Below are 288,358 nucleotides of genomic sequence, written 5' to 3' on the forward strand. Positions count from 1 at the left end.
AAAATAATATTTGGTGAGAATTTAAGTTTAACTTAATTTTATAAAATAGGCTTATAAGAAGAAGTTTGCACCTATTTATATACTATAAAATGTCTTATTTCTAGTTTATGTGAGATCTCTAACACACCCCCTCGTGTCAAGACTTGTCAACTCATGTGTGAGACTATATATTTGTGGTAGTCTGATATCGTCCGATAGCGAGTAGCCTGATAAACCCAAAAACCTCTCGTTAAGATAGACTCTAAATAACTCTGATATCATATTAACATAAAGAAAAAGAAAAATAGGATAAATTGCTTATGTGAAATACATACAAAGTTGTTTATTTATATATGAAAATAATAACATAAACTATGACATTTAACAAGACCATTTTATCAAGACTATGTTATATTGTCGTGAATAGACTAATGAGATTAGACTCTCTTAGTCAAATAATCTATGTTTAACAATTGTCATTTTTTATTATGACATATAAAATTAGTTTTGTGTCATAGTAAAATGTTGAGTGTCATTTATCTAGTCGTTTTGTTCTTTCATTTTATAAAGAATAATAAAATTAGTAGAGCAATAAGACATTGTGATTTTAAGTTAATTAGAGGATGTAACCAAACATGCTATTCGTCTAATGAAAAAAAAATGGATCATTTTAGAAAATATGTCTACTACCACAAATATTGAATCTATCCTTTTGTTTATCTTGGAAATGCAAATAGAAAATCCATTAAAATATCTATAAAAAAAATTAGGGATATGAAAATGGGTATAAAGTTTATGGGATTGACCCTTAGGCATGACCATTTTACATGTTATGCATTTTTCACAAAATTTTTGAACATGTTTTCTGAAAGAGTTCTAGAAGTAGGGTTGAGTAAAACTTTAAAATTATTTACAAAACTTTTTCAAAAAATGTTACATGAAGATATAGTCTAGATAGATTGTCTACTAGTTCAAAAAACAACTTCTGGAATATTTTCAAAAAACTTGTGAAAGGACAACAGACGCTTGTAAACGTGTAGTAACAAAGGTAACTAAACACTTGATTTTTGTATTGTTCACTCTACTAAGATACATCAGAGTTTTCCTTTTAGAAACTCTTAAAGATTTTCTCTATAATCAAATATTAGATAAGTATTATTTCACTATCTATCAATGTTGGTTTACAACAAGGTCCACAAATTCACTTTTAGATGAGAACTTCACAAAAAAAGTTTTATAGGGATTCATAACTTAAGTGTTGATGAATCTTTAAATGGTCTTACAAATTCAAAAGTGAATTTGCTTCTTGTTAAGATGGTTGTGTCTTGACCATTGCATCTTTTATGTGGAGAGTTTCTTATGAGTGTTGTGTGAAGTTGTATGAGGACTAAAGGTTTTGCAGCTTGATGGTTTGATAAATGCATGTTCTTCAAAAGATCAATTTATCACACTTAGATTAAAGCATTAATTTATCGAACTTTTGTTATGATCGAAACCACAGGGTCGTCTTATAAAAAATTGTCAAAATTGTGCTAGACGGTCATGGAGAAATTAAAAAATGGAAACATTAAAACTTGAGCTAAAACTTCTCCAACCCTGCAAACACAAGAATAAGACATCGATTATTGTATGTATGAGCTATATGTCTAGCACTAGTAAACTGATTAACTGTACACTGTTCACACACCATATAAGTATTCAGCAAATCCTATCCAATCATATATTCTACCTTTCATATTTTCTAGGCTTAAAGCATCACCCCAAAAGAAACATCCCTTAAATATTCATTCCAACCTGAAGAATCTGACTTCATCTAGCATTTAAGAGCATCCTCAGCACACTCTTCATCTTTGGTCTTGATTCTGGGGATGTACTAACACAAACACGGGCAATCTCAAGAATTGCAAGCATCTGGTTTCTGACTGCTTGTGATGTTCTACTGACATTAAAGTCAAGAATGTAATCTTGGTTTGTGGAGTTACGCAAAACCCACTTGACCAATTCCGTTCCCTCAGTCACTGCAGGTTTTCCTGTCAGCAGTTCAAGCAGAATCACACCAAAGCTGTAGACATTCCCAGCCATTGTTACTGTCATTGTGTATGCATACTCTGCCAACCAACAAACAAAGTTAAGAGCTACGAAATTACAAATGTGTGTAAGATGAGTGTTTGCAAAACTGATTTTAAAGTAAAGTGATTTATGTTTAGGATGCTTTGATGCTGAAAGTAAGTTTGATGTAAAGCTTAATGGCAATTTTTCAACACAATGCAGAAGGTACACTGCATCACTTCTTGTCAAACTGAGGTTTGGAGGCAAAATTAAGTTTACCTATCATTAACCAAACATATGTATCTTTACTAAAATCAATTCTGATGCTTTTCAACATGAAACCACGCACTCTATAATAGCTTGGCAATCTCAAATTGATTTCTGAATCACTAGGAGTGTATGCTTGAAGAAAAATGTTTAAATGCCATTTTCAGGTTATATGCTCAAGTGTTTCATGAATTTAGTCAGGTTTTTCTTTATTACTTTGAGCTAAAACTAAACTGAAGCAGTGATTAAGTAATTGCACAGGACTGTACTGCACAAATGATATAGAGATAACTTTGCTTAGAATATTTATTGAAGATTGTTTTCGCTTAATGGAATTTTGATCCAGATTGCCCCTACAATATGAAGTTAATCTGTGAACCATGAAAAAAACTAAGAAAATAAAAGTTGATGAGTTGTATACCTGGAGGAATATAGCCTACTGAACCAGCAACTGCAGAAAAGTTCCCCGTACTCTTTGAGGGATCAATGACCTTGTAGTGTTCAATATCCCCAACTAGAGGCTCCTTGAGGGACTTGAGCATAATACTTTTACTTGACAGGTCAAGGAGTAGTATTGGACTAGAGGCGAATCCATGAAGAAAAGAAAGTCCTTGAGCCACTCCAACAGCTATACTGTATCTGCTAGCCCAATCTAAAGACACATCCATGCTTCCATGAAGAACATCAAAGAGGGAGCCATTTGAGATATACTCGTATAGTATATAAGCAGTGTCAGTGGACAGAACATAGGCCAAAGGAGTCATGACATTGGAATTGTTCAATTTTGCCAATACTTCTACCTCTTTAACAAAATTATCATGACTTCCCAATTGGAATATCTTGTCAACCCAGTTCAGTTTCTTGACATAATAGGTTGAACCAGACGGCATGACAGCCATGTAATAAGTTGAAAACCTTGTTTTAAGAGTAACATTTGATGTTTCAGCAACAGCTTCCATGGCTTTGGAGAAGTCAATATTTGATCTATGCATTCCATTAGGAGTTAACAAATTACTTTGCATGACCTGAGGATGTTGACGATCTTCTCTTGACTGTAAATGCTCGTCACTAACCCTGTGATAAAGGCGTGACGCTGACACAACCAACAGAGTGACTAGGCCAACAAGAAAAATAGCTGCTACAATTGCAATGAGAATCGCAACTGCAAGGGATATTCCATTCTTCTTGGACTCCGTGTTGGAATTTCGGTTGTCCTGTTCAGTATTGTTTTTTAGGCCAGTTCCAAAATATTCAACATTAACATTGTGACTGAATTTTGGGATTTCACCAGACAGAGGATTGTTAGAAAGTATCAACCGAGTCAAAGACTGCATGTTAGTAAGATAATCAGGAATTTGACCAGAAAAGCTGTTATTTGAGAGATCCAAGACTTCCAGGGTACTCAAAGCACCAAAACTGCTAGGAATAGGACCACTAAAGAGGTTGCTACTAAGATTCAATGAAACCAGCAGATGCAATGGCATGTTTGGAATCACACCTCTTAGGTGGTTTTCCCCAAGTTGGAGTACTAAAAGACGGCTCAAGTTAGCAATGGATATCGGTATGGAACCACTAAGATTGTTGCCTTGCAAGTACAGGAAATTAAGCTCGCCTAAATTTGCAATCTCAGATGGAATTGATCCACCCAGAGAATTCCGGCTCAAGTTCAGGGTTAACAACTTAGGAAGTTGGCCAATTTGAGTTGGGATAGTACCATTAAGATTGTTAAATTGGAGCTGCAACCCCTGGAGTTTGGTAAGATTACCAAGCTGTTGTGGCAATCCACCACTCAACTGATTCTGAGCTAAATTCAACAATGCCAAACTCCTGCAAGAACCCAATTCAGCTGGTATGGATCCTGTTAAGATATTGTTATCCAGCTCCAAGTATGTCAAATTATGAACTCCTACAAAAGCATCTGAAGGAATGTTTCCATTCAGCTGATTGCTCCCAAGCCTCAACCTGAACAAGTTTGGAGAAACTTTCCTAGGTAAAGGCCCATTTAACGCATTATTGGACAAATCTACAACCTGCAACTGTGGTGGAGATAAAAGGTCTTCTGGAATGGCTCCAGACAGATTATTATAACTAAGATCCAAACTCGTGAGATATTTTGTGATCCCAGAAGGTATAGAACCTGTGAACCTGTTCTCACTTGCTGCAAATCTTGAAAGTTTGGTGATGTCCACTAGTGAAGTTGGAATTTCACCAGCGAGGTTATTAGTGGAAAGGATCAAAGTTTCCAATTTAGAAAGCTTCCCAATATTAATAGGAATAGACTGTGAAAGTTTATTGTTCTTAAGATCAATCCAAGTCAAGTTTTCATAACTCAATAATTCATCAGGGATTTTGCCATCAAAGCTATTGTCAGAAAGCAGAAGGTGCTCCAAAACCATGGACTTTCCCAATTTGGTAGGAAGAGACCCACTGAATCCATTGAAAGTAAGATTCAAACTTTTGAGGCTAACCAACCCATCTATCTCCAAACCAATATTCCCTCCCATCACATTGAAAGACATGTCCAGGGATTCCAATGCCTCAAAGCCATGAAAAGTAGGTAAAACACCTTCTAACTTGTTAACACTGAAATTCAACAGCTTCAACCCCTTTATCTTTCCACACTCAGTGATGAAACCATCAGGGATTGAGCTCAGACGGTTTTTGGAGACATCAAGATGCTCCAAAGTTTCAATTTTGCAAACAAGAGGAAGAAAGTCAGAAGAAGGGAGTGAAAAACCAGATAAAGAAATCCCTAGTACAGAGGAGTTTGCAGGGTCACAACTCACTCCCTTCCATGCACATGGGTCTGAGCCACTCCAGGGAATAGTGGGAGTAAGATTCTTTGAGAGATTGTTCATGGCTTCTGTTTGGTTTTGTGGTAGCAGGGACAACACCATGGGACAGAAACAAAAGAGGAACAAAACAACAGCAAGGAAAGATGTTGAAGGGTTGTCATACCTGCTCATGTTCTTAGCAGTGAGTTTTGAAGTGTGATTATCCTTTATATGTGTATATGTATCTGGGGTGTGTGAATGAGTATTTTATTTGAATTGGATTGAGGATGAAGAGAACATGATGGAGAATAGAAGAAGAAGAGAATGTTGGGAAATGTGTGCAGGAGAATATAAAGATATGTTTGGAGTAGAAGGAAGGTTGGTGGAAGGAGAGTGAGAACAAGTATGGTAAAAGTGTCTGAGATTGGAGTTGACTGACATTGCAGGTCTCTCACTGCACCAAGACTTCTCTGACATAACATTTGCACTCAGTCAACAATCAATGAACCATGATTCATGTCACTGACCTTTGTAACACCTTCCAATTTTTTCTTTTATAATGCCTCTTATATTATTATATAATTTTTTTCTCAGATTCATTTTATATTATTAGATGGATTATTTGCAGTACTGAATCAAACTTATATAATATAATTAAGTGTTGTGTAAAAAAATCAAGACTTTTTTATAAGACTAACACCTGCTTTTACATGTTTTTTAATATTTTATTTTCATTCTAATTGTTAATATATCTTCTCTACGCTATACTTATAAGAATGGGTAATGTGAATATAAAAATATTGTGACACTTATCTCAGTCACACTTAATATATACATACACATAATAAATAAATAAATAATATTTACTTCATAAATATTAACTTATTTATAATGATATTTTAAGAGGCTTATATTTTATTTAATGAATTAACTAATATGACATAATATATATCTACATAACCGACATTTTCGTGACACAAAGTAATATAAGTGTATAAATGTTCTGAATTTAGTTTTAGGTTAGATTGGAATGTTTGATAAATTTAAATTAAATTTTAGTAGTATTTTTTAACTAAATATTAGCTTTGTATTTATTTTTTAATTGGGATTTACGAAGGTGAGAATATTAGAAAAACCTAATTAAACATTTTTAATTCAGTAGAAAGAAGAATATATATCTGCAAATATAAAAAAAAAAGAGTAAAGAATGTAAAATTATTCATTACAAAGTTGCAAGATCACAATTTTAGATTTAAAGGCTAGCCGTTAATTTTACGTCAGGATAATTAGATAAAATAATAAAATTAAAAATAATTCAGACTCTAATATTTAATTAAAAAAATTTAATAAAAAAATTTGTGGACTTTGACTCTGAACACTGACACTTTGGGACCCACAGAAACATGGAAAATGTCTATTCAAAGTTCAAACACGCGTTTCGTACGAGAAATTCAGATTCTCCTTAGTCCTTAACGTGTTCCATGGAGAACGCTATTTCCAAAGGTGAATAACTCTGAATTAAATATTTTTAAATTTACAGAAAAAAATTTAAAAATTTAAAATTAATTTATATATTTAAATTTATAGAAACAAATCTTGTGAAATACATTAAAGACGAGTAGAAGTTATACTATTTAGTCGTGAAAAAATGCATCGTAATAACCAAATATATTGTTTAACTTTGACAATTAAAAAAAGACTACTTATTAAGAATTTAAAAATATAATGTTTCTTAATTAATACAGTCCTATCACAATTAATTCTAGTAGACATTCAATATGTCCTTAAATTAAAAAAAAAACTAATTATTTAACTAGTGGTATTAAGGCTTAAGTAATTACAATGAAGAGAAACAATTGAAAAAAAAACTTCAAAAGAATAGAATAAAATTTAATATAGAGATAAATTACATAAAATCGGTTTATTAAAATATAAAAATTTAATATAATTATACATAAATAAATAAATTATTATTTCAATCTTTTGAATAGTTTCCTACATAATATATTTACTTTACTTACGGTCACTATTAAAAAAATCATTTTTAGTGATTACTAAATTCAGTCGTTAAAAAACATTATAATTGATTGCTAAATATATTTGTGATTGAAATAGCCACCAAATAAGATGGAAGCAAAAATCTTAGTCGTAAAACTTTTAGCGACTAAATTATAAATTAGTCGCAAATTTGTAACCGAAATTTCGATGATTAAATCGGTAGTAGAAAAATTGGTCATCAAAATTTAGGAACCAAATTTTTATAAAACATCAATGGCTAAATCAGTTGCAAAAAATTTGGTCACCAGAATTAGGATCCAAATTAACGACCAAATTTTTATAAAAAAAATCGATGGCTAAATTGATGACTTAAATAAAAAGGTGATAGTGACCACCATTTTTTGTCCCTAATGGATTAAAGTAATTAATTAAAAACAACTTGTGGTAACTAAATGGAGATCCCTATAGCGACAAAATTGATTTCGGTGACTAAGTATTTTTTTAATTTCAGTGACTGATTTTGTTTTGGTCGCTAAACAACAACTTTGTATATATAGCCACCAAACCTGATTTGTATTATTAATACCTATTTAAAATAATTTTGATATGTTTATAAAAAAAATTCAAACTTGCTTATAGATACTCAAAATTCAATCAAGTTAAATAGAAATTAACTTCAAATACATAATTTAAGAAAGAGTTGCACACAAATTAAAAGTAAATCATATTACACAATGAAAACTATTGAAAACAAGTTTAAAGAGTTAAATTTATTATATAATTCAACATACAACTAATTTTCTTTTGAACATCTCTAATGTGATCTCCTTTATGATGTCCACTGGTAGTAGGATTTGAAGAGTCTGATATGGAATTATTCATTTGAATGTGTTGTATGATGAGTTGCATTTGCTTATTTTGTTTGCGCATCAACTCATCTTATTTGTGCATTCGTTCACTTTTCTCTACATAACTTTTCCTCAATACCTCCATCTTTTCTTCAAGTGTCCGCTCCTTGACAAACACAAAATTAATTGTTGTCAATCCTTAACAATAATTTAAAGGAAAGAGATGCAGAACACATGCACAATAAGAAGAAATCGAATGCCTAATATATTTTTTTTTTCTCCCAATTTCAGTCCAATCCCTAATTCGCATTGCAACTCTCAAAGAAAACTACTCATCAAATTCAATTGGATTTGATTAGTGAGAACCTCTCTCCGAGCGAGGTAGCGGAGGGGGAGGTGAAGACTTGGCTTTGATCTTTGAAATTGTAATTGGCATGTGCAAAGGCGATGGAGAAGTCATCAGAGGCGTGACGCTTCAAGTCAGTGTACTAGATAAGTTCGTGGGTGGCGCAACCACCAGGTGTCGGAAGCAGCAATCGAGAAGAGAAGAGAAAAATAAATGGGAATGATGCACATTGAAAATGACATTGTCTTCCCCTAATCGTCATTGTTTGAGTCTATAAGCTCGATCAGAACTAGATCTGAACGCCTACTATTGACTTTATTATTATTATTATTATTATTATTATTATTTAAATTAAAAATTACATTTAGCGACTGAAAAAATTGTTGGCTAAAAAATAAATATATTCCGTGGAAAAAATAAACAATCACATTTAGCGACCAAAAAAAATTGATGGCTAAAAAATAAACATATTCGGTGACTGATTCAATGACAAAAATAAACAATTACATAGCGACCAAAACAAAATCGGTGATTAAAAAGTAAACCTATTCGGTGGCTGATTCGGTGACAAATAAGCAATTACATTTAGCGACAAAAAGAAAATCGGTGACTAAAAAATAAACAATTTTGGTCGCTAATTCGATCGCAAATATATTTTTTCCAATTTATTGAAAACATTCACCACTTTAGTGACCGATGGTTGTCACTCTCATATTCAGTCACTGATTCAGTTGCTAAACTAACTAACATCATTAATAATTCATTCGATCGCTATTTCGATCGCAAATTTGTGACTAAGAGTATTTGGTGGCTAGTTCAATCGCAAATTGCAAACCACTCATTTTCGATAGCTGAATTCGGTGACTAAATTGTTATTTTCTTTGTAGTGTGTTTACAATATAAAAATAATTAAAATTTTATTAATAGTTTTATTAACATCAGCGATTGAGAATGATATTAAAATAACTGAAGATAAATATATTGAGAAAGAACGTTTTTATCATAATTGTATTTTAATTAGTTATAGTTAATCTTAAAATTGGGGTGTACTAAATTATAAGAATAATTTATTATCTTATTATTTTGAGTGTAGGGTATACTGGGAAAGGGTTTTTGTCGACTGACAAAAATGCTTATACCATGATTGTGTAAGACCCAATTATGTTAAAAGATCAGTAGTGAACATATGATGTCAATTGACATAAAAAAACTAAAAATTTAGTGAGTGAGATGATGTTATACAAGGAGAAAAAATTGAGAAGAATAAAAGTATATATACTATAAGAAAATAATTAAATTAAGATAATTTTTTAAAATGAAAATAATTATTTATTATATTAATTAAATTATATATTATTTTAAAAATTAAAAAATATTTTTAATATTTTTTATTATTAATAAATAATTTTTAAATTAATATTTAATTAGTTATTAAAATTTAACTATTAAATTTAGAATCTAGTTAATTGATAGTTATAATTTGATAATTAATTAAATATTAATTTATAAACTATTTATTAATAATAAAAATTAATTTAAATATTAATAATAGTTTTTATTTTTAAAATAATATTTAATTTAATTAATATAATAAAATTATTCTTTTTTCTAAAATTATTTTTTATTTAATAATTTTCTTACAATAATAGAGTGTGTAATTAAATAAAATACTTATAAAAAACAAAATAATATATATTATTATATTTTCTTTTAATAAACATATTAAAGATCAAATGTTTTTTAATTATTAATAAATTTTAAATAAAATAATTTTTTTATAATAAAGCTTTTTTTACTAAAAAACAAAATATAACAATATTTAATATACTCAACTGAGTATTTATCTTAGAATATTCATAAAAAAAATATACGTTTTAATTATAAAATAAATGAAATAAAATATTTATAAAAATTAACATATATTATATGTCAGGAAATAAATTACACAAAATATAATATTTAAAATGTAGCATTTAATATTTTTGGTGGTATCAATGTTTAGTTTCGATAATTATCAATATTATATTTAAAAAACAAAAGAAATGAAAATAATTACCAATATTTGACAATGATAAAATATAAATTAGTTTATTGTACATGTGGTGAAAGGAAAGGGATTGACTATCCAAATGCCATGCAAAAGGTAATGGGCGAGAAAAAAGAAAGCATCGTATCATTTCAACAATAACCATTCAAAAGACAAAACTAATATCTACAATTCCTCCTTCTATTAATTAACTTTTGGGTAATTTGTTGAGCAATATTTGTAACTTTTGGGTTTATCTTGCATTTCTTCTTTCTTGTTTTTATACATTTTTTAGGTTTCACTTGTGTTTTTGGTGTTTCTTCGAATTTTTTGATTTTCTTTGTGTTTTTTATGTTTCTATGTATTTATGGGTTTTTTTTTGTGATTTAACAAAAAAAAAAACTTATGATGTGCCATACCCTAAGCTAAGATAATTTTTTTCTATAAAGGTATATTGGATAAGTTTTCTTCAATAACTTTAAGGGCCACTAAGCAAGATAATAGAAAAAGATGATGTGATAGAGGTAATTGCAGGGATGAAATGAACAATGGCCAATGAAAAGTTGGTTTTCTTTCTTTCATGATATCGTTTTCATAAAACTAGGCTTTGTTTCTTCCTTTCGATAATTTTGAGAAGAAATTTTAACCATGATGAATCCAAAAATGATTGAATAAGTTGGAGAAGGCATAGAGAAGGGTAACAACAAAAAGAAAAAAAAATTAAAGGCTTGGTCCACCAAAGACCAAAAATGGAAAAGCTTTAAGGAAGCTTTGAAGGATGAGATTGACACTACATTTGGAAGACTCTTTCTTCTTGCACCTCCATACGTTTTTTTGTCACTCCATACAAAACGTGAAAAATATTTTTTTATCCTTCTTGTGTCATTGCTATAGAATAGTTTTCAAATTATGTAATCTGGACACACATTTGAAAAAAGACTTCCAGATTACATAATCCGGAATCTAAAAAAGACTTTCAGATTATGTAATTCGGAAACTAATCATGCATCTAAAAAAAAACTTCCAGATTAGGTAAGGTGGAAGCTAATTATGAATTTGAAAAAAAACTTCTAGATTACGTAATCTAGAATATTACATAGGGTTATATTTTGAAATACGAATATTTATGGAGATGAAAGAATAACCTATGAAAATAGCGGAAGAAACAGTCCATTTGGGATAGGCTTAGAAATCACCATGAAGCAAGTGTAAGCCTAGTATCCAAAGAACCTTTCTCTTTTGGACCTCTACAAAGTCAAAGTCATTGTGGACACTTAGTTAGTGGACTAATTTTTGTTTTTACCTATACTTTTTGTTCAATTTTTGTAATTTTCTTTATATTTTTAACTTGTCAAATTTTTAATTCAAAATTTAGTTGTTCGGTTGAGTTTTTTAACAATATTTGCTTTAGTATAATGGACTTGAATATATCTACAAACTACTTGATAATTTTTTAAGTCATAAGTTTTAAGTTTATTGATCAACCTCTTTAAACATTTTGATGAAATGTCAGATTATTTTCATCATTTAACCAATCTCTTAATAGAGATAATATATAAAGAAAAATCTTTTAAGTTATTACTTTAGTGGATCTTTGGACCAATCAACTCATATGTTATGATATGTTTTTCTTTTCTTTTTGAGTAGTGACATTATGAAACTTTGCTACCGGTTTAATTTAGCTATTAACTAATATTTCAAAAGAGTTTATCAATCTTTATTTTATTATTTTTCAATGCACTATTTCAGTTTATTTTATCATATCTCTCTCCAATTAACCTATCAATTAGAATAAATTTTAGTTTCTTTATCGAATAGATTATCATTATCAACATGAATTCTTAATGTTATAAAACATTTTTTGAACAAAGTGTTGATAACCAATTAGTTTTCAACACTAAATAACTTACTGTTTTAAAAATCTTAATACTAGACTTGAGTAAGATTTTTACTTTATAATCAAGCTTCTTATTATTTTAACAAATTTGAGATTAAACTTTTGTTTAAGATACATAAAGATCGAACCACTTATTATCTTAATAAATAAAAATGACTTTGGTGTGATGTAAGGATCTCAATTGAGCTACTTATTATCTTAAAATTATCCAAGTTTCTTATTACTTTAATAAATGAAGTTGTAATTCGGTATGATGTACAAATTAAGATCGAGTAATTTATTACCTTAATAAATGAGGTTTTCTATATAATGCATTGAGCCACTTTCTACCTTAAAATTTCAATATGATGTACAAGTTAAGAGTGGATCACTTATTACTTAATAAATGAGGTAGAACTTCAGTAGTATGTAACTAAGACATTTATCACCTTAATAAATAAGGTTGGACTTTAGTATGATGTATGGATCAAGACTGAGTCATTTATTAACTTAAATGAGGCTAAACTTCAATATAATGTACGGATCAAGACTAAACATCTTATTACCTTAATAAATGATATTGAACTTCAATATGATGCACGAATCAAGATTAAGCCACTTATTACCTTAAATAAGTTAGAATTTTGTGTGATATAAATATCAATACCAAGCCACTTATTACCTTAATAAATTTAAGAAAACATGATGATCATGATGCTTCAAGTTCCAAAATGAACATTAATAAACTAAAATAATTTATTTTCTACGTTCCTTTTAAAAACTCGAGGAAAACCCATTAGGGAAAAAACCTCAAGGGAAAGAGTACATAATGTAATCTACATAAAATGTTTCAAAACTTTAATTACAATAAAGCTAAAGGCTTGTTGCATTTCATGTCCAAGGTTTCATACCTCTATCACGTTTTTCAAGAGATATGCTCTCTCTTTTACTACTTCTCTCATTCGATAGGTTCCAACCAACTTTGGTGACAACTTGCTACATATTTTATTTGGTTGAGATCTTTGTAAGACAAGATCAAAATCCCTAAAAATTTTGGGGAACATCCTAAAACCTTGGCTTCAAAACAAAGGTAGTTTCCTTATAAGATAACTATCAAAGAGAATTGACTTCCTTACGAGATGAGTGATTTCATAAAGTAAAGAATATAAATGTGTATCACACTCCCATAAGTTAACACACACAAAAAAAACTTTTACAGAAAGAATTATAAGAAAATATCGTCATAATTATGTTTTTTTTATGTTCTAGCATCATTGTTTTTATATAAACTTCAACCATTGTGCTTGATTGATATATTTCCTCTATAATTCATGTAATCTCTGTATAAAGATACTTTTATGTTGTGTTTTGTTCATAAGATCAAAGTCTTCATATTCAAGGTTGATATTCCTTCTCAAGCTTTGTAGTCTCATGCGTTTCGAGTTCTGTGTGATGTTTTTCAACTTATTCCTACTCCTCAGTCTTTTCTGTTTTATTACAACACTCATCCCAGTATTCCTGTGAGTTGGTTTTCGTTGTCAAGCCGAACGGGGAATGTTCATTTTGCAGCCTTCACCACTTCGTATAATTTTTTTAAAGAAAAGTATTTTAAAATATTTGTGGAACTGGACGACCGTGATTACTTTTATACTTCCGAGGGTCAAACGAAGTTCCTTTTCACTGGACTCAGAATCCAACTCAGCTCGGTACTTGGACGCAATCGTCTATGTCGCCGCTGGATAAGTCGGTTTTGGTGGTTTTTGATCAGCTCCCTTACAAACTACCTACTCGAGAGTTGATAGCTTTGTATGGGTCGTCCAAGAAGTGGGCAAACTTCACCGATATGTAGATTTCCTTCATTTGACTTTGTGTTCGTCATGTTGATGTTTAATTTTGTATGTACTTTACAACTATTATTACTCGGATGGATCCCGCGTTGAGCAATTTCAGGAACAATCCGAAGCGGCAGGCGACCAATAGGAAAATTGGCATCTTTGAAGCGGTGGGCAAGGGCAACCCGATCGTTCTAGTGGATGTGATCTCGGCCAGCGCTTCGGCCGCCCAAGGCTCAAGCTGGTGTGGAAGTGGGGTTCTCTTCGGTCAAATGACCCTCTATGTTAAATCCCTCGTTGCAAGTGGCTCAGGCTTTGGAGTTCAACTTGCTTCCTGAAGACGAGAGTGTCTTGGCAGTTGTCCCCATCGACGACCTGATCGTTGAGCTGGTTGAGTTGCAGGGTCGGACTACTCTTGTTGGGAAGACTCTTGGTGAAGAGCTGAAGAGGACTAACAATGTATTAGTCCCTAAGTTCGAGTTGGAGGAAACAGTCAACTCGTTAAAGGTGGTGACGACGACCGTAGAGGAGTACAAGGAGAAAATGCGCCAAGATCAGGTGGCGGCTGATGCTGTTCAAGAGGCTCTGAGAGCTGACCTTGCAAGGGTTGAATTCGAAAGGAACCAACTCTTGAAGGAGAAGGTCGAGTCCGAGGAGAGGGAGAGGGTATTGGCGATCGACCTGTCGAACTGTCACTCGTTCATGCTACACATAAACGAGTAGAGCTTTCAGCAAAGCGTTCATCAGGTATCCTTTTACCATGGCGTACCTACGGATGATCCTTGTTACGATCTTAATAAAGATATTGTAATTGGGGAGCTCGTGCCATTAGGTGGTGGAGATGATGCTGCCATGGGAGATAATAAGCACGGTCGTGCTGAGCCGACTGAGCCAGAGCCGTCTGTTGAAATCAATATCATTTGACATGAACCCGGGTTGTGGGCTTTGAACAATTTGTATTTACATAAAACAATTGTTTTTATCTTAATGCTTTACATGCCATTTATACATCTGTGCGAATGTCTGCTCTTCTTTAGTCACTTTTCCATGTATGGATGGTCGAGCCTTAAATGTTTTGATATTACCTTTTGTTTGTACCGCTTAACATAATAACTTTCATGCGATCCTTTTGATCATAAAATTCGGCTTTGCAACCGTTTGGTACGATGATTTTGTTTGTAATATTCAGATTGCTTTATGCAATAGTAATTTTGTTTCGGCCGTTTGGTACGATGATTTTGTTTGTAATATTCAGATTGTTTGACGCAATAGTAATTCTGTTTCAGCCGTTTGGTATGATAATTTCGGTTATGATATTCGGATTGCTTAATGCAACAATTTGGTTCTGTTCCGACCGCTAGGGACGATAGTATTCTGATTGCTTAATGCAATTTGGTTTTGTACCGACCGCCTAGGGCGATAGTATACGAGTATAGTATTCCGATTGCTTAATGCAATTATTTGATTTTGGTCCGACCGACTGGTCAATATTGACACAAAATATACTTTTTAAGACAATTTCAATTTTTTAAAGTGCCTCGTTAAAATCTTATCGGTCGAAAACCCTCCCTAGAGAAAAATGACCGAGTGAGGAAAGAGGGCATTATTTTATTTGATCTTTAGCTATAATAGAACTTGAGATATGTGAGATTCCACATTCTCGGAATGTTTTTTCCTGAAAAAAATTCTGAATAATAAGCGCCACCTTCTGCTGTATCAACAATGCAGAATGATCCTTCCCAGTTGCTGGAGAATTTGTTGTTGTCCTTTCGGGCATCGCTACGCATTCGCCAGACCAAGTCCCCTTTTTGAAAGCTTCTTGGTTTGACCTTTGAATTGTATCTTCTCGCTGCACGTATCTTGCAGGCTTCTTCCCTTATTTTTTCTTTGTCTTTAAACTCGTTGATGAGGTCCCAGTCCAACAAGCAAGCCTTCTTTATTCATGTCCAAATCTAGGTTTTTTGTCGTAGTGAGGGTTTTCCTATCTCCACAGGGATCATGGCTTCAGTCCCATATGTCAGACTGTAAGGGGTTTCTTTGGTGGTGGACTATGGTGTGCATCGATAGGCTCATAAAACTTTAAGGAGCTCTTCAGTCCACTTACCTTTCGCTGGTCCAAGCCTTTTCTTTAATTCGTTGAGGATGACTTTATTAGCGACCTCAGCTTGACCATTAGTTTAAGGATGTTCGACTGAACTTGTGATACACTTGATATGAAGTTTTTCGTAAAATTCGGTGAGGCCTCGGTCAGTGAATTGTCGGTCATTATCGGTGATGATGACGTGTAGTAGTCCGAACCGACATACAATGTCTTTCCATACGAAACTTTGTACATTTCGTGTTGTGAAGTAATATATACCAACTAATAGATACTTGCATTGTCCTTTGCCTAGGGCAAATGGGTTGATGATATCCATCCCCTATATCACGAATGGCCATGGGAAGAGAATATAGTGAAAATTCTCAAGTTTTTTAAGATAGAGGGTACCATGCTCTTGACATTTTATGCACTTTTGTACAAATTCCGTGCAATCGCCCTGTACGGTTGGCCAGTAGTAACCTGCTCGTAATACTTTTGTCGCCATCATCCAGGCTCCTGAGTGAGTGCCGCAAACTCCTTCATGTATCTCTCGCATGACGTAGGCCGCTTGTTCGGGAGTAAGACATTTTAGCAATGGGCGGGTGTAACCTCGTTGCTAGAGGTCTTCGTATATCAGTAAGAATCGAGCGGCCTGCTGTTTCATTGCTTTCTCGACACGCATTTCACACGTTCTATCCATCAAGAATTGCTTGACGAGCGTCATCCAGTTTGGCTCTGTTTCGGTCGTCATGCATTTGTCCGAGCCCACACTGGGATTTGTCAAGGTGAGGTGAATGACCGACCGATGGAGTCCTCTTTGCCTGGCTGTCATTAACCAAGAGAGTGTATCAGCTCGAGCATTGTGTTCTCGTCCAATGTGTTGGATTGTGACTTCGGAAAATTTTGTGAGTAGGTTTCTCACAAAGTGGTAGTACTACTGCAACAATTTCTCCCATATGTCAAATTCATCCTTTAGCTGCCTGACCACTAGCTATGAGTCACTTTTTTACAGTAGTCGTTTTACGTCCAGGTCAATGGCGAGATTGAGTCCTGCTCTGATGGCTTCGTACTCAACTTGATTATTTGATGCCCTGAACTCAAACTTCAAGGCTTGCTTTACGAGAATATTCCCTGGTCCTTCCAGTACTACCCCAGCCCCGCACGCCCAGCTGTTGGAAGAGCTGTCAACATACAATGTCCATTGCGTGCCTTCTGCTTTCGTCGACTTGGGACTAAGTTCGGACGCAAAGTCAACTAAGGCCTGCAACTTAATCGGCCCCCTGGGTTGATATTGGATGTGAAACTCTAATAATTCTATGGCCCACCCGATCATTTCGTCCTGCTAGGTCTAGCTTCGCTAGTATTTTCATTATGGGATAGTTGGTCCTGACTATGATTGGGTGATTCTGAAAGTACATTCGCATCCGTCGTGCGGTTACGACCAGTGCCATGGTGACTTTTCGATCATTTGATATCGAACCTCCACTCCATGTAGCACCTTACTGACGAAGTAGAATGGACGCTCTTCGGTATTTATCTCTTGGACCAACACTCCACTGACTGCCTCCTCTAATACTACTAGATAGACAACTATGGGTTCCTTCGCCACTGGCTTCTGAATGACCAGAGGGGATGCTAAGAATGTCTTCAGTTGAAAGAATATGTTTTCACATTCGTCTGTTCATTCGAATATGGAGGCTTTTCGTAAGAGTTGTATGATGGGTCTCGTTCATTCCACTAGCTTCAGGATAAATCGAGAGAGATTGAGACATATTTGATAACAACGTAGTGCTTGAAATACTTCCCGCAAATCCTAAATGTGATGTTCGAACACATAGATTTCAACATTTCTTCCGATCATACCGTGGAAAACGTTATCCATCAGCCGTTGGTAGGTAGCTCCAACAATTTTTACGCCAAAGGGCATGACTTCGTACAAAAGTTGTCTGAGTCAGTCCTGAAAGCTGTCTTTTCCTTGTCGCTCGGATGCATTTGGATTTGATTGTATCCTGAATAGGCATCCAGAAATCTTAAGATATTATGGTCGGTGGCCCCATCAACTAGTCGGTCGATGATCAGTAAGGGATATGAGTCTTTGGGGGCACGCTTTGTTGAGATTGTAGTCTACGCACATTCGCCACTTACCATTGGATTTTTGGACCATTACGGTGTTGGCTCGCCACGTTGTATAGTGCACTTTTCGGATGAAACCTACTTTCAACAACTTTTCGACTTCTTCCTAGGCGGTCTAACGCCTTTCTTCCCTGAGTGTTCGTTTTTTCCGAGTCACTGGTCTTGCTTCCTTGTAAATAGAGAGGCGGTGTGTAATGATGTCGGGGTTTACCTCGGGGATATCGATAACTGTCCATGTGAAGAGATCAACGTTATCCACCAGAGTTCTGCTAACTATTTTGCGGTCATCCGGGTTCAAGGACGAACTGGTGTATGTGTGGAAAAGGTTGAAGATCTTCGCCTGCTTCCATTTGTGCGTCGTCGAGCCAAGGATCCAGGTCCACGAGTGCGACTATATACTCCCTTGCTTCGCTTGGTGAAGAGTTCTCGGTCGGGCGTTCTCTTCTTTCCCGAGATCGGCTGCGTGGCGATGCTTTGTAAATTCGCCTGGTAGACTCTACTTTTAGACTTGTGACATAACATTCGGGTGCGACTTTTTGATCTACGTGGACCGTGACGATATCTTCTTCTGTGGATGGGAACTTCATGGCCAGATGGGGGGTAGACACTATTGCTTTGAGGTGGTTTATGGATGACCGGTCCAGTAGTATTTTGTATGAGGTATTGACATTTACAAATAAATACCTGATCTTTATGGTTTTCTCCAGACCTCCTTCCTCCCCAAACGTGGTGTATAAGTCGATGTATCTCCTGGTGTCTACTCTCTCGCTTGAGAATCCGACGATCTGCTCTTCATAGGGTTGAATCTCTGATTCGGGAATCCTCATTTTCTAAAAAGTTCTCCAGTAGAGAATGTCCACCGAGTTGCCCTGGTCTACTAGAACCTTAGCTATTGCGAACTTTTCAATCTCCACGATTACTGCCATGGGGTCGTCTTGAGCGACGTGAATTGCTATAAAATCATCATCGATGAATGTTATTGGGGGTATTCTGGGTTTACTTTGGTCATATTTAATATGAGCTGACTGAATGGCTCGAAGATGTTTCTTCCTCACAGAGTTAGAACATCCTCCTCTTGCAAAGCCCCCAGCTATCGAGTTGACCTTCTCGTCCAGTACACAGAGTGATATTGGGCTTGCTATGGTATTGATGACTTCCCGCACTCGGCGCCTAGTCCGATTGTTCCGTTCGGGACTCTCACTCCTTCGTTGGGTTTGTCTTACCGAGCTTCCACTTTATTTTCTTATGGTTAGACGCTGGTGGTCGTCCTGCCGATGTCTATCTCCTCGACTCGATCAATCATTATAGTCTCTCGGGCCTCGAGATGATTGTCGGTCTCTCTGGAGAGTCCGATGTACCGTGGCATCCATTTTGAAATTTTTTTGGAAATGACCCGCCTGGACGAGTTCTTCAACTTTTGATGGAGATAAAAAAGAAGAGGATTTCACTAATGGAGGAAGAGGCCATCCACCCAAACATTTAAAGTTCTTCCTTCTAGTCTTCTAAAAAATTAAAGAAGAATAAAATAAAGAGAGGACCAAGCCTAAAGCTAACAAGAAGACTACAAGCATTCAATAATGGACTCCAATTAATATCTCTCTTTGTATTTTCTTTTGTATAAATTTGTAAAACATATAGAGTAGTGTTTAGGAAGGTGCAAAAGAGGGAAACCTAAAAGACACCTCCATTGTATAGCACCTTTAGGCGCTAGTTTTAGGAAAGATCTATAAAGGTGTCTCTTCACACTCCTTTAGGCGCTAGAATAGAAGGAGTTAGAAGGTAACCTTTCAAAGCTTCTCTTGTAAGCTTCTCTTGTACTTGTGACCGGTCTTCCTCATTATAAAAGGGAGGCTTAAGTCTTTGAAAAGATAAGATTGATTTTTGAGAGTAAAGAACCTCTACCAAATTGGTGAGTGAGTGAGAAAGACTTGTGTCTTCTTCTCTTCTAGTCTTATCTTGAGTGAATTCTTAGGCTCTCAAGTGGCGGCAACAACATTCATCTTGAAGCCAACCATCCTTCAAGTGGCGTGCACAATTCCAAGAGCTCCAACCACATAAGTTTCCTATTCCTATTCATCTTCTTCTTCCATTTCCATTCCAAAACAAACTTAAAACATGTCTTTGTTGTTTCTTGTTGATTCAATCGGTAGAACTTGTTTAGTTTGTGTTTATGTTCGGTAGTTTGTCTTAGTTTGCTGTTCTTATGGTTTTAATTGTGTTTCTTGAAGTTTTAATCGGTGCATTTGTGTTCTTCTTTGTTTCATTTGGTTCATATGCCCAAAAATGGGTTTCTATGTGAGTTTGGCTTGGTTCTTGTAATTTGGTGAGTTCTTGAATGTTTAAGAACATTGATCCAATTCTTAAAAAGTGCCTAATCATATTCCAACTCTTATTGAATCCATAACATGTTCATATCATATCCATATCATGTTCCTAGGATCATATCAACTTTGTCCTTTAAAGCTTGTCATCCTTCAGTTGTATGGTCGTAGTTGTGATGGTATTGGTGATGTGAGTTGATTTTAGGATTGTTCATTTTATGGTGTGACACTTTAATTAGATTGAGATTTTAGGAATTTAAGAGTGAAGACCTTAGGAAAATTCCCACTGGACATTAACTTAACCAAGTGATTAAGTAGATGTGAAGGTTCATTTCATAAAGGCAAAAGGAAAAGAAAATTATAAGGTGAAAATGATGCTAGAAGGTGCGAAATTAAAGAACAAGGAAAATAAACCAAATAGACTTGTCGAATGGAAACAAGGAAAAACTAAACAAGAACATGACACAAAGAGTAAAAATGGAATGACAATGGAAGAATAGATGAAGGAAGGAGAAAGCTTATGTGATGGATTTGAGAAGTGGAACATGCCACTTGGAGTGTGATTGACCTCCAAGATAAGTGAAGATAGCCGCCACTTGAGAGCTCTCAATACTCATAAGATAAGACCTAAATGCTAAGAGGAATTCAAACCTCACTAACACCTCACACAATTTGTGCAGAGTAACACTTCTTCTATTAATTTCAACTTGTCAAATACACTAGGTAGGTCTCCTATTTATAGGTGAATGAGCCTTTGAGGACAAGCTAAAGGGGTAAGATGGGAAAAGGGAAAAAATGGGCCTTAGGGTTTGATAGTCAAACCCGCATCCTAGGCTTGTCCTTCTAGAAACTAGGTCAAAATGCCTTCCAAAAGGGCTAGGAACAAGCTAACATGCTACCCACACCCCCTATTATGCTAAAGGCACCTTATTCTAGCCTATCTTTGCTATTTGGACCCCTAAAGTGAGCCTAATTATTTACAACATATTTGTATCTTATAAGAAGACCAAAAGGAGGGGTAAGATGGGAAAAGGGAAAAAATGGGCCTTAGGGTTTGACTAAGTCAAACCCGCATCCTAGGCTTGTCCTTCTAGAAACTAGGTCAAAATGCCTTCCAAAAGGGCTAGGAACAAGCTAACATGCTACCCACACCCCCTATTATGCTAAAGGCACCTTATTCTAGCCTATCTTTGCTATTTGGACCCCTAAAGTGAGCCTAATTATTTACAACATATTTGTATCTTATAAGAAGACCAAAAGGAGGGGTAAGATGGGAAAAGGGAAAAAATGGGCCTTAGGGTTTGACTAAGTCAAACCCGCATCCTAGGCTTGTCCTTCTAGAAACTAGGTCAAAATGCCTTCCAAAAGGGCTAGGAACAAGCTAACATGCTACCCACACCCCCTATTATGCTAAAGGCACCTTATTCCAGCCTATCTTTGCTATTTGGACCCCTAAAGTGAGCCTAATTATTTACAACATATTTGTATCTTATAAGAAGACCAAAAGGAGGGGTAAGATGGGAAAAGGGAAAAAATGGGCCTTAGGGTTTGACTAAGTCAAACCCGCATCCTAGGCTTGTCCTTCTAGAAACTAGGTCAAAATGCCTTCCAAAAGGGCTAGGAACAAGCTAACATGCTACCCACACCCCCTATTATGCTAAAGGCACCTTATTCTAGCCTATCTTTGCTATTTGGACCCCTAAAGTGAGCCTAATTATTTACAACATATTTGTATCTTATAAGAAGACCAAAAGGAGGGGTAAGATGGGAAAAGGGAAAAAATGGGCCTTAGGGTTTGACTAAGTCAAACCCGCATCCTAGGCTTGTCCTTCTAGAAACTAGGTCAAAATGCCTTCCAAAAGGGCTAGGAACAAGCTAACATGCTACCCACACCCCCTATTATGCTAAAGGCACCTTATTCCAGCCTATCTTTGCTATTTGGACCCCTAAAGTGAGCCTAATTATTTACAACATATTTGTATCTTATAAGAAGACCAAAAGGAGGGGTAAGATGGGAAAAGGGAAAAAATGGGCCTTAGGGTTTGACTAAGTCAAACCCGCATCCTAGGCTTGTCCTTCTAGAAACTAGGTCAAAATGCCTTCCAAAAGGGCTAGGAACAAGCTAACATGCTACCCACACCCCTTATTATGCTAAAGGCACCTTATTCTAGCCTATCTTTGCTATTTGGACCCCTAAAGTGAGCCTAATTATTTACAACATATTTGTATCTTATAAGAAGACCAAAAGGAAGAATAGTTGGTGTGATGGTTTATGCTCAGCTCCCCAGGTGAGGTCCATGTGATCCTTGGTGGATTTATGAATTGGTCGCTGGGATGATAGTTCACCATGTGCTTTCTCTTTTGCTTCCTTGGTCATCTTTGTAGGTACTTGGGTTGTATCAATTAACAATGTTTGGATGTATCAGCGTTTCGTGGTATCTGTGATGGCTTGAGGGCCGGAATGAGTTCGTCCTGCAACGCATATAGAATCTTTCCTCTTGGGACGGTAAGAGGTGTGTAACTGTGAAAACGGGGACCACGATTTTCTTTAAATCGATCAACCCACTTCAGTTTTGGACGGTTGCCCCTACCTTTCTCTTTCTCGCTTTCCTTACTTATGGTTTTAGTCTGGTATGCTTTGTGGTAGTCGACATGCTCTTCGATCTGCATGAACTTCGTGGCTCGAGTTCTTAGTTCATCCATGTCTTTGACCGGTCTTTTGATTAAGCTTTTTGTTAACCTGCCCGAATGGATGGCTCTAACTAGGTGATGCATGGCTATCTCGGGCATCAAATTTCTGATGCCCATGCATACCTTGTTGAATTTGTCCATAAATGCTCGTAGGGATTCACCTTTTTCTTGCTTCACGTTGAGGAGGGATATGGATAACATGTGGTGTGGTTGGTTGGTGGCATATTGCGTGGTGAATTTCGTCGTCAGATCTTTAAAGCTTTCCACGGAACTTGTGGGAAGTTTGGTGAACCAGCCGAGAGGTGCTTCCTAGAGAGTAGTAGGGAATACCTTACACCACAATGCCTTGTCAATTGTGTACAATGTCATCTGTGTTTTGAAGACGTTCAAGTGCTCATCTGGATCAGTGGAGCCATCGTAGGGTTTGATGGTCAGTCCTTTCCACACTAGGGGGAGTGGAGCGTCGATTATCTCATATGAGTTAGAAATTTAGAAGTACTTTCCAGTCAAATCTAAGGATCTTGATCATGGTAAACCAACATCACAAATAAAATGACAATACCAATCATCAATCAAGAAAAAAATATTATATTTAAATATCACCTCAATACATAAGAGTTTGAACAAATTACTCTCAATCTCAAAGCGTAGAATTAGCCACTCATGTTGGTCATTACAATCATAGAAAGCAAGAAAAGAAGATCCAACATGTTTCTCCTTGACGACTGCCTTCTCTAGAGTTTTCTATCACCTCTTATTCTCCAAATGAATGTCTAGGGTTGTGCCCCGCGTCTCATATTTAACCTAGTTGGGCTTAGGCTAAGTGACTTCTCGCCTAGGAGTGATTGGGTTCGCTTGGGTGAGTTGGAAGAAAACAAACCCAACGTCTCTAGAGTGATCTCACATGGACGTGACTGAGCTCGCTTGGACGAGATCCTCTAGGAGCTTCTAGCTTAGGTGATTTTGGGTTAGTATTTGGAGCGTTCCAACTTTCCATTTTTATCTTGTATATTCTTCTTTTGCCATTTCATCTCCATCTTTCCAAAATCCTGAAATTAACACAAATTTCGGAATCAATCGTTCTTATTCATATTATAATCACAAAATATGTAAAAAGGTTTTAAATCATAAATTAGTGGTTATATTATACTTATTTTATCAATTAATACCCATAAGTGTCTGAATTTTAATATGAAATATTACTAAAATATGACACTGATCAACTTCCCCTAACTTAGAATCTTGTTTGCTGTCAAGCAAAGTAAATTAATATAACTAAATCATATTTGAATTTAAATATCAAAACAACTTTATTCACTAAGCAACAAATTAAATTAGAAACTTATGTTGCTTCCAAATTCAAATATAGCAAAATATAGATACAATCAACTTCCAAAATCAAACTAAAACAATAAAATGATAATTCATCAAGAAATTTCTTCTCATATGCTCACAGGTAAGTGTTTTTCTCTATTTTCATTGAATCTGTTCCTGCCGGTTGACTCGAGGGCCTTCGTACGTCTCGCGATACTCCCACGCCCGATTCTCTGTGCCTTCGTTCGTGCCTCTCTCAATCTAACACCTGAAATCACAAAGACAAAGGGTGCCCTAGAGGCCGTTTGCACTCCGATGCTCAAGTCAATCTTAGGGCTAGAAAACACCAAAACTGTTAAGCGTAAAAGCTCTGTGTTACTGTGTGTGTTAAGCGGCGCAAATGAATAGCGTACCTTACTAGGTTTGATACTACTCTTTATATATTCTAGGGTTTCCACTGTTTCCACTACCCAAAATAGGCTTTCTGAGGCTGGGCCCCAATGCCGCTATTACCCACTCTTAGGGCAAACTAGCGCGTAGGGCTCCCTAACTGGAGTGCGACCTATAACGGGACGACCACTTGGATGCCACCTCATGCACCTGATCTCTAGGGTCACCCGTCCTTGGAGCGCCCTAACTGCTCACGTGCCATGCGTGCAGCTCGTCCCTGGAACGTGACCTTCTCAGGTCGTATCTCTCCCAAGGTTCTTTACGTGTGTTACGCCTGAACGCGTCATCCACGCCACACACATGGGCTCTCGTGATCTAGGTTTCTCCCTACTGATAACTGGTGTGTGGTTTGGGATCCACCTCTCGTGGTCTAGCTCTGCTGTTCGGGTCACCGATGTCCGACCTCCCTACACTGCTTGGTGACACATCGACACGTCCTGGTGAGCAATGTCTGACCACCTCTTCGGTACCTCATGGGACCCACCTTACGCGACCCCATCATTAGTGGTGGTCAAACGACGCTCGAGGACTGGTCAGTACACAAGCCCCCCCAGTTTCGAGCTGTAACTTGGTCAGCGAAGAGACTAAATCCTTGCCCAGGGGACCTTCGTTCCAACAATGCCTCTAACGACCTCTTTGAACTTTAGGTAACACGCTTGCCCGAACTGACCTCACCCTTACTTAGAAACAGGGGAGGATTTAACTGTAGATTGTGCTGCTCAACCATGCGTTCTCACTCGAGGGGGCGGTGTTCTCTGCGAACCTGCTCTTTCCTCCCGAGACTTCTAACCCAAGGAGAAGCCTGCAACTGACCTCTTAAAAGAGGATTTCACCGATGAACCGTTTCTCTCAAACTTAATGTTCTCACCCGAAGGGAAGGTGTCCTCTGTGAACCTACCTCTTCTGCATTCAAGATCCTCTAACGCAAGGGAAAGGCTCGTATCTGACCTCGTCCTCGCTCAAAGGTGATGGAGGATTGTTAGAATGTATGACTTTAAACTAGAGGGGGGGTGAATGGTTTAAAGAGGGTTTTCGTAAACTTTTAAGTCTAGAATGAAAACACTTCGAAAAACACTTGAATCAGAATTCAGTTTGCCAAAACACAAATAAAAAAAACACAGCACCAAAAAAACAATCCGTTGTTTCGCAGAAACAATCGGTTGTTTATACCAGTTCACAAATATAAAAACTGAATTTAAAGAGATTAAGGATAGACAGAATGCACACAGAGGTTTATACTGGTTCACTCTTAACCCAGAGCTACATCCAGTCTTCCCAGAAACCACTGGGGAATCCACTAAGCAATCAACCCTAGATCACTTACAACACAACCAAATAAGTGACCTTGATCCCCTCAAGACACACACTTCCTTTGGTCCAGCACAACACCACTAAGAATGCTGATCTTGATCCCCTCAAGAACACACAACACTTCTCAGCAATACACACAAAGTTTCTTTCAAAGTACAAAGGATTACACTTGTTACAGAACAAATTTGAAATCAATACAAGATGAAAATCTTATCTCACACTCTTTTATCAATGCAATCTCTAAGCAATTCTCAACTTTTCAAAATCTCAATCTATGTAAAAACTCAAATCTGTTTTTCTGTATTAAATCAAAGTTGTTGTTTGTTACAAAATCTTAACAAACTATTCATTGCATTTAAAGATTGGTCAAAGCATTAAAAACTGGAGCGTAAACAGTTAGAAAATCATTTAATGCTCAGTCAAAGCACAAAATAGTTTTCTGTTATGGTCCCAAAACAAACAATCAGTTGTTTCCACGAATCAATCGGTTGTTTTGGTTTGACAACAAGTCAACCATCAAAAACAGTTTTCAACCTTTCTAAAGACACCTAAGTATAAAACAATCGGTTGTTTCGACAAAACAACAGGTTGTTTTTCACTTAGTTTGAAAAACACTTTCAATTAAAAAGTTTGAGAATGCTTATGCTTTGGATTCAATCAAAAGTGGATATATACAATTTAATCTACCCCAGATCCTATCTAAAGACAGCTCAGCAACAACAAGCACATCCAGCCTTTCATCAACCTTCAAAGGGTTTTGATTCTTCAAAGCTTGAACACACTTGGTTCAACAATCTCCCCCTATTTGATGAAGACAAATCCCTGATTGCTTGTGTTGGATTTGATTAAATCTAAAGCAGTTCCTGCAAGACACAGTTTAAGCAAAGCACAGTACTTCTGATATAGGGTTAGAATTAAAACAGTATATTAGAGCAGTATATCAGAGTAGGATTTAAAAACCAGCAGAAATATAAGGCTTACTTAAACATCCATACACATTATAGAGTTTTGCAGAAATAAAGGATAACTAAAACAACACACAACATAAATCTGCCCCTATTTGTCTTCACAAATAGACAAAAAGAATATGTGTTCCTTGATGATGTGGATCCAATTGATTATGATCTTCTTCATTATGCAGTAGATATACACAGGTCCCCTTGGAGTAAGAATCCAAGTTACAATAAGGGCTAGCAACCTTTCATCAAGCTTTAGGCCTCCCACCGAACAAGTCCTCACTTGAGCATTTTGATTCTTCAAGCAGCTCTTGTAGTATTGGACTTTGTTGAAATCCTCTACCACTCCAAGGTTTCCCTTGTTGGTTCTAGGGCCATCATACTTCAGACCTGCAACTGCAGTTCACACATCGTAGGTGATCTCCATATCAACTCCCTTCACATGAGAGACAAGGTTGTTTCCCTCAAACTTGAGATTAGTGTAGAACACCCTAATCAAATCTGGGTAGATGTTCCCCTTCATCTCCAAGAACTTTCTGAGAGATTGATCTTTGAGCAGCCTCCTCACATTATCTAGCTTTTGGCTTTTCAACCAATCAAAAGAAACAACTTCGGGGTTGTTTATCACTTTTCTGCTAGTTTCAAACCTATACCTTTCAATGAGCTCATTGTCTCCAGAAAACCAGCCTTCTAATCTCCCTCCAGACCTCACTGCTCTGGTTTTAACACTCTTTGAAGTGGGAGGAGTTGATTCCATGATAGCAGAAAAAGGAGCAGAGAAAACTCACACAAGAAGAGCAAGAGATGTTACAAGAGATGACTCAATTGGTTGTTCTTGTGAGAGAGAGAGCAGCTGCAACAAATTTTAAAGCAAAAACCAAACCAAACAACATTCAATGACGTGAGTGGGTTTCAGATTTTCAGAGAGAAAAGACTTGACCAAGGCCTACATAGAAAACGTCAGAAAAAGCAGAAAATCACATGGTCATCACATGTGATCTTTGACTAGTCATAAAAGCTCTTAAATTTTCAAGATTTTGGAATATATTCCTTTATGACTTGTTGTAACTTCTTTTTGAACGTGATGAGCTTTCAACACTACTTCATTGACCAAGGATTCTCTCATAATTGTGATCTGCAACAGACATAAATTCAAAAAGAATTAAATCCATTATTTTCACAGTGCTGTCAGACACAAAATAATCGGTTGTTTCGAGGAAACAATCGGTTGTTTTTTGCAGCAGTAAAAACAGATTTTGATTTTTTAATCATGAGCAAAAAGGATTCAAAGCAGATGTCTTTGAACATTTTAAAAGAGATATTTAAGCATGAATATGAACTTAAACAGGAATAAAAGATAGAGATAAGGAAGGTCTTATCCTTTATGATGTTCCTTCATTGAGCCATATGCTTTTTGATCAAGAAGCCTCTTTTGACCATTGAGAGCCTTTGGACAGATACAGAACATTGATTCAGCTTCAATGTTAAACTTTTTCTTCCAAGAACTTGATCAGATGACTCAGTCCCTCCTATTTCTTTAGATTTCCTGCATAAACATGAATTCAAGCACCAAGGTTTGGTCCCCTTACAAATGTGGGTCCACATGGTTTCTTTTTCTCATTTGAAACCTCACAACCTTTAGGAATCCATTTCATGAAGCCTCTGGGAACTGAAAACTTTCTTATTTTTGCAGAATCTAACCGAATGGCCTTTTTTCATGCAGTAAAAGAATGTAACAACCGGTTGTTTCGACTTAACAATCAGTTGTTTTACTGGCTTTCTTGAAAAACTTTTTGAAAACTTATATTGTTTGTTTTGTGGATTAAAACCTAAACCAACCCTTCCAAAAACACAGTTTTGAGATGCCAAGACATTATCAAAGTTGGATTTTCCTTTAGAAAGCTTATCCACAGTACTTACAAGATAATGCACTTTCTTTTCAAGGTTTTCACAATTTTCACAAATGAGAGTGTCACACTTGCAAAAAGAGTTTTTGAAATGAGTTTCAAGATTTTTAAAATCCCTTTTTGATTTTTCCAACTCTTCTTCAAGTGCCTTCACTCTCTTTTCAAGCCAGCTGCAAAGATCTTTCAATCGGTTGTTTGAAAGAACCAATCGATTAGCTTCATCATGTGTTTCTTGAAAAGCTTCAAGCAATTCACTATAATTTTGTTCATTTAAAGAAGCACATGAACTTACTTCACTTGAGCTGCAAGATTCATCATCTCCTTTAGCAATCAAACAAATGTTTGCTCTTTCTTCTTCACTTGATGATGAACTTGATGAGGATACTTCATTCTCATCCCAAGCTATGTAGGCCCTTTTAGTCTTTCCCTTCTTTTCCTTGTAGCTAGACTTTTTCTCCTTGCTTTCTTTGTTTGGGAAATCTGCCTTTATGTGCCCTTGCTCACCACAACCAAATCAAGTATAGTTATTGGAATTAAAATCATTGGATTTTTTGTTTCCATACCTTTCTTTGTTGTTGTCTTTGTTGCGGTTCCTTTTCAAGAATTTGCTAAACTTTCTTGATAGCAAACTAAGGTTCTCTTCATCACTATCATCACTGGATTCTTGCTTGCCTTTGTGCTAGATAGCTTTCAAGGCAATGCTCCTTACATGCTTGTCTTAACTTTCTTGAACATTGAGTCGATTCATTTCTAACTCATGTTCCCCAAGCTTGCCAAATAAAGAAGCCATACTCAATGATGTTAGATCTTTAGATTCAGATATTGCAGTTACCTTAGGTTGCCAAGATCTATCAAGATATTTGAGAATCTTGATGTTTAGCTCTTCCTTTTCAAAGGTCTTGTCAAGGCTGATGATGTGTGTGAATCTTTTCTGGACTTCAACGATTGTTTCACCCTTGAGCATTCTGAACATTTCATACTCTTGGATTAGAGTATGCTTTCTATCTCTCCACCACATTTCCTTTGCTGATTTGCATTGAGAGACCCTGAAAAACTCATATGAATTCAAGGCAGAAGTTATTATGTTTTTAGCAATGCAATCAAATTTGGCCTTCTTGCTTTCAGAATCAGTCCATTGAGACCAAGGCTTTTCAATGGAAGATCCATCTTTTTCAAATTTTGGGACAAAAGGACCATTTTCAATTGCATCCCAAATACCTTTGTCAAGTGATTCCACAAAGATTTTCATTCTGACTTTCCAAAATTGGTAGTTCAAACCACAAAACAGAGGTGGTCTGTTGATTGAAGCACCTTCCCCAAAAGGTAGTCTATCAGCCATTTAAAAACAGTTTTAGGATCACACTTGAATAAATTTCAAGAACCAAGCTCTGATACCAATTGTTAGAATGTATGGCTTTAAACTAGAGGGGGGGTGAATGGTTTAAAGAGGGTTTTCGCAAACTTTTAAGTCTAGAATGAAAACACTTCGAAAAACACTTGAATCAGAATTCAGTTTGCCAAAACACAAATAAAAAAAACACAACACCAAAAAAACAATCCGTTGTTTCGCAGAAACAATCGGTTGTTTATACCAGTTCACAAATATAAAAACTGAATTTAAAGAGATTAAGGATAGAGAGAATGCACACAGAGGTTTATACTGGTTCACTCTTAACCCAGAGCTACATCCAGTCTTCCCAGAAACCACTGGGGAATCCACTAAGCAATCAACCCTAGATCACTTACAACACAACCAAATAAGTGACCTTGATCCCCTCAAGACACACACTTCCTTTGGTCCAGCACAACACCACTAAGAATGTTGATCTTGATCCCCTAAAGAACACACAACACTTCTCAGCAATACACACAGAGTTTCTTTCAAAGTACAAAGGATTACACTTGTTACAGAACAAATTTGAAATCAATACAAGATGAAAATCCTATCTCACACTCTTTGATCAATGCAATCTCTAAGCAATTCTCAACTTTTCAAAATCTCAATCTATGTAAAAACTCAAATATGTTTTTCTGTATTAAATCAAAGTTGTTGTTTGTTACTAAATCTTAACAAACTATTCATTGCATTTAAAGATTGGTCAAAGCATTAAAAACTGGAGCGTAAACAGTTAGAAAATCATTTAATGCTCTGTCAAAGCACAAAACAGTTTTCTGTTATGGTCCCAAAACAAACAATCGGTTGTTTCTACGAATCAATCGGTTGTTTTGGTTTGACAGCAAGTCAACCATCAAAAACAGTTTTCAACCTTTCTAAAAACACCTAAGTATAAAACAATCGATTGTTTCGACAAAACAACAGGTTGTTTTTCACTTAGTTTGAAAAACACTTTTCAATTAAAAGGTTTGAGAATGCTTATGCTTTGGATTCAATCAAGAGTGGATATATACAATTTAATCTACCTCAGATCCTATCTAAAGACAGCTCAGCAACGGCAAGCACATCCAGCCTTTCATCAACCTTAAAAGGTTTGGATTCTTCAAAGCTTGAACACACTTGGTTCAACAAGGATTTCTCTGGTGAGCCATGCTTGTTCATTCTTGGTGTTCTCACTCGAGTGGGAGGTGTTCTCTACGAACCTACCTTTCCAACACTCAAGACTTCTAACCCAAATGAACGATTTGCAACTGACCTCATATTCGCTCAAAGGCGAGGAGGATTTATGATATGATTTCACTATCAAAGTAGAGATGATTCTTTGACATTCTATGGAATCAACTTGAGTTGGAGATAGCTTAGGCACTTTCAATAGAATTGGATCAATGTTCTATGTTTCAAGAACTCACCAAAACTTGCACCAAACACCAAACTCATATGGAAGATCCATCTATTGCCAATTGAACCGATTAAATTGTGTATAAAAGCAAAAGGACCGAATAGAAAGCTACAAAACTGAAATTGAACCGAACAAACAGCAAGAAATGAAGAAGAAACAACTAGGAACAGCCAAGGCAAAGATGAACCGAAGCAAATTCAGAAACAAGATAGAATACCGAATGAAAATGCTAGAAAAGTAAACTAAGACATGTTTTAGCTTCAAATGAACTAGGAGATGAAAGAAAGAAGAACTTATGGAGATGGAGGATTTGGTTTGATGATCACGCAACTTGGATGGTGAAGGCTCCAAGATAAGTGAGCTAGTGCCGCCACTTGAGAGAACCAAATGCACTCAAGATAAGACAAGGAGAAGGAGAAGACAAGTTCTCACAAATTCTCTCTCAAATTGAGTAGAGTTTCTCTATTACTAATTTCCAATCTGAACAAAGGCAAGCACCTTTATTTATAGCCTAAGAGGTGCTGAAATGAAAAGCTAATTAAACTCAAATTACCCCCTAAATGACATAAAAGTGGCGCCAACTTAGAGCATGAGGAAGGTGTGACTTCCTTTCTTAGTTTGGCACCTCCCTATTACGTCTACACTCCTTTACTAAGCTCACACCCCCCAAGCTTCCTATAATTTTCCTAAACTAAAAACCTAAAGATGCTTTTACAAAAGAGGTGTCTTATGTTTCCCTCTAAGCACCTTCTAACACAAAGATATTACAAAAAGAGAAAACAACCTTCCATTATTTCCTAATGCCTTGAATTGACTTCTTGTAAGCCTTTGAGGTGGGCTACCAACTCCTTGAGCGTCTAACACTTGAGTCTCTTCCTCTTCTTGTCCTTGAGTATTGGCCTCTATTTGGTCTTGATCTTGATCTCCATCAATTTAACTGGTCAACTATGTCGTTCAACCTTGGCGTTCTCACTCGAGGGGGGAGGTGTTCTCTACGAACCTACCTTTCCCGCCCTCGAGACCTCTAACGCAAGGGAACAGTTCAAAACTGACCTCATCTTCGCTCAAAGGCGAGGAGGATTTATCTGGTGAACTGTCTCGTTCGACCTTGGCGTTCTCACTCGAGGGGGGGGGGGGGGGGAGGTGTTCTCTATGAACCTACCTTTCCCACACTCGAGACCTCTATCGCAAGGGAACTAGTTTGAAACTGTATTGTACAAAAATTTGAGAATATATTTCAATTGAAATTTACTGGGTGACCTCATTAAAAAACCCTCATAAGGGAAAAAGAGTGACCCCTAAGAACTATGTACAAGGCTACTGTTCAGTTGAAGTAAAACTTGAGAGGTTGGTCGCATTCCATGCACGAGGAGCCACGCCTCCCTCCAACGTCTCAAGCCTGTATGCTCCATTCCCAAGGGCCTCTGACTTGATGGTAATCACCTTTCCTCCCAGATCAGGCAGCTTCATCTTCATGTGCCTTGTTGATGATACCGCCCTCAGCCTGTTCAGCGTAGGTCTACCTAGCAGTATGTTATACGCTGAGGGGGCATTGACGACGAGGTACCTGATTTTCTCCATACGAGACGCTGTACCATCTGTGAAGGTGGTCCTCGGCTCCATGTGTCCACGCACCTCTACCTGGTCCCCCGTGAAACCGTACAGGCAGCCAGTATAAGGCCTTAACAGGTCGGGGGACAACTGTAGCTTATTGAAAGTCGTCCAGAACATCACGTTTGCCGAGCTTCCCTGGTCCACCAGCACATCGGGTCGTTATCGTGTGGGAAAACGTCTCAGAGGTCGGCCTTGTTGAAGACGAGGTCGACGTTGAGGGCGTCATCTGCCTCTTGCGCTTCTACCGACATCACTGCTCATGCATATCTCTTCCGCTGAGAAGCGGTGCACCCTCCTTCTGAAAAACCTCCCGAAATGGTGTGGACTTCACCGTGCACTAGGATTTCATGCCCCTGGTCACCCTCTATCGCCGCCACGTCTGCAACACCTTGTGTTTCCTACAGGTAATCCCCCAAGAAGCCGTTCTTCACCAACTCCTCTAGTTGGTGACCCAGTGCCAGACAGTTGCGTATGGGGTGGCCGAACGCATGGTGAAACTCACACCAGGCGTTCTTGTTGGGCCCGAGCTTCTTGTCGGTCTTGGCGGGTATCTTTAGCCTCTCTGCTATTTTGGGGATAGCAATGAGGTCCTTTAACTCTACCATGAAGTCGTGCCTTGATGACACATTTTCTCTTGCATGCCCCCTAGTTTGGGGCTTCCTGGGTTGGTAGGACTGCTGCTTCCCCGAGGTCTTCTTCTCTGTTGTTGCCTCATGTACCCTTAGGGGTTGAGGTCGACCTGGTGCATGTGGGCGTGTGGGAACGACGCACGTGTGCTTCTCATGGACTTCTCCCTATGCAGCAATGTGAGCCACCGCTCGATGCCTTATCTCGCCAAAAGCTTTAGGGTGGTTCCTGATGAGCGATTCTCTGAAAGACCCTGGCACAATGCCCTTTCTGAACGCGTGCACTATCATTGTCTCGTCCTTGATGTTTAGCTTCACCACCTGTGCTCCAAAGCGGTTGAGGAATTCTTTCAGGGACTCTCCCTAATATTGTCTTACGTCAAAAAGATCGTAAGAGACAGGTGGGGGTGCCCGATTCGCGATGTACAACTCTCTGAACAACTTAGTGAGTTGTGGGAACGACGTCACGTGGCCATCAGGGAGGCTGATGAACCAATCCATCGTTGTTCCCACCAAAGTGCTCATGAACAGCTTGCATCGCACCGTGTCTGAAACCCCAACCAGTATCATCTGTGATGGAAGAGACCCCGACATCAATCCATTGAAAGGCCACCAAAATGTCAAATTGAGGCAACCACTAGAGTTATGGTCAAAGAGGGTCAAGAGGACGCATTCTACATGTCATAAACTCTAGTGTAGAGTACACTTTAATTTTTTGTCAAAATTAGCACAAGAACTTTATTTGTAATTTTTCTTAGAATTAATTTTGGAACCTAAAACACCAACCTAGGTAAACTTAGAGTTTCTAAAAACCTCTAAGTTACCAAGGCCGGTCTAGAAAGCCCATAGACGGGGTGAGCATACAAACTAGACACACCCCTCCCCATGTGCTCATTTAGGCTCCATTTTTGGGAGGGAATTCATTTGAATTTCCCTCCACTTTCTTTTGAATTTCAAGCCCTCTAAACACTATAAATTGAGGTGCTTGGCCCTCATTTTGTAAGATTAATACATGAGTGAATTGCTGCCAAAATTGTGCCAATATCACTCTTTGCCCAAAACCTCCTAGGTTAGACTCTTAATCTTCCTAAACCGTCACCTTCCAAGTAGAGTTGGCATCACCTCTCTCAAATCCTACTTCTCATGCACCTTCAAGGTCACCACCATTCCTAGGAGGACCTTGTTCCATCTCCAATCCGTGAAGCTGCCGCAATTCATCAACAAAACCTAAAATAGGAAGGCACAAATCCATCATTTGGTATCATGAGCTATGGTTCTTCAAGAGCTAAGTGTGCCTTCTTCTTTTCATTTTAATTTCTGTGTTTGATTCTGGATTCCTTGTTGTTCATCACTTCCATATTGTCTTGTTGTTTTTTAATTTTCGTTTTGAATTGGTGTGCTGTTTGGAAATTCCAATCGGTGCATCTTGTTCAATTGTTCTTGAGCAATCCTTGTGCAATTTTGTGTAGGATGCCATATAATTTGTGTTGTTGTTCTGTTTTTGGTTTATTTGAGTCTTTATTGCAATTTTAATTAGTTCATATTGTGTTCATTTGAGTCATTTTGTTTTTTGAATCCAATTGTGTTTTGTCAAGTCATGTTTCTCCTAATTTGTCATCAATTCCATGTAGTGCTGATTTTGTTGATAATTTTGGTTTCTTGATTTGATTTGAGTCCAGATCTATAATTCTGTGTTTGTTGATCCTTTGGGACATTTTTCTTTTTAGTTTGAGTTCATATTTGTGTGTTAGATCCATACAAATTCATATACATCCACTCCATTATGTTTTTGAAGTTTCTTCAATCTGTTTTTAATTCCAGAATTAGGATTACTCTGTTTTTCAAATTCTGTGTTGGCTGTTTTTTGTTATGAAATTAAAATAAGTTGAAGAAAAATTATAAAAATCTGGATCTATACAGATTTAGGTATTAGAAAATCAAGAAAAAAAGAATCAGATCAAAAGACAAAATAGAGAAAAAATGATAAATCAAACAAAAAAAAGTGTGCATCCTGGCGCCAAAAGAAACGGTAATTGGACAAGAATTTTGAAACATTTATCACAATTATTTGGTGCATAATTTTGGTGTGATTCCAGCGCCAAAATTTTGCTAAGAACTTGAATTGTTTGTGGTTCAAATTTCAGAATCAAATTTCAAATAGCCAGTTCAGCATAAATTTTATAAGTCACACTTTTTGGACCTAAAATTTCCAGTAGTACTGTTTTGGTTTTTCTAATCAATTCTAGTGTCATTCTTTAGGTTCAATTTGTGTGCTACCTTTTGTTGAGTGCCTATTTTTATTGCTTGTCCAATATTATTTGGTGCAAGGACAAAACGAAAAAACCTTTTAAGATAAACATGGCACCAGTCTAAAAAGAATCTATTCATTTATAGATGAACAAATTTATTTTTCAAAAACGGTAACAGAAAAGACTTAACTATTGAAACACAGGCGTTTTGAAAGAGTGAAGACTTAGTCAAAATACTTGATGCACAAAACCTGATTTTCGAAAGACTTAGTCAATGCATCAGTTTAAAAAAAATCCATTCAAGGGTGTTTTTGCAAAACATGTGAAAAACAGTTTCAGAAAATTTGTGCTTGCTCTTATCACATGGTCAGGGGTTAAGAGGTGAGTTACCTAGCAAAAAGCCTACTCTAAACAACCTCTAAACTATACCTAAGACATTCTTAAAGCAAATGTAAATACACATGAAATTTACACAGATGGCTTCATCAAACACATGTCCTGAAGGGGCAGCAACCATCTTCAACAGTACTTTCCAGTCAAATTTAAGAATCTTGATCATGGTAAACAAGCATTAAATAAAATGACAATACCAATCATCAATCAAGAAAAAAAATATATTTAAATATCACCTCAATACATAAAAGTTTGAAGATTATTATCAATCCCAAATGGTAGAATTAGCCACTCATGTTGGCCATTACAAGCATGGAAAGCAAGAAAAGAAGATCCAGGATGTTTCTCCTTGACGACTGTCTCCTCCAGGGTTTTCTATCACCTCCTATTCTCCCAATGAATGTCTAAGGTTGTGCCTCATGTCTCATATATAACCTAGTTGGGCTAGGACCAAGTGACTTCTCGCCTGGGCAAGTTGGATAAAAAGAGGCCCAACGTCTCTAGAGTGATCTCACATGGGCGTGACTGAGCTCGCTTGGGCGAGATCCTTTAGGAGCTTTTGGCTTAGGCAAGTTTGAGCGAGTATTTGAAGGGTTCCAACTTTCCCTTTTCATCTTGTATATTCTCCTTTTGCCCTTTCATCTCCATCTTTTCCTATGTTGGATATCTTAAAGACTACCAAACTATAATGTTTTATGAAGCAGTAGGCCTTGAAGAGAAGAGAATTATGTCATATGCTTTGATGGGAAGTGGATGTTGCCATAAGCGTTAAAGAAAAGCCTTGGTGCTTAATAAAGTTGTCTAAGTAGCTAAGGTAGATTAGACTAAGATTTTTTGTGTCTTGATATATCTCTAATCTCAAGTCTATGATGATGAGTCAAAACACAAAGTCTTTTGAAAAGAAGTTAAATTGTTTTTGAACTACTCACAGGTTTTTAATCTGTTAAAAGTTTTTTCAACCTGTTAAAGTTTCTGTTTTACATACTCTGCAGATTTTTCAATTGGTTATTTGAAAATCAATTGATTAAAAGTTTTCTTACATGAAGCTATTTGGAGTTTGTTTTCTTTCCAAAATTTTGTTTTGTTTCCAAAGTTAGTTTTGTTTCCACATTCAGTTTTTCTCAAAGTTCTGTTTTGATTTCACTTAGCGTATTTCAAAAAATTAACTTGTTATTTTAGCCTTTAACCAATTATTTTCTTAACTATTTCAAAACTATTTTTTAAATCTGTTTTTGTTTTGAATTCTATAAAAGGGAGAGTGGTTTTCAAAGAAAATCATCACTTGAATACATGTTTTTTTACTGTTTTGAAAAGCTTGAAAAGGTCTTTGAGTGAATTAGGTTTATGGAGAAGTTCTTTGAAGGTTTATGAGTTCTTTGTGTTGTCATTTTCATCATTAGCTTGTGATCAAGGGATTCATAAAGGTGTTGTAGTTTGGAGGTCCAGGTTGTGTCTCCTAAGTCTGCAAATAAGGTGTATTTGTTTCATACTTCTTTTATCTTGTAATTTTGTTTTAGTGTGCTTCTAAGATAGGGTTTCTTGAAGCATAAACTTGGATAAAATAGTGTTCTTAGTATATGTTTGTAGCTCTTATAGGGTTCAAGAGTTGTTCTTGAGAAATCTTTGTAAAAGATTCTTTTGATATAATGAAATTCATCTTAGTGTGAGATGGGAATGGATGTAGCTCAGTGTTGAGTGAACCAGTATAAATCTTTGAGTGCTTTACAACTTTCCTATTCATTGCTTTAGGTTTTTGAAAATTTGCATGAAATGATATAAGAACTTAGTTTGTTGTTTTAAAGATCAACCTGATAATTCTTTCTGCAATTTCTGTCTGTTCAAGATTTCTGATTTGAATTAATCTCAAATAGCTAGCTTTGGTTGTGTGACTATGTGATTGGAAAGTTTTTCAATATTGGAATATTGTTTACCATATTGAAATCAAAATTATAATTAGTTATCCTGTATGAGATTTTGTTAAAAAAACTTTTATTTGATTTCTGGAATTTCAAATTGTTTCTTTCTAAGTGAAACTATTGTCGAAAATATAATCAGTTGTTTCTAAAACTAAGTTGCTTTCTGTTTCAGAAATTTCAATCCATTATTTCTACAAACAATATGTTATTTTACTGTCAGGATTACTTAAAATAACCTTTGTGAAAATTGGTCTAAGTATAATTTACCCTTTCTCTTGAACTTAGACTCTCATAAAGTTAACAACCTAAAATCTTGAAACTAGCACAAATTTGAGAATAAATCATTCTTATTCATATTATAATCACAAAATATGTAAAAAGATTTAAAATCATAAATTAGGGGTTATATTATACTTATTTTATCAATTAATATTCATAAGTGCTTATATTTTAATATGAAATATTACTTAAATATGATACTTATCAATTATGTGATGTTATTTAGCATGCTCGTTTATTTTGAGCTTTATGTCTTACCAAGTGTGTATGAGTTAGTGAGTAAGTGAATAGAGAGAGAGAAAAAAAATCAGTTACTTAAGTGATATTTATAATCATCAAAACTTTAATTGAGGTCAGTCTAGTGCTTTTAGACATGCAATTAATTGAGTCTTAACAAATTTATGATAATCTTGACCTTAGTTTACAATATTTTCTTGTTAGTAGTCATTTAATAATCCATTATTAGGGTTTAGTTCATGAGAGATGGTTAAAACATTCCTTATTCAAGGCATTTGAACAGTTACTATTGATCAGAATATTGAGTATTATTTTAAATGTAACCACTTTTGATTAAAAGTAAGTATTTGTTGTTATAGCAATCAATCATCCTAAGAGTTTCAAAATGATGGGAGTGATCAATATCACAAAGCTTAGAAATAATGTCTTAGGGTGAATACAAAATTTTATTACTCTACTAGTTTGTTGTTTGAACACAAACCGTGTAATAAAGGCGTGACGCTAACACAACCAACAGAGTGACTAGGCCAGAAAGAAAAATAGCTGCTACAATTGCAATGAGAATGGATACTGCAAGGGATTTTCTATTCTTGGACTCCGTGTGGGAATTTGGGCAGTTCTGTTCAGTATTCTTTTTTATTAGATTAGTTCCAAAATATTCAACATTAACATTGTGACTGAATTTTGGGATTTCACCAGACAGAGGATTGTTAGAAAGTATCAACCGAGTCAAAGACTGCATGTTAGTAAGATAATCAGGAATTTGACCAGAAAAGCTGTTATTTGAGAGATCCAAGACTTCCAGGGTACTCAAAGCACCAAAACTGCTAGGAATAGGACCACTAAAGAGGTTGCTACTAAGATTCAATGAAACCAGCAGATGCAATGGCATGTTTGGAATCACACCTCTTAGGTGGTTTTCCCCAAGTTGGAGTACTAAAAGACGGCTCAAGTTAGCAATGGATATGGTATGGAACCACTAAGATTGTTGCCTTGCAAGTACAGGAAATTAAGCTCGCCTAAATTTGCAATCTCAGATGGAATTGATCCACCCAGAGAATTCCGGCTCAAGTTCAGGGTTAACAACTTAGGAAGTTGGCCAATTTGAGTTGGGATAGTTCCATTAAGATTGTTAAATTGGAGCAGCAACCCCTGGAGATCGGTAAGATTACCAAGCTGTTGTGGCAATCCACCACTCAACCGATTCTGAGCTAAATTCAACAATGCCAAACTCCTGCAAGAACCTAATTCAGCTGGTATCGATCCTGTTAAGATATTGTTATCCAGCTCCAAGTATGTCAAATTATGAACTCCTACAAAAGCATCTGAAGGAATGTTTCCACTCAGCTGATTGCTCCCAAGCCTCAACCTGAACAAGTTTGGAGAAACTTTCCTAGGTAAAGATCCATTTAACATATTAATGGACAAATCTACAACCAGCAACTGTGATGGAGATAAAAGGTCTTCTGGAATGGCTCCATACAGATGATTATAACTAAGATCCAAACTCGTGAGATATTTTGTGATCCCAGAAGGTATAGAACCTGTGAAACTGTTCTCACTTGCTGCAAATCTTGAAAGTTTGGTGATGTTCACTAGTGAAGTTGGAATTTCACCAGCGAGGTTATTAGTGGAAAGGATCAAAGTTTCCAATTTAGAAAGCTTCCCAATATTAGTAGGAATAGACTGTGAAAGATTATTGTTCTTAAGATCAATCCAAGTCAAGTTTTCGTAACTCAATAATTCATCAGGGATTTTGCCATCAAAGCTATTGTCAGAAAGCAGAAGCTGCTCCAAAACCATGGACTTTCCCAATTTGGTAGGAAGAGACCCACTGAATTCATTGAAAGTAAGATTCAAACTTTTGAGGCTAACCAACCCATCTATCTCCAAAACAATATTCCCTCCCATCACATTGAAAGACATATCCAGGGATTCCAATGCCTCAAAGCCATGAAAAGTAGGTAAAACACCTTCTAACTTGTTAACACTGAAATTCAACAGCTTCAACCCCTTTATCTTTCCACACTCAGTGATGAAACCATCAGGGATTGAGCTCAGACGGTTTTTGGAGACATCAAGATGCTCCAAAGTTTCAATTTTGCAAACAAGAGGAAGAAAGTCAGAAGAAGGGAGTGAAAAACCAGATAAAGAAATCCCTACTACAGAGGAGTTTGCAGGGTCACAACTCACTCCCTTCCATGCACATGGGTCTGAGCCACTCCAGGGAATAGTGGGAGTAAGATTCTTTGAGAGATTGTTCATGGCTTCTGTTTGGTTTTGTGGTAGCAGGGACAACACCATGGGACAGAAACAAAAGAGGAACAAAACAGCAAGGAAAGATGTTGAAGGGTAGTCATACCTGCCCATGTTCTTAGCAGTGAGTTTTGAAGTGTGATTATCCTTTATATGTGTATATGTATCTGGGGTGTGTGAATGAGTATTTTATTTGAATTGGATTGAGGATGAAGAGAACATGATGGAGAATAGAAGAAGAAGAAGAAGAAGAGAATGTTGGGAAATGTGTGCAGGAGAATATGAAGATATGTTTGGAGTAGAAGGAAGGTTGGTGGAAGGAGAGTGAGAACAAGTATGGTAAAAGTGTCTGAGATTGGAGTTGACTGACATTGCAGGTCTCTCACTGCACCAAGACTTGTCTGACATAACATTTGCACTCAGTCAACAATGAATGAACCATGATTCATGTCACTGCCCTTTCTAACACCATCCAATTTTTTCTTTTAAAATGCATCTTATATTATTATATAATTTTTTTGTCAGATGCATCTTATATTATTAGTACTGAATCAAACTTATATAATTAAGTGTTGTGTAAAAAAATCAAGACTTTCTTATAAGACTAACACCTGATTTTACATGTTTTTTAATTTTTTATTTTCATTCTAATTGTTAATATATCTTCTCTACGCTATACTTATAAGAATGGATAATGTGAATATAAAAGTATTCTGACACTTATCTCAGTAACACTTAATATATACACATAATAAATAAATAAATAATATTTACTTTCATAAATATTAACTTATTTATAATAATATTTTAAGAGGCTTTTATTTTATTTAATGAATTAATTAATATGATATAATATATATCTACATAACCGACATTATCTTGACACAAAGTAATATAAGTTTATAAATGTTCTGAATTTAGTTTTAGGTTAGATTGGAATGTTTGATAAATTTTAATTAAATTTTAGTAGTATTTTTTAACTAAATATTAACTTTGTATTTATTTTTTAATTGGGATTTACGATGGTGAGAATATTAGAAAAACCTATTTAAACATTTTTAATTTAGTAGAAAGAAGAATATGTTCCTACCGGTTGACTTTGATTGCCTCCGTACGCCTGTGACGATCACACACCCAATTATCTCCGCCTTCGTTTGTGCCTTCCTTCGATCAAGCACCTGAAAATGCAAAGACAAATGGCGCTCTAGAGGCCGTTTGCACTCCGACGCTCAAGTCAAGCACAGCTCGAAGCTCAAGCCTCACCAGTTCCAGGTCGCTGACCTGGTGATGCGAAAGGTCCACCCATATCAGTTAGAGAACAAGTTGTCCCCCAAGTGGACTGACCCTTTCAGGATAATAGAGGCCCTTGGGAATGGGGCATACAGGCTTGAGACGCTGGAGGGAGGCGCGATTCCTCGTACATGGAATGCGACCAACCTCAAGTTTTATTTCAATTGAACTCTAGCATTGTACATAATTCTTAGGGGATGCTTTTTTTTCCTTATAAGGATTTTTTAATGAGGTCACCCAATAAATTTCGATTGAAGTATCTTCTCGAATGTTTGTACACTACAGTTGTGAACCTGTTTACTTGCGTTAGAGGTCTCGGGAGCGGGAAAGGTATGTTCGCAGAGAGCACCTCCCCCTCGAGTGAGAGCGCTAAGGTTGAACGAAATGGTTCACCAAAGAAATCCTCCTTTGCCTTTGAGCGAAGATGAGGTCATACACAAATTGTCCCCTTGCGTTAGAGGTCTCGAAGAAGAGAAAGGTAGCTTCGCAGAGAACGCCTTCCCCTCAAGTGAGAACGCCAAGGCCGAACGAAACAGTTCACCAGAGAAATCCTCCTTTGCCTTTGAGCGAAGATGAGGTCAGTTATGAACCGTTCGCTTAGGTTAGAAGTCTCGAAAGTGGGAAAGGTAGGTTCACGGAGAACACCTCCCCCTCGAGTGAGAACACCAAGAACGAACAAATATGGTTCACCAGCGAAATCCTCTTCCGCCTTTGAGCGGAGATGAGGTCAGTTATAAGTTGTCCCTTGGGTTAGAAGTCTCGAGAGTGGAAAAGGTAGGTTCGCAGAGAACACCTCCCCCCTCGAGTGAGAACGCCAAGGCTAAACAACCCAGATCATAGTTAAATCCTCCCCTGACTTTAAGCAAGGGTGCGATCAGTTCGGAACCTTTCCCATGGGTTAGTTCGGAACCTTCTCCCCAAACCCGTGGTGGACAGGTAGGGAACAAACACTAATTTTTCCTTGGGCCAAGAGGCTCGAAGCGGGATAGCGCACCTCCCTCTCGAGCAAGAACGTCGAGGCGAGGACAGCACGACTCGCCAACGGCATCAGTAAAGCACCTCCTTGATCAGTAAGATAGGAGCAAGGTCAGTTAGAAGGTGATGGAGATCAAGCCCAAGAGAACATGGAGGCCACTCATCAAGCTCAAGAAGAGGTGGAGGCACAAATGGAGGACGCCCATGGAGGTCAAAGTCCACCTCAAAGGATTACAAGAAGCATGTTCAAAGCCTTGGGAGCTAGAGGACATTTATTTTCTCTTTTTGTAGTGTCTTTAGTTGAAGGTGCTTAGAGGGAAACCTTAGAAACCTCTTTTGTTATAGCATCTTTTAGGTTTTTAGTTAGGAGCTTTAGGGGGGTGTATTAGTAGATAGGTGTAGGAGTAGAATAGGGGGTGCCAAAGTGAAGGAAAGGATCACACCTTCCTTGCTTGGCATTTTTAGCGCCGGTTCTAGATGGTTTTGGGAGGGAATTTTGAAATGTTTAGCTTTCATTTTTCAGCACCTTAGGCTATAAATAGAGGTGCCTTCCTTGTAAATTTCAGATTTGAATTCATCTAAAGAAACTATACTCAAAATTGGAGTGAGCATTTGGAGAGCTTTTGAGCTTCTACTCTAGTCTTATCTTGAAGGACCATGGTTTCCTCAAGTGGCGGCTTCCACACTCATCTAGGAGCATCCATACTTCTAGTGGCGTGATCATCCAACCTATCTTCCATCTTCATGAGCATTCTCTTCTCCTTCCTTTCTTCTTTTTCAATTGTTCATGTTGCCTTGTGTTTTTGATGTATTTTGGTTCGGCTATTCCATTTTCCAGCACATGTGTTCTGTTTTTGTTTTCAATTCCTTTTATGTTCGGTTCTTATGTGTTCTTGCCTAATTTCTGTTCGGTCTTCTCTTTTTATAATTCCTTTGTTGATTCAATTTGACAATATTTGGTTCAACCAAATGAGTTTGGGATTTGGTACTTGTTATTGGTGAGTTCTTGACTTAGAACCATGATCCAACTTCTAAGAAAGTGCCTCTATATTTTCCAGCTCAAGGTGATTCCTCAAAGTGTCAAGAATCTTGTTCTATGTGGCTATTGGAATCACATCATGTGGTATCATGAGTCTTAGGTTCATTCTTGTTTAATTGTTGAGTTGTGTGCACTTTATTTCAAGAGCTCTTTAATTTCTTGCAATTTAAGTTTCTGTTTTAGAATTTTTTAATTGAGTATTCTTGCTGTTTTTCTTTTGCTCCAAGTGTTTGTGGAAAGGTTTATGGCACTCATAATTCTTATGAGTATGGTTGCTCTTTTGGAATGGCATTATCCTTCCTAGAGTTTACCTTAAGCTTCCTTTCACTTGCTACAATTTGTGTTGTGTCTTTTAATTTTTGAATCATGTCAAGTTTTGTCTTAGTCATGTTATTCCATATATGTCATTACTTCTAGTAGTACTTTTATTGTTTTGATTGTTTCTTGCTTTGGTGTCCTATAATATTCTGAATTGATGTTGATCCTTTGTGCATTTTCTTTTTAGAATTGAGTTCATACTTGTATTCTAGACCTATACAAGTTCCAATACATCATTTTCTATTATGTCTTTGCTAGTTCATCATTCTGTTTTTTATTCCTATTAGGATTCCTCTGTTTCTGAAAAAGTGCTTACTGTTTTTCCTTATTGCAACTGATTTACGTACTGTAAAATTCTGAAATTCTGGATTTGAGATATTCAAAGTGTTAGAAAAGAATAGAAAAAAGAATCATTCAAAAATATGAAGTACACAAAAAATGATAAATAAAATAAAAAAAGTGTACATCCCTGCCGAAAAAAATACGGTAATCTGGCAGCGATTTTAAAAAATTTATTTCTCTCAATTGGCTTACTGTTTTTAATTGATTCCAGTGCCATTATTGAGTTAACATCTTGAAGTTTCTGTGGTATAAATTTCATAATCCAGTTCGCTCTACAACGTTCCAGTTAAATCAGTGAATATCAAGCACAGTTTGCATAAAAAAAAAATTTCCAGTAGCTAAATTTTTTGTTTTCTTCATCTACTCTAGTGCTTTTCCATAGGTATTCTTTTGTGTGCCTACTTTTCTCATTGAGTTCTTTATTTTCTTGATTGTCTTTCTTTCTTATTCTTTGAGTTTGTCTTTCATATAGTATTCCTTTTGCAATTACCTTTCCTTGCTTATACCTTTTCTTGTTTGTCTTTATTGTTTCTTTGGTTTTGTGGTGGTTTGCTCTTAAGATTGGTGTGCTTGCTTTGACATATTTCATTTGAGGATTCCAAGGCCTCAAGATCAGATTGGAGCAAGAACATTATTTCTTTGAGAGTGATATCTTTTTCAGCCTTAAATTCACTTCGGCAGTTTCAATTGCAAAGCTCACTGTTTTTGCTAATTTTCTAACTTGTTTGCTGTTTTGTGTGTTTGCTGTTTTTAATTACAAATGGCTGGATTTTCAAGTGATGCATCCTACAAGCAGAATTCTCCTTCCAAAGCTTCAATTCTTGGTGAATTACATGAAGCTCAAAGAACAATTAGAAGGTTGGAGGAGAAAATGCAAAAGATGGAGGTCCAACAAACTAGACCATCTCCTTCTATCCATGATGGACATCATTCTCATAGACCATCTTCAAGAGCTTCTTCAAATGATGTTGGCCGTGAAGATGAGCATAGGAGAAGGAGACCTCCACCCCAAGTCCATGGACAAAGACATCATCATCAAGGGGAAAGAATTCACTACGGCAATGGCTTCTACCATGATGCAAAGTCCAAGCTTCCTTCGGTCAAACTACCTTGTTTTAATGGTTCTAGTGATCCAAATGTGTATTTAGATTGGGAGGCTAAGTGTGAACAAATTTTTGAGATCCATGAGATCCAAGATGAGCATAAGCTCAAGCTAGCCACCCTAGAGTTTAGTGATTATGCCATGAAATGGTGGCATGGGATTGTAAAGGACATTATCTATCACAAGGGTCCTCCCGTGGACTCTTGGAACTCTTTAAAGGATCATATGCGCGCTAGGTTTGTGCCCCCACATTTTAGGAAAGACCTCATGTTGAGACTCCAACGGTTTCAACAAGGCACGCTAAATGTGGATGAATATTATAAGGAGCTTGAGACGCTTGTGCTTAAAATTGAATTAGAAGAAAGTGAAGAAGCCATGATTGCTAGGTTTGTGAGTGGTCTTAGGAAGGATATCCAAGACATTGTTGAGTTACAAGAGTATTCATCATTGGGCTCTTTAGTTCATCTTGCAATGAAGGTGGAAGCTCAACTTGCTAAGAAACACTCTTTTAAAAATGCTTCCAATAATGGATACTACTCCAAGTCTTGGAGAAACAAAACTTCTTTTTCTAAACATCCTTCCAAAGATTCTTCTTTCAAACCCAAGGAATCTAAGCCATCAACATCTAGACCTAAGTCTCCCACTAGAACATCTAACACTAAATGCTTTAAATGTATGGGTTATGGTCATATTGCTGCAAATTGTCCTTCCAAACGAAGTATGTACATGCATGAGGGCATTGTAGTTAGTGAGCATGATTCGGATTCTTCAAAGCATTCATTGCATTCTCATGCATCTAGTGAGGAAGAGAGCGAATGTCCACTTGAAGGGGACTTGTTAGTGGTGAGAAGACTTCTTGGACAAGTTTCACAACCTTTTGATGAAAGTCAAAGGGAAAATATTTTCCATACAAGATGTCTTATTCAAAACAACATTTGTTCCTTGATAGTGGATGGGGGTAGTTGTGCAAATGTGGCTAGTACAAGAGTAGTAGATAAACTTGGATTGCCTACTATCTCTCATACAAAGCCCTACAAGTTACAATGGCTTAGTGAAATAGGAGAAATAATTGTTAATAAACAAGTCCTCATCCATTTCTCCATTGGAAAATACAAAGATGAGGTATTATGTGATGTTATGCCCATGGAAGCCACTCATGTTCTTTTGGGAAGGCCTTGGCAATTTGATAGAAAAGTTTTACATGATGGCTTTACCAACAAATTATCTTTTGAATTCCATGGTCACAAGGTTACTTTAAAATCTCTCTCTCCAAGAGAAGTCCATGAGGACCAAGTTATCATGAAGAAAAAGAGGGAGAGTGAAAAAGATAAAAAAGATAAAAAAGATAAGAGTTCTAAGCCTACACTCCTTGTGTCTAGGCGTGACATTGAAAGGGAAATAGTGGCTCATCATCCTCTTTTTTTAGCCATCCCTAGAACTCTTAGCATAGAAACACTTGTTGATAGTCCTCATTGCTTGGAAAATTTGGTAGAAGAGTTCAAAGATGTGTTTCAAGATCCTCCAAATGGACTTCCACCTTTGAGAGGGATTGAGCACCAAATTGATTTGATACCGGGCTCTTCTTTACCAAATCGTCCCGCATATAGGACCAATCCAAGTGAAACCAAGGAAATTCGCCAACAAATTGAGGCTTTGATTGAGAAAGGGTGGGTGCAAGATAGCATGAGTCCTTGTGCTATGCCTATCATCTTAGTGCCAAAAAAGGATGGCACATGGCGAATGTGTTCGGATTGTAGGGCCATAAATAACATAACCATTAAGTATAGGCATCCCATACCTAGACTAGATGATTTGTTGGATGAATTACATGGTTCTAAAATCTTTTCAAAGATTGATCTTAAAAGCGGCTACAATCAAATCCGTATCAAACCGGGTGATGAATGGAAGACGGCTTTTAAGACCAACTTTGGTTTATATGAGTGGTTAGTTATGCCTTTTGGTTTAACTAATGCACCAAGTACCTTCATGCGCCTCATGCATCATGTTCTTAGACCTTTCATTGGTAAGTTTGTTGTGGTTTACTTTGATGACATTCTCATTTATAGCTTATCTTTGAATGACCATAGGTTGCATGTTAGGCAAGTTTTGGAAACCCTTAGGAAGGAACATTTGTATGCTAACCTTGCTAAATGTATGTTTGCTCTTGATCATATAGAATTCCTAGGGTTTGTTGTGAGTTGTAAAGGGGTCCATGTGGACAAAACAAAGGTGGTGGCCATTCAAAATTGGCCTACACCGAAATCTTTGAATGAGGTCCGAAGTTTTCATGGGCTTGCTTCTTTCTATAGAAGATTTGTCCCAAACTTTGGTACCATTGCCGCACCACTCAATGACATAGTGAAAAAGGATGTGGTCTTTCATTGGGGAGAAGCACAACAAAATGCTTTTGATACTTTGAAAGAAAAATTGACTAATGCTCCCATCTTGGCCCTTCCTAATTTCACTAAGACATTTGAGATTGAGTGTGATGCTTCAAGCATAGGCATTGGGGCTGTTCTCCTTCAAGAGGGCCACCCCATAGCCTATTTTAGTGAGAAATTGAAGGGAAGTCATCTCAACTATTCCACCTATGATAAGGAATTATATGCACTTGTTAGGGCTTTGTTTACTTGGCAACACTATCTTTTTCCCAAAGAGTTTGTGATACATAGTGATCATGAATCTCTTAAATATTTGAAAAGCCAAAACAAACTTAACAAGAGGCATGCTAAGTGGGTGGAATTCATTGAGCAATTTCCTTATGTGATCAAACACAAGCAAGGCAAAATAAATATTGTGGCGGATGCTCTTTCTAGAAGATACACCTTGCTAAATCTTTTAACCTCTCAATATCTTGGTTTTGATCACATTAAGGAACTTTATCATGATGACCTTGATTTTTCTCTCCTCTATCAAGAGTGTCTTAAGGGAGGACACAAAGACTTTTTTATTCAAGATGGCTTTCTTTTTAAGGGAAAACGTCTTTGTGTTCCCCAATGCTCTATTAGATTATCTCTTGTTAGAGAAGCTCATGAGGGGGGCTTAATGGGACATTTTGGGGTTGCTAAAACTTTGGATGTGTTGCATGAACATTTCTTTTGGCCTCATATGCATAAACATGTTCATAGTTTGTGTGATAAATGCATAGCTTGCCGCAAAGCTAAATCTAAAATGCATCCCCATGGTCTTTATACTCCTCTTCCTATCCCTTCAATGCCTTGGGTAGATATATCTATGGATTTCATCTTAGGCTTACCCAAGACCTCAAAGGGAAAGGACTCCATTTTTGTGGTAGTGGATCGTTTTTCAAAGATGGCTCACTTTATTCCTTGCCACAAAGTGGATGATGCATGCCACATTGCAAACCTCTTCTTCCAAGAAGTGGTTCGCTTGCATGGGATTCCTAGGTCTATAGTGTCCGATAGAGATCCTAAGTTCTTGAGTCACTTTTGGAAGACCTTGTGGGGCAAGCTTGGAACTAAGCTTTTATTTTCTACCACTTGCCACCCACAAACTGATGGTCAAACCGAGGTGGTGAATAGAACTTTGGGACAACTATTGAGATGCTTTATTTCGGGGAATCCTAGAGTGTGGGAGAATTTACTACCCCATGTTGAGTTTGCATATAACCGAGTAGTAAATTCTACCACCTCCCATTCTCCTTTTGAGGTGGTCTATGGGTTTAATCCCCTAACACCTCTTGATCTTCTTCCTATTCCCCTTCTTGAAGATGTCTTGTGCAAAGATGGGGATGAAAAGGCTTCTTTTGTGAAAACTTTGCATAAAGACATCAAGAAGAGAATTGAGAAGAAGGTTGGCAAGTATGCTGAACTTGCCAATAAAAGGAGAAAAGCATTGTTGTTTGATGAGGGCGATTGGGTTTGGCTTCACTTGAGGAAGGATCGTTTTCCTACTCAAAGGAAGTCCAAACTAATGCCTCGAGGGGATGGACCTTTCCAAGTCCTCAAGAGGATTAATGACAATGCTTATGAGTTAGATATGCCTGATACATTCTTAGGTAGTCATACTTTTAATGTCAGCGATCTAACTCCTTTTTCTGTAGGTCTCCAGAATTCGTGGTCGAATTCTCTCCAACTCGGGGAGTATGATGGAGATCAAGCCCAAGAGAACATGGAGGCCACTCATCAAGCTCAAGAAGAGGTGGAGGCACAAATGGAGGACGCCCATGGAGGTCAAAGTCCACCTCAAAGGATTACAAGAAGCATGTTCAAAGCCTTGGGAGCTAGAGGACATTTATTTTCTCTTTTTGTAGTGTCTTTAGTTGAAGGTGCTTAGAGGGAAACCTTAGAAACCTCTTTTGTTATAGCATCTTTTAGGTTTTTAGTTAGGAGCTTTAGGGGGTGTATTAGTAGATAGGTGTAGGAGTAGAATAGGGGGTGCCAAAGTGAAGGAAAGGATCACACCTTCCTTGCTTGGCATTTTTAGCGCCGGTTCTAGATGGTTTTGGGAGGGAATTTTGAAATGTTTAGCTTTCATTTTTCAGCACCTTAGGCTATAAATAGAGGTGCCTTCCTTGTAAATTTCAGATTTGAATTCATCTAAAGAAACTATACTCAAAATTGGAGTGAGCATTTGGAGAGCTTTTGAGCTTCTACTCTAGTCTTATCTTGAAGGACCATGGTTTCCTCAAGTGGCGGCTTCCACACTCATCTAGGAGCATCCATACTTCTAGTGGCGTGATCATCCAACCTATCTTCCATCTTCATGAGCATTCTCTTCTCCTTCCTTTCTTCTTTTTCAATTGTTCATGTTGCCTTGTGTTTTTGATGTATTTTGGTTCGGCTATTCCATTTTCCAGCACATGTGTTCTGTTTTTGTTTTCAATTCCTTTTATGTTCGGTTCTTATGTGTTCTTGCCTAATTTCTGTTCGGTCTTCTCTTTTTATAATTCCTTTGTTGATTCAATTTGACAATATTTGGTTCAACCAAATGAGTTTGGGATTTGGTACTTGTTATTGGTGAGTTCTTGACTTAGAACCATGATCCAACTTCTAAGAAAGTGCCTCTATATTTTCCAGCTCAAGGTGATTCCTCAAAGTGTCAAGAATCTTGTTCTATGTGGCTATTGGAATCACATCAGAAGGTCTCTCTCTTCCTTGCCTTATGAGGCAGGTTCGGAGGGCGAATCTCAGAGGTTCCCTCACCTTGGTGTAAGAGGGTGAACCCAGTTACAGGTTAGTGTGTGCACCATCGCTACCTAAGGAATAGCCTACAGTAGAACCAGGGTAGGTAAGCGTGCTACCTAAGGTTCAACTATTCGTCAAAGGCATTGTTAGACGTGTTAGCGCGAGCTACGACAGTGAACATTCGAACACGAGGAGTGCAAGTCAAGGAGAAATAGGAGAAGTAACGTTCGGCAAGTCAGTTTAAGAGAACAGTTCAAGTCATTCAAGTTTAAAGCAATTAACAGTTCAAACAGTTGAAAGTAAACGAAGCATTTATAAATATGATTGTTCATACAAGTTAGGCAATAAATCTCCTATGAGTCTAAGAGGGGGGGCAATGGACACAAAAAGCCTATCAACGATCCGCTTCAGCGCGAAGAAGGTGGTGAGGTCCAACTCAAGGTGCACGTAGGCAATCTGAGCTAGAGCATCCTCGAACCCTCCACCGTAGGCGTCAGCGGCGTCTTCAAGGAGCTCTGCCTCAGTCTTCTCAACGAGCTCACCCTCCACTCGACCCAGTTGGACTTCTTGAGAGACGGCCCTCTCCTCAAGCTTGGCCATTTTGGCCTTAGTTGCCTCTGCCTGCTCCTCTAGCTCCACTACCCTGGTGCGCAAGGGCAGGACTTTTGACTCCAGTTCGGTGTATTCTTGACCCTTGTCGAAGAGCCGCTTCTTGGTGTCCTTCTCTGATTGGCGAAGATATCTCAACTCCTAGGTCAAGGCAGTCTCACGGCGGGCAAAAACTTGGGCCTGGTGAGCGAGCTCTTCTTTTGCCTTGGCCTCCATCTCTTCCCTCACCTTGGCCTCCAACTCTTCTTGGGCTTCCAACCTCGCATGGCTCGCGAAGGCGAAGGAGTCGACGAGGAAGTCCCCAAGACTCTCCTCCATATGCTCTTTCAGTGGGTTTTCGCCCAAGCCCTCTACCACCCTCGCTTGGAACCTCTTGAGGGCATGTTGGAGGACGGAAGGTAGCTCAGGGGCAGGCGGCATGCGGACGCCCTCGTGAATGTTCTCCCCACCGCCTTCAATAGAAAGAGGTGGGGGAGAAGAGGCGCTAGGAGGATGCTCCCGGTAGGATGGTGAAGGGGCTTCAAGGAAGAGTGCGAGGTCGCCGCCTTGGTCACCCTTCGTCTCTTGAAGGTGATGCCTTCCCCTGTGCCCTCGTCATCAAAGTCGACGGCCACCACAACAGTAGGTGGGTTAGGAGAGTCTTGGGCAGGGGGAGCAACAGCTAAAGGGCTGGCATCAGCAGCAGTAGGAGCAGTAGATGAGGGGTCGGTGTCAGCACCTTGGCGGCGAGCAAGGAGCTTGGCCAGCCTGAGCTTTTTCTTATCATTGAGCACCATACCTACACTAAGACAATGAGCATGAGATTTTAAACAGTAACAAAGAATAAGAGCGCGAGTAAAGACGAAGTAAAGGCAGAAACTAATACCAATGTAGCCTTTAAGGTCTTTGGGGTTGAACTCGTGCTTGATCAGTTGAGCGGTGTTGAACACCTCTCCCAAGCTCGAGAGAAGCTGGCATAGTTCACGATCAGGGGGAGTCAGCTCCTCAAGACCCCTTGGTTTCTTGAACTTCAGGTTCTCCACCCAATAAAGGGGAAATCCATCTAGTAGGGTGGGGTCATGAGCAGTGCAGCACACCCTGAAGAACTTCCCCTTAAAGCCCTTATAGGATTGCTGGAAGAGGGTCAGGAGGGCTCTCCCCACCACACCATTGAAGCTTACCCAAAGCTTCTTCCCTGGACTCTTAGCCTCAAAGAAGTAGAGGAAGACATCCACAGAAGGGGTGAACCCCAGATGGTTGCACAAGATCGCGAACGCCCAGCCGTTGGGGTGCAGTTGAGTAGGTGCCACGTTTATTTCTGTTAAAAGCGCCCGCTCAAACCCTGTAAGAGGTAGACGGAGTTTTATCTGTTTGAAGATGGTGGCATAGAGAAAGAAGAAATGTTCCCCATAGTTGACGCAGTCGTCGACGCACACAGGTCATATGAGCGGCTTCATCCTCCCGGTGCTTGGCCACATCCTCACCAGAGGTAAGCTTAGAGGTCTCAGCAAGGAGGTCCTCAGAGGCCCAAGGATAGAGGGCCTTGTAATCGATTCGAGGGGGGGTTTGAGGTTGTTTTGGTTCTAGCCATCTGAAAGAATGTTGAAGAGGGAAAGGAAAAAGAAGGAAGTAACGAAGGTTCAATGGAAGACGAAGGAAAAACCCAGGAAAACCTAAAACAGGGACGCAATGCAAACAGAGAAAACGTAAAGTGTGGAGAACCTAAGTGCAGGAATTTAAACAGTCCCAGGCAGTTATTCGACAGTGAGATAGCAGAGCAAGGGTGATTAATGCACAAAGTTCATACCTTTTGATCGAGAGGGTGGAAAGTCTTGAGCTTTGAAGAAGGAAGGTTGAGAGCTTTCATAGAAAGGGTGAAATGATCGCAAGAGTTTTCAGAGAAAGTGATTGAATAGTAACGAAGCGCGCGTTTTTGAAAGAGTTAACGTAAACTAAGAAGCGCAAGCGGCGTTAAGTCCTGGTCGTTGATCAAGACACATGTGCGCAGATTAAAACGAGTACAGAGAAGCGTAGGTCGCCAAAGGCGAGGACTAAGTCTCTTCGTTGAACAAGTTACAGCTCGAGACTGGGGGGCTTGTGTACCGACCAGTCCTCAGGAGTTGTTGACCGCTAGTAATGATGGGGCCACGTAAGCTGTGTCCCACGAGCGGTGTGGGCCAGTGTCTCGCGAGGCACGTGGGCCAAGGTGCTGAAGAGTGGTCAGGATGTACTGATGTGTCCTCGGCAATATAGTGGGGGTGATGAGAGATCAGACATCTGTGACTCGAAAAGCAGAGCTGGGCCACGAGAAGTGGATCCCAAACCACACACCAGTTATCAGTTAGGGAGAAGCCTAGATCATGAGGGGTCCATGCGTCTGGTGTGGATGACGCGTTCAGGCGTAACACGAGTAAAGAGCCACTGGAAGAGATACGACCTGTGAGGGTCACGTTCCAGGGTTAAACTGCATGCATGGCACGTGAACGGCTAGGGCACTCCCAGAACGGATGGCCCCAGAGATTAGGTGCACAAGTTGGTACCCAGGTGGTCATCCCGTCAGAGGTTGCACTCTAGTAAGGGAGTCTTACGCGTTAGATTGTGATATGATTCCAATAACATGATATGGATATAGAATGAATGGGTAACTCTAAAACAGCAAGTAAACCCCAAGAACTACTCAAGAACAGTTCAGGAATCACAAGAACAGTGCCAAGAACAGCAAGTTAACGCAGCATACAAAGGATCTACCGAATGAAATGAGCTAAACAACAAAACCCATGCAAAGGAATTTGAAAACAACAAGATTATCACATGTAATTGGATACCGAAAAGGGACGAACCAAGAACAGTAAGGAAACAACCAAACTGCACTGATTAAAGGAGAAATAAAGTGCAGAGAATGAAAGAGAAAACAACAAAGAACAGATTGCACCGAATGGAATAGGAAACACAAGCAAGAAACACAAAAATGGAAGATGGAAAGAGTGACTTATGTGGTTGTAGACCAAGGGAGGATCTTCACGCCACTTGGAGGGTGGTTTGCTCCAAGATGAGTGGTGGTGCCGCCACTTGAGAGTCCCAAGAGCTCACAAGATGAGACTAAAGAGAGAAGAAGAGTCAAGGCTCACAACTTTCTCTAAAATTCGCTAGCATTTCATTACTCTCAATTTTCAACTTGTTTTACAATGAGGCAAGGCTCTCATTTTATAAGGTGGGAGATGACCGGCCCTCTAGGTAAGGAAGGAAGGAAAAGGCTCCTTCTAGTTCCTTCTATGAACAAAAGGCGCCTAACTAAGCCAAAAGGTGACCTTCCTAGCCATTTCTATGTAACCATTGACTAAAAGTGCCTTTACATGCATAGTTTCTTTTGTTTTCCTTTTTAGGCACTTCCCTAAAGCTATCCTATCCTATTTACAATTCAATACAAGAGATATTACAAAGAGAGATTTCATTTGGCAATCTCTTCCCAATGATCTAGCCATGCTCATAGTGATTCTTTGATTGGAGTGGGCTTGGGCTTGGGCTTCTCCATGAGTTTGGTCTTCTTGCTCTTGAATGTTGGTCTCCTTTTCATCTTGATTTGCATCATACTCTCCGGGTTGGAGAGAATTCGTCCACGAATTCTGAAAGCTCATAGGCATTATCAGTGATCTTCTTTAATTTTTTTGAGAAGACTAGAAGGAAGAACTTTAAATGTTTGGGTGGATGGCCTCTTCCTCCATTAGTAAAATCCTCTCTAACTTGATATCTATCATGCTCCCCGAGTTGGAGAGAATTCGTCCATGAATTATGAATCCCTGCATATAACAAAGTCAGTTTACTATCAAGATTAACAGTGGAATAAGAGAAAGGCAAACATGACTTAGAATGTGTAAGCAGTGGGAGTTCAGAAAAAGGAGGTCCTATAGACATACCAAGTTCGAAAAAATTGTTTGGGAATGATGATATTTTTTGGAAAAAGTCCTCTTAAATGGTGAAAACCATTAGGAGGTATGAAAAAATCATCCCTAACATTCTTTAACCAAGTTGGTGTTGAAATAGGAACCTTGGGTAATAAAAAAGATAAAGAAGAAGAATACCTTTGAGGTTCAACTTGAGGCATAGCACGAGTCAACATAATTGATTTAGTGGATAAAGTGGTGTGACTCAGTTTAGTACTTATTTCTTTTGCTTTCTCATTTTCTCTTTTAGTTTTCATTTTTATTTGGTCCTCACGAACCTCCTTTGGAGAGAGGGGTTTTAAGATAACCTTGCGCCCTTTGAAGGAAAAAGACATTGTATTGGATAGGCCATCTTGTAAAACATGTCTATCATATTGCCAAGGCCTTCCTAAAAGAAGATGAGTTGCTTCCAAGGCACAACATCACATAAAACCGCATCTTTATACTTTCATATTGCAAAGTTAATGAGGACTTGTTTGTTAACCATGATTTCACCTTCGGTACTAAGCCATTGCAATTTATAAGGCTTGGTATGAGAGATAGAGGGCAAGGCTAACTTCTCCACAACTCTTGTACTAGCCACATTAGTGCAACTACCCCCATCAATAATCAAGGAACATAACTTGTTGGTGATAAGACAGCGGGTGTGAAAAATATTTTCTCTTTGGGTATCATCCAAAGATTTTGGAATTGTGCCCAACATTCGCCTTATCATCAATAAGTCACCTTCACAAGGACTTTCGCTCTCATTCTCACTTGGTGACCTATGAGGTGTGGATGATCTAGAGCTTGCGGATTCATGTTCACTCACCACTTCCCCATTAACATTTATCATCATATTTCTTTTAGAAGGACAATTAGCCGTTATGTGACCATATCCTAAACATTTAAAACACTTTTTACTTGAGGATTTGGTTGGTGATTTATTATTAGAAGTGGAAGGCTTAGAATCCTTAGCTTTAGAAGATGAATCTTTAGAAGGGAACTTTGAAAAAGATTTGTTTTTATTTTTCCAAGAGTTGTTGTAGTAACCATCATGAGTAGAATTTTTGAAAGTCATTTTCCTTGCAATTTGATTTTCAACCTTGATGGCAAGGTGAACTAAGGTTTGTAAAGATGAATACTCTTGAAGTTCTACAACATCTTGTATATCCCTTATAAGACCACTTATAAATCTAGCAATCTTTGCTTCCTCACTTTCATCTAAATTTATTTTAAGCATAAGCGTCTCTAATTCCTTGAAATAACTATCCACACTTAGCGTGCCTTGGTGACGCCGTTGGAGCTTCAACATTAGGTCTTTCCTAAGAGTGGGTGATAGCGGCGCTAAGGCACACCCTCAGTAACCCTAATTACGGTTAGCGGAAACAGTGGAAACCCTAGACACTACAAAAAAAATTACTTTTAGCGACCACCAAATTCAGTCGCTAAAATCACTATAATCGGTCGCTAATCATATCTGCGACCGAAACAGTCACCAAATAAAGATGGAAGCGAAAACCCTGGTCGCAAAGCCGTTAGCGACCGAATTATAAAGTGGTCGCTAATTTGCAACCGACATTTCGGTGGCTAAATCGGTCGCAGGAAATTTGGTCACCAAAATTTAGAAACTAAATTAGCCACCAAAAATTCGGTTGCCAAATTTGTCGCAGATAAATTTAGTCACCAAAATTTGAAAACCAAATTAGCAACCGAAATTTCGGTGACTAAATCGGTCGCAGAAAATTTGGTCACAGAAATTCAAAACCCAAATTAGCTACCCAAATTTCGGTGGCTGAATTAGAAGGTGATAGCGACCACCATTTTCGGTCGCTAAAAAGAAATCTTTTGGTGACTATTTTGGTGGCTAAATGGAGACTTCTACAGCGACAGATTTGATTTCGGTGGCTAAATAGCCACCAAATCAATTTTCGGTGGCTATTTTTATTTGTATTATTAATACCTATTTAAAATGGGATTTTGACCATTTTATAAAAATATTCAGACCTGCATATAGAGATACTCAAAATTCAATCAAACTAAATTGTAATGAACTTCAAATACATAGTTTAAGAAGAAGTAGTGCTCAAATTAAAGGTAAATCATACTACACAACTAAAACTGTTGAAAACTAGTTAAAAGAGTCAAATCTATGATATAATTCAACATATAACTAATCTTCTTCTGAACTGTCATCTCTACTCTGGTCTCCTTTATGATGTCCACTGGTAGTAGGATCTGAAGAGCCTGATGCGGGATTATTCATTTGAATGTGTTGTAGGATGAGTTGCATATTCTCATCTTGTTTGCGCATGTGTTCACTTTGCTCTTCATGAGTTTTCATCAATAGCTCCATCTTTTCTTCAAGTGTCCGCTCCTTGACACGTTTTGTCATAAGTTCATCATTTAGCTTTTGAATAATCTCACGCATTTCTTCTATTTGATGGACTACTGGAGCTTGACTTGCAGCAGAGTGAGCACTTGTTGAACTATTAAACCTTTTGCTCAATACACCAAGACCATAGACATTCCCTTTTTTATTTCCACTTCCAACAACATAGATGTATATTTCATTGTCATCAATAGAGGCAACATGAGAGTTTTGCGAAGATGCGCTTTCAAGCATTTGCTGTTGTTGGGCTTCTTCTCGACGTTTCTTATATTTCTCCTGAAAATGAAGTCAAATTGATTATTGCGAAGAAAACATATAGTAAAAATTAAACCATAACAAATTTTAAACATACCGCAAGGTCGTGAGTCTTGTCATTGACCCATTGTCCAGTCTTCAATTTCTTTGTTCTTTCTACAACCTCCCAAGCAGTTGGTTGTCGTTCAAGCTCTTTAGTCTACATAAATTCAATAAAAAGATATCATATGTTGTATTTAAATTAAATATAGAAAGAGAAGAAATATAATAATATTACCATTTTCTCAAAGTGAGCTGCGGTAGATATGGAACCACCACAGTAGGCTGAGGCTCCCTTCTCAACAGCCCGATTCGCCTTGGCAATAGCACTCTTGTTCTGGAATTCTGTAGAACTCCAATGCTGGTCCAAGGTTGCTCGAACAAGTTGTGGAATCCAGGTCCCCTTATCTTGACCATGCCTAACTTTACTCATAGCATTTTTAAAGATACGGGAGGCTTTTGTATCAAAAATGGATCTAATGAGTTGGTCTTGTTCCATATCCCACCTATACTTTTTCTGCATGTAAAATAAATTAGAAAAAAAACATTGTAGAAAAATAAAATATCATTTTAAATGTAATCATAACTCAAATTACCTTGAACTCTCCAAACCATCTATCTCTAAGCTCAAGACGAACCTTCTTCCAAGTGGGACTGGGTTCATCATATTTTTGCTTGATGATTCGTGAGATTACATTGGAAGGTCCATTTGCAGGTGAAAAACTATGTTTAAAATATATTGTCAAAATGATATATGAAAATTAGATCATATTTACGAATTACAATTAGATTAAAATATACTTACTCTCCTCTTTCTGCATGAAGCCAGGGTCTTTGATCAACTACATTGCCAGACTCATTGTCAGGTGTAAGAGAGTCTTGTATCGATGAAGGTTGATTCATAGTTGGCTCTGTAGAAAAGGTAGTAGGATTTGATTCTCCTACATGATGTTCAATATCTTGTCCGTGAAGTGTAGGAAGTGGGGCGGCTCCTTCATAAATAGGATGTGTAGACTCCATAGTTGTTGGAAGAACAAACGAAGGGGGAATGTTGGTATTGGGTAAAGATATATTATCAACACGAACACCTCGACCACCACGATTAGGTGGTCTACGACCACCACCTCTACCCCTTGGTGTCATCTGCAAGTAAAAAATATTACATATATAAGATGTAATTAATACAATAATCAAAGTGGATCAATCAATTTTGAATAAACAAATAAAGTAATCATGATCAAAAGACTCAAACCTGATTGTGTTTTCTACAACCAAATATGTCAACCAAATATGTCAGTCATCTTCCCTGTTATTCACTACAATTATGGGAAACCACAATAAAATTAATGTTAAACATAATTTGGACAAGGTATACAATCAATTTTAATGCATGAATTACCGAAGAGGTATCTGTGTGACTGAAATCACTCTCAATGTTATCCTCACTTGAAATGTATTCCTCCTCGTATTGTTCATCTATGTTTGTTTCATTTAGTAATTGTATATCTACTTCTTCTCCCCCCCCCCCCCCCCCATCAACATCAGCAAGAGAATCATGAATGAATTCTGGATCAACATGTAGCACTACTTCAAGTTGTAGAAGCTCATCATCTTGGTATGGAGTGTCATGCTCAACCTCACTTACTGTGTTATCAATGATTCTAATACGAGCTTTTGTTTTAATTACTCCCAACCAACCTTGATGTCCCTCTGGATATTTGGTGTAATAAACTTGCTCTGCCTGTTGGGCAAATATGAATGGATCATATGCTTTATTATATCTCCGTGATTCTTTTACTTGAACGATCCCATAGTTCTTATCTACTTTGGTTCCTATATTAGGAGTATTATCAAACCATTCACACTGGAAGAGAACTACATTCATTATTGGAAAGCCAGTATACTCCAATTGAATAATATTAGACAATATTCCATAAAAATCTGACTCTGATTGACCATTGGTTCCTCGTACATAAACACCATAGTTAGTGGAATTCATGCCTTCACTCCAAAGAACAGTGTGAAATTTGTATCCATTGATAACATAGATAGACCATGATTGAACTTTTCTCTTAGGACCCCATGCTAAGTTAACCAATAATGGATCTTCAATATTATTTTCTGGATTTAGAACCTAAACAAAAGATTATAAATTACACAATGTTTATCTAAAAGTAAAATTTGTATAAAAGGCAAATTAAAAACATACATATTGTTTGAACCATGTAGCAAAATAGGATGAAATGTATTGGCCAATTTGAGCTTCTGAAGCAGTAGGACTAATCTCTCTTAAATATTCAACATAAATACTGCAACAAAGAAATTGATTATTCAAACCTCATGCAACATAATTAACTTTCTTTTCAAATGAGTGAACATTGTCTTACTCAAAGTATGGTTGAACCTCTTCACAGTTTTGAAGAACATACAATGGGGCAGCATCAAAGTCTTTTTGATTTAGATAATATGTCATGCATTTTCCGATTTCTCTTCCTGGATAATTGAAAATTGAAATAGGAGGAGCACGTGAAGAACCCTCGCCTACTTCAAGATTACGAGGGATCCTAGTCCTTCTTGTTTCAACATGATCAGGATAATAAAATGAGGCAAATGTAGATGTTTCCTCCACCAAGTAAGCTTCACAAATAGAGCCTTCCACCCTCGCTTTATTTTTTACTTTTTTTTTAGGGAGTGTAAGAACCTAAAAATGAATATGGATGTACATAATTTTAAATATTAAATAAATAAACAACAAATATTATAATAGTGATTAGTAATTTTATACCTCTCAAATGGATACATCCAACGATATTGGACTGGACCACCAACTTTTGCCTCGTAAGGTAGATGAATTGGAAGATGTTCCATGGAATCAAAGAAGCTTGGTGGAAATATTTGTTCCAATTTACACAATAACACAGGAATATTTTCTTCCATACCTTTGTTGGTTCACTTTGTGACTGATCTTTGGAGGAGGTTCTATTATTTATATAGAGCTGCTGCTATATATATTTTTCCTGTAGACAAGAGAGATGAAGAATGTCATATTGAATAAAAAGATCATTTAAATAAGTAAAACTAGCTTCAGCCTAATAATAAAGGTTTAGTCACCATCATGGAAAACTAATACAAAGTGAGATATAATCAACCATTGATTAGCCATATTGCCAACAGTTTCATCCCGATATCATACAAAAGAATAAGAAAGAAGAAACTACAAACTAAGGAAATGAATGTAGAGGCAAGTTTAGAACACAGGGAAAAATCTTTCACCTTTTATTTTTTAAAGTTCAACCATTAATTTGGTTTAGAACACAGGGAAATGAATATTATAGAATAGAACATTCGAAAAAAAGATGAATGAGGCTGAAGAAACATTGTAATTAGTCATATCGATGGCCCTATAAATAAAAAGAAGTTATATGGTTGTTAGTGGGATAGGATTTAACGCTAGCGAAACAGAGAAGCATAAACATGTTGTGCGCAGAAAAGGAGCAAAGGAATAGGAATAAACCGTGCATGCACTATGCAAGTAAAAGTGGGATTTTCGTAGATCTTCACTTACTGTTCATTATGAAAGGTTTCTCTTTAGGACAAGGAAGGGTCAAGTGTGGAACGATAGGGCATTTAATTATCAAATCATCAAATAAATACTCCAACAACTTCCTCAAACCAGACATGCTGCCCCTTAATTGCTATATATTAACTCATTTCTCTAACACTATAAAGTCAATAGTATTTTATAAAAGAAATATCATAACAGGTAAAATATAAATATAAAAAGTATTGTTAATTAGATTAAAGTAAACTTATAATGATAAATACACTGAGTATAACACTTTAGTAGGAAAGACGTAACATTGATCACACAATATACTAGAAAAAATTGACATTAATGAACCATCAACTGTTTATATAATCACATTATTTCCAACTCAAAATATAATTTTTTTAATATATAATAATGTTTAACTTTCTCACTTAATGTGACTTACTAATATATAGATAAACATCATCCACATATTTCCGACATAGTGCATGACAATGAAATGTAGTCGTGAGTTTTGATTAAAATAAAATTCATGAGTGGAACATATCCATGCTGCAGCCAACGTAAGCATGATCCAATAAGTATATATTATCCCTTCTGCACGTTTTAAAGACACAACAATGAGCTTAGACTGTTCAGAGATATAATAATGATATTTTAAAGTGATTAATTACTAAATGATAATTCAGTTTTTCTGTTTGATTTAAGATTTTTTCCCAAATATTGATTTCTATAGGGAAATTAAGACAAGCCATTAAATAAAATAAAAAATGACATTTTAATCCATAATATTTCCAACTTTTCTGTTACTTCAACATTTAAACTTTTATTTGTGAGACCTTAGAAAATTGGGTTTTAAGCTTGTTTTAAACAATTTTTTATAAATAATATGACTCCACTACAGAAGGCTACAAAGGAAACAAAGGGCATGATTATAGGCCACAAAAAAGAGCACTGGAGCACTAAGTACTCTTTACAACTGTTGGAACTGGATGCTTCTGGAAATAGACACATCTAGAAGTTGATGCAGCTGGAGATTTGACACAGCTAATATTGGAGAGATAGTGGTCAACCTGTGACTGGATTAAATTGGGGCTAAACTCTAATTGCTGGGAAGGCCCAAGCTAGACAACTTTAACCTTTCTACTCCTCAATGTAATGACAGAAAAAATGAAGCCCAGAAAAGGAGCCAAACGGCCATATCACACATGTAGGGGAATAACAGAGAACTGGACAGAAACAAGCTTCAAATGCACACTAGAAAGCTTGAAAAAGGTTCAAGCTGCAGACTATTAAACTAAGGTTTCACTACCAAACTCACAAATCCCAGAAGCAACTGGCTTTCAAAAAATTTCAACAATGACTATCACTATATCACCAAATTTCAGTTTCCTCACATAACACACTAGATTGGTAGAAGGCAAGCTAATCCATTTGGGGAACAAAACTATCAAACATAGAAAAGAGTTAACAAAACTGAGAGGAGAAATATCCTCTGTTCGTACCTCTGCCACCGCTCACCTCCGTCTCCGCTCACCTCCGCCTCCGCTCACCTCCGCCTCCGCTAACCTCCGCCTCCGCTAACCTCCGCCTCCGCTCACCTTCGCCTCCGCTCACCTCCGCCTCCGCTCACCTCCGCCTCCGACCACCTTGCAGCTTCCTCCCCACCTTTGCTTACACCATGGACCAATTTTGAGTATTTGGTGCCCTAAGCATCTGCAACTTCAAAATAACTTTGAAACTTAAAAAAAACAAATCTCCAATTTTATCTAATTATCACATTCTTTTTTACTCCTCTTCATAAATAATATTAAAAAATGTAAAATTAAAAAATAACTATTAAATAAGTATTTAAATATTCATATAATAAATGCGGATATTTTAATCAATTAATTATTTTTCATAATGATACATTTATAATTTCTAAGGCAGATACGTTAATAATTTTTAATTAAACAAAAATAATTTAGAAACAAGTGATAAAATTGTTATTAATAAAATAAATTAATAATTAAAAAATTATTTACAATTTAATTTAGAAAATATATTTATTTTTAAAAATTAAAGTTATTTTAAAGAAATCATTTTATTTAAGTTTAATTATATAGTGTAATCTATTTTTTTTTAAAGGATTAATTTTATTAATAATAATATTGTGTTATATAATTTTATTTAGAATTTTTATTTGAGCTGCTATTATAAAAACAATATTTAATAAATTTTATTTAAATTTAAGAAATTACAAATATAATTGACACATATTTTAAATAGAAAAAGAAATTAGTAATACAACTAATTATTTTTTAAAGGGATGAGTACGCATTAATATTCAAAGTGTATGTGATCCTTCTATAATTTTTTAAATATAAAAATGAATTATTATTATTACTATTATTATTATTATTAATAGTACTAGTAAAATAAACAATTATATTTAGCGACTAAAAGAAATTCGGTGGCTAAAAAATAAACGTATTTGGTGGCTAATTCAGGGGTAAAAATAAACAATTATATCTAGCGACCGAAGCAAAATCGGTGGCTAAAACATAAATAAATTTGGTGGCTGATTCGGTGGCAAAAATAAACATTTATATTTAGCGACCAAAAGAAAATCGGTGGCTAAAAAGTAAGAATATTCGGTGGCTAATTCGGTGGCAGAAAAAAGCAATAAAATTTAGCGACCGAAATAACAGCGGTGGCTAAAAAATAAACATATTCGGTCGCTAATTCGGTCGTAGATATATTTTTCCTAAGTTATTCGAAACAGCCACCACTTTAGCGACCAATGGTTTTGTCACTCTCATGTTCGGTCGCGGATTTGGTCGCAAAACTAACTAACATAATAAATAATTCATTCGGTCGCTATTTCGGTCGCAGATTTGACACTACAGTTATTTGGTGGCTATTTCAGTTGCAAATTGCGACCACTAATTTTCGGTTGCTAAATTCGGTGACTAAATTGTTATTTCCTTGTAGTGAGAGTATAAAAAGGGTAGAATCAAACCTAATAAGGTATGGGATTTACACGCTAATTCTTACACAGTTTTTACGCTACACACACAGAGCTTTCACAGCTAAGTTTCGGTGTTTCCTAGCCCTAAGATTGACTTGAGCGTTGGAGTGCAAACGGCCTCCAGGGCGCCCTTTGTCTTTGCATTTTCAAGTGCTTGATCGAAGAAAGGCACGAACGAAGACAGAGATAATTGGGTGTGTGATCATCGCAGGCATACGAAGACAATCGAAGTCAACCGATAGAAACAAAATATATATCTGCAAATATAAAAAAAATACTAAAGAATGTAAAATTATTCATTACAAAGTTGCAAGATCACAATGTTAGATTTGAAGGCTTGCCGTTAATTTTACGTCAGGATAATTAGATAAAATAATATAATTAAAAATAATTCAGACTCTAATATTTAATTAAAGTTTTTGAATAAAAAAATTTGTGGACTTGTACTCTGAACACTGACATTTTGGGACCGACAGAAGCATGGAAAATGTCTATTCAAAGTTCAAATACGCGTTTCGTACGAGAAATTCAGATTCTCCTTAGTCCTTAACGTGTTCCATGGACAACGCTATTTCCAAAGGTGAATAACTCTGAATTAAATATTTTTAAATTTACAGAAAAAGTATTTAAAAAATTAAATTAATTTATATATTTAAATTTATAGAAACAAATCTTGTAAAATACATTAAAGACGAGTAGAAGTTATACTATTTAGTCGTGAAAAAATGCATCGTAATAACCAACCAAATATATTGTTTAACTTTAACAATTAAAAAAAGACTACTTATTAAGAATTTAAAAATATAATGTTTCTTAATTAATACAGTCCTATCACAATTATTTCTAGTAGACATTCAATAAGTCCTTAAATTAAAAAAAAAAACAAATTATTTAGCTAGTGGTATTAAGGCTTAAGTAATTACAATGAAGAGAAACAATTGAAAAAGAAAACTTCAAAAGAATAGAATAAAATTTAATAAAGAGATAGATTACATAAAAACGGTATATTAAAATATAAAAAAATTAATATAATTATACATACATAAATTAATTAATATTTCAATCTTTTGAATAGTTTCTTACATAATATATTTACTTTATTAATACTGTTTACGATATAAAAATAATTAAAAATTATTTTATTAATAGTTTTATTAACATCAGCGATTGAGACTGATATTAAAATAACTGAAAATAAATATATTGAGGAAGAACGTTTTTATTATAATTGTATTTTGATTAGTTATAATTAATCTTAAAAAATTGGGGTGTACTAAATTATAAGAATAATTTATTCTTATTATTTTGAGTGTAGGGTATACTGGGAAAGGGTTTTTGTTGACTCTGACTAAAATGCTTATACCATGATTGTGTAAGACCCAATTCTGTTAAAAGATCAGTGGTAACTGACATAAAAAAAAACTATAAATTTAGTGAGTGAAATGATGTTATAAGAGGAGAAAAAATTGAGAAGAATAAAAGTACATATATACACTAAAAAATACTTAAATAAAAATAAATTTTAAAATAAAAAATAATGAATCTATAATAATTATATTATACTACGGGAATACAGGCACGTCAACAGGCACTGTCGTGCCTGTGTATCCGCATTTTTTATTTCTGTTTCTTTAGTATTTTTTTTATTTTTTAAAAACAATTTCTCTTAATAACATTAAAATGAGAAGTTAAAGAGTATACAGTTAAAGAGTAGGTTAATAAAATAGTGGAGAACGGTAATTAAAAGTTACATATGGTAAAGAGAATGAATGAATTTTCAAAATTTAAAATTCAAAATTACTATTTGAATTCAAAACCGTCTCTCAAGATAGAAAATAATTAAATAGAATTTGAGTTTCATATTTTTTTATAATTTTTAATATTTTATTAATTATGGGTAAAAATATATGTATTTGGTAATAGTTAAAATTTATTTAAAACTACAAACTCAACCGAAAAAATAATTAAATAGAATTTGAGTTTCATATTTTTTTTTAATAATTTTTAATATTTTATCAATTATAGAAATTAAACCAATATTTTTCATTAGGTCTATAAACAACCAATAATATATGACAATCATTACAATACATATGACACCATTAAACAATAAACCAAAAATTCATCCTCAATTGTTTGAAAAATATTATATACAAAAGAAGAAAATGCAATGAAATCTGCTTCTCTTTTCTTCACCTTGGACCTGTATGTTTAAATTGTTCCCATCTTTCGCACCCAAATCTAATGTTCCTTCATGTTAGAACCTTACGATTGGGGAGTGAGCGCGACAACGAAACTCAGTTTTTCCTTCTCTGATTCCTAAAAAACAAACGAAATATTAGTATAACATGTAAAACATAGATTTAAGAACACGATGACATACCTTCCCTACATAATGCTCTTTGGTGAGAGAACCTATTTTGAAGGTGGTCTCTAAAATCATAACTTTATGAAAAGTTAAGATGATTTCAAAAATCAAAACCTAAAAGAAGAAAATATAGAGGAAGAGTAAAGATAAAGAAATGGTGATGACATAAAACTTAAAAATCAAATTGGAAGTAACTTTTCCGTAAAATATGAGGAAATGAGAATATAGTTTAGTTAATGCTCTGTATGATTTCATTTAAATCCATAAAATTGTTACCAAAAAGGGTCTTATGATGACTTTCATCATGTACCTCTGTCTCCTCTTGTTGAGTCATTCTTATCCCTTTAGTCACATGTTTCAATCACAATTTCAGAAGACAAATTAGTGTTTTACAAATTGAGATGCATATAAAGAGAATTACCTATTGCTGTGATGAAGCGCGCAACTTTTTTGAGTCTTTTCGTTCCCTCTAGTCACAAACTTCAATTACAATTTCATGAAACAAATGTCAAATTAGGGTTTTAGAAATATTAATCAAAGAAATGAAAGTATGATTTTACATGAAAGTGAAAAGGAAAGAGAAAAGGAAGTGAGAAGTATGGTAAAAAAAAGAATGTGTTATGTGTAGTGGAGAGAGAAAATGGGAAGTAGGTACCTATATAGGAGAGAGAGTGGGAAGTAGGTACCTATATAGGAGAGAGAAAGTGGGAAGTAGGATACGTGGGTTATGTGTAGTGGAGAATCATAAAATCTCTTTTCTTAAATCAATTTTAAAATTCTACAATTTTAATAAAAAAGAATATCAGTTTAAATCAGAAAAAGTAACGTACCAAATCTCTACTCCTCTGTTAGAGTGGTCCACAAAATATTACAAATATCTTTAATTTTTTTAAATAATAGAGAAGAAGATCTTTAAAACAGAACAGTAACTAATCAATCTCTCCACTCTCTCTACTCTCCAGTTAAATAATAACAAATAAATTAATACAATAAATTAGTAAGTAAAGATAAAATGGAAAAAAAATTTAAGAGAAGTTAAGAGGAGAATAAGAAATGACACAATGACCATAATACAATAATAAAATTAAATATTAATATAAGGATAAAATAGGAAAAAAAATTAAGAGCAGTTAAGAGGGGAATCCCCTTTATATATAGGTATAGATTATTTTAAAGACTAAAAATATTATTAATATTTAAAATAATTTATGTTATTAATAAATAATTTTAAATTAATATTAATTAACTATTAAAATATTAATTATAAATTTCAAAATGTAACTAGTTAGTAATTAAAATTTTAATAATTAATTAAGAATCAATTTAAAAATTATTTATTAATAATAAAAAATATTTTCAATATTAATAATATCTTTTATTTGATAATAGTATCTAATTTATTAATATTGTGATTAATTATCTTTTATTTTTAAAATTAATCTTTATTTAATTATCTTTTATACCAATAGAGTTGTTAATTAAATAAAATATTTATAAAAAAGAAAATAATATATATTATTATATTTTATTTTAATAAACATATATTGAAGATAAAATATTTGTTAATTAAAGTTTAAATAAAATTAAATTTTGATAATAAAACTTTTTTACTACGAAATATAATAATATTTAATTTTTATTGAGTATATTTATCTTAGAATATTCATAAAAAGAACTGTATAATTTTTAATTACAAAATAAATGAAATAAAATATTGATAATGATCAAATATAAATTAGTTTATTGTATACATGTGGTGAAAGGAAAGGGATTCAGTATCCACATGTCATGCAAAAGGTAATGGGCGAAAAAAAGAAAGCATCGTATCATTTTAGTATATTTGAATAAGGAAAAGATATTTTTGAGAACTCTTGAAATTGTATATAATTTTTATGTGATGTGTTTAAAAATAAATATATAATAAAAATTAAATTTATAAATAAATGATATAAAAATATTAAAATAATAATATCGAGAGTTGTAATGTAATTATATAAAAAAATTGGAATTATCAATGTATCATTACTTTTTAACAACAATCCATTTAAAAGACAAAAGTAATATTAGCAATGAATCTTACGCTCACTATGTCCCAAACTTTCACACACTTTCTCCTTCTATTAGTGTCCTTTATTAATTAATCTTGGCTCTTTGCCTACATTGTGTTTGTATAGGGGTAATTTGTTGAGCAATATTTGTAACTTCTGGGTTTATCTTGTATTTCTTATTTTTGTTTTTATACATTTTCTAGGTTTCACTTGTGTTTTTTGGATTTCTTTAAATTTATTGGTTTTTGTTCATATCGAAAATGTGATTGGAGAGACGCTTTGGTGAGAATATGGATATTTACCAACAAAAATGTTTTTAGTTGGTCTCCAGACAAAGGGAGAGTTCCACTTGAAAAAAGACTCTATGATGTTTAAGTAAGTAAGAGCACAATGATGATAATATGTGCGCAAAATATGTGAGTTAAAAGTATAACATATGATAAATTGTACTTTCTAGAGAGTTTATATTTATAGATTGTTTCGTTTTCGGTGACGATCCTTGGGTTGACCATATGTTGGTTATTTATGGCTCATAAATAGCCGCTTAACAATAAAGACTCTTTGAAAATACTATTTTATTTGTATTTTTCGTTTATGATAGTGAGAGCTCGATTATAGGATATACATCGTCGCTCCAAGCTATAGGTGACCTGGGATAGATGTACACCCAAAGACAACAATTTTTCTTTTATAGACTCCACGTTACATTTTAAAGTTGTAGCAATACGGTCAACACGAAGCACCACCACCAATAACTCTGTAGCCCCAATTTCATCTAAGGTAGGGTACATGTATAATTTCACAACAATAGGCAGGAGCAACAAATTTGACACATCATCTAATATGATGGTCAACTCCCTAATAGGTAGATGAAAACAATTTGTATCTGGATGTCACCTCTCTACAAAGGAAAACAACAATCCTTTATCTGCAGTGTCATAGTTTGCACAAACTACACCGATTAAACCTGATAACTCAAATGTAGTTTCTATCCATTCATGTGGCACTCCCAACTTATTCATTTTTCTACCATGAGACACCAATTTTTGTTGGAATTATAGGCCTTTAAACAATAGGGGGTGAATTGTTTATTGAAAGATTTTCGCAAATTTTGGGCAAGAATGAATATTAATGCAGAATCACAGAAGAAACAATTAGATAATCCAATCAAAAAAACTGTTTTAACTTGATTCCAAAAAATCAATCGATTGTTTATACGAATCAATCGATTATTTTTATCAGTACTTTAAAAAAACAAAGAACAAACAATTTTAAAAACATTGAGAGATAGAGAGATTGAACACACAAGGATTATATTGGTTCACTCTTAACCTAAGCTACATCCAGACCCCAGAAACCCCTGGGTATTTCACTAAGCAATCAAATATAGATTGCATAACACAAGCACCAAAGAGGTGATCTTGAACCCTTCAAGAACACTCACCCTCTTTGAAATACAACGACTACAGGTCAGAACACCCTCTGACTGTAGACACCTGTTTCTCACACTTTTAAAAAATGAATTATAGAACAACAAAGAATATAAAGGATTATACCTGATACAAAAATGGATACAGTAGAACCTACTCCACTTTTAACCAATGCAAAGCTCTTAGCAATCTTGCAATATTTTGAAAATCTCTTTAATCTATTGTAATATGATCTCTCTCTCAAATTAGGATTCCAAAACCAGTTACATAGCCTTAAAAATAGTCGTTTCAGACTATCAATCAGGGGCAAAAACAGTTTTAATGGATTTAACCAATTCTGTTATGTTTTCAAAAAATCAATTGATTGAAAGTGCGAATCAATCGATTGATATGGCTTTGACTGTGAGGTCAGTCAATTTCAGCTTTTTCAAATCCTTTCCAAAACTACCAAATGTAAAACAACTGATTGAAATGACAAATCAACTAGTTGTTTTTCACTTACTTTGAAAAACACTTTTTCTTTTAAAAAACATGATTAATTTAGTTTTGGATCAAGTTAAGAGTGGATTGACAAATTCTAATCTACCCAGACTCCATGCACACAAGCAACAACCTAGTCTTCAAGCAAACTTCATAGATTTGGAGACATCAAAGCTTCAAGTTTAACAATTTCAACTCACCGCGATCCTACAATAGCTAATGAATTTCATTTGAGAATTGGAGTCTAAGAAATAACACATTAATTTCAATGCATATATATGTCAACATTATAACTTATTTATTTTTCTGCCATGAGACACCAATTTCAGCTCACCACAATCCTACAATAGCTAATGAATTTCATTTGAGAATTGAAGTATAAGAAATAAAACATTAATTTCAATGCATGTATACCAACATTTTAACTTATTCACTTTTCTGCCATGAGACACCAATTTCAGCTCACCACAATCCTATAATAGCTAATAAATTTCATTTGAGAATTGGAGTTTAAGAAATAACACATTAATTCCACTACATGTATGCCAACATTATTACTTACCATGTATGCCAACATTATTACTTACCATTCCATTCCATACTTATCTAGCCACATGGTCTTCATAACTAGTAAGCAATGACTTATCCATTGGCCCTTTAGGATAGGCTTTATCCTCCACTACAAGGGCTTCCTCAACTACCACATTTTTTTCACCTTCATCCTTTTCAACAATTTTATTACCACCATCTAACAGAGACACAGTGGGACATACAAGAGCGGTCTGAGAACCTCCTCCTCCTCTAATTCTCGTCATGTTTCTCTACATATATATGAACAAAATTAATATTTAATAGCTAAACATAATCATACACAAAAACTTTCTAAAATAAACTTTCCAAGACAACTTTCTGAAATGGTTTTTTCAGAATAAGCTTTCCACAAATATATTCTAGAAAATTGTTCTGAAAAATTGTTTCTAGAAAAAATATGCTCTAAAAAGCTTATTTAGAAAGTCATCAACTAAAGTCATACCTCCTCCTATTCTGAAATTCATAATTTGGTACTCTTCCATATCAACCTTTCTGGAAATTAAAAAAATATACCGCACCTGCAACTCTTCAACGGTGTTCTTGTATGACAATGGTGTTAATCACCAACGGAACCCAACCGAAAATAAATTAAAAACAACAACCAAATAGAAGAGGATAACCAAAACATAAGTGAAGGAGAGAAAAAGCCCAACTACAATGCAAATGGAACAGTGCAACCGAGGAAGATAAGGAAGGAGAAAAGAAAAAAAAAGTCTATTTTAAATTATAAACCCTTGAGTGCATTTCCGTCATTTCCGTGAAGAGAGGTGCAGGTTCAAAAATAGGGTGCAGGAAGAAAAATTCTAAGTGTTTTTAGGCACACACAATAGGGAGGGGAAGGGATGAGGCAAATGCTTCCTACACCCAATCATTTTTAACCTGCACCCAACATATTTTTTTAATTTCCAAAAATGCCCTTTATTTCAGAAATAAAAATCCAGAATTGAAAATAATATATTCCGGAAAAATAAATCTGGAAGTGGTTATTGAGTTTCGGAAATAAAAATCCAGAAACAAAAATTAAAATTCTATTTCGGACAAAAAAAATTCAGAAATGAAAATAATACATTCCAGAAAAAAAAAATCTGAAAGAGAGATTATTGTGTTTTGAAAATGAAAATCCAGAAACAAAAATGAAAAGCCCATTCCGGATAAAAAAATCCATAATATAAAATTTCGTTTAGGAAAAAAAAATCCAGAACACATATTTCGAAAAAGGCAGTTTGGAAGGTATTTTTATATGCACCTATTTTTTTAAGGACAGTTTCGTCTTTTTTGCTGGAATCGGGTGCAGTGATGTGGTGCAGGAAGCAATTGCCAAGGGATGACCTAAATCTTAAGGGCTCCACCCTAATGGATGGTGGGCCTATGGAAGTAACTGGGCCTTTTTCACAAAGACAAACTTATCTACTTTGTTTTTCCTAATTTCTAGATTAATTTTTAATCATGTAGGTTTTAATTTTTAATTGAACTAACTCTAGTCGGTTAATTAAATTAGTGTTATGAACTTTAATCTCACTTTTATAAATTTATATCTCTATTTACAAAAATGCCGTAGTAATGGATCATTTTGAGACTACTTGAACAATCTTTCTAGATCTTAATCTTAACTCTATAATCATACAAAAAAACTCTTTAAGTTTCATACCCTTTGCTTAACAAAGTTTTTATAACTGTGCTTAACTTTCATATCTCACTCACTCTGTGAGTTAAATTTATGTAAACAAACCTTGTATAGTTGTAGGCCTGAAAATGGTTGAAAAAAAAGTACTTGTCATAATTTGTGTTTGGTTAGTGGAATTTTTTGATGATCAAGAGATTAAAAAAAGTTATAAAGGGAAGTTTTCTGTTTTTCAGAAATCAGAGAAATAGATTTTTTGGTTAAGTTTCTATAAAAGTATTTGCATGACATATAAGTGAGTAAAGATTGGATTTGTCATTATTCTTAGGCTACCTAAAACATTTTATTGATCCGTCTTATTTTAATATAGATATGATTTAGTTAAGACTCAAATTGAGTGGGACAAAACTAAGTCAACCTAGTTCAATATGTCAATTTTACATTATGTATAGTTAAACTGTAGAAAAATATAAACAAAATAAATTAATTTGTATTTATAAAGTGATATTTTAAAATTTACAAATTTACTATAAATACATTATCATATTGTACAAAATGTACTTTATTAAATGAACCAAGTTATATTTTCAAGATAATATTAAGACAAAATTGGTTTAACGACCAACATAATCTTTTAGTATTTTGAATTACATAAAAAATATTTTCAAATTCAAACTCATAAGTGGGTTAGGTTAGGTCATTGTCACCCTTACAACGAGGATGTAATAATTTAGCAATCACAATGAAATAAATACTATGTTGCTCTTATTAAATAATTTAATATGGTAATAAAATCTTTAGTAAAAATTACAGCTAATGTTTTATTTCTATAATATCCGTGATTTTTAGGATCATGATTTTTGGTGTGAAAAAATTTCTTTGATACTAAACATGAGCTTATGTTAACATGCAACTAATAAAAAAGCTTTTGTATGATCACCTCTTCTCTACTTAATATGATTTTATCCTTTTGGGATCATCTTTTAAATATTTCTTCAAAAGTTTGCAAACATATTTTCAAAGTTTACAAGCACAGCATTCATATCCCTTCTGTGTAGTTAATGTTATTCAAAATTTAAGGGGTGTCATTATTATTTTCTTTGATAACTTGCATCCATAACTTTTTTTATTGTATGAATTTCTAAAGATACTTGATTGTTTAAAAGAAAGAAGGTCGGGTAAATTTTTCAATAATTTATGAGTTAGATCCATCACAAGTTTTAAATTAAATATAGAGTTATCTAGAAGCATTGGCAAAACATGAAGAAAGGTTTCACTACGACAATGATAAATGAAAGAAATGAAGTAAGGTTTTATATAAAGCAACTAATCTACTTGGCATGTTTTTCTAACATGGTATTTATACTAGCATTCATTTATTTATATTTGATTAGCAAATATAAGAAATGATAAAAGTAGTACCATAAAAGAAATTTGTAACACCAAGTATAATTACCTAAGGATAGACATACAATAATATAATAATCCTTACACAACATCTAACATAGTTCAAAGCTTTAAAAAAAATTACAAAACAATTTTATTTAGTCAAATTAGAGTTACTTAAAAGTATACACTATCAAAACTCATTAAATAAAAATCAATTGTAAAAATAAAAATATTAAATTGATTAAATTGATTAAATTATATATTCTTTTAAAAACTACAAAAATTATTAATATCTAAATTGGTTTTTATTATTAATAAAATTTATAAACTATCTTTTAAATTAATATCGTATCTAATATTATTAATAGTACTAATATTATTTATATTATTAATAGTAATAATATTTTATTAATATTATAATATTAATAAAATGAATATTTACCAACTTCAATTTGTAGATAATACTAACCAACTTCAATTCATAAGTAATATTTATCAACTTCAGTCATTATTCACCAACTTCGGATCATAATTAATACTCACTTACTTACTCGAATCGGTAGTTCGTGGATAAAACTGTTGATAATTCCGCATACACTTCTTTTAATTTTTTTATTGTCATTTTTATCTTTTATTATTATTTACGATTAATATTTATAAATAAATTACAATTATTATTTATGATTATTATTTATAATTGTTAATATTGTAAAAATATTTTAATATTATTTATGGTTAATATTATTAAAATTATTAATACTATTAAGATTGTTAATATTATTAATATTTTTAATATTGTTAATATTTTAATATTTTTAATATTATTAATATTGTTAATATTATTTATTTTTAGTATTGTTAATATTTTTAATATTAATTATTATAATAATAATATAAATTAAAATATCTATTAATATTATTAAAAATATTAAGAAAAATATTAGTATTAGTAATAATATTGAATTTATCTAATAATATAGGTTTATGGGTAATATTTTTGGATAATACAAAATGTACCTACGGATAAAGATAAATTGATAATAATTTGTAAGTAATGTTGATTTACTTACAAATTCAAATTCGTGGGTAATAATCCATAAATAAATACAAAATTTACTTTCAAATAATTCATAAGTATGTTGGGTATGAAGTCAAGACCAATTGGGTTGGGCTAACAAGACACCATGTACACAATTGAAACGCAGGTGAACATTGTTCCGTGGCTTCAAGTGGGAGATTGTTGGGTATGAAGTCAGGACCAATTGGGTTGGGCTGACTAAGCACCATGTTTAGTGGGTGGACTTAATCATTGTGTCCATTTTATAATCTCTATTTAAAGAGATCATTGTACTTGTAATTGGTGTGCAACAGGATAGAATGAAAATCTAATAGTTGCCCGTGTGGATGTAGGTTACAGTTGGCGACCGAACCACATTAAATCTTGTGTCGTTTATTTTTGTGCAGTTGATTCGTGATTGTGTGTGTTGCTTCCGCGCGCGTTTTTCCCATCAAATGGTATCAAGAGCTTTGGTTCGTTTACACACTAGAGATCCGATCAGCAGAAATTAATCGACGAGACGTGAAAATTGTGGCTGCAGTGGCGTCCCAAAACTAGGGTTTCGCATGGGCGGCAGCAACGTCCCAAATCTAGGGTTTCGCAGAGACGGCAACAACATCCCAAAGCTAGGGTTTCGTGGGGGCTGCAACAACGTCCCAAGGCTTAGGGTTTCACAGCGGTGCGAGGAGGAGTCTCCCATATCTGCTTCACAACAGCGGTGACCAGCGGCGGTGGTGGTGCGGAGCGCCAGTGCATGGGGACTTCAACTAGGTTTGTTGGTGAGTGATTTTGGGTGGTGCAATTTTTGTGTTCTTGATTTAAAAAAAAAAGATTGCCAATATCTGAAATTAGTTGTACCGAGTATCTCGTCCAGTCATTTGAGATGGCAGAATAAGGGAAGTTCCGAATTGAAAATTTGATGGTACAAATTTCAGTTGGTGGAAAATGCAAATTGAGGATTTGCTAGTTCAGTTACTGAGCACATCAATAAAACGAATTCGATCTTAGCCCGACTTATGTCAGTGGGCATTAAGTTCGATGATGAAATTCAAGCTTTACTACCGTTATTGTCTTAGCCTGACAGTTGGTCCGGAACGGGTTACAACAGTTACCAGTTCAGCGGGATCCGATGGATTCACTTTTGAAAAGATTCGTGATCTCATTCTTGGCGAGGATGTCCGAAGAAGGAGTTATGGGGAATTATCTAGTGAATCGCTATATGTCATCAGAGGTAAGAAAAATATGAGAGATAGTGGGAGCAAGAACAAAAGAAGGAGTCAGTCAAAGACTTGGGATTGCTCAAGTGTAACATGTTGGAACTTCAAGGAGATGGGGCCTTTCAGGAATCAATGCCCAAATGATAAATAAGTCAACATTGCAGAAGACTTCGCGGACGAGGACCTTTTAGTTTGTTGTGCGGATAACAATGTGGATTCCTGGGTCATGGATTCTGAAACATTGGAGAATCTAGTTATTGAAAACTTTGGAAAGGTAAGACTAGGGGACAACAAAACTCTTGATGTTACGGGCATGGGTGACATAGTGTTGAAGACACCAGTTGGTTTCTGTACTTTGAAGGATATCAGAGTTGTTCCAAGCTTGACGAAAAGTTTGATTTCTGTTAGGCAGTTGGACGAACGGGGACATGAAGTGAAGTTCGGAAATCAGTAGTGGAAGGTCGTCAAGGGAAATCTTGTCATGGCCTGCAGAAGAAAGAGAGGTTCGTTGTATATAGTCGGATTATCGTGTCTGATGGAGTGACCATCCCAGTTCAGAAGATAAACAAAGTCTAGTTCACATAATCTCGTGGGCAGAAGAGGGTTGTCTTTACAAGAGAGAAACTCAGAGTCACAGGTCAGATTCAGGATGAACGAGCATGGAAAGGTTCAGGTAGACCAGTTAGAGGTACTTGTGGCAGTAGGAGCACGGGTTGTGCTTCGGCTAAGGTTCCTAGACGACAGTGGGTTAGGAGAACCAGTATTCCAGCAGTTGAAACTTCTCCATAAATTTTTTTGTTGAATATGGAGAGTGTTTGTTCTCAGGTTATTTCATGATCCGGCAGTTCCTGTAAGTGGGAGTCGGTAGGAACAGAGAACGGGTCAGTGTCTGACGTGTTGAAACTCAGGGGAGTTTTAATGAAGTCTTCAAAATGATTAAGAAGGTTGGTGGCAACTAGAGGTGGAACATTGAGTTTCGTCGACAGATTACAGAAGTACATGTACACAGTTGAAGCGTAGGTGAACATTGTTCCGTGACTTCAAGTGGGAGATTGTTGGGTATGAAGTCAAGACCAATTAGGTTGGGCTGACAAGACACCATGTACACAGTTGAAGCGCAAGTGAACATTGTTCCGTGACTTCAAGTGGGAGATTGTTGGGTATGAAGTCATGACCAATTGGATTGGGCTGACTAGGCACCATGTTTAGTGGGTGAGCTTAATCATTGTGTCCCTTTTATAATCTCTATTTAAAGATATCATTGTACTTGTAATTGGTGTGCAACAGGATAAAATGAAAACTTAATAGTTGCCCGTGTGGATGTAGGTTGCAATTGGCGACCGAACCACGTTAAATCTTGTGTCGTTTATTTTTCTGCAGTTGATTCGTGATTGTGTGTGTTGCTTCCGCGTGCGTTTTTCCCATCAAAGTAATGCTGAATTTACATACTTATTTAGATTCTTGGGTAAAAAGTTGTGAATAAATTTAATTTTTTTTTGAAGTGTATGTTAATGTAAGTATAATAATAATTTATTTAAACCTAATATATTTATACAATTTCATAGATATTTCTTTAAGAAATAATTAAAAAAGGAACAAATTAAAAGTAATAAAATCGCTCACCATTGTTTTATAATTCGATTTTTACCTTGTGAAATTTTTTTCACATAATTTTTTCTTATTTGTTCTCTATTAAATTTCTTTTGTATTCTTTTAAAAGTTTTATCTCATCTAGTTTTTTTTGCTCCCAGACGTTTAAGTTTCTCTTTTATTTATTTTCATCCAATGAATCTAAAGTAATTAAATTCTTGGTTAAATTTAACGATATATTATCAATTTAAAAAAAATCTAATTTATGGATATTAACTATGTTTTCTAAAAAGACATTTCTTGTTTTTAAACTTAATTATTTTATAAATAAGACAATTGTAATAAAATAAAATAAAATGTAAGGATGTGAGATGTTATAGGTGGAATTCATATAATAACACTTTTTTTAAGTTGTTGGATTCGAAGAATTATGAACTTCTTAAATAGAAATGAGTTATATATACAAGTGAGATCCATTTAAGATCCTCAAATGAATTGTTAGAATATTAATATTCTAAGATAATATATCTAGACTTAATAATTTTTTTTGACATTATCTGCTTAGCAGTTTTGTAAACAAAACGTATATCTTCAAAAACAATTTTCTTAGATTAAATTTAAATTCATAATTTGAATTTAAGAAATCTCAAATATAAGTTAACAAAAGTTAATGTAAATCTACTATCACAAGTGGGGCAAATTGAAAAAATTTGCAGTGCAACATGCTCTCAAGAATAAACTCATGCGTAAGTCTCACTTTTTCCCAACTACTTAAAAAAATATACATCACAAATTGATATATATATATATATATAAAGAAAAAATTAGACACTGACTTTTTTTTATAATACCAATTATTAAACTATTTAGGCTAATAAGTCTTCTAACTTTGTAAAGATTTTGCAACAAAAAGAGACTTTTAAATGTAGTAGGCCACGTTAGACTTTTACATCAATTTTTAAAATGTATGTATGATAAGTAATAGGTTTGATTTAGTACTTGTTTTTAAGTAAGACCAAATCAAAATCTATTTTTTAGGTTCTTGTGATAGTTTAACATCAATAAATTATAAATATATATAAAAAACTAAAATATCATCTCCAATAAAAAAAACATTAAAAAACCACATTTATAATTCATTTTATTTTATACAAAGTCTATTAACCAACTCATGGGATAAAGTTTGCAAGCACTTATATACTATGAAATATTTTCATCATCTCTAGTCGATGTGGGATCTCCAACATCTATTTATCTTATTTATTCTTATTCTACTTAATATCGAACCAAACTCACACTTAAAATCTTAATATTATTATTATTAAAATGTTTCAGAATTCTATAAATGCCATGTTTTTGTTTTTCCGTTGATGATGCAAGTAATGGTTTAAATGTGAAACACAAAAACCTAAGGCAATGAAAGGGTTGAAGATATGCTTCCATTTTCTGAATTTTCTTGGTTTAAACTCTTGATGAGGCTCAATGCATAGTTATGGAAGCATAGTGGCAAATTTGAATATTTTAGGGCAAACACCTTATTGCACGCTGCCAAAATATTCAACTGGTTGGTGAGAACTATCTATATTCTGGTTAAGGCATAGTGCATTTGGCACGCCTCATTAACTATGGGAAGATAAACGAGTAGCCATGTTTGAAGAAACAAATTTTGGGCGTAGAAAAGAAGCCAAAACCACGTTTTGTTCCATGGCAACACCCTTTCCTTGGTTTATACTCTTAAACTAAGTTCCCTCATTTTAACCATTTTCTTCTTTTTATGCATAGCAAAAGCTTTGGAATGTGGTGACAACTGGCCCTGTGGGGCACATAAGAGATGTAACACAACACAACACAACCAATAGAGATTGAAGAAGTTGTGTTAGATTGGTAGTGGTTCAATGTCCCTTTCATGGCTTAAATGGTCAACACCAATTTGGAAAATAACTAGCATTCAATCTTCTTCTTCCTATCAATCCGGCGATAATGAACATCCCTTTGGCTACCCTTAAAGGTATAGCCTACTAATTTTGTACATTCTACAAATTACCTCACATCTTCACACCCATTTCTTACATTGATTTCATCAACCTTTAATCATTAAGGAAGGACAATTATGCATGGTACCCTCTTACATAATTATGGAAATTTTCTTTTTTGGCTTTGTCATTTTCTCACTTTCACTTTAACCTCCTTTCTTATATATTATTTTCTTAACAAACTAAGCACTTCAATATGTGATTGTGTTTAGCCACCATGGCCCTGCCCTACCTATGAGTGGTCAAGATCTTCCTTGAAAATGTAAGTTAGCATATGCATATTTAATGAGTGTGTGTCCAAATTTCTATCAAATTTAATCTAAAATTGAGTTTTCATATATTTAATTGTAAAAATAGGAAAAAAATTACTTTAAATATGGACCCATATGAAAAAATGTTTTTTTTTTCAAAAGTAATATTTTTTTTTTTGAAATATGAACTTGGAAAGAGTATATATATTAAGACTTTGAAATAAACTTTTGTATAATAAGAAAATAAAAAACAAATTGAGTTTTTTTTTGTTGTAATATTTTTCTCCAAATTCACTAGACAAAGACTTGGTTTATGAAAATAAGTTGGTTTATTTTATTTTACTCCCTTATGATTGTTTGGAATATTATCCAAATAAAGAATAAATTCTATATTATACTATGATGTGTTTAATCATTTGTAAGTTGTTGTGAATAAGAAAGTGCATGATTTTTTAGCAGTTGAACTAAAAGGCTCTTGTAAACAACTCACAGGCCCACCTCCAAACCTACCCAAAAACACACATTTTCCCACCACTCTCTAATATTGTATACAAAGTGGTGATTGGCCAAACCATGGATACAGAGGAGTTCAGTTTCCCCAGAATCAGTGATACTTGTTCACACAACATTGATTCACCTCCTCTGTGGAATCTGTCACCAGCAGCCTCTCCTAATCCCTACCAAGGAAGCAGAAGAGGAGAAAATGATTGCTTTGGAGCAAAACTAGTAGCTGAGGTCCATAGGAAGAGCTTTTCTTATGTGGAGAATAGAAGGGGGAAAAATGGATTTGAAGAGGAAGAGGACAAAATGGACTTGTTGTGGGAGGATTTCAATGAGCAATTGTACTCTACAACAACAGGGTCTGCTACCTCTTCTTCAAGGGAAGTTGTTGAGTTTAGATGTGCTCAAGAATTAACTGTTGCCAAGACCTGTCATAATGGTCTACTTCCCTCCAAGAACAAACCAGCCATGGTGGTGATTGTGAAGGTCATCAAGAAACTTTTCTCCATTCATAATTCTCAAGGTAGATCAAGAAAAGCAGTGAGATGATTATGTGGTTGATAAGGCAATTGGGGTTCTTAGGTATGATATGATTGACTTAGGAATAACTGATAAATCTTCTTCTTTCTTTTCAGTTCATTACAGTCTGTCATGTCTTTTTCATGTAAATTGTGAATATAAATTATAGAGATTGCTTTTTCTTCATTCATTGTTACAATCATTGTGTTATATACATATTTTTTTTGGTGTAGCTTGGAGATTTTGACAAAGTAATGAGATTAAGTAATGGCCTAGATGTAGGACCAAAAACATGAAAACCTCTAGTTTCTGATATAGTAAAATGAGAAATAAATGTTAACTTTTGGTAAGTAACCATGTTTTAGGTTTAGGAACTACCAGTTTTTATAATCAAATAATCATCTTTTAACAATAATTTCGTATTCATAATACTATGGGTGAAATCAAATTCATAATTTATGAAAATTAGGAGATTCACTGAGAGAAACAAATCAAGTTCTCCAGACTGATGAATATATAAAGCCAATGTTAGTGACTGCATAGAGAAAAAACAGCACTTATTTTGTTTCTATCATTTCTTGTCCTAATTTGTGACACAGCACCAAATTAGTACTTATCAAATTAAACACTGTACCTTCAAAGCTGATTTAATTGGATCCAATAGTACATCCCTAATGTATAATAATCATAACTATTGCTTTTAACCTTTTCTCTTCATATGATGTAAAACTGAAACAGAGCTTTTCTTTCAAAAAGTTTATTCATGTGTGTGAATTTGACAGTCTAATGAAATAGAGAGAAGAAGCAGTCATGTTAAACAATAAGTTCCTATAATAAAACTATGATCATTAATTTAAGGCTTTATTTAAAAACTTGTCATTCAATTTAAGTAAGCATCTTCCAATAACTCCTTACTCTTTTATTACACAATTCAAAATGATTTTCTGTATTATTTATGGCTATTACTAAGTCTTTTCTGATATTTTTAGTTTTTTTTATTTTGATTTGATTTGATTTGTGGTTGTTCATGACTCAATTCATGTCATAAAAAGTAAAAATATTGATAAATTTTTTGAAAAGAAGTTGAGTACAGAAATGGACTATTTTTTTCTGATGAAATTTGACATTTTTTTCAGATGAAATTTGACTACTTTTTTGTTTGTGTAATTTCTTCTACTCACTCAAACAAATATGTAGAGAGGAATGTCCATAAATGTTAACATAAATGGATTCATCATTGGCTATGAAAGCATTGAATTACATATTAATCATTAGTGGAGGACTAATGGAATTACATAAATTAGTCTGTCAAATATTAATCATATATTCGGGAAATATATTTCATTTTTATTTTTATATATAATTGAAACATTAACTCAAATGTCTTTAATTCACATAAAATGAGTGAGTGTAAAATAATTTATTGTATCCTTGTAAAATTTGAAATTATTGTTTTTCAGGTCTTACATAATTGTGAATTTTGATTTTAATTTTCTAAAAATATTTTTCTTTAGTTTCATTCTTTTAAAATTCGAAATTACTAACGTGTTGCTATTATCCATTGTTGGATAGAAAAATAACACATTTTACAGATCGTTAAAAAGGAAATTTAAAAAGGTTACTTGTTGCAATAGCACAACACTAAATAGTATTTAAAATGGTTGTTTGATTTGTCATTAAAAAGTAAATGCTTAATAAATGTTGCACAATATTAGTCATAAAAACAATAATTTTCAGTATGTATGTTACTAATATTTTTATCTTTTGTAATCATTAAAAAAATTTATTAAATAAGATTAATTTTAAAAATAAAAAATAATTAATTATTATATTGATTAAATTAGATAAAATTATAAACTAGTTTATAAATTAATATCTAACTTTTAGAATTTGAAGTGATTCATAATCAAAATTTTGATAATTATTTAGATATTAATTTAAAAACTAATTTATAATTTTTTTTATTAATAATAGAAATTATTTTAAATATTAATAATTTATAAATTTATAAAATAGTATCTAATAACTAATTATTTTGTTTAACATGTAAGATTAGGTTCTCTTTTATTTGCATTATTAAATATATAGTAGTCTCTTCAATGTTTAAAGACAAGTGTGTTAAATGATAATAACTTCATCCAAACATACAATTTAATTTAAAAGTTTCTGTATACAATAATTAAAGACATTAACTCGCATGATTAAGACAAGAAGAGTTAAAAAGTCTTTGATGAATCAATTTCAGTACATATATATATATATATATATATATTACATAATATATGAAAAAGAGGTACAAGTACTACATAAAATTTACTCAGAGTTAAAACTTGTAAAATCGTTCTAATTGATAATTGAATATATTTAAAAGAATGTAAGATTGATTTTGGTAAGATAATTAAATAATATTTTATTCAATATTAAATAACAATTTAGGGTTTTCATTATTGATATTTTGAATTCACACCATTTTTCACTATTTAGTTATAACATTAATAATATGATTGAATTTTGTAACTACCGTTATTTGGGAGTTTCTATTTCTTTTATCTTTTTTTTGTCCTCGTCTTTCTTACCCAAATTCGTGCTTATGATAAAAAAATTACTCATAATAAATAGTTGTGATGAAAGATTGAAATAGTTTTTATGGTATAGTTATAATAGTTAATAAAAACTAAAATATTTTATAACTATTTTTTATACATATTTTATTGTAATTTTTTTATTTTAACAAAAAAATACAAACATTTCTATCATATAATTATAAAATTAAATAAACTAATATAAATATTTATTTTTATGATTAATTTTTATGTACATAAATTTTAGGATGTTTATGAATGATTTAGTTTAGTTATGAGTTAAGAGTAAAAGTTTAGAGTTAGTATTTCATTATCTTTGAAATTAGGTTGTTCAACTATTTATAGTGATAGTGTTGGCCTTCAGTTGTACGGAGAGTTAAATTGGGTCCAATAGAGTCCACATATCTCCCCTTAATCATGGTTTGTGAGTATTTAATATGTAATGGTTCTTACACTACAAGAAAGTCATTAAATAACAACCAAATTTAGAAATAAAAAATAATTAGTCACTATATTGACTAAATTAGATATTATTTTAGAGACTAAAAAATTATTGGTATTTAAAGTGGTTTCTATTATTAATAAAAATTTATAAAAAAAATTTAAATTGGTATCTAAAATAGCTACCAAGATTTTAGTTACTAATATTTTATATTCTAATTTAGTCTCTAAAAGACTAATAGAGACTAATTTAGAATATGAAGCAGCAAGTAGTTAAAACCTTAGTAGCTGATGGTTAAAAGATATTTTATAAATTTTTATTAATAATAGAAACTACTTTATAATTTTTCTAATTTATAAAATAGTGTCTAATTTAGTCAAATAGTAACTAATTATTTTGGTCTCTTTCACTTCTCTTTATTTCCAACCTTTTTCAGTCACAAACTTGTAACATTAGATTAGTTTGATGCTAACTAAAAAGTTATTGCCAATCTTTTTTTTTTGTCAGCAATAAACAATATATATATATATATGAACCACTTAAGGGGTGATCCAACCCATATACAAGGAGAATGAGAGAAGCCTAACAACATAAACCTTCCAAACATCTACTCTAACTACTGACAAAAAACTCCTACCGAAACCAAACTAAAGCGAAGAAAGACAAACCAACAAATTAAGACACCAATCAAAAAAGGAAAAGCAAGCAGAAGGGAATTTAGAAGTGATCCAGGACCAAACCTTCAATTAAGCCAAAGAAAAGATCTCAGAAGAATCAAAAACTCCGTCTTTAAAAATAATCTTATTCCTATGACTCCAAATCTCACTAACCACCGCAATCCAAATATTTCCCATCCCTACATTGATCGACTCTGGAGCATTACTCACCCTAAACTGTAGAAAATGGGAGTAAACGTGAAAAGGAGCAACCGATGAAATACCTAATCTCGCATGACAAAGATTTCACACCAGCCAAATTACGTTGCAGTAAAAAAACATATGATTTAGGTCCTCCTCACTTACCCCACAAAAGCAACAAAAGACACTTCCAATTATAGTCCCACGTCTGAGTAAATTAGCCTTGGTAGTGAGCTTATTTTCCAGCACCCTCCAAGTAGTAATCTAAGCTGAAGGCAAAGCCTTAATCCTCCAAAACAATTTAAACATCCTCGCCCAGTCCCCCTCATTCACACCTCTTAGAATCTCGTAAGCTGAATTAACTGAGAACTGTTGAAGCTTATCGACTTTCCAAACCCACCTATCAACTTTCTCCAAAACAGGGCACCAGACATGCACTACCTTGAGAAGTTGTCTAACCTGGACCTTCTACCAATCAAAAAGACTTCTTCTCCACACCAAAGTGTTGATCAAGAGCTTTTAAGAATCCAAATCCAAGGTGTTTGATGAAAGGTTGGTGTTGTTGCTGTGTGTGGGTGGGATCTGGGTAGAATAAAGTGTGATCCACTCTTTTATTGAATCTAAAGCTGATGTGAATTAAAACCTTTTGAAATTAAATGTTTTTCCAACTAAGTGAAAAACAATCTGTTGTTTTGTCGAATCAACCGGTTGTTTTGCTCTTAAAGGTTTTGAAAAAGGTTGAAAGTTGTTTGACTTGGTTGACTTAACTGTCAAACCAAATCAATCGATTGTTTCGTGGTTTCAACCGATTGTTTCTTTGAAAATCCTAACAAAATTCAATTTTGAATAGTGAATATGTCTTAAATGATTTCTAACTGAATACGCTCCTTCATTAAATGTTTTAACCAATCTTTGGAAAATATAAATAGTTTTTTATATGTTTCTGAAGTGTAAGAAACAGTTTTGAGAAATTCAGTTTGACATATTTGATCTCAAGTTTTCAAGATTCACATCAAGCTTTGGATTTTTAAGTGAGAGTGGAATAGGATTGCAATTGTATTCTTTTCAGCTGTACTTTGATCAAATGTAATCCTTTCTCAATCTTTTGTATTTCTGTTGTTGTATTGCCAAGGAGTGTTGTGTATTCTTGAGGTGTTCAAGATCAATACTTTTGGTGTGGTTTGCCAGAGGTAGTGTGTTTCTTGAGGGGTTCAAGGTCACTACTTTGGTGTGTGGTGTTTGTAATCTGGTTTGATTGCTTAGTGGATTACCTAGTGGTTTCTGGGAACTCGATGTAGCTCTTGTTGTTAGAGTGAACCAATATAAATTGCTTGTGTGCATTTCTCTTTCTCTGAACTCCTTCAAAAGTTTTCGAAAATCTCTTATAAACAATTCACTCCCCCTCTTGTTTAAAGACCATATATTCTAACACAAAGACCACTCCCAAACATCGTTTGTCCAAAACCCACAACGATTCAATGACGCATCTTTCTCGACGCTCAAAGAAAAAAGCCTTGGGAACTTAAACTTCAAAGATTCAGCGCCTACCCACCGGTCCTCTCAGAACTTGATAGACTTCCCATTACCAACTTCCCACTTTAGGCAATCTCCAAAATTACTACCCCATTTCTCCAATTTCCAGATCAGGGCTTTTCGAACTGTCGCAACTCTAAACCGCATTCTTAATTTCCTCTTCAGTAAATGGACCAACTAGTATCTCATTATCTAATTCAGAGATAAAGTTAAATAAAACATTGTCAAACCTAACCTGAGCCCCTCTAACTTCTTTAAATCTAATCTTCAAAAAATCTTTGACTTTTTCCTTAATCACATCCTTGTCATCACACCAGTTTCCATTAATGTACATACCGTTAAAGTTATTTCTTACTCTTCTCCACTCAACAGCCGAATGAAAGTATTTAGTATTTAAATCACCTTGTTGAAGCCAATTGTGGCGAACTTTTTGAAAATACACTACTTCTTGCTTGAACATATTTTTGTTTTGTTCCACCAACAAAAACCTCCTCTCCTTCCTACCTACCACATCAAGAACACCTTCGTCGTCCCGAGCATCCAAAATCTGAATCTTCTTTTTTAAATCCTCCCCAATACTATTGACGTTCCCAAAGACATCTCGATTCTAGACTTTTAAATCCTGTTTTAATCTTTTTCAATTTTCCTTTAAAAACGAACATCCATCTTCCACCCACATCATAATTAGTCCACTTGTCTTGCACAAATTCAATGAACCTGCGATCCTTCTACCAAATGTCCATACTTAATTAATACTAATCTTACTTTTTTAATATTTATATTTATTTAAATTAGTATTAGATAAATTAACATTAATTTTATTATTTATTTAGTTCAACAAGATAAAGTTTTTCTCTAATATACATAACTTCACCTTTTCTCTCTAAAATAATTGAGATTATTTACATATATCTCAATGATAAATTTCAAACTGATATTCTAATTGATAATTCTTTCATAAAATACATGTACACCGGCTCACCAAATTTAAAATTTAAAGCGCCTTCAAACTACGTCACAAAACAAAAAAATTATATAATGAATTAATAGTCAAATTAATCCCAATAAAAATCAATGCATGTTATTAGCATTAAGTGTTAATAAAACTTAAATCCTTATTAAATGTTGTGACCGTTAAAAGCATATATCATAATCCGCTTAAAAATAATTGTCTTTACCAATAGTTCTTATAACCATTATTTACTCTCCTTCTTATATAGAATGATGATATAAAAATCACCTATTTAAGGGTGGTTCTCCAGATTCCTTATATATCATCTTTCCTAAGATTTTTTTCTTCCAAACATTATAAGTAGATCAATGCTAGAATAAGAATGGAGAAGACATAACTTGTATATTTTCTCCGAACTTTTTTTCTCTCTCTAGCACTTAACATTAGTTTATTTTTATAAATATTATATTACTTTTATTTCAAACATAAAATGTTTTTTTTAATGGTTTTACATTAATAATAAATTGAACTCCATAAAAATATATAGGTAAACCTTTTATATCAAAGTTGTATTCCTTTCTAGAATTATTACATTTATACGAGCATTAAATATCATCAGTTTCAGTATAATTATTACATGAGTTTCAGTATTTGGATAATTATTTTTTTTAATTTAAAAATATAATTATTTAAAAAAATATATTTACAGAGTGATTAATATTTTTTTTATATATTGAACAAAATATTAAATAAAATCATTATGAATGACAAATATATTATTATAATAGAATGTTTAATGATAAATATGTTGCTGAATTATAATGTGAATAAATATTATATTAAAAAAATATAATTTGTAAATCAAGTATTATTTATTTATTTATTTTAAAAGCAATATAAAAAAAATAAAAATAGTTATTGAAATAGTAGAGAACCAAAATTAAATAAAAATGTTTTGTGAAAATTAAAATTAAAGTTTACATGTTTTATAAAATTAAAAATTAATTATATTAGAATACAAAATGAAGAAAATATTTTTTAAAGTCACTAATTTTTTCAAAATTTAAAATATATCTATAATAACATAGGATGAATATTCCCATATTCTTTTCGTATTTTATTTTAATAATATTTTAAATTTATAATATAAAATTTAAAATAATATAATATTGATATAAAAATAAAAACATAATAAAACAAAATAAAATAATAAAAAAGTTCAATTAAAAAAATTTACGGTACAATCATATTTAAAATGTTTAATTCTATGTAATTATATTTTTTTTATTATCACACAATTTTAATATAATATATAATACATAATATATTTAATTATCTTATTTCATAAAATAAATAATAATACAAACTAATATAATATATTATAAAAAAAAGTATAAGATTGGGCAATAAAAATGTGACACAATATCCTTGTCTCTATTAGTAAACAATACATAAAACACTCTCCAATTGTGTTTTTTATTTTGTTTTGTTGTCTTTCTTTCTGCATTGAGTGGATCTGTAGGGTTTACCTTTAAGCCTTCATGATTTATTTTTATTCTTCAGAGTAAAATCTCTGTTTCCATTCTAAATTGTTGGTGTCTCTAGCAACCTCTGCCAAGTTCCCCATTTGCCTGTAGTGCAGGGTATGTCCCTTAACCTCGTATCTCTCTTTTTATTTTTTCCTTTGTTTCTGGGACAATCATGTCAAGTTCTCTTTTTCTTCCCCTTCTCTAATATGATATTCTAATTGGGTCATCTTGAATCTTTTTCATTTATTGATTATATCTATTCACTTATCTGTGTGTAGGTTTTAATGGGTGTGATTGATTTCTACAACTCAGCTGCTTTGTGCTGGGTAAAGTCCAACACCAATCTGAAGCAGCAACTGGGATTGCCTCCAAAACCCATTTGTTCATTTGAGGGGAATCAGAGGAAGTTTGTGGCAATGGCTTCTACCATTCCCGTGGAGCAAGTCAACAATGGTCCTCTGCAGGTGACAGGTGACTCCTTCATCAGAGAGCATCTAAGGAAGTTGTCTCCTTATCAGCCCATTTTGCCCTTTGAGGTTTGTTTCTTCAAAAGTTAACTCCTTTTGATTTTGTTGGTTCTTCGTGACTATTCCAACAATGTATAGTTTTCCTTATTTTTTCTGGGCAATATTTGAACTTTCTTGTCAAGAATTTGGTCTTACATTTGTTTCATATATACTGTTTGCCTAGCTCTTGTAACGTACTTGTGTAGTTGTTACTTTATAATTGAAGATAAATGTTTATTAGTTCTTGTACCTTGTGGCATTATTGATTCTTGGTCTAAAATAGTGTTTCTATTATGTGAGATTGGTTGCTTGCTTGCAAACGCTCTGATCTTAAATTGCAAGTTTTTTAACTTTAATTTTGTATCTGCTTGTTGTTAAGAGATGGGCATTTGGTATTTGACACTAATTTTTATAATACTTGCCATGGGCCCCTGGCCACAGCACTTGTCTGTGGTTACTTTTGGTGGTGAAAATGTTCCACTACTATGTACGTTAGTTACAAAAGAGGCTTTCTGTTGTAGGTTTTATCCGCACGTCTTGGACGTAAGCCTGAGGATATTGTCAAGTTAGATGCTAATGAAAATCCTTATGGTCCCCCTCCAGAGGTGAGATTTTATTATATATTTTAATTTCTGCAATTTCCATACTATTGTGTAAAAGTGGCAAATGATTATATGGTAATATAATGTTTAACAATGTCATGCCGATTGGTTGTAATATAATCTCAGTTTTTAAGTTTTAAATATTTTTCTAAAAGCTATGCTCAAGTGTATGCAAGCAAATTACTGAACCTTACACACTTTATTACGCTTGAGTTGACTATCAGAGGTTTGACAGGTCATGGAAGCCCTAGGATCCATAAAATTCCCATATGTCTATCCTGATCCAGAGAGTCGCAGATTGCGTGCTGCCCTTGCCCAAGATTCTGGACTTGAAGCTGAATATATTCTTGCGGGATGTGGTGCAGATGAGCTTATTGACTTGATAATGCGGTTAAAACCAATACCTTTTCTATTTTACATAAGCCTCAGATTCATTTTCTCTGTATGCTAGTTTTCATAATAGCTATGACAATCACCATGATACATGCTTCTTTATGTATACTACAGCTGTGTGCTTGATCCTGGGGACAAGATTGTGGACTGTCCTCCGACCTTCACAATGTATGAATTTGACGCTGCAGTAAATGGAGCACTTGTTATTAAAGGTAAGAATAACATTACCAAAAGACAGCTATCAAAATGTATTTAAAAAAAGATCATTTAATACATGTAGAATGAGAAACTGATATCTGTAAAACTGATTGAACCTTAGACAGTAAAGGGGTTCCTCAGGAAATCAATCATAGATCTTTAGCTTTTCAGTCTTGTCAGATAACATTGTTCCTATCATGATGTGAATCCTTTTGTACTTGTCCAATGTAAATAAAAGGAGGTAAACGAATTAACTTATTACCGTATGGTGGGTAATATGCCATGATCATAGTTACATTGTTGTTTTGTTAGACCTGTCTACTAAAATGATCTTTGGTTTTATGGTTGATTCATCCCTTTTATTTTTTTTATTATTCCTTGTCTTCCCAGCAGTCTATGATTTTCTTACTGTGTTTAACATTTTCTTATTATGCCATGTCAGATGTGCATAACCATCTGCATTATTTAAACTGCAGTTCCAAGGAAGCCAGACTTCAGCTTGAATGTTGAACAGATCGCAGAAGTTGTTAAACAAGAGAAGCCCAAATGCATATTTTTGACATCTCCAAATAATCCAGATGGGAGGTAACTGTCAATTATCCTTTCTTACACCGAAGTGAATAGTTAGAAAATTAGGTGCCTAGAGTTGTATGGTAGTAGTGTTTTCCTTTTCAATTAATTTGTTCTTTCCTGTTATTATAGTATAATAGGCACTTGTAGTGTATTTTGTGGGTACCCCTTGTACGTCTGGATATATAATGTACTTATTTTTTGGCTGACCAAACACAAAATAGTGTGCAATATTATAGTGTCCTATTAGAAGTTGTACCACAATGAAGGCAGTATATTTCTTTTTCATCAACAATCTGAAGTCAGGTCAGGATATAGTAAGACTGGAGATGATTGTTATCATTAATATGCTTGAAATTTGAGTTTCCTTTGTCTGCTTACGGTATTGTATACATGGACCTAAATCTAACAATTTCATGACAGTGTAATTGACGATGATGTTCTCTTAAAAATACTTGACCTTCCCATATTGGTGATACTGGATGAAGCATACATTGAGTTTTCAGCAATTGAATCGAAGATGAGTTGGGTGAAGAAACATGAGAATTTGATTGTTCTTCGGACTTTTAGCAAAAGAGCTGGTATTTTACTACTTTTTTTCTTTCCCTATTTTACACGAGTAAACTTGAATATGAATTGATATATCATGCCCTTATCATAATGTTTTTTTAATTGTAAAACCTGTTCCCTTTTGTGATCTGATCAAAACTCTAATAAATATAAAACTATTTTTTTCAGGCATCTTGTCTGCATGCTAATACATGCATTTTTTACTTGAAATTTTGAGATTATTATATTTTTCTTTATTTTATGGTATGCAGTATAATCTCTGCGGTTTATTTTGTTATGGAGAATTATGACAAGAGTTAGAGCCTTGTGGATTTAGGTTAAATTTGACTTAACCTAAATATGTATATGTGAAAGTGAAAGTTTTATTTGCTAAGATTACTATAGAAGAGATGGTGGGGGACAGGGTCAATGACTCATAATAGCAATTTCCCTTAAATCTGACACCCATCGTGACTGTGATTGCAATTTTCATGGAAGCTGCATTGTGAAGCCGTTGTGTGGTAGTGGATCAGCATGGGTCCAGACTGCTATAGTGTGATATACCACCAGTAGTCGCTATTCAACCACTGAATTTTAAGTTGAATACTTGTTTTTGGTAGTGTATAGTAGTAAATTGACTTGACACAAATATTTTGACAAAGCAAGCACGGCGTAGCAACAAATAAGGGGTGTTTGATGATGATTATTGAAATTAGGAGTTTTTAGGTAGAGGAAGAAAGAGATATAAATGAAACACAATTGATATTGTGTTGATTTATTCATAATCCTAATATAATTAGGAAAAATATTCGAAGTCCTACATCGACTAGAGATATAGTTAAATTATAGTATATAAATAGGTGCAAATTAGTCTTGCAAAATTGAGTTAGGCTTAAAAACCACTTTTTTTGGATGGTAGCAGAGTCTATCCGGATAAGGTTTGTGGGTCATGGGGCTAGGGTGATTCCTCTGCAATCCCACACTGCATGATTTGAACCAAAGAGGGCAAATTTGAGTATGAAGTCAACAAGGAGAGAGAATAAAAGATACCAAACTGTGGCAAAAAAACATGAGAAAGTGGTCCCAAGCCAGAAATTGACAAACCATGTTCAGATTTGGGACAGGATGGCTTCACAAATCTGGCAATGGTGAGATCAGCTGAAGCATGGCCAAGATATACACCTGCACGTGACAAATAGTAACAGCTGGGTCATGTTTATGTGTGAACTCTGCTTCGGCTGGGCCTGATAGGACCAGTCTAGATTTGGCAGGGGATGATTGGAAGAAGATGTTGAAAAAAGTCACAGATGGCAAAATAGAGGTTTGAACTTGTCAGAATGATGAGATGGTAGTTGGGGACGGGTAACAGTGTTCAAAAACTATTTGAAGCCACTGGATTGAAACTCAGCTGGAAATTATCTTAAAACATGTCAAAGATCTTGAATTAAAAAAGGTTGGATAGAAGCTCTTTATGACACTGGTTGGAGTGAACAAGAGCCAAAAGAGTTATGCTTAGTCTATGTTGGATACAGGATTGGAATGGGAAGCAGAATGTTTATGTTGGACCTGAATGACTTTCCGTTAGTAAATGTTTTGTAGACCTCAATTCTTAGGACCAAAGCTGAATAGCCAACAACACCATTCTACAAATCAAATTTTCTTTGTACATTCTCAGTTTATGCATTTGATACTGATTTTTCATATGTTTGACGAATTATTATGTACAAAATCCTGTTACTGATAGTTTGTTACTTTTTAACTTAGGGTCCTTGTCCTAATGATGCAAACCTTTCAAATTCTGAATTTTCAAATTGTCTCAGGTTTAGCAGGACTTCGAGTAGGATACGGAGCTTTTCCTTTGAGTATAATTGAGTTTCTTTGGAGAGCAAAGCAGCCATATAATGTATCTGTTGCTGCTGAAATTTCTGCATGTGCAGCGTTGCAAAATCCTACCTATCTAGAGGTTTTTCTTTTGTACCTTTGCATATAACACATGAATGTTATGTTAATTGGTTATCCACTAGTTCATTTGGGTTATTGAAAGTTGTTATAGGAGTTTAATAGTCCTTAACTAACACAATTGTGTCCAGCACTGTCACATGTATAAGCGTACTGGGTGCATGTTTTACTCGGTTATTACCTTTTATTATTGTCAAGACAAGTGAAAGCTAATGTGTCAGTCTTAACTTACAGAATGTAAAAAATGCTTTGCTGAAAGAAAGAGGGAGGCTTTTTGACCTTTTGAAGGAAGTTCCATTCCTTCGCCCATTTCCAAGCCATTCTAATTTCATTCTTTGTGAGGTTACTTCTGGAAAGGACGCTAAGAAGCTAAAGGTAATCTTCCTTTCCATATCTCTGTACACACACAAACTTTTTCTTTATTTATGTTTTCTTATAGATGTTTGGTGCAAATTTTGGTACTTCATTTCAGTTTGGTATTTGATTTGACAGACATCTCTCCTGTCCCCCACCTTAGGATAATAAAAATCGTGGACAATATGTTGTGAAGAATAGTTATTTTACTAATGCTTTTTGCTACCTGAGGTTTTCTAATGATTGATGAAATAACCCTACTTTCACAGTGTAATTAGCATGCTTTTTATTGTGTTTATTCATTCTATCATGAGAAGTGGTGATCCAAACAATTTTAGAAATATGCTGGATCGGTGCATCAGATCATACCAAGAATTAATCATCCTTAAAAATCTACATTTATTTTATCAGAAGAATCAGAAATCTGATTGTGATCAAAAGCTAGTTGAAAACAACTTCTCGTAAAATCAGCTATTTTTTTAAGAATGTTTTTCTGATTGTAAACAAACATGAATAACCACTAAATTATTTTATACTAGAATCACTGTTTTTTTAATCTTAAACAAACTGATTGTCTGTTTGGACCCTTTTTTGCATGACCACTTTTAGAAAAGGAAAGTTAGAAGAAAAACAAAATGTCTTAATAAACTAAAATTAAGTTAGCTTCAAATAATTTTAATCTTTCTAATTATTCTTTTCTAGAAGTGTTCATAGAGAATCTTGTCTAAACAACTAGAGACTAGGATAGGTTGTGAGACTCAAGTTATTTCACAAGATCCACATGAATTTCATCCAATATTGAAGAATGTGCAATGCATTTGTTGTTTGCATGTCATATTGAGAAATGTAGAACCTTTTGTTTCAACTTTTTCCACACATCTATTACAAATTTGTTCCCAACCGTGAGACATTATCTTTATGTTCATAGGAGGACCTCTCACAAATGGGTGTGATGATTCGTCACTACGACAAGAAAGAGCTGAAAGGGTACGTTCGTGTAAGTGTTGGTAAGCCTGAACAAACAGATATTCTTATGAAGTGTCTCAAGGAACTGTCGTAGGAGCAAAATTTTAATGTAATAAACACTGTAACAAGTAATCCAGAAATGTAAGTGCTGAACTCCCCTTAGCTAATATATATAGAGCCTTCAAAATTAGAAGAAAATGTTAATTTTGGAAGGGAAGTGAACTCATGTTGATATGTTATTTGCTTAAATGGACCATAATAAAGATTGTGTTTTGCAATTTGTTGAAGTTGCATAATTTGTATGTTTGTATTCTATTTCTTCTATTTTATTCACTGTTAACTATGGCTGATTATTTCTTCAAACAACAAATCTCTTTCTCCACCCTTTTAAACTGAAAAAAAAAAATCCCAAAATCACTCTTATATGGACATTTCAATAATATTATTATTATTAATGTTATTAACAATCTGTTTTCGGAGTAAAGGCAATTGCTTCCTGCATCCAACAAAAAAATTTTAAAATCCCATTTTGCCCTTTTCACACATTTGCTTACGGATGCCAATATCTAGAAGTGATTTTTATACGTTCCGGATTTCAAAAATTTGGAAGGTCATTTTCATATTTCATTTAAGCTTGTCATATCTAGAAGTGAGTTATAAGTTCTGGATTTTCATATTCGGAATGGTGTGTTGTAAATAGTGCTTAGGATTGAGATTCAGAACTCATATGTTTGCTTACGAATCTTGACATCAGAAGGTTATTTATGTTGTTCAGATAAGCTTTTGGATGGTAAAATTTGGAAGTGACATATTAGTTTCGGATTTGTATATCTAGAACTTTATAATTTGACTTACGGATATGAATATCTGGAAGACAACTTTTAAATAATTAAGGACAAAATGGACATTTTGCATCCGTGTGTTGGGTACAAATCTGAATTGATATGGTGGAGGGAGAATCAACGAGTAAATTGAACAAAATTCAATAATTCAAGTATAATGAGTAACATAAAACTTATAACAATTATACCATTGCATAATGTATTTATACATAATATAATACATTTATGGTCATTTTAAAATAGAATAATATGTATTTAGTTCCAAGGTGATTATTTAGGAATATAAACAATATGCATTGAATTTCATAGGGGTTATTTTGAAATATTAAAGTAGCTTTGAATGATCATTCGAGAATTTAAACAATAAGCATTCAGTTGGTAAAAGTATATATTTTTGGAATGACATTCTGAATTTTTTTTAAAAAAGAATTTTGAAATAATGAGAAAATATTGAAATGAGAAATTTGAAATACGAAAAATTACATTTAAAAATACAAACTATATATTTAAAAAATGAAAGCTTCTGAATATAAAAATGTTTCAAAATATTAAAAATAGATTTCAAAAACACTATTTTGGAATATAAATAATATATCCAATTTCAGAGTTATTTAAAAATGGTTGTTTCAAAATCACAGTTTTAGGATATGAAAAATGCATTTAGAAGGACTATTAATGTTCTAAACATAGGGTGGATTAATGAATTTGTTCATTCATATGAACTTTATATTATTTCAGAACTCAATTTTCAAAATATGTACAAGATGCATTCTGCATTTGGCAATCCAAATCATCAATTAAAAAAAAAAGGAGTTTTAGGAGAGGGTAATGTAAGAGATTCATATTTTATTTGTTGTGTACCACGAAACTTATGGGGTGTTGCAACTTTTAATATGAAATATTCATACAGGCAATTAAATGGCAAAACATCTTCGTGATACCATTGAGATGAAAGGTTTTGTTATCATATCAGTTACATCTAAAAGGAGGTTTTTTTTCGTCGCACCTCTGTAAGTTTTAAAATAACTATTTTATCCTTTTATAAAAATGATTTTTGTGAAACACAATTTCTAAAACAAGCTTAGTGGAACATATGTGATACCTTTCAGAATAATCTTTTCAAAATAAGTTTTTCAGAATGAGTTTTCTGAAACACATAAAATGTAGGAACTATGGAACGAAAGAGAAGACAAAAGGTTGTAGAAACCGAAGGTAATTGCACGAAATTGCAAAACTGCTTGATCTTATTCATTTTGATTTACTTCAATAATATATATAATAAAATTATAATTACTTGAAGCTATAAAATAGGAATACTAACAACCCTATAAATTGACCATTAACGTAATAATAACGGTATAATAGTTTAAGGGTAATAAAATCAGAATTAATAATAATAAAATCAGAATTAATAACCAACATCTCCCCTTAATTCTGATTTGGAACAACCTTCCTGCCCAACAGATCTTTTAACTTGATGAAAGGATTGATCTTCAATGACTTAGTGAAAATATCTGCAATCTGATCTTCTGATCTGCAGTATTCCAATTTGATAATGTTCTTCCCAACTTGGTCTCGCAATAAGTGATATCGAATATCAATGTGTTTACTTCTTTGATGAAAAACCATATTCTTTGCAAGATTAAATGCAGAGACATTGTGAACATAAATCTTAATTGAAACATTTATATTAAAACCAATTTGAGTCATGATATTGTTTTTCTCAATCGCCATCAATTCTTCATTCATAGCCTCTTGCCATTTAGGGTGTTGAATGACATCTGCAAGTCTCACATGTTCTAATTCTGTAAGAAAAGCAAAGTGAACCAAATCTTCATTGTCATCAAGATTTACTTCACAATCTTGAAGGTGTACAGGTTGTCATTGCTGCCTTCTTGGTCGCTCCATCGTAGTTGCAATTGGAGCTGCACCTTCAGGTTGAATTACAACTTTAGGTTGAACTACAACTTCAGGTTGAACTGTAGGTGCTTCAAGAGTGACTCCATCTTCCACATCATCGTTCAAGACGTAAATATATCGTTTTTTCGAATCCATTTCAGTTGCTGCATTCCATTGCCATTCCTCATCTTCGGCAAATGTAACATCACGACCGATAATAACCTTCTTTGTCATTGGATTGTACAGTTTGTATCCTCCATGCTTATATCCAATGAAAATGGTCTTCAATGCCTTATCATCCAACTTTGATCTTGTTGCCTTGGGGACATGAGCATAGTAATTGACCCAAATACCTTCAAGTGCTGCACATTGGGTTTGAATCCACTTCATGCCTCAATCGGAGTTGTGTTAGGAACACTCCGAGTGGGTGATCTGTTTATCAAATATACCGCACATGTTACGGTCTCAGTCCAAAAATAATTTGGCATACCTTTCGCTTTAAGCATGCACCTCGCCATGCCCATGATTGTTTTATTCTTTCTCTCGGCAACTCCGTTGTGTTGAGGTGTGTAGTGACAAGTTATGTTATGCTGCAACCCAAGTTCTTCATAGTGCCTCTTGAACTCATTAGACTTGTACTCACCTCTTCCATCATTACACACCATCTTAATTTGTCTGCCACTTTGTCTTTCAACAAATGCTTTAAATATTTTAAAGCAGTGGAATACCTCATCCTTGCTTTTCAATAGATAAATCCAAGTTTTCCTGGAAAAATCATCAATAAAGGTTAAAAAATACTTATTACCTCTGATTGATGATATGTTCGTCGGGCCACAAACATCTGTATGAACAAGCTCCAAAGGAAATTTCGCACGCTAAGGCTCCTTAACAAATGGTATCCTGTGATTCTTTCAAAAAATACAAGCCCCACACAATTGATCAGGGTGATGAATATGGGGTAAACCATTCACTAAATTTCGTTTGGAGAGATTTTCTAAACTCTGAAAATTTAAGTGCCCAAAGCATAAATGCCACAACCACGACTCATTATTCACTATTACATTCAAGCACTTGAAATCATCCATATGAATATCTACTGGAAACATGCGATTTTTTTGATAAAAAGGTTTTAAGAATCAAATTACCTTTTTTTATCAAAAATTGAGAATTAATTTTCAACTATGTGCATCACGTAACTCTTTTCGGCCAGTTGTCCCACACTCAACATATTACTTTTCATGTCAGTTACATAGAAAACATCATAGATGTACCTGTGATCACCATTCTTCAATGTAATAAGAATTCGTCCTTTTCTAGTCACCATCACCGAATTTCACTTTTGTGCGAAATGAGTCATCCAAATATGCAAACAGCTCCTTCTGACCACACATATGATTTGTGCAACCTGTATCCAAATACCAAGTCTGGTTGTTTGGAGTTTCATTTGATGTGGTTGTCATTAATACTTCATGATCCTCTTCATCTTTTTTGTGATCACTATCTTCTTGAGCACAATTGGAAGCATGATTATCACCTTTTGATGTGCACTCATTTTCATAATGGCCGCGTTTATGGCAGTTATAACACTCCACATTTGATTTATCATAAATGCCTCCTCGTCCTCCGCGACCACGTTCTCCGCGCCAATAGTTATTTGAACTTGGAATGTGATTGGAACTAGTATTGTTTTGCTCAGCGCCTCCATGATTTTGGCCACCACGACCTTTGCTGGAATAACTACAACCATGTCCCCATCCTCTGCCTCATGAACTACCGTGTTTATGATAGGAGCTACCAATTGAGGCTTGTGCTTGTAAAGCCTGTTTAATTGGTTTTTCAATATTATTGTCATTCATCCGCTGCTCATGCGCTCGTAGGGAACCAGACAATAACATTACTGTCATTTTTGAAATCTCATTAGCCTCTTTAATTACGGCATCAACATGTTCAAATATGGGAGTTAAAGATCTCAAAATCTTCTCCACCTTTGCCTGCTCCGAATGTGTTTCACCATTGATCTTCATCTAATTTGTCAAGGCAAGAACTTTATTTATATAGACATCAATAGTCTCTGTGGTTTCCATCTGCAGTAGTTCATATTGGCGTCTTAGGGTTTGAAGACGCAAGCTCTTGATCTTGTCATCACCTTTATAATTGGTTGACAAAATGGTTCAAGCCTCACTTGCAGTTGTTGCTCCTTCTATCTGTTCAAACATCTCGTCATTCATCCCTTGATGGATGAGATACAAAGCCTTATTGTCCTTCTTCTTCTGATCACGATGCGCTACTTGTTGCGCCTCAGTTGCATTAACAGCTAATGCAGACCTGTGAAGCTCGAATACGGCCAAAATCGAGCTGTTTGCGCTTCCGACACCCCGTCGACGCGAATACGCGGCGGGTGCGTGCACGACACAGTCAGAGGAGACGCGGTCCACTCCTTGGACATGCCGGAGGGACGCAGTTCACTATGTAAACCCTTATTTCACAAAAAAATCTTAACTAAAATCTCAAATAAAATCATAAAATCTTAAAAAATCATTTAAATAAAAATATATATAAAAATCTTAAGAAAATCCAGAAATAAAAAAGGAAATTAAGAATAAATAATATATTTTTTCCTTAAAAAAATTTATAATTTGAAAAATAAATTCTATAAATATGAGTTAGAACCAGTAACAGAGCATTGATGAACTCAAGTAGAAGGCGTAAAGTGGTGAGCATTCCAAAAGAAGAAAGGAAGAAGAAAGAAAGAAAAGGAAGAAAAAAGACAACTTGGTGGAGAGTGGAGAGAGGTAAGTAACTATCCTTAATTTTAATATTATAATATCACTTTTACACGGTTCAATTTTCCATTCAATAAATTCCTTCGGGTTCCAATGTTGAAATTCTTAAATTTTTTTCTTTGCCATTAAAATGCATACCTACTACCATTATTTGAGAGAAAGTATACTCTTTAATATAATTTACATACAATATAATATTAATTTGAATTTAATTTTTTTAATTGAATTTTTAATATTTTCAAATAATTTATATATAATTATATTTATTAGGATTATTTTTTATTCAATATTTTAATCAGCATTGTAGATCTGAAAAAAATACAGTAATTTTGAATTTAATTTTTAATATTTTCAAATAATTTAAATATAATTTATTAAATAAATATATCATTGTAATTCTGAATAAAGATACAGTAATTTTGAATTTATTTATTTTTATTTAATTTTTAATATTTTCAAATAATTTAAATATAATTATATAATATTATGTATTCTTATATAATTTAAATATTTTATTTTATTTTTAAATTACGAACATGAAAATAATTTTTTATATTTTAAATATTCACTTAAATTTTTATTAAAAAAATAATATTTTATAAAGGTAAATTAAACTTTTAACCTAAAAATATTAAATATTGAAGATAATTTATTTTCTAATAATTATATTAAAACAAAAAATATAAAATAACCTTAAATAAATAACATAATAATTGAATATTTTTTAAAAATAAAATATATTATAATTCATCTTTAATTTCTTACATATTTTATTTTTTATATTTATAATTTGATTTCTATTAAATGAATTTATTTGATTTTTATATGTAAGTAAATCTTTTATATTTAATTTATTTTGTTATAGGAAATTAAGATGAATATATCCAATCAAACTACGGAACAAGAAGATGAAACAAAATCTTTGTGGAGATATGTTTCAAAGTTAAGAAAAACTCATGGTGGTGGAAATAATATGATCAAGTGTAGTTTTTGTGATTTTTCATTCAATGGATCTTACACTCGAGTAAGAGCTCATTTATTAAGAATTACAGGGGGAGGAGTTAGAATTTGTGCGAATGTGACCCCGTCAAAACTGGTTGAGTTCAAGAAATTAGACAATGAAGCATCATTGAAAATAGAATATTCAAAAAAGAAGAAGGTTCATTTGCCACATGTATCTGATGAAGGAAAGCAAACCAACAACAATGATCTTAACCCAAAACTGAAAGGTTCTTTACAAGCTGCTTTCAATATTCAAGCAAGGGATACTCTTGATTGTGAAGTTGCGAGGATGTTTTATTCTTCAGGACTACCATTTCATTTAGCAATAAGTCCTTATTATAGGAGTGCATTTTCTTTTGCAGCTAATACTTCTAATCTTAGTGGGTATGTACCGCCAACATATAATAAACTGAGAGGTCCTTTACTTTCAAAGGAAAGAAGACACGTAGAAAACCTTCTGCAACCTATAAGAAACTCATGGAATCAGAAAGGTGTAACCATTGTTAGTGATGGGTGGAGTGATCCTCAAAGAAGACCACTTATAAATTTTATGGCTATCACTGAGAGTGGACCAATGTTTTTGAAGTCAGTAGATGGATCTGGTGAAATAAAGGACAAATATTTTATTGTTAAACACATGAGAGATGCAATTATGGAGGTTGAGCCAAAAAATGTGGTACAAATTATAACTGATAATGCATCTGTATGTAAGGCAACAGGTATTCTCATAGAATTAGAATTTCCTTCAATCTACTGGACTCCTTGTGTAGTGCACACCTTGAATCTTGCATTGAAAAATATATGTGCAGCAAAAAATACCAAAAAAATAGTGATACTTATCAACAATGTTCTTGGATCTCACAAATTGTTGATGATGCAACCTTTATTAAAACCTTTATTATGGGGCACTCTATGAGATTATCAATGTTCAATAACTTCAACTCATTGAAGTTGCTTTCTGTTGCTTCAACAAGATTTGCTTGAACCATAGTCATGCTAAAGAGGTTTAGAAGTTTGAAGAAAGGGCTTCAAGAGATGGTTACTAGTAATGAATGGTCTTCTTACAAAGAGGATAATGTCGATAGTGCACAATTTGTGAAAGAAACTTTGTTGAATGATAATTGGTGGATGAAGGTTGATTACATACTTGCTTTTACTACTCCTATTTATTATGTACTCCGAAAAACAGATACGGATATGGCTACTCTTCACTTAGTATATGAAATGTGGGATTCAATGATTAAAAATGTGAAAAAGGTCATATACCATCATGAAAGGAAGACAAAAGCTGAATACTCATCATTTTTCGAGGTAGTTAAGTTAATATTAACTGATCGTTGGACTAAGAGTAGCACATCACTTCATTGTCTGACTCATTCTTTAAATCCAAGGTAATACAATATAGTTATATTATTTTATAATTATATTTTATTGAGTACATAATATTATGTTAATTTATGTTTTTATATTTTTTACGTAGATATTATAGTCATGAATGGTTAAGTGAAGATTCACACAGAGTTGCCCCACATCTAGATAAGGAACTTACTCAGGAAAGGAAGAAATGTTTTATAAGGTACTTTGATGATGCGAATGTAAGGAGACAAGTAAATATAGAGTTTGCAAACTTTTCAGATGGAAGAGAAGATTTTTCCGATGTTGACTCTTTAAGGGATAGAGGTCAAATGGATGCAAAATCATGGTGGATTGTTCATGGAGTTCATGCACCAACACTTCAGAAGATAGCTCTTAAACTACTTGGACAACCATGTTCTTCTTCTTGTTGTGAGAGCAATTGAAGTACCTACTCCTTTATACATTCTTTAAAAAGAAATAAGATGACACCTAAAAGGGCAGAGGATCTAGTATTTCTCCATAGTAATCTTCGTCTTCTCTCAAGGAACTCCTCACATTACAAAGAGGAAACTAAATTATAGGATATTGCAGGAGATGACTTTTCATTGGATGACAATGGAATTCTCGATATTGCTAGCTTATCTCTTGATGAACCAGAATTAGAAATTGTATTTTTTAATGAAGATGAATAAATGTAAAAGTTAAATATTATGGTTTACATAAATACATCTTTTTTTTATACCATTTTTATAAATGTTTTTCTTGATTTTTTTCATATAACAAAATATATTACTACATTTTAATTTATACATAGCCGTGTCCCGTTTCCTATAATTTTCAATTTAGCCGTATTTCCGTGTGCGTGTCCGTGTCGTATCCATACCCATATCTGTGTCTGGGCTTCATAGATGTAGACACTCCACTCTCAATGACATCCCATAACTCATGATAATCTAACAAAACTCTCATTTGCACACACCACAAATTGTAATTTTTTCCTTCAAGAATCGAGACTGATAATTGGGTAGAGTTCATGATAACATACTAGCTTTTGATACCAGTTGTAGGAACTATTGAAGGAAATAAGAGAAGGCAAAAGGTTGTAGAAACTGATTGAAGGTAATTGCACGAAATTGCAAAGCTGCTGAACTGATCTTATTCATTTTGATTTACTTTAATAATATATATAATAAAATTACAATTACTGGAAACTATAAAATAGGAATACTAACAACCCTTTAAACTGACCATTAATGCAATAATAACGGTATAATAGTTTAAGAGTAATAAAATCAAAATTAATAACAATAAAATCAGAGTTAATAACCAACATAAAACACAGTCCAGATAGAGGATGGTGACAATGACGATGATAATACTCTGTGGTGCACCAAGGAAGATTTTAGCCTTTTTTTTCACTTAATATGAGGTACAGTTAACAATTATAGGGTGAAGGTAGCATAAGCCCTAAAGGGATATCAAATGAGTTGAAGCACACATAACAACATCTTGTTTCAGACAAATTCTTCCTACACCCAATATTTTTTAACCTGCACCCAACACAATTTTAAAATTCCAAAATACCCTTTATTTTGGAAATGAAAATCCAGAATTAAAAATAATACATTTCGAAAATGTAAATCCAGAAGAGATTATTGTGTTTCAGAAATAAAAATAAAAATCCCATTCCAGATAAGAAAATCCAGAATTAAAAATAATACATTCTGGAAAAGTAGACTTGGAAGAGCTTTTTGTGTTCTGGAAATAAAAATTCGGAAAAAAAATCAAAAGCCTATTCCAAATAAGAAAATCTGCAATACAAAAAATTTGTTTTGGAAAAAAAAATAATTCAGAAACATATTCCAGAAAAGGGGATCCAGAATTTATTTTTGTATCTACCCTATTTTTTTAAGAGCATTTTCATCTTTTTCACTGGAATTGGGTGCAGTGATATGGTGCCGGAAGCAATTGTCCTTGTTTCATGTTGAAGTAGAGATGTTTGATAGAGATAGAGTTAATCTAAATTTTCCCAAGATTTTGTGATAGAGTTAATCTATGTAGATTCTTAGAGACATTAATACAAATTTGGTAATGTTTAAACGCAAATTATCGTTTAAATTTGTAACAGATAATGAAAGTATCACATATTCTTATTTACATGCAAAATGAATTATCACATAACTTCAAATTTAAATCCAAAATTGAGCAATAATTGGAGTAATCATACCATTCAATAGAAGAGTCTAACGATGTCAAACTAGATCGAAACATTATCCAAATTAATTTAATAATACTCATTAAACGAAACTCTAAATTATAATAAGCATGATATTTGGAACTATGAATCAACAGAAGAGGCCATAAAGAGAGAAGAACAAAATAACAAAATAACAAAATACAAAAGAGAGAGAAAATGCAACTAATTTTCTAATTCAAAATTTGAAAACTATAAAAATTGAATATGAAAGTTGTTTCTAAACTACAAATATATGTTTTATACTAATACATAATTAGACCCACGAAAACATATTACGCTCTAATTAAAAGCTCAATAACTCATTATTTGACCAAAATTTTTAAAAAAATACTTGGTCTGAGATTTATAATGCAAACGTAGATTCTTTAACAAGATAATTTGTCTTGTTATTTTTCGAATTAAGAGTGATTTATAAGATACAAAGTTGGAGATATTTTCCTTACAGCAAAAAATCAACTCAAGAAAAAAAAACCCCAAAAGTTATGAAAACTTTTACAATTAAATATTTAAAGTTTATTCATTTCTAATTATAGTAAAAATATTTAATTACAGCCCAAATTAGTATTAACAAAAATTAAAATGACAACAAATATACGCTGAAAATATGCATACCAACGAGAACAAGAAAATGTTCCTAAACTTAATCATAATGAAAGATTAATCACATCATAAAGCAAGGTTACGTACGTGACTCGTCCTCCAAAAAACATGTGTATATGTGTATGCAAAGAGTTATGGTACATACAATAGTCCTATATTGTTTAAGCGTAGATGTAAAGACAATTTAAATACACATTTTTTCCTTAATCTTTCAAGACGTTTTTTAAACACAAAATCCTAATGTAGCTTTGAACTCTAAAGTAGACAATACATCAAATGTGGTGATTGACTCTAGTGATGTTATTTTAATAGACTAAAGGTCAAAACATTGATACCATCATGACGATAAAAAAATGGTTCCAAAGGCGAACTTGTGTTCCTTTAGCCCTCAACTAGGGGAATGGAAAAATGATTTCAAAGACGGATCTTCGTTCTCCTTATACCTATAGTAAGACTTTTGTTATAAACAACAATTATAAGGAATGAGTTATGACCCACGTAACGAAACAATATAGGGTGGTGGCCTTTAAACTCATAAAAATCACTCAAACTAGACCATCCATAGACAATTTAGGGAGAAAGTATATCTTTGTTATAATATACTATATGAATGTTCCCTGCACTATTGCTGAGGATCCATTCCTCACCCAATTCTTTTTCAAACTCGATGACGAATGCACGATCAACATGCCAATTCTATCCATTTTAAAACAATAAAAACACTCAAACAACTGAATAAACTGTGAAAAAATAGGAATCTTAGAAAATAAAAATAAAAATACATACCTCGTCACGAATGTTAATTGTTGTAAAGAGACCTCGTGTATCAAGTTTAACAATTTCTTCAAGAGTGGGAGCCATGATAGTGAGAAAAAAAAAGTTGAGAAAGAAGGAAATAGGCAAGAGTAATTTAAAAACGTACAAAGAAGTAAGGAGTAGGATTGTGAGTAATAAAAAACCCTATGTTACTTATTTATAGCAAACATGTATTTTCAATCACGAACCTACGATAAGCTTATTCTGAAACAACATCTCCTTTCAGTTCCACTATTAAATAATAATAAAAATAAATACATAATTAAAATCCAATAATAATATTAAAAAAATTAATAAATAATAAATTAAAAATGCATTATTCCTACATCATATGACGTTTCCATTTTCCATTGCCTTATACAATAAGGTCTTTTCAGTTCAAGTAAGTTATTAACAAATAATTAATAAAAAAATACAATTAATTTTTATAACAAAATAATAATAATATTAATGCCACATATGATTAATTAGTATTATATTATAATAAATTAAAACAGTGAACAATGTATTATAATTTGTGAAATATATATATATATATATTATATAATGAAATATATAATAAGGAATAGAAATGAATATCTAAAAACTTAAATAATATTAAATTTAAAATATAATACTTTTAAGTTCTGTAATTATTATTTTCTACCGTAGTAATCGTAAGTAATCTAGGAAGAGAAAATGAAAACATTGATAAGAGTGTAAAGTGATACATAAGGACACAATTGATGAAAAATAAAAAATAAAAATTCAAGTGGTGCCTTAATTGCTATTTTATGCACACATTACTAGGTAAAGAAAAACGAGTTAAATATACTCATGTGAATACAATCCTATATGTGTTTCAATCTTTAGAGTTTCAGTATTACTATCAATATATATATTTTTTAAAATATTTTTCATAAGAACAAAAATAAGATGAGATAAAGAAAATAAAATGTTTACGACATATAAGGTATAAGGTATAAAAATTAAATTGAGGAAAAAACAGTAACTAAAAATCACATATGTTCAAATATTATTTTAGTTGGCATGCATACATGTAATAATTGGACTTCTGAAAGCAAAACAATATTTAAATAACCTTAAAAAAATAACAGAAATCATGAGTTAAATAATATTATATTATTCTATGTAAATTGATGAATTAACCAGTAATTAAAAGGTGATTCACATACTTTAATATTATGAGCTTTCATGAAACAAACAATGTACGAAATACAATACTTTAATATTATGAGTTTTCATGAAACAAACAATGTACGAAATACAGTTACAAAAAGTAGGTCATTATATGAATATAAATGAACAGATAAAATTGAAAAACAACAAAATATTACAACGTCAAAATTAACAATTAACTATAATGTAATTACGTACGTGAAACATAATGTTAAGATATGTCATCAATAATATTATATAAAGAGATTTAAAAAAGTAATCTACAATGCAACGGATAGAAAAAAAAAACTATAGAAGAAGTATTATCAATCGGGTGTGTGCACAGGTGAAACAAAATCTCTTGTAAGCCGTGGAGCAACCACTTCAGTAGTTAAAAGACTATCACTCCCTAAGTCAATAATTTCAGATTGCAACTCAACAACTTCATTGGAAAATTTATTAAATAAATCTTGCAATAATAAGTAGACATATTAGTAAGATTAAATTATTAAATTATTTAAAATAATACTTTAAATGAAAATTACATGAGAAAGTGGTACAGAGGAATGAGGAATCATCCTGTTCAACATCTTTAACATTGCACAGTCTTTTCTTCTGAGAATGAAGTTCCTTCACAACATGAGAATTAAATTAAATTAAAACACTATACATAAGGAATTTCAGAGTAAAATGTAAGTCAGGCTACACTGAAATTAGGAAACATACCACACTTTCAACACGACCATCAGAAAACCTTTGGATAATACTATCATCAATACACACTTTTTTGACGCGGAATGGTTGGTCAAACCTAGGAGATTGATCTTTAACACAACCAACTTTAAACAACACAACTTTGTCTATCAAAAGATCAAATTCTTTAGGTAGTACACCAGAGTCAACGTTCTAAAAATTAAAAAAAATAAAATCAATTTATATACTAACCTTTTCTTATATGCATGAATAGACATATGCATGGTTGGAAAATTTACCTTGTCATGACTTTCAAATAATTCTGCGCAAGATTTATTGATCAGTGTAGTGGCATCCTTGTCAAATAGAACAAAAGTAGTGGAATTTGTATCATCAATTACTCGCACCTTCAGCTTATACCTGAAATATAAAATACAAAAAAGGTTCACAAATGTATCTATAATTTAATTTAATGAATATAATTAATATAATAATAATTAATATTTAATATAATAATACAATAAGTAATGAAAAATAAATTGTGACAAACACAAAGATGACCTCGGTTGGACTTTGATAACATGTTTGTTACACTTCTCACAAAAAAACATTTTGGAATCTGGGTAAACAACTTTACTACATAAGCAAGCTGTGTACCACCAATCATCATCACCTACAATATGTTTTACTTTCTTTTCAACTTAAACTATGCATAATCCATTTCAATAAACTGTTAAAAAACAATACTAATACCTCATTGCAATCTTTCAGGTCTTGAATAGTGTTTTTATGACTCAAGTTGATGAATTCATCCTCAACATTTTGTTTTCCATAATCACACAATTGACTCAGTCCCTGAGTAGGAGAATTTGTACTTTCAATACATATGTTAAAATTGTGGTTAGAAAGGGTCATAATTATCGAATAACAAAGTATGTATTAAACTAACATTTTCTTAAGTTCGATTGTCTCTTTAGACTATATGTTATATATTATTTTCTTACAGTCCAAGCAATTTTGTAGACAAACCTTGTCTGCATTGAAATATAATGCATTGTGTTATAACAAAAATCATCTAAATTCAATAAATAAAAATGAAATTACAGTTTCATCACTTCACATACCCTGAAAAATATTTACTTTAGCAAACTGCACACTGATGACAACATTTTGCAACTCTCCACATGACAGAAATGCATTCAGCTCATCAACATAGTTACCAAATAAAGTACACTCCATGCGGAAGTTGTTGTAAATTAAAATTAAAATTGTAAGAACACACATTTTGGATTGGTTATAGGACAAAATATTAGCTTACCCATCAGCTTCAATAGAAATGACATTTAACTTAGTTGATGACCCTGTTCTATTGAGCTTTCTTTCAGTGCCCACACCGATCAATATTCCAATAACAACTGTAAAAACATAAATATTTAAACACATATGCAAAGAAATTTGTTCAACTAAAACCATAATAAGGATACTTACCCACTAACTAGTCAGTATCAAAACCAGGGGCTCTTAATACAAACATCGGGGTGTACTGAGGTATTGCACATGAAACCAGATCATTACCTACACAAGTTACCTTAGTTCCAAACTGGAAATTAATTTTGAACTGGTGACAGGTTATTCTATAAGATCCTGAATTAGTAGAAACATTAAAGAAATTGAAGGAATAAACTTTATCCTTAAAAATATCGTTTTGAAATTTATAAATTAGTTTTCTTCTAACAGAAACATGAATTCTATCACCCTGAAAGATAACAACAAACATTAACCATGATTAATAAAATTTACATTAAACTTTGGTAGAAAAAAATAAGAAAGAAAATGATAAAATAATTTACATATTTATCTTGTATCACCATTTCCATGGAGAATGGAAACTTTGTTTTCTTGAAGTCAGAAGCAAACCACAAATGAATAACCCTTGCTATCAGGATCCAATTTTCAGTTTTTGGATTAACATCTTTGACAGAATTTGTATTTTGTCTTAACATAGACATTGTAAGGGTGACTTTTGAGTAAAAGGAAAATGTATAATGCAAATGCTCAATGTGAAACACAAACATACCAATATCTATATATAGTAAAGAAGTGGTACATAATTATTTTCAAACTAACAAAAAATTATTTTACAATTTCAAATTCAAAGGGCTAGGAATAGTAAGAAAACATAATGAGAGTATTGTCAGACAAAAAAAAAAAATTCAATTTTCAAATGGCAAATAGTGTGACCTAAGCATAAACATGACTTTAGTTAAAAAATGTCCATAACACAAAAAAATTCATAAATTAAAAAGGGTGACAAATAATTTATGTCTGATTTATACAAAATATACAAAAAGAAGATAAAACATAACAAAAAATGAGTTTTGCAATTTTGAATGAATGAGATAACATATACAGTTCGACAGAGTATAAAAGCAAATATTAACCATATAAAAAAATCAAAACTTAAAAACGTGCAAACAAAATTTCTTTTCCATTCCAAAGAACGTGTTTCTACTTTAAGCATTGCGATTAATGAAATTGTTTGTTGACTTTAGAAAGAGAAAAACTACAGGGAAATATAATTGTCAGCTTCTATATAGAAGAGATTTCAACACATATATGTATATATATAAACAATAAAAGTACAAGATTTTAAAAATTGATAGCATGATCTGAAAAACCTACTATGCAAAAAATGGGAACTTTACGTAGGTTTGTTTTGCATAATTGCAAAAGAGCCTTTCAGGTTAACAAAAAAAGTACCCCTGTTGAAAATTTTGAAATAATTCGCAGATTCCAAGAATACAGACTTTAACTTAAGAGATTGAGTTTTAAAATTCTCAATGAATGACAAAACCTAATGACTAAAAAATGTAAAAAAAAACATTACCCATACCAAATATACAAATAGAAATAAAAAAAATATCACAAATTTAACTATAAACAATTGCCAGGTTGTATACAGAGGAGATTAAGCATATAAAAAATCGAAACTTTAAAACATGCAAACAAATTTGCTTTCAGATTCAAAAGAACATGTTTCTACTTTGAGCATTGCGATTAATGAAATTGTTGTTTGACTTTAAAAAGATGAAACTGCAGGAAATATAATTGTCAGGTTGCATAAAGAAGACATTTGAACATACATCTATGTATAAAAAACCACAGTAAACAATTCAAGGTCCAAGCAATGTGTCACAAGGATGAAACATAAAGTACAACATTTTAGAAATTCATAGGATGATCTGAAAACCCTACTATGAAAAAAAATGAGAATTTTAGGTAGGTTTGTTTTGCACAATTGCAAAAGAGCCTTTTTGTTTAACAAAAAAAATGAACCCTTGCTTGGAAATTTCTGAAATAATACACAGATTGCAAGAATACACAGATTTCACAACATAGAGAGAAAAAGGTGGAAACCCTAAATTCCTAAAAATTAAAATGAGTCAGAAATTTTTTAAAAAGAAAGTTTAACAACAAAAAGGAAATGTCTTTGAAAGGAAAAATTAAAAATACAGTTCAAATGGAGAAAAAGTCCAAACCCTAAGTACACAAAAAAAAAATTACTCCATTAACGATTAAAACAACAACCATAATGATAACAACCATGTGGACAGAAGAAGGAAAATATTTCACCTTGATGCTTGAACATACGATGGATTCCAGTTTGTATATTGTCTTAAAAAAGACATTGTAACCCTGTGAATGAAACTGCTAAACTGTGAATGAAATAACATTAAGTGTAAAAAAGTAACTCCATTAAAAACGTATAAAAACAAACATTAAGCTTGAAAAGCACACATCTTTAACAAAACAACTTCAACATTGGCTTTAAAATGAAAAAAATGTGGAAAAAAGGTGAAAAAAAGTTTAAAAGTAAAGTTTAACATAAAAAAGGAAATGTCTTTGAGAGGAAAAATTTGAAATACGGTTCAAATGGAGAAAAAGTCCAAACCCTAAGTACCAAAAAAAAATTACTCCATTAACGATTAAAACAACAAAAAACCTATAATGAAACAAAAGAAGGAAAATATTTTACCTCAGTGCTTGAACATACGATGGATTCCAGTTTGCCAAACATGAATATGAAGGAAAACCTATTACAGTACCGGTGACTGCACAGAGTATAGAAATCCCAAATGAAATGAAAGAGGGCGAAATGTGAGAGACAGAATAGAGCAAACCCAGGGAAGAAAAAATCAAAGAAATGAAAGAGAGAAACCAAAAAAGGCAACAAAATGAAAAAACAAAAACAAAGGTAAGAGTAAATCGAAGAGAGAGAAATGAAAAATGAAAGTAAATGAGAGTTTGAAATGAGAGGGAAACGTGGTGATGGTTTTTAAAATGAGAGTTTTGTGACATGTGTAAGCTCTACAGTGTGCCACTTGCACTCCCAGAATGCATTTCAGATTGTTATTTTGGGTTAAAATTTGATTTTTTTTCTTTTTGATTTTGTTTAGAACTTATCCTGGGAGTGTCTTTCATTTGTATTATAGATTGATTGATTACTAATGTACTGGTATAGGACGAGATCGAGCTGCCCAAGACTCGACCTCCCTGATCGAGATGATTGAGACTCCCACGGACGGCCTGACCGACCGACACATATAACCATTAACGCTCAAATCAAGGTCAGTGAAGTTAAATTACCATTAAGAATTAGGTAATGCAACCATAAGTGTGATCCATTCCAGTAATCAGGTCCAATAAGGTAAGCCCATTAAAATAATATAAATAACACACATTACAAGGAATAAGGTACGTCATTATTACTGTACACATACCCGAGTGCCGAACACCCTCTTTACTGACTTGAGCGTCGGAGTGCCTGCTGCAGGTACCCCCCATTTGACATTCATCCGAGACAGAAAGCCGAAGGAGTAGCACGAAGGCAATAAGAATCCCAACGAAACCCTAGCAACCTGCCCGAGGAAAGGAACAAGACGAAGCCTTCAACAGTTCTCTATGTCCCATCTCCCTAACAGGAACAACTAATTTCCTTTTGGTTATATATTTTACTTATAATGAATTCAAATAATAAATAGTTTTAAATACTCTCAAAGTGAATGGATTTGAGAGGAGAGCAAGGGAAAATTTGTAATAGGGTGATTAATGTAATTGAAAAAAATTAAATATAATATTATATTATGAAATGAATTACTAATTTGCTTTTGGTTGTATATTTTACATAAAATGAATTCAAATAATGAATAGTTTTGAAGTGATTTGTTTATGTAATGAAAACAATATTGAAATAAATGTATTTAAATTTATATAAATAACGAATATAAAATGAGGATGGAATTTTCTTGTCATACAAATATAAAAAGGTAAAAGTTATTTAATTCTTTTTAATATGTGAAATTGAATTTAAAATTTAAATTTAAATCTTACCATGTTACATATGACACCACGAAGCAAGTATCATATAAAAAAAATAAATCAAATTTAAAAATAAAGTATATAATTGTTTGAAAAAAAAATCTATAATTAATTATGTTCTCAACCATAATTCATTATGCTTATTTTAATTAACATATAAGAATAAATAAGGAAAAGTACTCTTCATAGTTGTCTTTCTACATGTTTTATTTAACATAGGGACAATACTCCTCATCCCCTCTTTTTTCCACCTTCATAAATCATCTCAAATAATCAATTTAAAAAACAATAATAATAATAATTTCATTCTTCCACTTCTTTTTGAATAGTTCGTCACCGAATTCAAACATAACATTAAAAAAACATGATTTTTCAGTCACATACATGTAACTTAACTTTTTCCAATGACTCCTTTTTTAATGACATTTTGCTTCCATTGTTCAAATTTTGCTCGGAAGATTTTTGTGAGCAAATTTGGACGATTTAGTGCAGTTAGGAAAGTTTGAAGTTGTGATGAAATTTCACTCCAAAAAGAATTGCATGTCATTGTAAGGAAATCACGAGCAGCAATTGTCATACCATCTTCATAATGTTGTGTCAAGTCTCAACGACTACCAATAAATGATGATGGTAATATTGTCCTCTGCCCAACATTTTCTTGAATAAAATAAATATGAATTTTTATATATTTATATGTAATACATTTAGTATGTTACGTACATTATGTACTTGTGTGATTTTGTCCTTCATGCAAAACATTTTGCAAACCTTGATACACTTCAGAACAAATATTATTTTGATGATTTTGAATCCATCGTAACCTTCATGGATCAATCTTGACATAGTTGTCTACGACATATTGTTGTAAAAGTTGTCCCGCTTGTAATATTGTAGAGTGATCATTAGGACGAATCTACATTAAAGTAATCATGTATGTGTATTAATTTTATATGAACCAACATTGATAAGTAAATTGTTGAAAGTGATATATATAATTTTGTTAAGTCTCTTAAAGCATGTAGCAATAATATTCTCGGCATGAGATCTTTTGGCCATTATGAATTTTTGTGTTGAGATCCTAACCATATGTTCCAAAAGAAAACAAAAGTGGATATTGTAAAGGGTCATAATATCCCACAGTTTCCTTAATTTTTATAAAGTTCTCATCATGACTTACAACTTTAATGTCTCATCCACTTGTCATGATTATGTGTGCCCAATAACAATAATTGGTTGTTACTTGAGATGTAGTTGGAAGATTGTATTGTGGTTGATTGACTGAACGCTCTTTAATGTGTAAAGTACATTCATGAATATTTGATTCTTAAGCAAATTGTCTAAGTACATGCACACAAGGATTGCACCGATGTAATATTTGTTCTAATTTATCAACAATGGTTTGATAAAGTTGAGGAGTTTCTAACATCCTATTTTGTAATTTATGTGCAATGTCATAAATGTACAATTGCAAAAAACATGGCCTGTACCCCTCATTTGGAAACAAGCTTCCTATTTTGTGATATATTGCACCCTGAGCACGAAAACTATATATACCACAACCAATTGCAACTATATTTTCATCCATGTGAACACCAAGTGAAGTGAATGAAAGCACATGGTTGTACCTTCTCATATGTTGTCTAAAATATCTACTTTCAGATGAATAACTAGAAAATATTTGAAGCAACTCATTCAGAGCATTAACATGTGGACGTAAAAGGTTTCTACCCAAGCAACACATATCATGTGATTTGTGGTAAAACAATCGTGCATGACAATGTGCACATGTAGTCGAAGTAGACAATTGAATATTGATCATCACAACCATTTTTGTAAAGTTTCGAGCATTGTTATGTGTTTGTTGAAATCTATGTTTCATTTCTACATTTTTAATCATTTTTCCAAAAAGTAATGTATTAAGTAATTTATAGAATTACATATTGAAGGAGAAGTAAAAGTATTTCACTGAACTTCCATAATGTAAATATTATGATAAAAATATATTAACCATGTTTAATATCAATAACATGTGTATTATTTTGTCTTTCTTCATTATCATTTGATCCTTGAAATCTTTGTGCCTCAAAATTATAACTTGACATGTTAAATAAATAAAAAATATATTAAAATTCAAATATTTTTGGAAATTGACATCTTATGTATTATAAGATTAGTTAACGATATATATAATATTAATTAAAAAATATTGTTTTGTATAACATAAATTACAAAGAGATTAAGAAACCTGATCATGTACTTATCATCATGTAAAATGTTGTACTTATCATAATGTAAAATGTTTTCAAATTTTATTATTGAACAAAGTTTACATTACAAGAGTTAGGAAAATTGAAAGAGGATTTAAAGTAAATTAGTAAAATACCATAAATAAAAGTTTGATAATAAAAGTGTACTAACCAAATTCAATGTTACTGACTTGTGTGTTATTTGGTTCTGCTTCATTATCATTGAATCTTTTAATGTTTTGCGGTGGAAAAGTATATAACCTGTTTAGTTAAATAAATGAATAAAATTATATAACTAAAATTTAAAGCAATATATATGTATGTAATCTTTAATGTAACAAAATATATATATATATATATATAATTACCCATTTTTACGACGAATTTATATTTAGAAAATTAAATATTAAATGTATCTTAAAAGGAATGTAGTTGCATATTTGGATATATTTTATTTAATATATTTTTTTCCGTTAAATCATTTGGTCATTCAGATTATGATGACAATATAATCTTTTAATAACAATCATATGACTATGAATAATAATAAATAACAATGATGATGGAATATTACGTAATTGACACGAAACATATGCATACATTGAATAGAATAGGGCAAGAGATATAAATAAGAAATTTGATCGGTGTGAAATCGAAATTATACTTATATAGGCAAAGTGGGGAATACTATCTGAAATTGGTTGATTGTACAATTGTTGATGTTGGTCAGTAGTTCTTTGCTCCTCATTTCAAGTCTTCTTGTTATCAAATATATTGATTTTTAAAGAGAGTCTCAGATTTATAGGAAGATATATCTGGAGACTATCTTCACTAAATCAACATATTTACTCTTCATTCTTTATTTTATTAAATCAGTGTTAGTTGATTTCTCGAAAGTGTCACATAGATTTGATGATATATAACCATGATTCGTAAGAATTTTCATAACTATCGTTACTATCATTTATTGAGTGTCTTGATACGGTTATTTGGTCCCTAAAGAGTGACTCGCTACCGACCAGTTAAAAAACCCTTGGAAGTGCAATAGAATGGTGAGGAGGAGACTTAGACTACACGACGATCAAACATGGAAAGGATCAGATCCAATAGGAGCCAAAAATTAGAGTAATCTTGGAAGAGAAGAATCAAACATGGAGAGAAGGAGCAAGATGGATGATACATCAACATTGAGAAATAATCAGGTGTCAATAAACATGAAAATTTGTTTTACTTAAATCCATAAAATAAAATTCAAAACTGTTTCATGATAAACAACCAATCCATAAAAAATCCAGAAAGCGTTCTGTGTCAAGAAAACGTTCTGTGTCAAGTAATAAGGACATAGTCTCTCTTATCACTATCGAGAAGAAAATTACACCCTCGCTTATTCGAACTTCGGAAAATTGTGGTATATCAAATGGAAATATGAAAATAAAAAAAAAGGTTTGATGAGTTTATAAAGGCTTCAATTTAATTTCAAATTTCAAAATTTGAAGTGTTTCGAAAAGGCTATAGGGTTTGAAAATTTAAAAAAAAAATTAAAAAATGACGCAATACCCATAATAATGAGATAAAATCAAATATTGATATAAGGATAAAATAGAAAGAAAAAAAAAAGTTAAAGAGGGAAATATTTTGAAAATATAAAAAAATTTGAAAACTTAGAATTATGAAATTTGAAACTATAAAAATTTTGAAAATTTAAAATTTTGAAAATTTGAAATTTGAAGTTTTTCGAAAAGGTTTTAGGGTTTGAAAATTTTATTTTAAATTTTGAAGTGTTTCGAAAAGGCTTTAGGGTTTGAAATTTAAAATTTAGAAAAATTTAAAATTTTAAAAAATAAATTTTGAAAATTTAAAAATTTAAATTTTTTGAAAAAATAGTAATTGACGCAATGTCCATAATAATGAAATAAAATCATATATTGATATAAGGATAGAATAGAAAAAAAATTGAGGAAAGTTAAAGAGGAGAATCCCTTTTATATATAGGTATAGATAATTTTAAAATTTAAAAGATAAAATACAAAAATATAATATATCAATAAGGTAAAATTGGAAAAAAATTATATACACCAAAAAAAAGGTTAACAAAATAAACCTCATTATATATCACTAGCGGAAACATAGTCACTTTTGCGCCTGTGTATCCACATTTTTTATTCTTATTATTATTTCTAGCGTAAATACATGCGCAACAGTGCCAATGTATCCGCATATTCTTCTTTTTCTCAATTTTCACGATTATAGAAATTTAACATACATACAAAAATAATTTTGGATGAGTCGAAATTGAAAAACAAAATATATCATGTAAAAGAAAAATGATGAATTGATTAAACAACCTCTTTTTTCTTCTTCTCCGTTGTTTCGAGTCTCTCTTCTTCTTCAAGTTTTTTCTCTTCTTTCATTGGTACTTTTTTATTCGAAGAATGTGAATGGTTTTACCAAATAATATAGTTGCTTGAAATAGAGTGAGGAGAGTGATTGGAAATGAAGGTTATTTTATTTGATAGGTGAAATTTGGTGTGAGAACTTTGTGGAGTATACTCTCTTTGTCTTCCTGTTATTACCTTAAAATAAGGAATTAAGGAAAGAGTGGGGGAGTTAGTTTGCATATGAAAATTGTACATTAATATTAAATTAAAAAATAAATTTATTTTTTAAGTAATTCATATGAAAATGACAAAATACTCCATTGTACTAATAAAATGAGATGTATTTAAATAAGGGTATAATCTGGAAAAAAAATTATGTATACCAAAAAACGATTATGATGGGAAATTCCCTTTATATATAGGTATATGCATATAAAAAGTGTACATTATTATTAATTTAAAAATTAAAAAAATAATTTTATTTTTTAAGCAATTCATATGAAAATGATAAAATACTCCATTGTTCTATTAAAATGAGATATATTTAAATAAGGGTATAACCCTAAAATAAAAGAAAACAGAGTGTGAGGAGGAGACTTACACAACGATCAAACTTGGAAAGGATCAGATCCAATAGCAGCTAGCAATTAGAATAATCTTGGAAGAGAAGAATCAAACACAAAGAGAATGAGCAAGAGTACATCAACATTGAGAAAAAAATTAGGTGTCAATAAGAATGAAAATTTGTTTTACTTAAATCCAGAAAATAAAATCCAAAATTGTTTCGTGATAAGCAACCACTCCGTGAAAAATAAAGAAATCACAATCGATTTTATTTAAATCCAGAAAAGGGTCAAGTAATAATGACATAATCTCTCTTATCACTATCGAGACCATAGACACTCTCACGTGTATCTGTATTTTTTTAATGTATATCTGTATTTTATTATTATTATTATTATTATTATTATTTATCTAGTATTTTGTTATTCTGTATTCAATAATTTAAAATATATAACTTTTGTCTTCTATTATGTATCAAATATTATAATCATATTTAAGTTTTTTTTAAAGTTTTTTAGATAAAATTGTAATTAATTGATAACTTCTGAAATTACAAACATTCTTAATTGCTGAGGAAATCACACAGATATTCTATTAGTATGATACATGTTCGACGAAACCTTCTTGTGTATTTTTTTTCTCGAGCATTCATAATTTCAAATACAACCGAATCTCGTTTCTCCTTAACTCTCTGCGGTGGGAAATTATCACTGATTGTATTTTATTGTAGAAGATATTTTTTTTTTCATTTTTAAAGGGAAGAAATGCTAAACTAATTATCAGAAAACAAACCTCTTATGATGCTCAATAAGGTCTTCAACAAATTCTTCTTCCCAATAACTTACATCAGTATATTGCATATTCTGGAACAAAACCAAAGCCAATAAATTGTCAACTTCTTTTGTTCCTTGAAAGAAAAAGGCAACATTGGAGAGATGTTCCCATAACATACCGAAACACCAAAGCTTCTAGAGATTTTTCCAATCAGCGTTCCAAAGCCACTACAAAAAAACCCCGAACATCCACAACCAATCAACAACAAAAAGGATAACAGTAATTTTCACTCAACAGAAGATAAAAATCAAAAGAGAGAAAAGGAACAACACGAACATCAACAGAAAAAAAGAGCATGTGTCAATACGATCATAAGTTCTTTGATTGAACTAACTAAAATGGTAAGAAATGACGAAATCAAATAGAAAATTTTCATTATATCAAATGGAAAACTAATCTGTATATGAAATAGAAAATTGCACCTTATATCAAATGGAAAATCGCTCCCTTGCTTATTCAAATTGTGGTATATCAAATGGAAATATGAAAATAGAAAATGAAAAAGAGGTTTGATGGATTTATAAAGCATTCAGCTTAGTTTTAAATTTAAAAATTTTGAAAATTTAAAATTTTGAAAATGTAAAATTTAATATTTAGAAATTTGAAGTGTTTCGAAGAGGTTTTAGGGTTTTGAAAATTTAAAAATGTAGAAAATTTTAAAATTGTTAAAAATTTAGAATTTTGCAAAAATAAATTTTGAAAGTTTAAAAATTTAAATTTTTTGAAAAAATAGGAAATAACGCAATGTCCATCATAATGAAATATAATCAAATATTCATATAGGGATAAAATAGAAAAAAATAAATAAGTAAGTTATAGAGGGAAATATTTTTAAAATTTAAAAAAAAAATGAAAATTTGAAAACTCAAAATTTTGAAAATTTAAAATTTTGAAATTTGAAGTGTTTTGAAAAGGTTTTAGGGTTTGAAAATTTTAAAATTTTAAAGTGTTTCGAAAAGACTTTAGAGTTTGAAAATTTAAAATTTAGAAAAATTTAAAATTTTAAAAATAAATTTTGAAAATATAAAAATTCAAAATTTTTGAAAAAATAGGAAATGACACAATGTCAATAATAATAAAATAAAATCAGATATTGATATAAGGATAATATAGAAAAAAAATTGAGGAAAGTTAAATAGGGGAATAAGAAAATAAACCTCGTGGAAACATATACACTCTTGTGCCTGTGTATCCACATTTTTTATTCTTATTATTATTACTAACGTAAACACAGGCACAACCGCGCCGATGTATCCGTATTTTCCTCTTTTACTCAATTTAAAAAATTAAAAAATAATTTTATTTTTTAAGTAATTCATATGAAAATGACAAAATACTCCATTGTACTAATAAAATGAGATATATTTAAATAAGCGTATAATCCGAAAAAAAATTATGTATACCAAAAAACAATTATAATGGGGAATTCCTTTTATATATAAGTATGCATATAAAAATTGTACACTAATATTAATTTAAAAAATTAAAAAATAATTTTATTTTTTAAGTAATTCATATGAAAATGACAAAATACTCCATTTTACTAATAAAATGAGATATATTTAATATGGGTAGAATCGGAAAAAAAAATTGTGTATACCAAAATACGGTTATAATAGGGAATCCCCTTTATATATACTACCGGAAACATAGGCGCCCTAAAGCGCATGTGCATCCGCATTTTTTTTATTAGTACTATATTGTATATTATTATGTATTCATATCTTTTAAATATCAAATATCACTAAGTAAAAGTAAGATAGAAACATTTTCTCTCATCATTTATGAGTTTCAACCTACTATTTTAATAATTAAGTTGCATTAAAAAATATATTAAACAAATTTAAATTTATAACACAATAAACATAATCAATTTTGATTTGTTGTTACTAACATAAAACTAAAAAAAAGAAATATAATAATAATAAAAAAAAAGAATAAGAGGAGAAACTCCATAACAAAATATTAATTTGATTTATTATGATAAAGAAATTTATCGTATAATAGTTAAAATTCTTCAGTGAGATTCAACTCTACTGTTATTGATACATCAATATTGAGAAAAAAATAATTAGGTGTCAATAAGAATGAAAATCTGTTTTACTTAAATCCAGAAAATAAAATTCAAAACCGTTTTGTGATAAGCAACCCTTCCGTGAAAAATAACAAAGCCACCAAAAAATTTTATTTAAATCCAGAAAATGCGTGTCAAGTAATAATGACATAATCTCTTGTATCACTAGCGGGAAGAAAATTGCACCCTCGCTTATTTAAACTGCGGAAAATTGTGGTATATCTAATGAAAATATGAAAATCACAAATCAAAAAAGAAGTTTGTTGAGTTTATAAAGGCTTCAATTTAGTTTCAAATTTAAAACTTTGAAAATTTAAAAACTTTGAAAATTTAAAACTTTTGAAAATTTAAAAACTTTGAAAATTTAAAATTTTTGAAAATTTTAAGATTTCGAAATTTGAAGTGTTTCAAAATGGCTTTAGAGTTTGAAAATTTAAAAATTTTGAAAATTTAAAATTTTTGGAAAAATAGGAAAATGATGCAATGGCCATAATAATGAAATAAAATCAAATATTGATATAGAGATAAAATAGGAAAACAAAATGAAAGAAGTTAAAGAGGGAAATATTTTGAAAATTTATGAAAAAAAAATGAAAATTTAAAAATGCAAAATTTTGAAATTTGAAAATTTAAAAAGTTAAAAATTTAAAAAAAGTTGAAAATTTAAAATTTTGAAATTTGAAGTGTTTCGAAAAGGTTTTAGGTTTTGAAAATTTAAAATTTTTAAAGTGTTTCGAAAAGGATTTAGGGTTTGAAAATTGAAAATTTAGACAAATTTAAAATTTAAAAAAAAAATTAAAATTTAAAAAATTTAAAAAAATTTAAAAAATAAAAAATGACGCAATGCTCATAATAATGAAATAAAATCAGATATTGATATAAGGATAAGATAAAAAAAATTGAGGAAACTGAAAGAGGGGAATCCCCTTTATATATAGGTATAGATAATTTTAAAATTTAAAAGATAAAATACAAAAATTAAATATATCAATAAGGTAAAACTGGAAAAAAATTATATACACCAAAAAAGGTTAACAAAATAAACCTCATTATATATCACTAGCAGAAAATAGTTGCTCTTGCGCATGTGTATCCACATTTTTTATTCTTATAACTATTACTAGCGTAAACACAGGCGCAACAACGCCGATGTATACGCATTTTCCTCTTTTACTCAATTTTTACGATTATAAAAATTTAACATACATACAAAAAAAAAATTGGATGAGTCGAAATTTAAAAACAAAAAATATCATGTAAAAGAAAAATGATGAATTGATTAAACAACCTCTTTTTTTCTTCTTCTCCGTTATTTCGAGTTTCTCTTCTTCTTCAAGTTTTTTCTCTTCTTTCATTGGTAGTTTTGGGATCAGAGAATGTGATGATGTTTACGTTAAGGTTGGGATTGAAGAATAATGGTTTTACCAAATAATATAGTTGCTTGAAATAGAGTGAGTAGAGTGATTAGAAATGAAGGTTATTTTATTTGATAGGTGATATTTGGTGTGAGAACTCTGTGAAGTATGTTTTCTCTTTCTTCCTGTTGTTACCTTAAAATAAGGAATTAAGGGAAGAGTGGAGAGTTAGTTTGCATATAAAAATTATATATTAATATTAATTTAAAAAATTAAAAAATAATTTTATTTTTTGAGTAATTCATATGTAAATGACAAAATACTCCATTGTACTAATAAAATGAGATATATTTAAATAAGGGTAGAATCGGGAAAAAATTGTGTATACAAAAAACGGTTATAATGGGAAATTCCCTTTATATATAGGTATATGCATATAAAAAGTGTTTATTAATATTAATTAAAAAATAATTTTATTTTTTAAGTAATTCATATGAAAATGACAAAATACTCCATTGTACTAATAAATGAGATATATTTAAATAAGGGTATAATCCGGAAAAAAAAATTGTGGATACCAAAAAACGGTTATAATGGGGAATCCCCTTTATATATAGGTATATGCATATAAAAATTGTACACTAACATTAATATAAAAAATTAAAAAATAAATTTATTTTTTAAGTAATTAATATGAAAATGACAAAATACTCCATTGTACTAATAAAATGAGATATATTTAAATAAGGGTAGAATCGGAAAAAAAAAATTGTATACCAAAACAATGTTCTTCCATACAAAGTGTTGAACCTTATGGGTAGTTATTTGTACAACAGGCTCAACCTCTATCTACTTGGTGAAGTACTCAATGGCCACCACCAGGTACTTCATCTGTCAAACCGCTATACCCCATGTGTGGAAAGGCCATGGACTGTGGATTGATCTCAACTCCTCTGAGGGTGCATGATGCCAAGCAGCGTGCTTTTGGCATTGTTGGCATCGCTATGTGTTCTTCATGCAGTCTTCCCTCATGGTCGGCCAATAATACCCTGCTCGAACAACTTTCAGTGAGAGAGCTCGTCCCCCGACATGACTCCCACAAATACCTTCATGGAGCTCTGCCATGATACGTGTGCACTGATCTCCGCCCACGCAGGTCAAGATAGGATGAGTGTAGCCATGCCTGAATAGCTCTCCATCTACCAGGGTATATCTGCCTGCATTCTTCTTAATGATCTTGGCTTCCATTGGCTCTGCCAGGAGCATGCCATCAGCACGGTAACACCTATAGGGTGTCATCCAGGTTTCGCCCACACCGACTAGGGAAACATCCGGTGTTTCCTTTTCTGATAAACCATAGACACTTACCTTGGGCACCTTTAGCGTTTCTTGGGTCAACGATCGGTGCCCTCTTTTTTCCAGCATGTTGACTTGTAAGATTTCAATATCCAACATGTTCATGTAGAACCCACGACACAATAATCTCGTCCCATTACATAACCCAGATTTAGGGTTTATGTTTCGCAACAACATTAATGGTGCACCTTTTTTAAGCTTTAAAATATGTGGTGGCAAGTCACCTGGAGCAATGGAGTTCAAGTACTCTTGTTGGTATAGATTATGTGTGTCTCATTCAACTTCATCAAATGACAATAAATTATGTTGTTCTCCTGGAAAATGATCGATAATCATGTTAATAAGTATTTTAACATCTTCATTTTTTTGGAGTCAATATGGCTCTCTGAACCATATAAGATGCATCCCATGTATGAAATTGCAATAGGGGAAATGTTTCTTATATAAGTTTTGGTATTGAACTCTCTCCTTCCCATGGTATTGCTAGTCCATCGGGTATTTTCACCATATCATCAAGAATTGTAGGTTCAATACCATCTCTGATGCGCATGAGGTATTCTGCAAAGTTGTGATATTGCAATGACCGCATGTTTTATTGTAAATGCAATACTTTTGTGTTACTCCATAAAGTAGACTTGACAATACATGCAGAAATCATTTGTGCCTTTGTACCCTTTTGAACAACTGGTAGTACCTGGCAAAAATCTCCTCCTAATATCATCACTTTCCCCCCAAATGGAGCATCACAATCTAGAACGTCCTTTAATGATCTATCTAATGCCTCTAAAGCCTATCTATTAATCATGGGTGCTTCATCCCAAATAATTGTTGTTGTTTGTCTTTGTAGCTTTGCAAGATCAGATTGTTTGCTTATTGAACAAAAGGAACCAACTTCTACATTAATAGGTATCTTAAATCGAGAATGTGCAATTCGACCACCAGGTAATAATGTTGCAGCTATACCAGAGGAGGTTGTCGCTAAAATAATTTTTCCTTTACTTTTATAATATGCAATTAATGTACGGTATAGGAATGCTTTACCGATTCCTCCTAGTCCATCCACAAAAAATACTTGACTTTGCTTACGATGTATTACATCTAAAATGGTATTGAAAGCAGTCAAGTGATCAATATTCAATCTTTGTACATTATCAACATCTTCATTAGGTATTTGTATTGATAACTCTTTTTGTATAATTCTTGGTACTAAAGTATTTTCAAATGCATCTAATGTTAATGCTGGTAAATCAAAATCATTTATTGTTTTATCATGTTGAATAAGAAGATCATTTAAATCCCTCAATAGCATATTAACGTTGATGCCCATAGAAGTGCTTGTTGAAGTATAATCTTCTGCCATAAAGATATAAAACTCATTCCAGAGACTTCGAACATCAGTTGGTTCACAAAAAATTAATATGGTCACAAACAATAAACTTGATGTTTCGACTAAGCATTCATGAATACTATTATCGCTTTCTAAAAATCCCCATTTTTTAGCTGCTTTTTTAAATGTGGGACAATATATTTCATTTGGTGATAATAGGTATTCCCAACTGGTTGGCCCTCTTATATGGGATAACAAAATATGCAAGAAGAATTTTTCTCCTTCTGAAGGAGATACAGTATAAATTCGACCAATAACTTTCTTTCTTGACCTTCTTGGGTACCATTCCTTTTGTTTGTTGTGCCAACAATAATGTTGTGGAATTTCTCTATACAAATAACTTCTAGAATGTGGATCTTGACAATTTAGTGCAAAGAATTGTGTGAGCATGGTTTTGGAGGTATTGTCATCATTTAATACATCACTTATGTTCTGATGTTTATAGAAGCGCACCTGAAATATAAAGTAAAAAACATAGATGATGAATTGAAATATTGCACTACTTTGATCTCTTTGTCTTCTCTCTCTAGAATTACAGGAGGACAAATAGATAAAATAAGAACCAACAAAGAAAGTTTCAAGATTTGAGGTGCAACTTCAATTTACATGAATTTATACTATACAATATTACACTATACAATAAGAAAACATTTATTTCTTTTATAGAAAAATAAAATAGAAGTGCACCTAATGACGATTTGGTAAATGAATTTGTAATCTTTCTACACTTGGATTCATTCGATAAAGTGTAAATATGAATATTTTCCATAAAGCCACCAGAGCGCAAATCCATCTAGCATCAATATATTGTTGGACTTCATCTACAATTGATCCCCTACGAACCTCCATTGCTACTCGATCTGGACCTTTGTACACATACTTGTATAAATATTTAATACTTTTGATGCTACTGCACACCTCAACATTTATATAACAATCATATTTTAACAACAACCAAGGGTTATAAGGAACCACCCATCTGTTGTCAACATTCGCATTTCTATTTATAGATACTGGTGCATTGAAACATCTTTTGTATTGTGAATATGAATCATTACCTTGACGTGTTTCTTCCAAGAACTCTTTAGGATATTTTTTCCTACATTGATTGTGCTTCATACATGGTGATCTTGGATTAAGAGATCCGAAAGGCCCATGTATCATGTGTTTCAGTACAGCTTCGTGCAATTGTGACTCTTCTTCAGTTTCTGGTATTTCTGCTCTAACAATGCTATCATAATCTTCTGAATCACGTAATTCATCATTATCTTGTAAGATAAGTAACATATGTACATGGGGTAGTCCACATTTTTGAAATTCAGTCACATACATGTAACTTTTAACTTTTCCAAGAACTCCTTTATCAATCACATCTTCCTTTAATTGTTCAAATTTTGCTCGAAATATTCTTGTGAGCAAGTCAGGACAATCTTGTGGAGTTTGAAAATTTTTAAGTTCTGATGAAATTTTACTCCAAGAAGGATTGCATGTCATTGTAAGGAAAATATCAAGTTTACCATCATGAGCAACAATTTCCATGCCATCTTCATATCGTTGTGTCAAGTCTCAACGACTACCAATAAATGATGATGATAATATTGTCCTCTGTCCAACATTTCCTTGAATAAAAAATTGTATGAGTTTTGATATATTTAGATGTAATAGATGTAGAATGTTACATACAGTATGTACCTGTGTGAGTTTGTCCTTCATGCAAAGCATCTTGCAAACCTTGACACACTTCAACACAAATATTATTTTGATGATTTCGAATCTATCGTAACCTTCCTGCTTCAATCTTCACATAGTTGTCTACAACATATTGTTGTAGAAGTCGTTCAGCTTGTAATATTGTAGAGTGATTGATAGCTGTCGTTTTGTTGTCAAATTAATATGATTCTAGCGTAGACTTGTCTAACACTAGAGAGATGACAATATAGTTGTGGTCAGATGACCCCAAGTCGTCTCCCAACGAATCCAATAGTGAAATTAGTAGATTGGTGTTTAGAATCTATTTACAATAATAAGAGTTAGCAATAACAATAATAATAATAAGGGGATTGAGATAATTATGCCAAAAATATAAAAGAGATTAAAATAACAAATAAAAAGCAGTTGATCCCCAAGTTCTTCCACCATTGAATTCTTCACAGGTTCTCTAAAGATTAATTTTTTCTCAATCCTCCAACAGAGCTAAACAGGATTGAACCTGCGCCAATCTAATTCAATTGAAACTCACCAGTAAAGCATGCTCTACTGGTTTAATCAGTACCCACTTTGTTCCATGCGTATACTCCATGGGAATGCTTATCTCCTCTCTCTTGAATCATGCGCCCAAGAAATTAATTAGAACAATGCGAACTAACTAAGAAACCAAAGTTTAAGATAAGGAAGACTCTCAATCATGCGTTCAAGTACAACCTCTCACAACAACTAGTTTTCCAGGGGATTAGACTATTAAAACAACTGCTATAGAGAATTAAAAATAGAAATTTTTATTGACCGAAACCTTAGAGCTCAATGGGAAATTACGAAGGAATCAACCAAAAAGGTTTAGCCTTCCATACAGAGGCAAAACAAAAGAATTACAAAGAAGAAAAGAAACTAAGAAAACTCTAGGAAGCTCCCCCCTTCTCCTTGATGCGTGTGTCCTTTAATAGGTTTTTCTGCTCCAAGGATCTTGGGAAAATATTGTAGTTTATATTTTGTTAACAGTTTCCAAGTTTCCAACTTTCCAGAATTCTTGTATTTTTCAGAATATTTGTTTCCAATTCTGTTTCTGAGATATTGAAGATTTTATTTTCTCTTTCTTCTCCTTGGAATTTGTTTCCTGTTTTGGTTCAAGAAGCAACTCGAACTTTTGCATATTTGGCCCATTCACAAAGGTAGATGCTTCCTTCGAATAATTTACTCTAAAAACACAAAATTAACAAAAATAACAGTTAAGACCCAAATAAACCCAATTATAAGAATATTAATTAAAACAATGAATTTATTTATTATTATAATCCAATAATCTATGATTAAGGCTATTGTGTGTGAATAAATATATGCTCATCAGTGATCATTGGGACGAATCTACATTAAAGTAATGATGTATGTGTATTAATTTTATGACTTAACATTGATGAGTAAGTTGTTGGAAATGATATATATATATATATATATATATGATGGGCATATATTTATTCACAATCAATAGCTTTAATCATGGATTATTGGACTATAATAATAAATAAATCCGTTATTTTAATTAATATTCGTATAATTTGGTTTATTTGGGCCTTAACTATTATCTTTGGTAATTTAGTGTTTTTAGGGTAAATTATCTTAAGCATCTACCTTTGTGAATGGGCCAAACATGCAAAAGTCCAAGTTGTTTCTTTGAATCAAAACAGAAAACAAATTATGAGGAGAAGAAAGAGAAAATAAAAGCTACAAGATTCCAGAAACATAATTGGAAGCAAATCTTCTATAAAATAAAAAGAATTATGGAAAGTGGAAACTGTTTACAAAATCTAAACTGCAATATTTTCCCAAGATCCTTGGAGCAGAAAAGCCTTATAAAAGGACACAAGCATCAAGTAGAAAGGGAGAGAGCTTCATAGGGTTTTCTTAGTTTATTTTCTTCTTAGTAATTCTTTTGTTTTGCCTCCGCATGGAAGGCTAAACCTTTTTGGTTGATTCCTTTGTAATTCCCCATTGAGTTCTGAGGTTTTGTTCAATAAAAGTTTCGATTTTTAATTCTCTATAGCAGTTGTTTTTATTGTCTAATCTCCTGGAAAACTATTTTTTGTGAGAGGTTGTACTTGAACGCATGATTGAGAGTCTTCCTTGTCTTAAACTTTGGTTTCTTAGTTAGTTCGCATCGTTCTAATTAATTTCTTGGGCGCATGATTCAAGAGAGAGAAGGTAAGCATTCCCATGGAGTATACGCATGGAACAAAGTGGGTATTGATTAAACTAGTAGACGCATGTTTTACTGGTGAGTTTCAGTTGAATTAGATTGGCGCATGTTCAATCTGGTTTAACTCTGTTGGAGGATTGAGAAAAGATTAATCTTTAGAGAACCTGTGAAGAATTCAATGGTGGAAGAACTTGGGATCAACCGCTTTTTATTTGCTATTTTAATCTCTTTTATATTTTCTGCACAACTATCTCAAACCCCCTTTTTATCTTTATTGTTATTGCTAACTTTTATTGCTTGCAGATAGACTTTAAACCCTGATCAACTGATTTTACTATTGGATTCGTTGGGAGACGACTTGGGGACATTTATCCACAATTATACTATCATCTCTCTAGTGTTAGACAAGTCTACGCTAGAATCATATTAATTTGACAGCAAAACGACAGTTATCAAATCAATATAATTGTGTTTCAAGTTACCTGAACCATGTAGCTATAATATTCTCGGCATGAGATATTTTGGCCATTTTGATTTTTTGTGTTGAGATCTATCCATATGTTCCAAAAGGAAATAATAGTGGATATTGTAAAGGGTTGTAATAGCCCACAGTTTCTTGAATGTTTATTAAGTTCCCATCAAGACTTACAACTTTCACGTCTCATCCATGTGCCATTGATTTTGTGTCCTCAGTAACAATAATTGTTGCTACTTGAGATGCAGTAGGAAGATTGTATTGTGGTTGATTGACAGGACACTCTTTAATGAATAAAGTACATTCATGAATATTTTGTTGTTGAGCAAGTTGTCTAAATACATGCACAAAAGGATTGCACTGATGTAGTATTTGTTGCAACTTATTAACAATGTTTTGATGAAGATGAGGAGTTTCCAACATCCTATTTTGTAATTCATGTGCAGTGTCATAAATGTACAATTGCAAAAAAACGTGGCCTAGACCCCTCATTTGGAAAAAAGCCTCCAATCCTGTGATACATTGCACCTTGAGCACGAAAACTATATATACCACGACCAATTGCAAGTATATTTCCATCCATGTGAACACCAAGTGAAGTGAATGAAAGAACATGGTTGTAACTTCTAATATGTTGTTTAAAATGTTTACTTTCAAAAGAACAACAAAAAATACTTGAACCAACTCATCCGGAGCAGTAACATGTGGAAGTAAGACTTTTCCACTTGAGCAACGCATATCACGTGATTCATGGTAAAATAATCGTGCATGACAATGTACACATGTAGTTGGACTAGAAAATTGAAACATTACCTTGCATTAGTTTTCTAAAATTTTGAGCACAGTTATGCTTCCACCGAAATCTATGTTGCATTCCTACATGTATAATATTTTTTCAGAAAAGTAAAATATTTCATTGAACTTCCATCATGTAAAAGAAAAGTAAAATATTTCATTGAACTTCCATCATGTAAATATTTTGATAAAAGTATACTAACCATGTTCAATATCAATGACATTTGTATTACTTGGTCCTGCTTCATTATCATTTGATCCTTGAAAGTTTTGTGGAGTATAACCTGTGAAGTTAAATAAATGAATAACATTACATAGAAAAATTTAAAGCATTAATATGTGGTACCTGCATTATTTATTGATCGAGCCAAATGTCGAATAGATGAAAATCTCCTTCCTGAAACAATATTTATCATATGGATAATGTTGTGCTTCCTTTGTTTATAAGTTTTTCTTCGTATATATATTTCATCTATCTTTTACAATATTTTTTAGAAATTGACATCTTATGCATAAAAGTGTACTAACCAGGTTCAGTAACATGTGTGTTACTTGGTCCTGCTTCGTTATCGTTAGAGCCTTCAAATATCAAGTTAAATGAATGAATGAATAAAATTATATAAACAAAATTAAAAAAAAATATTTATTGTGTTATATAACATTTTTTTTACCTGCATTATTAATTGATCGAGCCAAATTTCGAATAAATGTCAATCTCCTTCCTGAAACAATATTTGTAATATGAATAATATTGTTTCTCTTTTCCTATAAATTTTTCTTCGTATAGATATTCCATTTGTGTTTTAAAATATTTTTTGGAAGTTGACATCTTATGCATAAAAGTGTACTAACCAGGTTCAGTAACATGTGTGTTACGTGGTGCTGCTTCGTTAGTGTTAGATCCTTCAAATGTCAAGTTAAATGAATGAATAAAACTATATAAAAAAAATTATTAAAAAATAATAATTTTTTTTACCTGCATTATTTATGGATCGAGCCAAATGTCGAATAGATGTCAATCTCCTTTCTCTATAAGTTTTGCTTTCTGTAGATAGTTCATTTGTCATTTGTTCAATGGTCTTTCTTCGTCTTCTATTTGCAATATTTAACTTCAAGTTTGGTTTTGTCTTCTATTTGCAATATTTTTCATTTTTTTATGTAATATATTAAAATGTAGAAATATAATAAACATTAGAAAAATTATATAAAAAGTTCTAAAATATAAATCAAAACTAAAAACAAAACAAATTATGAAAACACTCTTGTAAACAAACATACAATCGACCTTTTTACAATGAGTGATAAACGAAAGCAATCAGTTATCAGAAGCACTAAGCAATACTGATTTATGAAATAAAAAATTAAAATAAATAATGAGTATGTGACAGAAAATAGATAGCGTAAATAAAAATACAAACACTGCCTGTATTCTCCTCAGATCCTCTATTTGTATTTTCAATTTTTGGAAAATTCAAGAATGGACAGTGCACCCACATGTATAAATAAATTAAAAAAAGAGTAAATTCAAACATTGCATATTCATCTTCTATTTTATAATTGAAAAATAATACTTACTAGTTGATTTCGTGGTTTTGGAATGATCTACAACTTCTGAAAACGTTTAATGGAGATAAAAATGAAGATGAATGGAAAAAGATGCAATTATGCAATGCTCATTAGCAAGTCTTGCTTTGCAACATTTAATTTTGAATTTAAAAATAGTTTTATTTGTTCTGCTTTAAGATATAAAATTAAAACTGCTCACAAAAATATCTCTGGTCATATATTTGTAAAATAATAAAATAAAATAAAAATATAAGAATAAAATTGAAATAAAATAAAATGTCAGTTAAGAGGGGAATCCCATTTATATATAGGTATAGAAATATAAATAACATATATTAAAGTTATATATACTTTAATATAATAAAAATGTGAAAACATAAAACAATTAAATTATAAAAATAACATATTAAAGTTATATGTACTTTAATATAATGAAAATATAAAAACTTAAATCAATTAAATTATAAAAATAACATATTAAAATTATATATTAACATAAATGTTCAAGATAACAATAAAATGAGAAAAAAATAAACTCTTATTATATATTTCCAAATTAATAAAATAAAATATTAGTATAAGCATAAAATGAAAAAGTAACTGTATAAAAGAAACTGTTACAATATAATCCTCTTTATATTTATATATATTATATATATATATATATATATACTAATGTTTTATATAGATATCTCACAATACTTACGACTAATAAGCTCACATTATTGTTTAGAGAAGTTTACATTATTCTGCAAATTCTACATTATTGTTATCTTGAAAAAATCTTTGCCTCTTGTCTCGTCTATGGTTGTCAAATGCTTTATTCACTATTCTTAGATTCTTTTTTCTTTTTCTTTCTCTTGCTGGGAGACAATGTTTTGGCGCACTACTGTTAATGGATTCTTCAATAATACATGTCTTCATTGCAAAGATAAGGATTGAATTGGGATGACTCATCATCATTACTAGCTTTTTCTGAGCCTTTTGAGAAAGTAGCTTTTTGAAAAGCTTTTTCAAACTCTTCTTTTGATGTTGTTGATGCTAAGACTTCCATTAGTTTTCGTTTCTCTGCTAAGAATAATGTGTCCTGTTTGAGTGCAGGGTTGTCTTTACTCCCTGAATTATTTTTTAACCATTCTTGAATCCTGTTCTTGCATACTAAATTATTATTGAACTTCTTCCACCATTTGATTTGTATCTTTCTTGACAACATTTTGATTTATACTCCTTCATATGGTTGTACTAAAGTATAATCCCAGACTAATATCCAAGTAATAGCTTGAGAGACTATAAAAGATATAAGCCTATATCCTGGTACAAATGTAGACTTTTATCGAAAATACGAATATACTTTATTTATTTATGTTGGAAATATTGAAGGTAATGGTCCAAAGTCAACAAACCATTTTATAAACTATCTTGGAAATTTCAAAGATATTCCCTTCTTGAACCAAATAAACCAAGAATGCTTCTTTGGTTTAACAAATAATATGTTGGTTGTTGGAGATCCCACATCGACTAGAGATTAGAGCCTTTCATTGTATATAAGTGGGTGCAAACCTCAACCTCATGAGCCGGTTTTATGGGGTTGAGTTAGGCTTAAAGTCCACTTCGTAATATGGTCCATGCATCCATGTAATCATAATAACTATATTGTTATGGATCAAACACTCGTGAAAACGTTTTTTTTATTGTGAAGAGGTTGGTTCCACTCTTGAGGGCTCAGAACTTGTAGAATTTTTATTTTGGAAAACTCAATATTTCCTTTATCATCCTTATTATGAGATACTTCTATGGATTCTATATCCACCAATATAAATTCATAAAAAGTTATAGTTTTACATATGTCTATTGGCAAGTAATGGAAGTCTTGGGAAAATAGGTTTTCAACTATTTGTCTTGGGTTTGGAGTTATCCACGCTTTTTCTAATATTAGTATTGACATACTTTCGAGTTTCTCTAAATATTCATCTAAGGGTATTGATTTTGGAAAATCTATTGAGACATGAGTTTTGTTGGTAAAGTCCTTTAGGCTTATTAATACATTTTGGTAATATAGTGGGGTAAATCTATTTGAAGGTATTTTTAGGGGTTCGATAATTGAGGAGGAATTTTGATGATTTCTACCAAAGTAGAGGTTGATTTGGTGGGTGTTGATGGTCTTAAAGATAATGAAGAGGATGGTCTTAATGATATTGATGAATAAACTTTATTTGATCTCAGTGGGAAACCATATTGAGTTTTATTTATTAAACTAGATACTTTATTTGATCCAAGTGGGGCACCATAATCATCTTCTTCGGTTGGCTTGACACTCATATTGAAGTCTGTAAAAATTCTCTTATTAAAAAATCGGACAAAGAATTATCTTTCCCTTTAACATGTTTTATTTCAAAATCAAAACAAAATAATAAAGCTTGTCATCTTGCAAAAATATGTTTAGAAACCAAATTTTGAACATTTTTATTTAAAACACTTGGAACTGCTTTACAATAAGTACAAATTAAAAAAAAAATTATTAAATAAATCGTCATGAAAGTTTTGTAAAGACAAAACTATTGAAAGTATTTCTCTTTTAATAGTGGAATACTTTTGTTGGGAAGAACACCAGAGACTTGAACGATATCTAACTATTTGCTCTTTTGATTTTTCTGAAAGCTTCTGTTTTAAATTTCCCCATATCCTAAATCAAAGGCATTTGTTTCTACAATAAGAAAGGCTTTGGAGTCATGTATTCCTAGACCGGGTAGTTTTTTAAATATTTCTTTTATTTGTTTTATGGTTTTGGTCATATCATCATTTCAGGCCGGAGAGTTTCTCAATCTTGCATATAATAGAGCGTAAATTATTCTAATACTGGGAACAAAATCTGCTATATAATTTACACATTCTAAAAATCTCTGCAAGTGTTGTTTTTCTTTTATTTCTTCTAAATATTTATTTGTAAATTCTAATGATCTTTGTATGGGTGTGATAGTTCCTTGATATATTTCATATCCTAAAAATCTAATCTTTGTTTGAAATATTTTTTTTTCTCTGAAACTACTAATCCTTTTTCTTTAATTATTTTTACAAACTCTTCTAAATGTTCTTTATGCTCATTGATATTTTTTGAAAATATTAAAACATCATCTAAATATACTATAGAAAATTTCATATAAGGATAAAATATATTATTCATAATATTTTGAAATTTACTGGAAGCATTTTTTAATCTTTGAGGCATTACATTCCCTTCGTAATGCCCGAAAGGTACCACAAAAGCAATTTTATATTTATCTTCCTCTTTTATAGAGATTTGATAGTATCCTGATTTTAAATCGAACTTTGAGAATATTGTAGAATCGTGTATTCTTTTTTATTAGATATTTTTATTTGGTAATGGATACCTAATCCATTTTAATACTTTATTTAATGGTTTATAATTAATTACTAACCTTGGTGCTTCTCTTTCTATTTCAGAGCCTTTCATCGCATAAAATCCCGCACAACTTCAAGGTGATTTTGAGGCCCTAATTAATCTTTTGTCTAGATATTCTTAAATTTATTTTTTACAATATTCTAAATATTGTTGATTCATTTGTATTGGTCTAGCTTTTGTAGGTATTTGTTTAGCAAATTTTCTTTTTTATTTTCTCTTCATAATTTTTAATAAGGATTTTAAGGTTAGGTGTTTTTAGTTTTCCTTTATTCTTCTAGATCTAATTTCTTTATTTAATAAATTTATCTATTTTTCTTGCTTTCTATTGGAGATATTAAGGATTCTCTGAATAGATTTAATTCTCTAGTTGTAGGAGGTTTTATAAATTCAAAGTATATTTCTTTTCCGAAAGTTTGAGTTATCAACCCTTTTTCTATTACTTGAAAACTATATAATAATGTTAAAAAGGGAGTTCCTAGAATCATTATGCTATTCATATTTTTATTAATACAAAGGGAGTATTATAACATATTGTATTCTTACCTATTTTAGCATTAGATAATTTGTATTGAATATTCATTTTTGTCCCTTTAGCACTAGTTACCTTCTCGTTTTTTCATAATATTAAGTAGGTATTATTCGTTCTTGAATATAATTAATATCTGCTCCAGAATCTATTAAGGCTATCATTTTAAACGTTTCTTCTTTGATTAGTAAGGTTACTTCAGTATGCCATTTATGAGTAGTAATTAGACTTAACATACTGATATAAGTTTCTATATTATTTTCTTCTATATAATCTTGATTTGATTTAATATCTTGTCTATTTTGATATCTTATTATTTCTTTTCCTTCTAATTCTAATAATCTATATTCTAATGAGATATCATTTTCTTTTAATAATTGTATTTCTTGTTTAAGATTTTTAATTTTTTCTTGTAAATCTTTTATAGTTATATTTCATATTTATGGATTATACCTGACATTGGGATGCTTTACTCCGTTTTACTAAATTGTTTAATTGTGATAAAAGTTCATATTTAAAGGCGATTCTTCTAATTTATCTATTATTGATATTAAAACAGTTTTCTGATATTTAGTTAACATATTTATATTTATACTTTTACAATTTGTACAAGTACATAACTCAGATCCTAAACAATAATCTTCTTCATTTTCCTCTTTTGAGTATTCACTAGAGCTTTCATATTCTATTTCATCTTCTATAGAGTTGTCAGATTTATCTGTCTCTGAATTAATTAATATATTAAGTAAACTTTGTTTTAATTTTTCATCTTCAATTTTATTTATCTTTTTTACTACTTTGCAACTATTTAAAAGTTATTCTTCCTTCTTTTGAAAGTTTTAGTGTAGCACTGAAAAGTGTTTGTACGCTGGTCAACCTTGGTCCCGGTAGTAAAGCCTAGGAAGGTAGTAAATCCGTTGGTTGGTCAGAGGTGGTCTCGTAACATGAAAACTAGAGAAAGAACTAAAATACCAAATTTATTTAGATCCTTAATTAATATAGGGTTAAGAAACAAGGATAAATAGATTGTAGTAAGAACTCTACAACAAGAAACTTCATCTTCTAGTCAAGAAAATAACAAAGAAAAAGAATTGCAAATTAACAAAAATAGAAAATTCATTACATAATTGGTCAGTACCGATAGTTAAAAAATGCGAAGTATATAAACATAAGTTTTGCTCTGCAAATCAAGATGAAATACATATAGTTGAATATAGTTATCTAGGAACAAAATAATAAAATTTTAAATGTTTTAGAACAATCTGTTTTAGATCAACATATAAAGGATGAATATAATTTTATTCACTTAGGACTTATTCAAGTTACAGCAAAACCTAACTATAGAATAGGCATAAACAATCCAATATTAATAATGTTAAGAGATATCATACTTAAAAAAATTGAATGATTCGGTAATTGCGATATTATAAAGTAATTTACATGATGGTCCAACCTTCTCTGATTGCTATCCAAATTTTTCTATCAACATGAAAAAACTAGTAATGTAATAAAACTATATATTAAAACTCCAAATGAGATAGCAGATGAAACAACTGACCCCATACAAATAATTTATAGAATCTATTATAAAGTTACAAAGATAGTTTATAACTACAAGGCTTTAAGATCCTATCCAAGAGACGAAACTATATTAGTAGAGGCAAACCTTAGAAAATTGTCAATTCAAATCCCTAAAAGATTAACTCATGAAGAAGTAATTAGGAATATTCCAAGAGGTACTAGAAGATATAATAGAAAAATCAAAGATTAACAATACTCAGATGAGAGAAATAATCCAAGAAGGTACAAATATTAGGCTGAGAATGAATAGACCATCATCTCTTAAGATAAGAGAACTGCAGATGATATGTCAACCATCCAAACACTCTGTAGATGGATTTGCATTAAGTTTAGATTTGTGAGGATTAGATAAAATTACTTCAAGAGTACATGTTTTATTTGTATTTTTTTATTAATACTTTTTTCATGTGATGACAGATAATTGTTGTTACTTGAAGTGTCAGTCTAGATGAGGTGTCAACTTAAATGTCAAGTTGCATAATGATGCCTAACATGAAAGTTTTTATAAAAAAAACAATATATAAAGAATAAAAAAAATTCCCTAGTACTCTCCAGCTTCACTAAGTATTAAATACTTTAATAACATAAGAAGCTTTTGTATAAATAATCAAATTGGAGAAGATTTTAATGTTGAATATAATAAAGAAAGAGTATATAAGTTGGTATTTTAATCACTATTCTTCCAAAGAACAAGTAGGAAAAAAATTAGGATAGAGTTTTACAATGATCTAAATCAACATGAAATAAATCTTTATTTTAAAATAAATAAAAACAAAAAATTATTTAATATTTATTAAATGAACTAGTTTAAATAAATTGATTTGTTCACATATTAACTTCAAACAACTTTTCTATAAAGTTAGAAACACATTTTAGTTACTTCTCCTAGTATTATCGTAAATAATTCTCACTTTTCTTTTAATTTTAAGATAAATATTCTTTTATATTTTTAATTAATATAATACTCACTTTCTATAAACTTTAAATAACATTATTTTTTTCATGTTTTTAATAAATTACATAAACCTCTTTTACGTTTTAATAAAAAATATTTATCTTCTTTGTTTTATTCGGAACTTTTTAAATTTGCTGTACATTTCAAACTTTCATTTTTAATTTTAAAGATTTTGTTTAAGTTTTTCTCTCTCAACATATTAATTTTAGATAAAGTAAAAAATAGTGTGACTTAGTTAAAAATACAGGAGAAAATGTTTTTTTAAAAGTAGAAAAATTGTTAAAGTTATTTTATTAAAATTATAAATAAGGAATGAATTTCTATTATAAAATTAGAGGAATGATAAATACATTGGAGGGAAGTGGAATTTTCTAAAAAAGTATTTGATATATATACACACATACACTACGTTTATATAAGTTTAAATAAATTATTAATTATATAATATATCATGTTTATATTATTTTATTAAATAATACATTTTAATAAATTATATGTAATAATCTTATTTATAAAAGGAAATAAAAACATCACTTACTTGAATTTTACACTAAAAATAATATAGCTATCTTAATTTAGAATATTCTTTATTATTTAATTAAATTTTCATTTTAAACACTAAAATAACCATGACTAAGGATAAAAACATAAGAGAGCATTAAAAAATGTAAGATACTTAAAACTAACAATGTGTTTTTACAAAACCTAAACTCAATCACATTACAGAAATTTAAAACTTATATAAACTTCTACTTTAATTTATCATCTTTTATTTTTTTTCTATTTTTATAAAATGATGAAAACATTCTTACTTAAATCACAGTCGAAACAATTCATTTTAAAGTTAAAACCTTTTTTTAATAAGTAGTTTTTTTAATTTTAAAAACATATTATTAAACATATTTAATTGTGATAAACCTTGATTATAAATAATTTACAAACTAAAAATACTATCAATTTAATTTTAATTTAAATTATATAAAAAAACATTTATCTTATGCAAAGAAATGCTACTTCTAAACAATTTTGAGAAAGATGATATTTTTTCAAAAAATAAATTATATAATTTTAGTCTAAAAACAATGATTTTACACAGATTAAATATTTATTTTCAATAATAATATAAAAAAAGTTTGCTACAGAACAACTATTTTGTCTGAAGAAATGGAAGGGTTTCTTATTAGAGACGAAAATTAAATAAAAAAAAGAGGGTTTAGACGAAACCGTTTGTGCTTCAAATTATTACTGCATTACCACGCATCATCGCATGTCACATGTCATGCAGATGCGAATGCAAATTTTTCTTTCTTTTTCTTTAGTATATATACTCTCTTCAAAGTAGTGTTCTGATTGGTTTCTTCATTCCCAAACCTACTTACTCCTATTACGAAGACGACGCAGGTAATTTTCCGTTTCATTTAGATGGAAACAAAAAAATAGAGGAAAGAAATCCAGATGTTTGTCTGTTATTCTTCTGTCAGTTCTTTCGTTGTTTTTGGCTGTGTGAACTGGTGAATGTAATGATCTCGGTGTTTCTGTGTTGATTGTTTTGTTGTTGATTGCGTGCTGGATTTTGCCTTTTTTTTCTGTTAACGAACAGTGTTTTCGGTGTTTGATTTCTGAACTGATTTGACATTTCGCCGTTGTGATGTTGTTGATGTAGATTTAGTTTAAATTGTTCGATTGCGATGGCTAGGAAGATGCTTATCGACGGTGAAGCTGAATTGGTTCCAGGTGTTGAACAAGGGATGAATTTTGACTTCGACTTGTTTATTATTGGGGCTGGAAGTGGTGGCGTTCGTGCCGCTAGATTTTCATCCAATTACGGAGCTAAGGTTTGTAACTGTGTCGGTGCATAACAGTTTGCTCATAATGTTATGTAATTATATTGTTAAAGATGTTTAATCTGTGTAAACAACTTTGCTTTTGAGGAACTGAGTTATTGAAGCTTATCTGGATTTTTGGAGAGTGGTGAGATTTTTTTAATGTTTGAACAGCTTTTCAAGGTCCTTTTTGTCGTAATTCTGTAATTCTATGAAAGCAATTTTGTAATTCTATAAAAGCACGAGTTGTGTATATTTTAATATCCAAATGCAAATAGTACGGAAGGACTCTCTTTTCTTAATAACTTAACTAATCTTGTGTTATTGAGTGTTATTCTCTTACGTATATTACTGGTTAATTTGTTGCCTTATGTATAAAGTTCTGTGTCTGAAGGTGGGGATTTGTGAGCTTCCGTTTCATACCATTAGCTCAGAAACAATTGGAGGAGTTGGTGGAACGTAAGTCATAAATTTGACATCTCTTTCCTTTCTATATAGATTATTTTTTTCTGTCACTTTTCTCTCTTACGATGAAGACATTCTTTGTTAATTACACTGTGGGCAAAGACAACTAATGCATGCTTGAAGATAACTCTCCACTTCGATATGGGTTTCAAATTCTTCAAATTTTATGCTTCTTTCTTTACCAATTTTTATGCGATTGGTAATAAGATAATGGCTGAGTCATTGTAGTTCTTATGAAACATTTGTTCTCAAGCATGTTAAATGCTGTGCTGCTTGCAAATTTGTTACAGTAATCAAATGCCTCATATTTTTTCTATTTAACTAAATTCTAATTTGACGTGGCTTTGTCAAATCTTTAGGTAAAGTGCATATTGTTTGCCTTTTGCCAGATCAAACATTCACAGTGCTCTTATATATCTTCTTATTCTACTCATTATAGCTTTTCAGGAGATTTTTATTAAATAAAATTTTGTTCCCTAGTTTGCTAAACAAATTTGTGTGTGCTTACTTGTTCAGTCTTTCTCCTTGATTGTGAAGATTGTATTAGCATTTAAGTATGGTGCCATAGCAAAAATGGTACGGTGGATTTTATACCTTCATAGGCAATTTGTGAAGAGTGGACTGCTATGATGGCACCACAGCTTTGATGGCATGTTTATATGGTGGAAATTTAACCTTCCAATCCACCATATTCTGCCATCTGTCACTGATAATACTGTACTATATAAATCATGATATTGGCTCAGCTACATAAATTAGTAAGGGAAAAGACATAGAATTTCATTTTAGATCATCTTCTACAATTTGATCTATTTAGCGGGTATTTTCTTCCTTAACTCACAACTATATTGTTCCATGTAGCAGTACCCTTCTCCAACTCTAGCTAAACCCAGTCCATCTTACTGTTGTAGTTCTCTTGTACCTTTTTAATTGTCTCCATTCTCCAGACTGATGAAATTAACTTTGGGGAAATATCTTGAATGTTAGATGATAAAACCATCCCTACCTTGCAAGAAGGTGCATATAAGATAATAAAAGCATTCATGTACTTTCACCTAACAGGAAACCATTTATGGTAACTCAATTTGTATACAAGCAAACTGATGTCACTATTTCATTCACTTCTTGTCATGACAGGGAGCCTTTTTTTTTTTAATTTGGTTTAAGGACTTATTATACTTTATAGGATGTAAATTTTGACTTGTGAGCTTTAGAACATATAATGAGCAAGAATGTTATGTTATGAACTCATTTTTATCACTTGCAAAATCACTGGAAATTGGGAAATAAAATTATGTAGCAAGTTATTTATGCCAGTGTACAAGACTTTGTTCAACTGACTGCAAAGTGCAATGACGATCATTTGGTTTTTGGATCGAAGGGTCTTCTCTAAAAGAATTTGGAGGAACATAAAAGAAAAATCTGGCTTTAAATGATTCTATAGCAATTTTTGTTTTTTGATACAGCATAACGGTATTGATTGGTCCATCTAGCTAACCTGACGTAGGGGGATGTTGTATTGGATGGTGGGTTGAATTGTCATACACATTTTTTGGAAGCATACCCTGACTCTCTCTTTGGGCTGTAACGCCAAGATATATCAACAATTCAAAGTCTCGTTTCTTCAACTTCTGTATTATTTCTGTGTGGTATGCTGGTTGGCTGATGTTGAGTTTGGTTCAAATTAACATTCTAATGTAGTGAACATACTAGAAAAAGATAATTGTGTAACAGAGTCACTTTTTCTCTAAATCCTGTATTCCATCCTTTAGCTATCTCCTCAACGTCCAATGGTAGTCCTTCAACTATTGTAGTTAATGAAAATGCTTATGATTTTTTATTTTATTTCGAAGGTGTGTTATTCGTGGTTGTGTTCCCAAAAAGATTTTGGTCTATGGAGCATCTTATGGAGGTGAACTCGAGGTAAGGATTTGTTCTTAAAACAATTGCTGTTAACATGAATTAGTTATTGGGTATATAACATGATTGTTGTAATTTTTGCTCTCTGTAGCCATAACCTTGTGCTCTACTTACGCACTAGACCTTTCAACACCATTTTGCTTTTTTACCTTTGCAAGACACTATTTCCACCAATTGAAACACAATTTCCGGAAGTAGATTTTTTCTTTCATATCTCTAAAAGGAATAATTTAAGGCCTGTTTGTTTAAGCTTAGGAAAAAGGGTTTCTCAATTATTACATTGAAATTTGTTATCATAATTGGATAAAGAAGAAGAAATAGAAAAAAATAATGTTGCTCGGTCTTGTGCAAAAGCAGAATATAAGGCTATGACTGTTGGTGTGGATCAAACAACTCCTTTAAGAACTATAGTTCTATGAAATTCAGCCAATGAATTTGTATTGTGATAATCAGACAGCTCTTCACATTTCCTCTAATCCAATGTTTCATGAGATAACATTGCCATTTTGTGCGAGAGAAGCTGCTGCACAAGGAGATTACTACGAGTTTGTCAGCTCAAATAATTAACTTGATGATATTTTGAAAAAATCCTTGGGATCTCAAATTTAATTTATATTTTCCAAATTTGGAGTATACAATTTATATGCTACAGCTCAAGGGGGAGGGCTACATAAATATATGTATTTAAGTTATATGTCTTGTAGTGGTCAGTTTTTCTTTTTTCTGCTATAGCTGTTTGGGCAGGTGCAACAGTCTGCACTCCTGCTATCACAATGTACCTATTTTACTTTTGTTACACACACACACACATATGTGTTGTAGTAGCTGAATGAAAAATACAAGTTTTTTTACCTAAAAAGTTCAGATTCAAGTTTTGTTTATAAAGCTTATCCTGGGGCATCCCTCCTACATGAAAATTGAGTACATGTGCCTCGTCTAAGCTTTTAGTAAGTGTTCAGTTTATATGTTATCAGAACTTATGTGATGCAGTTACATTAGGATTGGTTCAATTCTCATCAAATATTTATGAAAAATAATATTATATTCATCAGATAATGTATTGGTTTTCCCTTTATGTTTATTATTCATGCAGGTTCATATTGGTGTTTCTTATATCATCATCTGTATACATTCTACTAAAATGTATGATTGTTCTTTGACAGGATGCCAGGAATTATGGGTGGGAATTGAGTGAGAAAGTTGACTTCAATTGGAAGAAGCTCTTGCAAAAGAAGGTATTTCCAGATTTTACTTTTGTTTTATAATATATAGTACTGTTATTTCTTCTAGATTTTTAAAATGAAATTAGTATCTCTTCCTTAAAGATTTTGGATTGACTTTGATTTTCTAGATGTTTTATATTATAAACTGTAAGTGCATGTCCTCCTGCTTGTTTGCTTATATTGAAGCAGAAAACAGCTTATTTATTAGTTGTTAACCTTGTCAATTGGTGTTTTGTGATCCATGTAATGAACCTCACGTAGCAAGGTAAAACTTTGTTGTTGTTTTTGTGTATGTTGTTGGTTGTTCAATAATTTTGTTTTTGTCAAACCACAGACAGATGAAATAAACAGATTAAATGGAATTTACAAGAGGTTGTTATCCAATGCGGGGGCTAAATTATTTGAAGGCGAGGGAAAGATAGTTGGTCCAAATGAGGTTGAGGTGACACAATTGGATGGCACAAAACTGTCCTATTCTGCTAAGCACATATTGATTGCAACTGGCAGCAGGGCTCAACGTCCAAATATTCCAGGACAGGTGAATTTACTTGTTTTGAAATATTATTGCAAAATGATCCTACTGACATGATTGTTCCTTTTATGAGTAAATATTTTCAATGTATCTTAGGAATTGCAACAAGAAGATTACGGTAGGAAAAAAACGAAGAAATAGTGACTGAATTGTAAGATGTTAGATTTATATGGCGTGTGTAATAATGATAATGTGATAAAGCAATTCTCATTCCTTACATTACATCTATTCATTCTAATAATTAGATCAAATTCTTGGATATTATAGTTCAATCAAAGAAAGCTAGCTCAAGAAGACTTGCAATTTGCAAACCATCATTGTTGTTGTTGGTGGGTGATGGTAAGAGAGCCCAAAATCCATCATATGCCCATGGTGGGTGGCATGGTGACAAATGGTGGACAAAAACATATGTCATATATGTAAAGTACTAAAAAAAGTGTAGATATAAATAAAATCTAAAATCAGTAAAGATAAATTAAAAAACTAAAAGACAGCAGATATAAATACTAAAAAATAGATATAATTATAAACAACTAAAATCCATAAATAAATAAAACTAAACAAATAGAAGATGTATAAACTAAGAAACTGCCAATAACAATGGATTACATTCCCTAGAAAACATGAGAAGTTTCATGAGTTCACAATAACCAACTACTAACAAAATGATAAAAACATAATACATAAAATAAAGTCTCTAGCTTCTTCCTCATGCCCAACATAATACTTTTGTTCTTTGTTATCATGAAGCGAAGCATATCCTCTTCTTATCCATCACAATAACCAACTCCTAACAAACTCATTCAGGATTTTAAAACAAGAAAAACATCATAAATACCTAACAAACTCATCCAGGAGTTCAAAACAACAAAATGATAAAAACATAATGCAAACATAAAAGAAAGTCTCTAATCCTCTTCCTCAACCCCCAGCGTGGTACTCTTCTTTGTTTTGATTAAGTGAAAGCATATCCCTCTCCTTCTCCCTCGGACTCTTCAAAAATTAAACATGACCCCTTCTTTGGATTTATCATCCTCATCATTTTCTTGGACTACTAGCTTCTTTATTGAAGATCCCGTCACTGCTTGTTTTTTAGATGTTTGGGCAGTTGTAAGAGTAGCACTTCCACTTGTTGGCTCCTCTTTTTCTTCTTTGTTTTGTGCCTAGAAATTTGATCTCATGGAGAAGAAACAAGTAGAAGGATAGAATTGTTTGATCAAATGAAGTTGAATAATAGTGTCAACCGTTGCATGCAAAATTACATGGCTTAGAAAACTTCAACAATTACAGATTGGACATACGGAGGGAATCTGATGCAACTTAATCCACAAATTGCTCAAAATGGAATTGTTTATCACAATCACAAATCCTTCATTAAGAACGCAAAGAAGATGAAAATGAAGAAGGTTGAAGATGAAAGGCGTTACAATCAAGCATGATTAATGAGTCAATGAGGATTGAACACAGATCATGAATCCTCGATGAGAATCAATAGTTCTCTCTCATAAACCTAAAGGAGTTATACTCTCTCTTAAGCAAAGCTTATTTCAATTATGCAAAAAAAGTTCAGTTGTCTACAAGTAATTGGCACCAATATATTTGTAGATCCTTGGCCCTAGTTAGCGTTCAACATTGTTGGGCCTCATCTAAACATACTTAAGCCCAATTAAAAGCATCACTACCCTTAAATTTGAAATTTTCACATAAAATAGTTTTCTCATTGTCATGGCTTGTTTGAGAGAATAAGACATTTCCAGAAGCCACATCTATGTCTTTGCTCATTTAGCTGAATAAGGAAAAGTCAGTAAGTGAATTGAGTTACTAATTTTGTCTCAATTTTTCATGTCAATACAGTTAGCGACAAATTTTCAGTCACTAGTTCCATCTCCAATCTCTTGACACTCTTAGTTCCTTGATCTGGAAAATCCTTTCTTATTTACTCATGGTAGGCGTGTATCATAATCAAACTTGTGATAATCACACTCCTCTTCAAATTGATATAATCCACAACACATGATTTATCATTTTGTGAGATAAAAAGTGTTCTCAAGAGAAACACCATTGATTTTGTTAGCTTCAGTGAGTCAGTGACTAACATGCAAGTATCTTCACTAAATCTCTCGTGTAGATTGTATTTGTAAGAAGTTTGGTCTATGTGACATATATGATCTTGCTTGAGGAGGAGTCTTAAATATCTAAGGCAATTGCTTCCTGCACCATATCATTTATGACATGCACCCAACACAATTTAAAACCCAACATTGCCCATGATTTTATTTTTGCTTATGGATGCACAAATTCGGAAGTGAGTTTTATACATTCTAGATTTCAAAATCTGGAAGGTCATTTTTGTATTTCATTTAAGCTCCCAGATGATCATATCCGGAATTGAGTTATAAGTTCCGGATTTCCATATCCGAAATTGTGTGCTGTAAATGGTGTTGAGGATTGAGATTCATAACTCATTTATGTTTACTTACGGATCTTGACATCCGGAAGGTCATTTATGTTGTTCAGGTAAGCTTCTGGATGGTGAAATCCAGAAGTGACATATTAGTTTCGGATTTGTATATCTGGAACTTTGTAATTTGACTTACAGATATGAATATCCGGAAGGCAAAATTTTTAAATCATTAAGGACAAAACAGGCATTTCACGTCAGTGTGTTGGGTGTAGGTCTGAATTGATATGGTGTCGGGAGAATCAACCAAGATTTAATTATGTAAATAGGGAAATGTTGTATACCTTAATTTTGGGGATTCAGATAGATACTTCTTTCTTTCCCTAATCCTTCACATTATTTACTATTTGCGTTATGAAAGCACAACAAACAAAACAAAAAATGATGACAATATATGTAGATAAACTTTTTGCATTATATAGAGAAGATTTGCGAGGAAATGCATACATAATCAATTATTATATAAATAAGAATAAAATATTTACGTACATAATCAATTATAAAGAAAGTATCGTATGTTTAGAAATATTATTTTATTATTTACATTTGTATATAAAAACGTTTATTATATATTTTATTAATATATTATAAAAGTATCAAATTTTTTAATATAAAATATAATAACATATATATTTAAAATAAAAATATTAAGATAATAAGTAAAAATAAATAAATAAATTTAAATTTTGATATTTTAATCTATTATTATTTCTAATATAATTTATTTATTTATTAAAATAGATATTAATTTTTTATTTTAATTTAAAGTTTGTTTTAACTTTAATTTATATTTCAAAAAATTATTTTCATATCAAACTACCTCCAAAAACTATTTAAAATATATATATATATATATATATATATATATATATATATATACCTTATTCTATCACATCAAGTCAACTATAAACTTTTCACTCTTTTCTTTTTATTTTCCACTTTCTTTCCTTTAATCCAAACAATCTCACTTTCCACCTTCTTTCTTTTCTTTTCCACACCCCTTTTAATTCAAGCAAAACATAATTGTACTTTGTCTATCCAACAATTCCTGTACAAACACATATAAAACATACTCAGGAATAAATTTTTCATAATTTTCTAACAAACACGAGAATGTTCATTCCTGCCCTCATTCACAGAAACAAGAGACGGTGACAGGAAACAAAGGCACCCTAAATGATGATATCTTTTGTTTATAAATAACACCCGTTGTGATTGGTTTTTCTGTTATCATCTCTATTGCTTATTATTGTTTCTTTATTTTTTATCACATAACTTGGTCGATGGTTAAATCCGTTTCTACAATAACTTAACAAGGTGATATCACTAAATATTGTCAATCCCGTCTCTCCCTCCAAAAAAATCCCCTTTTTCACCAAATTTACATTTGTACTTTCCTTTGAATGTTTGACTAAAGGGAAAAAAATGTGTGGAAAGTTATATTTTTAAACTTTTGATTAATGGATTTTAGGTTGTTCCACTATCCCTCACTCCCGAAAAATGCTTCTTATACATTATTGACATTGACATTCTTGATTAAAATGGAGCCATTTAAAATTTTAGGATGTTTGTAATCTAGTGCTGTTGTCTTATTGTGCAGGAGTTGGGTATAACATCTGACGAGGCGCTAAGTATAGAGGATCTTCCTAAAAGAGTGGTGATTCTTGGAGGAGGGTGTGTCTCTTATCTTTTTATGTGTTTTTAGTTTAACTACTTAGTATCTCTGGTGGTTACTTTATATTTTATTTTTCAGTTATATTGCTGTGGAATTTGCATCTATATGGCGTGGGATGGGTTCTGAAGTTCATTTAGTTTTCAGAAAGGAACTTCTGCTAAGGTTTGGCTTTGATATACTTCTTTCATGTTTAAGTTTTTAGTAGTCATAATCAAGCCTTCTGGATATGTGTATTTTTGTCCTTGTTTGCTTTAGTTTTAACTTTAGCAAATCAATGTAGACATGTATTTAATTGGTGTGGAAACATTTTTTTTCCTTAACCTTGCATTATTTGAAACACTTTGCAAATAGAAGTGTTGTCTTTATTACTTAATATTGGTAATACAAATGTTGAAAGAATTAGTGTCAGAATTGGTCACACGGGGGAGGATGGTAATGCATTGTTCCATGTTGAGAAGAGAAAAATTGAGAAGGAATATAATTGATTTTGTGTGTTGTATGCACACTTGAGTATTCTTATTTTTAATGAAGAGATACAATTTTTGGTAAAATCTAATCTAATAGTGTGAAATATTTGGTAAGATATTCCTAACCCTATCCCTATCAAATCATATCTCTTTACTCAAATAGTTATATTGTGATTGAAAATAAGATAAATTCTAAAATTTGACAGCTTGGTATAGTTTTGAGGGGTTTGACAACTATAATTTAATCATCCTAATGTAATGGGTTTTCTATAACATATGATATTGTATTAGAACTGCCTTGACTTATTTTGATCATAATTATTACCGAAAAATAATAAAACTCTTCTGTTGCAAAAATTCGTGTCTAAAATTTCATTTGTCCAATAGTAGTACTGTTAGATACATAAAAGGTAATTTCATAGTATACACTCTTTTGAGAGAGCTACCTTTTCCTATTCAAATTTGGGGATTTGAATCTATGAAGCTCGGACACGGCATGGAGACTCCGTTTTTGCACTTCCGACACACTGTGGACACGGACACGCAACGAATGCGTGAACGACATGGTGTCAGATACATCTATATGGGCCAGACATGGCCCTGTTCTTGGACGCACCAAAAATGACACGGTCCACCCTTTCAATATGTCTTTTACTCAGAAATCTCTAGCCAATCCATTCTAATTTTAAAAAAATTGAAAGAAACAAGGAACAAATAATATAATGATTCCTTAAATATGATTTATAATCTTAAAATATCCCATTTTATACGGTATAAATTACACAAAATTATAGAAGAGGGAAGAAAAAAGAAAGATGAAAAAAAAAACCATGAGTTACAGCCAATGTTGTTAAGATCGCGAGTATACTCTCAAACTCGAATGATTCAACGAGTTTGGAGGGGAAAGCGAGTTGACTCGAACGGTGGATCGTCACCTGTGCGGATCGGAGTGAGTAGGTGTTAGGAACCAAGAATTATAAAGAGAAGAAAAGAAAGGTTTTTTATTGAATAGACAGAAAAGAACAAGAAATAGGAGAGCACTCTCTCCTTCAAGGGCTTCCCCTTCACAAAGAGCTAAAGCTCAATCTACAAAAATTTTACACACTCCCCCTCTTCTTCTTTCTTATTTATATCTAACTAGCAAATCAAATAACAAAGTCATGACTATTCTAATTCTAACTAACTCTTCCTCTATGTGTAACCTAACAATACACTCTTCCAAAAAACAACCTTGTCCTCAAGGTTGGAACAGTGGAACCTTGACTTCATGGCTCATCTTCAACACCATGATCTTTATCTACTCTCCTGAAAGTATTGTGATATTGTCTATCATAGGGAGGGAACCCATTGGCTACTGCATGCAAATTCAGGTCTGGAGGCTTAGGTGGTGGTGGGAATGAGAGGGGGTATTGTATAAAAGTCTCTGCACCCAGTAAATTGAAATTCCAAGATTCTGATGTCATTGATGTTCTAGCCACCTGCATTATCAAATCTTGATCCCACAATGATTTCTTATGCATATGAAGTAAATCTGAATTTGGGAAAAGATGATGCTTGGTTGCATCTCCACCTTCAACTTTCTTACTAGTTAGCTCTATAATTGGCCTATCAAGAAAAAGATCATTACAGCACATAGTCTTCACTTTTTTTATTAATGCATCCCTTCTGCCCTTATCATTTCAGTTTCTCTTGCAAATCTCACTTCATTGTTGGTTTTTTGTAGAGGGTGTGATTCTTCATATCTGAACCTTCTCCCACATCTTGGGTATTCTTCTCTTCATCATTAACAAATTTCTCTCCTCTTTCTGACATTCTGTCCCTTTTCTTAATGTTCCGCAACAATTCTTTAATTTCTTTCAAGTCCAGAAGGCTTGGTGTTCGTTCTAACAGATTTCTCTCCTCCCTCAGACATTTTGTCCCCTTTCTTGATGTCCAACAACATTTCTTTTATCTCTTTGAGGTCCAGCATGCCTTCCTTCAACCCCAGAATTTCCGCTCTCATTTCCGAATTCCATCTCCCCTGTTCGTTGATAAACTTCTATACTGCCACTATTCTCTGTTCCATCTTTTCTTACTCACTCTCTGTTTTTCAGATCCGGCAGGTCGGACCAATTTGTTAGGAACCAAGAATTATAAAGAGAAGAAAAGAAAGGTTTTTCTTGAATAGACAGAAAAGAACAAGAAAAAGGAGGGCACTCTCTCCTTCAAGGGCTTCCCCTTCACAGAACTAAAGCTCAATCTACACAAATATTACACACTCCCCTCTCCTTCTTTCTTATTTATATCTAACTAGCAAATCAAATAGCAAACTCATGACTATTCTAATTCTAACTAACTCCCCCTCTATGTGTAACCTAACAGTAGGCGTGTTGCCCTCCTACTCGTCTCGCTTGCCATCGCTCGCTTTCGCCTCGTCGCGCTCGCCACTACTCACGTTCGCAAGTGCTTGCGGTTGTTGCCGCTCGCGCTCGTTTCCAACCGTGTTTGCCACTGCTCGTCGCCGCTCCCACTCGCTATCACCGTTGTTGTTTTTGTCTTAATATTTTCTCTGTTCTGCCCCCTTTTTTTTTCTCTTATGTACATTGCTTTTTCTTTATTTTCTTTGATCTACTTTACTCTTTCTTTATTTTCTTTGATTTACTTTGCTCTTCCTTTATTTTCTTTGATCTACTTTGCTCTTCCTTTATTTTCTTTGATCTACTTTACTCTTCCTTTATTTTCTTTGATCTACTTTACTCTTCCTTTATTTTCTTTAATCTACTTTGCTCTTTCTTTATTTTCTTTGATTTACTTTGCTCTTCCTTTATTTTCTTTGATCTACTTTACTCTTCCTTTATTTTCTTTGATCTACTTTGCTCCTTCTTTATTCTCTCTTATCTATTTTGTTCCTTCTTTATTTTCTATTTTTTTTGCTCTTGTTGCCTTGTTTTATAACGGCATCACCACTATTTACTAATACAAAGGCTTTTTGTGGAAGGTTTATTTGTATTAAATTTTTATGAATTTATTAATTATTTTATGCATCAATCTTATGAATTATAATATATGTTTAGTTGTTTTATATATTGAATGTTATTTTTCATATATCACATTATTTTTCATATACCACTTACTCTTACGAGTTGAGCTATGATCAGAGTTGTCAAGATCGCCGATCTTCCGATCTTACGATCTTTTGAGAAGAAAACGAGTCGGATCGTGGGGTGGATCAGATTTTGTTCGGATCGGAGCGATCCGGCGATTCATGGGTTGGATCGGACGATCTAAAGGCCTCCACGATCCATGACTCGGCCAAAATAAAACTGAAACCCCAACCCAAATAAACCTAGAAACCCTAATTTGAAAACTTAGAACCCTAATTTCAAAACATGTGCAACTCGCGACTTCGCCGCCGCTCGTGCCTCTGTTCGCGTCGTTGCACCACTGTTCGCACACGTGTTTTGCCTCCATTCACTTGCGCCACTGCTCCACTCCTCCAATTGATGATAATGAAAATGAAGATCATTTGGAGAAGGAAGATGATTATCCTATGATTAATGTGAATGATTTTCTTGGATAGTTTATCTATGTTAAATATTATCTTGAATCTACTTTTAATTATGTTATGTATTTTGGATCATTTTATGAATTATGAATCTATGTTTAATTATGTTATGTATAGAGAAAACTCTTTTTATATTGATTCACCCTAACTCGGTCCTTTAAAATGGACTCTTTTAAGGGTTCCATTATAATCAAATTGATTACAACAATTATTTTGCTTGCACTTATGAGTAACATGAGTACATAATGTCACTCTTGACAAACCCTTTTAATATCCTCGTGAGATTAAGAACACTAAGTATTTTTTTACATTAAGCCACTTTTGGCTTTCATGAGTATTCTTTAGCTACTACTCCTAGCCACAAACAAAGGCTTTTGAAGGATAACTATGGGAACAACTCTGGTAGAGACAATATACTATGAAACACTCCTGATAGAATTGTAACTTCACTGAGTAAAGGATGTTGCAATTGTTTCCCCACAAATGCTAGAACACAAGTATTCTTTGATACTAAGCCAATTCCAACTTTCACAAGTATTCTTTAGTTATCACTCTTTGCTACCAACAAAGGTATTTGAAGGATAACTATAGAATTATTCTTGTAGAAAGGATATACAACTTAGAGATTAGAGATTTAAACTTACTAGGTGGAGGATATTGCAATTGTTTTCTCTCAAATGCTAGAAGGTCTGACAAAAGGTCGCTTATGCTATTGTATGAGTGTTTGGATAATTCACGAAGACTCTTTTTTGCTTGAACAATCGTGTGTTATGGTTATTGTTGTTTGTCTTTTATAGGCTTTAGACAAGTATTTGTTGTAGAGACATTCTTTTATCTTTGAAACAGATCTAGTTATCTTCATATCTTAGAGGGTGTAGTATTATTGCAAATAGCTTTGATCCTTGCCCAATATTCAGTTTATTTTAGTACTGGTCTCAGATGAAATTTAAAATATTTTCAATAACAGAGCGTTGGATGCTAGATAAGACTGTTGATGAAAGATTTTTATAGATTGTATAGACACTAGATGGTCTGTTCTTGTCTATAGAAAATCATATTACCTTAAGTTGTTTTAATTCCAATATATATTTTATTACTTGATGATTTCTTATTTAACCATTTATTACTTCAAAATTTAATCTTATCTGTTATCATCAAAACACAGTAAAAGTTGGCCAGTATACTTATACTGTCTAAGATTAGACCGTGTGGATCTTCACATATTTGAGTTCTGAATTTTGATGTACAAAGACTTAAGTGTCCATAACTTTCAATTTTTGTCAAGTTGAAAAATGTGAAAAATCCTAGTCAGGGAATTCTTATGAGATGTGACGAAAAAGGAATATTGCATTCTTGAGAATGCTAAACTCTCAGCATGAATCTTTAGATTCCCCATATCAACATGGCGGCAGCAGTTAGATATGGTGATACCTTAATGAGAACGGAGTATGTTTTTGGTTGTTGGAATAGCGAATGAATTTGAAGGAGAAAAAAAGAAAGAGAAGAGATAGCGGTGTGTTTGATAAAACAATATTTAGAGAGCAGAACTAGGAGAAGATGTGTAACTATAAGAAAGAGCGAGTGATACAAAATTGAAAGTAGAAAATCAAGGCAAGTTAGAGATGTTCTGATACTTTGGTTTTAAAAATTAAAGATATATTAATTTTGAAAACAATTTTCCAAAACTACTCTTATATCAAACAAGTATCGCATTAACCTATGTTGTTTTCTTAGAACTGGTTTTTGCAATAGAAATTTAACTCAGATCGTTAATTATAATACTTAAGTTTCCTCCCCAACATGTATTTGAATTAAAAAAATTCAATAGTCATAATTTTCTAAATAAAGTTTACTGAGACTGGTCACTATGATTTAATGAGATTTATAACTGTAGGAAAATTGATAGTGGTTAATAATATGCCATTTACAATTGTGGGAGTTATTGTACTATTAGAAAAATTAGAGTCAGGAAACAGTTTCATACTTCCGTATGTTCTTGTAAATGTATTTATTCTTCCGTGAGTAAAATGTTCTCACTCATTAAATTTATGTCTAATTTTTGGAGTTTATTTTAAAGTTTCTTTCTGTATTTCTACTTAATGCTATCCAGCCTTTTGTTTAATAAAGTTAAATACAGAAAAGCTCTTTAAGGTAGCATGGATTTCTTCACGTGTTGGTTTGGTGAACCAGTTGGTCTTTTATTTCTGGAAGCCTGAAAATGATATCCTTCACAGTAATTGCTGGCAAAATATCCAACAAATCCACGCTAACCCCACTTAACAGTTAGGATTTAATGATTTATTTCTGTAATGTAGTTGCTTTCAGTGTTGGAAGTGCTAGTAGTTTATTTGGTTTCATATACGTGTGGTAGTGGTTGCAAGAAAATTTGAAGGCAGGGCAATTTATAGAACATTTCCTATACCACTCACTATTAATAGGTTGCATTTTTCCTTAGTTTTTGTTAGCATCAATTTTTCTATCGGTAGTATACATTACTCCCTGCTGGGTTATATTCTGTTGCAGAGGTTTTGATGATGAAATGAGAACTGTAGTTGCAAGAAATCTTGAAGGCAGGGGAATTAATTTACACCCCAGGACCAATTTGACACAGGTATTTCCCTTTTGGAGTTTGCAACTAACATTTGTACAACTTTTTCATTTTTTTTTAGCTTTGGGCTTAGCTAATTTAACAAATTTCGTTTTTTTAGTTGATCAGAACAGAAAATGGCATTAAAGTTATTACAGATCATGGCGAGGAGCTGATTGCCGATGTTGTACTATTTGCCACTGGTAAGGATACTACAGAGAAGAAATATCTTAATGTTGTGTCTTAGACGCACACATATGAATGCTATTTATAATGGAGTTAAATAAGTTTTTGTTCTAAAATTGGCTTATATTGAAATTTGCATCTCCAAAACTTTAACATTTAATAAATATGTTAATTTGGTTCTGGTAGTAACTTTATTTTTCTTGAATTAAGAGTGTTGAAATGTAATCAATCCTAGGCAGATAATTTGCATGTATGCTAGCATGTGACACTGATGCTATCAAAATTAGCATATTTATTAAATTTTGAGTATCAAAAACATTGAAAAAAAATTGGAGGTACCAATTTTTAAAGGTATTCGAAACTTATTTAACCCTTTTATATATGTAATTAGGGAGCATATATAGCATATATTCCAAGCTGGAAAGTCGTCTTATTTGTGACCTCTTTGGGGATTGCTTTACTTGGAACCACAACACCTAAAATTCAACATATAAATTAATAATAATATGCTGAAAACTCAAGTACAAGGTCATGAAGATAACTATGTTAGTACTTCTCTGAAGCTACAACTCAAGCACAGACTTCTAAAATGATTAGTGTTTTAAGAGGATGATAGTTAACATATCCACTGCTACATTATATATTAGAATACACAATTTAAGAGTGAGTCTCTTAAACAGACGTCTCAATATTTTCTCTTCTCTCCCTTGGATATATATTTGATACATTATTCCCACAACTAGCTAAATTTGTTTTCTTCAACCATCTCAAACTACCCTTTATCTTTATTATTATACTTGCTCTTCTTTTCTTAACTGTTTCTCTTTTTGAATCTACCCTCTTTTATCTCTGTCTAAATTAAATGTCTGATTGTCTTAAAAGTTGTCAATTTAACCTTGTATCATAATTTAAATTATTCATATTAATCGTAAATTTTATATATTTAAAAAATAAATTCATCATGAATTTTAATTATAACATAATATTCAGAGAGTATTTATTTTTTTGAATTTTAACATAATATTAAAAACAGTGCACAGACAAATATTAGAACACATCTCTTGGAATATTTGCTTGAAAATATATTCTTCTCGACTATTTTTTTGTTGCTGCAGGGAGGGCTCCTAATTCTAAGAGGTTGAATCTAGAAGCTGTAGGTGTTGAGCTTGACAAAGCTGGAGCAATAAAGGTTGACATAGCTCTCCTTTAATCACTTGATTCCTTGAAGTCTTAAAAAAACAAGTCGTTCTCATTTCAGGATCTGTATTAAGTTGGATCCACTGTGATTCTATAATAGTAAATATTGGGCTCGGGTTATCTAGATACAAACATAAGACTTTTTCTACTTGAATACCAATCTGCAAATGCCATAATTTAGTTAAATCTGGCTGGTGTGCCGAGTCATTAGAGAGCTCCGATTATAAAGGAATTTGTATAACTATTCCCTTCCAAGTATAAGTTAAAGCAGTAGTATGTTTACATGCCTTTGAATAGGTGAAGGAAGTACTATTTTACAGGAAAAATCTTTGTTTAATAAAGCATTCTCTTATTAATTACTACTTGAGTAGGAACATAGATGTCTGAGAAATAATTGATATTTAAGGTTATATAATCTTAAATGCTTTTGTTGATGACTGGATATTGAATTGAACAATTGTTTTAAGAGCTAGAGAATGATTATGACTCTCATAGTTCTAAATGTTCTGCATTCCTTTGTGGTTTAGGTGGATGAGTATTCACGCACAAGCATACCTACTATATGGGCTGTGGGTGATGTCACAAACAGAATGAATCTTACACCTGTGGCCCTGATGGAAGCATCATGCTTTGCTGTAAGTATTCAGATAGTTTGTGGATAAGCATACATATTTATCATGTGGACTGAGTTGGTCCAGTCAGCTGTTGATTGGTCAAATGGTGCTCTTATTTGTTGTTGTTTAACACAAATGTCTTTTGCAGAAAACAGTATTTAATGGGCAAACAAGCAAGCCAGACTACAGTAATATTGCATGTGCAGTGTTTAGGTGTTGTTTCTTTTGCATTTTAAAATTGAGTGGTTAACTTATGATGCTATATTCCCTTCCCAATTTTATCTCTAACCATTTTGTTTCTTTCTTTCGATGGTTTTGCAGCATTCCACCACTTTCTGTAGTTGGTCTCAGTGAGGAGGAGGCAATAGAGCAAACCAAAGGTGATCTGTTGATTTTTACATCAAGCTTCAATCCTATGAAAAATACCATCTCTGGGTAAGTGTGACTTGAATTTTCACCCACTTTACCTTTATTTCACTTAAGATAAATAAAAAAGACAATATATATCAAAGAGCTTAACCACATTTCTCTTATGTTCTCATATTTATATTGATAGAATTATGATACAATGAGTAAAGGAAAGAGCAAAGATCAAAACCCAGAACTGGAGTCCTAGGTATAGAGATAGTTTTTTTTTTCGATTGGCAGGAATAGAGATAGGTACAACTCATAGGTACAACATATAACAGTTTTCCAATACAAGTACTTACTCATAGGCATACATATTTGATAAGTGAGAATGTCCTTAAAGATCCTGTAAAAGTTTAGAAGATAGAGATGCAAAACAAGACACATGTGGACTAGTTCCAAAATAATATAAAAGTCTAGATTCATGTCCTCCAATTAGTCGCCTCGTACCACATTTGGTTAATTGAATTAAAGAAATAAGATTGAAAGGGAACAAAAAGAATAAATTTAAGGAAGGAGAAACGGAAACTTGACCCCCTTGGAGGAAACTTTAGAAGCATTGACTAAAGTTACTAAATGAGGATTTTTTTTGGAAAAGAAAGGGATGAGAACAAATAGGTATTACCGGAAATGTGATCATGAGCACCTGAGTCAATTATTCATGGTTTTAACTTTCCACGGAATGTGAGATGCATGATGTTGACAAACTGGTATTTGTAGATGATTGTGCCAAGTTATTAGATTTCATCCTCAAATATTCTTGGTAATAAGAGAATTTGGGCTCAGTAGCTTCAGTTTTGGATATATTGGTTGTCTTTGTCAGGAAGGTTGTGCAAAGAGAAGCAATTCTCTTGAATGTTACCCATTCTCTCACAATACTTGCATTGAGGACGTCCCCTACTACCATGTCCTCCTCTAGCATTGTGTCCTCCTCTTTCACGTGTGGAAACCATGATAGAAGATTTTGCAAGTTCTTGATCATTCTTGCTATGAAGTGTTGGAACCCAAAGGAGTCGTGTTGTTAAGCTTTCCATAGATGGGACTTCCTAACCTATTAAAAGTTGATATCTAACATTTTCAAAGTCTAGATGCATAGCTTGGAGGATCATCACCACATAGAATTTGTACAGCCTCTTCTTGATCTTGTCCTATGACTCAACCTCCAAGAACATCTTTAATTCTTCAACAGCAAATTGAGCTTCTTCCATAAAAGTTATCAAGTTGTGATTTTGTTTGTTCAAGAGAGGCAAGCCTATTGGCAATGTCATAAAGGCGTTGAATATCATTTGCAAAGACATTTTGAGCTTTTCCAGAAGGAGTTGCACATTTTAAACGATCTAAGAGTACCCAATAATTTGGGTTCCATAGATTACCACAGTAATGCACAGAGCTGAAAATCAGTTCTCTTCCTGTGTTTAGCTTGATCAGATGGCACATTACTTCCAGTTTGTTCAAGGTGATCGGGGAAACCTTGGCCAAGAAACCAAAGTTCAACTAAGGTAGACTAAGAGAGAACTTTTCCCATAGTTTTTCAAAAGTAATGGTAGGAGTTCTAGAAAAGCAGACAAGTCTAGTAGAAGACATTTTTGTCGGAAGAAACCAGCAGGAAAGAAATAGTCAATAAGAAACAAATAGAACCTAGGTTTGACCTTCAACCACACCAGAAATGAAGAACTAGCAGTCCAAACGAAGATAAGGAAGTCCGGTGTGCCCTATGGAGGAAGAGCAATGTCATTCTGGTGAAAGGAAGGCGGCACAGGATGTCACACACCTAGTAGCAACAAACCAAGACTACACGGGTGGCTGCGCATAAAGCAGATTCTGCTTCAGGGACCAGCAGGGTTTGCGAATGCCTAGAGAGACGCTCTAGATCCGGTGTTACCAAAGAAAACTGTGATGGTAGACGGTGGATACTCCACTAGAGAAGATTGAGACTAACAGAGGGAGATCAACCCGCTTTGATACCAACTTGAAAGACAATATATCAGAGAGCTTAATCACACCTCTCTTATGTTCTCATATTTATATTGATAGAATTCTGATACAATGACTAGAGGGAAGAGCAAAGATAAAAAAACAAGAACTAGAGCCCTAGGTACAACATATAGCCGTTTTCCAATACAACTATTGACTACCTATTCTAACAATTTCAAACCAATGAGTTGCAAAATTCATGACAACTTGGATCAGAACAGTAGATTCTATAGAAAATATTATGCATATTTTAAATCCTTTCAGTATGTTTTATTTATTTACTCCATTGCAAATCTTTGTTTTTTTGGATTCTAAGAATCAAAATGTTACTGTTAATCTGGATCTATGTTAGCCTCCATTATAGCTACTAACTCTCCATTATAGTTGGACCCATTATTAGTTATGTATGTTGCGCCATAACTTTCTTATGTAGATTATTTGCTAAAAACATTTGTTAAACTCTAGGGAAGAGAAAACATTGAGCTGAGACAGCATGTTTTTTGCGACAGTATGAGTGTTTTATTTATATCGAAAAAGGGAATCAATATAATAAATAGAAGGTATTTAATATCCCCTAATAACAGATATGATATGGAAATAAAGAAAAATGTTTTATATACATCTTACATCTTTTTTATTACATAGGCGACAAGAAAAAACTGTTATGAAGCTTATTGTTGAAGCTGAGACAGATAAGGTTCTCGGAGCCTCGATGTGTGGACCTGATGCACCTGAAATTATACAGGTATCCTAATGGTTTCACCCTGGTAGCCAGATATAAAATGCAAGTTGGTGTATTTGTTTTCATATTGTCTATTGTTTAGAAAGAAACCTTTATACTTTCCTTTTAGTGCACAGTTGTTGCTGCAGTATCTGAAAAGTATTTCAGTTTAGAATATCTTAGATATCCTCTCAAGTGTGATATCAATTTTCCAATTTCATGATACATTTCCTTAATTAATTTGGTTTAGAAGTCTGGCAGTAGTATTAATTGTATAAGTGCATTCATTTTTGTAACACGACATCACACAACGTAAGTCTAAATTATTAAATTTTATTGTTTAGTTCTATTTTTCTCTTTTCCACATTCTCTAACCCTGAATAACTTTATATTACACCATGTATATATGATAAAAAATAAAGAAAAACGCTGAAAATTAAAAACACACCCATAATCAGTGATTAATACTGAGTTTCAAAACTAACCAAGCATGTCAAGTTGTCAATAAGATCAAAGGTATCAAAGTCAAACAAGTTTAAGCCTTTATGTTAGGAATCTCACGTGGTTGTACTCTCCTAATGGACTAGTCTTTTTGGATGGGGTTTTGTTTTTGGCTCAACTCCCAACACAAGGCTTTTTATTCAGTGCTTTTACTGTTCTTAATTCTTTTTATCTATTCATTAGTGATATTAATATCGGTTATCAATAGGGTATTGCTATTGCATTGAAGTGTGGAGCTACCAAGGCACAGTTTGATAGCACGGTAAGTTCACAGCTTTTTTTATTGTGTTTTCTTCTCCTGCCTTCTGAGGGCAGTGGTGGGTTATTTTTACTGGAAGGGAAATTATTCAATCACCTGGCTTAAATATATGCTCAACAATGACAACATTTTGAGTGGTGTTGGAAAATGCAGTGTGGGTATAAAGATTATTTAGAAATTATAATGTTCGATAACTACAAATAGCTGTAGACAGTTTTGTAAGATGTTTTCTCCTTCTGCTGCTTATTCACTCCTTCGTATTTTGCTATTATGTTTTCTGATTGCTTCACCCGAATGTTTAATCTAGGTTGGCATACACCCATCGGCTTCAGAAGAATTTGTAACCATGAGGACGGTGACACGAACGGTAACTGGAAATGGCAAACCCAAGACCAATTTGTAAAATGTCTTCAATGAAAATAATTTCTGTTTGATGGTAGTCTAAACCTGCATATTACTTCCTTTAGTGACCTTCCCACAACTATTCATCTTTAAAACATATGTTTTTCCTCTCTCAATAAATTGGGCTTTTTATTTTTCAAATATCATTCTATTTGACATTCCATAGTGGAAACAGTTTGGTTCATTATGTATGTAAGAATGAGTTATAAAAAGTATTTTTGAGTTGAATATGTTCTTAATCCCTTGAATTTGAGTTCATTGTGTGTGATCTTTTAAGTTTAATATTGATCTGTTGAGTGCATGCAATATGAAATAAAGGTCTTGTTTTAGTCTCTTGATCCCAATGTCTTGTACATGAATGTTGCTAAAATAACTACTTCGAAACAAAAAAAATGTGATTATAACAAAGCAAAATTGAAGTAGGCTGTAATCTTTCACTGTATTTATAATAGAGATTAAAACATATTTTTTTCAGGTTATAAACACTAAGAAATAAAGAGATAAATTCAAAATATCAGAATCTAAAAAATATTCAATTATAAGTATATATTATTAGTATTTTTTTTTTAGATGATCATGGGACTGTACTACTTTATATATAGCGAAAACTCGATTTCTTGCTATTCTGTATAACATGAAATATTCTATTGTTTCAAGTACTGTGAAAATTCATATTTGACGAAACTAGATAGAAAACTAATTAGAAGTTTTAAATTATGTAATTTTTATTCAAGTATCAATCATTATAATTATATTTTACACTTAATTATTATATTTTCTGTACTGTGTATTCGACTGTTCGTCCTACATTATATCTTAAAGTATACTTTTTTTCTTAAAATATTTCGAAGTATACATTATATCAAATTTATAATAAAATAAAAAAATATTATTTTATGGAAATAGCGTACTTTCATTATGTTAATTAATATGAATATTTAACTAATAGTATAATATAAAAATATTATCATCTATACTTAAGATATGATATTTAGACAATGATCGGAATAAGATAATGGTTGTTAACATAAATATTATAATATAAAATTATTATGACATTGGAGTTTTGGAGGAAATTTATCTATTAATTATTTTTTAGGTAAAAACTAAAAGTAATACTACTTTTTTTATGAGCTAAAGTCAGTTTATATATGTTAAAAATTAATTTTTTGCCTAAGAAATAACTTCTACAAATTGATTCATGAGCTAAGCTTAACATATAGAAAGGTTAATTTCATTTTCCCCCCTTTTTCTTTTTCGCTCTTAGAAGGCATAATAAGACGTTTATCCTGTCCGTATATACCCTTAAATATGTAATAGAAAGTTCAAAATAAGAAAGTTTTATCATAAGTTATATTAGCGTTATTAGCGTTTTTAAAACACAACTGATAAGGTTAACGAGTTTTTAACCAGTAAAAAAAAGTGTATTAGCGTTATTCTTTTGGTAGATGAGTAAAAGTGATTTGAGTTTATCTAATATAATTCGGTTACATTTATTTAATGGCAGTTTCTTCCTACACTCCTACATTTTTCTTCCTGCACCCCCACGATTTTGTAAATTCCGAAACTGACCCCACAATTTCGGGATCTGGGAGTGTACTACGGATTCATCAATCCGGAAATGAATCATGGTTCATTCCGGATGAGGGGATATTCCGGAAGCAAAGTTTACATAAATTATTGATTTCTGGATTGCTGAATCTGAAAGCCTAATTTCTATTACAGATTGGTGGATCTGGAATGATTTCTTTTAATTTTGGATTTCTGAATCCGGAATGCATATTTTGAATTACGGATTGACGGATCCAGAATGATTTTTTCAATTATGGATGTTTTGCATCTTTTTATTTTGAATTGACACTATTATTCATCTACTACCGGAAGCATCAATCTGAAAGATTACCGGATGCGCCAATCTGAAAATTTACCGGAAGCGCCAATCCAAAAATTTACCGAATTTCATAATCCGAAATACAGAAAAAAAAAATGTACAATTTATAGAGGGACAATTTTGTTTTTACACAACCTTGTGGGGTGCAGGGAGAAAAATGTGGGGTGCAGGAAAAAACTGCCTTATTTAATTTTATTAAGCAATCTAATCCGAAGCCTATTTTAGGCTGGATCATGAAATCTTAAAAAAGTAGGAAAAAATACTTAAAAATAAAGAATAATTTACTTTGATATCTCTTGATATTAATATACTTACACGCTGTTTTTTTTTCCCTGTTAAGAACGCTTCTCTTGGAAGGGAGGGGTAAGTGTATTGATTTTTATAATAAAAGGGAGGCTTTTGAACAATTTTTAAAAATTGAGATACAAATGAAATCGAAAAAAAAATTCAGGAGTTGTCAGTATAATTTAATCTAAAATATATTAAATAAATATTATTATTATATAGTAAGATTTAATTCATTAATATGTTAGTTAACCTAGTTTTAATAATTTATTAAACAAAACTCAACTCAAAGCACAAAATTGTAATTGAATGGGATTTGATGGATTCATAGAAAACCGATTACACCTATACATAGAGCATAAGCACTCATAATTTATATAATCTTTAACCCATGTAATGTTATAATACAATATATCACAACTTTTGAATATGTCTATAAATTTTATTGTATATAACATTTTATTGAATATATCACAACTATTGAAAAGAAACCGAACTTAAGTAATAAAGGGTTTGGACTCTTTTTTTTAATGACTTTGAGCATTAAAGAACTGACTTTTTATTATAATTAATTCAACTATTCTTAAAAGATAGCTTCTCAAATAAGTAACTTGTATTTTGAATTAACTACACATCACAAATAGTTTTTTGTTATGTAATTCATTACCACAATGGAATCAAGCTTTCAAGTATTAAACACCTAAGAAAAAATGTTGTATTAACTTTTTTTTAAAACTAAACAAAAAGAAGTTTCCTTTGGAGTTAATTGTTTGTACAAAACATAAACTAATTTATGTTGTACGTTCATAAATAAAAGGAAACATGCTTCCATGAAGATATTTTGAAAAACAAGTATAGTTTAAGACAGGAAATATTAAAAAAAGACACAAGGAAAAGAATGACCTAATATTGATCCTAAAACCTTAGGCCTAAAGACATATTTTTCGTTGGTGTTTAAGGATATGTATGAGTGAGTTGCACAGTCGCCATAAAGTGAATTTGGATTCCCTCCAGCCATACTGCAACCTCTCAGCCCTTGATGGAGAGGAAATGGAGAAGATCCATGCTGCAATCATGAAGAAGCCACTTTGTCTAATGGAAGGAGGACCATAACTTTTACATTGAACTTTTTCTCTAGTTTTACAGATAATGCCACACTAACTGAGAAAATACTATTTAGGTACAAAATACTTCCTATACATAATGTACATAATACTCATTCAAGCAGACAGACAACTCGAGGAACAAGATGTACAGCAACATCCTATAATTGGAGTGGAGAGTGAACAATACCAGCTTTGGGTTCAGGTGAAATTAGGGAAATGAATTCAGTTACAGGAAACTTTACAGGAAGCTTGCTGAACTTTCAAGAAGTAAAGGAAGCTTCCATTGCTTGTAAAATTGAGGCAGTATCAAATCTGAAATTCCTAAAGCTCTTGCCAGGCCCCACATCAGGGGCGTGAGAATCAGATTCAGGTTTTGTTGAAGATTCTGGTTTTGCTGACTGGCTATCGATTACCGTGGAGCTACTTCCAATAGAATTGTGTTTTGCTTTCCACACGCAAATTCCTTAACAAGAGTAAAAGGATCGTTAGCACTCCTGACTAATGTAAGAAGAATGTGTAGTTAGGAAAATGTATGCATTGCAGTACTAAATTTTAAATAAGCAACATTATACAAGCCATCCATAGTTGACTTTCCCTTTGAATCACTTGACAAATCTTATACCGAAAGACCTTCCAAGCTATAAAATCTACAAAATATTGTAGCTAACAAATTGCAACACTAACAATCAAACTTCTCAAGCCAAATGTACTCAAATTTTAAAATCAGTGGTCAAGATTAGGAGCTGTAAGACAATGTACATTATGTACTATGTGCAACATAATGAGAAATTAACCCATCCCAACACAGTCAAGCATTGAGTAACTAAACTTCATCATATGAACTCATGCATTTAAACAATAACAACTGATGTTTAGAGCCAACCTTTAAGAGGCAAATCAGGTCTTGGAGCCATAGCAGGCTGGTGTGTGGAAATCCATGATTTCAATGATCTGCATGAAGGCAGTGAATCTTTTTTAACTCCGACAATACATGGGGCATTCACTGAAACTATCAAAATCATATGCAGTTGTACTCACGCCAGAAAAGGGGCCACCATATAAAGCTTAAGGCCAGTGATCCCACGAGATATCACTTCATCAGTTGCTGGTTGAAGGTCATCAAGCCGGTGCCATGCAATTTCCTGCACAAATAACAATTTCTCAGTATTTTGATCACCTACAGTTGCCCATCACATGATGATAATTTTACCGTGAAATTTAACCAAGAACAAAGAAAACCAATCACATTGAAAGTTCTCAGCCAAACAAATTCAATTAATATAAATCCAGAATTAAAAGTAATAAAGATTCAAATTAGAAGCAACAGTGGTGTACACTAACAAAAAGAATGCAGTGTAGTAGATAGGATGTGCACAACATGACATTCGAGGTCAATGCTTTTGAAACTAAATGGGCTGTAAATACTAAATAGAGCTGCAACTGCAACAAACTTGGCTACACGAAAATGCATAATTTCAAATTAGTGTATTTTGTATTTTAAATAATGATAGTTTTGTTTGGATTCTAAAAAATGTTTTACTAATATGATGTCTATGATTCCAAATCTTAATATTTTCCTCCTTTATCCTTATCTTCTTGTCAGGCAGTTCAAAAGCGAATAATATGAAATAGGAAGTAACTATTTGAAAAGTGGTGTACGTCTCATCCGCATATTGTACTTTTCCGTTATACTCTAATGAAATTTCTTATTTTACCTAAAACTGTTGTAGAAGTATTAAAGATAACTCTAATGTTAAGCACCAAGTTTTTGAGTTTTAAATTTTGACCTAACAACCCTAAAATGTAGTTCAAGAAGTGAGAGTTGATGTGAGATCAAGGATGCCCCCTCGCCGAGCACAAGACATCTCAAGAATGAAAGTTTGCAAGACTAAACACCTACATGTGATCCAAACACTAGGTGGTGGTCTGCTAGACCTAACAATAATTACTAGAATAGAATTAGATATCATAGAATTTTTTAATTTTGTTCTAACTGAACCCCAAAAGCAAATTTTCGAGAGGGAGGGTTACCCCCAACCTGCATATTCTATTTTAATCATATCACTCATCAATTTCAGATAGATGTGGGATCGCCAACAACATAAAACTTAGAATAAGCAAAATTGTAAAGAATCACATACACTGATTTCCTTTTTGGTAAGTGGAGCAAATGATGTATCATCTTTTACTCCAGCGATAATGTAAAGCCTCACTCTCTGTTGCCCAAAGATAACTTCAAGGTATTCATCCTTCTTAAGAAGTTTTGAAACATCAAAACCTGTTTCTTCCATGACCTGCACTCACCACAAAAACAAAACAGGTAAAACTAAGCCCAAGACTCGTAATAAAACATGAATTAGCCGATTAATATTTTAACGAAGCATATCAATTTTGTAATCTACAGGCATGTATCTTTCCAGGACCTACAATCCAAGACCACAAGGAAAAAATGATCAACTAAAACAAGACTGAGAAAGCATAGGATGCTTACTTCTCTAATGGCACATGCATGATCTTCTTCATCTTTGCTCTTTTTGCCACGGGGGAAGCTCCAACTTGTACCTTTCCATCCCTTTACTAGCAAGCACTGTCAACAGCAGGCACATAAAAACATGGCTCAAGATAACACGTAACTCCGAAAGAATCTTCAAAACTATTGTATCAGTTGAGAGTTGAAAAGATTGTCAGTGGAATTATATATGCCATCTCTAACTGTGATATATCATTACCCTAAAAAATTCTGTGCAAAATTATGCTTTAATTTGTTTGCCTTTGAACAAGGCTACTTCCAGTATACAAAGTTTCAAGATCACCTTTTGAAAAATGATGTGGAGCAACTTTCTCTTAAAGCAGGTTTTTAGTTGGTGTATGAGTATGATCATTTGTAAGTCCCTTCATACAAGAGCCCTTTTGGCTTGAAGTCGAAGCATATATGGTGTGCGTTGTTGACTGTTGAAACTCAGGTTTATATTATAAGAATAGGGGCACGGCACTCTTAGTATTAACTACTTGGTCAGAGGCATTGATATTTTGACATGGACCAACTCTCTCCTAAAGCTTTAGATGTCAGGTGAAAGCTAAATATAAACAACCTCTTTATATCTCTCATAGAAACAATAATATTCTGTTTTTCAAATGAAGTTAACCAAGTGGAATAATGAAGATCATCCATAACCAAGTCACTGCATGTACAATACTGAGTAGAAAGGATACTTCATCTTCCCAGTGTAGGAGTTCCTGAATTATTTTGCTAGCTTATGACTTACAGGCTATGGCTTTCCCGGTCCTCACATTAAAAGTCTACAAGGCATTAATCATTTTAACATCAATCAGCTGGGAAATTGATCCTCCTAATAGCCAACCTTGGAGCATAAAATGTTGGCTGAAGTTTAATGACCCGATAAAAGAAATGCCACTGACAGCTTTTTATATTAACTAATAGGAGATTTTCTAGGAATCCTATTTCCTTTTCTACGCCATATGTATTTCCAGATTGATTGTTAGCTTTCATATCTTTTGTATGAATGGTTATTATTAGCCCCCCTGTTTTTAAAATAAATAATAACAAGGAATTCATCCTACAGATAGTAACCACATTTATACACACTGATTACAGTAACTAAACATCATGACATACCATAGAGAAGACAAGCAGAGCACCAGAAAACAAGGTAATCAAATAATTTTTTCACACTACAGAAAGCAATAAGAACCGCTGAAAGTGTTTATTTTTGGCTTACCCTTTCATATGTTTCATCAAGAATTATTGCCCCAGTTACAGGAACTCGAACCTTATAGGATGTGAAGTCCTTAAAAATATCATCTATATGGGCCACATAAGGCTTCAAAACATCACAACTGTTAAACACTTCTAAATGTTAAGGAATTCGGCATCAAATATATACATTGAAGTTGATAGATAGAAAATGACAATAATGATGACTAGCACTAATTTATATAAAGCCTAAACAATTGTGCCTAATAATGTCTACAAAGTAAATTAAATAACAATAGCCTTCTTTCACCGGGTCAAATAATGTAATCAGAGAACAACATGGTTCAAACATTACATTGTCTAAATAATTATCATTGAACGTGTGTCCATGCACAAGCAAGCATCTGAGCATGGCTAACGGGCTGAACATAAAAACAACCCTCAATGATGAACTCAACCAGTAATACATAAAAATTAATGTGAAAAAAACGAGACAGGGTAGCACAGGAATTCCAGATGAGAGCATGTCAGCATCTTTTTGTGTCATATCGCGCAGAGATAATTTTCCACGAGCATTTTGCTTCCAATTAATGTAAACATTAAGTTCCATCTTTAGACATAAAATAAGATAACAAAAAAATATGTAGATTTCCTCAAAACTGGAGTGTGCACTACACTGTAAATTTACATTTTCCCTGTTTTCCAATATTTGGTTCATATATTACAAGAGATGGCAAGGGACAAGAATTGAACATGACTTGAGAAGCAACTAAATTCCAACCATGTTTAATGTTTTAAAAATCTGAGGTTAGGAATGCACAATATTCACTAAAGAATTATGGCATTGTTTGATCTATGAACCTGATCCTACCCAGAAAAAAAAACTTGGGTGTTTTTGTTATTGGAATGAATTTCCATGGACAATTCATTTCCTCGGCTCACATACTTGTATTTCATCCCCATGTTCAAAATCAAACAAAATAGCTTACTATTATTACCTTTTTAATTAATGAAAAATAGAAAAGAAACTAGAGCATGAAAGAATTCTTCATAAACTATAGGAACAAGATCGAAAACTTATATTCGGCAACTGTAAACAGAAAGACTGAAAACAAAGAAGTTACATTAAGGATACATAAAGAAGTAAACTCCTTCAGATTCAATGATTTCAAAGATGGATTATTTTCTACAGAGTTATCTTCGTAAAACCAATGTGCATACTCCACAAGAAACAAGATCCTTTCGAAAGACTGAAGATCTTCCTTTGGCACATTTAGCACAAAGCGACTGCAATATAACAACATGAAAAGTGTTTTCATAAGAAAGGAACAAAATAAACATAGGAAGACAAAATTATAGTCAACAATAAAAAGGAAGGAATGTGAATGCAATGACTTCGAATGTTACAGAGTTGGAGAACGCAGCATCACAGAATATAATAAACCTATCACTGTTTATCTATAAATAACAGTTCATTTCAATCCTCATCACTATTATAATATTATTGGAATTAAAAAAATTATAAAAAAAACGAACAGTTCCAATAGCAAAAAACACTTTCATTATGCTGATAGTGAGTAATCCATGATTAAGAAAAGACAAATATCCAGCAGAACACTCTCTTACAAAAACTGTATAGCAGTGAAGTAAGAATAATTGACTCACTCAGCAACAGAAAATAAACCATCATATGCTGCTTAAAGCTTAATTTACTATCATACTCAAACTCATTCTTACAATCCAAAATTACACTGAAGGCAGAAAAAGCGAAAATCTTCCAAAACCTTCAAACCCGTACATTCATCAAATAATAATAATAATTATTAAAAAATTGATTCCACAGTCACCAGCTGACAGTATTGGCAATTCTTTAGGTAAGACGGTACGATTAATTAGAGGCATGAAGTGTAAATGTGTAACATTGATAATGCCGGCTAAAAAAACAGAAAATCAAAACAATTCAAGAATTAAATTAAAAAAAAAAACCTAAAAAGTTCCCTAACTTTCAATGCCCTATTTTCCTGCATTTTCTGGAGAGAAACGAGAAAAAATAAACGATAAAAAAGAAAATTAGAAACCTGCAGAGATCGTCAAGGAGTTCTTGAGGTGGAAGACCGTTCTTAGAGGAAGAACGGTGATGATTCGACATCGCTGCCCGGTGCCAGTTCTCAAACCCTAAAACCAAAAAAAAGCACAAAAAAATGGTTCTTCGAGAATTTTCTAGGAGATTCTCTCACTCTCTCTTTCTCTGAACAGCACAGAAAGAAAAAATGACGGATCTTCTTCGCCTTAAATATTGAGACCCGTCGCTCAAGTTCTACCCAAAACCGTTTCTACCTTTTAACTCTCTTTTTTTCTACCAAGTTTTTTTACCTGCATGGATAATACAATTTTCTACTTTTTCAAAAATCTGGAAAATTTTAATGTTTGATTTATTTTTTTTAATTAATATTCAGAGGAAAGAAATAAAGGTTTTGGGAAAACAATTTCCTATGTTCATTACAAAATAGTTTTCAAAAAATATAAAACACTAACTTCTACATTTTAGGGTTTATTTTTTTTTATATATTAAAAATATAGTTATTATAATGAAAAAAATTATAGTAAAATTATCATCATCATCATAAAAAATACATAAAAATTACTTTAACTAAAACATGTTAAAAGCTGTTTTAAAAATAATGTTTTTAAAGAGAATTTCATTTAAAATAATCTAGAAAAGTATTTTAAAGAAAAATTCTATTCCAACACATTTTAAAATAAAGAATCTCATTTTTATAAAAGAGAATTTCATCTTCTATTTTATATCACCGAGTAAATATATTAAAGAATATTATTTTTCATTTAATATCAAATATATAAAGTCTTTTTATGGTGCCCTAAATATGGAGAAATTACATTGATTATACCATCAACTTAGAGACAAATTAATCAATACTAATCATTATAGTCAGAGAAATATATGTACTATTTAAGAGTTGTTATACCTTTTTAGGAAATTTTGACATAGTTATTGTTTATAGAAAATTTAATAAATAATATAACTATATAAATAAATTTAATCTAGTATTTTTTGTGCACATACAAAACAATAATCAAAATATAAATTTCATATAAAGAATCATTAAAAGTTATTTTATAAATAGTGATACAAAGAAATAAATAAGTAACATATTAAAAAGGTACTAAAATATAGAACTTTGAGATACAATATAAAATAACTTATGCAAATTTGAATAACTGATACTTTGAAAAAAAAATACAATACAACAACAGCAACACACACAAAAATTCTTAAAACACTAAAATTTAAAACTTTTGTTCCAAGTGGGGAAGTTAGACCTATTCAGAGTCACATAATGACTATAAAATATTTGAAGAGAAAAAGGGTAGCGTGCATAATACTCTTTCCGACCGTCTTCAAAATTACTTTGTTTTTATTGTTAGATTTCTACACGTGTTTACTTGGACAATTTTTTTCCATATTGTTTCACTGAAAGAAAATAAATAAATGGAAAGTTATTTTTAGATGTGATTGATCTAAGTTAAAAAGAATTAATTATGTTAATATAATAATTGAGAGAGTACAACAAAGTAAAATTTATCATGCGTCGTTAAGATAGTTAGTTTTATATGATTCTTTAACTCTCTATACTATTACATGACGAGAGATTCTAAATATGTTTTAATAATAAGAAATTATAAAGATGTGTTATGATTTGTAGCAACATTATTAAGATCGCAAAAGTTACTAAATCAACAAAAATAAAAGAAATTACAGATACAGTTTTTAAGAAGAAAGACGAAATAAATGGAAATAATACAAGTGTTAGACTATATAGTGAATGTACACTAGATTATGTACTGGAAAGAAAGAAAGATGATGTTACAGAAAGTGTTAAGACTATGTCAAACATTACTCTGGACATAAGATCAAAAGACATTAATGAACAAACACTACAATCAAAGTCAATATCATCTTGAAAAGATGAGCAAACCTCACTAGACGTTGAAAGAACAAGATAAAACTTGTTAGACGATGACAAGAGTGAACATGATAGATGAAGTTTTAGTTGAAAACATTAAATAATGTCAAATATATGAGCTAGATGAAGCACATAGAAGAACTCATGGAGTAAAGCTAAACACATAAGTGTTAGAGAAAGCTAACATAATTGAGAGACGATGAAAGCTCTATAATGTGTCAAGCGATACTTAAGTTGATGGAAAACGCTCTTTTTCTAGTAGTGATCTTAGTAATTTCTTCTTTGATGGATGATGAATGGGAGTTGAGGAGCGAAAGCATTCTTAGAAACTCAAGAGAAATTTCAATGGTTTGAAGTGCGGTTAGGAATTTGTGAGACTGAAAAGTTGAGTCACTCTCACTAGGAAATAGTCTAGGCTAAGTCTTGAAGGAGACTAACCTAGAGAGAACTTAGGAATAAATAGAATGACAATAGAATGACAAAAAATGAGCAGCATTTCATTACTAAGTCCAAGTTAAAAAAAATACAAGAGAGGTGCACTCTTATTTACAGGAGACTTTGATGTCTAAAATAAGAATTTTAACCTAAAACATCTCCATTGGCAAGGTGGCAAGTGGCATCACATGTTCCATGCTCATTATCATCTAAAATGAGATGTTGACAAGTGTTTTCTTCTCATTTGAGATATTCCTCTCAAATAAGAGGTTGTCAAATGTCATCTCTTAATTGGTGGGTGTCCTCTCCATTCTCGAAGAGTCATGTGGATGTTCATGATTCTCATGCCACGTCCATATTTCACATGTCAAGTGGTGAGTCACTTTGCAATATGCACACATTCTATTGTTATATGCACCCACTATTCTATTTTCCCAAAATTAAATAAAGTCCCAATACATAGCCTAAATAAAATTCTAAACTACTTTATACAATTATTTAAACTAAAATCTGACCTGAAAAGATATTAACTTGGTCTTGTTGAAGCCACCTAAACTCTAGTCTTCTTGTAGTCCTCTAACAAAGACTCTAGTATTCTTTCATAGTGTGGAAGTCTTCTTTGATATGCTATGTACATTTCTTCCTTCTAGAGTTATCCTCTTTAATAGGTCTACAAAAGATAAAAAGCCCAAATAGGCCTATAAGTGTCGATATGTCTCTCAACAAAACTTTAGGTAATCATCTTCCTTATTCTTAGAATGTTGTGGTTGGACAATTTCCATCACAAGTCATGATAAACGATGATGTGTGTTGGACGATCTTCAAAGAAAAGTTCACAAATTGAGTACTTACATTTTATAGCTACCTTTAAATGTTTTGTATGCTTTTTTTATATTGTAAATTTATTGAAAATAAATTAAATTAAAAGGAACTGTTTAACCAATAATAAAATATGTTTACAAATTGATTTAAAATATACGACCGAATGAAAAACATTTTAAGAAAAAATATAATTTCCTAAGTGATTATAAACTGATATAAATACAACTATACATCATTAATGAAATTTAGACGGTATAAGAAAGTCTTTGAATGTTTAGTATTTTAAATTAGAACCACACTTTCATTCCGGTTCAAAATTTAAAATTTTAGGTTTCAAAACACACTCATGTTTTATGGTATAAAGTTCATCCATTTTAGATAAAATATTAGAAAAAATATTGAACTTTAAACATATTGGATTTTCAAAAATTATTTCATTATACACCTTTACTTGTGTTAAATTTTGATAGGAATAATTTTTTCAAACAACTTTTTTCTATTTTTTCTTGTTTTCAAAATAATTTAAGACAAAATATTGTTTAATTAAATTTTTTCTCATAAATTACAATTTATGAGAAATAAAAAAATCTAATATTAAGAAAACAATTGGCTTATTATCTTACATCATTTTGAAATTAACTTGATTTAAGAAGGGGACTATTTGTAATAACCACATTCTTAAATCAAAGCGTTTGATTTAAGAATGCGACTATTACAAATAACCGTCTTCTTAAACCTTTTTTTACCCTAATTTAGAAGGGCGTCACTTATGTTTTCATGCTCTCCTTTCTCTCGCGCTTCGTTTCTCTTTTGTGTTTCCTCAATTAACTATGTTTTCTCTTTTCTTTCTTTCTTCTTTGCATTGTCTTCGTGCCATTAGTAGGCATTGTCTTTCTCTCTTCTTCTTCACCATTAATTTGTGTATGTTTTTCGTTTCTCTTATGTTTTGTCTTATGTCATTGCTAAGGTCACTGTTTCATTGGGAAGGTTTTTGTTTGCTCTCTACTGTGCCTTCCTCGTCGCTGTTGTCGCCTTGCTCTGTTGTGTATTTGCATTTAATTGGAAAATTTTTATTTGCGTTTTTTGGACTTTTATTTATGTTCTTTGGTTATCAGGCCTTCCAATATCAATCCATTATTTGTATTTTTTTTAATTCAGAACATGTTAGATTTAGATTGGGATGAAATACTAAGAATGTGAAGAGGTATGATATGGATACACTAAGAGATCAAAAGAAATGCTAAAATAATGACTTGTTCTTTGGAAAAGATCAAAGTTGAGAACTTTGATTAGAACCCAAACAACAGCGAAAAAGAAAAGAAACCTTAAACGTCATTTGTAAATGCGATTTATAAATGTGGCTATGGTAAATAGCTGCATTTATAAATTGAATTTACGTTAAATAGTCATCTTCTTATCTCTTCAATTTAAGACTACGAGTACATCAAATGCGACTATATAATCGTCATTTTAAATTGAAAATAGTCATTGTTGTTTTGCCTTTTTAAACCAATGATTAGAGGGTAAAATGTATTTCAACATACATTCTCATCTATACTTGACTTTCTTTATAGATAATACATCTCTTAAAACAAACAACATATTAAAGACGGTTTGAAGATATAATGTGTGTAAATTTAACTATATTCATTATTATTTTAAAAATAAATATTTATATTTATTTTTATTGAGTTGTCTTATTTTGTTTTTGATTGAGGGTATACATGTACTTTAATTTTTTTTCAAAAATTAATTAAATATTTTTTTTTAAAAATAAAATGAAAAAAAGAAATATAATGTTATCAATTATTTAATTTCAAATGGACATATATATTTTTCTTTAATATCAAATTTTAGAAAAAAAAACTGTAATTACATTAATACTAGAGTAGAATATTAAATAACAATTATATCAATTTATAGTAATTATTAAAAAAAACAATTACACATAACCTTATGTGTAAACAATTATAAGTCAATAAGTCTATAAAAAAAATACGTTTAAGTGTTATAAAATATCCTTTATTTATCATATCATATATTTTTATTGCTAAATATGATCTCTTTTCATGTATTTGATCTATTCTTCCAATAGTTAAAATGCATCTTTTTCTACCACTAATGAAACTTCATAAGCTTGAACAAAAAGGACAACTTTTTTTTATAATTTATTTGATCCGAATCATTAATTTTCCTTAATCTTGTGTATCAGGGGCACACATATAGATATGATTTTTTTTTTATCAGCACACATATAGATATGATGTTTGGAATAAAATTTACTAGACAATTAAGACAACTTTTTTTTATCTTTAACCTCATTAGAAATTAATGTTACTTGATATGTTCTGAATTCTCAAAAATCTAACCTTAGTTGGAAACATTTTAGTCTTTGTCGTTAAAAATCATTAATCTATTTTCTTTTATTATTTTTGTAAATTAGTTTAAATATATGAATAATAGGTTGATTTATTTCTTTTTAAAAATTAATACATCATCTAAATAAATTACCAAAAAAATCCATGTTTTAATAAAAAAATATCATCATAATATTTTGAAATTCACCAAGTGTGTTTTTCGAATGATGGGATATCATTATCAGTCTCCAAACACTTACATTAAATAACTATATTGTATTTATAAAATGATTGTTATATTTATGTATTCAATACATAATAATTACCAGATAACAATCCTCAAAATAACATAACAAAATCTTTTTGTAAGTCAATTTTACTTTGACGAGTACATTTATGTAGCATGTATTCATATAAATTAAACTTTACCATAGTTATTAATGGCATGAAATAAAAGAAGTTGTGATTAGATTCTGATATTTAATAGTAGAGTAAATAGGTTTGAAGGGCAAAACAAAGTGAAAAAGTAATAACCTTATCGAAAAAAGAAAGAAAGTGAAAAGCAAAAGGAATGAGATGAAAGAGCAAAAGCGTGGCACAGTTCCACCAGCACCAGTAGTACCACCAACATTTGGTGGAGCAAAGCAAAGCCTGTAGAACCAAAAACCCTTTTGTTTTGTCTCTGTTATTGTTGGTGTTCTTGTTCTTGGAGCTTTGCTATGTCGATGTCGATGGTCCACCCTTCAGTTCACCCAATCGAAGCCCCACCTCTGACTGACCATGCAATTGCAATCCCCAGACACACTTTGAAGGACACTCAGGGCATGCCCGGCACCCTCGGTGGCTTCCTCTTGCGCTTTCTTCAGTTCTCCTTCGCCATCGTTTCCCTCTCCGTCATGGCCTCCACCTCCGATTTCCCTTCCGTCACTGCCTTCCGGTAATTAATTCAATTGCCCCCTTTCCTTTTCCTTTTCTTTTCTTAATTGGGGCTGTGGTGATTGTTGTTGAAAATCAACAAGCCAGGTTTTTTCTTAATGGGGTGTTCTCAAAAACGGGTTTTGTAAAGTGGGGATGAGTTCATCCCTCTTTTCTGCTTTTTTTCTTAATTGGGGGTGTGGGAATTGTTGTTGAAAATCAACAAGCCAGGTTTTCTTTGATGGGGTGTTCTCAAAAATGGGTTTTGTAGAGTGGGGATGAGTTCATTTTCTTTTTTTTTTCTTCTGATTTTCACTTAATTGGGGTTGTGGTAATTGCTGTTGAAAATCAACAAGCCAGGTGTTTTTCTTATGGGGTGTTCTCAAAAATGGGTTTTGTAAAGTGGGGATGAGTTCTTGAAGTGGAGGCTACTATTTAAGCTACAACAGTTCCACACAGTTGATCTATGTGATTTTTCGGTCTCGACCGTGTTTGTCTCACATGGAGCATACATGTATCTTTTTGCCAATAAAAGTAACTTATGCAGATACCCTTTTAAGTTTTTTCTGATTGCATGTAATCTTCTTGGTTTTTTTTTACCGCTTATAACAACTTTCCTTGCAAAGGTACATGACGGAATGTTTTCAATTAATGCTTTTCAAACAATTAAAGAGATTGATGTTGGGAGAGAAAAAGGAGAGGTATCGGTGTAATTTGAAAAAGCTTTAGGGTGTCAAAGTAATTTACTCTACTAAAAAAAGACAAGGGGTGATGAGTTTCTCTACTTTCGTCAAATGCAATGAATTTAGTAAGAAATTGATGGGAGTTTAATGGTCTCAGGTTCCTGCTAAAGAGAGCAAATTTGGAAATTGTTCATCTCAGAAGAATCTTCTGAGATGTTATTCACCTTGAGATTCTTGTTAACAACTTCCTTAAATGTTTTCTTTTTGGTCTCTATCTCCCCTTTTCTTAGAATTATAAACCATGCAATTTATTCTTCCTACCGGTTTCTTTTATGAACATCTCCAAACCACTTTAATCAAGCTTTGGTTGTCTTTTCTTCAATTTATGTCAGATCAATTTCTCCTCCTCTTGAGCTACTCAATAGCCGCAGAAAATTCGGTCTTCATAAATGGTGGGATACCTAGGCTTCTTGCAAAGTCACCAATCCAAGCCCTTAGAATTTATTTACCATTTATGTCCTATTTTCTCCTCTCTTGAATAGTCCAAATACACTGTCTTCGGATTTGTCTGGATGGTTGGTATTTCCTCTAGTTTTCTGTTATGAGGTCTGCCACATGCCTAAGTTGGTTGAGTGGACTTTCAAGAAGAGATAAAATTGTGGTGGAATAAATTTGCGAGAAAGTTGGACTAACACCTAATGAGAGGAGTATGTTGTATACACACTTAAGTTGGTTTGGTGATGCTAGGGAAAATCAATTGAGGCTCTAGGGAGAAAAGTGGATCAAATGGAATATAGTCCAACTAATAAGGTAGAGGAAAACTGAAGAAAACTTCAGAGAGTCCATTGAAAAGACCCCAATAGACTTTCTAAATATCTGTCTTTTAATGAATCTTAATGGCATTGTTGAATATTTGTACCCGACCTCAGTGGCATAAGGTTCAGATTTTAGCAATTTTATTCCATCTGAAGACACAATTGTTGATCTGTTCAAGCCTTTGCTTTCTAATCTATTTGGGAGGAATAACTTATTTTAAGAAGACTATGTACACTGTATTAACCAGGAGTCTTAAATCTAAGACTTGGAATGAAAATAAGATTCGAGAGTATATGAATACTGCATTATATAGGAAGTCATATTCCAAAGGCGATCAGATCGATAGGATTTGATGATATCTACATTCACAGTCTACATTTTCAACGTAGCATAACTGATTTTGTTGTATTTGCTGTGCTAGATACCTAGTTGCTGCTGTCAGCCTGCAAAGTTTGTGGAGCCTCTCTCTGGCAGTTGCTGATATCTATGCCATTTTAGTACGGCGTGGCTACCGAAACATTAGAGTCGTCCGCTTATTCTCTATCGGTGATGGGGTAAGACAATGCTGGAACACTCTGTTAGCTTGTGTAATTAATCTTGTAAAATTGGTGCTATCCTCTGTACACTTGTCTTGGACACTGGCAAGAAACTGTCACTGGGTAGTTTAAGTATCCAAGAAAGTTGTAACCATGGTAGCAGAGGTAGTGAACGAGTTCAGTCATTGTGCATTATAAATATAACCATACACATGATAGTTGTCTCTCTTCAACCAGGGACAAACATCATTTCTAGGAAATAAAAAAATGTAAGACTTCTACCTGACTATCAGACTAATATAATATGCTATAAAGATTTAACACTGTATATTGGCAAAATACATTTTAACTATGGAACCGATTATTTAGTTATTTACATATACTATTTGCACTTAAGTAAAGTGGGATGATGCTGAAGTTAACTTTTTCAGCTACCCTATTATTGGGAATATGTATTTGTTTTAGTAATGTGGTATACTGTACTGGAATTCATGAAAATAATGCAGAGGCACTCATATGTGGAATTTTGCTGCAGATTACTTCAACACTTACATTTTCTGCAGCATGTGCTTCTGCTGGTATCACAGTTCTTATTGGCAATGATTTGAATGACTGTGCACAGAACCATTGCAGCAGATTTGAAACAGCAACGGCAATGGCATTTATGAGCTGGTTTGCTGCTTCTCCCTCATTTATTTTGAATTTCTGGTCACTAGCCTCCAAATAGAAGCAGCAGGAAAGGGTATTAGCTGTTTATGTATGGCATATAACTTTGAGGATTGATGGCCCTGCTTGTTGCAAATCCTATTCATGGCTTTTTAGATCCTTTCAAATATTGTTGCTCTTCAATTTCAAGGCATGAGCTTGAAACTTTTAGTTCCGATGTTTATAATATCTCAAACTATGGAAACTTTCCAAGTAAATGTCAACATGAAGTTAAGAAGCAAGAGTTATCTAATGCAATATAGCAATAATTTAGAGTTGGCCATGATAGAAATGAGTTTTGAGGCAAATCAACTCCATTTCTCTATCTATAGCAATAAACATGCACAATCCTCATAAGCATGCAAACTTATTCTGCATAGGGAGGTTAAATGCTACGTAAATTTATTGACTCTGATGAGATCTTACAGTTACTTATTTTGTTTAAAGAAGAGAGAAACCATAATTTAGTTAATGAAATTTTAATGGTTACTTAAATTGGTTTTTGACATCAACAAAAGGACATAATTGTCTATCATTTTGTATATTATCAATTAATATATTGTGTGTTTGGGTTTGTGTTAGATTTTTCAGAGTCATGCTAAAATATCATTTAATGGGATTTTAGGTAAATTTTGAATGTTTGATTTTATGTTGAGAAATTAATTTTGTGTCCAGATTTTATTTCAAGTTGAAGCAATTTTAAGTAGTCTTATTGTGTCGAATAAACATTTTAAACTGTAATTGAAAAAAGATACTGGATTTTACTACTAATTTGTTTTTATAATAAAAAATCTAATTATACATCACACCACTTCATAATCAATAACTAAAACCATTTTTGTTCAAAATTGATTTGGAAATTGTAAATTAGTGACAAGATCTTTAAAAGTTTTATATTGTTAATCAATTTACTTGATGATGTCCTCTAATGAGGCTGAAAAAAAAGTTTAAATTGGCACATTAATAAATTGTGTTTACAAAACTTAGATTATTTTGGTAATTGATTATGGTAATTTTTTTTAATTTTCAAAAACCAATTTGATCGATCATTAAAATCCAGGGATTAAATATATTCATCATTTGTGATTTTAAGGATCATCTTACCATTTTCTTAATTGTGGGAATAAAATTTATCAATTAATACAATTTAAAGGCTAAATTAGTGATTCAATCTTTTTTTAGTTTTAAATTAGAAATTGAATGTTAGGAATATTTTTTATTCACATAATTTCATTATAGGTTAACATGTTGCATCTGTGAAGGATTGTGGTATAATAAAAATTATATTGGTTTCACCGAAGTTTAAAAATAAATATATTTAAACATTATTTAATTTAAAAAAAAATTGTACTGGGCTCTTTATGATACACTAGATTGTACTTAGAAAAAAATTGAAAGATAAAATATATAATTAATCTTTTTTATAAAGACTAATATTACACCATGACGAAAACATGAATATCAAAAGTAGATTTAAAGTTTAAATTTTTTAACTTTGTAAGAAACCACAGTTTTAAGTAAACCTTATAATATATATCACAAAACTATAGCCATGATGTTTAAACTTAAAAAAGTATTTATTAAAAGAAATAATTTATTTATAATTGATTCTTATAAAATCAAAATTTGTTTTATTTTTTGTTATAATTATAGAAATAATAACTTAATCCAAAGTGATTTTTAACTTATTTGAATATGATAGTTGTATATAAATATTTTTTTTATTACAAAATTGTATAAAAAATCTCCTAAGTACTAATAAAATAAAATGTTTATTCAGAATTATGTAATAAATGTTTGCTTTTTTTTCATTGACATAGTTTTTGTTGAATTTTAAATATTTATTATATACTTTAAAATTACTTCATAAAATATCAAGAACTTGTATTACACATATCTTTTTACAAATAAATAATTTTTTTAATAAAGTTGCAAATACTTTTATTAGCTAAAAAGTAAACGCTACAAACATTAATCTTTTCTAGTAACAAACAATCAAAATCAAAATGTCAAAATTATTTTAAAATTAAATACATAAAAAAACTATGTTACATTTTGGCAATTCATTCTCATACCATTTCTTACTTCCTCTATATATCTTACATTTGTCTGAGTTGTTCATTGTCATGAAAATGATTTAATACCATTTTATCTTAGTTTATTATTATTTTTTTTATCAAAAGTGTCATTTTTCCATTAAATCATCTAGGTCTAATAGTTTCAACTATACAATTATGTAAGGTGTTAAATATGATCAAATTTATTTCACATACTTAAAGTTTTTACAAATCATATATCACATTCATTACAAATACAAAGTATATATTGACATGTAAGTATGTTTACTTGAATGATTTGATGAGCTCTAAAACTATTATAGACAATATATGAAAGCAAATAATGGTTGAATTTTTTGACTCATTTATTTCACAAGCTTGTGATGATAAAAGATTTGCAACTACTTGCACTAAATTCTCTCATAGTCTCCATCATTACACAGAATCAAACTTAGAAACATAAGGAGCCGAACCTAAAGAACTACAATAATTCCAAATCTTGTCACACCTATTCAAAATTTGAGTCTTGTTCTTCTTATATGCTGGTAAATTTGCTGCATAAGTTGTCACATCATAGTGACATGCTTTTCCCATATCATTGACAAGACTGAGACAACAATAGTTGCTAACTGTCTGGTTTCCAACAATTACTGCAAAAAATATTTGTTCACCACACTTTGGCTTCAACTCTTTTACACAATTACTCAAGTATGTTCCATATGGTGACAATGGCCTTGGTGCATAGTTAACCCTAGAAGAAGAAGGATCCTTAGATGGTAGCAAGATTTCTGAAGCAGCTAATTTTTCAATTAATAAGTTAAAACTTATGAGAAAGAACACAACAGCACAGAAGGAATTGAATGATGCCATTGAATATTGGTCTTGAAATCACTTTTTCTTGTTGAAGTATCTGATGAATAAAGCTTCACTTATAGCTCATAATACAATTTTTAACGTTTAGTTTAATGAATGTTTTCCACTTATTGAATGAAACAATTTGGAATAAAAAACATATTGATGTTTACTGATTAGTGATAAGTTTCACTTCTAACTTGTTCTCATAAATGATAACTAACGATTATAATATAAACAAGCATTCAATTGAAATCTATGTAACAATTATTATAAAATAATCCAAATTGAAAACGTAATTGGAAAACATTAATAGCAAGTTTAATAGTAATTAATAATGTGTAATGAAGATTAAGTTATCAATAGCATCATGTACCATTGAGTTGAAGTACAACAACATTTTCCATTAATAAAACAATTTCGTAGAGGAAAATGTCCCGTTTTTTTAATATAGGGTTCAAATTTCTGGTTTTGAATAATTTCACTATAATAATTATATTTTACCTTAATGATATTAAGAATTTGTAAAATTTGTATTATTTAGATCCATGTCAAATATAACTTAAAATCGACTAAGCACATTCTGTGTTGACGTTAAAAAATAGTAAAAAGTAATTTGTATAAATCCAAATTACACTTAAATAGATATTATATTTTAAATTAAACAACAACAATAATATAGTATTGGTTGAACTGACACAAAATTAAATATAAAAAATAATAATATAAATTAAATACAATAAAAAAGTATGTTAGCATAATCATATATATGGCTAAGAAAAATATTTTTTTCATTATATTTAGTTAACACTTTAGTTAATAATAAGGTAAGGTAATGTCGAGTTCATTATAATACTAAATCACTTGAGTTAAAAAAAAAATAAACAAATTAATTATTTAAGCACATATATTAAGATGAATTAACAACGTATTTATCTTCCGAACTAAATTTTTAAAATATAATTTTTTTCACACTTCTACGATAGATCAGGATTAAAGAAATTTGTCACGATATACTATAATGTTTAATTTTTTTTAATAAATTTATTTCTTTATTTATATTTTTATCTATTTAGACTATTTAGATATGTGCATTATATGATACAATTTTCTTATAATATATGCTTTTATAAAGAGAGTAAATATCAAACAAACTTACATCTTCATCAGATTCATCTAAATTTGGGTTGTCCTCAGCGTCTCTCATGAGACATATGTGAGTCTTCTCTATAGATTTAGAATAAGATAGATCAAGATTTTTTCAGGTAGACATAAAACTCTTTTTTTGAGACTTTTTTCTTTTCATCTCTTTCCGTATCTCCTTGGTTTTGTTCTAGACATTCAGATTTGATGTGTCTAAGGTTTCTAACATCCAAATCATATTACATTTTTCCTAATGTCTTTGCTAGACCGACTATCTTTCCTGTAGTTTATTTTTTTTCACACTTTTTTGAACTTTTGGATGATGAGTCATCATACTTTAAATCAGCATTTTCAATAGCCTCAAAGGCTCTAGAGGATTCAACCCTTTTAACTTTATGCGAAGTTTTGAGGACTAGGTTCTTACCTAAGTGATCTTATCATATCCTTATAAAACATGTTCATTCTCTGCAACACGTAATAAGCTCATAAATGTTTTTGTTATGTACAATGTTAGCTTAAAAACTGAGTGTATCATATGACCATAACTTTTCTTGTAAGACGAAGCAAGAGAACACAATTGTTGTATTGTCGGTTAGACAAAACACTTGTGTCTCAAATGATTTGTTTGAAAAACTATTGTCTTATAAATGAAGCATGTTTATGTTTACACTTTATTGTTTAAAAAAACTAAATTAAAATCAATAAGGTTATGTAAGACTTCACTCTAATAATGTTGACTCTTCTAGATTAATTAAGTAATACAACCGATGTTCTTTTTCACATCTAGGGCACAAGGATTCTTAAAGATTGCAAGAGCGTTAATAACATTATCGTCGTCAACCTTTCTTCTTTATGGGTATATGCTATTTAGAGGATTATAAGAGAAAGTCATTGAGAATCCTTTGTAGTCATTAGGATCCTAGGAGAAGTCATCTTCTTCATGTTGCGACTATCAACATTCAAGTTTAGAGATGCATTAAATGTTCTTCATGTAACATTAATTGCGTATGTATTCTTCAAGCAACATATATACAACATGACTTATTAGACCTAAGTAAGCTTTTATGAAAATTGGAGTAAAGCATAAGACTCTACGAGGATGATGGTCTTCGCAAGGCAAACATTTCGTTTGCTCAGAATGGTTATTAGTGTGGAATAACTTTAGTACATTCTTCAAAAGATCTTTAATGTAGACAATTATTCGCAATATCCACATTTAAAGTGGGAAGGATGAACATTCTTTGAACATATAGAATAAACATTCATAATATTCAAGAAGTATCATGAAATGTTTGAGACTATATATTTCCATTGTTTGTCCAAGCATTAAATTATCGGATGAGACTAAGAACACAAAATGCTTTACATTATCGGATGAGACTACGAACTCAAAATGCTTTACGAATGTTGTTATGTTGTTATCAAACCAAACAAACACAACATTTGTGTGATGCTGAAAAGACAAAAAACAAAAAACAATTTTCATATTTTATAGTTTGTTTCATAAGCCATCAAAATAATCATGTCTAATGAAATTTAACCTAACAATTTTTAATTATACACTACAAGAAAATCATTAAATAGAAACTAATTTTAGAGACAAAAAATAATTAGTTGCTATAGTGACTAAATTAGAGACCATTTTAGAGACTAAAAAAAATTATTAGTTTCTAAATTAGTTTCTACCAAGGTTTTAACTAACAATTATTTAGATTCTAAATTTGGTAAAAAAACTTCGGTAGCTAATTAGATACCAGTTTAAAAACTATTTATCAATAGTAAAAACAAATTTAGAAACTAATAATTTCTTTAGTCTTTAAAATGGTTTTTAATTTAGTTACTATAGTAACTAATTATTTTTTATCTCTAAAATTAGTTTCTATTTAATAATTTTTTTTGTGGTGATAATAACACCACCTTATTTTAAACTCTTTTAATTTTATAAAATTATATAAAATAAAAAAAAGTTTTCTAATTTTATTTTGATTTTATAATATAAAAATGCGAGTTTTTAAAAAATAGTTCATATAAAAAAATAAAAATATTTTACTATTTCCTATTGAAAGTTTAACAAAGGAAAAATGACAAATTTCACTTATAACTAAAAAAAATCTCTGATATAACAAACAATATTTGATTGATCCGCTTCTGTCTTCACTCTGTTGTCACACATGCCATCTAATTCACTCCCTCTTGAAAGAAAACTATTTTCACACCCACATTTTCTCTTACATCTGCTATATATAATAAAAATATTAAATTAAATAATTTAATTACAATATAAATTAAATTATTTAATTAAAATATAAATTAAATTATCAAATAAAAAATTAATAAAAACAATTGTTAAGTGATAGTATAAATTTTGAAGAGTGTAAATATATCATCTCCAGTGTCTCTTTATCAAACACAAACACAGTATTGAGATATTTCCAATGAAGTGGGAGTTCCACAATACACACAGAGACCCTCCACAAAATGCTGTCTATTATTCCCTTTGATATCTCTGTATCCTCAACTCTCACCAAATTCTCACCTTTCAATGTTAGTTCTAAGAAACCAAACTATTTCCCTTCCAAGGTTTCACCTTCCTCCAATGAATTCTCTCTCCTTTCTCTCTCCAACAAAGGTACTTCTCTGCATAGTTACCTGTTCTGCAGGGCAGGCTTCAGACCTAAGCTTCATTGCATTACTGGGTTGTGCTTTATTTTTTTTTCCCTTTTGAAAATATTGTGATTCTCTCAATTCACTTCATCTTATTCAAACCCTTTTGCAAGTTGACTATAGTCAACAATGTGGATCATCATATAAGTATAGTTACATTCATAGGTTTTGATTTCACCTGATGCAAAGCATTCTGGAGATGCATGGTTTCCATTTATTATACTCAGATGGAAACTTGAGTAGGAGATAAAAATCTGGTGTTTGGATTCAGGAATTTGCAGGGCTAGTGAAGTTGTTGATTTGTTCCCAACAGTGTCCCCCGAAATTGTTGTCCGCGAGGCAAGGTTAGAGGACTATTGGGGAGTAGCAGAGACTCACTGCAACTGCTTCTTCCCTGAATATTCCTTCCCATTAGATTTTGTGCTCAGGATAGATAGATTGGTGGTGGCTATGTTAGCAGCTATGTTAGCCGGATTCTTCAGGCCAAGACACTGCAGAAAAATCTGTTTGGTGGCTGTTATTGGCTCCTCACTTGATGAGTCCTTTTCATTTGGAAGTGAGGGTCACAAGATTGGTAGTTTTGATGGAAAATTCAATCTCAACAAGAGTTATGTGGCTGGTATATTGACAGTAGACAATAATGCAGACTTTCTACCAAGAAAGGGGCCACGGCGACATAGAAGGTAACTGCAACACTTACTTTTGGAACTTGGACAAGTAAGGGGTATCATATCACAGTTTTGAAGGAAAAGGCAATAACTCCATGTGGCCAAACATCACATAGCTTTACTTTCATACAACTATGTCACTCTATTGAATGATTACATGATGATGATACAAGAGGGAATTGCATGTATTTGTAACAGTGCAATGGAAATGAACTAAAATCAACCAACTAACTAACTGAAATCAACTAATACAACTATTCAAAAACCTCTAACAAGGGGGTTATCTAAGGCCTGAAGATAATATAATGCTTTCAAATTTTGTTTGTGTGTGTGTGCCTTCATGCTTCACCATCTTCATTGAGAAAAAGAATTGTAAATAAATTGTTCATTTTGTGTTTGTACCTTGGCTAATAAAATTACTACCTCAACATACAAATTTCCAATTTGGAAGTCAATATTGAAGCATTGATTCGTAGTTTGACCGTTAAACTATAAATGGGTGCATTTCATCGCCATAAGCTTCAATTAGATGTGGGTTGTTGTGTACCTGTTTGAGTTAAATTTGATTGTCCATTCTTTCTCTTTGGTCCATAATGCACAGATCTCAAAACTTTCTGCAGAAAAATTTCCTTGATACTTTGTCACTTGCAGCAGTACTTTACTATATATATGTATGTGTGTGTCCTGAAATCATTTAGAATCTTCTCCTGATAAAAAAATGTCCTAAAAGGTTGAGTTTTGTTTGGACAGAGAGCATTGTCCCTTGAAGAGGCAAAAAACGTTTTAAGGGAGTGAGCTCTTCTTATGAAGTTGTGCAGCATGTTTCATCAAGTATTGGAATTGTATTATCTGCAAAATATTTTTCTGCATCAAGCAGAAGAAAATGTTTTCCTAAAGTAGTTCTTAAACCAACACCAAAAAATGCAGAATTTTTTTCAAGAAAGTTACAGCCCTAGTTATATTTAGCTTGTCCACCAATGAAGTCCAAAATTTATAACCAATACATATAGACCCTGTATACATTTGCCCAGGTTTTTTTGTCTTGAAAGTAATAACTGGATGGATGATATGCTGCTGTAGCAGAAAAGCTACTTATTACACAGAATCTTTCATCTCACATGCAAGTTTCTTCTTGGTTAAACTATAACTTTCATTATGGAAATTCTGAGCTGTTGACACTGATTGTGAGTCACCACTAGATTACTGTAAAGTAAACAGGTTGTCACATTAGTCCCTGAAACTATTCACTTTATTGTCACAGTTCTTACATATATGTATATTACCACTTTAAACACACACCTTTTGAAAATTGGACTAATATGGTTGTCAATTTTCACTTTGAAAGACTTTATCTTTTAGTTTTCTTCAATTCAAAGATTAACATGACACCCTTTTGCAAACTCAGGATCAAAGTGACCATTTACTGAGTTATGGTCTTATAAACCTTTTGAACCATCAATTACCCTTCAAAACCAGATGTGGATTTGCCATGTGAATCCTTATTGATGATGACTATAAGCAAATGACTTTATTGTAGGACTGGAATTGCATACATATCAAATGTGGCAGTGAGGGAAAATTTTCGGAGGAAGGGAATAGCTAAAAAACTGATGGAAAAAGCTGAGTCTCATGCTAGAAGTTGGAGCTGTCGTGCTATTGCACTGCATTGTGACTTGGACAATCCTGTGGCCACAATGTTATACAAAGGCCAAGGATACAAACGTGTCGTGGTTCCAGAAGGAGCAAAGTGGCCTCAACCAAGAACCTCAACAGATATGAGATTCAACTTCATGATGAAACTTCTAAAAAATTCACCAGCTTCTAGTTAGAAATTTAGTTGGAAATAGTATTCATTAACATTGTCTATTAAAAAACAATTCACCAGTTTCTATAATCTTTTTCTTCTTTCTTCTTCCTTCTTCATTTGTATTTTTTTATTTTGACCGGTGTAATATATGCTTCCCAGAGTTAAATTTTTGAATTATTTTTCCTTTCTCTAGGCACCATATATTACACCAGTTATATGGTACAACCGGTATAATATACCAGACTCACAATAAAAAAAAAAGTTTAAAATAAACTTAAATGAGAGTGTAGTATATTACCCTGGTTATATGACTTAATCGGTGTAATATACCATGTTAACACAAAAATTAAGTTTTAGAACAATATATTACACCGATTAGATGACTTAACCAGTGTAATATGTACAAAATATTTACAAAAATGTCATCATGTGCCAGTTGAATTTAGCCGCAAATGACTTCGACAAATACTTCATGTGCCAATTAAAGCTCAAGTTTAATTTTAGCTGAACTTTCTCACTTAAAACTTATACTACTTATTTATTTTTCAGTGGGGTTGATTATTTTGTTGCTGTGAAGTATCTAACTCTCTTTTAGTATCAAATGAAATATCGTAAATCTGTCAACCATATTTTATGTTTGATCAATACTAATTATAATACAAGTTGTTTTTATCTGTTTTACCAGTATTGCATATTCACCAGCCCATTGTAAAACTTGTACTGATTGCTCATTATAAGACTCTAAAATTCATATAATTACTATCCTATATTAGATTCATTTATCTCTTCAAAATCTATTTTCCATCAACTATAGCAGTAAATTTTTTGTATAATTTTTTTTTAGATAAAAGTAAATATTATAAAAAAAAGTATAACATCCAACGTCTTTTAAGGATTAAATTGGTCATCTTTCCAATTTATTAATATTATAGTTAATATATAATTTTTTATGTTACAAAATGTTAACCACACGTAAGGACAAATCAAGAGATTTAATGAGCAATGCTTAGAGACAAAATGGACTTAAATGCTTTCAAATGCGAAACCTAAAGAAAAGTATGGTTTCAAGATACAATGCATTTATAGGGTACCACCAATAATTCGTGAAAATAATCCCAAAGCCTACACTCCTCAAATTGCTTCCATTAGTCCTTATCATCAAAGAGTAGACAACAGTTTTGAGCATATGGAAGAGCATAAACTCAAATATCTCAAGAGATTTCTTAATTGAACACAACAACTACCTATGAGAGAATTTGTTGACAAAATTAAAGAGATTGAAGAAAAAATTGGTGCAGATACTATTAAATATAATAGTGATGATTTCTTAAATATCATTATGGTTGATGTTTGCTTCATAATTGAGCATTTTCTAAGATGTCATACATACAATGATTGGGAGGGAAGAGACCCTTTGTTGATATAAGAATGGATGCTAACATATATTGAAAATGACTTGACACTACACTAAAATCGACATCCATTATTTTTTTTCTTGAACAACTTTACAACCTCACTGGTATGAATCGACTATTCCCTCATTTCTTGAGATTTGTTTCAACTATTTTAAGAACCTTGGAATTGGAACCTTTTGTCCAACCATGTGTCCAAGGCACTTCACAGATCTTTTAAAATATTATATAATATCATCATCAAAAATTCATGTCGGAACACCAAATGAATAGAAAGAAATTAAACATGTATATTGTGCCAGCCAACTATCAGAGGCAGGTATTAAGTTCGAAGAGAATCCAAATGAAAGCTTACTTGACTTGACCTATTCGGATGATATGTTTATAATGAAAATCTTAAATATCAATGAGTGCACATAAATATTCTTCATAAATATAGTGACATTTGAGCATTATCACAATCAAGATACAAACATTATTAATCAATATCTAAAGATTCTATGATTTTCTCATTGACACTGAAAAAGATGTGAAGAAAATAAAATTATTGTAAATTGGATGGGTGATGCTAATGCATTGACTACAATGATTAATAGTCTGGACTCAAATCTTAATATGACATATTTCAATTCATAATATTTCTCTTTATGCAATAACTTAAATAACTTCTATGAAAACCCTTATAACAAATATAAGGCTATGTTCTTACATGAGGACTTCAACACTCATTGGAAAATAACATCTACAAGTGCTGAAATTGTTTTACTTCTCCTAACATTTATTTAGACTGTATGTTCAATCGTCTCACTATTTCATGGTAAGAAATATTATTATATTAATGGTGAACTATTTTTACGAAATTATAGAGTAACATTTGTTTTTGTTATGTGTAGATGGTAAGTAGTTGGGTCGCTAATTGTGGAATATGAAGATCAATTGGAAGAGTAGACATTTGATGATTGTATCTCGAGCCTTGGTTGTATAAGAAATTTTTTTGAAGGTATTTTAGTATGCTGTTATTCCTTTATCAAATAATAAAAATTCTAACACTTTTTCATTGTTTCTATTTTATGTTGGAGTAAGCTAAATTTAGAGTTAGTTTGTTAACTCTTAAAACATATAAAATCCTAAGTTAGTTATTTTCTGTTATTAAAATGTTTCTCTTTTCATTCTAGTTTCGCAGTTATAAATACTTGTACACTTTTGTTCAATATAGTGCATGAATAATATATTTACAATTTCAATTCATATCAATTCAACATTTTATTTCTAACCTTCCTCTTTTTTTTTTAATTAAATTTTAAGTTTTTTTTTATAAATTTAATTATTTTTTATTGAAAAAAATTATTCTATTAAGTATTTGTGTAATTTTCTAATCTGAAACAAAACATTATGAACTTTGAAAATAATATAAATGAAATTATTAAATCTTAATTATTCTTAATAAATTATTAAATCTTAATTATTCTTAATAAATAATTATATAATAATTATTTGATTTATTTAATATTTAATTTAAAATATAAATTATATTAAAATGTTTTTCTTTTCATTCTAGTTAACCGCCATTGTAGTTAACAGTTATAAATAGTTTTACACTTTTGTTCAATATAGTGCATGAATAGTACATTTACAATTTCAATTCATATCAATTCTCAACATTTTATTTCTAACCTCTCTTTCTTTTTAATTAACTTTTTTTTTTATAAATTTAAAGATTTTTAATTAAATTTTTATTAAAAAAATTATTCTGTTAAGTATTTGTGTAATTTTCTAATCTGAAACAAAACATTATGAACTTTGAAAATAATAGAAATGAAATTCTTAAATCTTAATTATTCTTAATAATAATTATATAATGATTATTTGATTTTTTTAATATTTAGTTTAAAATATAAAACAATATCTTTTTTTAATAAAAATAATTTGAGTTTTATAACTTATTTTTATTATTGTTTAATTTCATGATATTATGTTTTGAAAATGCAAGATTAAACAATTAGAAGGTAAGTAGATGGTTCGCTACTTTGTGGAATAGAAAAATCAATTGGAAAAGAAGACATCTGATAAAACTACATATTAAAAAAACTATAACATCCAACATTTTGTCCCTTATTTTTGCTATTAAATAAATTATATAAAGTTCTCTAAAAATTATAAAATTATGTTACATAATCTTTTAACTATTAAAAATTTCTTTAGATTAATATTTGAATGTTAGTAAATATATTAACTTAAAGACCAACTTAATAGATATTCATGATTTTTATTTGAGAAACGATAACATTTTATAAGGATTAAATTGGTAGTGTTTTCAATTTATTAATATTATAGTTAATATATCAACTTTTATGTTACATAATCTTATTACCACCTAAGGACAAATCAAGATATTTAATGAGTGAAATACAATGCTTAGAGACAAAATAGACTTAAATGCTTCAAAATGTGAAACTTTCGAAAGAGTATGGTTTTAATATACAATGCATTTATAGGACAACACCAAGAGTTCGTGAAAATAATCTCAAAACCTACAGTTCTCAAATTGTTTTCATTAGTCCTTATCATCACAGAGCATATTTGAACATATCAAAGAGCATAAACTCAAGGGATTTCTAAATCAAACACAACTACCTAAGAGAAAATTTGTTATCAAAATTAAAGAGATGGAAGAAGAAATTCGATTTTGTTATGCAGATCCTATTAAATATAATAGTGATGATTTCTTAAAGATCATTCTGGTTGATGTTTGCTTCATAATTAAGCCTTTTCTAAGATGTCATACATACAATGATTGAGAGGTAAGAGACCATTTTTTGATAAAATAATGGATGCTAACGAATATTGAAAATGACTTGATACTATTGGAAAATCCACTTTAATAGTGATGATTTCTTAAAGATCATTCTGGTTGATGTTTGCTTCATAATTAAGCCTTTTCTAAGATGTCATACATACAATGATTGAGAGGTAAGAGACAATTTTTTGATAAAATAATGGATGCTAACGAATATTGAAAATGACTTGATACTATTGGAAAATCCACTTCCTTTTTTTTTCTTGAACAACTTTACAACCTCACAGGTATAAATCGACACTATTTCCCTCATTTCTTGAGATTTGTTTCAACTATTTTAAGAACCTTGGAGTTAGAACCTTTTGTCGAACCATGTGTCCAAGACACTTCACGAATCTTTTAAAATCTTCTATAATATTATCATCAAAACTTCAAACTTCATGTTAGAACACCAAATGAATGAAAAGAAATTAAACATGTATATAGTGCAAGTCAACTACCAGAGACAGATATTAAACATGTATCAATTTTTTTAAAGTTAGATGAAAGACACATTTTTAAGCTCTCATTTTTAAGAACTTAGCCTTTTGAAAGCTCTCATTTTTGTTAATGCAGTTTACATAACATGCAATTTTAAAAAAACTTGAGGAAAGTAAGATTTACATTGTAAATTTTTATATTAGTTCATTTGTAAAGACAAACTAAGTTCAATTCTTAATCAGTTCCATTAAATATACTTATGTTGTAAAGATACAAACGAGTATCTTTTAAACCTCACACGATCTCTTTAAAAACTATCGTCACTAATCAATATCAATAAAAGTCTACTGAACTTTATTTTAACATTTTTTCTCTAATATAGTTGATTATCAATTAAATATGATTTTTTATTAACCTATATCTTTATCTTTTTTACTAATATATAGACCTTAAGTTTTTATTCGTTTCATATTTTCTTTTAAATTTTTATATTTATCATCTTAGAACTATTAAATATTGATATTTCATATGTTACTTAAACTAAACAATTATTTAATATGAATTTATATATGTAAATATAGTGTATAAAAAAAATTAATAATCAACATAGAATATGTTTAGTAAGGCCAATAATTTGGCTACTTAATTATTTAAGTAACTTGTAAACTATTTTGAACATTATAAAAGTATTTCAAAGTAGTTTATTTTACGAACTTCTAGTTAATAAGCCATAAGCTATAAGCTATTTTAGCTAACTTCTAACTTATATCTTAATTTTCTTCCGTTATTATATTTTAATATTTTTTTTATTTTTAATTTCGTTTTACTTATTATTACCTGTTTCAACTTTATAATAGACTACTAACCATTGATCTATTTTAATATTTGTTGGGTTATTTTTTAATTTGCAATTCAAATTTAAAAAAGAGAGTTAACATTAGAAATTAAAGTAACAAATGTTTCATTACATAATACTACATGAAAATTACACAAAATAAAGATTGTAAAAAGAAATTCAATGTAATAGTTATTTAAATTAGAATATATATAACTTAAAAAAATAAATAAAAATATTAAATTTTTTAATAGTAATTTAATTATTTTAAAATAAAATTTAAAACTATAGTTATATAATTATATATTTTTATTAGAAACACAAATCTCATTTATATATTAAGACTTATACAATTATATCTTTTCATATCATTTTAGGTTTATCAACTAATTTATCAAACATTTATAATCTAATAAAATATTTTACTAACTAAAAATTTATAGAGAGCTTATAAGCTATAAAAGATAATTTATAAAGTACTTTTATTTGAAAAAGTTCTAAAAGATAATTTTGATTTATTTTATAAAAATTATTATAATTATATAAAAATAAGATAAATTTGTGTTTTTTTTATGATAGATCTGAATAGTTGCACTAACAAACTATGCGAGTATGAGTATGGAATGGACATCTTGTATGAAGTATATTGTTTTAGAAAAGAATATTAGAACAAGTACTATAATTCAAATTAGCCTTCCTAAACATAATATTAATAAATAACTATTTACATATGGTATCATTGAGCATAACTTTTTTATTTTTTTTAAATAGACACAAAGTAGTAGTGTTATTCATTATCATCTCTAAATATAACAATTGGAAATCTCACATCGATTAAACATGCTGACATTTTATTGTATATAAATGGATGCAAACCTCATCTCACGAGCCGACTTTATGAGGTTGAGTTAAACTTAAAGATCACTTTGTAATATGGTATCAGAATCATTTAAAAGTCTATCTTAGCAAGTGTTTGTTGAGAGAGTGTGTTAGTAATTCCACGTAGAAATCAAGTATATGTTATTTTTGAAAAATAATTTTACACAATTTAAAATTTTTTTTACTTTATATTATATTCATAAATAAAATGTTATTACTATATAATTAAGCCTTTTAAGTTGATTATGACATTTATGTTTAATCTTTATTTAGACATGCTTTGATTTAATGGTTTTTCCCTCAAGAGACCGAAGAAGTTGCGTGCACTCCTTTCATATGAACCCTACTTTGATATATATATATATATATATAGCATTGGAAGAAAAAATTACATTGGAATAGTAACAGTAATTTTATGCAGAAGAGGTTGGTGCAGAAATTGACCTAACTCTCGCATGTATAGAATAATAGCAGAGAGTAAAAACAAATGATGTTGGAGGAGGAGAGGAATCAGCCCTTAACAAGTCTCTATCAAAGTTGTTAAGATGATGCATAACTTACAGCAAGATTGATGTGTGTGACATTTTTGAAAGAAAAATTCCCATGAAATGATTGATGCAATGGACTAAATTTAGCAGCAAATTACCATCATTTAATTTAATTGTCGGTTGTAAAGTAGCATGAGATCATGACATGTTGCCAAATCCTCACAAAGAGTCCACCAATGTCATAATTGGATTAACATAGGAGCATTAGTCTTACCTTTCAAGGCATGAATGTGTTTTATCAATCATCATCATCATTTCTTCTCCCACCATTTCTCTTTCTTTTTCCCTTTTGTTGCTAACTTTTGTGGCTTCTTCTCTCACTCAGGTAAGGTTCCATTACAGAGGATAACTACTTTCTTGTTTTTCAGCTTTTTTCTTCTGTCCTTTTGATTAACTATGTAATAATGAGTTATTTCTTAAGGTTTTCTTTCACTTATATGAAACATGATTCGATTCAAGGTTGAGAAATATGAATCCTCTTTTCCCAAGCTTTTGGCAAACTATTACAATTTTTAGACTTATAATAACACCAGGAACCAGAAACAGTTAAAAAAAGGAAGTGATTCATGTAGTGGGAGTTTATTGGTACCAGAAACAATGTTTAAAGTATATTGCAAGCATTGGTGCATGCAGGGTTTGCTCAGCTGAAAAATATTGCAATATGAACAACTTGGGGAGAATCTAATACTAAAGTTGGAATGGATGAAGATGAATATTCTTATACTTCAAATAAACTGCATTTTCAAGTATTGCTCAAAAGCATAACTTGCAGATACTAGGAAAGAATATTCCCAAAACAAACATTAAAAAAGAAGGCAAATTCCAGAAGTTCAACTCATAAGTTTGGCTACAAATGAACTGCAAAAAGAATTGCTACAGAGAAAGATATTTAGAAGCAGAAATAAATGAAAAATGATGAAAATAAGAAAAGTAACAACCAGTTCTATGACGCCTGCTGAGTACTGCTACGATTACTAAACCTAAATGGCTAACACTATTGACTCTATCCTCTTTGAATTGCATCTCTATATCCCTTCTTCCTCAGTTCTCCTTACAACCCTCTTCTAAATATAGCTAACTTATGATCATATTCTATGCTCCTATCACCCAATTCCAGCCCTGTACAAAACTCAATGAGAAAATAAATGAAAAATAAGAAACAACACAAGACTAAGGTTTAAACTTGTGGTTGTATTGTCATGCTCCAAAATTGTGGACAAATATGGCTAATGCAGTCACAACGGCAACCACAACGCAGCTGCAGATACCTATAAAACCTCACTATTGCAGTTTGCAGAATGCAATTCAAAGTCTTGTATGAGACATGACTCAAGAGAAACTGAAACAGAATCAGAGAACCTCCAACTAGGATCATTCCTTTCACATGTATTCCAGGGAAAGGCTGCTGTTAGTGTTTGGAATAAGTTCTGGTGAGGAAGCTGAATCTGCTGCAAAACCAGATTTGGTGTCTGACTTGTTTCTCATTTCAAGGACCTTCTTGTGGGAGTTGGAGTGCACAGCTGCGCAGAACGTTGGACTGGCAGCTGGCCGGTATTCAGGGAAGAGCCGCCCTGACTTGTAGCGCACGCCACATGCATTGCAGAGTGTTTTTGGCCCCATTGGCCCTGCCCTCCACTGCGGTGTCTTGGTTATCTCACAGTGCACACATTTCCTCACTGCCTGTGATGGTGAACCATTCTGGTCTTGACCTGCTGAGAAAGTCACTTTGATCTTCTTTTTCTTCTTGTGCTCACCAAAGGCCTGCTTTGGTGTCTTGATAGGGGACTCGGCAAAATTCTCAGAGTCTGAGGAGGCCTTGCAGGTGCTGGTGTTGTGCTGCGTGTTCTCGCCGGTGGAAGACGCCGGCGAGATCAGCTGCATCACTGGATGGGGATTGAAGGCTGTCGGACGTGCACGCTTGCTGCGTGCACGTCCACATGGCACGGGGATGAAAATCTCCGGGCTACGAGGTACAGCCTTCTCCCCAGAACAGAAACTGCTGCTTTCAAGGACTGAGACTGGACTTGCTGTCTGGAATTGGGCATGAGTTATGTCCTCCTTGTTGGTGCATTGTGGCTGCTCTTGCTGCATGGTGAGACTTCCACCAGAGAAAGAGTCCTCAACAAAATTTGACAGCCATTCCAATTGTACAATGTCTTCATACTAGAATAAGGACAATGTGAAACATAGTTAGAGTTTAACTTTCCCAAGCCATAGATGCTGCTAACGCTATTTGTTCAACAAATTTTACAACAAAGAGAAAGCAAGAGCTAACTTTGAAATGCAATAAATAATGTGAATGAGAAAATATACAAGGAAAAAAACTATGTTATATATATATATATATATATATATTTTGTTGCATGTACTCCTATATCATATTTATAAAGTATTTTATAATAAAATTTGTTGAAAGTTGAAATAAATTCATTAGTCCAAAATTCTCTCTTTCAACATTCTAAAGAGTGGACAGAAAATTTAAACAACCCCATTAATCAAAATTTTAAGCTCTTGTGTAATGGAATATTGAAAAGGTTGGACTTAGGGTTTAGGGTTTGACCAACAATAAAGAATGCTAGCAAAATACTTTAAACATTGTTTAAAAAATCAAGAATGAATTTTTTTTATATACAAATATTACTCATATGGTACTCATTCCCTAAAACTTCTTAAAAAAAAACAAATTAATTCACATTATCACATTTAATGAAACATTAATGTTTTAATTTCTAATTTATTCCTAATTATTCTCTCTTTCTGAATAAAAATAAATTTAAACTACAGAAATTATGATGGAATAGAAAATGTATTTATCAAGTAACTTTCACTAAATACATTTTTTTTCATAGGTTTTCCACTAATTAAAAAACTAATAGATAAAATAATTTTCAAAGTAATGTTTTGACATTACTGACTTCCTCCTCTACTTATATAATTGCACAAGAAACTGAAAAAAGAAAAGTATATATTGTAAAGTGAATGAAAGAGAGGAATATAAAGTAAAATTTGACTAATTTATTTATCATAAAAATGAATTCTTTAACTAATTATCACATACACATTAACAGATTTTGACCAAATAACATTTGCTCATGAAGCATGAGTGGCTACTATGAAGAGTGAGTGACAACCTTTGTAAATAGTCATTATGGCGTCACATGCCAATCACGTGACTGTCAATAATGATATTCATAATAATTTAGCCACCCAACCCCACCATTGAAGTGGAGGATGTGCCCTTGTTTCTCACCGACACAATCAAGTGTCCACCAAATGACCAAACTACCCTTGTCTAAGAATATCTAGAAATTTGTACTACTCCCTAACTAATGCAACCTCCCAAATCCAAAATTATGTTTGAGAATATTGTGATCAAGGTGTTTGACGGCGAAAACTAAATATTAAAAAAAAACTCGATTTTTTCAAAGAAAAAAATTAGGGAGACGAATATTATTTAAATGTACCAATATAAAACGAAAATAATAATAATAATACATACATATAATAAGTTTATTAACTTATATAAAATACATATAAATAGTATATAAAAAAACTCTTTCACACGTCCTCTAATAATGTTTAAAATAATTATTACTTTAATAATTCAGATTCATAATTTATCCACAAGTCCACCAATTTCTTTTATGCAACATTTTCAATACATTAACTTTGCATTTAATGTGTTTGGACGGGATAGGATAACTTTTAAGAAGTACTCCTATGTAAAATATTAAATTAATTACTTTAGGAGTGATGGTTTCTATTGATTGCAGTGGAAAAAATCACCCCAGCATATTAAATTTTTAAAAACAAAATAATTTTACTAAAAATTGTTTTAATTAAATACTGTCCCAAATGGATAAAATTTACAAGTACACTTTTTTATTTATTAAAAGTTGTGTTAAAAATATTTTGTTAGCAAAATAAAGATAAAAGTAAAGTATGTGTAATTAATGATATTGAAAAACGACAGTGTTTAAAAAGGATTCCTTGACTGAAACGTTTAAAACAGTGTGTAACTCCAAAACCCAAATTAAAGATAAGTTTGGACTATTGAAAAGAGGAAAAAAATTGAAAAGTCTGAGCAGAGAAACACAAGCAGTAGAACCAATTTTCATACAACTATGCAGAGTAACAGACATGTAATAAAAACACCACCAAAACCAGGGGCGTTGATAAAACTACACGCAACTGGTTCACGAAACGCGCGTGACCGCGTTTTCAGCGCACACGTGGACGAATGAGATGTCAGAAGAGTTTGGAATCTCACCGGAACAGAGAGCTCCGTCGAGAGGTCCGGCACAGTGTTGCCGGAAAATACCGCGTTGGCGGCGTGGAACGAGTCGGACTCGGCGGACCAGAAGTTTGTCGGAGGAGCGAGCGGTGCGACAGCAGTAGTGTCAATGGCGGCTGTTTCTTCGGCGGGGAATTCGAGGAGGTCGTCTATTTGGTCGAAGAAGCTGCCGCAGTCAATGTCGTCGATGAAGTTTCCGATCATTTTTCCTTTTTTTTTCCCTGAGAAGATGAGAAGTGAGAAAATGGAAGAGAAAAAAAGAAACAAAAATAGTGTTTTTTTTCTTCTGATTTTAAGGTTGTGTTTGTTTGAAGGATGAATGAGTGTGAATGGTTTCGAAATCGGTTATTAGTAGGAGTGACTACCCATGTCGTGGGCCCCACTGAAAGAAGCAGGGTGTTCACCATGAAAGAGAAACGACACATTATATAACTTCTCTGATTTTCATTATATATTTAAAAACTATATAAAACAATTATTGGGAGGAAATGGATAAAATTTTAATAAATATATTACAATGGATCAAATTTTAATAAATATATTATTCGAATAAAACATTTTGCTTACCATATCGGTTTCTGAAACTTTGAATATTCCAGTTTTTGAAAACTACAGAGAAAAGAAGTAAAAAATAAATTTAAAAAAAATGATTTTACATAGTTAAGAAATTAAAATAAAGAAGGTTTCAAAATTACTTCAATGCAAAATCACCATTTCCCTTTTTTTTCCTTGAAATAAAAAACTGAGATGAAAATGTGTCATTTCATCAAACACTTGGCGTGCGTAATAGCTGGTGGCAAACTGAAGGTGAACAACACATTCAATTTTCATCACCCATTAAAAGAGTTTAAGCCATTTTATAAAAATCTAAGGAGAAGAAGTAGAACAAAACCTTACCTCTACAATAATTTCAAAATTTCAAACCTGAACAAACAAACAAACAAAAAAGTCAGCAAAAGAAAACACATTATAAAATTCAAATACTTCATACAGAACTCAGAATATTAAACAATTTCATATCTTCATTCAAAAAAAAAAAAAACTTTTTTTATTTACTATCTGTAGTGACACCTTGATGTAGTCTAAAATTTGGCCAGGCAGATTTGTGAATAAAGACAAAGAAAAAGAATAATTATAAAATTAAAATAAAACACTCAAAACTATAAAAACGAAAAGGGAAAGTTTTGCAAGTACAGAAGGTAGTACATAATTTAAGAGGATGGTGTAGTTTGATGTAAAAATCTACATTTCACTACTAATAAAAAAGTATTTAAAATAGAAAAAAATGATTATAATTTAGAAGAAAATAAGATGAATTAAAATTGAGGTAAATGAGAAGAGAAAAGACAAACCTGAAGAGAAGAAGAAGGAGAAGAAGAATGTTAGAAAGCCTTGTCCATTGCAAAGAGAAGCACAGTAGAGTTTGTGAGAGAGAAGAAAGAGGAAGGTTTTGAAAGGAGAGAGAGGTGAATGAAGAAGGTTTAAAAGAGTGGTGAGAAATAAGAAATTATTTTGATAAAAAAAAAAAAGTGATCGGCAAGAAATAACGTTAGGTGATGCTCCGCGTTCGGTGCTAGCTGTGTTTTACTATGTGACACTGTCGTGATGTTGAAGTATTTGTTCTGAGTTTGTTTTTATTTTGATTTTTGAGTTTGAGTTTCTCTCTCTTCTGATTGCACACGGGTCCCATGCCTACTACACACCACATTCACGGATATTCACACCGCCAAGACAAGCTTCAACTCTTTTCATCCCAAATCAATAACTGTTTCTACTTTTTCACCCTTTTTTCAGAGAAACGCCAATATCTTTTTCTTTCTAATGTTTTCTGAAACATCTAAGAAATAAAATACTTTTAAATTGGAACTAGTAAAATTAAATAAGTGAGTTTTAAAACAAATCAAAAATAAAAACTTCTACTATATTGCATAGCTTCCGAAAAATAGATTTCAAATAAACAATTGAGTCACATTAATCTAATAAGATGAATTTTTCCTTAATGTAATAATGTTATTTTTTATTAAGTGGAACTAGTTTACAAATTATCTTATTTATTTTTGTACTGGACCAGAGCGTTCGGTGATCGGACATCGACGTCGGTGTCAAACAGGTCAGCTCGTTCGTAGGGTCGAGTTGATGGACCACATGAGTGAGCTCTAGGTATGTGTGCATTGACTTTCATTCATATACTTAACACGTATAAGGTCTGGTCAGGTCAACAAAGAGTGTTAATGGGCCTAAGGGTGTGTTTAGTACATTCAGATCTAGTACAAGTAAAACATTCTCTATAACGCCTAAGCCCAAGAGCGCTAGGGTTTTGGGGAATAAGTTGCATGCATGATATGTAAAGACTTGTACGCCTACAATAGACAGATTGGACTCCTAATGCTGGTACCCTGGTGGCCATTCTGTTAAGATTTATGCACTCCAAAGAGAAAAGATTTTGTGCAGTTGCTGCGCTAAGATTGTGCACAGTGTAACAAACTCCTCCCATTAAACATACTTTCACTCAAGATAAGGTTATCGTGAGAGAAGGTTGTTACAAGAGGTAACCTAAACGTAGTCTATAAGAGGAACTTAAGATCCCTGGTACAGGTACACTATTTCTAAGATTGAAACTACTTACTTACTATTGTTTCTATAAGTCCTGTACTGACCTGATCGAGTCACAACTTGTTTCCAGAGTCAACCGACAACCAGGTCAATTGGCAAGAACAATTTTCATTTTAGATTTAAAAAGACGTTTTTAATCTTATAAAGATTTAAATCAATTTATCATCTTCACTCATTGATTTTTTTTTTTCTGTTTATTCAACCTAGATACTAAATTGATTTCTTCTAAAAATAAAATAAAATAAGAGTGCATGTTTATTCAACTATATTTGTTGAAAGTGAGTTAAGTGTTCAATATTTTATTCAATTAATTTTTTATTAATAAATTTTATTATTATTTTAGTATATGTTGTTATTTCTATATTTTCATGTCTAATCTATTTATTAATTTATTTATTTTCTTTTCAATCATTTGGATTACTTGGCTAATTGGTTTTTAGGTTTTCAGCGAGTTAAAAGAAATAGTTGAAAAGAAAAAAAACTAAATATAATATTATATTATTATGTTGATGACAAAAATTAAACAATAAAATATTTAAATAAAATTTTTGAATAAAAAAATCTAAATTTGTGACATGGTTAAAACTTATGTTAAATTAAATTACGTCAACTCTTTTTAATTAATATGGAATTAATTATTTGTACCTTTTTCTTTCCAATATTTTCAAAAACATCTAAGAAATAAAACACTTTTAAATTGCAACTAGTAAAAATAAATAAGTGAGAGTTAAAAAAAAAATCAAACAAAAATCCTCTATTATATTGCATAAAAAAGAATGAACGATTGAATTACAAGAAACATGAATTCTCGTTTACATTCAACAACAAATTACTTTTTATTAAGTTAACAGATTTTATTATTATTTTAGTATATGTTATTATTTTTATTTTTTTCATTTCTAATCTATTTATTAATTTATTTATTTTCTTTTCAGTATTTTGGATTAGTTGGTTAACTGGATTTTAGGTTTTCAGCGAGTTAGAAAAGATAGTTGAGCAAAAAAAATACTAAAATAATGTTATATTATTATGTTGATGACAAAAATTAAATAATAAAATATTTAAATGAAAAATTCGAATAAAAAAAATATAAATTTATGATTTAGTTAAAACTTATGTTAAATTAAATTGTATCAACTTTTTTAGTTAATATGAAATTAATTATTTTTACTTTTATTTAATTTCAATATATTTCTTACAAAATTAAAAAATTTAATAAATAAAAGACATAACATGTGTATGAGAGTTTGATTATTGTATTTACTGACAGTTTGGTTTATAGAAATTTAATAACATTAACACATTTTTTAGAAATAAAGAAAAACAGATATTTAAATTTAAAGAATAATTTAGGAACTAATGTATCAATTCTTAGCATTTTCAGAGATTGAAAAAGTGTTTTGCTTATGACTTTTATAATACTTGTTATAGAAACCAACAATTTTACATGCATTGTAGTTTTGAATAACAATAAAAAATTGTTTTAAAAAGGTAACTTAAAACAATACACATGACTAATCCGTTAAATTAAAATTACAAGCTTCTATATAGTCACATCATTAATTCAAATTATTTGATAATAAAAGAAATTAACAATAAAAGTAAGGGTGATCTTGAGTTGTGTTGACTAAAATAATATCACGTTAGGTTAACTTTTTACAGTTTTTTATGTCAAATTTAACACACTTTTGAATGAGTTGGGATGGGTTGGCTTAAAGTTTAAAAATATTTTTTTTAATAAAAGTTATAATTTTTAAGTATTAATGTAATTAAAAATTAATATAATTTTTTTACAAAAAATAATTTAAACTAATAAATTAAATTGTAACAAGTTTGTCTAAATTAAATTAAAAGAATGAAAAGAAAAATATAACAAGTATATCCATAACACATGTACGAATTGTTCACTAGTTACTTATATTAAACTCATCATTCAACCTATATTAAAAATAAATTAATTTAGATTAAGTTAGATTTGACGTAATTAGAAATAAAATTCAATTAAATTTAATTGAGTTGAGTTGTAACTTGACCTAATAAATATTTTTTAATAATTTTAGAAAGCAAAGACATTAAATTTTTTTTAAGAATTAAAAATAAAAAAGCTAAAAGATATTAATTATATTTTATTATTATTATTATTTTGAGTTTTTACTACAGTAATTTATTGGTTATCTTTAATGGGCTTGGTTGGAATTCACAAGCTTTGAATTTATGTAGATGTACTGTGAAGGGCTCCATTATAGAATATTACTGGCAGGGCCCAAACCATTTAATTAGATGAGGTTTATATATAATATATAATATTTGTTTTTATTGTACACATTTCATATTTTTATTTTATCTTCAATTATATTTTAAACTAGAAAAATAATAAAAATAATTTAAATTAAAGGAACTCTACATCTCAATAATATAATATACTACTATAAATCATTACTATCTTTTAACAACACTATATCACAAATTACTTATTATTATTATTATATAATTATCACTATTTTTTATTTTCTTAAAAAGAGAGGTACAAAATATCTATTTTCTAATAATATAAATTTAAAGAGATAAATTAAAAAATATAAAGACAGAAGTTACCTCATTTTCTTTATATCTTACAACAAAAACTGAATTATTCTATTTCTTACATTAATTCTCTTAGTTTCTTTTATATCATAGACTAGGGTATGAATAAAAGGTAAATGTAAAGTATTTAATATTTTAAAATATAAAATGAATTTAATATTTACTATGTAAGATTAGTAGAATAATATAAACAAGATATTCGAGATGAACTATTTTCTTAAAACTCAGCTAATCTAAAAACTAAATCAATTTAATTATTATTAGCTTTGTTCAGATAATATATTAACGTAAAAACTAGGCATTAATTTTTTTTTTCAAGTTTTCATTTTTTTATTGTTTATTTATGTAATTCTAAATTTTATATTAATAAATGGTAAAAATATTATTTATTCAGTATTTGGTTTTTCCTTTATCACTTTGAATTTCAAGTGCATGATAAAATAGTTAAAATATTCATTATTTCAAAGCCATAATATATTTTAAAATTACATATTAATGATTGAGTAAAGATATAATAATAGTCTTTGTATGGTTGTGGTTGTTCTTTCATAAGCTTTGAATATTACTGATATGTATTTATTGAATTCCCAGCCACTTAGTTAAAATAAAAATTATTAATATTTTAAATTAAAATTGTGTATATATTTAAGTTATATGCATTGAAAATATATCTACAAATATAATATTTTAAAAGGCACGAGTTTATAAAATAAAATAATGTAAAAAATGTGATTATATGATGGTATTTTTTCAAAAACGTGCTTTCAACTAATTTTACTCATTTTATTTTGCAATTTTGATTTGCACATATCAAACATTAATAAATACAAAATAAATTAATAAAAAATTTAAATATTTATTCGACAAAGGTTAAAATTTTAGGTAAAATTTATCATATTTTTTCTTTCTTTTTAAAGATAATACTGATATAAATTATTCATGTTCAAAAATATTCCATGGAAAATATAGAGTAGGCATAACACATGTTGAAGTCTCTGAATGGTTACAAAACTTACCAAATAGTTTATAATCTATTTGGAGAAATTTCTTTTAAAAAGACTACTTTTTACAAATTGAAATTAACTTATACATAATTTAGAAGAATTTTTTTAATAATGAATATAAAAAATTAAGTTTAACTTATATAAGTATTTTCTTAATTTTTCTTTTCAAGATAGGATCACATTAATTTATTCAAAACTTAATGATGAAACTCTGATTGAATTGGGACCACATTGATATTAATGAAATATTAATAATAATCAAGTAATAAAAAAATTTATACTAAAGAAACCAAAAAACACAATATAGTTTTATAAGATCTTAAAATTTAAAGAATTATATTGTATTATATGTGTGTTATAACTGGTTTTCCGATTTTGAATTAATTTTTTAAATCGTTTTTATTTATTTATTTAGACTAACAGTCTTCTCTAATCCAACCAATGTTTGGTTAAATTTTTAACAAACCTACATTTTTTCATTATTTTAATAATTTTTATTAAATAATTTCTCATATATAAATAGAGTGTTTTTATTATTAGCATATAAAAACGAGTGTGCTTTAGTCAAGCAAGTGTTATTCTAGATAAGGAGTTACGTTATAATTCATTTACCCATTAATCATTCAATTTATGCACAAGCAAATTTATTTATTATAAAAAACATGAAAATCAGATCAAATTAAATTCATTTATTTAATTTCACTTACGAATACTAATTTCTTCATTATTTTTCAAAACTCAATGATTCTCTTCTCAATATATAAAACGAAATCAAAATTCATTCAATCAATTTTTTGTTCATAATTAAATACATTTTGATTTTTTTAAAAATATATTTAACTTTAATCTATTTTTAAAAATATAGTTTTAAATATTGAATTTATAGATGGAATGTGTAGTTATCTATAAAAAGAAAAAGTTAATAGTTGATGAACTAGATTAAAGCTTTATTAATGGATAAAATTAGATAAACTTTTATTTATATTTTTAACAAATCAAAATTATCAATGTATGCTTTTATTCTATATCTAAAATTTAACACTTCATATGCTCTCATTCATGCAACTTTTAGTAGAAAAAATTGATTTTTATCTCAAAGAAAAGATATCAAAAGTGTTGTTTTTTTTTTTTGTGTGTCTTGGTCTCACACCCTTTTTCTTTGTTCTTTCAATCTTCTCTTTTCCCATAACTAACTTGAGTCACACTCTTAGAATCATTCATTGAATTTCCTTTGAAATTACTCTCCCTCTTTAAAATATGTGAAAAGGGAAGATGGTGCATGCTGCTCCACTTCATCCTTTGCTTCTTTATCTAACTTAGGTTTCACTCTTTCAAACCCTTTCTTCTATGAGACTTCTCCAATTGGGAGAGAAAAGATAATAATGATTGGTTGCATTATATATAAATATGTTAAGATAGCATACTCAAGTTAGTTAAAGAAAGAACATGGATTAATGATATTAGGGCATTTAGAACATGCATGAGATGAGTATAGTTCAAGGAAATAATTAATTCTAAATAATACTTCAAGAACTACACTTTTCTTTCCCTAAATCTGCTTTCTATGGACAATTTTTACGTATCAATTATAGTTTCCCACCCACTACCCACTTTTTTTTCTTCTTATTTTTCCTTTTAAATAATAGTACTATAAACAAGTTTTTCTGTAAAATATATATTGTAGGGATGAGAGGATATGAGTTGGTGTTGCACATAATATTGCACATATGAAAATTCTCTTCAATCTTCACATTTATATATTATTTAATATCAGTAGTTTTATAAAATTATTATTATTATAATATATAATAATAATAATAATAAATTTAATGATTAAGATGCTTAAGAATTGATTTTGGTTATTTGAAATGACTCTTCTGTTTGAGAACGCTCCAAAGCTATTTAAAATATACCCTACTTGTTTCTTTAAATAACTCTAGACAATTTAACATAAAAAATATGTTGCCCATCAAGAAATAAATATTATTATATAAGTAATTGAATTTAAATTGAAAAATATAAAATTATAAATGATTTAGTTTTCCGTAAAATTTCTTTCACTAAAACAAAATTGATGAGAGAGGGTTTTTTTAACAATGATATATAACAAAATAGAGACAACAAATGACATTTTCCAAATTATAAAGCAACTCATGTGAGATGTTTGATGTTTATATAGTGTCCCTGTTTCTTTAATCAATCATTAATTTAATAATTTAAATTTATCAAAACTAGACTAAAAGTCTACTACTCTCTTTGAATATATATATTCTCATCCAAATGCATTGACTCTCTTTTCTCATTTTTTTTGTTAATGCCTTGAATTTCTCATTATATATATCATTATTTTTTTTCCTTTACATTATTTTAATTAAATCAGAATCATTTATGTAGTTTACAAGTTTTGCTTTTGTATTTTTATATTAAATTTAGTGATAAATTAAAAGAGTTTCAATTGAGCGTGGGTCAGGTGTACAGGGTGATATTTCACACTTTAATTCTTTAGTTCTTTATAATAATATTTCATATAATCCGGTAAATGGTTTAAGTTCTTATAGTAAATTTATTTTATACTAAAAAACCGCAAATTAACTATCACAAATAAGTATTGATTAAAAGTGGAACAAAAGTATTGATTAAAAGAATATTGAAAAAAATCAGAATTAATGTTTCTTCTTTAGTTAAATTTTAATAAGAGATTCCTAATAAAAAGAGAGAAGCATAGAATTCATAGAAGAATGGATAGGGCTTTATGTAATGGAGTGTGTCTGGATGAATGAGATTCTTGTACTTATTAGGTTCTTGTTAAAAATTGTTATGATCATTCTCCTATTCTTGCTAGTAATTCTTTGAGGAAGGTTAGCAATTTTCGTTTCTTTTCTATGTGGCTTCAGGACATTTCATGTTTGTAGCTTATTCATGATTCTTGGGCTAATAAGGTTGTTGGTTGTCCTATGCTTATTTTGCAACATAAGTTAAAAAGGTTGAAAATTAAACTCTGAGACTGGAATACAAATTCTTTTGGTAATGTTCACAATGCAGTTCTTCTTAAGCAGAGTCTACTCCTTGGTGTTCAACAAAACTTAGAGACTGCTAGTTTGTCTCATATTGATGTGCTTCTCTATCAAGAAAAGATTGCTAAGGAGGAGCTTGATCATGCTCTTCACTATCAATATTTATTTTGGAAAGAAAGGGTTAAGATGTTATGGTTCAAAGATGGAGATCGAAATACGAATTTTTCCATGTTGTGGTCAAAAAGAGAAATAATTCTAGTGGGATTTATTGTCTACGAATTGATAATGAGGTTACTGAGGATCCTAAACTCATTGAGGATCATATTTTGGACTTTTATAAAAATCTTTATGTCGAGTCTATTTTTAATGTTCCGGATACAAGTAATATGGAAGATTTTATTGGTTCTTATATTCCTGAGCTAGTTTCCTCTGAGGAGAATATGATGTTGATCAAATGTCCTGATTTTTTGGAAATCAAGACTATTGTTTTTAATCTTAATGGTAATAGTGCTCCTGGTCCTGATGGGTTTTGTGGTGTTTTCTATCATTCTTGCCGGGACATTATTGGGACAGATGTTTGCAATGTCGTTCAACAGTTTTTTAAACAAAATTGGGTTCTCCCTGGAATGAACAATAATGTGGTATCTCTTATTCTTAAGATTCAAGGTGCTGACTCCATTAAAGATTACATGCCAATTGTTGTTGCTAATTTCAAATTTAAGATTGTTTCCAAGATACTGGCAAATAGGCTTGCACTTGTGGCTGTTATAATCATTTCTCCTAATCAATATGGGTTTGTGCAGGGTAGACAGATTCATGATTGCATTGGTATTGCTTCTGAAGCTATTAACTTGCTTTCTAAAAAGGTTAGATGAGGTAATGTGGCTTACAAAGTTGATATTCATAAAGCCTTTGACACTCTGAGTTGGAAGTTCTTATTATTAGTTCTGACACGCTTTGGTTTTCACCCCTCGTTAGTCGGTTGGATTAGTACAATTCTCTGTTTAGCTATGCCTTCTATAAAAATAAATGGCAGTTTGGTGGATTTTTTTCCTTGTAGTAGAGGTGTCAAACAAAATGATCATTTTTCTCCTTTACCTTTTTGTCTTGCAGAGGAAGTTCTTAGTAGAGATATCTCTAAGCTTGTGAATGATAAGAAAATTTTACTTATGGCTAGTCCGCAAGGTTATCTCTCTCCCTCTCATATTTTATATGCTGATGACATATTTATTTTTTTGTAGGGGGGATATTAAGTCTCTTAGAAATTTGAGTATTTTTCTTAAAGCATATGGTGATTTCTTTTGTCAATATGTTAATAACTCTAAAAGTAGTTTTTTCACCATGGATAATTCTGCAAGATTCGTCACCAAAATTCAACGTATTCTTTATTGTAGTCATGGTTGTTTGCATTTCAATTATTTAGGAGTGCCTATCTTTGTTGCTGCTCCAAAGTGTCGATTTGTTCAACCTTTGGCTGATAAAGTCAAATTGAAGCTAGCATCTTGGAAAGGTAAATCTCTTAGCATGATGGGTCAAATTCAGTTGGTCAATACGGTGATTACTATATTTCTAGCCTATAACTTTAATATGTATAAATGACCTATTACACTTCTTAACCAAGTTGAGCAGTGGTGTCGAAATTTTATTTGGATTGATGATATTATGAAAAAAAGGCATAGTCATCGTGAATTGGGATACGATTTGTTCTCTTCTTGAGAATGGAGGTTTGAAGATTGTTAATCTTCGTCATGAAAATAATGCATATCTTCTTAAGTTTGCTTGGAACTTTGCTTATTGCAACATGCCTTGGTCTTTTCTCTTGAAAGTCAGGATTCTTAAATCAAAATATGAGTTTAGAATGGTTTATAGATCTTCATCTCTTTGGCCTGAAATTAAGCAGTTTTATTCTACTATACTTGATTATACTTCTTGGACTATTGGTACAGGTTATTTTATTAATTTCTGGAATGATAAATGGTCTTCTACTACTTCTTTAGAAAATATTGCAGGATTATCTAATGGTGTTAGCATTCCGGATACAGTCTCTTAGTTTTGGACAGGTTGTGATTGGAATATTCCCTTATCTTTACAACAGATGCTTCATTTTTTTAACCATACCATGGTTAGGGAGGAACATAATATTCCTAATTGAATTCTAGATGAGTCTGGTCATTTGAGTCTTAAATCGGCTAGGACTTTTTTCTTGGAACCAAGAGTTCCCTGTGGTTGGGGTAAATTCATCTGGTCTTCATCTTTTCCGCCTTCCAAAACTCTAGTACTCTAGAAAGTTTTTCATGGGCGGCTTCCTACAGATCAACATATTCAGAATAAAGGTTTGCATATATGTTCTATGTGTACGCTTTGTGAAAAACATGAGGAATCTATTCAACATTTATTTTTTTAATGTTCTAATGCTTTACATATTTGGAGTGAGGTTCGACATATTTTTCTTACTTCTCATTTCTCTAATAAGGAAGATCTTCTTTCTTTTATTAAGAGTCATGGTAGTCCTTTGGTTAAATTGATTAAGCTTGTTGTGATAACTTTTTCTATTTGGATGATATGGCATATGAGGAATTATGTTAGATTTCAGGATAAGATTGAGGTTTTTAGGACTATTTTGGTAATTACAGACTTAACTTGTATAGTGGGAAATTCGTCTAAAGCTTAAATAAAGAATGATATGTTGGATTTTAACTTGATTAAGTTTTTTGGTATTAATACTCGTAGTGGTAAAGCTCTTCATCGTCTTCCTGTTAGATGGGAGTTTCCTTCACCAGGCTGAGTTAAAATTAATATTGATGGGGCTGCTCGGGGGTATCCTGATCTTGCTACTTGTGGAGGTATTTTCCGTGGGAGTATGAAGGAGTTTATTGGTGCTTTCTCTGCGTTTCTTGAAGTTCAGATTGCTATGGTTCTTGAATTTTATGGAGTTATACATGCTATGGAGGAAGCTCAAAGGATGAGACTTACTAATGTCTGGCTTGAATGTGATTCTGCCTTAGTTTGTGTTGCGTTTACTGTTAGGAGTAATGTTCGTGGATGCTTCGTAATCAATGGAATACTTGTCTTAATTATTGTGGGAAAATCAGGTTTAGAGTTACTTTTATTTTTCATGAAGGGGAATGCATGTGCTTATAAGTTGGCTAATTTAAGATTTATTCATAGAGAATCATTTCATTGGTATAATAGGCTTCCATCTAGTCCGTTCTTAGAATTCTTTATGAATAGGTATAGTCTACCTTTGTATCGTTTTTGTTAACATATGAGTTTTGGTCTAGTCCTCTCATATTTTTTGTATTTTTTTTAATAATAATACTTTTTTTCATGTGATGGAAGATGATTGTTGTTACTTGAGATGTCGGCCTACCTGAGATGTCAAGTTGCATAGTGATGCTTAACATGAAATCTTTTATAAAAAAAAAGAGACACATATAATATTGGTTAAATCTATGTTAAGTAGAAGAAAAGAAAATAGCTTGGATCAATCACACTCTAATTCGCTAAAAGCTAAAAAATAAAAAATAAAAAAAAAACTCATTAGCTAAACTTTTTATTTTAAGAAATGTTAATTGTTTTTCCTGACATAGATATAAATATTTTATTTTTAACCAACATTTAAACATCAGTTGAGAAAATTTAAATTTGATTTAAATTGACTTTAATATTGATAGAAAATAAAATGTTAAAGAAAATTTATTATAATCATATAGTAAATTTATAAGATTTTACTTTCTTAAGAAACCTCAAAATAGAATAAAATATAATAATTTTAATTAAGAAATAGTTCTTTAAAACAAATGCTTCACCTCAAGATTCACTCTATGCCTACATGTATCTTAAACTGTATGGATCTAGAAAATTACCTTAGAGTAGAATTGGTATATTTCAAATGACACCTGAATATTTTATTATTAAAATGAAAAGAACATATAAATAGAAAATTCAGTTATTTAGGTTTTATTTCAAAAGAACCACCATCTCCCTAGAAATTCTTTTTTTTCTTTCCTTTCCCTCCTCTCTGAGATTTTAACCTCCTCGCTCATCAATTTGACGATCGGAGTCCACCATTAGACTCATAGTAGCGAGATCTACAAGATGCCCGATCATAATCTCTAATAGACTAAGTTCAATTTTACTCTTCTCTTTGAGTCAAATTTTGAACTTGTAGGTTTGTCACGATCTAAGTTTATGCATGTGCCTCTTTTAGTTTTAAGAGTAGTCTTTGTTGGATTAGAGTCTATATAGTTAGATTTTTTATCAGGACTCTGTGGTGCAGGTTAAGCTATTTTTAAAGCTTTTGGTAGGTTTTGAGCACTTTGTGAGCATCTTCTCAAGTAAAGGTAAAGGAAGCTAGTTTAAAATTTTCAACAGAACTCTAGACTAGAAGATCTGAATGTGGAGGTGACATGGTCACCAATTTAAAAATTTGTTTGCAGGATTTTCTTGTTTTGAGTCGATTGGAAATTGATTGAAATTGAAATGGGTTTGCAGAATTTCTTGTTTTGAGTTGATTGGAAATTGATTGAAAATGAAATGTTTGATGAGAATTGGTTGGTTGATTTTAAGTGACGTTGATTTAGAAATCACATATATGTGTAGATTTATAAATTTATAAATTGAATGGAATGTTGGTTTAGAATTTACCAGGCAGGTTTTGGCATAATTTTCTACTTATATCGCTCAAACGAGAATAAAATGAAAAATGGAGGTGCTCTCGGTTTGATTCTCACCTAAGCGAGACTTGGAATGAAATTCTGGGTGCTCTCAGTCCGATTCTCACTCAAGTTAATCATCAAAACATATGTAAATTAATAAAAGAATATTTAAAATTGATTAAGATAAGATTCATTAAAATGAAGATATAATTTTACCATTTTTAGTTAATCACACTTAATTCACCTTGGCATTCATGGCTGAATGACATTTAATGTGTTAAGGACACATTTCAATGAAATAGTAGAATTTGAATTAAGATTTTGGTTCTATATTTTTTATTGTTTCTATATCTTTAAAATGCCCTGATTTCAATATTTTAAAATATATTAAATTTTTTAATATATTAAAATTAGTGTATTTTAAAAGACATAATAAAGAGACAATAAAAAAAACACAGATTTTTTTTACTATAAATAGTATAGGTTTATCGATTTTTCTTATTCAAAAGTTTTCTTGTACCAAATTAAACTAATATTATTTTAATCAATAATTTTAGAATTAATTTTTATTCTCCTAATGAGTTAATTATAATGAATAAGATTAATTTATTCATAATTATTTACATATCTTATCAAGTGTCTATTCATTTTGAAAGAATAACTTTAACTATCAGTACGACATCACATTCTCAACAAAAATCTCTATCAAAACCAAGCAGAAATAACAACATAAAATAGTTATTTTTCACAAAAAATAAAAATATTTTATTTTCTCTTTTATGTTAAACCGCTACTAAAATTAAAACAGAAAAAAACACATCAATTAATTAATTTTTTGCAAAAATAAAAATGTAAATGTTTTCAACCTCACTAATCAGAAGCTATAAAAAGAAAGTGTCACGATCTTCTCCAACAAAAGAAATGGTTGTTGATATTTCAATCATTGTGTGAAAATGTAAGCATCGTCTCAAACTCCACTTTAATCGTGACTGTTGGATCTGAGTTGTCACATCTTAAACTCCGACTCTACTAGTTTTTGAGAAATAAATGAGCTTTCAACATGATCGCTTTATAAAGACAAAAAATAAGGAGACAAACTAAAATTGATTTTATATAAACTAAAATTAACTTATATAAATTAATTAACATAAATTAACGAACAGAAACTGAGGATTGAAATCCAATTTTTTTAATTAAATTTTAATTTGTCTTTAAATTTCCCACCCAGTCATGGGTTTCAGAATGTCTAATTTTTAGTTAATTTTTTCAAAACAAATCGTTATTATAGGAAGGTAGGAATAAATTTTTTTAGTATACTTTAGCATGGAAAAAATATTGTGCTATTTTTATAATTTCGTATAATGTTATAAATTATTAAAATTCATTATTATTTTTTGACTACTGAAATTGGTCAATAAAACAATCAAATCAGTCACTAAATATATTTGTGATCAAAATAATGATGAATGCAAGTTGAATCGAAAATCTTGAGCATAATTGGCAGCATGATTATCACCTCTTGATATGCACTCATTTGCATAATGACCGTGTTTATGGCAGTTATAACACTCCACACTTGATTTATTATACATGCCTTATCATCTTTCGCAACCATGTCCTCAGCGCTTCCATGATTTTGGCCACCAAGACCTTTGCTCTGGAATAGCTACCACCATGTCCTCGTCCTTTGCCTCGTGAACTACACCGTGTTTATGATAGGAGTTACCAATTGAGGCTTGTGCTTGTAAAGGCTGTTCAATTGATTTTTCAATCTTATTGTCATTCATCTGTTGCTCATGCGCTCGTAAGGAACCAAACAATAACCTTATTGTCATTGTTGAAATGTCATTGGCCTCTTCAATTGCGGCAACAACATGTTCAAATTTGGGAGTTAAAGATCTCAAAATCTTCTCCACCTTTGCCTGCTTGTCAAGGCAAGAACTTTATTTATATAGACATGAACAGTCTTTGTGGTTTCCATTTGTAGCCGTTCATATTGGCGTCTTAGGGTTTGAAAAGACATCCCATAACTCATGATAATCAAACAAAACTCTCATTTGCACACACCACCGATTGTAATTTTTTTCATCAAGGATAGGAACTAATAATTGGGTAGAGTTCATGATAACATACTGACTCTGATACCAATTGTAGAAACTAATTGAAAGGAAATAATAGAAGGCAAAAAGTTGTAGATACTTATTGAACTTAATTGCACGAAATTTTCATTTTGATGTACTTCAATAATATATATAATAAAATAGGAATACTAACAGCCATGTAAAATGATCATTAGTGCAATAATAACGGTAAATAATTTAAAATTAATAAAATCTAAATTAATAACCAACCCCTAATATAATATATATGACAAAATTTATATTATTTTTAACGGTTTATTTTATTATCACTAAAAATAAATTGATAATAAAAAATTATTAGTTGTAGTGTTTATTTTATGAGACGCGAGACATTAATTCTCACAAAATTAAACTTCAATGATTTTTTTTTTTCAATTTGTCAATGTATGGATCTCAAATTTGATCACAAATTTTTTCATTTAAATGTTAATTTAGTACATTTAAAATGTTCATATAATCCTATAAACAAATAAAACGGTAAAAGAAAATAATATTTGATAAATTCTGTTACATTAAATCTGAGATAAAATATTTAAAATTTCACTATATTAATATGATCATGAAATGATAATGGGAAAGAAGTTTTTCGATACTGTTTCGGTACTTGGATTAAATTTAAAATGAAAATATTATAAGTTTTTAGAGGATTAAAGTGATAATAAAAAATTGTAAAGATTTTAATTTGACGACAACTAAAATTACTAAGATTTAATATGGTGACACACTAGTCATATAATAAACTAAATTTCCAATAATAACTTTTTTTCACCTTGGTTTTAGAAGGTGTTTAACATAAGAATAAATTTTAGTCTTTTTTACTATATGAAGTTAAAAATGTTTACTATTTGTAATTACTTTATCAAAATGTTAAAATTATGGGACCATTCAACATGCTCAAACCTCTACATTCATTAAATTTGGTTGGAAACCTCTAGATAGATTCATTAAACTTGGTTGGAATGTGATTTTTCATTTTTATTTGTTTATGGTGGTGCTTGGCCTCTTAGAGGTAGATGGAGAATATGTGTGTAATTTTTTTGTTAAAGATTGAGTTTAAAGTATCTCATGTTTTTAGTGAAGACAATTAATGTGCAAATAATTTAGCTAATTTTGAGGTTCATAATAGGTTGAATTTTCTGTGTAGCCTCTCATGTTGGTGAATTTCGGGTGTCTATTGTTATGAGTAGAGAGATGCAATTCTTAACGATTATCACTCGGAGAATTCTAAAAAATATTTTTGATGAAGTATGTATTTGAAATAAGTTAAAAAGTATAGTTTCCTTATTATTAAAGAAAATGTCTTCAACAACCATATAGAAAAGGTATATAATAATAAAATTGTAATATTTTTATTTTAAAGAATTTCATATAATTGTATGTAGAAAGTACCTTTCAATTATTTGAGTTCAAACTATATAAAACCTTTACCATTCAGGTAAGTCATTATTAATTTAAACGGACTATTTTAAAATGCAAAATATAATTTATAAATATATCTTACAACTTTTATTTCAATTACTCACATTTAGGGGTGGCAAAGCGGGCCAGCCTGCCCCGCATTGGCCCGCCCCACACTTGGCCCGCCCCGCAAAGTTATTGCGGGTTAGAATTTCCGACCCGCCCCGCATAAGAGCTGGCCTGCGGGTTTGCGGGCCAGCCCGCGTTTCTCTTTTTTTTTTAAATTAAATATTATTTTTTTTACATTTTGTTCTTAAAAAATTGTCAAATTAAATCTATATATTTGTTACTATCAAATCCAAATTTTTTTTCTTCCTTTTCAAACATAGTCAAACATCAAAAAATTAAACATTAAGATAAATATCAAATATCACTATTCTTCCACTTCCAAAACATTAAACATACCTAATTCTAAAACATTAAACATAAACATAAACATTAATTAAAAAACATTAAACATAAACATTAATTAAAAAACATTAAACATAAACATTATTGACATTCTTCCATTTCAATAACATTGGATGTCGCCTTAGAAGAACTTTCATCCATTTTTTCATAATTATAATCTTCCCCGTCATCTGTACACATTAAAAAAATGACATTTTTTTTCTTGCGGGTTAGCGGGTCAGCCCGCCCCGCCCCGCTGCTGGCCCGCGCGGGCTGCGGGCTGCGGGCTGCGGGCTAATGCGAGTTAGCGGGTTGAAAAAGTTAGTCCGCCCCACGTTTTTTACATGCGGGCCGCGGGCCAGCCCGCATGGCCCGCCCCGCTTTGCCATCCCTACTCACACTTTAATTAATATTTTATTTGATTGCTAATATTATGAAAACAGAAAAATAAATTTTATTTTTATAGTTTAGAGTTGTGCTAGTTCAAATTGTGTTTATGGGTTATTACCTCTACGTGATGAATTATCTCTCCTTTTACGCTCGAACCAGAACCAGTAATAAATAAGTAAAGAATTTCCCATTTTTTTTATTAAATCTTTCCTCCATTATAGGTTCAGATTTATCGTAAAACATAATGATAAAATATGATTTCCAGAAATTTTGGATAGGATTAATCAGTTTTTGAAAATTTTGTCGAAAATTTAAGTCAATTATAATGGATTCCATAAATTTGGTTATAGGGAGATAATCTCTTCAAGATCGACATTACTAGGGTCAATCACCACATTTGGGGTATTGTCGTTTTGGATTTTCGTGACAATTTGTCCTTAAAAGGCACCTCTGAGGGTTAAGAGAGGAAATTGTATATAAATTTTTCTTCTTCTCGAATTCTAAATGATGTGAGACTATTTGGCTATCGGAAGAAGACTTTTATTTAAAATCAAAATCTTAAATTTTGTATCATGTTAAGATATTTTAATGAGGGTGTCTCTTTAACACTTTAGGTTGCAACATGAGTTCTATTCCTTTCAACTACCTTGGTCTTCCCACTTTTATGGGTGCTCCTAAGACTTGTTACTTCCAACCCTTGGATGATATGGTTAAGAGTAAGTTAGCTTTTTGGAAGAGTAAAATTTTAAGTATGATGGGTAAGGTCCAACTTGTTAACTCAATTATTTATGATATTAAAGGGTTATAGTTTTCAGGTTTATGGCCTTACACTCTTTTAAAATAGATATTAATAAGAATGGTTTAGTTAATGTTAACTAGAACTCAATCTGCGGTCCTAAGGAATGTGGGGTTTGCAGGTCCTTAGTTTGCAAATGGAATTTAAGGCATACCTTCTTCAATTTGCTTGAAACAACTTGCTTGAAATTTTGCTTACAATATTATGTCTTAGGCTAATTTGATGCGGTCCAAGTTTCTCAAAACTAAATATGTTCTATTTCAAACTTTTCATTCTTCTTTTATTTGGTCTGGGATAAAATATTTTTATGATACTGTGTTGGAGAATACTTTTTGGACTCTTGGAAAGAGGAATAAGATTAACTTTATAATGATCTCTAGTCTTCTCAAAGATGCATTTCTTTAATTTCTAGAGTCCCTTACATGGATATAATCAATCTTTCTTCTATTGTTGCTAGTGGTTGGAATGGTTGAGTGGTCTATTTCTTTTGGTCTTTGCCTATTATAAGCTCAATTCTTTAGATAATTTAATTATCACTAATTTGTCTGATGTTCCGAATTGGAGCTTGGAGGATAGTGGGATATTGTCTCTAAAAGTTACCAGTAATTTGTTTTCTTATTTTTCTCCTTGTGACTCTAGGGGAAGTAGGATGGATCAAATTTAACCCAGATGGTGCTGCTCGGGGGAGTCCTGGTTTGGCTGCTTGTGGAGGCATCTTTAGAGGTAGTCGTGAGTACATTGGTGGGTTTTCTACGTTCATGGGATTCATATGACCTTATATGTTGAGGTTATAATGGTGATTATTGCTATTGAACATGGTCAATCCTCTAGATTTAGTAAACTTTGGTTGAAGTGTGATTCTTCCTTGCTTTGTCAAATTTTCTCTTCACCTATGGTGGTGCCTTGGTCTCTTAAAGGTAGATGGAGAAGATGTATTCAATTTTGTGACAAGATTGAGTTCAAAGTCTCTCATATTTTTCGTGAAGACAAACATTGTGCAAATAAGTTAACTAATCCCGAGGTTCATAATAGATTGATTTTTCTTTGGAACTTTGTTATGCCTTCCTATATTAGTCTGATTTTTTTTTCATAACAAGTTTCAGTTGTTATTTTTCAGTTGTAATTGTTGTTTTCTTTCTTGTGTGGGTTTGGTGTAGCCCCCATCCACTTGTTTGTATTCTTTTATTTTATTATATTTTCATGTTTGGGAAGATGATTTGTGAATTTTGAGGTTTCGGCCTAACTGAGATTTCAATCTTCACAGTGATGTCTATCATGTAGCTTTCATTAAAAAATAATTTTAATGAGGTTATGTTATAAGTTTCAGTCTTAAACTTATAATATTAGTATTACGATGATGTCCTTAATAAATGTTCAATTTTATTCCAAGTTTATTTGTATTGGAAATTTGTAATTTACCATTATTAATGAAATATTCATACATTAGAAGTGAAGCATATAAAAACAAGAAGAAAAATGTGTATTTTAGATTCTTTTTAGAATTGTTTTGGCTAAAGACAATCTAGAACAAAAAAAAATTTATCCTATTTTGAAAATTTTTTGTTAAAAAATTCTGCTTGGTCTCAATAGAAGTGTTATGGAATTGTAGACATGTGTCCAAAATTAGATCAAAGTTGAAACCATCCTTTTTTATTATTATGCTTTAATAGAACAATTCTATTGAGTATCCAAAAACTCTTTTGCCCTTGTGCTCCCACCTCTACTTTTGAGTGCAAAAACCCTCTTTGCATTTTGAAGCACATCCAACGATCATTGTCCAAGACCTCTTCAAGTTGTACTTTGTGCAAAGAGCAGTAACATGCTTGTAATTAGAGTGCTGGAAATTACAAAGTTTTCTGCTGACACAAACATGCTGCCAAAAAACACATTAAAAAGGAATAATATATTACTAGCAATCATAACTTCCAATAATCATAGATTTCTAATAATGACCAAATCTAAAAAGAAAACTAAATAATAGATTTGAGAAAAAACCAAGAAGAGTTATTTTTAGTCTAGTGTTTACATACATTGGTTTGTGTGTGTTTGTTTATATCTTAGCTTATAGTCATGAGAGAGTAAAGGAAAAAAATGCATTAAATCCTTATTAATAAAGTGCTTACTATCAAGTTACATCTCCAAAAAGCATATTGTTTCCTTCATTATCGTCATAAACAAGAGTATATTCTTCACTTCCAACCAATAAACTTGTATAAGCTTTCTCTTATTCTTCCTCTTCCTTGTTTTGAATTCCACCTGCACAAGAATCTCTTTGGCCATAAGAACAATGGAAAGAGGCAATATGAGATAACTTCATTTGTGCAACAAGTTCCATTATAACAGAATAATGAAAAAAATATGAAACTTAATTGGTAAAAGAGACTACTAAACAAATTAACTTAAAAAACAAAATCCAAGGTGCAAAAAGATTGACATAAGTTAATGTCTATTCAACTCTAGTTATGTAGGTTTAGATTTAAGCTTTGGTTAGATTAGCATCTTCTGAGATCTTCTTGATTCACATACGAATTATAGTTGTTCATGGAAAAGTAAAATTAAAGCTTACAACCAAGTTAGTTGAAACCAACAAGTTTATCCAAATTAACTTTTTTCCTTAGGAGTTAAATTGTTAAATTATCATTGTCAACATAAGCACACATTTTTCTTTAAATTCAATAACATGTTTACTAGTTGGTGAAAATATGTAGCTAACACAAAGGTGATAATTTACTTTCACTCTCAACGAAAGAAATCTCCACATTCAAACAAAATGTGTCAACAATAAATATGATTAAATTGATCACATAAACAAAATTATACAACTAAAAGGGAAAGAGTGATACTTGCAAGGAGACCTCTAAGGAGCTCATCAACAATATCAACCGAGGAAAGTTTTCATAGTTGTCATAACATTGATGCCCGATTTTGTTCCTATAGGAACACCATCCATATTGATCTTCACAAAGAAGAGTTTGCCACAATTGTGAGTAGATTTTTTGCTAGCAATGTTGTCCATAACAACACATGTTGACAATGCTAGGCCTAATAGGCAGCTTAGAAGAGCTCCCACATGCAATGATCTTCCTGAAGGAAGAAGTTGGAGGCTAACCCACTATTGGACCTGAAGTAGTTATGTTTTAGGTGGGTCCATACACAAAAAAGTTAGTCATACAAGTGAACAGTGAAAATGAGAAGCATTATAGTACCATCACAAAGTAGTCATTAAATTTCTAGTATTAACTGCTTTTAATTATTCTATCAAACTAGCTAAAATACACTTTAATTAGATATTTTTGTTATATTCTATAATGAAGTTAACCTTAGAAATATTTAATATTACCTTAAATCTTGAGTTTTTGTAAGCATAATCTCCATGAACAAACCCATGCCATAGAGGATTGCCTTCTAGAGGAGTGTTCTCATCATTTGATAGAATCCAAAAGAAAACAAGGAACTTCCAACCATCTAATTCATGATAAAATACACATTAACCAATATAAATCTCAATAACTAGGATGGATATATAATAACAAGATGATGTTATACTATAACATGGAAGTTGGCAACATAAAAGATTTTTGACCTCCTAATTTTTTTTGCATATTATCAATCTATCCAAAAGTAGAAATGTGAGAATGATAATATTTTGGAAATAATAATTAATTTTTTATTTTTACATTACACCATAATTAATCAACAATATAAGAAAACCATACACAAGTAGTAAACTAAGAATAGAAAATAAACTGACCTATGATACAAGGACTATTGCATGGATCATCAAGTTGTGTCTTAGATCAAATCCAATATTCATCCACCATTTTCATCAAGGTGTTTTTCCTTCATCTGAATAAGAAATTTAATCTCTTAGTTCAATTATATGGTTAATTTTGTGAAAAAAAAAATGATTCAGTTTCATATGAAACACAATTATTTTCTTTATTCTAGGGACTATGACAAAAGTTAACTTTTATAAAAACATAAGTATATTATTGTTAAAGAAAATTTTAAACACTCATAATTTTTTATTAAGTACTTGAATATAACAAAACATAAAACATGGTCATTCATCATCTAAATAACAGATCATGAAAGACAAAGTGTTTAGACTGTTAGAGGATATAACATTATGTAATATTCTTTTTTACATCTAATAAGGCACCAATTCTTACGTGCATAGTTTAAGTTAACCCCGTACTTCTCAAAATTTATACGCTTATTCTTTGTTGTAGGAAATGTCTTTTGCTTTCGTCTGCCAAATAGATTGGTTCAAACATAAGTCACATCAGGTAATGTCTTGGACAAAGAGTGCTAAAGTTTTTTTCTTCAATAACAACTTGACATAAGTGTTATTCAACTCTAGTCCGATTATTTGCTTATTACAGTGTACACTTTTACTGTAGTTTGGTGCAAAAGACTATGCTACCTATGAAGATAAGTACTGACAGTGATCCAAGATATTGCATAAAGAAGAAAGAACATTTAAAGTCGCATAGAGTGCATTTAATGCATAGTCCACTATCAAGCATGTTAGATGTAGGAAAGACATTAAAGTGATTTGAAATTTCACGGTCATAAACAAATTTGAAACTACTATCTTTGTAAATCACCTATATAAAGCTAACTATCAAGAAGAAGATTGCAAGCAAAGAGGTTGCACTATGCTAAAATGCTACTCAGATTTTTTGTGCCTCACAAATGTTCACGGAGGACACTGAGTGTTCATCTAGTAAACTAGGAGAGAGAGCTTAAACCTTGTACAAGTTGAAAGACATAATCCCTACCTAGTAGGAAAAAAATGATCTATTGATCATGCCCTCACATAACCTTCTAATCTTAGCTAAGAGTGGCTATTTGGTAAAAACTACTCGTTGAGCTAGGATTGACTTGTGAAAAGAATACTCAAGGGGTTAGCCAGGAGTGTACAATCCCAAAGAATACTTTTTGAGCCAGAAGTGACTTATGGAAACAATACTCAAAGCCATGAGTGACTACAATCCCAAAGAATACTCGTTGAGCCATGAGTGGCTTGTGGAAAGAATACTTAATTCAGCAAAAAGTACCTTGTTGAACGAATACTTAGTTGAGCCAAGAGTGACTTGTGGAAATAATACTCAACATAAGTGCCTACAAGCTCAAACAATACTCAAGGAGTTAGCTAAGAGTGACTAAAAGCCCAAATGATACTCAATTATACTTCACAACATTAGTTTGCCTAGTAGAACTCAATATGTTAATTGAGAATTGGCTGCAGTTTGTTGAAAGAGACGCACTAATATAAAATGTCTTGTGTATTTTCTCTCACTTATTCATTTACATTATATGTTATTATTATCTGAACTACCTAAGAAGGATAGTCATTGTGAAAATCTATTTAAAAAATGATTTAAACAAGTAAATATATGAAATTATGATGTTGTATCTGTCATGGTACATCAGACGCAAAATATGTTAACAAGTTAGTAACAAATTTCTTAACAAACAAAATTACCATTTTTGTAGTTATCAACGTTAGACAATTTTTATGAAAATATTTTTAGAATCTTTAAAACACAATGCAACTCTTTTTTCTTGTGTTTTTCCTATTTTTCACAATGACAATTTGTATATGTTAGTTGAGTTGTTCATATATTTTTATTCTTCGTAACATGGAACATAAATGTTATATGAAGGTAGGATTATCAAGATCTTATAATTTTAGAAGTTGGTATTATAAGTTATGCATCGACACGATACATGTATTACAAGTTATTTTTTCATAATTGGATTTTAATATAGGCACTAACTTTTCAAAAGATACATTTTTCTTTTCTATTAATAAGTTTTCCCACGAATATAAAGGAAAGATGGATTAGATTCATCAATGCAAATGACAACCTGAATCATTTTGAAGGGTGGTTCTGTAAGGACATAACACACAATTCTCTCTAGTAGTAGTCTTTTGTCCTTTCTTCTAAACTACAAAAACATAAATTTGAAACCATTTTATTAGAAAATTGTTTAGAATTATGTTACATACCTTGCATCTCTAGTTATTTATATTGAGATAAAATGAAAGTAACCTGCAAGGTCTTGTAACTTTTTGACCAATAAACAACTAATGACATTTTTGGGGTGATAAGCCCTTTGTTCATCCATTAGCTTTAACTCCATTAACAATTAGCACAGTAGGACATGTCATCCTAAAAATATCTTTTATTAGATAAAATAGTTGTTGAACTAAGAATAAACACTTATAGGGTTTCATGAAAATTTTAGGAAGGAAATTCAGAGACTAAGTAATATTTCTCTTTTAAGTACTTTGATAAGGTTATATATCTTATTTTGGAAAATCCTAAAGTTTAATATGAAATTAAAAAGAAGTGAAAATTTTGTAGTTAAACTGATTTTCTCACCCCATTAGATATATATTAATACGACTAGTAGAATCTAATCCATGAATGTGATTCTGAAAAAGTAAAAAAATACATAAATAGTATAATCAGAGCAAAAAAATGCTTCTTGGAACACTTTATATGAAAAATTGTTGAAGAATATACATATATGTTTGAGAAGGATAAGAAAAATGAAGTAAAAAGAACAAATTGAATGCATATCCAAGTTAAAGGGTTAAATTTGTGAGTGTGTAAGTGTTGAAATATTATTGGAGAAGGTACAACTTTAGATATAGTAGAACGAGAACAAGAACAATAAATTTAAAATGTGTATACTATTTTGATCTCTAAATAACTATATTGCAAATAAAATTAGCAATTTCCTTTCAAAGATAGCAAAATTGATAACTTCAATTATAATTCTACATTAATTTAAAAGGTGAAAATGACAACATTGATTGACATTTTCACAAGTGTGATTAATTTTTTTATTTATTTTGTTTACATTACCAAAAAATTATTCCTTGGTGTGTAAATTATAAGAAGTGGTTCTAATTTCAAACATAGTGAAAACTTGATAATGACTAATAAAGAGAAACAACACAAGGAAAAACTGAATGCAAGATCAAAAGAATCTTGGTAAGGAATGAGGTACCTGAGAATGTTGCTTTGAAAGCATCACAAAATGTCATTCATACTCTAATCATCATATTACGTTGGTTCAAAAGCATCAAAGAACTCATCTGAATCATTCATGTCTCTGAAATTTGTACAATGAGAAATATGTTTCTCTTCTGCATCTTCCATTACATGTTCCACAACCTTATTGTTATTTTTTGTAACTTCATTCTTAATATCTACTTTCATTGCAATAGGTTCAGAGGAAAAATTTCCAACTTTAGCCCTAAAAAATTCTCTCAATGCTGCAAATGGTAAAACATTTAACTCTTATGAAGGGTTTAATATAATAATATCCTTATGCAAAAACCATAAATATAAACCTCTCTATATAACTTCTATAATACTTTTTAAGGTTTAAAATAGTCACTTGGTCTCTATAAGTGAAACAACTTCATTAATACACATGAATCTTTGTTGTAAGATTTTTTTATACATGGTTGAATCCAAAATGCATTAAGGTTCAAATGATTAGTATATTAATTATATTAAACAAACCTCCAAGTCTCTCAAGCAAAGAAATGGTCAAGGATATAGCACCAGATGAAAGGTGTGGATACAATTTCCAAAACTTCCAATCAATAGCAAGCATGTGTTTCACAAGTGATGACTTTCCATTTTTGACAGGAGTGATTAGAAATCCTCCACCTGCCAAGTATTGTGATTTCAATTATGGTTGCTTTTGTCTATAATTTTATACTATTTTAATAATAATAAAGAAAACACATGCAATTCAAAATCTTAATCTTTATTTTTTTATCCGCAACATAATTTTATAATTAAGGAAACACTATTGGTGTTTCAACCCTTGTACACAAAGAAGAAATAACAGAGTATGAAAACAAAAGAGTCAACATAGCATATCAACATATGTTAAAGTTTTGTACCCTCAAAAGACCATTTGAACTGCACTTTCCCATAAAGCAAAGAAAAACAACTAGAACCCATCCAAAAACCAGATAGAAAAAACAAACGCCCATAAGCGTAAGCTAGATTGCTTCAAATTCTTGAAAAGAGCAAGGAAACATGTGTTAAACACTGAAAAAGTAGCTTGATCTCTAGTCACAAATATAATAATCTCTAATTTAAAAGCATGTCTTACTTTTAAGGGATGCACGGACATAGTCTCTTTGTGGTGGACAATTCTTATGAAGAACAGAGTGGAATAATAAAACTGTTAACAAAAGAAAAGGAACAATATTAGTTGATAGATAATATCAACGAATTAGAGCTTCACATATGGTATGAGTTTTACTTCAAAATATGTACCATATGTGCCATCTTTCTCTCTTCTCCAATATCGTTGTAATAGAAAATCTCGTGGTTTCATTCCCCTATAAATGCGATCAATTAATAACAAGTATGCTTGAACTAATTGTTTGTATAACAAAGTTTCACATATTAATTACCATGGTAATCGATCATCGTACAACTTCAAATGAATAATATCAGTATGATCATCAATGTGATCTATCACACTACCTTGATATGTACAAAAGTCCCATCTGCATGACATTTGGTAAATTTAATATCTGAAGTGGATTGAAAAAAAAATTATATTCAAAGGAGTACCAATGCTTTATTATTAATATTGCTTCTCTTGAAGGTATATAAATTTCTTACTAGTTAGTACTAGTTGGATATGAATCTTAGTTTGGAAAACAAAACCAATGTTACTACTTTGTGCAAAACAATTGCATGTCTTAAGTGTGTTTGTCTTCTTTTTGGAAACACAAAGAGATGGAAACTAAACCAAAAGAAAAATCATATCTAATTCCATTCATTTTATCTCTCAAAAGGGTGTCAAGGTAATAACTAATTATATAGCATAACCACATTTTGCATTGAGAACAAATAAAATTTAAAGGATTCACTTATATTACAGTTTTTCTAATATATTTTTTCTTATTACTTGAAATTTCTTCGAGACCTATTAAATTATGTGAGTCTCCCTGATGGCAAATTCATGGAGCTCTTCTCGGAATCATGTGCAAAGGATGCGGAAGCTATGGATGTAAATGTGCAAGATCCTCCTAGAAGCTATGGTGATCTTGAAGGTGCATAATGTGTATGGAGAGAGGGAGGTTAGGCCAGCCCTATGGTAGGTGATGAAGGTGAATATTAGATCCTAGAAACTAGGGAAAAGCAAAGTATGGCACAATGTTGGCAGCATAACTTTACTCTCATTAATCTTGCAAATACATGAGCCAAGCCCTCTTATTTATAGTGTTTAGAGGGCTGGAAATTCAAAAGAAAGTGGAGGAAAATTCAAATGAGAAGCATTTGAATTTGGAGCCAATTCCTAGTCACAAGGGAAGTGTGACTTGGTTTCTATTTTTGGCACCTCCTAAATCTATACCTACACCTTCTTTTGTGTCACATGGAAGGTGTGACTTAGCTTTATACATTTGCACCTCTTATATTTATATCTACACCTCCCTTTATGTTCTACTAAAAATACTCAAAAGTAATTACAAAAGAAAGACATCCAATGATGCTTAGTTTGCCCATATCTTTTATTTGTTGGGCTTGAGTTGAAGCTTGAACTTGTATTTGGGCTTGGACTTGGGCTTTTTCTATCATGGGCTTGGGCCTCTTCCATCACTCCCTTCATATTTGATGATTCATATAACTAATAATAATGGAATAAACTTTAATTTCAGCTAGTATTTCTAGCATTCATTAACTTACTAATCATAATTTTGTAAACTTACTCTGATCTTGAGGACCCTAGAGACATAAGAGTATGGAAAATATCTTCTGAAGTTCCATCAATTACACCTATTGTCATCATTACTGGGTGATTGCCCCATATCTGAATACAAAAAATTTTAGACAAAGAAACCATAAAAAAAAATGAATTTTAAAGTTAGGATCAACTAACACTTTCATGGAAACCCCAATCTTGTGCTTCTTTGAAGATCCTTATTCCTACACAAGCAGTGAATTTTAGATAGCAGAAGAAGTCACTTGTTACTCAAAGACAATGATAACTACAAGAAGTATAAAAACTTTACCATTATGGCAACTAAAAATCTTCCATGGTGATGGAGCAATAACATCAGAGGTCATTGCTTCATTGTATATGCATGACTGAAAATTCCATTCAATAGATTGTTTCCATTTTTTCTTTTTTGAGCCTCCCATTCTATTTAAACAAAACTTTAGGTATACATACATAACAATATAAAAAAAAAGGAATAAACATTTTCTAGTACATGTGACATTTTTTTGTTTCAAAAGATAATATTGCTTTGAAAGATAAATAAAAGGCGAACTTCTAACAAGAGTAAAAAAACATAGTAAAAATGTGTCAACTTAGAACTTGTAGATTACAACATTTCTACACTGTTATTTAATCGCAAACCTATTCTAAGAACATTTACATGAGTTACATTGAAATCATACAAATAATCATTTTTGTTTGACAGACAAAATGAAATTTTTTCAAATAGAATGCACAGTCTTTAAACTCATCAATCAAATGTCCATATGAATACAAATGTTGTGTACATGATGATACCCTCTTAGGAGTAAAACAATAAAAAGAAGTTAAAAAAAGTCTACAACTATACTATAAAGTATGTATTTGATTTTATTTGTTAGGTCTTTCGAAAAAACACACCAAGAAGATTCAGTACCAATAAACAATAATTCAATCACAAAACCTTAAAGATTATGATACTACCTTCAATCAAAAAACCTTAAAGAAATGAGTTTGTGAATCTTATTCCTTATATATTATTCAACCTTATCATTTATAGAAAATTTAGGGACTCAAACTTAAATTTCTAACCTAGCCTTCTTAACATATTACAAAATTGCATGCTCATATAAAGAAAAAAGTAAGTGGTGTACCTCAATGATAAATGCTTTTTATTGGAAGAAATAAGAAAATCCATTTCTGGATTTGAATTTTCCTAAAAAAAGAAGAAGTAAGATTAGCTTCTAAGGAAACAACTACTCATTTATGCAAAATTTAATCAGAACCTTGAGTGCAGCATCCTTCAATGAACGTATCCATTTGGCAGCTTCTTCTGGACTACTTGCTCCCAACTAAAATTTTATATACAATCCACTTCAAAAACTTGTTCTTATATGTATTTGTTAATATTTGTTTTTCACACTTAGTTCACACATACCTTAACTTCGTCTCTTTTATTCAAAATACTGTATAGTGTGAAGATGAAGAATACCTACACAAAGTAAACAAAATTTAAATTCATTAAATTAGTGTTTAAAGAAACAAGGAAAAATTGTAAAATCATTCAAATTATATTATTAAAACAATAAAATTATTCAAAAATTCTAAAAATGTATTCCTTATCACATTTTTTTGCAACTTATTATTATTAGTTAAAAAAAATTACGAGTCACTGGTTAATAGATCATGTAACTTAGGTCACACATTTAACACTCTCAATACATTGTAATTACAAAGTGTATATAGCAAAGTATAGTAGTTTACTTGAAAGTTTAAAACTTCTAATTAATTATCTTACTTTTTTGTTGATTGTTTCTCTTCCATTATCAATAACCCGAACTTCAGAGTCAATTATTGTACTTCTATGCGCCTCCTGAAAAGATAATGCAAAAAAAATTAATTTTTTTCAAGGATAAAAAACACATATATTAGGTTAAAATAGTAACACTATTCACACATCATATTATACTACAAAAACTATTATAGTAAGAAAAGAGATTGAAAGAAATGTGAGATGAGATGAGTGATTTGATACCAGAGAGAGAAAAATATTATAAACTATAAAGAAAAACTAACTATTCATCTTCATGAATCTAACACCAAAACAAAGATTCAAATATGAGCACATAGTTTGAAACCTGTCGCAAGAAATTATAACATTAATGTTTATCGTTAAACTACATCAATTTGGACTTCATGAAACACAATATCAACCCAAAATGAGCCCATAACATTGACTCTTGAGTGACTTTAACATGATTCATAGCATCAATAACAAGCAAATAAGAGAAAGATATGAATGGAATAGTAAGTGAGTGTGCATTCATAACAAAATAAAAATACTCACTATCTCCTATCACTATAAAGAGTGTGAAAATTATACAGTGAAATGAACCCATCTTTTTCATGGTGTTATTCTTCCACACCATGAGTATATATCTTTTTCCAAAAAGAAATAATCATGTTCAAGATAGGAAAAGAATTGTGCATGATAAACATAGAAATAGAAATGAACATTAAATAGCACCTCCATCTGGGACATAGGTTTGTCTTTGAAGCTTCTAATAAAACTGTTTTTGAGGATGAAGTATCTCTTGTGTGAGCGACGTAACCCTAACCTATTGATGGTAAAAATAGAAAGCCAACCCTCCATTGCACCCTAACTATGAGGAAAATATTGTGAAAGATCAATAACATAGACACCTTCACGTACCAAAGAATGGGATTTAACCTTTCACAAATTTTCCAAAAGAATGGTGATTGGTGTTTACATATGTAGCAAATACAAAAAAAAAAAAAGAGAAAAAGAAGATGTGATGCGATTCTCTGATTCCGAATAGAATCAGACCAGAGGAATCAGAGAATCGAACAAGAAAATCACAATGCAGAAATGAAAATTTCTGAAAATGATACCAATAAATGTAACTAGGTTTCCTATTTTCATGTTTAATTATTGTTCAAAAATTACGTGGATGTGTTACGTTCATTACGTGATGGTCAACATGGATTTATTATTTTATTTTCTTACCTTTTATATTTGATTTTTTTTTTAAATTAGATTTCTATTATAAATGTTTATTGCATAAAAAAATGAAAAAAAGTAATTTATTGCTAAAAATTAATAAGTTAGTGTGATGATCACATAAATAAAAAGATATTCATAAAAAAGTAATTTATTAATAAAAATTAATTGTTAATAAATGAATATGATGTTTATATACATAATAAATTTTGAATATTTATAGTAGTTGTTCTTAAGTACAACTTTTAATCATATTTTCATGCATGCGGCTGTAACCAAATTTTGAAGGTGCAATTTATTTTAGAAAGGGATGAATAGAGTTTGAACTCAATTTGCAAATTAAAACAAATTAACAATTAACAAAATAGAGAGATAAGGTAGAGAGAAGTAAATACAAATTTATATTGTTCACCTACAACCAAGGCTATGTCTAGTCCCCTTAAGCAATCCGCTTAAAATCCTTTCACTAAGTATTTTCCATCTTTCCAGGTACACAAGTATTTTTACACCTCTTTAGGTACACGTAGCATTTTACACCTCTACAGGTACAACAATATTTTTACACTTTTGCAGGTACACCATTCATTATTCTTACACTTCTACATGTACATTGGTGTTCTTACATCTTTGCAGGTACACCAAGTATTCTCTACATCTCTAGAAAATCAGTCATAATCTTCCCCACGAGATCAAAATCTCTTTACAATTAGAAAATCTCTTTCAAAGAGAACAAAAAAAGCTCACGGGGTATTCTTCACAATGCGTGAAGGATTTACAATGGTTAACACACATCCTTTCTAAATGCTCTAATAAGCAAATATGTACAATGAAACTTGTTCAAAGTATTTATCTTCAAGGTCTTTATGGAATGTGACCATTTGAAGCTTGAATATTTGTTAGACGCTTGAAGTAGAAACTTCTGCACTGATGAGTATTTCATTTCTTTAATGTATATTCTTCATAGTTAATCATTTGAAAACTTTCCATTGTTTTATATGACTTGAACATTGTAGCTTGATGCTTTAATCATTATTTGCATGAATCTTGTGTTGCAACATCATCATTTAGATGCTTTATGAAGTAACTTTAGCTTTGATATTATCTTGTGTGTCGTTATCATGTTATTTTATTTCAAATTCCTTCTTTACTCATGTTTATTTGAACATTGAAGTGTATTTCTGAAACTTCACGAATTATGTTCGGAACTTTTTCTCTTTTTGCTATTAGACGCTCTATACTTTTTCTTTGATGAAATTTGTGCGTCTTAATCATGTATTTCCACTTTCAAAAAATTTCTTTAAACGTAGAAAGTTGAGTGTTGAAGCTTTGACGTGTGTATATGAACTTTCCAAAAAATTGTATTGTTCATCACCTTCTACGTAGTACACACTGGATATGGTAACTTCTGATTTGAATGATTTTCTCATCTTGAGTATGTGAGGAAACTCAAATTATTTCTATTTATTCCTTATATATGAACATTTTAACTCTAATAATCTTAACTCAAATATTTGATAAAATTAGCCGCATTGTTATTCATCTTCAATGTAGTAGACGCTCGAAATAGAAACTTTACTTTTGATTAATTCTTCGCATCTTTAAACAATTATTTGCATTTCAAATAGTTTCTTTAACTGTATACATTTGAACATTGAGACTTTAATATTTTGGACTTGAATCTTCATTTACAACACTATTCATTTTCTTCCATATACTAGATGCTTGATATTGAATGTTCTTATATGAGTCTTTATTCCATTGTGTCACTTGTTTTGAACTTTGAAACATTTTTCCCTTTGTATTTGTTTGTACCCAGCAGCTTGAAATTGCATTAATCTTTATTTGTGTAAATCTTGTATTGTAGTTTCATCTTTCTAATTGCGCAAATCACGTATTGCAACATCTTCCTTTTCCTATTAAATGGTCGAATAAGAAACTTTGAATTTGATTTCTTTTGCATGTCAAATAATTCTGGAAGCAATTTGAACATGATTGACAATAATAATCTCCACTAAAACACTTAGATATGCATTTTAGGGTTTATAATAATCTATGCATTAAAGACATTTTATTTAAAATTTTCTATTGTAAATGCATTTTTCTAAAACTTTCCAAGTCCGTTCAAGATTTAAACATTGAAAAACAGTTAGACTCTAACCTAGATATATTTCTTTAATATCTTTTAAGAAAAAAAATTTAATGCAGTGAATAAATATAGACTTTATTTTTCGAAAACTTACTAGTTTATCACAATATTAGCAATAACTTTCCTTCTTGAATATATCAGAATATTATTGCATAACATAAATTTGAATAAATTTTATTTCACTCATAAAATATACTCCATTCAATGTAAGCTCAAGAAATCATATATATAAAACTTTCATTATGCTCTATTTTACATTGTTAATTATGAAAACTTTCCATACTAATTCAATCAATTAGCTTATTTGAAAACTTTGAATTAGTATCATCGATTAAAGTTCAAAAACATTAATGAGATGTCATAAAGTATTTTAAGAATGTAAAAGTCAAGTATAGAAATCCCCTAATATGTTAGACATATCACTTGTACAAGTTTCAGTGGTCAAGTGTGTCCATGAGCACTAAGGTCAGATCGTGTAATACTTTTAATATGACAGTTCCTTCTGATGATCGTCTGTTATGTTGTATCTTAAGCATCGTCTGGAGCGTTCATTGATGACATCGTCTACCATGTTGTTTAAGAGAATCATCTGACGTGTTGAAAGCTTTCATCGTCTGATACGTTATTTGTTGACAGCATCTAACACATAGTATATTGACATCATCCAATACATATATCATTAAGACATCGTCTATCGCATCTTGCTTGGTGAGACTGTTTAACACATATATCTTGTGAATATGTCTAGTGTTTCTTTGTACTATGGGATCGTTTGATGAGTCTTTTATCAGTTACACCATTTAATAGATTTATTCATCTTAGAACATGTAACAAGTTTGCACACTTAGTAATATTGTTAGAGATCATAATACATCTTATAGTTTCTGTTATTATCAAAACTTCACTACTGTAAAATAGTTTTTAACGATGGTTAAAAATGGCATTTGAAAATGGTTTTCCAACTATTGTTGATTCAGACATTGTTAAAAATGACCAAGCTAAGATTTCACGACGAGTGAAGAAAAAATCATCATTTTTTTCAAAAAAAATTCTCACTTTTAATGACGATTCTTACTTGAATTGTCAATAAGAGCTCTGATGGTTTTTTTTGCAGAAATCGTGGTTATAAGTGGCCAGTAAAGCATTTTATTGTCAATTTGTTGCAAGAACCGTCATTATAAATGATCTCAAATGAATTTTTAACGACATTTTTTCTTTAAGTGTCAGAGTTTTTAAGGGTTTTTAATAACAATTTATCAAATAGTGTTAATATCACATCCTACATATATACAAATTAATGAAATTTAAACTAGACTAAATTTAAATATCAAAAACTTAATAAAACATCATAATTTAAACAAAAAAACTATATATGAAAAGTTCAACAATCAACTTAATGTCATTCTAATCACTCATATACCCTGAGGTGTTATATATGGTTACAAAATATTTTGTCCACGTTCTTGTAACGTATTCCAGTGCTTCTCAGTCAGTGGGTCATTGAAAAACTACAACATTTGCAAAATTGTTTCAAATTAGTCCATAAATTTATAAACAATAAATCTCATTTTTTTGTGTATTGATGTTTTACCTGATCCCAACCTCTATGAATTATAGTTCGCACAATGGTTAACATCCACTGCATCACATAATAATTGCACTCATAACTTCCAGATTACTTATTGCACTACAAGTAAAAATAAATGTCATTAAATAAATCAATGACACACATTGAAGTGGTTGAACAAATTTACTTTAAATACCTTAAGGTGCATCCAAGTGACCTTTTGTGATTTTGAAGTTGCCCTACCACTCAACATGTTATAACCAAAGTAAGCACTTAAATAATAAGATTTTATGTTAGAACACATAACATTATGAAATGTAAAAGTAATAATAGATGTTAAATGAATTGTCTAACTTATCTATTATGTGTTTAAAATAGTTAGAAGTTTTTTATGCAAAGAGCAAAACCATACAACGTTATGATGTTGAATAAATATGATCAATGGTTACCAATGATGCCGGCATAAAAAATTAGTTAGTCTCTCTTATTTCAATAATTTAGTAACTTATTTAATGAATATGGACTTACTCGTGGATATACAAAGTAATAAATTTTGTTTTCCTCTATTCTTTAAGGCAATGGTAATGTATGTTTGTGTTTCTGATTTTTTGTTATCCAGTGATTGAATGAGTTGAAGGTCTAAAAATCCATATGTATCTCATTTCCCCTCATTGAAGCATAACCATAAATATACCTTGAATTTTAATAAGTTATTAGTAATATATATAATAAATAGAGTATAAATATTTTAATAATTGAACTTACATGATCCATAATTACATATTTGCTATGTTAATCTCCGAATGCAATGTCCAACAAATCAAACATGTGAAAGTACAACAATAAATCATTTTCCATGCCAAAAACATTGGCTTCCCATGGAACCTCTACGAGGTTGTATGTATAGTCGTAGAAAGTTCCACCAATGCTGTCACATGATCATCAGTGGAAAATGTTCTTTTCTTTTTCACAGACAGTTTTGTTTTAGGTTCCTACTATTCATTGATAAACAAATAATTAAGTTAGTTAGTATATTACATATTTCATAACACTGTGAGCCCTTCATAACACTTACCAAGGGCCACAAATCGGGAGGAAGAATCATAATTAACATACAACTCACATTGGCTAGTTGAGCCAAACTCACCTCCCAATGGATCAACCATTGAACAACTCCCTTTAGTGTTAACTATCTTAACAGGAGATAGTTTATGTTGTATCATAGCAGGTGGTTGTTGCGAGACTCTTAAACCCTCCAACCGTTTCTCAAATTCCTTATCCATTCGCTTATCAAACTCTTTTATTAAGCTTTCTTTAATCTTTTGAGTAACCTCAACCTTTATCTGTTTCTGTAATTCTAGTAGATACTCCTAGCTTGGTTCACCAAAGGAATGTTCCTTACGTGTTGATGAGGTGATAAATGTCTAATTTCAGTAATAATTCATATTAAAATATAGGCACTTATGAGTATTAATTGCTAAAATATATATAAAAAATCCCTAATTTATGAATTTATACCTTTTTACATATTTTATTATCTTTATTTGAACAAGAGCATTTTATTCCCAAATTTGGTGTTAATTGCAGGTTTTTAAGAAAAAATGGAGATGACTGGGATAAAGAAAATAATATAATTTAAAAGGAGAAAGCTAGAAGCCCAGAAATGCACAAAAAGAGCAAAACAATCCAACTTAGCAGTGAAGTTTCTCGCTTGGGCGAGAATGCGTCAGAAAAATGTGGCCATTTTATGTTTTAATCATTAAGCCTATTAGTGCGACGCATGAAGTCACCTAACCCTGGTAAATTAGGTTAAATAGGGGGCTAGAGGTTAACCCTGGTGTGCCAGGAAAACATCATTGAGTGATTTGTAACCAATTTGGAGAATGGAAGGCACTAATAGTATGCATGACTAATTTTACCATTTCGGATTGCGAGTAATCTCTTCGAACTCTTATATATTGAGGTGATATTTAAATATCATATAATATTTTGTTCTTGATTGATTATTGGTATTGTTGTTTTGCTTTTAAACAGTTGTGACATGTTTGAGAATCTTAAATCTGACTGAAAAGTATTTTTAGAGTTTTGACCTAAACAACAATACTTAACATATTTGAGTGCTAGAAGTAAACTTGAAATGTTAATTGCTATTAACGTCTGAGCGTGATTATAAGTTGTTTTTATAAAAATGTGAGGAATTGATATTTAGGAAACACTCTTAATAATTTTATATGCGAGGAATCAATATAAATGACTTTACTAGAGACATCAATTTCAATTGCAATTACTCTTTGATTTGTTTTCTTATTAATTCTTGCCATTATAACAATTTTCAAACCAACTTTTTATTTTTATGTTTTATATTTAGCGAATATTGTACTTGATAATTCAACTGTTCCTTGTGGGATCGATATTTGTCCTTATGGACAAATTATTACTTCTGACAATGTGGTGCACTTGCCGTAAAATGTTATAATGAGGCTCCAAAGTATGAGCGAATCCCCACACCATATTCAGTAACACAAACATGTCCAGGGTGCTTAGGTCGTTCGATTGTAACAATAAGAATATCATCACAACCATAAGGATTAAAAGTCCTTTGTTTTGTTTGCTCAACAAGAGAATCCTATAACAAATGAAAACAAGTTTTCAGACTTCAACACACATACCTTTTGAATTTAAAATAACACAGACAAAATATTTTTCTTACAATCTGTTAAGTTGTTCATTGTGATTTCTCATAAGTCCATGTCCTCAAATGCTTTAGACGAGCATTCTTCAATTTCTCATGGCAGGAAGGTGGGGATGGAAGGTTCAAAGAATCTTCATTTATTGTTGAATCAAGTGTGTTCAAACTTTGAAGAATCTAAACCCTTTGAAGGTTGATGGAAGACTGGATGTGCTTGCTGTTGCTGAGCTGTCTTTAGATAGGATTTGGGGTAGATTTTATGTGTTAAATCCACTATTGATTGAATCCAAAGCTTAAGCATTCTCAAACCTTTTAAAAGAAAAGTGTTTTTCAAACTAAGTGAAAAATAACCTGTTGTTTTGTCGAAACAACCGATTGTTTTATACTTAGGTGTTTTAGAAAGGTTGAAAACTGTTTTTGATGGTTGACTTGCTGTCAAACTAAAACAACCGATTGATTTGAGCATTCAACCGATTGTTTGTTTTGGGACCATAACAGAAAATTGTTTTGTGCTTTGACTGAGCATTAAATGATTTTATAACTGAATACGCTCCAGTTTTAAATGCTTTGACCAGTCTTTGAATGCAATAAATAGTTTGTTCAGATTATGTAACAAACAACAACTAAGATTTAATCAAAGAAAAACTTATTTGAGTTTTTCACTGATTTTGCTTTTGAAGAGTTGAAGATTGCTTGGATCAAAGAGAGTGTGATATAGGATTTCCATCTTGTATTGATTTCAGATCTTTTTTGTAACAAGTGTAATTCTTTGTACTTGAAGAAACTCTGTGTGTGAAGCTGAGAAGTGTTGTGTGTTCTTGAGGTTGTCAAGATCAGCATTCTTAGTGGTGTTTGTGCAGAGCCAAAGGAAGTGTGTGTCTTTAGGGGATCAAGGTCACTTCTTTGGTGGTGTTGTAAGTAATCTAGGGTTGATTGCTTAGTGGATTCCCCAGTGGTTTCTGGGAAGACTGGATGTAGCTCTTGGTTAAGAGTGAACCAGTATAAACCTGTGTGTTCAATCTCTCTATCCTTTGAACTCTTTAAATTCAGTTTTATATTTGTGAACTGGTATAAAAAACCGATTGTTTCTACGAAATAACCGATTGTTTTTCTGGTGATGTGCTTATTTGCTTTGTGTTTTTGGCAAACTCAATTCTGACTCAAGTTTTCTCGAAGTAATTTCATTCTAGACTTAAAAGTTTGCGAAAACCCTCTTTAAACCATTCACCCCCCCTCTAGTTTAAAGCCATACATTCTAACAATTGGCATCAAGAGCTTGGTTCTTGAAATTTATTCAAGTGTGATCCTAAAACTGTTTTAAATGACTGATAGACTACCTTTTGGGGAAGGTGCTTCAATCAACAAACCACCTCTGTTTTGTGGTTTGAACTACCAATTTTGGAAAGTCAGAATGAAAATCTTTGTAGAATCACTTGACAAAGGTATTTGGGATGCAATTGAAAATGGCCCCTTTGTTCCAAAATTTGAAAAAGATGGATCTTCCATTGAAAAACCTTGGTCTCAATGGACTGATTCTGAAAGCAAGAAGGCCAAATTTGATTGCATTGCTAAAAACATAATAACTTCTGCCTTAAATTCAGATGAATTTTTCAGGGTCTCAAAATGCAAATCAGCAAAGGAAATGTGGGACACCTTGGAGGTAACTCATGAAGGTACCAATGAGGTGAAAAGAGTTAGAAAGCATACTCTAATCCAAGAGTATGAAATGTTCAGAATGCTCAAGGGTGAGACAATTGCTGAAGTTCAGAAAAGGTTCACACACATCATCAATCATCTCATGAGCCTTGATAAAACCTTTGAAAAAGAAGAGCTAAACATCAAGATCCTCAAATGTCTTGATAGGTCTTGGCAACCTAAGGTAACTGCTATATCTAAATCTAAAGATCTAACATCATTGAGTATGGCTTCTTTGTTTGGCAAGCTTAGGGAACATGAGTTAGAAATGAATTGGCTCAATGTTCAAGAAAGCGAAGACAAGCATGTAAGGAGTATTGCCTTAAAAGCTGTCAAGCACAAAAGCAAGCAAGAATCCAGTGATGAAAGTGATGAAGAGAACCTTAGTTTGCTATTTAGAAAGTGTAGCAAATTCTTTAAAAGGAACCGCAACAAAGACACCAACAAAGAAAGGTATGGAAACAAAAAGTCCAATGAATTTAATTCCAATAACTATACCTGTTTTGGTTATGGTGAGCAAGGGCACATAAAGGCAGATTGCCCAAACAAAGAAAGCAAGGAGAAGAAGTCAAGCTACAAAGAAAAGAAGGGAAAATAAAAAAGGGCCTACATAGCTTGGGATGAGAATGAAGTCTCCTCATCAAGCTCATCATCAAGTGAAGAAGAAAGGGCAAACATATGCTTGATTGCTGAAGGAGATGATGAGTCAAGCAACTCAAGTGAAGTAAGTTCATGTGCTTCTTTAAATGAAGAAAATTATAGTGAATTTCTTGAAGCTTTTCAAGAAACACATGATGAAGCTAATCGATTGGTTCTTTCAAACAACTGATTGAAAGATCTTAACAGCTGGCTTGAAAAGAGAGTTAAGGCACTTGAAGAAGAGCTGGAAAAAGGGATTTTAAAAATCTTGAAACAAATTTCAAAAACTCTTCTTGCAAGTGTGACACTCTCATTTGTGAAAATTGTGAAAATCTTGAAAGGAAAGTGCATTATGTTGTAAGTACTGTGGATAAGCTTTGAAAAGGAAAATCCAACTTTGAGAATGTCTTGGCATCTCAAAAATGTGTTTTTGGAAGAGCTGGTTTAGGTTTTAATCCACAAAACAAGCAAGATAAGTTTTCAAAAAGTTTTTCAAGAAAGCCAGTAAAACAATCGATTGTTAAGTCGAAACAACCGATATTTGCATGCTTTTATTGCATGAAGAAAGGCCATTCTGTTAGAGTATGCAAAATAAGAAAATTTTCTGTTCCCAGAGGCTTCATGAAATGGATTCCTAAAGGTTGTGAGGTTTCAAATGATAAAAGTAAACCATGTGGACCCACATTTGTAAGGGGACCAAACCTTGGTGCTTGAATTCATGTTTATGTAGGGAATCTAGAGGAATATGTGGAACTGAGTCATCTGATCAGGTTCTTGGAAGAAAAAGACTAACATTGAAATTGAATCAATGTTATGTATCAGTCCAAGGCTCTCAATATCACAAGAGGCTTCTTGATCAAAAGGCATATGACTCATTGAAGGAACATCATAAAGGATGAGACCTTCTTTATCTCTATCTTTAATTTCTTCTTAAATTCGTATTCATGCTTAAATATCTCTTTTAAAATGTTCAAATACATCTGGTTTGAATCCTTTCTGCTCATGATTAAAAATTCAAAATTTGTTTTACTGCTAGAGAAAAACAACCGATTATTTTCTCGAAACAATCGATTGTTTTGTATCTGACAGCACTGTGAAAGAATGGATTTAATTTCTTTTTAATTTCTGTCTGTTGTAGATATCAATTACGAAAGGATTTGGGTCAATAAAGCTGTGTTGAAAGCCTGATTATGTTTTGAAGGAAGTTACAACATGTCATAAAGGAATATATTCCAAAATCTTGAAAATTTAAGAGCTTTTATGACTAGTCAAAGATCACATGTGATGAACATGTGATTTTCTGCTTTTTCTGACGTTTTCTATGCAGGTCTTGGTCAAGTCTATTCTCTCTGAAAAACTGAAACCCACTCACATCATTGAATGCAGTTTGGTTCTGTGTTTTCTTTGAATTTTGTTGCAGCTGTTCACTCTCACAAGAACAACCAATTGAGCCTTCTCTTGCAACAACTCTTGCTCTCCTTGTGTGAGTCTTCTTTGCCCCTTTTTCTGCTGTCATGGAATCAACTCCTCCTACATCAAAGAGGGTCAAAACCAGAGCAGTGAGATATGGAGGGAGATTAGTGGGCTGGTTTTTTGGAGACATTGAGCTCATTGAAAGGTATAGGTTTGAAACTAGCACAAAGGTGATAAACAACCCCAAAGTTGTTTCCTTTGATTGGCTAAAAAGCGAAAAGCTAGATAATGTGAGGAAGCTGCTCAAAGATCAATCTCTGATGGAGATCAAGATCAAGAAGAGAAAGAAGCCGAAGATGAAGATGCTCAAGAGGATATTAGCTCATCATCCTTTTTACCTCAAAGGATTACAAGGAGCAAATTTAAATAATTAGGAAGTAGTGGTCAAATGTTTTCTCTTTTTGTAGTATCTTTTGTATAAAATGTAAAATGTTTAAATAGATAGCTTTTAGGAAGGTGCTAAGTGGGAAACCTAAAAATACCTCTTATGTAAAGCATCTTTAGATATTAGTTTTAGAACATTCTAGTAGTTGACCCTTCATACCTCACTATAGGCGCTAGAAGTGGGAGATGTGCAAGGGACCTTTGGATAGCTTCTTGTGTAAGCTTCTTGTACTTCATGACCAGTCCTTCTCCTATATAAGGAGGGCTTGGGTCCTTCTAAATACAAATTTGATATTGAAACTACCAAAATTCTCCCAAATTGGTGAGTGCTTGAGAGACTTGTGTCTTCTCTTACCTAGTCTTATCTTGAGAGCAATCTTGGAGCCTTAAGTGGCGGCATCTACACTCATCTTGGAGCTTTGCATCTTCCAAGTGGCGTGTTCCTCTCCAAGGACTCCAACCACATAAGTTCTCTTCTCTTTTCCATCTTATTCATCCATTTCCATGTCCATATAAACTCTAGAAACATGTCTTAGGCTTTTCTTACACTTTTGTTCGGTTCATTTGTTCCAATTCTTATTTTGTTCGGTTCATTTCATTTGTTAGCCATTTTAATCGGTTCAATAGCTTTCTTTCTTGCTTTTTTTCGGTTCATTTGATTTCTAGATAGTTTTAATCGGTTCCTTTGCTTTCTTGTGCATTTCAATCAGTTCATTTGGCAAGAAATGGGTTTCTTAATGAGTTTTGGTTTGGTGGCTCAAGTTTTGGTGAGTTCTTGAATGAAAGAACATTGATCCAATTCTAGAAAAGTGCCTATTCATATTCCAATTCAAGTTGATTCCATATCATGTCTATGAAACATCTCTATCTTGCTATTGGAATCATATCATGTGGTATCATGAGTCTTAGGTTTGTTCTTGTTTGTGTTTGAGTTGTTTTGGCACTTTTAATTCAAGAACTTTACATTCTTGTTGTTACCTTTCTGTTTTAGGTTTATTTTGGGTATTTCTTGCTGTTTTCTTCTTATTAAATTGTGTTTGTGTCATTTTGATTTTTGAATCCTTATAAGTTTTGTCAAAGTCATGTTTCTCCAAAAATGTTATCAATTCTTTGTGGTCCTTTTGTTGTAATTTTTGTTTCTTGATTTTGTGAAGTGCAGTTTTATGTGTTTGTTTCTTGATCCTTTGGTGCCTTTTTCTTTTTAGTATTGAGTTCATACTTGTGTAATAGACCTATACAAGTTCTTATCACATCATTTCTATTATGTCTTTGCTAGTTCTTAATTCTGTTTTTCATTCCTGTTAGGTTCTTCTGTTTTCCTGAAAAAGTGCTGACTGTTTCGATTTATTGCAATTGATTTGCTTACTAGAAATTTCTGAAATTCTGGATTTGAGTTCTTAAAAGTGTTATAAAAGCATAGAAAAAAGAGGTACTTCAAAATTCAAAGTACAAAAAAAAATGATAAATGAAATATGATCAGTGTGTAATTCTGCCGAAAAAAGTACGTTAATCTGGCAGTGATTTTACAAAATTTATCACAATTAATTGGCTTACTCTTTTTGAGTAATTCCAGTGCCATTATTGAGATAAGATCTTGAACTTTCTGTGGTTGCAATTGCATAATCCAGTTCGCTTTATATCATTCCAGATAAATCTACAAACATCACGCACAGTTTGCACAAAATTATTTTTCCAGTAGTTCTGTTTTTGTTTTCTTCATCTAGTCTAGTGCTTTTCTCTAGGTCTCTTTTGTGTGCCATCCTTTTCATTGAGTACCTTATTTTCTTGCTTTTCTTTTATTCACTAATCTTTGAGTTTGTCATAATTCTTGTACTCCTTTTGTTTAACCTTTCTTGTTTACACCTTTTCTTGTTTGTCTTTTATTGTTCTTTGGTTTTGTGGTGCTTGACTTTGAGATTGAGTGCTTTTTCTTTGACATCTTTCATTTGAGGTTACTAAGGCCTCAAGAGCAGATTGGTTAAGGGAAGTATTCTTTCTTGGAGTGATTTGAGTGACTCTTACCTTCGGCACTTTGTTATATTTGTTGTTGCTAACATTGTTTTCTTAACTTTGGTTGCTCTTGTGTTTGCTGTTTTCTTTTCTAAATGGATACATATTCAAGTGCTGAATCTTCAAAACCACGTTCTACTCATAAGGCTTATGTTCTTAATGAGTTGAAAGAAGCAAGGAAGGCTCTTGCTCAAAAGGATGAAGCATTGCAAAGGTTGGAAGAATGTATGGCAAAGATTGAATTGAAGCAAGAAGGAGTTTCCCTTTCTTTGCATGGTAGACAACCTTCTCCTAGGCATTCTTCCAAGGGATCTTCATCTGCTCACGAAAATGGAGAAGATACTAGATGCAGGAGGCATCATCATCATTCCAATGGGGGAAGCCACCACCATGAACAAAGACCTCACCAAGAGACCAAGCCTCAAGTTCCTTTTGTAAAAGTCCCTAGCTTTAATGGTGATAGTGATCCTAATGTGTATCTAGAGTGGGAGGCTAAATGTGAACAAATTTTTAACACCTATGAGGTTAAGGAGAATCAAAAGGTGAAGATAGCCGCCCTAGAATTTGTAGATTATGCCATGAAATGGTGGCATAGCTATGTAACGGACGTTTGTTATAACAAGAGACATCCCGTGGTCTCTTGGAACGATTTGGTTGAGTGTATGCGCTTTAGATTCGTACCACCACACTTTAGGAAAGACCTCATGTTGAAGCTCCAACGGTTTCAACAAGGCATGCTAAGTGTGGATGCCTATTTTAAGGAGTTAGAAACGCTTTTACTTAAAGTCAATTTGAAAGAAAGTGAGGAAGCTATGATAACTAGGTTTGTAAGTGGCCTAAGGAGGGATATTCAAGATGTTGTTAAACTTCAAGAGTATTCATCTTTGGGATCTTTGGTTCATCTTGCAATGAAGGTTGAGGCCCAAATTGCTAAAAGAAATGCTTTTAAAAACTCTCCCAATGATGGTTACTACAACAACTCTTGGAAAAATAAAAAATCCTTTTCAAAACTTCCTTCTAAGGATTCTTATTTCAAACCTAAGGAATCTAGGCCTTCCACTTCTACTCCTAAATCTCCAATCAAATCGTCTAGTAAGAAATGCTTTAAGTGTTTGGGTTATGGTCACATTGCAGCTAATTGTCCTTCTAAAAGGAATATGTTTGTGCATAATGGCATTGTAGTTAGTGAGCATGATTCGGATTCACCTAGGCATTCTTCTCATTCTAGAGCATCAAGTGAGCATGAGAGCGAAAGTCCACTTGAAGGAGATTTGTTGGTTGTGAGAAGACTTCTTGGTCAAGTTTTCCAACCTTTTGATGAAAGTCAAAGGGAAAATATTTTTCATACAAGATGTCTTATTCAAAACAACATTTGTTCTTTAATAGTGGATGGAGGTAGTTGTGCTAATGTGGCTAGTACAAGAGTAGTAGATAAGCTTGGATTGCTTACTATCTCTCATACAAAGCCCTACAAATTACAATGGCTAAGTGAGGTGGGCGAAATCATTGTGAACAAACAAGTCCTCATAAATTTCTCTATTGGAAAATACAAAGATGAGGTCTTGTGTGATGTTGTGCCCATGGAAGCTACACATGTTCTTTTGTGAAGGCCATGACAATTTGATAGAAAAGTTTTTCATGATGGCTTTACCAATAAACTTTCTTTTGATTTCCATGGTCACAAGGTCATTTTAAAATCTCTCTCTCCAAGAGAAGTCCATGAGGACCAAATTCTTATGAAGAAAAAGAGGGAGAATGAAAAAGAAAAGAGTTCTAAGCACACACTTCTTATTTCTAGACATGAGGTCCAAAGGGAAATAGTTGCTCACAATCCTATCTTTTTAGCTATTCCTAGACCTCTTAAGTTAGAACCACTTGAGGATAGTCCCCATTGTTTGGATAATTTGGTAAAGGAGTTTCATGATGTGTTTCAAGATCCTCCTAAAGGACTTCCACCTTTAAGAGGGATTGAGCACCAAATTGATTTGATTCCAGGCTCTTCTTTACCAAATCGTCCCGCCTATAGGACCAACCCAAGTGAAACTAGGGAAATTCGCCAACAAGTTGAAGAGTTGATTGCTAAAGGGTGGGTTCAAGATAGTATGAGCCCTTGTTCCATGCCTATTATACTTGTCCCTAAGAAAGATGGAACATGGAGGATGTGTTCCGATTGTAGGGCTACAAACAACATTACAATTAAGTATAGGCACCCCATACCTAGGCTTGATGATTTGTTGGATGAATTGCATGGTTCCCAAATATTTACAAAGATTGATCTTAAAAGCGGCTACAATCAAATCCGTATAAAATCGGGTGATGAATGGAAGACGGCTTTTAAGACCAACTTTGGCTTATATCAGTGGTTAGTTATGCCATTTGGTTTAACTAATGCTCCAAGTACATTCATGCGCCTCATGCATAATGTTTTAAGACCATTCATTGGCAAGTTTGTTGTTGTTTATTTTGATGATATCCTCATTTATAGCTTGTCTTTGATTGACCATAGGATGCATGTTAGACAAGTCTTAGAAACCCTTAGGAAAGAACATTTGTATGCTAACCTTGCTAAATGTATGTTTGCACTTGATCATATAGAATTCCTAGGGTTTGTTGTTAGTATTAAAGGGGTCCATGTAGATCAATCTAAGATGGTAGCCATTCAAAATTGGCCAATCCCTACCAATGTGAATGATGTCCGAAGTTTTCATGGCCTTGCTTCTTTTTATAGAAGATTTGTGCCCAATTTTGGTACCATAGCCGCACCCCTCAATGATATAGTGAAAAAGGATGTGGTTTTTAAAAGGGGAGAAGCACAACAACACGCTTTTGATGTTTTAAAAGAAAAATTGACTAATGCTCCCATTTTAGCCCTTCCTAATTTTCCTAAAACATTTGAGATTGAATGTGATGCTTTAAGTATAGGCATTGGGGCTGTTCTCCTTCAAGAGGGCCACCCCATAGCTTACTTTAGTGAGAAATTGAAAGGTAGTCATCTCAATTATTCCACTTATGATAAAGAATTATATGCACTTCTTAGAGCTTTGCTTACTTGGCAACATTACCTTTTTCCTAAAGAGTTTTTCATTCATAGTGATCATGAATCTCTTAAATATTTGAAAAGCCAAAACAAACTCAATAAGAGGCATGCTAAGTGGGTGGAATTCCTTGAGCAATTTCCTTATGTGATCAAACATAAGCAAGGCAAAAATAATGTTGTGGCCGATGCTCTTTCTAGACGCTATGCCTTGCTCAATCTTTTGGGTTCACAATTTCTTGGGTTTGATCACATTAAGGATCTTTATCATGATGACCTTGATTTTTCTCTTATCTATCAAGAGTGTGCTAAAGGTGGACACAAAGATTTTTTTATACAAGATGGCTTTCTTTTCAAAGGAAAACGTCTTTGTGTTCCCCAAAGCTCCATTCGACTATCTCTTGTTAGAGAGGCTCATGAGGGAGGATTAATGGGCCATTTTGGGGTTGCTAAAACTTTGGATGTGTTACATGAGCATTTCTTTTGGCCTCATATGCATAAACATGTTCATAGTTTGTGTGATAAATGCATAGCTTGTCGTAAAGCTAAATCTAGAATGCATCCCCATGGTTTATATACTCCTCTTCCTATCCCTTCAATGCCTTGGGTTGATATTTCTATGGATTTCATCTTAGGATTACCCAAGACATCAAAGGGTAAGGATTCCATTTTTGTGGTAGTGGATCGTTTTTCCAAAATGGCACATTGTATTCCTTGCCACAAGGTGGATGATGCATGTCATATTGCAAATCTCTTCTTCAAGGAAGTGGTTCGTTTACATGGACTTCCTAGAACTATAGTGTCCGATAGAGATTGCAAGTTCTTGAGTCACTTTTGGAAGACGTTGTGGGGCAAACTTGGTACTAAACTTTTATTTTCTACTACTTGTCACCCACAAACCGATGGTCAAAATGAAGTGGTAAATAGAACTTTGGGACAAATGTTGAGATGCTTTATTTCCGGGAATCCAAGGGTTCGGGAGGATTTACTACCACATGTTGAATTTGCTTATAAACGTGTAGTAAATTCTACCACCTCACATTCTCCTTTTGAGGTTGTCTATGGATTTAATCCCTTAACACCTCTTGATCTTCTTCCTATTCCAATACTTGATGATGTCTTATGCAAAGATGGGGATGAAAAGGCTTCTTTTATGAAAATATTGCATAAAGACATCAAGTTGAGAATTGAGAAAAAGGTTGGCAAGTATGCTGAACTTGCCAACAAAAGGAGGAAAGCATTATTGTTTGATGTAGGTGATTGGGTTTGGCTTCATTTGAGGAAATATCGTTTTCCTACTCAAAGGAAGTCCAAACTTATGCCTCGTGGAGATGGACCTTTTCAAGTCCTAAAGAGGATTAATGATAATGCTTATGAGTTAGATATGCCTGATACATTTCTTGGTAGTCATACATTTAATATCAGTGATCTAACTCCTTTTTCTGTAGGTCTCCAAAATTCGTGGTCGAATTCTCTCCAACTCGGGGAGTATGATGGAGATCAAGATCAAGAAGAGAAAGAAGCCGAAGATGAAGATGCTCAAGAGGATATTAGCTCATCATCCTTTTTACCTCAAAGGATTACAAGGAGCAAATTTAAAGAATTAGGAAGTAGTGGTCAAATGTTTTCTCTTTTTGTAGTATCTTTTGTATAAAATGTAAAATGTTTAAATATATAGTTTTTAGGAAGGTGCTAAGAGGGAAACCTAAAGATACCTCTTATGTAAAGCATCTTTAGATATTAGTTTTAGAACATTCTAGTAGTTGACCCTTCATACCTCACTATAGGCGCTAGAAGTGGGAGATGTGCAAGGGACCTTTGGATAGCTTCTTGTACTTCATGACTGGTCCTTCTCCTATATAAGGGGGGCTTGGGTCCTTCTAAATACAGATTTGATATTGAAACTACCAAAATTCTCCCAAATTGGTGAGTGCTTGAGAGACTTGTGTCTTCTCTTACCTAGTCTTATCTTGAGAGCAATCTTGGAGCCTCAAGTGGTGGCATCTACACTCATCTTGGAGCTTTGCATCCTCCAAGTGGCGTGTTCCTCTCCAAGGACTCCAACCACATAAGTTCTCTTCTCTTTTCCATCTTATTCATCCATTTCCATGTCCATATAAACTCTAGAAACATGTCTTAGGCTTTTCTTACACTTTTGTTCGGTTCATTTGTTCCAATTCTTATTTTGTTCGGTTCATTTCATTTGTTAGCCATTTTAATCGGTACAATAGCTTTCTTTCTTGCTTTTGTTCTGTTCATTTGCTTTCTAGATAGTTTTAATCGGTTCCTTTGCTTTCTTGTTCATTTCAATCGGTTCATTTGGTAAAAAATGGGTTTTTTCATGAGTTTTGGTTTGGTGGCTCAAGTTTTGGTGAGTTCTTGAATGAAAGAACATTGATCCAATTCTAGAAAAGTGCCTATTCATATTCCAACTTAAGTTGATTCCATATCATGTCTATGAAACATCTCTCTATCTTGCTATTGGAATCATATCAATCTCTAAGAAGGTTCTTGGAGATGAAGGGAAACATCTACCCTGACTTGATTCATCTGTTCTACACCAATATCAAGTTTGAGGGAAATAACCTTGTTTCTCATGTGAAGGGAGTTGACATGGAGATCACTTATGATGTGTGGACTGCTGTTGTTGGTCTGAAATATGCTGGCCTAAGAATCAACAAGGGAAATCTTGGAGTAGTGGAGGATTTCAACAAAGTCCAATACTACAAGAGTTGCTTGAAGAATCAAAGTACCCAAGTAAGAATTGTTCGGTTGGAGGCTTAAAGCTAGATGAAAGGTTGCTTGCTCCTATTGTAACTTGGATTCTTACTCCAAGGGGAAGCAATCATTCTGTCCTGACAGAAGAAGACCTAGTGTACATCTACCGCATCATGAAGAAGATCAGAATCAATTGGATCCACATCATCAAAGAGCACAAGCAAAAAGCCATGAGGTTAAATGATTATGACTATCCCTATGCTGTTTTGATCTCTAAATTTCTGCTTTATTTTGAAGTGAATCTGGAAGATGAGACATCTGAGCTTGTTAAGTCAACACAAGAGATGAACAATGGCTCTCTTAGCAAGATGGGATTCACCAAAATAAATGGCAAATGGGTGAGCAAAGATGGTGATCATGGTGCCTCATCAAGTGTTGCAGCTGCTGATTTTGATGAAGAAGATCAAGCTGCTGAAATGGATTTTCATCAAGAAGAGCAACTTGAAACCAATCAAGGTGCTGGAACCAGTGTAGGGAATCAAGGAGATGAAATGCCATCCATGTCTTCTTTTGATAGATACATGGTCAATAGGCTTGATGGATTTTCCGAAAATCAAAGAAATCTTCATGATTTGTGTGTAAGCAACTTCCAGAGTATTGACAACAGGTTCAACAACATGGATACACGATTCATGACCTTGGATGAACAGATAGAAGTTGTTCAGAATCATATTTTTGAACTCCAGTATGGCAAGGAAGATTAAAGGAAAAACAACCGGTTGAATTCACGAAACAACCGATTGTTTTTGGTTTTGTATCAGTTTAATTGCTTATGTTTTAAATTTTTGTATGATCTGGAAAAATTATCTTTTTATCTCTTCTTTTTGTCTATTTGTGAAGACAAATAGGGGGAGATTTATGTTGTGTTGTCTTTCGTTATCTTTTATTTCTGCAAAACTCTATGTGGTTTATGAGTGTTTAAGTAAACCTTTTTCTGCTAGTTTTTAAACTACTATATACTGTTTCTGTTTTTACTCTAACCTATATCAGAGATATTGTGCTTTGCTTAAACTTTGTCTTGCATGAAATGCTTCAGATTCAATCAAATCCAACACAAGCAACCAGGGATTTGTCTTCATCAAATAGGGGCAGATTGTTGAATCAAGTGTGTTCAAGCTTTGAAGAATCCAAACCCTTTGAAGGTTGATGGAAGGCTGGATGTGCTTGCTGTTACTGAGCTGTCTTTAGATAGGATCTGGGGTAGATTTTATGTGTTAAATCCAATCTTGATTGAATCCAAAGCTTAAGCATTGTCAAACATTTTAAAAGAAAAGTGTTTTTCAAACTAAGTGAAAAACAACCTGTTGTTTTGTCGAAACAACCAATTTTTTTATACTTAGGTGTTTTAGAAAGGTTGAAAACTATTTTTGATGGTTGACTTGCTGTCAAACCAAAACAACCGATTGATTCGAGCATTCAACCGATTGTTTGTTTTGGGACCATAACAGAAAACTGTTTTGTGCTTTGACTGAGCATTAAATGATTTTATAACTGAATACGCTCCAGTTTTAAATGCTTTGACCAGTCTTTGAATGCAATAAATAGTTTGTTCAGATTATGTAACACCCCCCCTCTAGTTTAAATGCAATACCCCCCCTCTAGTTTAAAGCCATACATTCTAACATTTATTTCCTCAGTAGAAGTAGAACGTGCTTTAATCTTTTGTTGAACCAACTACTACTATAACTTCTGATATTAATTAACCTCCCAACTGCCAAGTCTCTTCATCAATGCATGCATATTTTGTACAATGATTTTCTCCTTTCCTTGCACCCAATATATAAGTTGCTATCAAATTTGAATTAAATTGACGAAACTTGACAGCGATTGAAGATAGAACATTCAATCTCAACGTTTCCACATTGGAAATATCATAATGCACATACATTGTTAAAATATAATTAGTTCATAACAAATATAAAAAACTTTAGATTGAACAAAGTAAATACTATTACATACCAGAATGACTTGCCAAATCATGTTTCTATCGTGCTCAATGATGTTATCCCAAGAAGAAGTTAAGATAGAGATCCTTTCGCAAGCAAATACTCTGAGATAACTGCTAAAATTATCTGAATTTGGCCCAATGGCGACGTCAGTGTTAACATCAATAGTTAATAATATTTTCTGGTCTCTACTTATCTTCTTACAAATATTCTTTAATCTAGTAGGTCCTCTACTAGTTTTTGAATGAGGAACTTCACCATCAACCATGCTTTTGTTGTCAAATGAATATGATAAGAATTACGAATATGAAATATAATAACATATATATATATATATATATAATGTAAAAATAAATCAGAAACACATACAAATATATATTCATTTGTCATGATCATTTCGAGTTGCATGTACAACATCGAAAACATCCTCATACTATTTATTGATCGTCGTTCTTGTAAGTGATTCAATCTCATAAATGTCATTATTTGGTTCTCCATCTTCTAAGTCATTATGTTTTTTTTATGCAACACAATAGAACAGTTTTCCAACGTAGGGTATTGGACATAAAAAACTTGGGAAGCTTTGTATGCCATTATGAATGGTTCGTTAACCTATCTTTCTCGAAAGTCATCCAAATTCATTTCTAATTCATCAATTTTCACACTTGGTATAATTAACCTCCCAAATCTCTACCATAATAAGACATTGATCCCACAGTAGGATTTTTATTTTTTTAGTTGAAAACTGCATGCATTTTGCCTCCAAAATGACTTCACTATTTTGAACTATACTTTTATCATCTCGAGACTTTGTGTAAAACAAAAAATTGTTTACTTCACAGGCAAAACAACATAAAACATCAAATTTTAGACCATTTGCAAGCCACGTTAATGTTTTAGATGTTGATGGATCATTCATGATTTGTTGCTTAAACCATGGAATGAAAGTTTTGTTATGCTCTATTAACACCCATTTTTCTAATTGCATTGGATTCTTTTCTTTCACAATGTCGTTGTGTGCAACTAAGTATGGTAACACCTCATCAGTGTTATTCGGGATATACAAATGTGCTTGCAGAACTTCTTCTTTAGATTTTCTTATCACTTGTACACCTTTTGAGGATTTACTTGTCAATCTACAAGAGTGCTAACATTTTTTAGGAACTCCTATAGATTTTTCTTTTAACATGTATTAGGAACAAAACTCAATAGCTTATTCTAACATGTATCTTTCAATAATGGACGCTTCCATACGAGACATTGATTCTTCACATATCCCTTCAAGATCTTCAATATCATTCAACTGGATACATCCATCGCATATAAACTGGCCCACACAATCTGATTTCTCTTACAAGATGAACAATCAAATGCAACATGATATCAAAAAATGATGGATGAAAAATATCTGGAGTTGACACAACATAACAGTAATTTCTTCTTCAAGTTGATCCAACTTTTGAGGGTTAATCTCTTTACTACATATTAAATTGAAAAATGAACATAATTGAGTAATTGTATGCCTAACATTTTTGGTAAGATTCCATGAATAGCCATCTGTAGAAATTATTGCATTAGAATGTGACAATCATGAGACTTTAAGCAAATTAGTTTAAAATCATGCATAAAAACAAGACTCTTAACATTTGAAGAGTAGCCTTGTGATACCTTAACACCTTTAATACATTCACAAATACTTGTTTTTTCCTTCTTCGGCAAAGTGTAACACGCTACAGGCAAGTATGTATGTTAACCAACTTCTCGCGGTGTCAATTTTTCTCGTATATGCATCTCAATCAAATCCATATGTGCATTAACAATATCCTTTGTTTTGCCTTTAATGTTCAAAAGTGTTCCCCGATTAAGTTGTCACACACATTCTTTTCTACGTGCATTACATCTTTACAATGTCTAACATCTAACTTACACCAATACGAAAGATAAAAGAATTTTTTCATTCACAGTTTGCTTTTTCTTCATTTTTCCAAAAACCACATGAATATTTTTCACCTTTTCATAAATTTGAAGGCATTTTTACCTTGATAGAGTGGGACAAATTCCATGTTCTTAGTATCCGTTGAAAGGTTTTTTTAATCTACAATACGGGTGATATTTCGTTAGAAATCTATGATGTTGAAGATACAATGTCTTCCTTTCATGTTTCAAATGCTCATATGACGTGTTCTTTTCACATATTGGACATACTCTATGACCTTTCACATTATAACCTGATATGCAGGGAAGTCATTGATAGTATAAAATAACATCGCAATTGGAAAGATTAATTGGCAAACACATCAACCATTTCATCCGACAATAATTTCAAATCTTCAATCAATTGATTTAAACAAACTTCTATGTCATTTCTAGGTTGTTTTGGACCAGAGATCATCATAGATAACATCATGTATTTGCGCTTTATACACAAAGCAAAATGTAAGTTGTAAATCACTAACAAAATTGACCATGAACTATGATTACTACTAAATTTTCCAAAAGGATTCATTCCATCAGTTTAAGTTTCTTGATTCTTTTCCAAATTCAGGAAATTTTTTATCAATCTTCTTTCACTGCAAAGAATCAACTGGATGACGAAGTAGTTTTGGTTCTTTTGTTTGCTTCATCTATAGATGTTGTTTTGGTCTAGTCCCCACACTTGTTTATTCTTTTTTTTTCTTTTTAATAATACTTTTTCATTTCTTTGTATTTTTTATTTCTCATCTTCTTTTAAACAACATGTTTTCAAAAAATAAAACTTATATAATTTTAAAATAAATTATGAATGAAGTTTTGTAAAATTCAATTAGAAATGAGTATCATTCAATATATTCTTCATTTATATTCTAGAATTGAAAGAGAATATAAAGAAACAAAGTAAAAATTTAATAAACTCAAAAAAAAAAAATTATTAGAAAAAATAAAGGAGAGAAAAGGACGAGAAAGAAAAGAAAAAAGATGTGAAAAAAAGAAAACAGAGAAAGAAATGAGAGATAAAACAATTCGAAAAAAGAGTAAAAGTTAAAGAAAATTATGAACATTCTAATTCTTATTTTAACTTTTGCTTGTTTTGCACATTTTCTTTTGAAGGAAGTAGATAATTAACTTATGAAGGAATCATCTAACCACAAAGAGAATAACATATTGACTTACATTATATATCTTTAAACCATGTGATTTAATTTATGTGTACTAGGAGAAAATAATAATAAAATACTTCTCAATTGTACGTTGCTTTTGGCATGTAGAATACTATTTTAAATAGTGATGTCAAGTCTTTGAAATTTGAGATGAATACATATCATGTGAACTATAATGATCGTGATAAACATTCCTATAATGTGTATTGTTGAAGATTGAAAGCATGGGTTTTATGGGCATAGAAAACATATATGTGTTGAAAATGGTTACTTTTAATATGTATAAATCTTTATTGTTTGATTCTTTGATTAGTTGAACTAAGTGAAAAAACTGTGATGAATAAACACTTTTTTGGAATTATAAGTATTCTTCTTTCACATAATTGAAATCTCAATATAAATAAAAAGAATTAAATTATTTTGAATTTTAGTTCATTCAACACTTATGTTTGTGTGTACGTAATAGTCAAATTCAAGATTAATAATTTTCAAGGTGTGCAATGATAGAAATATGTTGAAAGATGAAGAAAAAGAGGCTCTAAGTTACATTTAAGAATTGTGTATTTTAATATTGGACTTTTTATTAAATTTTGTTTTTTTTTAAATTAATTGCTATTAGACTTATTATATAGTTTCTTAAATGGGTCTAATTAATTGGATAAACATAATAATTTTAAGTCCATGGTAAATAAGTCTTTGTTAGCTATTGTTAGAAGTTTTTGAATAATTTAATATATAAGTTTTATACTTTGGCATTTAAATTTTCTATTTTTCTCAACTTTTTTTGTGTGTCTTTCCGCATTTTATTTTATTTTTCTATTTTAATTGAATTTGTTAAAAATATTCCATTTATCTTATTACCTAATCCATGCTTAGGCATATTTTATTTTCTTGCTATTCTTATTGTTCAAAACTTTAACATTACACTCAAATCCTCATTATTCAAGAGTTAATCTTTGACAAAATTAAGAAAAATAGGATTCATTTTCTTATCTCTTATTTTTTTTCCACCAATTCACCTTTATCTTATTATTTTTCTGGCTAATTCTTTTGACATAACTTTCATGCAAATTTTCGAGAAAAAAAAGAAGAAGTTGTTGTAGGAAGGATTTCATTTTCGAACAGCTTATCTGCCATTTTTTACAAAAAGGCCCAATTACAAAAAAAGGTTGAGCTCCTATAAAATGTGGTCTTCTGTTTCGTACACCCCAATAATTACTAAGTATGTCCTCATATTAAGATAAAAAGACTAAAATACCCTTTCACGTGTGCAGCTGAATCCCGCCTACACCTTTGTTTTCCATCGCACCATGCAATTTTGAAGAGAAAGAAGAGAAGAGAGAGTTGTTTCATTGTTCTAGAAACTATTATTTATATTCTGCAAAATTTGTTTTTGGAAATTCTATTATAAAAAGCTCGTTTGAAAAAAAATATTTTAGAAAGTTTATTTTAAAAGATATTATATAAGTATGGAAAGTTTTTTTTCTGAAAAGTTCATTCCTAAATATATTTTGTGTTTCAGAAATCCTATTCCGAAAATTCTAGAAAATTTGGTTTAGAAGATTGCATAATAGATAATCTGAAAGTCACTTTTATAAAAGGTAAAATAATTATTTTAAAAATTATGGGGGTTCAATTAAAAATTGTGGAGATGCAGTAGAAACAACATTAAAAGGTTTTGTAAGACATTATTTGAGATGGTATCTTTAGACATGATTAAGGATTTTTTTTTCCTGTTATTCTTCATCAAATGGTTTTACCCAATGACTATGATATCTTAATCTTTTATTTAGTTTTTTAATCAAATTGGATCTATTTTCCATGTAATAACACTTCTTTTTATTCAATAAAAGATTGTTATTGTTTATCTTATGTGGTTAATGTTTGTTCGTGGTCTAATCAATTACAATTGAATAGTGCAAGAATAAAAAAATTATTATAATCATTATAACATTTATAAGTTATTTGATACTAATTCAAAAGATTGGATAGTTAAATCACGAGACTTGACTTCTCTTGCTAAATTAAGTTGATAGTAACACAACTTTTATAGGATGAAAAACATTACGTGGTAGAAAATCTAATAAAGTTAAATCTCAATTATCTTATTCTTGTTATTTAAACCTAGATTATAACAACCACTATCTATTTTGACAAAAAATTCTAAAATATAAATTTATCACTTTTTCTATTTAATTTACTATTAACTGTCTTTCAATTTTAGTTACTTTAATTCCTCATAGTTAATAGTCAATACATTTATACTTAGATCTCTCAAATATTTCACAATTTTTGAAACAACTTCATTTTTGTGATTTTGTATATTTTTTCTAAAATAATATCAAGTTGCATATAACTCGATATTATCATAGAGTAACCAAAGTTGTGACGAGTGGTATGTTGAAGTTTTAAAGTTGAAAATGAATTATTGATGAAGGTTGTAGATATATGTGGAGTTTGAGCTTGGAGATCAAATTTTAAAAATTATCATATATATATATATTTATTTATTGTGAAAGAGTTGAATCACTTCAATTTTGATTTATAATATATATTTTTCTAATAAAAAAGATAACAAGAAGAAGCATTATGTGAAAGATAGTAAGAAATTCTATGTCATGTGATATGCCTCAATCAATTAAGTGTAACTACGATCAACAAAATTCTTCTATAAATATTTAATGCAAACATAAACATAGAACTCATATTCAGAACCATGGTTAAGTTGGAATAATCTTGTGGGAATTTACCCTCATGCTCAATAATTTAGTCATTTTAATTTATTTGTTCTACCACCCTGTAATATTTGTTGTGTTAAATTTGGTTCCAAATCTTTTGTCTTACATTTAGTTAGTTTTTTTTATCAACAACAAAAAATATATTGAATATGAAAACACTAAGGGTGTTCCAACTCATGTACAAAGCCAATTGCAAAAGAAAACAAAAAATAACAAACAAGAAGAATGCATTGAAGCCCCCATGGATAGAGAATTGACCAAATCTGTCACAACAAAAAACCAAATATGTCACAACCCCAAAAGAGAACACTTTGATAATTCCTTCCAGCCCTTCCACAACAGATGTTTCTAATACACTATGTACAATACGAAACAAGATTACAAAGATAACTTCTTTACACACCACATACATTATCAAAAGCATAGAATAATGTTAGTCCATTTATGTTGCACCAATCACAAATGGCATGATTAAAACGATGTTATTATTAGTGGTTACAAATATTGAAAGGAAGTTTTTGCATTATACTGTGGTATGTTTTGCAATGCATGTTTCGCTTCCCAACCATATGTAAAATAGTGGGATGATTTCTTGCAATTTCGGATTTTGGTCACAATTTCAATAACTTTGCACCAATTCATATTTTCTAATATTTGAGTTGAAGGCATGTCTAGGAGCACTTCTATTTTTTGTCTTTTGCATAATCTCCATGTCCACAAGTACCGACCTACAGATAAACACTAACAGAAACTCAATGGAGCTAATAAACCAAGGGGTGATTGTTCCTTTTATTTATTGTTAGGTTAGAATAAATTCTTAATGTCGCGGGTTAAACATATTACCAATATTGCCAATTTTGGATCAATCACAAACTAGAATGTAACACTTGTAAAGGTTAGGTCTGCAACTTTGCAAAAGGAGAGAAACAAACAAAAACATAACAATTATATATATATATATATATATGTATCCATTTCATTTGTTATTTTTAAATGCTAAAAATACATGTTCTTGGACATACACACAAATTTGTGTATGAAAACTTGGATTTTCTTTTTCTAAGTTTGCAATGCATGCCCAAATTTTTAGTTGTGCATTTTCAAAAATCTTCACAACATCTACTATTGCGTCCTTATAGACTATATTGTTCCTATGGTCCCAAATCTCTTTTAAAATTGCCATATGCTTCGTCTTCCAAACTTTATTCCCATATTTTGATATTTTTGGTATGATGAATTGCTGGAAATTCATAGTTGAATTATTTGGTAATGCACTTGTAATATTTAACCACTTATATTACATATTCCAAACTTTACACTCAAAGAAGAGATGTTTGAGTTTCTATATTATTATTGTAGATTACACATTGATTACTACTTAAGTAAAAATATCTTTTTAGTAGATTATCTCTAGATACTATTGTATTAATGGACACTCTCAGACAAAAGGCTTTACATTTGGTTCTGCAATTATTTTCCATATTTCCTTAAAGATCTCCCCTGATACCTCATTTGTGTTGTCATTTTGTTGCAGTAACATATATGCACATTTTATTACCTCATCTTTTATCACTTTTCCATTCCCACTTATCATTTGTTTCTATTTTTGGTATATAGTGTATTATGGCATTAGTGAAAGCATCAATTTTATCTAATTGTCAATCATATCAGTCCCTTATTCATTGAAAAATCTACCCCCGTGTATTATTTCTCCAACTTCCCGTTTTAGTTATTGTAGTTGATTTCATCATGGAACTTTTATATACTCTAGGATAAGTAGTAGCTAAATTTAAATTTGAAGTGTAATTATCATGAAAAAAGATGATTTTGTCCCACTTATCTACTAACCATCTGATATTGCAATCAAAATAAGGGATTCTCTTGATCCCCTCTACATATCTATCTCACTACAAGAAATTTGGTAGTACATACAACAAAAATCCATATGTAAAACATAGCTACATAAGGATTACGTACAGAAAAAAAATCATATGTAAAATTGTTGTAAATAACTATTACATACGAATACATATCCATATGTAATTACATACAGATACATATCCATATGTAATTACATACAGATACATATCCATATGTAATTACATACAGAAGAATCCATATGTAATTACATACATACATATTTGTATGTAACTACATATGGAAGAAACAGTATGTAATTACATACGAAAATATTTTCAGACTTGGAAATATATATTCAAAACTTTTTTGTGTTGTTGATCATGATTGTTGTCGTGTTCCACTTGATCATTATCTTGAATCTGATTCTGTTGCTATTGAGTATTTGGTTGTTGAAAAATATTTTGCGCAGCTGCTACTACTTCAGTAGGTAGATACTGAATCATAAGATTATGAAAGGATTCAAACCAGGAATTAATGTGTCAAATCTCTTGCTCACTAGTTTCTACTTGTTGTCTAAGTTCAATTATGTCTTTTGAATCAACTGACTAGAAGATGCTTGTGTTTGTTGTAAGTAACGATCAACACAATCATCCTGATGCTCGACACGTCCAATTCTGTACACTCGTCTGTTATACCTCCCACCTGTAGCTTCTAACCAACAACAGTTTCTAAGTCTTTCCTCCTCAGCAGGGTTTAATGGAGCACATAACAAGGTATCTGTACTGACTGGTCCTCAGACTCGGGCGTTGACCAAAGACAAGGTGGGACCCCGAAGGTTGGGTTCACTGGAAAGTTCAGCAGGACAGGAAGGAGTCTCATTAGGCTCACGAGTAAGGGGGCGACATCGAGGCAGGGCGTGGAGGCCTCGGGCCTCGGCACCCCAACAATAAAGATTGACAAAGAGAGGTGGTTTTCAAACCACATCCCAGTTACCAGTAGGGAGAGGCCCAGATCACGAGGGATCCGGGCATAGGGTGTAGGGGATGCGGTGGTACGCACCACCATCAAAGAGCCACTGGGAAAGAGACGACTCGTAAGGGTCACGTTCCAGTGGTGATCTGCATGCACGACACGTGACTGGGGCTAGGGAACGCCTAGGATGGACGACTCCAGAGACTAGGCACATGAGTTGGCGCCCAAGTGGTCATCCCGCACCAGATGTATCTCGGCAGGGCAACCTTACACACTAAGATGGCCCTAAGACTGGGCGATAGTGTCGCTAAGGCGCGCCTACAGTATGCTTAAGTCATAGTTAAACAGAAGAGCAGAAACACTAAAAGGTATTTAAGGGTAATCGCAAACATAACAAGGTACGCTTTTGTTAGTACGCATTACGCATTTCTAAGAGAAGCAACACAGAGAGAAAGAACACACACACATAGTGCTCTGAGAATGAGAGTTTGGTGTTCATTGCCCGAAAGTCTGACTTGAGCGCAGAAGTGCAAACGTCTGCGAGGGTGCCCTTTGTCTCTTTGTTTTCAGGTGTTTCCATCGGAGGAAAGGGACATAGGAACGGAGGGACCTTGGACGCGAAGTGATCAGAGATGCACGAAGACGTTTAGGTCAATCGGCGGGAACATTTGGCGACCACCGTGGGGCCCGTTCTAAAACATATGTCCCAACCGCAAGAAAGTGAAAAAAATCGTCAAGATTCAGCAAGATTTTCCAAGAATTACCAAGATTCGTTAAAGACTCATCAAGATTCATTAAGAAATTTTCAAGAATGAGGAATACAAGGCAAAGTTCTACTGCACCAGTTGGAAGTGAAGGTTTGACTCTGCAGCAGGTCATGGAGATTATGCAGGGCCTCCAAGAAGTGATGGCAGCGTCAAGAGCTGACCAGGAGCGTATCCAGATGGATCTGGTGGTATCGTAAGCAAGAAATGAAAAGTTGCACTGCACCAATGAGGAGTTGCAGCGCGGGCTGCGAAAACTAGGCAGGGAATCGTGAAATAGAGGAGCAAGAATGCATCACGCCTCCAAGGAGTTCCCCATGCCTTTTTCGCAGGCGATTATGGATGAGGTGATACCAGCCACGTTCGTAGGGTCGAAAGTCACGTTCACTGGGATGGAGGATCCAGAGGCTCATCTCACCGCCTTCCATATGCAGATGATGCTGGTTGGTGGTTCTGACGCTGTAAGGTGCAAGTTGTTCTTGAGCACGTTGGTAGGGACGGCAATGGACTGGTTCATCAGCCTTCCAGATTGCCACGTGACCTCATTCGCACAACTGTCGCAGTTGTTCAGGGAGCAGTATATTGCGAATCGCGCTCCCCCACCCAATTCTTACGATCTCTTTGATGTAAGGCAATATCAGGGGGAGACACTGAAGGAGTTTGTTAATCGTTTTAGGGCGCAGGTGGTGAAGGTCAACACCAAGGACGAGACGATGATGGTTCATGTGTTTAGGAAGGGGATTTGTCCCAGGTCTTTCAGTGAATCCCTCACCAGGAGCCGCCCCAAGAACTTTGCTGAGATTATGCATCGTGCGATGGCTCACATCGTAGCAGAAGGAGAGGTGAATGAGAAGCGCGTGTGTGTTGTCCCCACGCGCCCACGAGCTTCGACGCGTGCGCTACCCATGAGGGTGCATGAGGCTGCCACGAGTAAGAAGAGCCAGGGGAGGAAGCAACCCTACGAGCCTAGGAAGCCTCAGGCTAGGGGGCGTGCGAGAGAGAATAAGCCTGTACGGCACAACTTCGTGGTAGAGTTGAAGGATTTGATCGTCGTGCCCAACATAGCAGAGAGGCTGAAGATGCCGACGAAGACTGACAAGGTGCTGGGACCTCACAAGGAAGCTTGGTGTGAGTTTCAGCTGGCGTTTGGTCATCCCATACGCAACTGCTTGGCGTTGGGACATCAGTTGGACGAACTAGTGAAGAGTGGGTTCCTGAATGATTATCTGGCGGAGTCACAGGGGAGCGTGACCCCAGCAACGTTAGGAGAGGATCAGAGGCACGAAATGCCTGTCCATGAGGAGATCCATACCATCTCAGGTGGATTCTTAGGTGGAGGGTGCACTACCTCTCAACACAAGAGGTATGCCCGTTCGGTGATGACGATGGAGGCGCAGGTGGTGGACGACGTGCTTGACGTCGACCTTGCTTTCACGAAGGCTGACCTTCGCGATGTCATTCCACGTGACAACGACCCTATGGTAGTTTCTGTCGTAACCGCGGGGAGGAAGGTGCACAGGGTGTTAATGGACCAGGGCAGTTTGGCGGATGTAATGTTCTGGTCCACCTTTAATAAGTTGCAGCTATCTCCTGACTAGCTCAGACCTTACACAGGGTACCTATATGGTTTCGCGAAGACCAGGTGGAAGTGCAGGGGCATTTGGAGCTGAGGACCACCTTCAAGGATGGTTATGAATCCCGTACAGAGAACATAAGGTACTTTGTGGTTAATGCCCACTCAGCCTATAATATCTTGTTGGGAATACCGTCTTTGAATAGGCTGAGGGCGGTAGCATCGACACGCCACATGAAGAAGAAATTGCCAGACTTGAGCGGGAAGGTGATAGTAATCAAGTCAGACCAGCAAGAGACTAAGAGATGCTATGAGAACGGTCTCAAAACCAAGAGGGGGGATGTTCATGGTTGTGGAACACCCACCTATCGAAGACGACCGCGCAGGAGTCTCTCGTGCGGAAAGCGCTTGGGAGAAGCGACCCGAGCCAGTTAGGAATATTGTGGAGAGGCAGATTGGGGGTAGGACGTTTAAACTTGGCAAATCGTTGGACCAGGCGGAGCAAGACTGAGTCGCCGGGGTGATAGCACGGCACCTAGACGCTTTCGCATGGTCCGCCTCAGACATGCTAGGTATTGACCCGGATTTACTATGCCACCGCCTCACCATGGACCCAAAGGTCAGACCCGTCCGCTAGAGAAGAAGGAAGTTCAATGAAGAAAGGCGGTTGGTCCTCTAGGAAGAAACAAAGAAGTTGCTGAACATCGGCCACATAAGGGAGATTCAATACCCTGAGTGGTTGGCAAACGTGGTGTGGGTAAAGAAGGCCAATGGGAAGTGGAGGATGTGCGTGGACTTCACTGATCTCAATAAGGCGTGCCCGAAGGACTCGTACCCCCTACCAAGTATTGACGCCCTGGTGGACAACGCCTTGGGTTGTAGGATGCTCAGTTTTCTAGACGCGTTCTCAGGATACAACCAGATCAAGATGCACCCCAGTGACGAGTGCAAGACGGTGTTTATGACCGAGACATCCTGTTACTGTTACACAATGATGCCATTCGTTCTGAAGAATGCGGGCGCCACCTACTAGAGGCTGATGGACAGGGTCCTTGCACCCATGTTGGGAAGAAACGTGCAGGCCTACGTAGATGATATGGTAGTGACTTCGCAGGAGAGGGGCCAGCATGTGTCTGACCTGGAGGAGCTATTTGCTACAATAGCTAAGTACCGTTTGAAGTTAAACCCTGAAAAGTGTGTGTTCGGGGTTGAGGCGGGTAAGTTCTTGGGTTTCCTACTCACCGAGCGTGGGATAGAGGCAAACCCAAAGAAGTGTTGAACCAAGTGGTGTTCAAACTTTGAAGAATCCAAACCCTTTGAAGGATGTTGAAGGCTAGGCTGTGCTTGCTGTTGCTGAGCTGTCTTAGATAGGATCTGGGGTAGATTGAGTTTTGTAATCCACTCTTGATTGAATCCAAAGCATAGGCATTCCCAATCTTTTTAAAAGAAAAATGTTTTTCAAACTAAGTGAAAAACAACCGATTGTTTTATACTTAGGTGTTTTGAGAAAAGGTTGAAAACAGTTTTTCAAATGGTTGAGCATTTAAAACCAAAACAACCGATTGATTCGAGGAAACAACCGATTGTTTGTTTTGGTACCATAACAGAAAAATGGTTTGTGCTTTGATTGAGCATTAAATGTTTTTCTAACTGATTACGCTCCAGTTTTTAATGCTTTGACCAATCTTTAAATGCAATTAATAGTTTGTTAAGATTTAATAACAAACAACAAACTTTGATATAAAATAGTAAAACAGATTTGAGTTTTACAAGATTTTGATTTTGAAAAGTTGAGATTGCTTAGTGATTGAGATTGATCAAAGAGTGTGAGATAGAATTTCTACTTGTATTGATTTCAGATTTGCTTCTGTAACAAGTGTAATCCATGTATCTGTTGAACAAGAATCTTTGTGTGTTTGCTGAGAAGTGCTGTGTGTTCTTGAGGGGATCAAGATCAGCATTCTTAGTGTTGGTGTGTTGGCCAAGTGAAGTATGTGTCTTGAGGGGATCAAGGTCACTTTCTTGGTTGTGTTGTAAGTGATCTAGGTTTGATTGCTTAGTGGATTTCCTCAGTGGTTTCTGAGAAGACTGGATGTAGCTCTGGGTTTATAGTGAACTAGTATAAACATCTGTGTGCATTCTCTCTCTCCTTAATCTCTTTAAATTCAGTTTTTATATTTACAAACTGGTATAAAAAACCGATTGTTTCTGCGAAACAACCGATTGTTTTTCTGGTGCTGTTGTTTTTGCTTTGTGTTTTGGCAAACTGAATTTCTTATCATTTGTTTCTTGAAGAAATTTCATTCTTCGCTTAAAAGTTTGCGAAAACCCTCTTTAAAAAATTCACCCCCCTCTAGTTTAAAGTCATCCATTCTAACAATTGGCATCAAGAGCTTGGTTCTTGAAATTTATTCAAGTGTGATCCTAAAACTGTTTTTGATGGCTGATAGACTATCTTTTGGGGAAGGTGCTTCAATCAACAGACCACCTCTGTTTTTGTGGTTTGAACTACCATTTTTGGAAAGTGAGAATGAAAATCTTTATGGAATCACTTGACAAAGGAATTTGGGATGCAATTGAAAATGGTCCTTTTGTCCCAAAGTTTGAAAAAGATGGATCTTTCATTGAAAAGCCTTGGTCTCAATGGACTGATTCAGAAAGCAAGAAGGTCAAATTCGATTGCATTGCCAAAAATATAATAACCTCTGCTTTAAATTCAGATGAGTTTTTCAGGGTCTCTCAATGTAAATCATCAAAAGAAATGTGGGACACCATGGAGGTAACTCATGAAGGTACAAATGAGGTGAAGAGAGCTAGGAAGCTTACTCTAATCCAAGAGTATGAGATGTTTATAATGCTCAAAGGTGAAACAATTGCTGAGGTGCATAAAAGATTCACGCACATCATCAATCATCTCATGAGCCTTGACAAGACCTTTGAAAAGGAAGAGCTAAACATTAAGATTCTAAAATGTCTTGATAGGGCATGGCAACCCAAGGTAACTGCTATATCTGAATCTAAAGATCTAACATCCTTGAGTATGGCTTATTTGTTTGGCAAGCTTAGGGAACATGAGTTAGAGATGAATTGACTCAATGTTCAAGAAAGCGAGGACAAGCACGTAAGGAGCATAGCCTTAAAAGCTTCCAATCACAAAGGCAAACAAGAATCCAGTGATGAGGAAAACCTTAGCTTGCTGTCAAGAAAGTTTAGCAAATTCTTGAAGAGGAATCGCAACAAGGACAACAACAAAGATAGGTATGGAAACAAGAAATCTAATGATTTTAATTCAAATAACTATACTTGTTTTGGTTGTGGTGAGCAAGGTCACATAAAGGCAGATTGCCCAAACAAAAGCAAGGAGAAGAAGTCTAGCAACAAGGAAAAGAAGAACAAGACAAAGAGAGCCTACATAGCTTGGGATGAAAATGAAGTATCATCATCAAGCTCTTCATCAAGTGAAGATGAGAAAGCAAACATTTGTTTGATTGTAGAAGATGATAATGAATCCTGTAGCTCAAGTGAGGTAAGTTCATGTGCTTCTTTAAATGAACAAAATTATAGTGAATTGCTTGAAACTTTTCAAGAAACTCACGATGAAGCTAATCGATTGGTACTTTCAAACAACCGATTGAAAGAACATAACAACTGGCTGGAAAAGAGAGTGAAAGCACTTGAAGATGAGATTGAAAAATCCAAAAATGATTTCAAAAATCTGGAAACACATTTTAAAATTTCTTCTTGCAAGTGTGACACTCTCATTTGCGAAAATTGTGAAAATCTTGAGAAAAAGGTGCATTATCTTGTTGATACTGTGGACAAGCTTTCAAAAGGAAAATCTAACTTTGAGAATGTCTTGGCATCTCAAAGCTGTGTTTTTGGAAATGCTGGTTTAGGTTTTAATCCACAAAACAAACAAGATAAGTTTTCAATTTTTTTTAAGAAAGCCAGTAAAACAACCGATTGTTAAGTCGAAACAACCGGTTGTTACATGCTTCTATTGCATGAAGAAGGGACATTCGGTTAGATTCTGCAAAATAAGAAAGTTCTTTGTTCCAAGAGGTTACATCAAATGGATTCCTAAAGGATGTGAGGTTCCAAATGAGAAAAAGAAACCAATTGGACCCACATTTGTGAAGGGACCAAATCTTGTTGCTTGAACTCATACTTGTGCAGGAAATCTAAAGAAGTGTGAAGAACTGAGTCATCTGATAAAGTTCTTTTGGAAAGAAAAGACCAACATTGAATCTGAATCAATGTTATGTATCTGTCCAAAAGCCTTCAACAGTCATTTTAAAGCTTCTTGATCTCAAAGCACATGGCTCATTGAAAGAACAACACAAAGGATAAGACATTCCTTATCTCTGTTGTTATTTTCTGTTTTTAAGTTCTTTTACACATTTGTATAACCTCTTTAAAGTGTTCAATTTCATCTGCTTTGATTTAATTCTGCTCATGCTTAAAAAAAATAATTCAAAATGAGTTTACTGCTGCAAAAAAACAACCGATTGTTTTCTCAAAACAACCGATTGTTTTGTGTCTGACAGCACTGTGAAGAAATCAATTTAATTTCTATTTTGAATTTCTATCTGTTGCAGATCAAATTAAAGAGAGAATCCTTGGTCAATGAATCTGTGTTGAAAGCTGATCACGCTCAGAAAGAAGTTACAACAGTCATAAAGGAATATATTCCACAATCTTGGAAACTCAGGAGGTTTTAATGACTAGTCAAAGATCACATGTGAAGACCATGCGATTTTCTACTTTTTCTGACGTTTTCAGTGCAGGACATGGTCAAGTCCTCTCTCTCTGAAAATCTGGTACCCACTCATGTCATTGAATGCTTTATGATTTTGTTTTTGCTATAAAATCTGTTACAACTTATCCCTTCCACAAGAACAACCAATTGCAACATCTCTTGCAAAATCTTGTGTGAGCTTTTCTCTTTTTTCTTCTCTGCAATCATGGACTCAACTCCTCCCACCTCAAAAAGAGTCAAAACCAGAGCAGTAAGGTCTGGAGGAAGGCTTGAAGGATGGTTTTCTAGTGATAATGATCTAATTGAGAGATATAGATTTGAGACTAGCACCAAAGTGATAAACAACCCTAAAGTTGTTTGCTTTGATTGGCTGAAAAGCCAAAAGCTAGACAATGTCAGAAGGCTTCTCAAAGATCAATCCCTTAGAAAGTTCTTGGAGATGAAGGGAAACATCTACCCAGATTTGGTAAGAGTTTTCTACACAAATCTCAAGTTTGAGGGAAACAACCTTGTGTCTCATGTAAAAGGTGTAGATATGGAGATTACACATGAGGTGTGGGTTGTTGTTGCTGGTCTAAAGTACTCAGGCCTAAGAATTAACAAGGGGAACCTTGGAGTAGTGGAGGATTTCAACAAAATCCAATACTACAAGAGTTGCTTGAAGAACCAAAATGCACAAGTTAGGACTTGCTCGGTTGGTGGCTTAAAGCTTGATGAAAGGTTGCTAGCCCTCATTGTGACTTAGATTCTAACTCCAAGGGGGAGCAATCATTCTGTTCTTACATAGGAGGATCTGGTGTACATCTTCTGCATTATGAAGAAGATCATAATTAATTGGATCCACATCATCAAAGAGCACATGCAAAAGGCAATGAGGTTAAGTGACTATCACTATCCATATGCTGTTTTGGTTTCTAAATTTCTACTCTATTTTGAAGTGAACCTAGAGGATGAAACATCTGAGTTGGTCAAGTCAACTCAAGAGTTGAACAATGGATCTCTCAGTAAAATGGGATTCACCAAAATAGGTGGCAAATGGATTAGCAAAGATGTGACCTTGGAGCCTCATCTAGTGTTGCTGCTGATCATGAAGAATATGAACATGTTGAAGATATGGATTTTCAACATGAAGATCTACCTGAAGCACATCAAGATGTTGGACCTAGTGCTGGTGCTGAAAATCAAGAAGAAAGGATGCAAACCATGTCTCCTTTTGAGAGTCTCATGGTTAATAGGCTTGATAGCTTTGCGGAGAATCAAAGGAATCTCCATGATCTCTGTGTCAGCAATTTCCAGAGAATTGATAACAGGTTTGACAACATGGATGCACATTTCATGACTCTAGATGAACAGATCGAGGTTGTACAAAGCCAAATCTTTGATCTTCAATATGTTGATGATGATGAATGAAGAAAAACAACCGGTTGATGTATCGAAACAACCGATTGTTTTTGGTGGTTGTATCAGTTTTCTTTTTTTTGCTGCTTTTGCTGTTTTAAATCTGATGTATTAAGAACAATTATCTTGTTTATCTCTTCTCTTTGTCTATTTGTGAAGACAAATAGGGGGAGATATATGTTGTGTTTGATTTCAGTTTTTATTTTCTGCAAAACAGTTTGGATGAGTGAAACCTTATAGGTTTTTGCTCCTATATTTGTTTGTTGTTTACTCTGATATTATGTTATGAATTTCTATACATGTTCCTGTGCTAACCAAATATCAGAAGTTTTATGCTTTGCTTAAAACTGTGCTTTGCAGGAATTGCTTCAGATTCAATCAGGTACAACACAAGCATCAGAGATTTGTCTTCATCAAATGGGGGAGATTGTTGAACCAAGTGGTGTTCAAACTTTGAAGAATCCAAACCCTTTGAAGGATGTTGAAGGCAAGGCTGTGATTGCTGTTGCTGAGCTGTCTTAGATAGGATCTAAGGTAGATTGAGTTTTGTAATCCACTCTTGATTGAATCCAAAGCATAGGCATTCTCAATCTTTTTAAAAGAAAAGTGTTTTTCAAACTAAGTGAAAAACAACTGATTGTTTTGTCGAAACAACCGATTGTTTTATACTAAGGTGTTTTGAGAAAAGGTTGAAAACTGTTTTTCAAATGGTTGAGCTGTTAAAACCAAAACAACCGATTAATTCGAGGAAACAACCAATTGTTTGTTTTGGTACCATAACAGAAAAATGGTTTGTGCTTTGACTGAGCATTAAATGTTTTTCTAACTGATTACACTCCAATTTTTAATGCTTTGACCAATCTTTAAAGACAATTAATAGTTTGTTAAGATTTGATAACAAACAACAAACTTTGATATATAACAGTAAAACAGATTTGAGTTTTACAAGATTTTGATTTTGAAAAGTTGAGATTACTTAGAGATTGAGATTGATCAAAGAGTGTGAGATAGGATTTCTGCTTGTATTGATTTCATATTTTCTTTTGTAACAAGTGTAATCCTTGTATCTGTTGAAGAAGAATCTTTGTGTGTTTGTTGAGAAGTGTTGTGTGTTCTTGAGGGTATCAAGATCAACATTCTTAGTGTTGGTGTGTTGGCCAAGTGAAGTGTGTGTCTTGAGGGGATCAAGGTCACTTTCTTGGTTGTGTTGTTAGTGATCTAGGTTTGATTGTTTAGTGGATTTCCTCAGTGGTTTTTGAGAAGACTGGATGTAGCTATGGGTTTAGAGTGAACCAGTATAAACATCTGTGTGCATTCTCTCTCTCCTTAATCTCTTTAAATTCAATTTTTATATTTGAAACTGGTATAAACAACCGATTATTTATGTGAAACAACCGATTGTTTTTCTGGTGTTGTTGTTTTTGCTTTGTGTTTTGGAAAACTGAATTTCTTATCATTTGTTTCTTGAAGAAATTTCATTCTTGGCTTAAAAGTTTGCGAAAACCCTCTTTAAACAATTCACCCCCCCTCTAGTTTAAAGCCATCCATTCTAACAAGAAGTGTGCGGCAATCCTTGCCATGAGGAGTCGGACCTCAGTAAAAGAAATGCAACAGCTGACAGGGCGCATGGCCGCCCTGTCTAGATTCGTATCCGAGGGAGGGGACAAGGGTCACCCCTACTTCCAGTGTTTGAGGAGAAATAGTCGGTTCGTGTGGACCGCGGAGTGTGAGGAGGCATTCCTCAAGCTAAAGGAGTATTTGACCATTCCTCCCGTGCTGTGCAAGCCACAGCTGGGTGTGCCGCTCCAGTTGTACTTTGTCGTGACAGATTGGGCAATCAGCTCAGTCCTTTTTCAGGAGTAGGACCAGATACAAAAACCAATATACTTTGTGAGCAAAGTATTGCAGGGGCCAGAGGTGAGGTACCAAGCTCTGGAGAAGGCAGCCTTTGTCGTGGTATTCTCGGCAAGGAGGCTTCGTCATTACTTTTAGAGCTTCACAGTAGTAGTAATGACGGACTTACCTATCCGAAAGGTGCTGCAGAAGCCGGACGTAGCAAGAAGAATAGTGAGATGGGCGGTGGAGCTCTCGGAGTTCGATGTTCAGTATGAGCCCCGAGGCCCCATCAAAGGCCAAGTGTACGCAAACTTTATGGTAGAGCTCTCCTCAAGAGGTACACAGTAGGAAGAGGAAGCCAGTTTCAGGTGGGTGCTCTTCGTGGATGGGTCTAGCAGGGGAGTGGAGCTGGCGTGATCTTGGAAGGGCCAAACGGGTTGTTGATTGAACAGGCCCTGAGGTTTGCTTTCAAGGAAAGCAACAACCAGGTGGAATATGAGGCCATCATAGCTGGAATGCTCTTAGCCAAGGAGATGGGGGCACGTAGTTTGCTGGCAAAACCTAGTTGGTTACAAGTCAAGTGACCAGAGAGTATCAAGCCAAAGGATCCACAGATGGCCGCGTACTTGGGGTACGTCCAAGTCTTGAAGAGTGTGTTCATGATGTTTGAGCTGGTGCACGTCCCAAGGGAGCAGAATGCCCGAGCTGACCTGCTCGCCAAGCTGGCCAGTTCGGGCAAGGGGGGAAGGCAGAGGACGGTGATACAGGAGACCCTCAAAACACCGCGGACGTTTGTTGCTGATAATATGGTTGGCATCCATCAGATCAGTACGTTTAGGGGAAGGGTGAGGAGTCACCGGTCGTTGACTCAGGAGACGCTGAGGACGCCCAGTGTGAGCGTGTACCCGGTCCCGCTGGGAGAAGGGGATCCCATGCAGGTATGCACGATTGAGGAGGGCGATATGTGGATGACACCTCGAGAGGGAGTGGCAACTTCCTTCGGGATGCCAACTCCTCGAGCGTGGGCACCAAGTACGAACAGCAGGCCTCAGCCAATTAAGTCCTCCTTCGCCTCTGAGCAAAGATGAGGCTAGTGACGCGCCTTGAGGCTAGACACCTCGAGATCGCAAAGAATGAGTAAGCATCAAGCAAAAGGAGTTTTCCTTGTCCAAACAAGAAGTAGAGGCAAGGACAATTGAAGGTTCACGCATGCTCACTTCCATCACAGGTCGTTAAGCAGTTAAAGGCAGAGGGCGAGAAAGCGTGCTACCTAAAGTTCAAAGTTTTAAAGATGTCGTATGGAGTTAGCATCAGAACGCTATTAGTAAAGGCGACACGTTAAAGACATAGTACTCAACAAACAAAGATGAATGAAGCAAGTAAAATAAGGTGCGAGTGCATTAAAGATTATAAATGTTTCTAAGGGTACAACCTTGAAGCCTAAGGTCTAAACCGTTTCCTTCTGAGGTCGCCTTGGCACAATCTGCCCATCAACGATGTGGTTTGCCGTCGCGAAGCGAGAAATGTCCATCTCAGGATGCTTACAAGTAACCTGAGCAAGGGCATCTTCAAACCATGCGACGTAGGCATCAACATCATCATCGAGGAGTTCCACCTTGGCTTTCTCGTAGTCTTCAACTTGTATAGTGAGCTCCTCCTTGGCCTTCTTAAGGGCTTCAGCCTTTTCGGTGAGCTCAGCCTCCAGCTTGCCCAGGTGCACCTCCCGATCGACAAAGCGCTCTTCAAGGTTGGCCATTTTAGCTTTATTGGTCGCAACCTCTTCTTGGAGTGTGATATGATTCCAATAGCAAGATATAGATGATTCTTTGACATTTTATGGAATCAACTTGAGTTGGAGATTGAATAGGCACTTTTATAGAAATGGATCAATGTTCTATGTTTCAAGAACTCACCAAAACTTGCACCAAACACCAAAACTCACATGGAAGTCCCATTTCTTGTCAATTGAACCGATTAAAAGATGTAAGAATGCAAATGAACCAATTAAATTGCATAACAATTGAATTGCACCGAACAAATCAATAGAAAATGAAGAAGAACCGATTATAACCAGCAAGGGAGAAGATGAACCGAACAAAACATGATTTAAAAACTAAGCACCGAATAGAATTGCAAGAAAGGAACCTAAGACATGTTTAGGAGTTCATATGAGCACGGAAATGGAAGAAATAGATGGAGAAGAAAGAAGACTTATGTGATTGTAGTTCTTGGTTGATGAACACGCCACTTGAAGTGTGAATGCTCCAAGATAAGTGTGAATTGCCGCCACTTAAGAGAACCAAGGCACTCAAGATGAGACTAGGAAGAGGAGAAGACAAGTTCTCACTACACTTAATCACCAATTTGGGAGAGTTTTGATACTACAAATTCCAATTCTGTTTTTAGAAGGACCGAAGCCCTCCTTTTATAGGAGCAAGGGCCGGTCATGAACTTTACAAAGCTTGTACCATAAGCTACCCAAGAGTCTCTTAAGCTAACGCCTATAGTGACTTATGAAGAGTCACCTTCTAGAAAATTCTAAATTAAAGCCTAAAGATGCTTTACAAAAGAGGTATCTAATGTTTCCCTCTAAGCACCTTCCTAAACACTATTCTATATTATTTACAATTTTATACAAAAGAAACTATAAAGAGAGATATTTAATTGAAGCCCATTCTTGGAAGCTTGTAGACTTCTTTGGCTTTAGGCTTGATCCTCTCTTTATTTTATGTCTTCTTTTAATTTTGAGAAGACTAGAAGGAAGAACTTCAAATGTGTGGGTGAATGACCTCTTCCTTCATTAATAAAAGCCTCCTAATGGAGGAGGGCCAAGCACATCTCACCATGGAAGCCAAGACCCAAAGCTAGACCGTGATGAGCGTCTAGACTCAAGGAAGGAGCGTCTAGGACGTGATGAGGGAAGGCTACACATGGAGCGTCTAGGAGGAGATCTAGACCGTCTAAGCCCTATTACAAGGTCAATGGCTAAGCACATTCACGCCTAATTGGATGAAGCCACGGATGGAAGAGAGAAAGCCTTGTACATGTTACATGGAGGCCCATTAGGGGTGCTTAGTAATTAGGGTAGTGTTAGAAAGCATAAATGAGTGAACATTCTAGAACTTGTTTACTTGGCCGGTCATGAGCACATGTGCCTTGTCATTGTGCATTTCATTTGGCTCTCATTTCATTAGGAATTAGCTTAGCTTTTACGGCCCTATAGCCTATAAATAGGAAGGCCATCTCTTGTATATTCCAAGATTATTGTGAGTAAAGTTATGCTGCCATTTTTGTGCCAAGCTTTGCTTCTACCTAGATTCTAGGCTCTAATCTTCACATCCTTCACCTTTCCTTGGGCTGGCCGAACCTCCCAACTTCCATACATACCATGCACCTTCAAGATCACCATAGCTCTTAGGAGGATCTTGCACACACACATCCATGGCTTCCGCACCATCCTTTACATGATTTTAAGAAGAACTTCATGAATTTGCCATCATTTGGTATCATGAGCTTAGGTTCTTCAAAGATGAGTTGTTCTTGGTCTTTTCATTTTTAGTTCTTCTTTATTTCATGTTGTTCATCTTATTTCCATAATTGTCTTGTTGTTTTTTACATTTTAATTTGTTTTGGTGTGCTATTTGGAAGATCCAACCGGTGCACTTTGTTCAATTGATCTTGAACAATTCTTGTGTAAATTGTGATAGGATTCCATACACCTTTGAGTTGCTGTTTTCTTTTAGGTTTTTGAGTCTTTATTGCACTTTTAATTTGGTTCATATTATGCTCTTTGAGTCTTTAATTTCTGAATCCATATATGTTTTGTCAAGTCATGTTCATCCACAATGTCATCAATTCATAGTAGTCCTTTAATTGGCTTGATTGTTTCTTGATTTTGGGTATATGCTTTTGCTTTGAATCTGCTGTTCATTTGATCTTTTGGTGCCTTTTTAATTTTAGTTTGAGTTCCTATTTGTGTTTAGATCTTACACAAATTCCTTTTCTCAATTCCATTGTGTTTAAATTTTGGTATCTTACTGTTTTTTCCAGTTTTTCCAGAATCCCCTGTTTCACATTCTCTGTGCTGGCTGTTTTGTTCCAGAAAAATATTTTCACTCATAGGAAAATTTTGATTCTCTGGAATGTGCAAGTTTGAAGTGTTACAGAAAAGACAAAAAAATAAGTAGCTCAAAAGAGTCAACAGAAAAAAAATGATAAATATTTTAAAATCAGTGTGCAAATCTGAGGCGCTACTGAACACTGAAATTGAAAAATTTATTAAAAAAACATGGTTCATGCGTTTTGAGTGTTTCCAAAGCCAGATTTTAGCTAAGATCTTGAATATCTTGCATATCAAATTTCAGAATCAAATCTAAAAAGCACAGCTCAGCATAAATTGGGGAAAAACACGTTTCTGGCCCACAACATTTTTTCCAGTGGTGCTGTTTTTTATTTTGTAATCTAATTCTAGTGCCATTCTTAGGAATTCTTTTGTGTGTCTACCTTTATTTGAGTACCTTTTATTTGCTTGCTTAATATTTCTTGGACCTCTTTCTAGTTGTCATAATCTAACTCCTTTTGGTGGTACTGTTTTATTCAATTAATTTGTTTCTTGCTTTTGTTCTTTGACCTCTAATTTGGTGTTGGAATTTATTCTCCTTTGGTGTTTAATTGAATGGAAAATTGACTTGGGTAAGGTCTAGTCTTTTGATAGGTGCTGGAATTGGAGAATTAAGACCTTCATTCTAAGGGGAACAAAGACAAGGCAGAATCAAACTTTCTCAAAAAAACACCACAAACACTTGGAGGACCAACAAGCAAAGACAACAAAGAAGTGCCACTAGCAAAAAAGAGGATCAACAAAGGGAGTTTTCTTAATTTCTTTGCAACTTAGTTTGTGTTAATTACTTCTTAATTACGTACTTAGACGGTGAGTGTGTCTTGAAGGGCTCAAAGTGTCTAAGAAGCCTCACCTAGGGCCGACTAGTGTAGAGTTTTAATTAGCAAACTGTTATTTGTTTTAATTACATAACTTGCTTCTTTAGTTACGCTTTGCATGTGTGTTTGGTTTATTTAAGCTTGTTGAACCGTCTAGCTTTCTTAATTAGTAGCTTACATTGTTTTCTTGCATTGAAAAAAAATTTGATTTCTCAACTTAATTGTGTTCTAAGTAGTTTACTAAGAGAAAGTTTTGTGTGAAGACATTGAGGGATAGTTTTTGGCTAAGGCAAAGGCTTGGTACTTAAGTAGTCCTTTGTGACTCACCTCCCTTACCTGGAAAACTACCTTCTTTGGCTTTCCTAAATTTCCTCAAGGTAAAACACTTATATACACAAAAACTTTAGCCATGTCTTCTCCTCCTCACTCTCCAAAGTCTATTGAAAGTGAAGTAAAATCTATAAAATCTCTTTTAAAAGAAGTTTCACAAGCTGTGCAAATGATTTCTTTTAGACAATTGGAGAATGAGACAAAAATTAATGAATTGGCTAAAGCCCAAGAAGAGAAATCCCAAAAATCACAAAAATCAAAGAAAACTCATACTCATGCATCTAGGAGTAATGAGTCTCTAAGGGAGGGAAGCCTTAGAATTAATGACTATTACCAACCACCCCCTAGAAGGAATAGGCAAAGGGAGCAAGAGGGGCCAAGGGAAACTAGAGTAGACCTACCTCACTTCCATGGTAAGGAGAATGTAGAAACCTACCTAGATTGGGAGATGAAAGTAGAACAACTCTTTGCTTGCCATAGGGTGAGTGAAGAACGTAAGGTACCCCTAGCCACCCTTAGCTTCCAAGGGAACGCCATGTATTGGTGGACCTCTCTCGAAAGAGAAAGGCGTCTTCATAGGGAACCTCCCATTACATATTGGAATGACCTTAGGGGAGCCCTAAGACGCCGCCACATACCTTCCTACTACCATAGGGAGTTGATGGGCAAGCTTCAAAGACTCCAACAAAAGAACATGAGTGTGGAAGAGTATAGGCAAAAAATGGAGCTCTACATGATGAGAGCATCCATTTGAGAAGAGGAGGATACCACAATAGCTAGGTTCCTTAGTGGCCTATCACTTGAGATAAGAGATTGGGTAGAGCTCTTACCTTACCAAGACTTGAATGACTTGGTACAACTTTGCGTTAAAGTTAAGCAACAAATCTTACGCAAAACGTCAAGTCAAAAGGTGAGCCCTTACTCTAACATTTATCCCAAGAAGGAGTTTAGACGGGAGGGTAGTACATCAAAAGAAAAACCAAAAGAACCTACCAAACCTTTCACCAAAGAAACCTCCACCCCACCCATCCGAGCTAGAGATGTTAAGTGTTTCAAGTGCTATGGTAGAGGGCATGTGCAAGCACAATGTCCAAACCAAAGGACTTTGTTTCTTAAGGGTGTAGATGAATACACTAGTGGCGAGGATGAGCCTAGTGAGAGAGAGGAAGGGGGAGAGGATGAGAGGGTAGCTCCACTAGAGGGAGAATTGCTTATGATTAGGAGAACCCTCAACAATCACCCTAGCACATCCATTGAAACACAAAGAGAGAACATATTTCATACAAGATGCAATGTTTTAGAAAACATATGTTCCCTCATTGTGGATAGTGGATCCAGTTGTAATTGTTGTAGTGCTAGGATGGTGGAAAAGCTTAAGCTACAAGTAGTTCCTCACCCAAAACCTTACAAACTTCAATGGCTTAATGAAAATGGGGAACTACATGTAGACAAGCAAGTGGAAATCAAGTTTTCCATAGGGAACTACAAAGACAAAGTTTTATGTGATGTAGTACCTATGGAAGCTTGTCATATCTTATTAGGGAGACCATGGCAATTTGATAAGAAAACCTTGCATGATGGTCTCGCTAACGAGATTTCCTTCACCCACAAGTATAAAAAGTTTGTACTTAGTCCTTTACCACATTCTCAAGTGGTGAAAGACCAAATACAAATGAAGCATAAGAGGGATGAGGAAAACAAAAAAAAAAAAGAGCGCTAGAAAAAGAGAAATTCCTTAGGGATAGAAAGGCGTGGGAGAAGAGTGTTCCTTCCCACAAGGTTGATCAACAAGAAAAGCCTCTTGAAAACGTTTTTGAAAATTTGCTTCTTGTTGAACAACCAAGCCTTATCTTTTGTAAAGGAGCACTTACATGCACTGCCACAAGTAGTGAACTTATGAATTTACCTCCTCAAATAGAAAACCTTTTAAGTGAATTTGAAGATCTATTCTCTAATGAGGGTCCCATTGGGCTCCCTCCCCTTAGAGGTATAGAACATCAAATTGACTTCATTCCGGGGGCAAGCCTACCAAATAGGCCTACTTATAGAACAAACCCCGAGGAAACAAAGGAGATAGAATCACAAGTTCAAGCCTTGTTGGAGAAGGGTTGGGTTCAAAAGAGCCTAAGTCCTTGTGATGTACCTGTCTTGTTGGTGCCCAAAAAGGATGGAAAATGGCGCATGTGTTGTGATTGTCGAGCAATCAACAACATCACCATCAAGTATAGGCATCCAATCCCAAGGCTTGATGATATGCTTGATGAATTACATGGGTCAACTCTATTCTCCAAAATTGACCTTAAAAGTGGATATCACCAAATTTGAATCAAGGAGGGTGATGAGTGGAAAACCGCTTTTAAGACCAAATTTGGATTATATGAGTGGTTGGTGATGCCCTTTGGGCTTACTAATGCCCCAAGTACATTCATGAGGCTTATGAATCACACCTTGATAGATTGTATAGGTAAGTATGTAGTAGTTTATTTTGATGATATCTTAGTGTATAGTAAAACCCTAGAAGACCATCTAAGTCACCTTAGGGAAGTTCTTCTAGTGCTTAGGAAAAATAGTCTTTTTGCAAATAGGGATAAGTGTACCTTTTGTGTAGATAGTGTAGTTTTCTTAGGCTTCATAGTAAACAAAAAGGGGGTGCATGTAGATCCCGAGAAAATCAAAGCCATCCGCGAGTTGCCCACTCCACAAAATGTAAGTGATGTAAGAAGTTTTCATGGGTTAGCTAGCTTCTATAGAAGGTTTTGTTGGGTTTAATAGCAACCATCTTCAACAGGTTTGTGCCTAATTTTTCTAGTCTAGCTTCTCCTTTGAATGAACTTGTTAAAAAAGATGTTGCATTTTGTTGGAATAAAAATCATGAGCAAGCCTTCCAAAGGCTAAAAGCTCAATTCACCAATGCACCAATTCTATCTCTCCCAAATTTTTCCAAAACTTTTGAGATAGAGTGTGATGCATTGGGGGTAGGCATAGGTGCGGTATTGTTGCAAGGTGGACACCCCATTGCTTATTTTAGTGAAAAACTCCATGGTGCCACCCTCAACTATCCCACCTATGACAAAGAGCTTTATGCTCTTGTGCGAGCCCTAAAGACTTGGGAACACTACCTTGTGTCCAAAGAATTTGTCATCCATAGTGATCACGAGTCTTTAAAATATTTGAAGGGCCAACACAAGCTCAACAAGAGACATGCTAAATGGATGGAATTTCTTGAACAATTTCCTTATGTAATCAAATACAAGAAAGGAAGCACCAATATAGTGGCCGATGCTCTTTCAAGACGGCATACACTCTTTTCAAAATTGGGTCCCCAAATTCTTGGATTTGATCACATAAGAGAGCTTTACCAAGAAGATCAAGAACTCTCATCCATCTATGCCCAATGTCTACATAGAGCGCAAGGAGGTTACTATGTGTCCGAGGGATATCTTTTTAAAGAGGGAAAACTTTGCATTCCCCAAGGAACACATAGGAAACTCCTTGTCAAAGAATCACATGAGGGGGGACTCATGGGCCATTTTGGAGTTGATAAGACTCTAGACCTTTTAAAAGCAAAATTTTGTTGGCCACACATGAGGAAAGATGTCCAAAGACATTGTTCTAGATGCATATCATGTTTAAAAGCAAAGTCTAGAACAATGCCTCATGGACTCTACACCCCTTTGCCGATTGCAAATGCTCCTTGGGAAGACATTAGCATGGATTTCATTTTAGGACTTCCTAGGACTGCAAGAGGCCATGACTCTATCTTTGTGGTAGTGGACCGTTTTAGCAAAATGTCCCATTTTATTCCTTGCCACAAGGTAGATGATGCTCAAAATATTTCTAGATTCTTCTTTAGAGAAGTGATGAGACTTCATGGTCTCCCTAGAAGTATAGTATCCGATAGAGATCCCAAGTTTATAAGCCACTTTTGGAAAAACTCTTTGGGGCAAACTTGGAATAAGACTACAATTTTCAACTTCTTGTCATCCTCAAACGGATGGCCAAACCGAAGTAGTCAATAGATCTCTTGGGACTATGCTTAGGGCTATCATGAAGGGCAACCATAAATCTTGGGATGAGTATCTTCCCCACATTGAATTTGCTTACAATCGAGTAGTTCACAAGACTACTAATGCTTCTCCTTTTGAAGTAGTATATGGTTTTAATCCTCTCACACCCATGGATTTATTACCCCTTCCTAATCCACAAGAATTTGTGCATAAGGAAGGAGTAATCAAAGCTGACTTTGTGAAGAAAATGCATGAGAAGATTAAACTCCAAATACAACAACAAAATGAGAAGTACACAAAATACAACAATAAAGGGAAGAAGGAAATAATTTTTGAGGAAGGAGACTTAGTTTGGCTTCACCTTCGCAAAGATAGATTTCCAACTCAAAGGAAGTCCAAACTAAGTCCCCGAGGTGATGGACCCTTTCAAGTCCTCAAGCGAGTCAATAACAATGCATATAAATTGGACCTACCTCTTGAATATGGAGTTCATGACAGTTTTAATGTAATTGATCTTTCTCCATTTGTAGGTACCAATGACGATGACGAGTTGGATTTGAGGACAAATCCTTTCCAAGGGGGAGGGGATGATGGAGGAGGGCCAAGCACATCTCACCATGGAAGCCAAGACCCAAAGCTAGACCGTGATGAGCGTCTAGACTCAAGGAAGGAGCATCTAGGACGTGATGAGGGAAGGCTACACATGGAGCGTCTAGGAGGAGATCTAGACCGTCTAGGCCCTATTACAAGGTCAATGGCTAAGCACATTCACGTCTAATTGGATGAAGCCACGGATGGAAGAGAGAAAGCCTTGTACATGTTACATGGAGGCCCATTAGGGGTGCTTAGTAATTAGGGTAGTGTTAGAAAGCATAAATGACTGAACATTCTAGAACTTGTTTACTTGGCCGGTCATGAGCACATGTGCCTTGTCATTGTGCATTTCATTTGGCTCTCATTTCATTAGGAATTAGCTTAGCTTTTACGGCCCTATAGCCTATAAATAGGAAGGCCATCTCTTGTATATTCCAAGATTATTGTGAGTAAAGTTATGCTGTCATTTTTGTGCCAAGCTTTGCTTCTACCTAGATTATAGGCTCTAATCTTCACATCCTTCACCTTTCCTTGGGCTGGCCGAACCTCCCAACTTCCATACATACCATGCACCTTCAAGATCACCATAGCTCTTAGGAGGATCTTGCACACACACATCCATGGCTTCCGCACCATCCTTTACATGATTCTAAGAAGAACTTCATGAATTTGCCATCACCTCCCCTATTTGATCTCCATCAGAGTGCCATCACCTGAGCGCGTAATGGCACGACTTTACACAGCAAAGTGGTTCTTGGCCTTTGTCATGAAGCTTCTTGTTGGCTTCCAGCTCTGCCTGTCGAAGGGCACTCAGCTCCTGGATAGTGTTTTCTTCCAAATGAAGAAACCTTGAGCCTGATTTGCAAGTTGCTCCTTCACCTGGGCCAGTTCTTCTGTCAAGGCCAGTTGCTCTTTAGTCATCCACTCTGCCTCATGAGAGGAGGCATTGGCATGAGCAAAGAATTCCCCAAGGCTGAGGGCCATGTTCTCCTGCACTGCCTCGTTGGTGGAGCTGCTTATGGCCCCTTTCTGGTAACGTTTCAGGATTTGCTAAAGGACCAAGGGAAGCTCATGGGCAGAAGCAGGTGCCGGTTTAGGCACGCTCTCGCCACCACCCTCGAGTGCAAGGGGGCCTCGGGGGGAGGAGGCGTTAAGAGGGTTATCCTTGAAAGAGGCAGGGCGCCCAGCGAAAGAAGAATGGGAGGTGGCTGTTGTCGCGGCCCTGCGTCTCTTGAAGACAGGGCCATCCAAGGAAGCCTCCTCGTCGTCAGAAGCAATGAGCACCACCCCTTTGCCTCTCTCAATAGGGGGTGGAGGTGGAGAAGCCCTCACAGTTGCCAATGGAATAACAGCGATGGGGGCAGGGGAAGCAAGAGCAGGAGTAGTTTGGGTAGAAGCAGGAGCAAGAGTGGTTTGGTTAGAAGGTGGAGCAGGAGTGGTTTGGGTAACAGGTGGGGCAGGGGGTGCTGAGACGCCTGTTGTAGCAGCGGCGTCATAACGTATGGATAGAACCTCAGCTAATCTGGCCCACTTCTCTGCGTTTAGCACCATGCCTGCACCAAAGGAAGAAGAGATAAGAACTAAGTAAACAAGGGAGAATCAGAAAACCAGAACAAGTGTAAGCTAGCATATACAAATGAAAAACAAACAGAGTGGTGTATGAGGAAGATCAGGAGAGGATTCCTATACCAATATAACCAGCAAGCCCAGTTGGGTTGTATTCGTTCTTGGTAATCTCTGCGGTGTTGAAGATCACCCCCAAGCTGGCCAAAACTTGGCATACCCCGCGATCAACTGGAGAGAGCTTATCCAAGGTTTTGGCCTTCTTGAGTTTTAGCTTTCCCACCCAGTACAATGGGAATAAAGTGCGGTCGTGCTCAGAGCAGCACACCCTGAAGAATTTTCCTTTAAACCCCTTGTAAGACTGTTGGAACAGGGTAAGGATGACTCTCCCTGTCACCCCACTGAAGCTAACCCAGAGGTTTTTCCCAGGGTTTTTGGCCTCAAAGAAATGGAGGAAAACGTCTACAGAGGGGAAATGGCCAAAGTGGTTACAAATGATGGAGAAGGCACAGCTGTTGGAATGTAGCTGGGCAGGGGCGACATTTATCTCGGTTAAGAACTCCCTCTCAAAGCTATTGAAGGGGAGGCGCAGCCTAATGCGCTTGAAGACGGTTTGATAGAAGAAAAAAAAATGGTTCACCGTCGTTGGCGCGGTTGTCCACGCATACAGGTTCGCCCTCTACGCAAGGGTGAACCGAGATGTAAGCATCACACTCTCTCCCGAACGCTCTACCCTTGAAGTCAGGTTCACTGTCCAGGTGTGCCCTCCAGCCACTAAGAGAGGTGAGGGAGGAGGTTTCAGCAAGGAGCTTGTTACCTAAGGGTATAAGGGCCTATAGTTGACGCTAGGAGGAGGAGGGTTGCGGTGACTTTCGTTCGTGCCATGATGAAAGAAGCTAGGAAAAACAAGGAAAAGAAGAAAGCAAAGGTTTAGGAAGGGGGAACTATGGTGTGAAACTAAAGAAACCCAGAAAACCCTACCCTCGTAGAAAAACCCAGAAAACAGAGGAACAAAGAAGATGCAGAAGAAATCTTAAAATGTGGAAATTTAAACAGTCTCAGGCAGTTATCAATGCGCAAATCAGAAGTAAAGAACGATTAATGGAGAAAAACCATACCTTTAGTTGTTGATGAGCGAAAGTTTTGGTTTTTGCGAAGGAAGGAAACCAGAGAGATCAAGGGAGAAGATGAAGAGTGCAAGAGAAGTTTCAAGTGATGGAACAGTGCTTGAAGCACGCGTTTTCGAAAGACTTAACGTAAACTTGAGAAGCGGAAGAGACGTTAAGTCCCAGCCGCCTGATTAAGACACGTGTGCGTTGATCACAACATGAGTAGGAAAACGTCACTTTAGTGCATTGTGCACGTCCTGTCACAAGGAGCCACGTAGGTCGGTAGTGCGAGGCCATAGTCTCTTCGCTGAACAAGTTGACAGCTCGAGACTGGGGGGCTTGTGTACCGACCGGTCCTCGGACTCGGGTGTTGACCAAAGACAAGGTGGGACCCCGAAGGCTGGGTCCACTGGAAAGTTCAGCAGGACAGGAAGGAGTCTCATTAGGCTCACGGGTAAGGGGGCCGAGGAGGGGGCGACATCGAGGCAGGGCGTGGAGGCCTCGGGCCTCGGCACACCAATAGTAAAGATTGACAAAGAGAGGTGGTTTTCAAGCCACATCCCAGTTACCAGTAGGGAGAGGTACTAGGAAAGGCCCAGATCACGAGGGATTCGTGCATAGGGTGTAGGGGATGCGGTGGTACGCACCACCATCAAAGAGCCACTAGGAAAGAGACGACTCGTAAGGGTCATGTTCCAGTAGTGATTTGCATGCATGGTACGTGACTGGGGCCAGGGAACGCCCAGGATGGACGACCCCAGAGACTGGGCGCATGAGTTGGCACCCAAGTGGTCATCCCGCACCAGATGTATCTCGGCAGGGCAGCCTTACACACTAAGATGGCCCTAAGACTGGGCGAAAGTGTCGCCAAGACGCGCCTACAGTATGCTTAATGGCAGAGAGTACGCTTTTGTTAGTACGCATTACGCATTTCTAAGAGAAGCAACACAGAGAGAAAGAACACACACGAAGTGCTCAGAGAGTGAGAGTTTGGTGTTCATTGCTCGAAAGTCTGACTTGAGCGTCGGAGTGCAAATGGCCGCGAGGGCGCCCTTTGTCTCTTTGTTTTCAGGTGTTTCCATCGGAGGAAAGGGACGTAGGAACGGAGGGACCTTGGACGTAAAGTGATCAGAGACGCACGAAGACATTTAGGTTAATCGGCAGGAACAATATCCATAGAAGCTGACTTAGATAATAATGCTTGAGAAAATCTACTTTCAAAAACTTCTTGTTCATATCATATTTTGATCGATACAGAGGCATAATCCACTTTTTTAGGAGGTTTTCCAAACAATATTTCCAATTCATTATGGTTGTTTACCTTCTTGACGAGCCATTTTAATGGTTGTTTACCTTCTTGATGAGCCATTTTAAACATATATGAAAGTGTATGAGAAGACTTTGAATGAAAAATTTTCTTAATTTTTTCCTCATCATCAACCCTCCATGTCACCTTCCTCTGCAACACACTAATTGATCCCTCGGTGTGCAAACTTCCACCTTTTTCGGATATACAAATTTTTTTAGTTGTATCACATTTTGATCGATATAGAGGCATAATCCACTTTTCCAGGAGGTTTTTCCAAACAATATTTCCAATCTATTATGGTTACTTACCTTCTTGACGAGCCATTTTAAGCATTTGTGAAAGTTTATGAGAAGCCTTGGAATGAAAAATTTTCTTAATTTTTTCCTAGTGTTCAATCCTCCATGTCACCTTCCTCTACAAACAATATCAATCATCAATTCGAAGTCTAAAATTTAAGCATTTTTAAAGGGAATAAGAAACAAGTACCTTAAAACGTTGAAAAAATAAATCTCTATCAGCCTTTGAGATGCCCCCCATGTTAGCCATGACTCACCAAATTGTTGCTTAATGGTGACAGTGTTGACCTTTGATGCAATTTTTTATGGATAAAACCTAAATATCCAAACAAAGTTAGTTAAAATTATAAGACAATAATAGCAAATTATATAAATTTAAATTTTATTATATTCTTACCCTCCCCCAACCGGTCGAATTAGAGAACGATCATCAACTGAGAGGACCTCCTCCTTTAAGTTATTGACTATAGAAGTTGAATGCGTCCTTGTGATATTTGTATATGGGGATGGTGCAATATCTAGGTTTGGGTTGATGCATTACAACCAACATGTGGAGA

At 32.7% G+C, this 288,358-nt stretch overlaps 12 protein-coding genes, 2 long non-coding RNA genes and 2 pseudogenes across 18 annotated transcripts; 8 read left to right on the forward strand and 8 right to left on the reverse strand.

Moving 5' to 3' along the window:
* Nucleotides 1-1,576: 1,576 nt before the first annotated feature.
* Nucleotides 1,577-5,598, reverse strand: LOC137837420 (leucine-rich repeat receptor-like tyrosine-protein kinase PXC3). The gene is made up of 2 exons (XM_068646405.1): nucleotides 2,717-5,598; nucleotides 1,577-2,087 (listed from the first exon to the last, which is right to left on the reverse strand). The coding sequence occupies exons 1-2, from the start codon at nucleotides 5,259-5,261 to the stop codon at nucleotides 1,789-1,791; spliced, it is 2,844 nt and encodes a 947-aa protein (XP_068502506.1). The 5' UTR covers nucleotides 5,262-5,598; the 3' UTR covers nucleotides 1,577-1,788.
* Nucleotides 5,599-39,578: 33,980 nt separating this feature from the next.
* On the reverse strand, nucleotides 39,579-41,770 carry LOC137837421 (LRR receptor-like serine/threonine-protein kinase RGI5; annotated as a pseudogene).
* A 17,227-nt stretch (nucleotides 41,771-58,997) lies between these two features.
* LOC137837422 (uncharacterized) lies at nucleotides 58,998-62,173 on the reverse strand. Its single transcript, XR_011085457.1, has 5 exons — nucleotides 61,870-62,173; nucleotides 60,183-60,246; nucleotides 59,736-60,073; nucleotides 59,169-59,653; nucleotides 58,998-59,090 (listed from the first exon to the last, which is right to left on the reverse strand). It is a non-coding gene; the product is annotated as an uncharacterized lncRNA (long non-coding RNA).
* LOC137836555 (uncharacterized) lies at nucleotides 60,280-61,356 on the reverse strand. The gene is made up of 4 exons (XM_068645221.1): nucleotides 61,318-61,356; nucleotides 61,140-61,239; nucleotides 60,441-61,064; nucleotides 60,280-60,348 (listed from the first exon to the last, which is right to left on the reverse strand). The coding sequence occupies exons 3-4, from the start codon at nucleotides 60,927-60,929 to the stop codon at nucleotides 60,280-60,282; spliced, it is 558 nt and encodes a 185-aa protein (XP_068501322.1). The 5' UTR covers nucleotides 60,930-61,064; nucleotides 61,140-61,239; nucleotides 61,318-61,356.
* Nucleotides 62,174-72,274: 10,101 nt separating the features above from the next.
* LOC137836463 (uncharacterized) lies at nucleotides 72,275-73,084 on the reverse strand. The gene is made up of 2 exons (XR_011085291.1): nucleotides 72,853-73,084; nucleotides 72,275-72,640 (listed from the first exon to the last, which is right to left on the reverse strand). It is a non-coding gene; the product is annotated as an uncharacterized lncRNA (long non-coding RNA).
* Nucleotides 73,085-82,026: 8,942 nt separating this feature from the next.
* LOC137836464 (uncharacterized) lies at nucleotides 82,027-82,774 on the forward strand. The gene has a single exon (XM_068645166.1). It carries the CDS (start codon nucleotides 82,142-82,144, stop codon nucleotides 82,616-82,618), a length of 477 nt encoding a protein of 158 aa, XP_068501267.1. The 5' UTR covers nucleotides 82,027-82,141; the 3' UTR covers nucleotides 82,619-82,774.
* Nucleotides 82,775-90,375: 7,601 nt separating this feature from the next.
* LOC137837423 (histidinol-phosphate aminotransferase, chloroplastic-like) lies at nucleotides 90,376-96,858 on the forward strand. The gene is made up of 10 exons (XM_068646406.1): nucleotides 90,376-90,597; nucleotides 90,762-91,019; nucleotides 91,511-91,594; nucleotides 91,827-91,981; nucleotides 92,099-92,196; nucleotides 92,659-92,767; nucleotides 93,176-93,333; nucleotides 95,122-95,264; nucleotides 95,495-95,635; nucleotides 96,543-96,858. Exons 2-10 carry the CDS (start codon nucleotides 90,768-90,770, stop codon nucleotides 96,672-96,674), a joined length of 1,272 nt encoding a protein of 423 aa, XP_068502507.1. The 5' UTR covers nucleotides 90,376-90,597; nucleotides 90,762-90,767; the 3' UTR covers nucleotides 96,675-96,858.
* Nucleotides 96,859-102,978: 6,120 nt separating this feature from the next.
* LOC137838446 (uncharacterized) lies at nucleotides 102,979-104,905 on the forward strand. The gene is made up of 3 exons (XM_068647690.1): nucleotides 102,979-103,825; nucleotides 104,098-104,497; nucleotides 104,587-104,905. The coding sequence occupies exons 1-3, from the start codon at nucleotides 102,979-102,981 to the stop codon at nucleotides 104,903-104,905; spliced, it is 1,566 nt and encodes a 521-aa protein (XP_068503791.1).
* Nucleotides 104,906-141,939: 37,034 nt separating this feature from the next.
* On the forward strand, nucleotides 141,940-163,992 carry LOC137837424 (glutathione reductase, cytosolic). Of its 2 annotated transcripts, none has more exons than XM_068646407.1 (17): nucleotides 141,940-142,186; nucleotides 142,449-142,620; nucleotides 143,003-143,067; nucleotides 144,927-144,996; nucleotides 146,157-146,228; nucleotides 146,551-146,754; nucleotides 150,810-150,883; nucleotides 150,963-151,046; nucleotides 157,419-157,506; nucleotides 157,604-157,685; nucleotides 158,784-158,857; nucleotides 159,393-159,500; nucleotides 159,628-159,692; nucleotides 159,801-159,914; nucleotides 162,507-162,606; nucleotides 163,292-163,345; nucleotides 163,650-163,992. In XM_068646407.1, exons 2-17 carry the CDS (start codon nucleotides 142,474-142,476, stop codon nucleotides 163,743-163,745), a joined length of 1,497 nt encoding a protein of 498 aa, XP_068502508.1. In that variant the 5' UTR covers nucleotides 141,940-142,186; nucleotides 142,449-142,473; the 3' UTR covers nucleotides 163,746-163,992. The 2 variants fall into 2 exon arrangements, with proteins under 2 accessions (XP_068502508.1, XP_068502509.1); XM_068646408.1 differs by having other exon boundaries at nucleotides 142,180-142,302.
* A 3,015-nt stretch (nucleotides 163,993-167,007) lies between these two features.
* LOC137837425 (mRNA-decapping enzyme subunit 2) lies at nucleotides 167,008-173,070 on the reverse strand. Its single transcript, XM_068646409.1, has 8 exons — nucleotides 172,820-173,070; nucleotides 171,877-172,028; nucleotides 170,767-170,894; nucleotides 169,518-169,613; nucleotides 169,168-169,320; nucleotides 168,065-168,168; nucleotides 167,910-167,977; nucleotides 167,008-167,489 (listed from the first exon to the last, which is right to left on the reverse strand). The coding sequence occupies exons 1-8, from the start codon at nucleotides 172,888-172,890 to the stop codon at nucleotides 167,287-167,289; spliced, it is 975 nt and encodes a 324-aa protein (XP_068502510.1). The 5' UTR covers nucleotides 172,891-173,070; the 3' UTR covers nucleotides 167,008-167,286.
* Nucleotides 173,071-178,847: 5,777 nt separating this feature from the next.
* On the forward strand, nucleotides 178,848-182,288 carry LOC137837426 (CASP-like protein 5A2). Its single transcript, XM_068646410.1, has 3 exons — nucleotides 178,848-179,278; nucleotides 181,177-181,309; nucleotides 181,827-182,288. Exons 1-3 carry the CDS (start codon nucleotides 179,061-179,063, stop codon nucleotides 182,016-182,018), a joined length of 543 nt encoding a protein of 180 aa, XP_068502511.1. The 5' UTR covers nucleotides 178,848-179,060; the 3' UTR covers nucleotides 182,019-182,288.
* A 6,150-nt stretch (nucleotides 182,289-188,438) lies between these two features.
* Nucleotides 188,439-191,361, forward strand: LOC137837427 (GCN5-related N-acetyltransferase 4, chloroplastic-like). Its single transcript, XM_068646411.1, has 3 exons — nucleotides 188,439-188,677; nucleotides 188,984-189,395; nucleotides 190,918-191,361. The coding sequence occupies exons 1-3, from the start codon at nucleotides 188,527-188,529 to the stop codon at nucleotides 191,207-191,209; spliced, it is 855 nt and encodes a 284-aa protein (XP_068502512.1). The 5' UTR covers nucleotides 188,439-188,526; the 3' UTR covers nucleotides 191,210-191,361.
* A 427-nt stretch (nucleotides 191,362-191,788) lies between these two features.
* Nucleotides 191,789-193,503, forward strand: LOC137838447 (UPF0481 protein At3g47200-like; annotated as a pseudogene).
* Nucleotides 193,504-198,941: 5,438 nt separating this feature from the next.
* LOC137837428 (GATA transcription factor 8-like) lies at nucleotides 198,942-204,034 on the reverse strand. 2 transcript variants are annotated; one of them, XM_068646412.1, is made up of 4 exons: nucleotides 203,785-204,034; nucleotides 203,330-203,356; nucleotides 202,409-202,653; nucleotides 198,942-200,301 (listed from the first exon to the last, which is right to left on the reverse strand). In XM_068646412.1, the coding sequence occupies exons 3-4, from the start codon at nucleotides 202,634-202,636 to the stop codon at nucleotides 199,519-199,521; spliced, it is 1,011 nt and encodes a 336-aa protein (XP_068502513.1). In that variant the 5' UTR covers nucleotides 202,637-202,653; nucleotides 203,330-203,356; nucleotides 203,785-204,034; the 3' UTR covers nucleotides 198,942-199,518. The 2 variants fall into 2 exon arrangements, with proteins under 2 accessions (XP_068502513.1, XP_068502514.1); XM_068646413.1 differs by lacking the exons at nucleotides 203,330-203,356; nucleotides 203,785-204,034 and adding an exon at nucleotides 203,000-203,017.
* Nucleotides 204,035-222,876: 18,842 nt separating this feature from the next.
* On the reverse strand, nucleotides 222,877-234,127 carry LOC137837430 (protein ENHANCED DISEASE RESISTANCE 2-like). Of its 3 annotated transcripts, XM_068646414.1 has the most exons (20): nucleotides 233,763-234,127; nucleotides 233,034-233,108; nucleotides 232,674-232,727; nucleotides 232,522-232,587; nucleotides 232,390-232,451; nucleotides 231,549-231,679; nucleotides 231,416-231,462; nucleotides 231,246-231,346; nucleotides 229,941-230,036; nucleotides 229,801-229,865; nucleotides 229,634-229,705; nucleotides 229,030-229,179; nucleotides 228,509-228,776; nucleotides 227,542-227,661; nucleotides 227,357-227,437; nucleotides 225,231-225,325; nucleotides 224,820-224,944; nucleotides 224,323-224,600; nucleotides 223,603-223,735; nucleotides 222,877-223,352 (listed from the first exon to the last, which is right to left on the reverse strand). In XM_068646414.1, the coding sequence occupies exons 1-13, from the start codon at nucleotides 233,886-233,888 to the stop codon at nucleotides 228,565-228,567; spliced, it is 1,257 nt and encodes a 418-aa protein (XP_068502515.1). In that variant the 5' UTR covers nucleotides 233,889-234,127; the 3' UTR covers nucleotides 222,877-223,352; nucleotides 223,603-223,735; nucleotides 224,323-224,600; nucleotides 224,820-224,944; nucleotides 225,231-225,325; nucleotides 227,357-227,437; nucleotides 227,542-227,661; nucleotides 228,509-228,564. The 3 variants fall into 3 exon arrangements, with proteins under 3 accessions (XP_068502515.1, XP_068502517.1, XP_068502516.1); XM_068646415.1 differs by lacking the exon at nucleotides 227,542-227,661 and having other exon boundaries at nucleotides 223,105-223,352; nucleotides 233,763-234,121; XM_068646416.1 differs by lacking the exons at nucleotides 227,357-227,437; nucleotides 227,542-227,661 and having other exon boundaries at nucleotides 223,023-223,352; nucleotides 233,763-234,123.
* A 30,300-nt stretch (nucleotides 234,128-264,427) lies between these two features.
* Nucleotides 264,428-265,687, forward strand: LOC137838448 (uncharacterized). Its single transcript, XM_068647692.1, has one exon. The coding sequence runs from the start codon at nucleotides 264,428-264,430 to the stop codon at nucleotides 265,685-265,687; it is 1,260 nt and encodes a 419-aa protein (XP_068503793.1).
* The last annotated feature ends 22,671 nt before the right edge of the window (nucleotides 265,688-288,358 follow it).

This window comes from Phaseolus vulgaris, chromosome 4, assembly GCF_000499845.2.
Source record: "Phaseolus vulgaris cultivar G19833 chromosome 4, P. vulgaris v2.0, whole genome shotgun sequence".
NCBI lineage: Eukaryota > Viridiplantae > Streptophyta > Magnoliopsida > Fabales > Fabaceae > Phaseolus > Phaseolus vulgaris.

What these genes read in the sequence shown, in the direction of transcription:
- LOC137836555 (XM_068645221.1), bottom strand. Translation starts at nt 60,929, where the DNA reads ATGAATTCCACTAACTATGGTGTTTATGTACGAGGAACCAATGGTCAA. An exon ending in GGGGGGGGGGGGGAGAAGAA is followed by an intron (nt 60,349 to 60,440) that starts GTAGATATACAA and finishes GAGTGATTTCAG; the next exon opens with TCACACAGATACCTCTTCGG.
- LOC137837423 (XM_068646406.1), top strand. Translation starts at nt 90,768, where the DNA reads ATGGGTGTGATTGATTTCTACAACTCAGCTGCTTTGTGCTGGGTAAAG. An exon ending in AGCCCATTTTGCCCTTTGAG is followed by an intron (nt 91,020 to 91,510) that starts GTTTGTTTCTTC and finishes TTTCTGTTGTAG; the next exon opens with GTTTTATCCGCACGTCTTGG. An exon ending in GACTTTTAGCAAAAGAGCTG is followed by an intron (nt 93,334 to 95,121) that starts GTATTTTACTAC and finishes AAATTGTCTCAG; the next exon opens with GTTTAGCAGGACTTCGAGTA.
- LOC137837425 (XM_068646409.1), bottom strand. Translation starts at nt 172,890, where the DNA reads ATGTCGAATCATCACCGTTCTTCCTCTAAGAACGGTCTTCCACCTCAA. An exon ending in ATGCATGTGCCATTAGAGAA is followed by an intron (nt 169,321 to 169,517) that starts GTAAGCATCCTA and finishes TGGTGAGTGCAG; the next exon opens with GTCATGGAAGAAACAGGTTT. An exon ending in ATGGTGGCCCCTTTTCTGGC is followed by an intron (nt 167,978 to 168,064) that starts GTGAGTACAACT and finishes GCCTTCATGCAG; the next exon opens with ATCATTGAAATCATGGATTT.
- LOC137837420 (XM_068646405.1), bottom strand. Translation starts at nt 5,261, where the DNA reads ATGAGCAGGTATGACAACCCTTCAACATCTTTCCTTGCTGTTGTTTTG. An exon ending in AGTAGGCTATATTCCTCCAG is followed by an intron (nt 2,088 to 2,716) that starts GTATACAACTCA and finishes GTTGGTTGGCAG; the next exon opens with AGTATGCATACACAATGACA.
- LOC137837426 (XM_068646410.1), top strand. Translation starts at nt 179,061, where the DNA reads ATGTCGATGTCGATGGTCCACCCTTCAGTTCACCCAATCGAAGCCCCA. An exon ending in CCTTCCGTCACTGCCTTCCG is followed by an intron (nt 179,279 to 181,176) that starts GTAATTAATTCA and finishes TTGCTGTGCTAG; the next exon opens with ATACCTAGTTGCTGCTGTCA. An exon ending in TATTCTCTATCGGTGATGGG is followed by an intron (nt 181,310 to 181,826) that starts GTAAGACAATGC and finishes ATTTTGCTGCAG; the next exon opens with ATTACTTCAACACTTACATT.
- LOC137836464 (XM_068645166.1), top strand. Translation starts at nt 82,142, where the DNA reads ATGGATACAGAGGAGTTCAGTTTCCCCAGAATCAGTGATACTTGTTCA.
- LOC137837430 (XM_068646414.1), bottom strand. Translation starts at nt 233,888, where the DNA reads ATGGAGGGTTGGCTTTCTATTTTTACCATCAATAGGTTAGGGTTACGT. An exon ending in AAAAAGCATTTATCATTGAG is followed by an intron (nt 231,680 to 232,389) that starts GTACACCACTTA and finishes TTGTTTAAATAG; the next exon opens with AATGGGAGGCTCAAAAAAGA. An exon ending in TTTGCTTGAGAGACTTGGAG is followed by an intron (nt 228,777 to 229,029) that starts GTTTGTTTAATA and finishes TACCATTTGCAG; the next exon opens with CATTGAGAGAATTTTTTAGG.
- LOC137838446 (XM_068647690.1), top strand. Translation starts at nt 102,979, where the DNA reads ATGAATATATCCAATCAAACTACGGAACAAGAAGATGAAACAAAATCT. An exon ending in ATCTGTATGTAAGGCAACAG is followed by an intron (nt 103,826 to 104,097) that starts GTATTCTCATAG and finishes CTTGAACCATAG; the next exon opens with TCATGCTAAAGAGGTTTAGA. An exon ending in ACTCATTCTTTAAATCCAAG is followed by an intron (nt 104,498 to 104,586) that starts GTAATACAATAT and finishes TTTTTTACGTAG; the next exon opens with ATATTATAGTCATGAATGGT.
- LOC137837427 (XM_068646411.1), top strand. Translation starts at nt 188,527, where the DNA reads ATGCTGTCTATTATTCCCTTTGATATCTCTGTATCCTCAACTCTCACC. An exon ending in CCTTTCTCTCTCCAACAAAG is followed by an intron (nt 188,678 to 188,983) that starts GTACTTCTCTGC and finishes GTTTGGATTCAG; the next exon opens with GAATTTGCAGGGCTAGTGAA. An exon ending in GGGCCACGGCGACATAGAAG is followed by an intron (nt 189,396 to 190,917) that starts GTAACTGCAACA and finishes ACTTTATTGTAG; the next exon opens with GACTGGAATTGCATACATAT.
- LOC137838448 (XM_068647692.1), top strand. Translation starts at nt 264,428, where the DNA reads ATGGATGAGGTGATACCAGCCACGTTCGTAGGGTCGAAAGTCACGTTC.
- LOC137837424 (XM_068646407.1), top strand. Translation starts at nt 142,474, where the DNA reads ATGGCTAGGAAGATGCTTATCGACGGTGAAGCTGAATTGGTTCCAGGT. An exon ending in AGAAAGGAACTTCTGCTAAG is followed by an intron (nt 151,047 to 157,418) that starts GTTTGGCTTTGA and finishes ATTCTGTTGCAG; the next exon opens with AGGTTTTGATGATGAAATGA. An exon ending in TGGAAGCATCATGCTTTGCT is followed by an intron (nt 159,501 to 159,627) that starts GTAAGTATTCAG and finishes TGTCTTTTGCAG; the next exon opens with AAAACAGTATTTAATGGGCA.
- LOC137837428 (XM_068646412.1), bottom strand. Translation starts at nt 202,636, where the DNA reads ATGATCGGAAACTTCATCGACGACATTGACTGCGGCAGCTTCTTCGAC. An exon ending in CGACGGAGCTCTCTGTTCCG is followed by an intron (nt 200,302 to 202,408) that starts GTGAGATTCCAA and finishes TCCTTATTCTAG; the next exon opens with TATGAAGACATTGTACAATT.